General features: G+C 49.8%; 7 protein-coding genes, 2 long non-coding RNA genes and 1 other non-coding gene across 13 annotated transcripts in view; 6 read left to right on the top strand and 4 right to left on the bottom strand.

Moving 5' to 3' along the window:
• Positions 1-12,109, top strand: part of Def6 (DEF6 guanine nucleotide exchange factor) — a 16,091-nt gene extending 3,982 nt beyond the window's left edge. Inside the window, exons 1-11 of one of the 2 annotated variants that reach the window (XM_047558541.1) lie at positions 1,526-1,601; positions 2,707-2,847; positions 3,427-3,612; positions 5,445-5,681; positions 5,766-5,912; positions 7,860-7,968; positions 8,238-8,536; positions 9,653-9,819; positions 9,936-10,134; positions 11,275-11,365; positions 11,538-12,109. In XM_047558541.1, coding sequence (XP_047414497.1) covers positions 2,815-2,847; positions 3,427-3,612; positions 5,445-5,681; positions 5,766-5,912; positions 7,860-7,968; positions 8,238-8,536; positions 9,653-9,819; positions 9,936-10,134; positions 11,275-11,365; positions 11,538-11,758 — 1,689 coding nt within the window. In that variant the 5' untranslated portion in view covers positions 1,526-1,601; positions 2,707-2,814 and the 3' untranslated portion in view covers positions 11,759-12,109. Of the gene's footprint in view, positions 1-1,525; positions 1,602-2,706; positions 2,848-3,426; positions 3,613-5,444; positions 5,682-5,765; positions 5,913-7,859; positions 7,969-8,237; positions 8,537-9,652; positions 9,820-9,935; positions 10,135-11,274; positions 11,366-11,537 lie in introns of those variants that run through there. The other variant, XM_047558540.1, reaches the window with a different exon arrangement.
• Positions 12,110-28,432: 16,323 nt separating this feature from the next.
• Ppard (peroxisome proliferator activated receptor delta) lies at positions 28,433-101,543 on the top strand. 3 transcript variants are annotated; one of them, XM_047558445.1, is made up of 8 exons: positions 28,433-28,571; positions 32,234-32,317; positions 87,279-87,509; positions 95,369-95,523; positions 96,224-96,362; positions 98,063-98,265; positions 98,645-98,888; positions 99,636-101,543. In XM_047558445.1, exons 3-8 carry the CDS (start codon positions 87,380-87,382, stop codon positions 99,881-99,883), a joined length of 1,119 nt encoding a protein of 372 aa, XP_047414401.1. In that variant the 5' UTR covers positions 28,433-28,571; positions 32,234-32,317; positions 87,279-87,379; the 3' UTR covers positions 99,884-101,543. The 3 variants fall into 3 exon arrangements, with proteins under 3 accessions (XP_047414401.1, XP_047414399.1, XP_047414400.1); XM_047558443.1 differs by having other exon boundaries at positions 98,438-98,888; XM_047558444.1 differs by lacking the exon at positions 95,369-95,523 and having other exon boundaries at positions 98,438-98,888.
• On the bottom strand, positions 43,110-47,058 carry LOC124988721 (uncharacterized). The gene is made up of 3 exons (XR_007109478.1): positions 46,550-47,058; positions 44,997-45,076; positions 43,110-43,397 (listed from the first exon to the last, which is right to left on the bottom strand). It is a non-coding gene; the product is annotated as an uncharacterized LOC124988721 (long non-coding RNA).
• A 5,950-nt stretch (positions 101,544-107,493) lies between the features above and the next one.
• Positions 107,494-114,564, top strand: LOC124989786 (uncharacterized). The gene is made up of 4 exons (XR_007109617.1): positions 107,494-107,584; positions 111,852-111,953; positions 112,106-112,336; positions 114,460-114,564. It is a non-coding gene; the product is annotated as an uncharacterized LOC124989786 (long non-coding RNA).
• A 104-nt stretch (positions 114,565-114,668) lies between these two features.
• LOC124989313 (probable E3 ubiquitin-protein ligase makorin-1) lies at positions 114,669-116,504 on the top strand. The gene is made up of 4 exons (XM_047559216.1): positions 114,669-114,877; positions 114,996-115,106; positions 115,820-115,964; positions 116,196-116,504. Exons 1-4 carry the CDS (start codon positions 114,669-114,671, stop codon positions 116,358-116,360), a joined length of 630 nt encoding a protein of 209 aa, XP_047415172.1. The 3' UTR covers positions 116,361-116,504.
• A 1,195-nt stretch (positions 116,505-117,699) lies between these two features.
• Positions 117,700-128,937, top strand: Fance (FA complementation group E). The gene is given in 14 exon segments (XM_047559214.1): positions 117,700-117,709; positions 117,806-118,278; positions 118,280-118,309; positions 118,311-118,372; positions 121,620-122,229; positions 122,975-123,019; positions 123,292-123,360; positions 123,612-123,755; positions 124,128-124,251; positions 124,433-124,511; positions 126,231-126,297; positions 127,760-127,831; positions 127,833-127,886; positions 128,887-128,937. Coding segments are annotated over 14 exon segments (1,890 nt in total).
• A 1,902-nt stretch (positions 128,938-130,839) lies between these two features.
• Positions 130,840-133,138, top strand: Rpl10a (ribosomal protein L10a). Its single transcript, XM_047557436.1, is given in 7 exon segments — positions 130,840-130,908; positions 131,142-131,216; positions 131,298-131,378; positions 131,724-131,872; positions 132,492-132,664; positions 132,939-133,035; positions 133,038-133,138. Coding segments are annotated over 7 exon segments (651 nt in total). The 5' UTR covers positions 130,840-130,903; the 3' UTR covers positions 133,109-133,138.
• A 1,544-nt stretch (positions 133,139-134,682) lies between these two features.
• Positions 134,683-156,068, bottom strand: Tead3 (TEA domain transcription factor 3). The gene is made up of 15 exons (XM_047559213.1): positions 156,047-156,068; positions 154,846-155,226; positions 146,277-146,528; positions 144,415-144,479; positions 140,807-140,869; positions 140,554-140,616; positions 139,837-139,848; positions 138,438-138,575; positions 138,302-138,351; positions 137,727-137,788; positions 137,032-137,165; positions 136,687-136,860; positions 136,364-136,504; positions 136,140-136,292; positions 134,683-135,974 (listed from the first exon to the last, which is right to left on the bottom strand). Exons 1-15 carry the CDS (start codon positions 156,066-156,068, stop codon positions 135,861-135,863), a joined length of 1,824 nt encoding a protein of 607 aa, XP_047415169.1. The 3' UTR covers positions 134,683-135,860.
• Tulp1 (TUB like protein 1) lies at positions 155,866-168,283 on the bottom strand. Its single transcript, XM_053743420.1, is given in 21 exon segments — positions 155,866-156,394; positions 157,917-158,088; positions 160,154-160,188; positions 160,191-160,251; positions 160,326-160,370; positions 160,372-160,486; positions 161,411-161,463; positions 161,465-161,504; positions 161,597-161,694; positions 161,696-161,728; positions 161,730-161,786; positions 161,876-161,881; positions 165,285-165,379; positions 165,683-165,802; positions 165,876-165,968; positions 166,696-166,749; positions 166,752-166,844; positions 167,393-167,530; positions 167,644-167,728; positions 168,082-168,133; positions 168,237-168,283. Coding segments are annotated over 21 exon segments (1,626 nt in total). The 3' UTR covers positions 155,866-156,260.
• LOC124989854 (small nucleolar RNA U13) lies at positions 162,050-162,155 on the bottom strand. The gene has a single exon (XR_007109667.1). It is a non-coding gene; the product is annotated as a small nucleolar RNA U13 (small nucleolar RNA).
• Positions 168,284-202,646: the final 34,363 nt, after the last annotated feature.

The following is a 202,646-nucleotide window of genomic DNA, read 5'->3' as shown; positions in this document are numbered from 1 at the left end:
TTTTAGAGGACTCCAAGTCCCTAGAGGGGGCCTAGCTCCCCCCTTCCCCAGGCCTCCAGAGGAAAGAATGAATAAATTAAGCCTCTCAAGGTCTATGGCTACTGACCCAGTGGTCAGGGACTGCCCAGGCAGATGAGAGAGACTGTGGGTGTCCTGAGAGAGACCAGATGGCAGTTTATGAAAAATAGACACCTGGACCCCACCCCTGGAAACTCTGAGTCAGTAGGTCAGGGCGGGGCTGGCATATTTCAGTTTCACCAGCTCCCCAGAACCCCTGCAGTGTAAAGATCAAGAGCAGGGCTTCTGAGCCAGACCTTGGGCAAGACACTTCCTCTCTCTAAGCCTTGATATCCTCATGTGTAAAATGAGGATAATGAGAGTCCCTGCCTCCAGGGCTGAGAATTGATTGAGATCTGCAAGTAAGCTCCTGCTCCTCAATCCTCCACCCTGACACTCCTCCACCTCTGCCATTTCCTTTCCAGCATGACCCCTCTCCCTAAACCCCACCCCCACCCCACCCAGGCACCGGAAGCCTGGCAGTCTGAGGTCTGCCACTGAGCCCAGAGTGTCTGGAGCATCTAATTCCTCCTGGTCCTGATACCTGACAGTTCACAGGGGTCTCTGCCCTGGGTTCTTCGGAGTCCAGTGGCAAAAGGTACTGGTGAGGAAAACTAGCTGAATAGGTCTTGGAGGACAGTGTGGCAGAAAACCCAAGGAAGGGAGCAGCTCAAGCAACGTGTGCTTCTTTAGGGTCAGTTTTATGTACTCTCTCCTTGTAGAGATAGGGAAATGGAGGCCCAGGGAAGTTTACCTGCTCAGGAGATTCGGTCCATGTCTGTCTGGTTTTCGCGTTTTTTCTATTTCTTCCCATGAAGGATTTGAGTTCACCCAGTAGGTATTTATACTATGTGTCAGGCCCAGTGATAGAATGGTGAGTGAGAAATCTTCAACTTAGTGTTGTTGACATTCTACACAGAGGAAACAGATCATTGAGTAAATAAAATTTCTAGTATGATGGATGATGATAAATGACATGGAGGAAAACAAAGCAGAGGCAGGATGACAGGTGCAGAGGTTAGAGGGAACTGGGCTGTAAATTTAAATAAGATGACCAAGGGAACCTTCTCTTGAGAAAGTGTCACTTAAGTAAAAATGGGAAGGAGGAGAGGATGCAAGCCATGCAGTGACCCGGGAGAGGAAGGTTCCAGGCTGCAAGAAGAGCAAGAACAATGGCCCTGAGGCAAGAGTATGTTCTGTTTTGAGGGACAGCAAGGAGCCCTGAGAGGCTGGAGAGAGGTGAGCAAGAGAGACAAGGTCAAGAAGGTACAGCAGGCCAAGTCACAGGGCCTGGAGGCCTCTGGAAGGACTCCAGCTTTCACTCTGAAAATCATGAGAAATCCATCAGAAACACCCACCCCAACAACACCCAGCAGGGTCCCCCACTTGCCTGCTTTGCCAAGAACCTGATACCCTGGAGAACACTGGGAAGAAGTCTCAATTCTTTCTCCCCTTCCTCTCTCAAAAGAGAATAAAATGAAGCCTTGGCACACACACCATCTCTGAGACAGGCCAGCTCCTGCTTCCGAGGAACTGACTCCAAGGTGAACTGCTAATGGTGGAGCATTGATTTGATTGCATTTGGTGCGCATAAGAGAGCACAGGATGCGGCTGGGGCTCAGTGGCAGAGCACTTGCCTAGCATGTATGAGGCACTGGGTTTGATCCTTAGCACCCCATACAAAATAAGCAAATAAAGGCATGCTGTCTATCTACAACTATACAAAATAAAAATTAAAAGAGAGAGAGAGAGAGAGAGAGAGAGAGAGAGAGAGAGAGAGAGAGAGAGAGGTGAGTGTGCAATAGTAACTTTTTAAATCATTCACACTGTCTATGATAAGTGCTATAACAGAATTGCTCTAGAACATATTTTAAAATTGATTTCTATCAGATCTCCATAGTCAAATTTCTTTGACTTTGTTTTAATAGCTTGAATGTGTTCAACAGACCCATGTTTCCCCTATGCACCATCATGACCACCACCATCCATCTGGCCCAGCCTCCCCCTCTCACAGACCATTTTTCATGACTCTTCTTTGAGCCCTCTGCAGCCCTCTTCAGCCTTTTGAAGGGCCCTTTGATGATCAGACACACCTGGGTGCTAGGCACACCGCAGCCTGAACACTGAGTCTATGATGGAAACTGATAAATTCAGGGCTGCTGCCTCATTGCACATAGGCCAGCACTGTGGGGAACACTTGGGCTTTGAAGCCTGGCAGAGCTGGATTGGAATCCCAGGCACTCACTCGCTGTGGGTCCTTGGGCAAGTTAATGGACCCCGTAAGCCTCAGTGTCCTGTCTGTAGAAAGAAGACACTGGCACCTATTGAAGCAGTTGAAAGCATGGCTGCCAGGGTTTGAATCTCTGCTCTACCAGTTCTGCCAGCTGAGGAACATCTCAGAGCCTCAGGGGTGTTTCCATCTATAAAAGAGGATATGACTAGTCAGTAGGGAGGTTAAGTGAATGATATATGAAGTGCTTAGCTCAGTGCTTGGCACACAGAATGTAGATAAGTTTTAGTTATTATCGAACTGAACAGTGTGCAGTGGACTCAGCGGGGATGGGGGTGGCAGTGAGCAGGGAGGTGGGCATGGTACTTTAGCCCAATTTTGTTTGGGGTGCAGAAAGGCAAACTGCCACTCTGTCTCAGGTGCTGTCCCACAACCTGTACACGGTCCTGCATATCCCCCATGACCCCGTGGCCCTGGAGGAGCACTTCCGAGATGATGATGATGGCCCTGTGTCCAGCCAGGGCTATATGCCCTACCTCAACAAGTACATCCTGGACAAGGTGGGCCTCACTTGTGCAGGGCACTTCTAACCTCTCTCCACTTCCCCAGGCTGGCCAGCACCCCAACACCTTGCTACTCCAACTCCTCCCTACCCCCCAGTTAACTCCCACTTCTGCCCCCTCTGTCCATCCTGTTCTCCCATCTTTATCCATCACATCCCAGCCACCTGTCCCCTTCTCGTTCCGCTCAGCTCACCCTCAGTGTCTCCCCTCTCCTAGCCTCCACTCTACCCACAACCTTCCACCCCATCCCTGCCTAAACCCACCGCTAGCTTCCAGCTCTGATGTCACCCTGCTCCCTCACCTGTCGTCTCTTCCCAGACTCTCTTTGGCCTCCATTCCCCCTGGGCATTTCTCTGTCAGCAGGGTACTTGGGTGGGTGTGGGTATGTTGGGAGGCAGTTGGGAGACTGGAACCAGCTAGTTACCTGGTAATGGGCTCAGGGATTCCCCACATTCAGCGCAGGACTTGGCGGGGTGGGGAGGTGGGATGTGGATGAACACAAGCAACCCAGTGGGAGCCTTGTTTGGTAGTAGAGCAGGGAGGGGACGGATGGCTGACTGGCAGGCCTGGTGGCAGGTGGAAGAGGGGGCTTTCGTTAAAGAGCACTTTGATGAGCTGTGCTGGACCCTGACGGCCAAGAAGAACTATCGAGCAGATAGCAACGGGAACAGCATGCTCTCCAATCAGGATGCCTTCCGCCTCTGGTGCCTCTTCAACTTCCTGTCTGAGGACAAGTACCCTCTGATCATGGTTCCTGATGAGGTGAGGATGATGGCAGACCCGGGGACTGAGTCACTTGGGGCCAGGCCCCGACAAAACCATGAAGTCAAATCACTTTCTGTACCCCCCACTTCCTCTCTCTTCACTGTCTCCCCATGCTGGTACCTGTCCCTGCTCAGCTACCTCCAGATACCTAGAACTATCCACATTGGAGCAACTGTGCCTTTTTCCAGAACCAAAAGTACACTTCTTTCAAGGTTCTGCTCGTCCTCACAGGAGGAAAAATGGTCTGCAAACTTCATTAAACAGAAACGTTTAATGATACATGGCTGAACATTTTAAAATGAGAACACTTAAGGTCAAATATTGTGATTTTTAGGCACTGGAAATCTTTATAAGGGAATGGGAGACCTTGCTGAGACAGGAAGTAACTTCAGTTACTCAAGGTGGGCAACAAAGTCTAGCCCTAGTTCCAGATTTCTCACTTGTTTCTTTTCCTCCTCCTCCTCCTCCTCCTCGTCCTCGTCCTCCTCCTCCTCCTCCTCCTCCTCCTCCTCCTCCTCCTCTTCTTCTTTGTCTTCTTCTCCTTCTTCTTCTTCTTTCTGGAGAGTCAGGGCTGACTCAGAGGCCCAGAGATAGAGCATCCTGGGAGAAGAGGCCAGGAACATAGCCACTACCTCCTTAGTTCCTGGGTTAAGCCAAGAGCAGTTATTTTCTTTTCCTGTCTACCTGCTGTCCACCTGCACCCTTCCCCATTGGTCTAATTCTCTACCCTGCCCATTCAGCCTTATCCTGACCCTTTAGTCCTCCGGTGGTTGGCTATAGCAGCACCAGGGTGAATTTGGATCTTCAGAGTAGAGGACACAAAGGAGGGTGTTTACAGAAGTCTTAGCACATCAGGCTGGGGATTTAGCTCAGTGGTAAATTGCTTGTCTAGCATGTCTGAGGTCCTGGGTTTAATCCCCAGCACCACCACCGCACACACACACACACACACACACACACACACACATACACACACACACAGTTCTAGCTTGTCTAACAACTTCAGTCTGTGGGAAGAGTTGGGGAGCTACCCAAGCCCTGAACGAATGCCCTCCACTAAACCCCGGGCAAGATTTGGTGGCCCTCAGGGTGAAGGTTCTAAAGAAAGTTTTCAAAGACACTGCTGGGGCAGGAGAGGGACATGTGTCCATCTACATGAACGACCTTGTCAGATTCCCTGCCAGTGGCCTCTCAGAGACCAGGAGGCCTCTTGCTGCTATGATCAACATGCAGTGAGAACAAACTTCAGCAGGATATACCCCAACCACTACTTCCTGTTCCTCTGTAATGGGTTTCCTGTCCCTGCCCTGCTTACTCCCACCCCCCATCCCCTGCCCTCCCACAAGGCAATGATACAGGGTTGGGGATTGGGGTTTGGAATAAGAACCCAGATGGGAATCTGGAGATCCAAATGGAGTTCTAGCTGCCCCCAACTTGTTGTGTGACTTAAAGTAAGTCACTTCCCCCTTTGGGCTTTTGTATTGTCATCTGCAAAGTAAGGGTATTAGGTGAGAGTTTTGTACCATCTGTGACTTGTCTGAGTTGCCGCCTCTGCCTGGCCCCCAGCTCTTAGCTCCCACCTTCACCCTGCCCTTAATTTAAGACAGGAAGAAGTAGGACTGGGGCTAGGAAGGGAACAAGGATGCTTGAGTTGAGAGTAGAGCTCCGGAGTTCCCTCCCAAATCTCTATCCTGGTCTCCCTTAGCATTGTCCTCTGGTCCTCCCCACCCCTTGTACTTCACCCCCTCCACCAGGCTCTAGGACCCCAGATCGAGCGCCCCCTGGTGTTGGTGCTGGCAATATAGCCTGCTGCTGTCCTCCCCATCCAGGTAGAATACCTGCTGAAGAAGGTGCTCAGCAGCATGAGCTTGGAGGTGGGCTTGGGTGAGCTGGAGGAGTTGCTGGCCCAGGAGGCCCAGGCAGCCCAGACCACCGGGGGGCTCAGTGTCTGGCAGTTCCTGGAGCTCTTCAACTCTGGCCGCTGCCTGCGGGGCGTGGGACGGGACACCCTCAGCATGGCCATCCATGAGGTCTACCAGGAGCTCATCCAAGATGTCCTGAAGCAGGTCAGCCAAGCTGGGAACCAGGGAGGATCACCAGGAGGGTTATGGGGGGGCCTATGAAGCCTCTGACTTGACTCTGACTGGCAGGGCTACCTCTGGAAGCGGGGACACCTGAGAAGAAACTGGGCAGAACGCTGGTTCCAGCTGCAGCCCAGCTGCCTCTGCTACTTCGGGAGTGAAGAGTGCAAAGAGAAAAGAGGCAGCATCCCACTGGACGCCCACTGCTGTGTGGAGGTGAGGGCATGATTGAAATGTCGAGGATGCCTCAGGGTCCTGAGGGTCCCCAGGGTGGTGTGACAATAGGGAGTCAGGAGGAAGAATGGAGGAAACACAAATTTCTGCTAGGTTTGTGTAACCCAAATATTCCTGGGTACCTTGAGGCCATTCTCGAGGTGCATGTCAGACTTTAAAACAACTAAAGCCAAATACTAATACTAAATACTAACATAAGTACCAAACTCGGTGGTGAATAATGTTGATTTTGCTAAAGATTTCAGAGGAAATGGTTTCTATCTATACTTCTGTCTGTCTATACTTCATAGCAAATTTTTTCTTAAAAAATCCCTTTCAAAGGCTTTTCTCCTTCACTTATCTTCGCCCCATATTCCTTATCCTCCTTCCTTTCCATTCTCCTCCCTTAGCTGAGTTCATTATTATGTTAGAGGCCTAAAACAGCAGTATTTTAAACAGTAGATATATAGACAGATACAGATATATACATATATATGTATCAGTGTATATAGCTCTCTCTCCATATATGTCAGTATATATGGAGATATATACATATACACACATATATGAAATTTGTCATTTTAACTATCTTAGATGTACAATTCAGTAGCACTAAGTACCTTTACAATATTGGGCAATCATCACCATGACCTATTTTCAAGTTTTTTTATCACCCCAGACAGAAGTTCTGTACCCATTAAGCACCAACGCCTCATTCCCTCTTCTCCTGAGCCCCTGACAGCCTTTATTTTACTTTGTCTCTGAGTTTGCCTATCCTAAATACCTTATATCAGTGGAATTATATAACATTTTTCCTTTTGTGTCTGGCTCCTTTCACTTAGCATCATTTCCAAAATTCATCTTTGTCATGGAATGTATCAGAATTTCCTTTCTTAAGACTGACTAATAATCCATTGTATGGAAATGCCACATTTTGTTATCCATTCATTTGTTGACGGACATTTGTGTTATTTCCACTTTTTTGCTATTGTTACAATGCTATTATGTGTAAGTTTCTATGTGGACATGTTTTTCTTTCTCTTGGGTATAGACATCCTGGGATATGAATTGCTTGATCATATGGTAATTCTTACTTTGGGGGGAACTGCCAAATGTTTCTTCAGCAGCTATACCATTTTACATTCTTACCAGTGGTATATAAGGATTCCAATTTCTCTACATCCTAGCCAACTCTTGTTATTTTACATTTAAACTGTAGCTATCCTAGGCTCTGTTCATTTTTGTCACATAAGGGAATAGATGTTGCTGTGGAAAGAGCACAGATGTAGGTGGAACTCCCAGCTTCTCCACTAACAGGCAATGAATTGAACAAGTTCCCGGAACTCTGAGAGCCTCAGTCTCTTTCTCTGTAAAGCAGAGCCAATAATGCCTGCCTGGCAAGGGTGTGGGGAGTAGTGGGTAAAATGATGCACATAAAACACTAGCACAGTGCTAGGACATGAGAAGCTCAATGGTAGCAGCTGCTAGTTTCCACGAAATGCAAGCATTGTGAAGGCAGGGACTTGGTGTGTTAGGCACACCTTAGTATCCCCAACCCCTACGACGCTGAGTAGCATTCAGTAGATGCTCCAAATACCTGAGGAATGCATGAACTTTCTCACCAGGAAGGGTTGCCATGAAGTGAGTGGGCATGGGTAGGCAGGCCCCTGTGAGCAGAAGTGTTCCAGCAGGCACTATGTACCTGGCCCTGTGGAAAGACACCAAGATGAAAATGGCCCCATCCAGCCTTAAAAGAGCAAAGGCTAGAGCTGTGGAAACTCAAGTACCTTTGTAACCAACCCTCCGTGCCAAGCCACTCCGTCTCCTGGCAGAGTTCGAAGGGAATATGGTCAGCTAGTATGGGGAGGGGCTTGAGCCAGGGCACTCCTAGAGCAGGCGTGGCCAAGACCTCAGTGATCCAGCCAGGCTGAGCCACCTACCCTCTCTCAGGTGCTGCCAGACCGTGAAGGAAAGCGCTGCATGTTTTGTGTGAAGACCGCCAGCCGCACATATGAGATGAGCGCCTCAGACACACGCCAGCGCCAGGAATGGACAGCCGGTGAGTGCACGATGGGTGGTGCCTGCGTCTGGTTTGGCCTCAGTAGCACCATCTTGGAAATGGGGAATGTTAGGACTGGCGAGAGAGCTCAATGGTACAGTACTTGCTTAGCATGAGCGAGGCCCTAGGTTCCACCCTCAGCACCGAAAAATAATAATAATAAAGGCAGAAAAGGGCGTGATAGTGATGATATTTAGCTCCGCGGGAGCTAGAAAGTGGACCTGAAAGACTCCTTAGGTCCCAGGTAACCGTCTCCCGCTCCGCACTAGCCATCCAGACTGCGATCCGGCTGCAGGCGGAGGGGAAGACATCCCTGCACAAGGACCTGAAGCAGAAGCGGCGCGAACAGCGGGAGCAGCGGGAGCGACGCCGGGCAGCCAAGGAGGAGGAGCTGCTCCGGCTGCAGCAGTTGCAGGAGGAGAAGGAGCGCAAGCTGCAGGAGCTGGAACTGCTGCAGGAGGCGCAGCGACAGGCGGAGCGGCTGCTGCAGGAGGAAGAGGAGCGGCGTCGCAGCCAGCACCGGGAGCTGCAGCAGGCGCTGGAGGACCAATTGCGGGAAGCGGAGCAGGTGGCGTCAGCCCTGGGGGCGGGGCCTGGGGCGGAGGGCGGGGCGGAGGGTTGAGCGTTGAGGCGGAGTTTGGTTTGGATTGGGGACTGCAGGAACAAAGCATTGGACTAGAAAGTGGCACATGGGACCCGGCTGTGCTATGGGTGTGACTTATGACTAAGGAAATACAGGGTAGGATGGGAATCTGGCCAAAGGATGACTTGAGATGAGGGATGGTATGAAGGGGAGAAAGGACTGAGTGACAGGTGTAGAATGGGGCCAGGTTCCAAGATCTTTTTTAGGGGACGGTAGCTTGGACTCCAGGAGCAGCTAAAGACTGATTGAGAATGGTTTGGGCCAAGCTTGGACTAGATTTGAACTGCGATCTGCAGAAAGGCAAATAGACTTCTGTGGATGTAGAGTAGGCCTGCAAAGGCTATTAGATTTAGGATTCAAAAGATTTGGTCTAGTGTCAGTGACTGGTGGATTCAATCCAACTCTGCCTTTTAAGAGCACTGTGACCTCAGGGAAGTTACTTAGCCTCTCTGTGCTTCATTTACCTAAGAGTAAATGTTGATATTGATAGAACTTTGCTCATGGAGGTAGGGTAGGGATTAAGTGAGTAGGCACTTGTAAAGTGTTCAATAATTCTAACCACCTCCTTCCTAACCCCAGCCATAATGATATTATAATATATATCATAATATAATTATCAGAGCTGGTGCTAGGAGATGATTATATTTTAATTTGTTATTTGGTTGTAATATAACATACTACATTATTTAATATATATAGTAGTATGTAATTTGGTGGGGTGGCACTGGGGATCGAACCTAGGGCCTATGGGCATCCTAGGTAAGTACTCTGCCTCTGAGCTACATCCGGGGCCCTAATTATTATTACTAAAGATAGTGCTAGGAAGGAAATGTCTAGGCCATCTGTTCACTAACCATTATCTGATCTAGTCAGGCTCTCAGAAAGGGGTCAGATCAGGAAAACCCAAAATAAATGAATTCTCCAGTCCCTCACCCCCAGGTAGCCTGGTATAGGAGCCCCAGGGAACTGCAGCACACCAGCCGCCAAACTCCCCAGCCTCCCCATTTACCACCCATTTACCACCCAACCCATTCCCTGCAGGCTCGAGCCTCCATGCAGGCTGAGATGGAGCTGAAGAAGGAGGAAGCTGCTCGGCAGCGGCAGCGCATCAAGGAGCTGGAGGAGATGCAGCAGCGGTTGCAGGAGGCTCTGCAACTGGAGGTGAAAGCGCGGCGGGATGAGGAGGCAGTGCGCCTCGCGCAGACCAGGTAGGCCTGAGGGACCCTTTCCTGCTTATCCACCAACAACCCCCTCTGGGTCCTCCCACTACTGAGCACCTGCGAGGTGCCTTGGCACTGGAGACGACGCGGTACACTCCCGACAGACTGCTGGAGGAGGAGGAGGAGAAGCTGAAGCAGTTGATGCAGCTGAAGGAAGAGCAGGAGCGCTACATAGAACGCGCGCAGCAGGAGAAGCAAGAGCTGCAGCAGGAGATGGCGCTGCAGAGCCGCTCCCTGCAGCGGGCCCAGCAGCAGCTGGAGGAGGTGCGGCAGAACCGGCAGAGGGCCGACGAGGACGTGGAGGTGAGGCCTGGGTGGAACAGGGTGGAGGGCGGGGTGAGCGTGTGATCCGGAGCTAAACTGCCGTCCCTCAAACCCTGCGTTACCATCAGCTGACTGTGGGACCCGGCAAACCGCCTAACCTCTCTTCATTTCCAGTCTCTAAACTGGTAATTCCATTGCTCCGAAAAATAAATGAGATGATAATATATGATTTTTAGTATAAGTATTGAAGAAACATTGCTGCTATGTTTATTTTTATTATTAATCTGGCCAGGCGTGGAGGCACGCCCCTGCAACCCCAGCTGCTCGGGAGACTGTGGCAGAAAAATCTGGAGACACAGACCAGCCCTGGCAATTTAGGAAACCTCAGCTCAAAATAAAATGAAAAGGGGAGTGGGGGGTGGGGGGGTGATGTCCCCCAACGGTGTAACTCTTGCCTAGCATGCATGAGACCCTGGGTTTGTTGCCCAGCCCAGAAGAAAAAAAAAAAAAAAAAAAAAAAAAAAAATTCAGTAAATCATTAATCTAGGCAGATTTTTTTCCTCCTACTCTTCCAAGTCCTTGTCTTACCGTCCCTACACTTGGACTTCACTCCCTGAAGCACAAATCTCCATAGAAGAGGTTTAAACATTTTCCTATTTTAATTTTTGATCTTTTACTTTTATTAATATTGATGATTTTATTTTGACTTTATTGCCTTACAAAATCATGGCAAAAAATTTTAAACAACACAGAAATATGCAACATAAGAAGGGACAGTTCCTCCATGATCTGCCCACCCTGCAACCATGATTTGTGAATGTTAGGTCAGTGGTTTAGAGCTCAGTATGTGTCCCTGGGCAAGTCACTTAACCCCTTTTGAACTGTTTGTTGCTAACTTCTGCTCTAGAAATTAAGATAAGTATGCTTAGCACAGCTTAGCTGCTCAGTAAATGGAGACTATTATTATTATAAATTTTTTACCCTTGAGGGTCCATGAGTCCCCTAAAATTGGAGGCAAACTCTGTTCATCTGCATAAATCTTTATTACTATGCATGGGTTTCTAGGAAGATCATTAGTAGCTTTGGTCAGATTCTAAAGGGCTTTGAACCTGAAAAGATCAGGATCATCAGTCATGGATGAAGGATCTGACCCATTCCCCACTGGCCCTGCCTTCACAGGCTGCTCAGCGGAAGTTGCGCCAGGCCAGCACCAACGTGAAACACTGGAATGTCCAGATGAACAGGCTCATGCATCCAATTGAGCCTGGAGGTGAGAAGGAGTAGACTCTGGAGCTTTCCCTGGGGTTGGGAGGAACAAGGGAAGGAAAAAAGGACACCTCCAGATTGCCAGGCCGGCTGTGGTGGGACCAAAGGTCACAAGGCCCTTGCCTCTTCCCCTTACATGCATTTTTCTCCTTGCTTGCCTGACTTCTCTCTGCCAGATAAGCGTCCGGTCACTAGCAGCTCCTTCACAGGCTTCCAGCCCCCTCTACTTGCTCGCCGGGACTCCTCTCTAAAGCGCCTGACCCGCTGGGGATCCCAAAGAAACAGGACCCCCTCACCCACCAGCAGTGAACAGAAGTCCCTCAATGGTGGGGATGAGACTGCAGTCCCGGCTTCCACCTGTCAAGAAGACCATCTGGATCCCCCACCAGAAAATTAGCCTCTCCTAGCCCCTTGTTGCTTCTAACATCATGTCCACCAGGACCTGGCCACAGCTGGCCTGTGGATGACACTGGCCCCTGCTGGGAGAGGGAGCGGAGGTCCTGGTGCCAGGGGCCCAGGTCCTCCAACCAGGAGACAGTTTGGGATGGAACCTGGTTCATCTTTTGTACCATTCCCAAGCCCCAGACCTTGGAGACTGTCTGATATGTTAATATTTGAGAACTTGGCTCTGTGCTTTAGCCCCAAGGTCCCGATGACCCGATCTGGGAAAGAGAGTGAACAAGCAAAACAAGGACCATCTGCCCACTGCCACTACGATGTGGAGGCATTTTTCCAAATAAACACTGTTCTTGGCTCTGGTCTGTCTATCTCTCCGACCATTCCCTCCTTCCTTCCCTCAGGTCCATTTGTAGGTTCCAAAGGCAGTGGGTATGGTGAGGTGGTTAGGAGTGTGGACTCTGGAGCTAGACCACCTAAAGAGTTGGGTTCTGAACCCAACTCTGCCACTTATTAACTGATTGGCTTGGTGAGGTTTCTTCACATTTCTATACACTAGTTTCTACATTGGTAAAATGGAACTAATACTAAACCTACTCTAGAGGGTTGTTTGAGGACTAAGTGCTTTGCCATTGGGCAAGCACTATTACTAATATCAGCCAAAAGTGTTTATTGAGCATCTACTCTGTGACCTGCAATTTCTCAGGTTATTGAATTCTCATGACAACCTGAAGAACTAGACTATCTTTATTGTCATTTTACAGACAGACAATTTAGGCTAAGGGTGTTAGCCCTAAGCCTTCCAAACTTTCTTTTCTTCGCATGTTTTCTGACTCATTGACCTTGTTACTTTAGACAAGAGATATGGGAATCTAGAATCTGAGAAGATTTGATTCTTTCTCAAGCCCCTCACCCTAAACCTATCATCAAATCCTGTAACTTCTCCTGTATACTCTTCTTTCTATCCCTCCTTTATCATCATCATGGCCACTGCCACAACTGAGACCTTTGAATAGTCTACCTGGGTGTTAACTTTTGACTCTGACTTCATCTTGCCCTATACTTAATATAGTCCAAATCACAAAGTCCAATCAGTCAGTCCTATACAAGAGTGTTGACAGTCAAGTTCACATTCCCATATATGGCAGACAAGGCCCATGACAGTCTGACCCATGAAGGACTTGTAGATCTAATTACAGTTTCGTCTTTTTCTTCCTGTAAGCCTCACCCTGGCTGTAACCCCATCCATAACTAATTGATGAGTTCCTTGAAGACAGAGACATGCCTTCTTCAACTATATCTGCATAATCTAGCACAGTGATTGTATCTTAGAAAAATATGCAATATTTATTGAAGGAATATATGAATGAATAAATTCTGAAATTGAATATCTGGATGTCACACAGCTAAAAAGTGATAGCATAGTTAAGAGTCAAACTCAAGTCCATTCATTCACTTGGCAAAGTTCTCATTACATACTAGGTATTATACTAGGTGCTAACTAAATGGCATGGATCAAAAACAGTCCCTCTGCTCCTAGAGTTTATGTGCTGTCTGATATCAAAGTTCATGTCTTTGGGGGCTAGGGATATAGCTCAGTTGTAGAGTGCTTGTCTCACAAGCATCAAGGCCCTGGGTTTGATCCCCAGTACTGCACTACACCAAGTTCTCAAGGAATCGCATGGAAGATATTTAAGACATCATGAAACAAAGCTACTAGTATAACATGATGCAGGTTTCAAGGATTGGAAATGAAGTTAAAATATCAGTTACTGTGGAAATTTAGAGAAAAGGGAAGGTTTAGGTAGGAGCTGAAATTTGAGATTGCCTTAATTTTTTTTCTTCTTTCCAATGATGGGGATGGAACCCAGGGTCTTGTGCAGCTAGGCTACATCTCCAGTCTTTTTATTTTGAGAAAGGGTCTCCCTGAGTTAGCAGACTGGACTTGAACTTGTGATCCTCCTACCTCAGGCTTCCCAGTTGTCCCAGGATTGCAGGCATGTGTCAACATGCCCAATTTTATTTACTTATTTATTTTTTGTGGTACTGGGGATCAAACAAACCCAGGGTCTTGTGCATACTAGGCAAGCATTCCATCCCTGAGCTACACTTCCAGCCCAGCCTTCACTTTTCAATAGGTAAGAAAGGAGAGTAGGAGAACATGGAAACAACTTAAGTAGAAAGAAACATACACATTATGGGTACAAAAACCTCTGGATTCTGAATATTGTGGCTGGGAGCATTATGGTCTTTTACTAGGACTTTGGTATCCCTAGGGTACAAAGAGCTTGAAGAAAATCAATATGTGATCTTCAACTTTCAAGTGTTCACTTTGCAAAAACCACTTTCCTCTTTCACAATATCACCTCTGTTTTCAAAAAGAAAGTCAGCCATCTACTTTCTTTCAATAGTGGACTAGTCAAAAAGGCTATCCTGGAGCACTGAGCAAAGCAACAATTGGGAATGCTAGTGGAAGACAGTAGGTGCTGGGAAGGTGAATGACTCAAATATTGAGTAACATGTCATGTTTGTATTCAAGTCAGGACGTTTCTAAATCTTTACTTTGAAACAGGAAGAACTTCCAGGTACCGTGGTGCACTCCTGTAATCCCTGCTACTCAGGAGACTGAGGCAGGAGGACCACAAGTTTGAGGCCAGCCTCAGCAATTTAGTAAGACTTTGTCTCAAAATAAATTTGTTTGTTTGTTTGTTTCTTTCTTTCTTTCTTTTTTTTTTTTAAAGGAGGGAACTTGGAATGTAACCTAATAGTAGAGTGCTTGCGAGCGTGCAATGAGGCCTGGGGTTCAAATCCCAGAACTGCAAAATAAAGAGAAAGATTTCTATGTGATTTTGGGGGCAAATAACTCAGAAAATCAGATGCCATTATTTTATCAAGACTCAAGTCCCATCTACTTATGAACAAGTTTTCTCATGAAAAAATAGGATTAGACTTGATGCTGAATGCATTCTCCTACTTGCTGTAGACATTATTCAACTACGAATATATGAATCAATAGGGGAGATAGCACATCCACTTAATTAAGAGATATATTTACAATAGATTTTTGTATTTAGGTTTAATATTTATCAGGGTTGTATTGTTTTGATCAATTGGAGATTTATAATAGCCACTCAAACCAGAAGAAAATTGCTCAGAGTTTTATAGTTACTTGAAACAGACTTTCAAACATAAGAATATATTACAATGACATTTTTTTAGAGGAAAGTGGAATGGAGACACAAGTATAGAAAATATGTATTTAGTTTTTAAAGGCAGGTTTTTTTAAACTTTATTTTATTTAGTTTTATATGTGGTGCTGAGGATCGAACCCAGTGCCTCAAGCGTGCTAAGCAAACGCTCCATCACTGAACCACAATTCCAGCCCTAGAAAGTATTTACAAATTCCTAGAAATAATATCCACCCTCTGCAACATTTTAAAGTAATGAAAATCATTAGCTATTACTTAAAAACATGCAAGGGCTGTATAATTTACACACTCTTTTAGGAAGAGACAGGCACAAACATTCAAAGACCATTACTACGAGAGGAAAGGTAGATAGAGAGTTGACCACAGAGATCCTTGGAAGCTACGCAGAGTTGAGACTAGACAGGGTAAGCCAATCCCTGAGCCTCAGTTTCCCCACTGATGAATGGTGTCTATTCCAGGCTTTTGGATGTCCTATGGCAAGACAGGGAAACCTTGAAGGTTGAGCATGATATAGTAAAAGGAAGATCACCCCATACCCAAATATGATTCACATTGGGATTGGCATGGGAAGCTGTCAGTCGTGGGGGACGTTTTTAAGGGGCAGAGAAGATATTTTCTAGTTTTATCATTCCATGTTAGAAAGTTAACTCCTCTGTCCTTTTGAACATCCCGACAAAGGAAAGTATGTTCTGTCTCTGTTGCCTTAGAGGTACCCATAAACTCTGGGGGCCACAGGGAAACTGCAGCCATTGAGGTCCCAGCTGAGCTCTCTCTGTGGCTTGTAAGTTGTAAGGGAAGAACTGAATGAAGGAAATAGCAAAAGAGAGGAGAGGTAGCTCCATAGTAACACAGGTTTATTCAGGACAAACCTGCAGAGGGGCCCAATGGAGAATGAAACCCGTCTTCTGCTTGCAGCCTAGGGAAGATACAGGGGAGTGAAGGCGTGGGAGAATTTGGTGGTTAGGTGGTTGCTAGGGGCTTGTCAGTGAAGGGTCCTTGTGATTGTCACCTTCATGCTTTGTGGTGGTCACAGTTCCATGAGGTGCTTCTCAAGACTCAGTCCCAGCTTACAATTCCTTTTCTTGTGTAATGGTGGAGCATTGTCTGGGGTTTAGCTCAGGCTGGGTCCGAGTTACCATGAGGTGACTGTTGTTCTAAAGTGGAGGAGACATTTCAAAATGGCGTTGCCTAGGTCAAGTTCTCCCTAACATTCTTACCTTCTTATTGGATAAAAACGGGGTGACGGGAGAAGGGGTGGCGATGTCTCTTAAGCTACTTCCTGCTGGGAGGGGGCATCAGCTGAGGACTCCGTAGGCCTTGGTAGGGAGCTGGGCAGGAGGGTGTTCTGTACCCTCTGGTTGGTAGTGGCATTGATGGTCCTCTGCAAAATAGAGGTGAAGAGCTGAAACAGGGAGGGCCCAACACAAGGACAATTATACAGAGAACTGGTAAGAGGAAAGGGGCTAACTCTGAAAAAATAGCTGGGGGAGCAAACCGTCCCATTCCACGTTCCATGAGGAGGAGGACTGACGGAATTCAGAAGCCTGGTCTCTTGATCTTTTTAGGCCATCCCTCACCAGGCCAGACTCGCTAGTGTAAAAGCAGCGGGTCTCTTGTAGGAAGGCACAGATTCCTCCTTGTTCTGTGGTTAATAGATCGAGTTCTTGTCTGTTTTGGAGGACAATCGTGGACAACCAAGTCCTGAAGTGTGGACAGTCGGGTGGAGGTTTCTCTAAGGCTGTCCGCCATCTCTTTGGACGGCACTGCAGCTTGGTGGGTGGAATTTCCTACTCCTGCTGCTCCTGGGCTGCTGTAGTTGTGCCCAGGCCTACCCTGAGGCAACCCAGAGGGATGCTCCTGCTGGTCTGAGGAGGGTGAACGCTGGGGTGGGGATGTGTCCCTGCTCAGAGGACTACAGGAAGCAGGTGTGAGGAAGGCCACGTACACGTTCCTGCAGTTTCCATGTAGGAAGGCTCCCTGGTTATGATCGAGCAGCCAGAGAGGTGCTGGGAGACTACTGGCTATAGTTGAAACTACCACAGCCGTGCGTCCACCCCTGGTGAAAGGTAAAGGTGGTGGCCACGTGTGCAGCGCCCAGGGGCTGGGGATCAATGCTGGCATTTGGAAGTCGGGGCTCTTCAATTAGAATTTGGGGAGTTTGGGGTTTAAGGACACACGTGCTGGTAAGTGGAGGGTCGGCAGTGACCTGGATTGAAGAGGTAGGGTTTCTGTTTAGTGGAGGCACGTTGGTTAGCAGGTCTCCACCCGGGCAGAGCAAGGACTGGATTTTAGTCACAGGTAAACTGGGGGCTCTGGCAAGCTGCCTCTCCCCAATCCCATCTAGGTGATGTGCTCAGAAACAGGACTGGGGAGAGAAAAGGCGTAGATACACAAAGAGAGAGAAAGGAGCCTGCCGGCGCCTTCTTCTGGGCCCCTGACACAGAGAGGAGCCTGGGAGGCGGGAGGGGGGCGGGCTGAGCACTGGCACCTCGCTGCTCATTATGGGGACAGTGGTGTGTGAGGCACAGGTTGGGCAGCCATGTATCCGAAGGTGACGTCCTGTGGCTGATTCTCCAACCTCTGTTTTCTCAGCGTATGGAGAGGAAGCCTCAGGTGAGGCTGGCTGGGCTGTCAGCTGGAGCTCACAGGGTAAACAGACCCAGCATGGGGTAAGGGGGCTGGGAACTGACACCCAGCAAGGTGCGGTAGTTAGGATAACAAGCTGGCAGATGCTAGGCTGGGAGAGAGACGGGTAGTGAGGAGATGGGGTTTACGAGGGTCTGCCAGGTCTTCGGGTGTCAGGGTCAAGTGCACAGAAGCAGGGCCTGTGGAAGAGCGAGAACATTTTGCAGAGCCAGGAGGAGGGGAGAGGATGACTCTTCGGGGGTGACGAAGCTTGGAGTGGGGTGTCCAGGGTGCGAGTGATTTCAGTTTGGCCGCAGCGAGGGTTATGGGGACTACCTGAGGTGTACCTACCCACTTCGGGTTAAAGGGAGTTCGAGAGTCTGTTCTCCTGGCTGTCGGTTTAAAGGGGGTTGAGGAGAGTCAGTAGGTTTAGGAAGAAATTGTTCCGCTTGTTGTCTGATCAGTGTCGTGTCAGGTGTGAGGCTGGCCAGGTGTGGGGAACGGGGTGGGGAGGGAGGTGAAGAAAGAGGAAAACCCTGGACATAAAGGGACGGCCATGGAGGAGCTTGAAAGGGCTCAGATTGAGGGGTTTTGGGGGAAGAACCCCAAAAAAGAACTGTGTTTTTAGGTGGGCGCTGGTGGGGTGGGGGCGGGATGGGTGTGGAACCACCATGTGATGTGAGGTGCTGAGACCAGGGCAGGGGCCTTGGAAACGCAGGCTGGGCCATTGTTGGATTGGATAGAGGTGGGCAGCCCAAGGCTGGGGTGATATGATCAAGGAGGTCGGGGGCCACCATTGGAGCCTTCCCTGAGGTGGAAGGAAAGCTCTACCCACCCTGTGACTGGGTCCCCAGGCTGAGAAGATATTTAGTGTTCCTGGTAGGGGACGTGGGGTGAAGTAGCTCTGCCAGTCCTGATCTGTGATGTTCACGGGCTCGGTGGGAGGGAAACGAGGGACTCTAAGCTCCCGGAGGGGAAGTTGGGCAGGGTGTGTGGCATGTGGGTGATTTGTCTGAGAGTGTGGCCTTCAGTGGGGAGTGTGTGTGTGAGGACTGAGCAGGTGGAAAGGGGTAGTATCCTGGGTGGACTGGATTGGAAAGTGGAAGGACAGATCTTTCTTGGGACTGGGGGATAACCATTTTTTTGGTGATCTACTAGAAACCAACCATTTGCGGGGGCGGTACCAGGGAATGAACTCAGGTGCACCAGACCACTGCACCACATCCCCAGCCACATCCCCAGTGTGAGGCACTGGGTTCAATCCTCAGCACCACATATAAACAAACAAACAAACAAAAACAAATAAATAAAGGTCTATCAACATCTAAAAATATGTATATTAAAAATATGGTTGCTGGGTTTGGTGGCACATGCCTGTAATCCCAGTGGCTCGGGAAGCTGAGGCAGGAGGCTCGGGAGTTCCAAGCCAGCCTCAGCAACAACAAGGCACTAAGCAACGCAGTGAGATCCTGACTCTAAATCAAATACAAAAAGGGTTGGGGATGTGGTGCAGTGGTCTAGTGCACCTGACTTCATTCCCTGGTACCGCCCCCGCAAATGGTTGGTTCCTAGTAGATCACCAAAAAAATGGTTATCCCAAGAAAGATCTGTCCTTCCACTTTCCATTCCGGTCCACCCAGGATACTACCCCTTCCCACCTGCTCAGTCCTCACACACACTCCCCACCGATGGCCACACTCAGACAAATCACCCACATTTTAGGCAAGTGCTCTACCACTGAGCCACAACCCCAGCCCTGGCAACCAATTGTGAGGGGAGTCCCAGGTTAGACTATTTTTGATTTTCTGAGGCCGAATAAGCTGGAGTAAGGGAAGGGAAATGGGTGTGTGGAGGGGTGTGGTGGGGACTTCTCTAGGTTTTGTGTAAAAACAGTGGGGGCTGGGGGGGAGGGCCCAGTCAGCAGCCTGCTTTGCGGCTGTGTCTGCCACTGTGTGGCCTTCGGCTGTGGGGTCAGCTGATCCTGATGTCCCTGGCAGTGGATGACGGATACAGCCAGGAGTGATTTCACAATCTGAAGGAGGCTGTCGATGAGATGGTTGTCAATGATAGGTGTCCCCAGGTAGTTAAAAATCCCTGTTCTTGCCAGATCAGGGCTCGGGAGGAGAGTGTGGGAAGTGTGCTGGAGTTGGTGTGGATGTCCAGTCTTGGTCCTTGAGCTAGTGTGGGTGCCTTGGTTAAGGCTGTTAATTCACCTTTTGGAGGTGGTCTGGGGAGGTGAGGCCTCTGACTGTATGATCTGGTCATTGGATACTATGGCATGTCCCACCTTGGGGTGAGGGTTTTTGAAGGAGCCCCTGGCAATAAGCCATGAAGGGGCATCGGGTAGAGGAGCGACTAAAATCTGGGAGAAAGAAGAGGACACGGTATCTGAAAGATCCAGTCTCGAGTGGGAGGGAAAGGGGTCTGAGGGGTTCTCTGAAGTAGGAGGGTGGTCACCGGTCTGCAGCGTCGCCATCAGTGGATCGTCCACAGAGAGCGTTGGTGTGTTAGAGCCTGGCTGGGGAGGGACAGGAGCCAGTGATGGCTGTCTGGTTCCTTTAGGTTGTGGGAGGAGAGCATGGCAATATGTTGACACCAAGCTAATGTGTGGGCCTCCGAGGCTGAAAGGGCTGCAGCTGCAAGCACCTCAGACAAGGGGCCAAACCTGAACTACCGTGTCTAATTGGAGAGGCAGGCCACCGCCCTGGGAGAACCTCCAAAGATCTGACACAGGAGTCCCTGCACCACGTTCTGGGTGGCAGAGACAGAGAAAAGGGATCCTGTGGGCCTGGAAGCCCAAAGTGGGGGCCTGTAAGAGGGCCTGTCTCAACATTTGGAAGGGAGGATTAATAGGAAGAGAAAGGTCAAGGGGTTCAGAGAGGTCACCGAGGGAAGTGGAGTAAAGGGGTTTAGCAAGGAGGCCACAGTTAGGAACCCAGAGGCGGAAATAACCTGCCAGTCCCAGAAGGGAGAGAAGCTCCCATCAAGTTCGGTAGTGGGAACTGGAGGTCCTGCTTGAGTTGCTCAGGGCAGTGGGATGGCCGGGAGCTGGGGAGGGAGGGTGAATCCTGGACGGGTAGGCTGGGTTTGTCACTTGGGCCTGAGGAGGGGAAGTGCCACAGCCTAACTTATTCAGAAAAATTAAGAGGCGGGTCCTGTGTCTGATAGAAAGGTCACCCACATACTGAAGCAGGAGACCAGGGAGAGGTTGAGATGAGCCAGGTCGTGAGAGAGGGCTTGGCTGAAACAGAGGGCCTGTCCCTAAAGCCCTAAGGAGGGACTGGACCGTCCAGTCAGCTGGGTAGAGAGATGGGTGTTGGGGTCCGTCCCTGCAAAGGCAGACAGGTCTTGAGAGGAGGGTGTGATGGGGTGGTGAAGGGGGCATCTGAGGCTGAGGACTGGGTAGCAAGTTGCAGAGTGGGGAATGTGGGAGCAGGTGTGAGGCTGGGGCCAGAGGACGCCTCGGGACAACAGCCTGGTGAGTCGGGCGGAGGTCCAGTTGGGGAGTACCCTCAGGTTCCTCACCACCAGCACTAGGTGTCATGTGGGGAGCCAGCGGGTTGAAGGATGTTAGCCTAGGGAACATGGGAAATGATGGGCCTGAGGCCTGGAGGTTTTGGGGACTGAGGAGATAATGGGACTATGCAGGGAGGATGCAGGGAGGAGGCAGGGTTTTGCAGGGAAATCTTAACACGAGTGTGGTGGGTGGCCACCGTGGGCTTGGTGAGTCCCCTGTCATGGCTGACACCTCAGGGGGGAGCGCTGACCGGGTGGTAGAGTGGAGGAAAGGCATCTATCTGATCAGCTGCAGAGGATCAAGGAGGCAGCGGAATGTGGGGCCTCTGGTGGGAATTACCCTGAACGGAGGCATTGCCTTTGGTCAGGATGTCCCCGCAGAGGACAGGCGTTGGCATTGGGGTACGACTAGGAATGAGTATGAGAACAGAGTGTCAAATAGGTTACAGAGCAGAGGACCCATTCCTTTAGGGCCAGTGGGACTTCCCTCAATGCCAACAATAGAGGTGGAGGAAGCTTCTGGTAGACTGGCCCCCATGTTCACTAAGAAAGAGAAAGGCTTACCAGATACTGTCAGCGATACCCTGGGCTCAGACTGAGTGATGGCGGTGGGGGTGAGGCGTCCAGGAGCCTTCTATTGTCAGTCTGAGGGGTTTGCATCCGAGGGCCTGTGGGAATGGGATGCGATCGAGCCGGAGGGAGAGTCTCCCTGAGCACATTCCAATTTCCAAGGTCCCCTTTGATGGTGGAGAGGGCATGGCCAGGTGGAGGTGGAGGTCTGGGGCATGTGCTTTCCCAGCGTTCCTGCTGGCCACATGTGAAGCAGGTGCCTGGGGGTGGAGCTCTACCTGTTTATGGGGTCTCTGGGGTCCTCGTCCGAGCGTGGCTGCCCACTCTTGGTGTTCAGCCTGAACTCTTTTGAGTTTTCGAGTTTCTGATCCTCCTCTCTGCTGTTGTAGGCCCTGAAGGCTGGTTTTACAAGCTCACGTTGAGGGCTCTGAGGTCCGTCCTCCAGCTTTGGAGCTTTTTTCTGATACCTAGGGCAGACTGGAGGTGAAAGGTAGGTGAAGGTGGAGTCTGCCATCTCCCGCGTCGGGGTGGAGGCTGGTGTGTTCAGGCACAGTCTCTGGGAGGCCGAGAGGAAGTGGGTAGGCTTTCCCTCAGCACCTTGCCTGACTGCTTTAATCTTTTCGTGGTTGATGGCCTTTAAGGCAGCCTTTTCTACTCCGATCAGGAGGCAGGTGATCAGGTGACCTAGCTAGGAGGAAAGGATGACACAGTGTCACACCAGGTGAGGTCACAGGACTGGGTAATGTGTAGAAATTCTTTCCAAAAGTTGGTGGGGGCTGAGGCAAAAGAGCCTAAAGCATTTTCTTTTCTTTTTCTTTTTTTTAAATTTATTTTTATTGTAAACAAATGGGATACATGTTGTTTCTGTTTGTACATGGAGTAACAGCATACCATTTGCATAATCATACATTTACATAGGGTAATGATGTTTGATTCATTCCGTTATTTTTTTCCTTCCCCCTACCCCTCCCACCCCTCTTTTCCCTCTATACAGTCCCTCCTTCCTCCATTCTTGCCCCCCTCCCACCCACCATTATGTGTCATCATCTGCTTATCAGTGAGATCATTCGTCTTTTGGATTTTTGAGATTGGCTTATCTCACTTAACATGATATTCTCCAATTTCATCCATTTGCCTGCAAATGCCATAATTTTTTTTATTCTTTATAGCTGAGTAATATTCCATTGTATATATGAATATTACAGTACATATAAACTGTGGTCAGTTTCTTTAACCATTCATCAATTGAAGGGCATCTAGGTTGGTTCCACAGTCTGGCTGTTGTGAATCGAGCAGCTATGAACATTGACGTGGCTGTATCTCTGTAGTATGCTGATTTTAAGTCCTTTGGGTATAGACCAAGGAGTGGGATAGCTGGGTCAAATGGTGGGTCCATTCCAAGTTTTCTAAGGAATCTCCATATTGCTTTCCAGAGTGGCTGCACTAATTTGCAGCCCCACCAGCAATGTATGAGTGTACCTTTTTCCCCACATCCTCTCCAACACCTGTTGTTGCTTGTATTCTTGATAATCACCATTCTAATTGGGGTGAGTTGGAATCTTAGTGTAGTTTTGATTTGCATTTCTCTTATTACTAAAGATGGTGAACATTTTTTCATAAGTTTGTTGATTGCTTGTAGATCTTCTTCTGTGAAGTGTCTGTTCATATCCTTAGCCCATTTGTTGATTGGGTTATTTGTATTCTTGGTGTAGAGTTTTTTGAGTTCTTTATATATTCTGGAAATCAGCGCTCTATCTGAAGTATGAGTGGCAAAGATATTTTCCCACTCTGTAGGTTCTCTCTTCACATTGCTGATAGTTTCCTTTGCTGAGAGAAAGCTATTTAGTTTGGCCTAAAGCATTTTCTATCGGTGAGAGGTCACCCAGGGAAGACCGGACATGGACACATACAATGCCTTCAGCACCTGCCACCTCGAGGAGGGGAGGACCTGGGCGGGGGGAGCAGAAGGTTCCATTGGGGGAAGCCTGTGGGAGCAAGGGTGAGGTGGGGAGGGAAGGGGTGAAGGGGGTGAGGCTGGGCGTAAGAGGAGGTTCATCTGCAGGGTGAAAATCAAAGCGAGGGAGCAGAGGGAGGGGTCATAGATACCTGGAGGGGTGTTTGAGAAGACCGAAAAGCTGAGCAGCTCTGGCAGAGAGAAGGCCTGGAGCAGAGGTGCCAGAGGCCTGGACATAGGGGACCTCAGGCCATTTACCATCGTGGTGGAGAAAGTTTTTAAGATCCCAAAGAATTTGGAATTCAAATGTGTTGTTTTCAGGTCAGTAACCATCCTGGTCCAGCTTGTAGGGTCCAGGCAGGATCACAGAAGAACACCCGTCTTTCAGGTTTCACTGTCTTGGAGACCCAGGGTCTAGATGCGTTTGGAAGGAACCCCATGGGGGTGTCCCGTGGAGGCTTTGAGGGGTCTGGCCCATGCTGAACAAAATAGATCAAGGAGGTTCCCAAGGACTCTGACAGAGAGAAAAGCCAAAATCAGGGGCGCCCCCACGGGAATTCCGTTTCTCTAAGGTCATTCCAGGATTCGTGAATAGAATGACTGGTCATGGATGGGTGTCCCCAAAGAAAGCCTGTCATTGCCACCAACTGGTGGTGGGGTTTCTCTCACCCAGGCTGGAATTTGTCAGAGGAAGCGTATCAAAGGAGAGAGAAACCAAGGAAGAGTATCGAAGGAGAGAGAAACCAAGGGATTCCAGGAATCCAGGGGAGTTAAAGGGGGTCTCTCACCCAATAGGCAATGGGCAGTCGTGGATGAGAAGTCCAGCAATGTGAGTGGTCCTTACTGGAGCCACAGGAGCGGGAGGAGGGAGAATGAGAGAAGGAAAGAGAGAGAGATGGGGTCAAGGTCAAGGGAGGGCCCGGAGGGGCCACCATGGGTGGGAACCTCCAACACTGGTCCTGGGTTTCAGCACCAAAATATAAGGAAAGAAGTGAAGGAAGGAAAAGAAGGGGAGGGGAGAGGAGCGGAGAGGACAGGTGGCCCAACAGTGACACAGGTTTATTCTGGATGAACCTGCGGAGGGACCTAATGGAGACTGAGACTGTCTTCCACTTTCAGCCTGAGGTAGATATAGGGGGATGGGGGAGCGGGGGAGTTGTGGTTAGGCAGTTGTAGAGGGCTGTCAGGGAAGGGTCCTCGTGATTGTCACCTTCATTGTGGTGGTCACTGTTCCATGTCGAACAAAGTATTTCTCAAGATTTAGTCCCAGATAACAATTTCCTCCTTGTGTAATGATGCAGCATTGTCTGGGGTTTAGGTCAGGCTGAGTCAGAGTTACTGTGGGGTGACTGTTGTCCTAAGGTGGAGGATATGTCTCAAAATGGCATTGCCTTACCTAACATATGTACAGAGGCCTGGGAGGTGGGGCTGGATCTCAGACGTTGCTGCCAGGGATCTACCTAGGCCCCAGGAAGTGGCTGCCCAAAGTCACATCTGGTTCTGCCCTAGTGAGAGGCAGAGGAAGGGCAGGCTGGGTTCAGGAGACTAAGAAAGCCCCACCTGCTGGCTAGAGGCTGCCTGGCTGTGGTGAAGACGGCGTTTTACGTCAGGGCAGATCCAGCTTCCTCGCTCCACACCGCAGTTATGCAGTTTACACAGTAATTGGGCAGCAGAGCAGGTTTGGGTAGCTGAGTTTCCTGGTTGGTTTGGAAAAGGGTTGTCGAGTCTTGGCAGGAACCAGCTTTTCCCACTCAGCTGTCCTTAAGAGCAAATCAAGTAGAAATGATGATTCAGGGAAGCTGTTTCAGTCTGGGGTTGTGATTCAAGTAACAGAAACTGGTCTGGGAACGTAGCTCAGAGGTAGAGCAGTTACTCAGCATGTGCAAGGCACTGGGATCAATCCCCAGCACAGCCAAAAAAAAAAAAAAAAAGAGTAACAGAAACTGACTGATTGAAGCAGAGGAGGAATGTCTTAGTAGAATACAGGGGAGCTCCTTAAATAATTGAGAAGATGAAGGGGAGGAGGATACCCTGTCATCCCAGCAACTCGGGAGGCTGAAGCAGGACTGCAAGCTCCAGGCCAGCCTGGCAACTTAGTGAGGCCCTGTCTCGAAATTTGAAAAAAATAAATATATAAGAGCTGGGGGATGTAGCTTAGTGGTAAAGTGCCCTTGTGTTCAATTCCCAGTCCTGCAAAATAATAAAATAATAATAATAGGGAGGGTGAGTGAGCTGAGAGGCTGTGTAGTCAGGAACGCACTCCAAGGCAGATGACAGGACAGCTCTTGTGAAGGAACCCTGGCTGAACACTGCGGGCGGAGACGTCACTGCTTCCATGGTCAGCACCGCCACCCAGCACTGGAGGCTACTCGGACGGCTGCTGCCATGGTTGTCCCTGGAGATTAGGGGGAGCTGCCGCCCCTCCCAGGAATGGATGCTGCGCCTTCCCTGGTTCTTCATCTTCCCAGCTTCCCCATGTGTCTGCCTGGTGGAGCCCCAAACAGGTGACTGTGCCCTACCTGCGAAGGAGGCTGTGAGCCAACACCTGACACTTGCAGAGGCTTCAGTGGAGGGAGGGGCTAAAAAGGCAGATTTCCCAAATCAGCAAAGGGAATTCAGAAGTTGAGTGACCAAAACCAAGGAAAGCATTGAAGGGGAGGGATAGGCATAAAAGGGCGCATGGTGAGGCCAGCTGTCTTCGTGGTAAACAGACGCAGGATGATTTTATTTGGGTGACAAGGTAAATTGTAGCTTGATAAAGAAAACATACACAGGAAGAGGGTCAAACAGCAGAAGGATTCTTATTTGGAAAACCATTTGACTTAGTTTACTTCCAAGGGAGAGCACTAAGATTACTGTGTAGAGGTGAGATACTGACCAGATAAAAACTGTTGCTTAATATAAGGAAGTGTTTTTGTTGTTGTTGTTGTTTTGGTACCAAGGATTGAACCCAGGGGAGTTTAACCACTGAACCACGTCCCAGCTCTTTTTATTTTTTATTTAGAGACAGGATCTCGCTGAGTTGTTTAGGGTCTCGCTAAGTTGCTGAGACTGGCTTTGAACTGGCGATCCTCCTGACTCAGCCTCCTGAGCCACTGGGATTATAAGCGAGCACCACCACACCCAGTAATTTTTTTTATATAAAGTGTTTTTTTTTTTCTTTTTTGGCTGAATGATATTCCATCAGAAGGATATAGAATAACTTACCTAAACATTTTTCTGTTGTTAGATAATCCCCCCCTTTTTTTCTTTAAATAGCATTGCACAATTGGGTGAAGTGGCATGTACTTGTAGTACCAGCTACTTGGATGACGAGTCTGGGTAACATAGTGAGACCCTGTCTCTAAAATAATAAATGAATATAATTAATAATGTTGCAATGAGTATTTTTGCATGTATAAAATCTTTTCTGTATTTATGATTATTTCTTGTACCCGGGCTGGGGATGTAGATCAGTGAGCCCAAGAAGCATAAGGGCCCAAGTTCAATCCCCAGGAATATCTTGACAGTGCTCTCAGAATTTCTTTTAGGGAAGGAACTGTCTTTATTAGGGGAAATAAACCTCCTAGAGGGAGAAGGTGAGATCGTCAGGGCATGAGTATTGGCAAGAAGCCAAGCAATTAAGCAATATGGTTAAGATGTCTCTTTCTGCCTGGAAAACTGGAGCAATCTGTGTTCTGCCAGAGAGGGTGGGCAGAGGAGAGAAAGGTAGGGCAGGGAGATTGGGAGAAGACCAGGCCCTAAGGAGCCAAGGGAGTTTGGAAAACCTTGCGGGGAGTGGCAGAAAAGACTTTTACAAGCTCTGATGGGTGAACTCACATTGTTTGCCATGCATCATGTGATCCTGCTCCACAGGCCAGAGCATCATAATGTCTTCTGTAAATGTTTTGTGTGGGAAGAGGTGTGGGCAGCCCTCAGAAAGGGCTGAGTTTCATCTTTAGAATTCTGAAGTGTGATACAGTAACTGCCTGGCAGAAGCAGGAGCCCAAGGGGCAAAGATAATTAGAATATATAAGTCTCCAGAAATTTGCAGAAATCTTAGGGAGGACTTTGACTTCCACAGTCCATTTTTACTACAATCTCAAAGGGCAAGGAGGTTCACATCTAAATTCCAAAAGTAATATTCATTTCAAAAAGTAAGAAAAAGGAAAAGCAAGAAAGAAGATGGGGGTAGGTCACTGAGAGTTCCAGCACCAGAAAGCTGAGGGTGTGGCATAATGGAGTGGTAGGAAGTGGGAGAGGTAATCTGTATGTGTGTGTGTTTTTTTAGGGATTGAAGCCAGGGCCTCTCACATTCTATGCAAGTGTTCTACCACTGAGATACATCCCCACCCCTTTTCACTTTTTATTTCGGGTCAGGGTCTAAGTTGCTGAGGCTGGCCTCCAATTTGGGATCCTCCTGCCTCAGCCTCCAGAGTAGCTGGGATTACAGGCAGGCACCACCATTCCCCGCTCAGCACTGCTTCTTCTTCGAACCCAAGCACCCTCTCTGGGTCCAAGTTTCTCCCATGGGAAGATGAGAAGGTTGTACTAGATGACCTCTAAGTTCCCTTCCAGCTTTGAATTTCCTTTTGTAAGACTTGCAGGACTTGCTTTCCTGACTGGCGCGCTCCTCCCTTAGCTGCTGCTACCGAATCTCGCGCCAGAGGGCGCTGCACACGGGCCCAGAGCATCGTGAGGTGGGCGGAGTGGCGGAATCAGTGGAGTCTCCAGGGGGTGCGGTGATTGGCCGCGACCGAGCGGAAGAGGGCGTGGAGGCGGGGAGGGGAAAGCGAGTTGCGCGGTGACGTCGCGCTGGCGGGGGCGGGGCCGGGCCCCGGAGCGTGTGACGCCGCGGCCGCGGCGGAGCTGGGGATTAATGGGAAAAGTTTTGGCAGGAGCGGGAGGTTTCTGCGGAGCCTGCGGGACGGTGGCGGTGGCGCGGGAGGCGGCCGGGACAGGTCAGTACGGGTCGGGGGAAGCGGGTAGGCAAGCTGCGGAGGGCAGCGGCGGGCCTGGGCGGAGACTGCCCGCTGGCCTGGGGCGCGAGGCCCGGCGGGGAGCGGGGTCGGGGAGCGAGGGTCCGCGGACAGCGCTGGGGAGCTGCAGCGCTAAGACCTGGGCAGCCCCGCGGTCGTCCTTTGCCCTGCTGGCGCCCCGCCGTCCCTGCGCCCCCATTCTCGGGACCCCCGTGGCTGTTTGAGCCCAGGTCACCGCCTTTTCTGACCGTACTCGGTGGCCCCTCATGGGCCTCGAGGCTCGGTCTCCTGCCACTTCTCTGAGAGCACCATCTCTGGCCCGGGATCCTCTCTCACTCCCCTGACCTCTTCCTTCATCTCTCTCTGGTTCCCCCAATCTCCCGTCTCTTTCGGGATGTCTCCTGCCTTCCCCTCCATCCTTGCCCTTTTAGTCTTTGCTCTCTCTTTCCAACCTTGCCCCGTGTTACCTAGTCCCTTTCAGTATTACAGCTCTCCTTTCTTTTCCTTGCGGTGTTATGAGGCTTTTTCAGTCCCTGCCTGCTGTCCCTGTCTGCCTAAGCTTCACCTACCCTGGCTACCTCCAGAGGTCCTGTTTTTTGCCCTATCCCCCAACTCCTGTCCTTTCCTTCCAGGTTCCTTACCTTTTCTTGGAGGAGAAGTGTTAGTTCCTCAACCTACTCTGCTTTCACTTGACCTACACTTAAGATGCCCATAGGGTAGGATTGGGGTGTTTGAGTTCATGATTGAATTAAAGGGGTCAGTGTCTGAAATAATAAGTATGTCTGTGTGGGAGAATTTACTGGAGTGTTGCATCAAGGATGATGTCCAATTTGTAGTCCATTCTTCTAATCTCAGCTTTAATACTTCCCTTTTATGAGTCTGTTGACTTCCAGGAACCCTTGGGGAGAGACTGCTGAATTGGGTGTGTGCCAGGGGTAGCCGGAGGCCTCTTCCAGCTCTTTTCCCCTTCCAGGAAACAGGATTCTATGTCTTTTCATTTGGAATATATAGAACACTTCTAAACCATGATACCCTATCCTCTCTGCTCTGACTCCCACCTTCCACACCCTGCCTCTTCCCTAAGAACTAAGAGAAGTGTCCAGAAGTTAATGCCCTGTAGAATACCCGTGTTCCTCGACCTTTGAATTCTGATTGGTTCCAGAACACTTTTTTCCTATTTGAATTTTGAAATAGATTGCTGGCCTCCTAGCCCTGGGGCTGTCAGGCATCTATCCCTTTTATTATTGGTGGCTTGAACCAGTTGCTGATTTTCTCTCATGTATCTTTAACTAACTGAATGTGCCTCTGCTGTTGGTCACTGAACAGGTTCTCTTGGAATCTTTTCTCCCTCCTTTTTCTTTGGCAGCTTAATTTCTGGTGGATCCAGAAAGGAGGCTAATGCTGAAGCTCTGTTCACTTTGCCCAGGCCTAGTCTGGGGTATCAAGTTGATATCTGCCTGGGCAGGCTGTGGGGCTGCATTAGTTAGATCTTGCCAGGATCTTGAGTTGTCTGCTTCCAGATACATGGATCATTGTCTTGGGCTCCAGAGCCTATCACCTTGGTCATGTGTCTGGATGTTTAACCTTCTTGCAGAAAGTTCTTTTCACAGTCCTTTCAATTTGAGCTCCCTTATTTGGCATTGGTCCCCTGGAGAAATCTTCAGGAAATAACATATCCTCTGTTTCTGTCCAGTCTGGTCTTGGAGGATTCTGAAAGTGTGACCCACTCTCAAGTTTAGAGATGAAGGCCTGTTGTTTCACTGGTTCCAGGTTTCTAGGTCTCCTCTATTGAGAATCACGCTCTCTGTCTTTGAGCCAGAATTGGCCACAGAACTGGCAGCCTTTAGGAGCTGTGATGGAGAACCACCTAAACCAGCTCAACCAGACCTGACATTTTTGTAATTCTCTTTACACTGATCCTTTCCTATGGCAGCCATAGGATTGTGGATGGCGTATCACTTAGCCAGTCCCCTCTCCATTGACCCCGAAGCCTTGTCTATGCAGCACTTGGGACAATTTGGGAAAAGTGGACCAGAAGAGGTTTTTGGTTCCAATGAAAAACATTCCTCCAGAGTTTTAATCGGTCATTCTTGAGGTTGAGGTCCAGTGTTTGACAGTAACCTGGTCCAGTGTCTGACTTCAAAAGGGACTTCGCCTGACTCTGGTGGGCAGTGGTTGCTTCCCTGCCTTTGCTTATCCTTTGGTAGTGTTCTCCACTGACATGGCAGGGCTTAAATACGGGGCAGACCCAGTCCTGGTGGATTGGACACTAGTAGCCCTGGCTTGATAGCCTGTTGCAGTTTGTGGTCTCTGAGTGGGTAGTCATGATCATTGATCGCCAAGTTCCTGTTCAGTGATTTTTGCAGGGCCCGGGTCAGCTTGCCTGTGTTCCACACTATGGGCCATCAGGCCCCTGACAGTGTTCTTCCCACAGTGTGGCCTGTCAGCTCCTTTGTTTAATGAACTGTCTGCCTTTATTGTATTGCGTTTCTCATTGCCTTTTCTCCACTGCTTTTTGGTATATACCTCAACCCACACAGGAAGAGTGACCCCCACTCAGCCTGTGGCCCCTTAGCCCCCTTCCCTGAGGACCTGGGAGGAAGTCAGTGTCAGGTGCTGACCTGGGAAGCTGGTAGGCCTCTGTTTTGTACAGAATACAACTGCCTGACTGTTGTGTAAGCTGTCCTCAGGGCCTGAGGAGCCTGGCATATCCTGGGACAGTGCAGCTTGTCTCTTGCAGGAGGAGCTGGACCTGTGACTCCTAAAGGCTTCAGCTGTATCCTGTCACTGAGGCCCACAGTGCTCCCTCCCAGCTGGGGAGCTGAACTGTGATGCCCTCCTCCTATGCCTTTGTAGAACCTGAAATGCCAGGAGCCAGCCCCACGGTCCAGCATTGTCCATACTGGAAACATTCACTTCTTCCTCCCTTCCCAGTGTCTCCATGGACTTGGTTCAGCCAGGCCCTGGCTTGTATTATGCCAGAGCCCTGTGCCCACTGCCCCTGCCATGTTGTTCCACATTGCCCAGTGGCTGTTTCTTGGACATGGTTTGTCCCAGAGCATTTTTCTCTGCCTTTGGAGTCAGGGGAGGGTGACTTACAACAGCTGGATTCCAGGGTGTCACAGGAGAGCTGGGCACTTGACTGGAGCCTGGCAGGGAGCGAATGGCCACTTGCATCAGATTTCAGACATGTGGGTCTGCTTCCTTGGCAGATGGTTCCTGGCCTTCATAGCTCAGCAGGCTGGTGACTAGGCTGTGACTCTAGTCCTGTGTGTGGGACTTTGCTAAGGAATCAAACATGACTCAGGGCATCTCAACATTTATGAGCTGCCACCCATGGTAGGGTGTTGGGCACCACCTCTTCCTTACCTTTCCAGTTCTTTCTGCCCCACCCTGGTAAAATCAGCAAAACCAGTGTCTGCTTGCTTAGAAGTGTACAGACTACTTCCAGGACTGCGAAATATTTGCTGACTGAGACTAAGAATAACAACATCTCAGGATGGGTGTGTGAGGGATAGTTGACAAGTCAAGCTTACCTTAGGAGCACTCTTTGAGTTCTGGTATTTAATAAGAACTTACTAGAACAACTTTTCAGATCTCTGGCACTTCTTAGCTAAAGATGTTGTTTTCTTTCTATCCTGTAGAGTTGAGTGGTGTTTTGGGCATGTACGTGGTACTCATACGGTGTCTGCTGCTCACCGACAGATGAAGATGTATGCACCCTAGAGGTAATCCTATTTCCCTTATTCTGGGGCCTCTTACAAGTGACCAAAAGGGATTCAGATTTAGAAGCCTGGCCATGAAGATGAAATGATTTCACTAGAGCTGAGTCCCAGATCCTAGGTGCCTGTCATACATAGTATCTGATGTCTCTCAATTACACATAGTAGGCACTTATTAAATAATTATTGAATGTCTGTGACTTAAGTAGTTTTTTCTGGAGCATGGAGATTTTTTCACCTTTTGCCCACTGTAAAACAAACTTCCCAAGGGCAAGGAATTATTTTGTTTTCTTTTAGGTCTAAGACATTGCCATAGATGAGACACTGAGTAAATGTTTGTTGAATGAATAAATGAGCATACTTTCTTCACACACATGAGTACTGAGGGTACCAGGCTATAAAAATGCAGTTCGTCATTCTCTTTCCTTTATGGAAGAAATATTTTTGAGTGCCAACTACATACGAGGCACTCGGGAAATGATGATAGTAAAAACCTTTGGTCCCTGTATCTCATCCATGGCTTGCTGGCCTATGTGAGATACACATAATTGTTTCTTCCACTTCTGCTAGGCTAGTGGGTCCTCACCAGAGTCTGAATGATGCTGTGGTTTCCCATTGCTGTTTCCCTGTTCTCAGGATGCCTGGCAGGTTTTATAAACTCTCAGAAGGGATGCTCCAGGGAATTTGATGTTCATTGTCCCAACTATTTGGGAGGCAGGGTTTTGGTGGGTCCCTGCTGGGGGCCGGGAAAATGTGTGCCTCCTGTCTGTTTTAATCTCTGAAGTTCAGTGGTTCCAGGAGCTGTTTGTGGGCCCCACTTCCCTTTCTCTGCCTTTAACACCCTGCAGGTTTTCCTGTTGCTGAACAGCGTGGCGAGGCCTGGGTCTGTCCATCTGTGGGGGTCAGGTTGTTTGTGGATCTCTCAGGAAGGTCTTGGGCAGGGGCCCTGCTGTTCTCAAACCCCTATCAAGTCCTTTCCTCTGAAGGGAATATGAGGGAGGAAGAAGCGGGGAGGAAGAAGGGGGTCTGGAGGCCTGTGAGGTTCCCTGAGAGGAGATGAGATGGACGGTCCCCCTGAGCAGGGAGAGCTGCTGTGCTGGATTGATTTGCTTTGTCATGTGCTTCAGTGGCAGTTAGCCACAGTGGCAGTAATTGTGCACATCCAGGGATCGGTTGTAATTCATCCCTGGGCTTTGAGCTCCCAGTCCTCGCTAGAGGATGTCTTCTTAGTGTCCTCTGGCAAAGAGAGGCTGGTCGATGTTATAGCTTTATCATGTATTTCTGTGTTAATCTCTTAAAGTCGTGGTTGTTGCCATCTTCGTCTTTCTTACCTGAGGCCTATGTGTGGGTCAGGTACTGTGACAGATGTTTCATATGGGCCCCTCCGGGATGAGTCAGACCTGACTAGGGAGAAAAGACATGCACAAAAAAGATTTTTTTAAATATTAAAGAGCTGGTGAGTACTGAGAACACAGTGCTGTTTAGAGGATGCACAGGTTGTTACTGAGGGATGACCTGTCGCAAGACAAAGGTCTTGGATTGAGCTTTGGGGGTTAGGGGGAGGTTTATTTTGAAGTCAACTTTAGAATACTGTGAAACTTATACTTTGTGGCCTCAATACCAGTTTAGAAATTGAACATAACTTCCCTATGTTCATATATGAATACATGACCAGTGTAACTCCACATCATATACAACCACAAGAATGGGAAGTTATCCTCCATGTTTGTATGCTATGTCAAAATACATTCTACTGTCATATAAACTAAAAAGAACTGATATAAAATTAAAAACACAACCAAACAAACCACTTTAGATTCTTAAATATTATTGAGGACTCCAAGAACTTAGGTATTAAAACCGAGGAATTAAAAAAAATAATATTCCAATTCATAATATATAAAAATAAACCCATTACATATTATAAATGACATTTTTAATGAGGAATAACTACTTTCAAAACAAAATGAAGTAAGTGACATTGTTTTATCCTTCCTTTTGCCTACCTCTTTATGTCTGCTTTAATAAAAGACAGCTGAATTCTTTTTTTTTCCCCCTTGGTACTGGGAATTGAACCCAGAGGTGCTCTACCACTTAACTACATTCCCAGTCCTTTTTATTTTGAGATAGGGCCTTGCTAAGTTGCTGAGGCTGGCCTCAAACTTGGGATCCTCCTGCCTCAGCCTCCTGAGTCACTGGGATTACAGGCATGCACCACCACACCCAGCTAGAATAGCTCAATTCTTATAGCTACTTCTGGGTTCGAGGTCTTGCAGTATGTTATTTTGTTTGAAGGATATGAGGAAAATTAGACCTCACACAGATATGTGATTTATAAAGGGAAGAGTATTTTAATAGCCTTTGCCAATAATTATAGATATGCTCTTTTGATGCTGTGTCTAACTCAACAAGTGGTAGTTTAAGGTCAGTTGCTGTGTGGAGTCTCAACCTTACCAACAAACTTTCCATATTTTGTGACATTAAAATCCATTGGTCTATCTTGCTCTTTGAATGAATTTTTTTCTTTTAATTGGTGGTTGGGAAATATTGGTTCATCAATTTATGTAGATCTCCCAAATGTTGACACATTTCATTTTACAGTGTCAAAAAATCATATTAATTAATATTGCCACTAATCTCATTGGAACGTTTTCAAGTGCTGGGGAGCACTAGAAACAAGTTTTCCCTGATAGGAATTCTCCCTTGAGAACTTGATTTTTTAATCATGGATAATATGCTGTCACTTCTTTTTCTGAAAGTGACAGGCTTACTTCACTCATTTTAAAGAAAAGGTCTGAAATATCAAAGTCTAATCAATCATAATTTCCCTGTTAATCTTTCTTTTCAAGTAAAATTGTGCTGTGTGAAAAAGTGGCTAGATTAGCTTGCAACTTAGTGATACAAGTACTTCTTCTTGAAACCATCATGTAATTCCCATTTTGTTACATGGAATAGTACGTATTGGACTGGGTATGTAGCTCATTGGCAGAGCTCTTGGCTAGCATGTGCAAGGCCCTAGGTTTGAATCTCAGCACCACACACCCACAAGCAATGTGTGTCAGGGATTGAAGTTAATAAAGTTAGTTTTTACTGCCTTTATCTAGGACATCTTTTATCTAGGACATTCTTCCATTCTTCAGGGCAGTTGGCACTTCATTGTTTTTCATGGTTCTGTGTATTGACTGGATTCAGCTGGGTGATTCTCACTTGGGTCTCTTGTGTGAACTGAGATGCTGGGGCAGCAGCATCTAAAGGGTTGGCTGGGCTGGACGTTCACCTGACTCACTCACTGACTGGTGCTTGATGCTGACCGTTGCCTGACATGCCTATGGATGGCCCCTCCATGTGGGTGGCTGTGGGTGGCTTTGCACAGCATGACACCTGGGTTCTGAGCAGAAGCATCCTAAGTGAGCATACTGAGAGATGCAGGCAGAAATGGAAGGTCACTGTGTTACTTCCTCTGTTCTCTTGGTCACAGGACCAACTCAGATTCAAAGAGAGGACTACATGAAGGTGGGAATACAAAGAGGCAGGTTCCTTGGGGGACAGAAAGAGGCCTCGCTGGAGACTATCTGCTACTTTTTAGCATCCTTTATATGAGGTAACCTGAGCTATATATGAATTTCTTCCAGGAGAAAAGTGCATCTTCATATAATTTCCATTCCTGGAAATAATTATTAGGAAATTCTTAGTAGGTTGATAGAGGACACTGAATGCCAAGTAAAGGAATTTGCATACTGTCCTTTGGGCAGTAGGAAGCCACTGATGGCTTTGGAGCAAGAAGTGATGATGTTAGTATTGCAAAAAAAGATATATTGGGTGGAGAAAGAATGAAGGCGAGAACATGGGTAGGAGACTACTACAGTGGTCTCAATGTAAGCAAATTCTTCCTCACATTAAGTAAGTTCCTCTGGGTGCAGTTCAGTGCATTGGTTCTGATCTATCAGTCATGCAGATTAAGTATCCAGAGCATGGGAAGAGTCAGCCTTGCCCCTGTTTAGGGTTATTGATACATGAGAGAGATTAACTCAAGAGTTCACATAAGTTAAAGGCAACTAAATTTTAGATGTTTTTTTTTTAATTTTTAAATTTGTTCTAATTAGTTTTACATGACAATAGAATGCATTTATGTGTTTTGATAAATCATACATAAATGAAGTATAATTTCTCACATGAGAATTATCAAAATGCTTAAATACATTCTGTTGTCATTTAAAACTAATTAGAATATATTGTCAAGGCACATAAAAAGTTAAGCATAGTCAGGAGTAGTGGTGTACACCTGTAATCCTCACTACTTGGGGGGCTGAGGCAGGTGGATGACAAGTTTAAGGCCAGCCTCTGCAATTTAGTGAGACCCCTGTCAAAAATAAAAAATAAAAAGGCTGGGGACGTAGCCCAGTGGAAGAGCACTCCTGGGTTCAATCCCCAGTACCATGAAACAATTAAAATTAAAAACAATAATAATAAAATGAACCTCAGCTCTTATTTGTCCCCTTCCTGCTGGGTTCTGAGGTGGTGAACTTAGGGAGAAACGACTTTCTGAACTCTTCCCTGAGTTACAGCCAGGGTGCCAGGAGTCTAGCCTGAGAACCGGGCAGCTTCACCTTCTGTCACACAGCCCTCAGCGTGCAGAGTGGCCTGTTGTAGTTTCCCTTCTTTTTCTTTCCCTTGTATTTTTCAGCCCTTAACTTCTCTCCAGCCTTGTCAACATCTCAGCAACTGTCCTGAGACCATTACTGAGTCCTACACAGCTAATGGGGACACAGTTTTGAAAGCATTCTCCCATGAGGAGGTCACCGCTAGAAGAGGCTCCCGGGAGGTCCAGGGTCCTGCCTCGAGCTTAAGCTCACATCTCTGTCATACCGATAAGTTTCAGTAGATTGCCATGGCTTCCATTTGTCAACTGCTGTAACCCTCATCACTGTTTTGGCACTTCCCTGTTCCTAGGTTGTGACCTCAGAGGCCCAGAGCTGAAGCATGAGTCAGCCTGCTCTCCTAACTGACAGTCTTTGCTGCTCAGGCCACACTGCATGTGCAGTGGTCCTGGTGCCCATCTTGCCTCACCCAACACAACCCCGAGCTGTACTTAGCATCTGCATTTCTAAACAAGCCAGCAAGGTGTACTGTTCTTCGGCTCCCCTTCATTGCCTGAAACATTTCCCTGTTGGTAACTGTCACTTGATCTTCTTGGCCTTCATTTCCATTTTCTCCAGTACACAGTTTCTTAGCCCAGCACTATAGACATAAGGATCTGTCATGGACTGTCCTGTGCATTGTCAGATGGTTGTCAGCATTCTTGGCTTCTTCCACTTGATGCCAATAGCATGTTTCCCTCCCCAGTGGTAAAATTTAACATCTCTAGCAGTGCCAAATGTTCCTGGGAGGCAGAAGTGATTTCTTTGGTCCCATGAGAACCATGTTCTCAGATAGCTCACTGAGCCCTGGAGAGCCTTGGGAGGAGTGAGGTGGCTCACAGTGAGCATCGTGTTCCAGCTAAGTGAGAAACCTTAGGATGTCCCCACGACAGAAGGGCATGTCCAAGAAGTAAAGCCATCCCCTGGGGTGTTTGTGTTTCTCAGGCTGTGCTTCTTCAAGTCATTCAGCATTTGGGCAGAAGCTACCTTCCCATACCTTCCAGAAGTGCCAGATAGAGGAGAGTTGGTCACAGCATGCCAGTTGCCATTAACTAGCCCCTTTCTGGTGTCCAGCATTACCAGGTGGCCAGGGTGCTCTGATTACACAGTCTTCTGCAAGCCCAGAGAGACTCTCAGAACAGGCAGCACCCCTGTGAGATAGCTTATCTGCCAGCCTGGGTTTGTTTGACCCAGACCATTCTTCACAGCTCCCTGACCTGTAAAAACTTTCAGGACAATCCAGAGATTTGTGTGCTTCCCTTGACTGTCAGCTTGCACCTGGAATGTTTTTCGCAGCAGCCCACTGGGACTTCAGGTTGAAGAAAACTGCCTTTTCCTTCCAAAGGTACACATGCTCAGTTCCAAAAAATTAATTCTCTTCTGCCTACTTAAATAGCAATAAGTGCCTACTTAAATAACAATAAGTAGAGTGAAAGAAAGACCCAGACCTGGGGACATTACCAAGGCTCCCCATCTGACACCTTTTTCATATGAACAAGGATCTGAACTCTGTTTCTTACATGCCCTTGGAGTTTGCTTGCTTGTTGTTAAGCTAAATAATGGCCTCCAAAGATATCTAGGCTATTACCCCTGGAACCTGTGAATGTCATCTTATATGACAAAATGGACTTCACAGATGTGATTAAGTTAAAGATCCTGGCTTGGGGGATTATCCTGGATTATCTGGTGGACCCTAAATGCAATCACAAATGTCCTTATAAGGGGAAAGTAAAAAGATTTGACACTGGAGAAGAGGTAGTGTGACCACTGCAGCAAGATGCTACCCTGTGGGCTTTGAAGACAGAGGAAGAGGCCAAAGAATGCAAGGAATGCAGCTCTGGACGCTGGAAAAGACAAGGAGGCAGATTCTCCCTGGGACCTCTGGCGGAAGTGCAGCCCTGCCAACACACTGCTTTTAGTTCAGTGATGCTAGTTTTGGGCGCCGACCTCCAGAACTATAAGAGAATAAAAGTGTTTTGTTTTAAGCCACTAAGTTTGTGATAATTTGTTATAGCACAACAGAAAACTAATACCTGGGATTATCTGCCTCTAGGCATAGGTGGGTGACTTGGCTGATCCCTGTTTTTATTTTAAGGCATCCCTTCCATGGCACTAGAACATAGGCCCACCCTTGTTCCAAGCTAATATTTGAGACAGTCTGCATTTTGGGGGAACCTTCAGGGGGCTTCTGGGAGCAAAAGAGAAGACCTCAGATAGTGTCTGATCTTTGCCTTTGGAACTCATCCCACACCTTCACTTGGATCAGTACTAAAGGGTGTTTTTCAGACTATTGAGAATCCAGGATTAGTGTCCGTCTTATTCTGATTCCACCACCTCTCTCTCACAAAGGCTATTGGGTACCTTCCAGGTGCTAGTTGCTATTTCTAGGCACTGGGAATGAATGGGTAACACAAAGCAGATTTTAAAAAATCTGTACCTGTGTGCAGTGACTTGTGCCTGTAGTCCCAACTACTCAGGAGACTGAGACAGAAGGATTATCTAAGACCAGGAGTTCAAGGCCAGCCTGAGTAGAGAGCAAGACCTTGTCTCAGAAAAGAATCTGTCCTAGACTGGGGTTGTGGCTCAGTGGTAGAGCACTTGCTTAGCATGTGTGAGGCACTGGGTTTGAGTCTCGGCACTGGATATAAAATAAATAAATAAGTAAAATAAAGGTCCATCGACAACTAAAAAAAACTTTCTTAAAAATTGTTCTGGTAATTGAGCTGAGGGGCGGGAAGGGTGCCAGCATTAATTAAAGCATGTCAGATAGTGATTAATACTGCATAGAAAATAATGCACAAGGGGACAATGACAGTTTTAAGTAGAGGACAGGGAAAGGCTTCACTGAGATGGTGCTGCTGAAGCCGGAGGAGAGTGGCCAGCTGTGGAAGACGCTTCCGGTGCTGCTCTTCATCTTAGGATGGGGCGATCTCCCTATAAACCAGAAAGCTCAAAATATGTCTCATACCCCAACCTACTGGACACCACAACTGAGCAGCAAATCCCCTTTGTGGAGTATCAGGGGTTTGCCCTCAGGATCGTGTGGCTACCTAGGAGCTGCTGATCTCGGCCACTGCCAGCATCTGTCTCGAGAGCATCCCTAGCTTCACAAAGGATCAAAATTCAAAATTCTGAGTATAGTTCATACTGAATTATATGTTTGCACTGTTGTAAAGCTGAACAGTTGTTAAACCCTTATAATTAGGGCCCAGGGTGTAGCCTCATGGTAGAGCCCTTGCCCAGCCTGTGAGGCTCTGGGTTCTAATCCCAGCAATTCAAAAAAAAAAAAAAAAAAAAAAAAATCTGTTAATTCAGGGAATGTCTGTACAAAAGTCTTGAGGTGGAGGACTACTGTGTGTTTGAGGACTTGTTGCAGAGCCAGTGTGGCTGGAATAGAGCAAGGGTGGAGTAGGCTGCAGGGGTGAAGTCAGAGAAGTGATTAGGGCTCTTAAGTCCTGTAAAGTCTTCCACTTCAACTGCCCTTTCCGCTTTCCTCTTTCCTCACGTTGCTCTGTTTTCATACCTGTGTTCCTCACTTTCTTTTTGGTAGAATATTTGTCATGTCATCCCTAGGGAATATCAGCAGGTAAACAAAGTCAGTTTAAAATTATAGAAGGAGTTGGGCTGATGGCTCACACCTGTGACAGTCCCAGCTACTTACGAGGCTGAGGCAGGAGGATGGCAAATTCAAGACCCGCCTGGGTGACTTAGCTAGTCTAAATAAGGAAAAGGGTTGGCTCTGTAGCTCAGTGGTGGAGTACCCCTGGGTTCAATCCTCTGAGTTCAATCCCAGTACCTTAAGTAAAATAAAATAAAATATTAAAAGGAAAAAAAGCAGCCTTCTCTTTCTGAATAACAAAGCCAGTTCCAGCTTCAGGTTTGTATGGGACCAGGTGCCTAGAAATGCAGACTGGCTGCCCGCGCTGGGCAGTTCTGTTTTGGGAAATCATCTTCATCACTCTCCTCAGCCCATGAGGGAGCCCAGGCCCCCAAGCCTGCCCCTTCTTGCCACTCCCCTCTCCTGTTCAGCCTGGTGGGAGTTCCATACAGCCCACCGGAACTGCTTTCTTAGCCCCTTGGCCTCCTCACGTTTCTTCCAAGTAGCCCCACTGTGTGTCTTACTTAACCTGGCACCTGTGCCAGTGCCACCACACGTTTATCTTTTGGGCCCTCAGCACTCATAGCTGCCCATCCCTGAGCTGCAGTCTCTGCCACCTCCACCCAGAGGATGCCACTTTCATGCTCATCCTTCTGTCTCCAAAGACATTAAGAACCTCTGCCTTGCTGGGTGCAGTGGCACATGCCTGTAATCCCAGCCGCTCAGAGGGCTGAGGCAGGAGGAACATGAGTTCAAAGCCAGCCTCAGCAAAAGCAAGGCACTAAGCAACTCAGTGAGACCCTGTCTCTAAATAAAATACAAAATAGGGCTGGGGATGTGGCTCAGTGGTCAAGTGCCCTGAGTTCAATCCCTGGTACCAAAAAAAAAAGAACCTCCACCTGCACCCAGAGCAGCTCCTCTTCTGCCTCTGGTCTGGGCTTCTAAAAATCAGATCCCACAAGTCAAGGAAGCCTAGGTCGAAAAGTTCCCCTCTCTGTGGATAGAGAACCATGACAGCTCTGGTGCAGTGGCAACTTTCCAAACTGCCAGTCTGTCATTAGTCACGGTAAGCTCTGTCATCATCTGGGGCCAGAGTACAAATTGTCTCCATGGAGCAAATCCTTCTGATGTATGTTCGATTTTACATTTCTAGGTGACTGCCCAGCACCTGCTTTATATAAGTGGCATCAAATAGATTGTCATTAAAAAAAAAAAAAAACAAAAAAAAAAAAACAAAAAACTTTGGCCATCAACAAACTGACCAATTATAACTTTTAGCCCACAAGTGGAGATCACTAGGTAAATTTCTAGGTTGCAGAATGCATCCATTTGAAATTCTACCTCACCCTGTTTATATTCTGTTATAGTATGTGGTTGCCGAGAATGTTCCTTTTGGCATCTTAGCACTACAGTGTATTTACAGCATAGAGTTGCAATTTGCCTCTCATATTCTTTCAGGCATATCACCTTTGAAAAAGAGTCTTAGTCTGTTCTCTGGCACATTCCCTGATCCAGTAGGCATGTGTGCACCCAAACCACGACCTGCCTCTGAACCTGTGGGCCTACAGTAGACTTGTTTCCTCCCTCACTGCTGAGACTATCCGGTTTTGATTCACTTTTGTACCCCCTCCGCGGGCATGATATGGGTAGTCAAGAAGTGCCCTTCCTGAACTGGTTCCGGTACTCCCAGAGCTCCCGCCTGGTGCTGCTGTCTATCTTTGGATGCAGCCTGCACCTTGCTCTCCTTTCTGCCTTCTGCTTCCACCATTCAAGAGAGTGGCTGTTCTGTCTGAGTCAGAGGCCTGTATGCAGTTTGTCCTCAGACCTGAAGGTGTTCGTTAGCCGCAGTCAAGACCATCTCCCCAGAAACCGGGCCCCTTGATTACAACCCTCCAATGCTTTGCATAGAGGTGCTCAGCAAGCACCTGTCGTGGAAGGATGACTAGAAGACCAGCCTGTGTCTTCCTTCTGAGTGGGCCTGGCTGTAGTCTACACCAGAGCTCTGTCTGGGAAGATGTTGATGGGGCATCAATAGAAGGATATTTAAGCCAACATGTTCACTCAGAGACCCTTTCCCAGTTTTTAAGCTCAAGGAGACAACTGAGAATTTTCTTTGGCAGTCTTTCCAGTTGCTGTCTCCTCCCAACTTCCTCTTCTGAGGATCTGGGTAAGGCTGCGGTCTCCCCTCTGGCTTGGCATCTACCATGGTGCATTATGGTGGTTACTAGACTTTGCTCTTGGACTGTGAGTTCAAAAGTGGGGCTGACTTGTGTCCCCACTTGTGTTTAATCCCCTTCTCATGGCAGAGCCAGTAGATACTCCGTAACTGCACTTAGAATGTGGCTCCCACTTGTGGAATGCACTCTATTAATCCCTTTACACACTGTGACCCTAAGGGAGGAATCATTGCATGCCTTTTATAGGCAAGGATATCGAGACTCAGACTGGTTAGGAAATTTTCCTAAAGTTGCACAGCTAATAAGTGGCATAGCTGGGATTTGAATCCAAGTGACTAAAACTCATATCTTTTTTTTTTTTTTTTTTTTTTTTGCTTTAACAGGTATTTTTATTTTGCAAACATTTATTCATGTCTTTGATCACCACATAGCAGGGCCTCCTAGGAAGGATGGTAGCTGAATCTAATTGTTCTAGTTTGGAAAGTACTTGCTTGACTGGCCAGACTGGTGTTGGTTTCAGAGAACAGCAGAGTCCCTTGTTGGTCACTGAGCAGAAGCAAAATGTTGGCAGGCCGTGGGCCCCCTGCAGAGTCTCATTCCAGGTCAGTGGGCAGAGGAGGCCTGCAAAGATTGTGCTTTGTGGCTCCCTGGATCTGCTCCAAAACAGTGAAGCCCTGAAGAACCACAAGAAACTCATCAGCTAAATTGTGGGCCGGACATGTAGGTTGGGAAGGATTCAGTCTCTGTTCTGAGTGATTGCTCAATGACTTTCAGCGTGATGAAGGCACAGGAGGAGGGGAAGATGGCTCAGGTGTGCACATGGGAAGTGGGGGGAGGTCGCCTTCATTCTCTTGGACCAAGCATTGTTTCATGGGTGGTCTCCTTCCCCTCACACCAGCCTTTAGGATGTGGGTATTGGTATTCCCATTTTACAGATGAGGTATAGGATCAGAGTGGTTAAATAGTGTCCTTAGGTCATGCAGCTAACAAGTGGCAGAACTGGAATTGAGCCTTTTAGAATTCTTCTCAGTTCTGCAGCTCTGCTCTTCCTGCCAGTGCCACCTCAGCCTGGACTTTCCAGGAGTGTGCCAGTAATGTGCACAAGTCTGCATGTGCAGACTCGTGAGCAGCACTCCTGGTATCTGTCCTGCTTCACAGCACGTGCCCTGCCCGGACCAGCTGCTCAAACCCAACTTATACTTTTCTCCTTTCTTGCACCCTTCCACCCCTGGCTTATTTTTAGAGAACCTTTTCTATTTCTGTTTACTTTTCCTGGCCTGGAGGCAGGGGGTGGGGTGCAGGGATGGCATTGGGAATCAGAAGAGGCAGGCATGGTAGCATCTTAGCAGTGGCTTTGGTTGGTCTCTGGGGACTGTGGCCACCAGTCTGCCAACTCCAAGGTCCAAAGGATGCTGGAGCTGACCAAGCAGCTGAGAAAGTGACGTACACTCCTCTTTTCATTGGTTTCTCTGAAAGGAGCAGAACAGGAAGCAGCACAAGGCCCTCTGTAACTCTAGCTCCCGTGGCTTCTAGAGGGTGAGGACTTCGAGGGAATATGGAGTCGTGGTGTAAAGCCAGACTGTGGGGAAATAAATTGTGGCTCTGCCAGATTCTAACTGCGTGACCTTGGGCGTGTCACTTTACCCTCCATGGAATGTAACCCTAGACCCTGCACCCTGAGGGTGCACCCTGAGGATGAAATGAGCTCCCGTGTGAAAGGGCACAGAGGAGGTATCTTTGAGTGTTGACTATTTCACTCGGGCTCATTGCAGCCAGCATTGCAGGGGAATGCTGAGAAGTGCCGTTTGGACTGAACAGAACTTTAGGACTATTTGTCTCCTCTCCGCATCCGAACCTGGGCTTAATTGGGTACTAACCCAAGTTTGGTGATTGCTTGTGGGACCCCCTGAGGTCCTTCCCAGTGGCAACTATCTGTGGTATCCCCCTGCCAGCCCCTGCCTGGGCCCTGGGAGAGGCCAGGCAGTGTGGTGGAGGAATCCTTTAGCCTAAGGCTGTCAGGAGCCCCAGGCCCTGCTTTGTTTTTGCACCTTGCTGAGGCTGTAACTTTTGACTGTGAGCCCTGAAGCAGTCAGGGTCTGGGTCCCGTGGCTGCAGGTGGTCCTGCGAGTTTGGCATGAGGTTAAGGAAGAAGGGCTTGCTGCTGGCAAACATTTATTTCGCTAGTAACAAACAGCAAAGGATGCCTTTAGAAAATTGCATTTGGGAATTTAGAAATTTAAAGTAATCTGAGACTGAGGACTGTAGTGGCATACCTGTAGTCCAGGTGCTTGGGAGACTGAGGCAGGAGGATTGCAAGTTCCAAGCTAGCCTGTGCAACTTAGTGAGACGCTATCTAGAAAACAAGCAAACAACAACAAAAAAACAAAAACAGGGCTGGGCTGTGGCTCAGTGGTCCAGCGCTTGCCTAGCATGTGTGAGGCACTGGGTTCCATTTTCCACCACATAAGAATATAATAAAAGTCATCAATAACTAAAAAAATGTTTTTAATTAAACGGAAAGAAAAAAATCAGATGCCATCTAATAGGATTGTAGGAATTTGAGAAACTGTCTTTTTAGGATATAAAACTGGCATTCTGGCATAAGTTTCTCTGTATATTGTTTTTAATTTATCCAAAACATGTTTCGATTATATAAGTAATGCTCCTTCATTGTAAACCATTAGAAAATACAGGTAAGTCCTGAGAAGAAATAAATCACACATGATCATATGTAGGGAACTACTATAAATTTTGGAGAATAATAATTCTCAGTTTGTGTATGCTGCGTTGTTTTTTTTTTTTTGGGTGCTGGGGATCGAACCCAGGGCCTTGTGCTTACTAGGCGAGCACTCTACCAACTGAGCTATCTCCCCAGCCCCTGCTGCGTTGTTTTTGCTTCCAAAAATGAGATATTGGCTGGGTATAGCGGCACACACCTGTAATCCCAATGGCTCTGGAGGCTGAGGCAGGAGGATCATAAGTTCAAAGCCAGCCTCAGCAGCTAAGCGAGGCCCAAAGCAACTCAATAAGACCCTGCCTCAAAAAATTAAAAGGCGGGTGAGGGGACTGCAGATGTTGGGGATGTGGCTCAGAGATTGAGCACCCCTGAGTTCAATTCCCAGTACAAAAAAAAGTGGGGGGTTAACACTCAGTTTTGTGATTTACCCATATTTTAGGTGGTTTCATTGTGTCTCTCATGACCCTCTGACTACCCCTGCCCTTTGTGGGGAAGGCATTTGATGGGGTTGTCTCTTGGTGTTACTGCGTAAGGGCGGAGGGTGGGAGGTGCAAAAGTCACCTCTGCTTCTCCCCTCCTGGATCTGCCCTCCTCGGTGCTCTCCCTACCCCTGTCATCTGCCCTCTCTGTTTACCTCTTATTTTTCCCTCTGTACCACTCCAGTCTGAAAGAGTCTTTTTGTGGCTCTGAGGGAGAAATCTCTCTGGAGCTCAGAAAAGGGGTGCACAATTCCCTAGTACCACCAAAAAAAAAAAAAAAAAAAAAACAGAAAAAAAGAAAAGGGGTGCATGGGGAGAAGATGGGAAGAGTGGTATCTGTGTTGGGGATGGGGTCTTGGAGAAGTGATGGGGAGGAGGGCCTGGTCTCCGGCTCTGTCTTGAGGCAGTTAGAAAAAGAAACTAGGTGATGGGTTGGGGCAGGCAGGCAGCAGGTGGTTGTGGGAATTTCCCTGGATAGCAAGCAAACCATCCAGGAAGAAGCCTAGAGAATAAGGGGTCCAGATATCACCCAGAAGCAGGGAACAGAAAATCTGCCTTGATGGGACCTTATTCTCTAAGAGGCCCTGTATGTCCACAATACTTTCCTTACCTGGTAGCACCTGAGCCTGCCTAGGCCCCAGGTGGTTGACAAGTCCCGTACAGCTGGCTCCTGTGTCCTGCTGACATACGTGACTCCTTGGTACCTCCCTGGGCAGTGGGTGGGGATCTGGGCAGAATAGTCAGGCATGGGGAGGATGCTCTGTGCGTCCTCAGATCTGTAGCAAAGGTTTCATCCAGAAAAGCAGCTCAGAGGCAGGGAAGAACTCCCTTCACTTCCTACAGAGTGAAATGAGGTCTCCAGCAGTCAGCATGAAGATTGTCCCGGGCCCTGAGAGATAGTGAAGGTTTTCTCTGGGCCACTTTGGCCTGCACACAGGTTGAGCCAAGAATTCATGCTTCACAGCAGGCTGATTTCTGTAGGTTGTGTGTTCCCGTGTGTCTGCCTGGATGGTGTGGGTTCTCCTGTACGCCCAGGCCTGTGAGACCAGGCAGACACCCTTCCAGCTGACAGCGAATGGCTTCCTGTTCGTCCCCTCAAAGCTGCCCCATTCCTCTCCCTTCCTCCACTCCTGAGCTATAATTAAGTTCCCATGTGAAACCGTATCCCTCAGCTGACACGCTTGAAACCGCAGCCCTGGTCATTGGGCAGCTCATCTGGGGTGACTTCTGGGACTGATGTCTTGGCCTCCAGATGGTCTCGGGTAGGTCTGAGTAGGTGGTGCGGCCCGCCAAGAAAAAGGTGGATCCAGTGAGTCGAGGGCCAGGCCTTGCCCAAGGGGCAGAAAGTGGGAAGTCCTGGGGAAGATGAAGGACAAGTAAGCCACCCGAGAGGGCCAGGAGACACAGACAGAAACAACAGCCAGGCAGCCTTGCAGGGCTGGAGGGCTCGGAAAGGGATAAGCTTCTGGATCACTAAGCCACAAGACAGAACGTGAGCTGTTTGTTGTATATTATAGTCTATATATTTTTATGGTTTTTAAAATTGAGATGCTTCACATAACACAAAATGCACCACTTCAAAGTGTATACTTTAGTGGTTTTTTTTTTGTTGTTGTTGTTGTCTCTTTAGTTTATTCCTCCTTTAATATATTACTTTATTTTTTTGTTGTTGTTGTTCTTGGATAGGAAGAATTAATATTGTCAAAATGGCCATACTACCAAAAGTGCTATACAGATCCAGTGCAATTCCAATTAAAATCCCAATGATGTACCTTACAGAAATAGAGCAAGAAATTATGAAATTCATCTGGAAGAATAAAAAACCCAGAATAGCTAAAGCAATCCTTGGCAGAAAGAGTGAAGCAGGGGGTATCGCAATACCAGATCTTCAACTCTACTACAAAGCAATAGTAACAAAAATGGCATGTTATTGGCACCAAAATAGAAAGGTGGATCAATGGTACAGAATAGAGGACACGGACACAAACCCAAATAAACACTTTAGTGGTTTTTAGTATATTCACTGTGTTGAATAACCACCTATTGAACTACAGAATATTTATTTCACCCCCAAAACAAACTCCATCCCTATTAGCATGAAACCCAATACCTCCCGACTGTCACTCATCTGTCTCCTGGCAACCATTTCTTCCCTTCTCTATGGATTCCCCTATTCTGTACATCTTGTATAAGTAAACTCATACAGTATTTATCCTTTCGCATCTGGCTTCTTTCACTTGGCATGTTTTCAGGGTTTATTCATGTTGTAGAACGTAACAATACCTCACTCCTTTTTGTGGCTGAATAATATTCCATTGTGTGTACACACAACATTTTGTTTATCCATTCATCAGTTGATGGACATTTGGATTGTTTCCACTTTTTCACTTTTTGAATATTTCTGTACCAGCTTTTGTGTGGACATGTGCTTTTAAGTTTTCTTGGTACCTATTGAAATTGCTGGGTTATATGGTAACTCTGGGTCTAACATTTGAGGCACCACAAAATATTTTCCAGAGTGGTTATGCCATATCTTCACTGATTCATTCATTCTTTTTTGTTTATTGGTTATTTTATTTATTAATTATGATAAAATATGTATAACATAAAATTTACCATTTTAACCATTTTTAAGTATTCATTTGAATAGTATTAAGAAAATTCATGTTCTTCTGTAATCACCCACCCTTCATCTCCAGAATTTTTTTCATAATAGCAAAAATGAAACTCTGTATCTATTAAATAATAACACTTATTTCCTTTTTAGGCCAGAATAAGTTTGCACTGTGCCAGTGTAGTACATTTGTTTATCCATTCATCCAACAGACATTTGGATTACTTTGATATTGCAGTTACTGCTGTAAACATGGATGTACAGATATTTGTTCATATTCCTGCTTTTGGTTCTTCTGGGTATATATATACCCCAAGATAGAATTGCTGGATCATGTGGTAACTTACTGTTTTGTCTGTTTGTTTGTTCATTTATTTTGAGTGGTGCCGGGATCAAACCTAGGGCCTCATGGCCTTCCAGGTAAACACTCTACAACTGAGCCTTAATTTTTTTGAGGAAGTGCCATACAACTAATAAGGTTAGTTACATTCTAGATCTTTTCTAAGAAATCGTTTTTTTCCTCTATGAAGTACATAAGAATTTACTTTATTCTTACATTTTGAACACATCTGCAGGATGTGTTATTATAATAGCTAGTTATTTTTCTTCTTTAATCAATTCCATAATGGCGCCTATGCAAAAGACAAGTCTCTTGGGATCTACAGGAAATTTTCTAGTGTATTTTCCTCCTCTCAGTGTCTCTGGACTCTACTTCTACACTCTTATTAAACAGACTTTGTACTTTGGATTTCTTGGTTCATTGCTGGTATATAGAAATACAATTAATTTTTACGTATTGATCTTGTATCCTGAAACCTTGCGGAACTTACTAGTTCTAGCAGTTCTGTATTTTTGTGGATACCTTAGAATTTTCTATATATGAGATCATGACTGGGTGTGTGGTGCAGTCCTGTAATCACAGCTATTGGGGAGACTTGAGACACAAGAATCACAGGTTTGAGGTCAGTCTGGGCAACTTAGCAAGACCCCATCTCAAAATAAAAATAAATAAATGAATAAAAGGGCTGGGGATGTGCTCAGTGACCAGGTGCCCCTGGCTCCATCCCTAGCACTGGATGGGAGGCTCAGGGTGAGCGCTGGCGTCTGAGTGGGCCTCACAGGCTTGGCAGAACTTGAGCAGGGAAGAGGCGCAGGGAGGGCAGCTCGGGTGATGGGAAATAAGAGCATAGTCATCTGTCGCTGTGTAACAGGTTACCCCAAACTTAGTGGCTTAAAGCAATGCTTATTACCTTGTGGTTGCCAAGGTCAGGAGGGGATTTCATGCTGATGTGAATACTGGGAGATGGGATTGTTGCCAGCCATTTTAGAGGACTGGCGCCAGTAGCAAGTGGCAGTGAGGCCAGGATGGGCCAGAGCATGGCAGGGCGCAGAATGGGGCCATCACTGTAAAATATCTGACGTGTGTGACTGAGAAGCAAGGATTGACTTGAGAAGACTGGGGCTATGGAAAGTCTTTGAGCAGGAGAATGCTAGCGGTCCCCTCGGACAGTTGATCTGCTAGCATCGACTAGAGGAATCAGAATGGAGAGACAAGTCCAGGTAGAGAACTAGTTAGAAGATGACTTCAGGAACCTAGGTGGGAAGTTCCTGGGCCTGGTCTAACAGTTACATTGAGGAACTTCCTACACTATACTCTTCAGCTGTATTTTCTCTCATCTTCAAGACAACCACAAAAAGAAGGAATTGTTCATTGATGTTCAGTTTGCAACAGAGGACACTCAGCTTGAGAGAGGTTAAGACCCTTGCATATGATCGCACAGGTACTCAGTTGCAGAACAACAGTCCAATCTGCCCAGTTTTGAAGGCTTTGGTGGCAGTGGGAGTGGCAAGGTGGGAGTGACTGGGGAGGCGGGGTCTTGGTCCTTCCTAGATGCTGAAAGGAAATGGGGGATTCTGACTGACTGACTGTGAGTAGCTAGGACAACGATGACACTGGCCGGGTGAAGAGGAGCTGGAGGGAGCCCTGGTGTGGCAGGGGAAGGTGAGTCATCCTGGGACATGGGGCTCTTATGGGCAGAGTCCTTCCCAGTTATAAGGGACACAAAGATAGCTTGTGTCCTTTGGATATGAAGATGTACCCTCCAGCCAGGAAGGGCTCTAAGAGCGGGAGATTACTGGTGAGAGGGTGTGGGGGGTTTGACAGGTGCCCTCCAGCCCCTGGTACACTATGTCATGGGCCTCTGATCCTATGTTACGCAGCATAGGTCTGCACAGGAGAGTGACAGTAAGCGACACTTGGCTGTGGTTTAGTGTTTCAGAGCCCTTTCACTTTTTTTGAGTCTCACAACTACCCTGTTGAGGTTATCATTATTCCCTATTTGATTGATGAGGAAATCAAGGCTCAGAGGAATGTTGATTAGCTCAGGAAGAGTCAGGGTTCCAGTTACCTACCATAAAACTCGGTAGCTTAAAACAACCACCACGTATCCTTTCTCCTGATTCTGTAAGTTGCCTAGGACCAGCTGTGTAGTCCTGCACCACATGATTTCAGCTGAACTTGCTCAGCTAGATTGTCATGTCCAAGGTGGCCTCTCTGCATGTCCTCTAATCCTTCAGTAATCTATCCTGGACTTCTTACATTATGGCAGCCAGGGACCCAGAGGGTGAAAGCCAGTCCTGTTTAGGCCTGGGCTCAGGTCCAGAACCTTGCCTCAGCCACATTCTGCTGGGCAACACTGTTAATGGGCCAGCCCAGATTCAAGGATGGGAACTAGACGCCACCTCTTTTTTTTTTTCCTTTTATTAAAATTGTAAACAAATGGGATACATGTTGTTTCTCTGTTTGTACATGACGTAAAGGCATACCATTTGTGTAATCATAAATTTACATAGGGTAATGTTGTTTGATTCATTCTGTTATTTTTTCCCTTCCCTCCCACCCCTCCCACCCCTCTTTTCCCTCTATACAGTCCTTCCTTCCTCCATTCTTGCCCCCCTCCCTAACCCTAACCCTAACCCTAACTATAACCCTAACACTAACTCCTCCCACCCCCCATTATGTGTCATCATCCGCTCATCAGCGAGATCATTCGTTCTTTGGTTTTTTGAGATTGGCTTATCTCACTTAGCATGATATTCTCCAATTTCATCCATTTGCCTGCAAATGCCATAATTTTATCATTCTTTATGGCTGAGTAATATTCCATTGTATATATATACCACAGTTTCTTTATCCATTCATCAACTGAAGGACATCTAGGACAATCTGGCTATTGTGAATTGAGCAGCTATGAACATTGATGTGGCTATATCTCTGTTGTATGCTGATTTTAAGTCCTTTGGGTATAGGCCAAGGAGTGGGATGACTGGGTCAAATGGTGGTTCCATTCCAAGCTTTCTGAGGAATCTCCATACTGCTTTCCAGAGTGGCTGCGCTAATTTGCAACCCCACCAGCAATGTATAAGTGTACCTTTTTCCCCACATCCTCGCCAACACCTGTTGTTGCTTGTGTTCTTGATAACCACCATTCTAATTGGGGTGAGATGGAATCTTAAGTGTAGTTTTGATTTGCATTTCTCTTATTATTAGAGATGTTGAACATTTTTTCATATATCTGTTGATTGCTTGTAGATCTTCTTCTGTGAAGTGTCTATTCATTTCCTTAGCCCATTTGTTGCTTGGATTATTTGTATTCTTGGTTTAGAGTTTTTTTGAGTTCTTTATATATTCTGGAAATTAGTGCTCTATCTGAAGTATGAGTGGCAAAGATTTTCTCCCACTCTGTAGGCTCTCTCTTCACATTACTGATAGTTTCCTTTGCTGAGAGAAAGCTTTTTAGTTTGAATCTATCCCAGTTGTTGATTCTTGCTTTTATTTTTTGTGCTATGGGTAGACTCCACCTCCTGATAGGAAGAGTAGCCAAGGGTTTGTAGCCTTGTGTAATCCATACACAGCCAGTAATGGAGAGCTGGGATTTGAATCCAGATCTCCATGAGTCAAATGCAAGACTCTCTCTGCCATACCATGCTGTGTCCCTTTCTGCTTATGACTCTGAGGGAGCTGCAAAGCTTCCAGGCTCTTGTGTGTTATTGGAGGGAACTGATTTTGCTTCTGGCCTTCTGAATTGAAATTGCACCACTCACCCCTTCACATTTCAGCATCCAAGATTACTGGGCCAAAATAGGCTCTGCCCTAGGGATTTGCTAGCTGCCCGCCAGGCTGCAGCACTGATTGCCAGACATGCCTGGAATTTCCCTGTGGAGTTTCCCTTTCTGCGCTTAGTGGCCTTTGGTCCACAGGGCTGGCTGGGTGGGGTGCTTGCTGCATTGCAGCCAGATGTGCAGGCTGGCCTAGTTTCCAGTTGCCCCAGATGGTGTCTAGTTCAGTGATTCCCACACATGCTCAATTGGCATATTCACTAGGGAGTTTTGGAAAAAATGTAGACTCCTGGCCTTGCCTCAGGCCAGTTGAATCAGAAGTTCAGGGATGTAGTCCAGGAATCTGCATCTTAAAGCTCCCTATTGATTTGGGGGTGCAGCCTGACTGGGAGCCACTAACTTCTATTTGTGGCCTTCCCCCTCAGTCCCAATGGCCTCAAAAAGATGCCTTTGTAGTCATCAGCCAGGGGAGGCCACATGGGAGAGAAGGAATCCTTGTAGGCCCCCTCTTCACAACCAGAAAATGACTCCTAAAGGTGTCCAGGAAGTTTCTGACAGAATCTGCTCAGATCTTTGATTTTCTTTTGCATTCTGTGATATTATCTGAGCTTTGGGGGAGTAGGGGCATCTGGTGGTTAGGGGAACAAGCCCTTTCAGCAGTCAGCAGGCCCTCTGGCCAGGACTTGGGCTGATTTAATTGGAGTGTGGAACTCCTTTGCTTAGCTGTCTGGTGATGCTTGGTGTGTGGAACACGAGCGCCCAGAGGTAGCTGCATTGGCACGCCAGGCCTTGCCAGTGCCGTGCCTCTGATCTGCCTTAAGGTGCACTTGTGCCGCTAGATTTTAAAACCTGGGATGTCTCTTTGTCAGTTAAACAGACTGCCTTCCACATTTTAGAATATCTGGAAAATACCAGGATGCGTAAAGAAGAATATAAAAATCACCTAGACCCTTCCTCTCAGAGCATCACCATGGTTAATACTTCGATGGATATTCCTTGTACTTCTCCTCTGATCCTTCACACCCTCTTCTTGAAACAGTGGTGAAGTCCTATCATGATGCTGGTTTTTAGAAGCTTTATGAGATGTAATCCATAAAGTTCACCTGTTGACATGTGCAACTTAATGGTTTTGTGTTTACACAGTTGCACAACCATCACTATAACCCAGTTTTAGAACATTTTCATTTTTCTGAAAAGAACTTGTAATCTATTAGCATTCCATTCTCCAGTCTCTTCCCTGCCCCAGCCCTAGGCAACTTCTAATCTGTTTTCTCTTCCCACAGATTTGCTTCTTCTGGACATTCATATGAGTATGATTATATAATTTGTGTTCTTTTGAGACTGGCTTCTTCCTTTTTTCCCCCCACAATTTTTTTTGGAGTGGGGCACTGGGGATTGACCCCAGGGGTATTTTACCATTGAATGAAATCCCCAGTCTTTTTATTTTTAAATTTTTAGACAGGGTCTCATTAAGTTGCTGAGGATGGCCTCAAACTTGTGATCCTCCTGCCTCAGCCACTGAGATTCTGGGATTACAGGCATGCGCCACCATTTAGAGATTACAGCTGTGACTGGTATCTTTCACTGAAAGTAATTGCGATTTTTGAAACGTGCTTGAAGCATTTATATTACTAGCAATTTGAATGTAGTTTTTAAGAATGCATTTTGTTTTAGGAAAAATAGTGAAATTCATTGTGATACATTTTATATTCACACAAAAGAATGCATTTTTATTTATTTTTTTAAGAACATGTTTTGAACAGTAGAGCAGTATCCTGTCCTATGTGTTTGATCTTAACAGTCCTGCTGATGCAGAGTTAGGTCATCTTTTGCTATTATAGTAGTCCCCCCTTATCTGCAGTTTCATTTTCTGTGGTCTGAAAATATTAAATGGAAAATTCCAGGTATAAAATGTTTTATTACATTATCGTATTCCATTTTATTATCACTTATTGCCATTAATCTCTCTGTGTGCTTAATTTATAAATTAAATTTTATCTTAGGTTTGTATGTATAGGAGAAAATGTAGTATAGTTATAGGGTTTGGTATTGTTCAGTTGCATGCGCCCACAGACCATCTTGGAGAGTATCCCCCAAGAATAAGGGGGGGCCACTGTATATTTAATGCTCCCACACTCTGAAATCATCTTGTCTGTTGATTTGCTGGTAAACTGTCTGAATATCTGGCCAGAACAGAAGCTCTTTGAGGGCAGCCACTGGTCTGTCTGGTTAGCATCATCCCCCCCACGCCTGGTTTTATTCCTGGCATTTGTTAACTTTTTTTTTTTTATCTCTGTGTGTGATTTTGAATGAATCAAAATGTGAGGATATTGATCACTTTTCCAAATTCTAGGAAGTTATATTTATCCTCTTACCACAGTATTGGAGAACCTGATCCCCGACCCTTTGAATTTGGGTTAATTCACAGCAGGTCCTGTGATCTTTTAGATTATAACCCTCTCTGGCTTGCTTACCAGTTAGTTTAAGAATTGATGCTATGTCCTTGTATGTGGACTGTGAAAGTTGTGGCTCTTGGGTGACACCGGAGTCTGGGTCCTCACTGGCATTGCATCATTTCCTGTTCCCTAAGAGTTCTCTTGCCACTTCTTCTGTTGCATGAGGGTGTGTTGGGGAGTGGGTGGAGTTGGGTGGGTAGAAAGTGTGTAAGAGGATGTTGGTTCTGCCTGCTGATTGCGATGCCTTTTGAAGTCACCGGAGAGATGTCACTATGAAAGTTGTGTGCCTTCAGAAATAGAAGTGAGGAATGCTTCAGCAGGAAGTCTGAGGCAGTCAGCCGTCTGTCCGCTCAGAAAGTGGTGGGCACCCACATGGCTGTGAATGCCTTCTGAGTCACCTGCTGGCTGCTGGCACTGCTTCTCTCCACACATTTCCTGTTGGGGAAAGCCTGCTGCACACCCATGACAGAGAGACACCAGAGAACTTGCTGAGTCTGCAGGACAGGGATCCCAGGTCACAGCAGTCCTCCCCAAATATGAGCTGTGGCATTGGTGTATTTTTTAGATAAATGTGCAGAGTTTATACTTGAGAACTGGGAAGGGCCAGATGCCCAAGTGTGCCACACTGCTCTAGTGTGCCACAGAGTGGTCCTGAGTGCCCTGTAGTGGGTCAGTTAAGGCCCAAGGACTCGCCTTCTCCCTCAGCAACTGGCTGGTCATCCTGTATCCGCCTCTCAAGGTTTTCCTATCATGTTCCCCTTGCGATTGGCTCCCTCTCTCACCTTAGCCCTCTCAGAAGATGTTGCCTTTGTACCTTTGCCCAGGTTGCAGGCATTCCAAATGCCTTGAACTTCTTTTCTTTGCACCCAAGAAGTCTCTCCTATGTCTGGTCTCTCTTACAAAGTTGTTCATTATTTTATTATTACCTCAGCAGTGACCAGGTCTACTCTATGCCTAGCACCTTATTGACTGGTGCAAACATACAGAAGAAAGAAAGCAGCCCCTGCTCTCCCTTGGCCTCCGTTTCTTCTCACGCACCTCTGCTGTCCTGGTTCCTCTTCCCCTTTCCACTGCCAGTGTGAACATTTCTCAGGCTTCTGCCCTCTCTCTGCTTCTGTCACCCTCTCCTACATGCCTGTCTCTTCCCATGCCTGTGAGTGTGCTATCTCACACCTGCCAAACTTCTTACCCCAAATTCTTTTCTCCTGGGTTCAATCCCAGTACCAGGGGGGGAAATTAGATGGAAGAAAGTGCATAGAACATTCAGCACATGCCTGGCTTTTTGTAAGCACTTAATAAAGTTAGAAGCCACTTCCACTGTGTAGAGAGTGCATTGACACCCAAGGAACTGGACCCACAGCCACAGGGGATGTAGTGTACAGAGTATGTCACAGAGACACTGGGAGGAATGTTTTAGTGTTACCTTCTTAGCATCATGATCCTGTCCCTGAACTGCACAGAGGAGCAATCCATTCTTTGATTTCCATGGCTCTTGGTATTCTCATGAGGAGCTTGGTGTAGTCTTTCTTGTGATTATCCTTGGCCCTGCTATATGTTCCCCAAGATCAAGCATGGGCACTGGGTTGAACCTGGAGATTCCACCAGTGGAAATGATCACCTGGCAAGTAGTAACCATGGGGACCTGGTTCCTGACTTCTGTGGCTGCTGAGTCTTTTCCCCCTGTGCCTCATAGATACAGGGTCTCCTGCTTCCAAAGAGCTGCTCCATTTTGTACCTGGGACTCAGAGTGGCTCCAGAAGCCCCTGGCACTGCTGCTCTTGGTGTCTCTCACTGCTCTCACACCTCCCAACAGGAGCAGGGCTCAGATGGCCAGGCTGACTTGGGAAATACAGTTGACACTAAGGTCATGGTCAGTTCTGGTCTTGGGCTTGGGGTATGGTCACCTTTTTTGTGGGGGGAGGCTTCCTAACACGGTGGCACACACCTATGATTCCAGCAACTCAGTCTCCTAAGTAACTGGAATTACAGACCTGGGCCACCATGCCTGCCTTTCTTATCTCTTTAATCATCTAAATATTCTTATTTTGAGGTTTTATTCTCATTCTTAGGGTGCTTTTCTTTTTATGTGTGATATTTTTTCCTTGGTGGTCTGTTTCCTGGTAGGGTTTGTGACTGTGGGTAATAAGCCCATCCTCAGGAAGAATCTGTATATCCTGGGCTGGGAAAGGATCCCTCAGAGCAGTTTGTTTGCTTGTGGGAGGGCCATGTTAGCCAACTTCCCATCACTGTGACAAAATACCTGAGATAATGAACTTGTAAGGAGGAAAAGTTTCTTTTGGCTCACAATCTTGGAGGTTTTAACTCATGGTTGCTTGGCCATTTTGTTTGGTGAGGCAGAACATCATGGCGGGGAGTGCATGGTAGAGCAAAGCTCCAAAGAGGCTGGAAGTAAAGAGACAGGGAGATTCCAGGTCCTAGTATTCCCTTCAGGGACAGCCCCATCTAATTCCTCCTTCTAGGCCCCACCTCCTGAAGAGCACCACGGACTGGGGCCAGGCTTTTAACACATGGGCTTTGGGGGACACTTCCACACCATAGCAGGGGCCATCCTCATTTCAGTGGTCCTGGCTCAGTTCTCCTGTTCTTTTCTCAGTTTGGACCCCTTCGCCTCACAGGCAGGGTGAATTCACATCCATGCAGCTCCTTATCCTCCTGTGCTGGGCAACCCTGTGAGGGATACCAGACCCCTTCCTTCACACGTGGCACAGAAGCCCACAGGTCCTGTGGTGTCAGTGCCTCTCACTGTTTCAGTTCTCATCATTCCTGGCATGGGGCATCTTTCTTTCAAGCGTGGATGTTTGTCTAAGGAAACCATCTGCTTCATTTTAACCAGTGTTTCTATGTGACTATCGTGGGAACTTCTCCAGTGATTCAGTCCACAGCCCCACTGCAAGTTCAAGTCCAAGCCTTAGCATGGTGTATGAAACCCTACACGATCCAGTCCATCTACCTGTCCCACATTAGCTTAGCTCTTCAATGTTACACTTCAACAAATTCAGCTATTTGCATACCAGGTACTGTAATGTTTAAAAACTCAGATTTTAGCCAGGTGTGGTGGCACATGCCTCTGGTCCCAGCTACTTGGGAGGCTGAAGCAAGAGGATCACAAATTCAAGGCCAGCCTTGGCAACTTAGGGAAACCCTACCTCAAAATGAAAAATAAAAAGGACTGTGGGCATAGCTCATTGGTAGAGCACCCTAGGTTCAATTCTCAGTACTGACCAAAACAAAAAAGCAACAATAAAAAAACTCCTCAGATTTTAGGATGCAGCCATTTGGTTTGGAACCTCTTTTTCGTGATGTATGGTTTTGTGATTCCTTTCTCTGGCATGTGCTTAGCTTAATGCCTGTCAGCTCCCCCATTTCACTGTCTCCAGCAGGCCATTCACCCAGGCTTCTGCCTTTGTGAGCTTGTTCCTTCTCTGGACAAGGTTGCTTCTTTCCTTGTCCCTCCCCACAGAGTGGCCTCCTCTGTCTGTTCTTGGGGTCTCTTTCTAAAGTAAGTATCACTCTGTGGTTCTGCATGTGTCCTGTCCTTAGCAGACTGAGTCCCTTGAGAGCTTATTTTTCTTGGTGCTAGAAGTTCCTGGTATTCTCCCTGTCGCTTTATGACTACTGTGTTGCTGGTTGAGTTGAATCACCCTGATTTTCTCTGATTGGGAGTGTCATGAAACTTTGAGACAGGAACAGCAGGAAAGTATTTTTTTGGCAAGTTCTGTTCCAGTTGGATAGGAGTATGAATTGGCATGGCTAGAACTCAAGGTAACAATTCTCAGTCTAGTTGAGAATGCCAGAGGTTTAAAACAATCCAGTGACCAGAAAAAGCCACTAAATCTGGCAAATTAAAGTGGTTTCCGGCCATAAGAATGCATACTCCACATTCTGTAGTCAAACTCGGCTTTCCCAAGAACCACTCAGAGGAATACAAACTATTATAATCTCCAGTGGCCCCTAAGAGTCTTCAGTTTTAGAATAAGGCTGTGCTTCTGAGAGGGAAAGTTGCTACAGGACTAGATGATTCTGGGCACCTCCAAGGAGACCAGGATGTGAAAGCCCAACTGCCCTGGTGTCCAAAGCTGAGTGCCCAAATCCAGTGCTGCTCATTCTTCCAGCCCAGTTAAGGTTTCTTCCTCACTGGAATTTAAAAAGCTAAAAAGGGTGGGTTGTGTAGGCCCTCAGCATAGCTAACCAGGGTCTGTTTTCTTCTCAGTTTCACCTGAATCCTCTGAACTCTTGAGACTGTCACAGGAATGTTCTCAAAAGAAAAGGAAATTGATCCTTTAAAAAACCCCAGAGAGCATCCATCAGCCAGCACTCTCATGGGACTGATGAACAATGACAGCTTTGATTCCCAGTCCTCTTGGCTGGTGTTTCAGAAATCAGCTTGAACTCAGAGGTTGGACAGCCTTGACCAACACCCGTGGTTCATGTTAGTTCTTTCCTGACAACTCTCAGTATGTGGTCAGGTATCAGTCACCTGTGTGTTCAGTACTGTGCTCAGTACCATTGCTGCAGACACTGAAATAGTCATGACACTAGCTCAGAGAGGAGAGCTCACCACCTAGTTGGAAAGAATTCCTAGCACACAGGAAGCCGCAGCCGGTGGTGTCACATGGTAATTCTGTGTGACATCATTGCATGCAGACCTGTCTCTTTGACAACGTAGTGCTCCTGCTCAAAGCTCTTGTGTTTGGATCTGAGGAATGGCCCCAGATGTGCTCTTTTTGGTCTTTGTGAACCTCCCCTTTCTTCCGTTTCTACATACAATGTCACTTTCTGATTTCCAAGGTCTCCCAGGACAAGTCACCTGCGGCTGTTACTTCTGAGGCACAGGGTTTGTCCTGCTCCTCTTAGATAGCTTCCTTGCCTTTTCAAGACTTTAGATTTTTCTAGGAGAGACTATCTGAACACCATTGCTGAATCGGAATCTCTTGGAGTGGATCTTGGAATCTGTTACTGAAAATCAGAGGAAAATGCAGCAAATTGAGATCCAAAGTTTTTTTTAGATAAATCCGTGGGTGCAGATGCCAGCTGATTTAGGTGGTCTGTAGTCCCAGCGGTTGTGGAAGCACCAGTAGGTCATAAGCAACCTAGGCTCCTTCCAGTCCCCGCTCTGCTATTCTTAGGATGTGGCTGCTGTTCTTGTGATCCAAAATGGTTTGGTTCCAGCTATCACCTCACATTCTAGGAAGTTGGAGAGAGGATGGAAGGAAGAGGAACAATTGAATCCAGAGACACTTCACCCCTGAGCTATATCCCAACTCCTTTTTATTTTCAAGATAGGGTCTTGGGCTGCAGTTGTGGCTCAGTGGTAGAGCACTTGCCTGGCACATGTGAGACCCTGAGTTCTATACTCAGTACCACATAAAAATAAATAAAATAAAAAGATCCTTTGACAACTAAAAAAAAAAAGGAAGGGTCTCACTAGGTTGCTGAGGCTGACCTCAAACTTGTGATCCTCCTGCCTCAGCCTCCTGAGTTGCTGGGATACCAGGCTTGGCTTGTTTCTCTTCGAAGGAAACTTCAAGAAAATCTTCTGCCTCTGTCATTTTCTGTGACTGAGTGATAGCTACTTAATATCTGAGTCACTGTTACCATATTTGTAAAATGGGCATGAGAATACCCCAGGAGGGTGAGGATTGGGGAGAATACATGGAGTGCCTGGTACTTGATGCTCAGCCTGCAGTGAGTGTTCTCTGAATAACCGTGGTGACTGGCACAGAGGGTGCACTCTTCCTCTGCAGGACCTTTCCTGAAAGACTTCCCCTCACTGACCTCCCATAATGGAGACTGCAAGGTCTTTTAGCTGGGCACTTACTACCTGAAGTAGAGTTGGGCACCTGACACAAACAAGACGGGGCGAGCGGATGTTGGATCAACAGTGAGCAGAGTCAGCACCGTTCCTCCGTCATTAACCTCGCACCTTCCGTCCGCTAGCTCCTAGGAAGTCAGGCGCCCTCACCCCAGAGGGAAAACATGGTCAAGTCAAAAGCACAGTAGAGTGAGGATGGTAGAGGAAGAGGGTGGGATGGAGACAGGCAGAGGAAGGCCTTCGAGTGACCCCCCCCCCCCAGGCATCAGAGCAGCTGCCACCTTATACCTGAATTTCTTTTTTTTTTATTGTAAACAAATGGGATACATGTTGTTTCTCTGTTTGTACATGGCGTAAAGGCATACCATTTGTGTAATCATAAATTTACATAGGGTAATGTTGTTTGATTCATTGTTATTTTTTCCCTTCCCCCCACCCCTCCCACCCCTCTTTTCCCTCTATACAGTCCTTCCTTCCTCCATTCTTGCCCCCCTCCCTAACCCTAACTCTAACCCTAACTCTAACCCCTCCCACCCCCATTATGTGTCATCATCCACTTATTAGTGATATCATTCGTCCTTTGGTTTTTTGAGATTGGCTTATCTCACTTAGCATGATATTCTCCAATTTCATCCATTTGCCTGCAAATGTCATAATTTTATCATTCTTTATGGCTGAGTAATATTCCATTGTATATATATATATATATATATACCACAGTTTCTTTATCCATTCATCAATTGAAGGACATCTAGGTTGGTTCCACAATCTAGCTATTGTGAACTGAGCAGCTATGAACATTGATGTGGCTGTATCTCTGTAATATGCTGATTTTAAGTCCTTTGGGTATAGGCCAAGGAGTGGGATAGCTGGGTCAAATGGTAGTTCCATTCCAAGTTTTCTAAGGAGTCTCCACACTGCTTTCCAGAGTGGCTGCACTAATTTGCAGCCCCACCAGCAATGTATGAGTGTACCTTTCTCCCCACATCCTCACCAACACTTGTTGTTGCTTGTATTCTTGATAATCGCCATTCTAATTGGGGTGAGATGGAATCTTAGGGTGGTTTTGATTTGCATTTCTCTTATTACTAGAGATGTTGAACATTTTTCCATATGTTTGTTGATTGTTTGTAGATCTTCTTCTGTGAAGTGTCTTCATTTCCTTAGCCCATTTGTCGATTGGATTACTTGCATTCTTGGTGTAGAGTTTTTTGAGTTCTTTATAGATTCTGGAGATTAGTGCTCTATCTGAGTATGATTGGCAAAGATTTTCTCCCACTCTGTAGGCTCTTTCTTTGTATTGCTGATAGTTTCCTTTGCTGAGAGAAAGCTTTTTAGTTTGAATCTATCCCAGTTATCGATTCTTGCTTTTATTTCTTGTGCTATGGGAGTCCTGTTGAGGAAGTCTGGTCCTAAGCCGACATGTTGAAGCTCTGGACCTACTTTTTCTTCTATAAGATGCAAGGTCTCTGGTCTGATTCCGAGGTCCTTAATCCATTTTGAGTTGAGTTTTGTGCATGGTGAGAGATATGGGTTTAGTTTCATTCTGTTGCATATGGATTTCCAATTCTCCCAGCACCATTTGTTGAAGAGGCTATCTTTTCTCTACTGCATATTTTTGGCCCCTTTGTCTAGTATGAGAAAATTGTATTTATTTGGGTTTGTGTCCGTGTCCTCTATTCTGTACCACTGATCCACCTTTCTATTTTGGTACCAATACCATGCCGTTTTTGTTACTATTGCTCTGTAGTAGAGTTGAAGATGGATTTCTTCTCTCTCAGTGCCTCACGCCCTGTCTTCTGCTCCCTCCCTTTTGTCATCCTTGTCGCTGTTGTCACTGGGGCTTGTTTTGACCCCTATATTCTGACCCAACACCATCACCTAGAACCTGAGGAAGTAGGAACAGTTGGTGGCTTCGTGGAAACCTCTGGAATGGGAGGCATGCATTTGGAGAACCAAATTCCAGGCCCAAAAGACAGTTAGAGGCCAATAGCTGGAGATCATCTTGTGGACACACTGTGGCACTGCCAGCAGATGTGGCTCCAGGTACAGGAAGGGGCCTTCCTAACCAGGCACCATGAAATGATGGAATTTTCACAACAGTGAAAGCCCTCTCCAGTCTGTAAGAGGTTAGGTGTTGTGTCTGCACTGACTGAGCAGGAGTCTTGGTATGCTAGAGTGTTAACATATGTAAAAAACATAACTCCTGGACTGGGGTTGCGGCTCAGTGGGGGAGTGCTTGCCTAGCCTGTGTGAGGCACTGGGTTAGATTCTCAGCACTGCATATAAATAAATAAAGATTCATCAACAACTAAAAAACATTTTTTTTCAAAAATATAACTTCTACTTACTATCACATTTATTGACCACTAAACATTTTTATTTCTTCTTGAAACTCAAAGGGAATTTTAGGAATAATTTGGGCAACCCACATTATTTTTCATTTTGACTTTTTTTTTTATTTTGGTACTGGGATTGAACTCAGGGGCACACAACCACTGAGCCAGATTCCGAGCCCTATTTTGTATTTTATTTAGGGACAGGGTCCCATTGAGTTGCTTAGCGCCTCACTTTTGCTGAGGCTGGCTTTGAACTCACGATCTTCCTGAGCCTCTGGGATTACAGGAATGGGCCACCATGCCCGGCTTCATTTTGATGTTTTTGATATATTGCTGTTCCCTTTGAGAAGTCAGGCAGTAAGAAGCTGTTGCACAGATTTAACACACATATAATGATTTTGGCCCTGGCATCACCCACTTAAGGACTTAGAATGCTTGAGAGAAAACTGAGGGGTTGGAGTTGGTCATTCCTGGTACAGTGCACCTTCACGTATGGACTGTGACCCTGGGCACTTACCCTTGTGTTTTTGGTTCCCTCATCTGTCAGGTTTTGGTCCTGGCAGTTCCTCCCTCACAGGGTTGTTACAGGGATGAAGAAGCCTGTGGAGCTGGGGACAGTGGTACACATCTTATTCCCAGCTTCTTGGGAGGCTGAGGCAGGAGAATCAAGAGTTTGAGACGAGCCTGGACAACTGAGTGAGATCTTATCTCAAAACAAAACAACTGGGGACATAGCTCAGTGGCAGAAGGCTTGCTTAGCCTATGTGAGATGCGTGAGGTGGTCCTAGGTTTGATCCACAGTGTCACACACACACCAAAGGCCTGTGGAAGGCATTTAGTACCTGTCATTAGTATTATGGGATAACACACTTGCATGTTGGGGACAGTGTGGAAGGCCTTGGATGCCACATTAAAAAGTGAGATTTTATGGGCAGGGGTGGGGCAGATCATGTCTGGGCTCAGGAATGTCACTGGCAGGAGTCGGGGGCTGGACCAGATGAAGGAGTATCTGGAGAGTGGGAGGGCCTGAACTGGAACAGTGGCAAAATCAAGGAAAAGGGAGGATGATGGCTTGTTCTTCTTTTTCTAGGGCTTTGAGGTGTAATGTTAGGTTATTTATTTGTTGACTTTCTAGCCTTTTGATGAATGAGTTCAGTGCAGTGAACTTTCCTCTTAGAACTGCCTTCACAGTATCCCAGAGATTTTGATATGTTGTATCACTATTCTCAATTGCCTCTTAAGTATTTTTTAATTTCGTCCCTGATTTCTTCTGCTATCCATTGGTCATTCAGTAGTATATTACTTAGTCTCCAGGTGTTAGCATAGCTTCTATTTTAATTTTATTGTTGATTTAAAAGGGAAGATGGATGAGTAGTGAGGGAGAACCTGATGACATTGGAGTTCCAGCAGGTGTGCCCGGAGTTGGTGTCCCATTGCCTGTGCAAGGACACTGAAGGTGGAGCAGGTGTGGATGGCAGGAGAGCAGAGGGGCAGGCTTCCCGTGGCCTGGCAGGATATAACTAACTGTGGCCAGATATGTCATGAGGCCCCACCAGGCCTCTATATGGCATGTAGTCAGTCAGCAGGAGAGAGGCTCAGCACATAGGTGCCAGGTCAGCTGTGGCTGAAATCTGAGCAGGTAGTTTCCACAGAGAGCAGGAAAACCAGCCTGGGACCCAATGGGACAAGAAGCAGTGAGGGACGATCACCATTTCAAGAGTAGGCCAAAGAAGAGCAAAAAGCAGAGCACCCAGAGAAGGCTGCAGGGAGGTAGCTGCCCTTGCCATTGCGGAGTGGGTTGGAGACAGGACAGGTGGCGCGGGCCTCTTAGACTGGTGGGCAGGAGAGTTGGGAGGACCTCCCCACATGGGCCAATTTTTACTGGTTGTTTAATACTTTGTATTTGTTTTTATTTGTGTAAGTATTAAGTGGTTCTTAACCCTTTTTAAGGCCCTTCACATTGTCATGCTGTGTCCTCTCACCAGCCTCTCAGGTGGAGGAGATTAGCCCCATGTTCTGACCAAGAAGCTGAATTGAACTCTGCCAGCCCCTGTGACCCACAGAGGCAGGGAAGGCTTGCATCTTAAAGGAGGAGCTTCCTCAGAGACAGGGTGGGCCTCTCAGGTGTGGAAGGAGGGGCCTGCAGAAGGACATGGCCAAGGCCTGTGTAGAGCAGCTGCACGTGACCTGGGGGATTGGCAGGAGAGAATGCTGGCAGGAGGGGCAGAACCTGGAGCTAGCGGACCTTGTCCTGTCAGGAGTTGGGTCTTGTTCTGAGAGTAACAGGGAATTTCTGAAGTTCCAAGCAGGGAAGTAGCTATGATCAGCTACAATTTAGAAAGCTATCTGACTGCAGATTGGGGCGGGGCAGAGTGAAAGCAGGGGCTCTTTAGAGACTTCGGTAGTAATTCAAGTGAGAAATAAGGGAGAATAGGGAGATATTTAGGACTTGGAGGAATAGTACTTGGTTCATTTGGTCCTTGAATTATTTAGGTCTTGGAGTATATTGGGGGGATAAAAGGATTTCTTCAAGAAATCTAAAGTCAAGGTCAAGATCCCTGCCAAGAGTTCACCCAAATACAAACCAGGAAAGCAGTAACAAAATCCACCTGATATTGGACCTGGCAATGGAGTTTGTTGGTCAACCCTGAAGGTCAACTCCAGGTCCAGGCTAAGGCTTCAGACCTGTAGATGTGAGAGACAAACAGATGTGACCTTGCAGAAAGGTTGCAACAGTCTTTCTCCCACCTCCTCCAGCACAGGGGTGCTTCTGTTCTCAGGAAGCCCATCTTTGTACTCTGTGGAGCTCTCTGCTCTGGGAAGATTAGCAGCACCCTGTAGGCCTTCTCCTTTCTGCCTTCTCCCTTGGGTTGCTTCTTCTGATCTTGGGTTTGCGTATTTGTTGGGAGATGGGGAAACCAGGCCTCTTCTGGAGGAAGATCATTTGGGCCACATGACAGGACAGGACAGCCAGCATTGGCCCAAGGCAGGCCTGGACCCTCTATTCCTCCTTTAGCCCTAGGCTGAAGTCCCAGCTTTGGGCTTCCAAACAAGGTAGAGTTGCATCAGTTGTTGCTCCTCACCAGGGCCCCAGGGGGTGAGCTGGGTGAGCTCACAGCCCTGCTCATCTATGCTCTTTGCTTTGTGCTGAAAGTCTGCCTCTAGGCCTGTTGCAATGTCTGCCTGGCTTCTGAGGCCTGAGCCCAGGTTTCAAAAGACTGTCCTCAGTTTACCCTTAGGATGAACTCCGGGCAGTTGGAGAGGACTATGTTGGTAGTCCAAGTTCAACCCTTCATATTAGCTTAGTTTTTTGTTAAGTTATTTATTAATATAAAAATAGCACTAGATGAGAAAATTATGGGATTCACAGGATTTCAGTCCCACTCCCCAGGGGTGAGGATGAAGGTGATTGATTTCTCCATATACACCCTCAAGTACCTGAGTGTTTTATCCTCTTTCTTTAGCAGTGGGGAATACAAATTTGTTTTGACACCTAGTTCTTTTTATTTCTTGGGAATCTTTCCATATCAGTACATACTGGTCCACTGTGTTTTATTAAACCCTTTTTATTGTCCATATGAGGTATATGTCATTTAACCATAATTTTCAAGGGTTCATGCAACCAGATATTAAAATGCATTAAATTTGTCAAGTGCACAGGGGCTTATAGAACCTCTTCAGGGTCTTTTCTGGGGTGGTCCTTTCAGCCCTGAGAAGAAACTGAACAAAGAGAATTTTTGCAGCTCAGGATTCTCTGTGGACAGTGAGGAAGTAAGTGAGTTCACCTACTGAAGATTAAAACGTGGTCCTTCTTTTGAGAGACAGACTGGAGAGCAGTTCTGAGCTATGCTCTAGGGAGAGAAGGCGGAGCTTCCACAGGGGTTGGAACTTGAACCAGAGCTCTTTTAAAAGGGGGGAAGGTAGGACCGAACCAGATGCAAAATGTCAGGCATTGTGGACAAGAGAGCAGCATGGGCAGAGGCAGAGGTTTGATGTCGCAGGCATTCTCCATCCTCTCTGTCACCACCCTGCTCTGGTCTTGAGTCAGCAGGAACCACTCAGTGCCAGTCCTCCGCCTCTCAGACTAGCCAGGAGGCACTGGATGCACAGCAGGCAGAGCTAACTGATGGTGACAGAGGTCAGAGGAGTGGTTGCCTCTTCCTGGGGAGATTGTCTCCTCAGGGACTTGAGAAACCTTCTGGGGTGCTGGAAGTGTTTGCTGTCTTGACTTGGTTTCGTGGTAGCATATAAAGTGAGACTCCATGGAGCTATATTATATATGCTTAAGATTAATGCTGCTGCTTCCCTTAACCATAGGTATGTTCTACCCCAGTTATAAAGCAAGCAAGCAAATAAATAGATCCCCCCAAATAAATAAGTAAAATGCAATTGCAAGAAAGTATGGAGAAAGGGGAGGAAAAGGGGAAGTCCTGGGGACTGAATTGAAACAACTTATATTCCATGCTTGGATAATTATGCCAAAATGAACCTTAGTATTATGTATAATGAAAACAAACTAATCTTTAAAAGTGTGGAGAGAGCTATTTTTTAGGAAATTCAGGGACTTTAGGAGCATATTTCAGGAGGCTTGTGGAGGAGGTGATGTAGAAGCTGAGATTTGAAGGAAGAAGAGGCCTAAGTCAGGTTAATAAGGGGACAGGCTTTCCTAGGTATAAGCCTGTGTCAAGGCCCAAAGGTAGCCTGGCATGCTGGAAAGTCAGGGTGAACAGGACACAGAGTTTTGAAGGGGTGAGAAATGAGATTTCAGACTCTCACCTCTCATTTATTTCAGAAGCCTCCTAGTGGCTCTCTCTGCCTCTCTCCATTTCTGTAGGTCTTGGAACCAAAGCACTCCTGTGGTTCTCCGCCCATCAGCCTGAGAATTAAGTCCATATGCCTTAGTAACTAGGAGTTCAAGGTTGGCCATGCCCTGGCCCCTTATCTGTCCTTCAGAGAACCATAAGCCTCAGCCAAAGTGGACAGCTTGCCATTCCCAGCGGTGTTTGGTGCTGTGGCCTTCCTGGGACTCACTTGACCTTCCCAGAGTCCTTTCCCAACCTTTTGGCGCAGCTGAAAGAAGGGCCATAACACTGGTTCAGAGTCATCCCGAGTTGCAGGTACCCTTTGGTGGCCCCATCACACAGTTGTGCATTTGCACGCTCGCCCTCTCCGAGAGCAGGCTTTCATACTGCTTTTGCCATGGCTCCCTCCCAGGGGCTCTGGGCAGTGCTTTTTACGTAGCACGCTCTTACCTCTGAATGGGGCTCTGGCTGGAAGTGGGTGGAAGGCTGCCATAGTACATCTTAGTAAAGACTGACTGGAAAAGTGTCAAAATACTGGTGCTTCCAGATTCCCAACAGTTATTAATTTTTGGATTCACTAATAAGAAATAGAAATTCCTGGAAATTCCCAAGATCATAAGTTATTCTGTATCTTTCATAATACTCTTGAGTTTTTAAATAAGAATAACCATGATAATAAGCCAAATTATTTTGTGATAAAGTTTTGATAAATATGTAATATTTAATGGTTCTTATTATGGACATGGTTTATTATTAGAGACATACAGTGACCAGAGCATACATGTTAAAATTATCTCTACCTTATATAGACATTTGATGATAGAAAATGTTAAGAGAGCATTAACACAAAATGAATGCCAGGTAAAAACAAATTGATGATTTAATAATAATGCCACAAATATTTAATATATAAAAGTTACTCTCAAAGGTTAAAGCTTGGGAAGTTAGAACAGTACAATGAACCTATGTATCTTCTTTGCTGAGATTAACCAGCTGCTAACAGTTTGCTACATTTACTTAACATTGTGTCTTAGATTGTTCATGTTCCATATTTGTGGGATTGTTTCCTTGTGATTAGATTTGGGTTGACATTTTTGGTGGGAACCCATGTGGTGCTGTGCTCCATCTAAGGTTTATATCTGGAGAAGGGAGTCTGAATTTAATCACCTGGGAGAGTGGTTCAGTGACAGTTACTTTTGTTTTAAGGCAGGGAGTTCCAGAAGGGACCTTCCTCTGCATTTGGGAATCTCTGACAACCATTTTAGAAAAGAGACCACCATTCCTGTGTCATTTGTAACTGCAATTAAGAGACATCCTGTGTGGTCAGGAAAGCCCTGGGAGCCAGCATACCGAGACTTGGGACCAAGCTCTGCAACTCTCTTTGCTTATGACTGTAGACGAGTTACTTCCGCTCTCTGAGTTGGTAAGATTGAACATACAAGGAAAACACTCAGAGAAGCAAAGAGCTTTGCCCAAGGCTGCTCAGCTAGTGAATGGCAGAGCCAGGGATTCAGACCCATTTTTGCTTGTGGACAAAGCCCTGCCCTTGTCCTTATGCCAGCTTTCTCCTCTGAGGTGGCTAATCAGCACTGTGGTGACACTGAGCCCTAGGTACTAGTACTTAGAACCAGAGAGCACTAATCCCATAGACTCTGCTAGGTGATAGGAGGAAAAGAGTGCCATCTGCCCAGGTTCCTCTGCATGTGGCAGGCTGTCACGTGGGTAGGCCCAGCACCTCAGGCAGGTTGGTAGGTGGCTGTTGGGCACTCCCAGCCACCCCTGGAAGAAATGCTTTTGTGTTTGTGCTACAAAGGTGCACTGCAGGCACCCTTCCAGCCTCTGCCTGCCCAGACAGGAAAGTGTCAGCCACAATCCTTATCCTGGCCCATGGGGGGGTCGGTGTTTGGGATCCCCAGATTTGCCTGTGAATCCCAAGGGTGTCCAGATAGATGAAGGAGGACACCACCTCAGCCAGCCGGGGTCCTGAGGAGAACAGGAAGCATTAGCCAAGGAAAGGTGTGCAGAGCCTTGGCTAGCAGGTCGCTGTGGGTGGGGAGAGAATGCCTGCTGGCTCTGGACACCCCAGGATTTGGGTGGAGATTCTGGAAGCAGCCAGAAAGGAAGGCTGTGACAATGACTCTGGAGCTCTCCAGGACTGCTTCTGCTGGCCTTCTGCTGTGGTGGCCCACGGCAGCTCATCGATCTGTACACTTTCCAGTTAACAGCAGTCCCTAAGGCAAGTGGCACCTGAGCAGTTGTTCTGGGGAAACCAGTGCCTCCAGCTGAATCAGGAGTGGCACTCTTCTCCAAGGCGGTCCTGTCCTGTTAGGGTAGCACTGAGACATCAGAAGTGTCTGCCCTCCCGGGTTCCAGCTGCTTTTCCTGCACTGCCCATCCTCAAAGGCCTCTGGGGAAGGGGTAGAATTCTGGGCCAGGGCCTAAGAGACCTGGCAAGGAGCAGGCTGTGCCTTGTGGGCTTGGGGAGAACTCTGGGCAGTTCTTCCCCTGGCTTATGGCCTCCTTAGACCTTATATCCTGGGAGACCTCCAGGGTCCTGGCAGCCAGGTAGACAGGGGTGAGGGGGCTCGAGGGAGAGAAGCTTGGAGGAAAGCAGTACCCACAGACCCCGTGCACACGGGTGAGCAGTGGCAGCACTGCGCTTGGCTCTTTCCAGGGAGTGCCTCCTTCCTCCTGCAACAGGACCTGCAGGCAAGGCCTTCCGCTCTCTGAATGCATTGCCTAAGTGTCTTTACTGCGTCACCCTGGTTCTGGCATTTCTCCATCTGGTCCTGTACACCCCTCCGGCTCTGGGCTCTGAGGAATGAGATTGCCATTTTGACCAGCATTCTCACCAAGAGCGCTTATAGGCTGTCATGTAGGTGAAAAATTCCAGAAGCTGCTGTCATAATGATAGGTGACCTGGGAGGTGAGGACATGGTCAGTTTTCTGGATCTCTAGGATGTTTGGATGTTTAAAGAGTCTTTCCTGTGCCCTTTGAGGTTCACATCCTCTTGTCTTGTTGCCCTTTCACGCTTCTTCTCTGCATGCTTTTTAGATATTTGTTGAGTATCCTTTATTTGGGGGCTTACAAGGCAAGAAGCTAGGTGTGCACTTGGAAAGGAGAGGGAGGCAGAGGCCACAGCTTGACATGGTCCTGAGGTTCAGCCCCAGGACAGCTTTGCTTTTTCGCCTGGTGTCACCACTGTCTGCTTAGTTCCTAGTCTGCTTTCACTCAGGAGAGATCCTGAATCTTTTGTTCCTTCCTGGTTTTTGCAGTGCCAGGGATCAAACCCAGGACCTCCTGCATGCTAGGCAAACTCCCTGCCACTTAGCTACACCCCCAACCCCAAAAATATCTTATTAGGGAAAAAGCAAGGAATTTTACTAAAGGGCACCCTAGGTTCTTGTACTCAGCTTATTACAAAAGGCGTTGTTGCTTGTTTTAAAATCAGTTCAAGCTGCAGACATATGTGAAGGTGATGGGAATCCATTTCCTACTGTCTGCCTCCTATTCTCAGACTGCTTTCCCTTCACAGTTGTTGATGTTGTTGGGCAGATATATGTGGCTCTTGTGTTGTTTTAAACAAAATGAATTTGTGGTGATGTGTAACGCTGTCACTGACTGTCTTCTGACTGCTATGGTACCACATCTGTGTCAGCGGCTGTTACAGGGGTTTGCAGAAAATTCCATGATGTGGATGAGCCCAAGTGTTGCTTCTTGAGAGTGACTTTTTTAGCCTTTTCTGCTTCACCCTGCTGTTCTATAAAATCATTTGAATCATGCTTTTAAAATGTTTTTAAAAAACTTTGTTTACTAAACACAGCTTGTATTTATTACAGAAAATTTAGAAAAATCAGACAAACAATAAAGGAATAAATAAATAAAGATTTCCCCTGAGGCCAGGCATAGTGGCACACACCTGTAATATCAACTGCTTGGGAGGCTGAGGCAGGAGGATTGCAAGTTCAAGGCCAGCCTCAGCAAGTTAGCAAGTCCTTAAGCAACCTAGTAAGACCTTGTCTCAAAATAAAAAATAAAAATGGATATGACTCAGTGGTAAAGCATCCCAGGTTCATTCCCTAGTACCAATGAATGAATGAATCCCCAGTACCAATGAATGCATGAATGAATGAATGAATAGACAAACGAACAATGAATGAATAAGTTAAATGCTGGGTATGTAGATTGTATAATACAGATGTCTTTTCACATCAGATCTCATCCAAGCCTTGCTACCTTCATTAAGGAAGGCAGTTGATAATTAGTCCTATCTTATCAGATGGGAAAACTAAACAGAGAGGTTAGATAATTGCTCAGAGGTACACAGTGTGGTAGACAGAACTGGTGTACTTGTTGTACAATCCATCAATAATGCTTTCTCCACGGTATTCCACTGACTTCTCACCTCTGGATAGAGAGGGATTTGGGCATTGGATTTCAGATTCATTGAACTGCCTAAGTCCAAGGTTAACAGACAGCACCTGGAGGAAAGCTCATCATAGACCTAAGATAAAAGGCAGAAGACATGCTGCTCAGATTTACAGATGATGGGAGGTAAGGACTGTTTGTGTTTTGGAACACAGAATAGGCTTAGAAACCCCTCAGAGGTGGCCTGAGGTATAGCTCCGTGGTAGAGCACATGCTTGGCATGCATGAGGCCCTGGGTTCAGGTCCCAGCACCAAAACTAAAACCCTCAGAGGGCTCTAACTGCAGGCCAGAGGCAACAGGGCACCACTTGGAAGGAATGGATGCAAAGGCCCCCTTCCATTTCTATAGGGCAGGGAAGCCTGACTTGATGCTTAGTCAGTGACCACTGTCTGCTTTGTGGGCCTCTATTGGACATGTCATTTCAGCACTTGAGCTTTACTTTGATTATTGAGAATTTTAGTAGCCACAGTGGGAGGACGTGATACACTAAGCAAAAGAAGGCGCCTGGGAACTCCCATGACAAATGCTGTGACTGTGATGCTTCCCTAGAGAGGATGGCTCTGGGGAGGAAGAAGTACAGGCCAGGCTTGGTGACCAAAGGCCAGGCTGAAAGGGCCAGAAATGGCAGTCAGTCAAGAGAGGGTCCGGTCGGTCAGGGTGCAGGAGAACTTCTTCGCATTCAGGTACAGGACTGGAAGTGAGAAGCATGCAATGGAGCAGACTGGCCCTTGACACTGACCTCTGGCCCCTGTGGTCTTGGGATTACCTCACTCTGCCATGCTCTGGTTTTCTCATCTGTAAGTGGGGATGTTGATGATACCTGCCTGACAAAAGACAAAATTACAATTTAAAGATCTCAGTTGATTCTAGAGTCAGGCAACACTGCATTCTACAAAATAGAAGGTTCATTTTTATGGACTGAGCAGAAGATGTTAGTTTTATAGACCAAAGGAAGGACTGAAGAAAAACATTAACAAAGAACATAAAGTAAATGGGTCATTTCAAAGTTATTTTTCTTGTAAGGCAGGACAGGGAGACCGAGCAGTAGAAAAATAACTGGTTAACATCAGGTTACTTCAGATTACATTTTTGTAAAAATTAAAGCAGAGGGACCTTCATAATCATTCTAATTGAAACCTGCCCATTTGGGAAATTTGACAGTTACTACCTCTGATTGTTCAGAAGGTCTGATGACAGCTTGGTTTTGGTGTGATGACATGGAACTTTAGCATGAGTGACTACATGTTGACATTTGGTCTGTTGGGGCCCAGTGCAGGAACCAAGTCCAAAACAACAGCTTCCTATAATTTTTATTTAGCATGTCTCAGTCCACTTGTGAAACCTTAGTGAGTCACTGAGTGAGGAGTGTGTATAAGGCCTGGCACACAGAAGCGCTGTGTGCTGTTTGGTTCAAGCAGAAGGTGGGTAGACTCCACAAGAGAAGAACTGTAGTATTCCCTTTGTGTTTTGTCTGTGACCTGCTTCTGTAGCTTTTCTGTTCCCTGTCACCCTGGTCTCCATGTTTCTTCTCTTCCTACCTCTCCTTGGCCAGGGATCCTACATTTCTCCTACCTAGACCACCCTCACCTCAATCTTTATTGTTTATAAATCTACTTACTCCTTGGTTTCATTTTCTTCTCTGAAGTATCTTTTGTCATTAGGTTATTTTACTTCTAAGATTAAGCTGTGTGACCCAACTCCACTCGACCCTGAACCTCCTCTGAGGCCTCCAGCAGAAGCAGCTTCCAGCTGCTCAGGACTTGGCTCACGCCTTCATCCCTGGTTGTGTACTTTTCCCTGGGTGTTTGCAGGTACTGGTCTTATCTTCCTCTCTGAGAGTAAAGCTTTAAAGGCACCTGAGATTGTCACACCTCTCCACCAGACCCCATCTGTGTTCAGGATTGAGTCACCCAGGCCTCCCTCCACTGAGTAGTATTTTGGGGTCTGCTCAGGGAAAAGATTTTAGAGCCAAAGGAGGGATAGCAGCATCAGCACTGCTTCCCCATAGAGAAAATGAAGTCTCCCCTTCCCCTCAGGTCACCTGGCTGATGCCAGAAGAACTGATCAGACCTAGCTAGGCCACCTCAACAGCTCCGTGTTTCCCTCCACAGCATTTCCACCAGTGTTTCATAACCCTTTTGAGTTCCTCCTTTGAACAGTCTGGAATGATAGTCTGGTGTGGTGGCACACACCCGTAATCTCAGTGAATCAAGAGACTTAGGCAGGAGGATCGCAAGTTCGAGGCCAACCTGGCAACTTAGGAAGACCCTTTCTCAAAATAAAGATAAAAAGGGCTAGGGGTGTAGCTCAGTGGTAGGGTTTCCTGGGGTTCAACCCCTAATCCCCCACCCCACCCCAAGAAAACAAAAAAGAATCTGGAATGGTCTAGAGAGCAGGGTTACATGCCCGGGAAAACTGCAGCTGGTGGAGGATTGATCTCTACCGGCCTGCTTCAGACTGTAGTGAACAGACATCTTTTTTTTTTTCAATTATAAAATAGTGTTCATTTATTCAGCAAACATTTGCTGACATTTATTTTCTGCAAGTCAGTGCTCTAAGACTTGAGGTAATGTGAATCTAATAGATGAAAATCTTTGCCCTGCAGGTCTTATATTCTTTTGAGAAGAGACCAAGCACCAGGCAGTTGAGTAAATATGTGTGCACTACGCCAGGCAGTGTAGGAGCTACGGAGACCGTTGACGCAAGGATGGAGGGTGCCAGTGCCCTAGGTTGGGTTGGTTTTGAATGGGGCAGTGAGGGCATGTCTCACCAAGATGGTGACATTTGGGGAACTACCTGAAGGAGGTGAGGCAGTAAGCTGTGGAGATAGACAGCTGGTGAAGAGCTCAGCTGGGGCAACATCAGCTGCGAGGCCCATGGCAGGGTATGGCTGCTGTGCTCAAGACCAGCAAGGAGGAGGGAATGCAGTGGGCTGGGGACCAGCCCAGAGGGCCTTACTGGCTGGTAGAAAGGTGGACTTTTCCTCTGAGGTAGGAACTCCATGGGGGGATTCGATCCCAGAAGGGCAGACCTCCCTGGACAGACAGGTTCATTCTGACTGCTACATGGCAAGTGGGTGGAGAGGGAAGTAGACAATCAGTAGGAGGCTGCTGCACTAAACCCAGGCCAGAGGTGCTGGCTGCTGGCTCAGATAAAGGTCATAGCAGTGGAGGTGGGGAGGAGCAATTGATTCTGAGTCCTGACTAAAGGCAGAGCCAACAGGATTTGCTAATTCTAACCTTTTGACCTTACCAGCTGGAAGATTGGAGGATTTTTTAGTGTTTGTTCTTTCATTTTATTTGAGATACAGTCTTACTATAATGCCCAGGCTGGCCTCAAATTCCAAGACTCAGGCCAGCCTCCTGCCTTAGCCTCCAGAGTGGCTGAACTATAGGCATCACCATGGGAAAGACTAGAAGGAAGGCCAAAGGGTCAGTTTGGGATGTATTAGGTTTGTGATATCTTTGGACATCCATGTAGAGATGTCAGAGAAGCTGGAGCTGGAGAAATAGATTTAGAAGCCATGAGCATACAGAAGGTATTGAAAGCCATGATCGTGAAGAAAGGAGGAACAGCAGAGATGGAACAGATCTTCAGAAACCACGAAGAAGCTGCTGAGGAAATTGATAAGGAGCCTATGAGGGTGAAGGAAAACCTGGGAACCAAGGGAAGAAGAGGTGTAGGGGGGGGTGCTGAATACTGTGTGTCACATGCTGTTAAGAGTCAAGTAAGGTGAAGAAAGTACCTGCTCATTACAGAAAGGTTACAAAGTACAGCAACATAAAAAGTAGATAAGTTACCTACCACCCTATTCATATAGGGAAACTTCCTTCTATTTAATCCTTTTTATGGACATCATGTGCTTAATGTGGTTTTATATTGTTTGGGGGTTTTGTTTGTTTGGTACTGAAAGTTGAACCTAGGGTCACTGTACTGTACTCACTTTCACTAAATTGCCCCTGCTGGCCTTAAATTTGCAGTCCTCTTACCTCTGCCTCCTGAATAACTGGGATTACAGGCTTGTGCCACCACACCCAGCTGTACTCTGCTATTCTTTACTTAACAAGTTATTAAGTATTCTAAGGAAACATGAGTTTAATGGCTGGATAATATTCCATTTTCTGGATCTGCCCCATTTCTATAATCATCCCTGTATTATCAGGCATTGAATCTTTTCCAGTTTTTCAGTATCATAAATAACAGCAGTGAATTCCTCTGTGTTTCCTACAAGGGGAACTGTAGGGTAAAAGGATATGAACTAGGCTGGGGATGTAGTGCGGTGGTAGAGTGCCTGGAATGGGTGAGGCCCTGAGCTCAGTCGCTAGCACCTCAAAAAAATAAATAAATAAATAAAAGGACATGAACATTTTTAGGTAAAGCTTGAACTAGCAGCTATGGTTTCTTTTGGACAGAATTGACCAGTCATCTTTTAACTGTGGGCTTATTCCGTGTCTCTTCTCTCCCTGGGGTTCACCCCACCCTGCTGATCCCCACTCCTGCCTCCTTGCTGTACCTATGAGTTCCATTTCTCCTGGGCAGGTCAGTGTCGTGCCCTCTCGTAGGCCTGGCCATGTCCTGACACTGCCTTGTCCTGACACTAGCCTGGATGCCCTCATCAGGGGGTGTTCATCAGCCCACCAGGAGGCAGAGCTTCCCCAGAGGAGATTGTAGTGCCAAAATGAAGTACTCCAGGGCTGGGCTTGTGGCTCGGCTAGAGCGCTTGCCTAGCACGTATGAGGCAGCAGCTTTGATCCTCAGCACCACATAAAATATAAATAAACAAAATTAAGTTATTATTTAAAAAATGAAGTACTCCATTTTAACACGTGTTAGTCCTGCCTGCCCGGCTGTCTGAGTCGCCTAAATGGCATGAATGGGAAGGCGCTCTGGGAACATAAAGGGCCTCACTGGCCTTGGCTGTGTGGGAAGGAAAGGGTGTGAGTGGTAGTGTCTGGTCCGTGCCCCGAAACCACAGGCCCTAGAGCAGGGCTGCCGACCCAATTGGGGGTGCTGGTGACTGGAGCACTGAGGACATTTGGGAGCTATGGGGTTATCAGGGCCAGGCATGTGGCTTTTTGTGTCATTTGGGGTCATACCACATGCTGCATCTGCTTCCCAGTTGTGTGTGTGGCTCGTGAGCAGGAATCATTGAGGCCAGAACAGCTCTGCAGAGCCCAGGCAGAGCCGGAAGGGGCATTCTGCTCAGTGAGAATGCAGGTGGAACAACAGGAGAAGCCCTGCACTCCTCAGCCTGGATCTTCCCAGACAGACAGGACTTTATCCGCACCCATTCTCCTGCTGGGTTTGCTGTTGCCTCACTTCTCAGAACCCAGCCGAGATCATCTCCAGTCTGTCTTCCATAGTAGCAGGAGGTGTTTGGGGTTTTGTTGTTATTGTTGTTTTAAGGCAGCCATGATCCTGTAAATCCTTTTAGAATGCTGCTGGGCTTTCTGCTGCACCAGGGTTAGCACCCACATGCTTACTGTACCCTTCTGCACTCAGGGAATCTAGCCTTAGCTGGACGAGCTGCGTGGCCCTTCTCTCCCCACAGACCCTCTCTTCCTCCTCCCACTCTGTTCCCGCACATCTGCTTCCCACCTCTGGGAAGCCCTGTCAATCAGATTTGGTCCTTAAGAAACTCCTCCTGGCCATTCACCAAAGACCAGTGTGTTCTGAGTGTGCCCCACAGTACTTAGTACTTATCCTTACAAGCCCTAGTCATTGGTCACAGATATCTGTGTCAGTTCTTTGACTAGCATGGCCTGGCACATGGTGGTAGATGCTTAGCAAATATTTGTTGAAGTAGTGATTGAAAACAGCTGGGGGGGACCTGGAGGGTGGAGAAGTAGTGAGGGTGTGGGCAGCCATAGCCCCTGGGTTCCTAGGTGAGAAGGGCACTGCATGGTCTCCCAGCATGTCCCTCTGCCTGCCAACAAAACCACCCTGACCTCAGAAGTGCTCTGAGCAGTATGGAGTTCTCAGCTCCCTTACAGCTTCAGTAGGAGAGGTCTGGGTCCTTCTGGACCTGGGCAGGCCTTTCCTGTACCTCTGCAATATCTCTCAGCATCTTATTCGTTTTTTTGGGTTTTTTCTTTCTACCCAAAACACTTAAAAAAATGTTTTTCCCTCTCCCCGCAAGCATAAAGGCACCACATTCCCTCTGTACTGCTCAGAGAGAAGCACAGTAACACTGGGGCCGTGTGTCCCCAATTTTGTTTCTCTGCACCTGATGCATTTTCATGCCATCCAGTTGCTCTGTTGGTGAACCGTAGAGTTTTATCTTCTCGGCTTAGTGGTGCTGTTTGGAGGTGGGCAGCACATTAGGCCTCCTAGAAGAGGTTGCCACCCAGAGCTGGGTGCCTCCCTCTCCCTTCTGTGGAGGACTCCAGGCTTCTTGCTGTCCCAGCTATCCTCCTCTCAGGCAAGAGTACCCTTCCCTCCCTGGTCTCTTTTCCAGAATATTTTCTGACTCCTCAAGATTGATGTTCCTTTTATTTGAGTTTGACTGTTTCACATGCTTAGGGGCTAACTCGTGAGCTAACGGATGAATGTCAGAGAGTAAGGGCAGCCTCCTGGCTATCTTTTCACTGATTCCACTGCTCTGAACAAAACCAGCCCAGTTATGTTTTTATGCATGTGCACATATACCACAATAAATTCCATCATTGTGTATAATGAATATGCACTAAAAATGATGTTTATCATAGAAAAGGGAAGGAAAAAAAACAGCCCCCAGGCCATTCCTGGGGTTTGACCTCAGGTGACCTGCTGGAGTGAATCCAGCCTGGCTCTTGTATGCCCTGAAGCGAGTGGGGTGACCTAGATTGGCAAATGGGAAGCAGAGAGCACTGTAGAGTTGCTGGCCTGGAAAACCGGGCACTGGGTCAGCACCTAGATTACTAATTGATAGGAAAGGTTGGGAGAGAATCAACCAGACCCATTTTCCCATAGCCTCGCTCCCTGCTGCCAGGGGCCTGGGGCAACCTCTGCCCTTTCTCTTAGACACTGCTGACCCTCCTGCATAGGGGCAAGGAGGAAGTAGCAGCTGGGTCACCTGTCCCCCGGGCTAGAAGTAAGGGAAGGTTTGGGCCCTTCTCTCTGAACAGAGGAATTCATGCCCAGAGAGCTCCCTGACAGTTTCTTCTCCTGATTAGTGGTAAGGCAGGGAATTGGGGAATTCTCTCTGGTAAGGTCCCCTGAGGTTCCACTGGGCCAGCAAGATCTGGCATAGCATTTGCTCTGTATAGTTTCTTAGGATGAGCCAGTGCTGATGAGGATAGCAGTAGTCAGGATCTCTATTAGGCATTTACTGTATACCTAGCACTGTTCAGCAGTTATTTCATGCTTATTTAATCCACACACAGCCTCTTGGGTTGGGTGCTAGGATCTCAGCTTCAGGGCTGAGAACCTCCTAGAAGATAACATGTTCCCCAATTCACAGAGAGGAAGGGACAGAGCCAGAGTTTGAACCCAAGCGTGACACAGATGCTGGTAGAATTAATTTCTGTGGAATACTTCATCTCATTGGTAGTAGTACAAGAAAATGGATAACCTGGTAAATGCCAAAACTGAAAATGGTGTGGCTTAGGTTTGTTTTTAGTGTATTTATTAATCAGTGGATGTTGAACACCCACTAACAGGCACCATACCAACGTTGAGCCAGTTACTATCTCTCTTCATGCTATAGTTTCCTCCTCAGTTAAATGGAGATGATAATAGCACCTGGCTTCTTAGGGATGTAAGAGAGTGTTAGCACACACGGGGCCTGGTGTGCAGTAAGCCCAGAGAATGGAAGCTGGTTTCCTTGGGAGGGAGGCAGCAGCGGACTTCGGCTCCCGTGCAGGGAGAGGCCTGTCAGGCTGCATCACATGGCAGATGGGGCTCATGGAGGGGTCCTGGCACGCCGACTGCTACCACTCATCCCCTCGTCAGGGCAAGAGTGTTCTCACCAAGCACACAGCCTGCCTGCAGGCAGCAGGGAAGTCCTTGAGTATCACAAAGAGCACTTGGGAATTACCCAGCCAGCAGGCTTGCCCTGAAAAGGAGCCCTGCCCCAGTGGAGAAAGGGGCCCAGGACAACTGGTCTTGGCAGGAAGGATGAGGAGTCCAGGTAGCTTGGTTGCTCTGACCGTTCCAGGCCTCTCGGGAGCTCTAGGTCACTTGCATTAAGCTCCTAACTACTTCTGCCCACAAAAGTGACCTGCCCAATGGGAAGTGGATGGAGCTGTACCGCCCTCTGCACCTGGGCTCCCCAAAGGACTGAGTCTCTTCATGGGGCAGGAGAGTGGGTGCTGGGACGGGAGCAGTGGGACCACGGGGACTGGCTTCTGTGTGTGCACACATGCAGGCGCACCAGAAGTAGGGCAGCCAGGTTTTTATCTTACAGAGATTCTTTTGCTAGCGACTCCACTGTTTGAGGGGGTAGTCAGCTACATTTATGCACCGCTCCTAGTGACTACGGGGCCTTCATCTTGCCTGAGGGTCTGAGGCTCCGGACTCTCAAGTGGGGCAGAGCTGCTGATCAGAGGGCCCTGGCCCGTTGGGGGTGGGGTGGAGAGGGGAGACTGACAACACCAGAGCCCTAGCCCAAACCAGCGTTCCTCCCCAGGTCAGAGTTAAACCTATGGCCTGGCTGTGCTGTTTTTAGTGACAGGGCTGAGAGGAGATGAGAGGAGAGCAGGGTTCCTTGCAGGGCACTGGTGGGTGGGGATCCAGGCTGTGTGTCTGGCCTCTCCTGAGAGAGGGCCTGGGTTGCTCCTGTCTGTGAGCTAAGCACAGTGCAAGGGTCAGAGGCAGCCTTGGCCACCTCAGCTGTAGGTGGAACAGTCAGGGCTATGTAAAAGTCTATGACTTTTGCCAAAATACGGGCAGACTGCAGCACAGTGGTTAGATCTAAATATGAAACAGCCCAGGGCCTACGTGTGGGTTTCCGAACAGCCAAACCACATCACCCCTCCTCTTAAGGTTTGTCCTTAAGAGGTCACAACCAGAAGAGACAGCTCAGGCTAGGGGAAAATGTTGGCATGGAACCAGGGACCCCAGAACTCTAGCCAGATCCCAGAACTACATCTGATCTCAAGGGCAACCACTTGCCCCCTGAAACAGAACATTCTGGTCTACCACTGGTAATTGGAATGGAAACCTGGGCTCAGGCTGGTGACAGCCCCACGAGCACTGCTGTCAGAGGCTCAGCTGTCTTCTGCTCTGTCCTCTGGCAGGTCCTCTGACTTGGCTTCTTAATTGCTTTCTGCCCAGGAGAGCGCTGAAGGCTGGCCTGTGGTGCTTGGGAGGATCCGGGGAAAGCCTGTGTGTTGTGCTGATGGGTGCCTGGGGTGCGGATGGTGTCCAGTCCTGATCAGGAACTCTGTTCCTTCCTCCTCAGGCCCCTCAGAGGACCAGAGGGTATGATGGTGTGCCAGCCGTAGGCATGGGGCAGTGTGGCAGTTCTCCTTCCATTGGTACCTGCTGGGGGAGCACCCCACTCCTCCTGTCCCTTCACGCTCATCGCCACACCCAGCCTTCATGGATCCCAAACCAGAGTGTCCTCCCACCTCATCTCGCTCACCTGTGGGCTGTGCCCACACTGTGGTTCTTGAAGTTCCGTCACTTGACCTTGTCTTCCTGTGTTGTCCATTCTCCTGATGCTGTTCCGAAGCCTCCTAGGGCCCTTCCTCATCAGCCTGCTTGAGGGCCCTCCCCACCACTTGTCTCCCCAACTTCCAGGCTTTTTCATCCTGTGGATCATGAAGAACCTGTCTCTTTGGTGCTTGTCATTTGGATAATAGCCACTTTTTTTGGGGGGGGGGGTACTGGAATTGAACCCAGGGGCCCTCTATCACTGAGCCACATCACCAGCCCTTTTCATTTCTTTTTTGTTGTTCTTTTTTTTTTTTTTTTTTTTGTCGGTACTGGGGATCAAACTCAGGGCCTTGTGCTTGCAAGTCATTTCTTTTTTTTGAGACAGGATTTCAAAATAATGTGCTTAAGGCCTCACTAAGTTACTGAGGGTAGCCTCAAACTTGTGATCCTCCTGCCTCAGCCTTCCAGGTCACTGAGATTAGAGGTACTTGCCACCAAGTCCTGCTCAGTAGCTAATCTTTTTAGAGCTTACTAATGCGGCAGCAGTCTCAGTTGTTCCTAGAGATCTCCAAGGTCCTGTTCCAGTATTGCTGCCAAATTCCACCCCACACGCTCTTCCTGCTCTTTAGCTGAGTGTCTTCGTGTCCCACTTCAGGTCGAGCAGTATGCACAGGTGCACTCAACAGGAATTGGGCAGACAGTGCAGTTAAAGCAGGAGTTTTGTTCTCTCACTTTACAGGTGGTCTGGAGGTGGTCATTTCAGGGCCAGTGCTGCAGCTCCTCCTGACTTGCTCCTCCACCTCTCAACCTGTGCTCTCCTGCTCCCAAGGTGTTCTGCTTGGGTCTTCTGCCCCTTTGTGCACAGTATTTCTCAGCCAGGCAGAAAGCAGGGAAGGGCAGAAGTTTATCTCTTTATTAGGAAAGGCACTCCCAGTAGATTTCCGTTTACATACTATTGGCCAGGATTACATCACATGGACAGTGTAGCTACAGAAGAGCTTGGGAATTGATTGTGTAGCCAGGCATGTTGTTGATCCAAAGAAGAATGGGACTTGGGGAGAAAGGGATGGAATGAGGAGACAAGTGGGAGTGACCACCTGCGATCTTATAGTAAGAGCCACACGCTTTGCACTGCTGCTGCCCAACTCTGGGATGGGTGCCAGGGCCACGTGGTGGGCTCCCAGTGGCCAGTTTTCAAGAGAAGCTAGAAAGCCAGATTTTTCCAAAAACATTTTTTAAAAAACTATTTTGAAAAAAATTTTTTCATGTAATGGGAAAGTTGCAGAGAATGCATGAGTTCCCAGGTACTGTTCACTCAGCTTTCTCCTTATAGTAATATCTGATATAGTGCTATCAACTAAAATAGACTGTTCAGAACTTAACAGCTTTTCTTTTCTTTTCTTTTCTTTCTTTCTTTCTTTATTTTTTTATTGGTACCAGGAATTGAACCCAGAGGCACTTTACCACTGAGCCACATCCCCAGCTCTTTCTTATATTTTATTTAGAGATGGGATCTCACTGAGCTTGCCTAGGGCCTTGCTAAATTGTAATCCTCAAACTTGTAATCCTCCTGCCTCAGCCTCCTTAGCCACTGGGATTACAGGCATGCAGCACCACACCTGGGTCACTTAACAGCTTTTCCATCGCTGTCTTTCTGTTCCAGGATCCAGTGTTAGATCGCACACCTTGTTTAGTTATCCTCTATAGCCCACTCATTGTCTGTGAGACTTTTCTAACCAAAAGCTAGAGTCTTCCATGACCTCTCCTCTAAATTGTCCTACTCTGCTATAATGATTTGGAAAGCATATATTCTACTCTTAGTAGTTATTTAAATTTTTCCATGTATATTTGACTGGACTGTAAATTAGCATCTCCAATCAGCCTCTGAAAGTAAAAGAACTTGAGCAACTAAGTGCTGCCGCTCTCTCTAATCTTCAGTGCTATTTGTAAGTTTTACCTTTTTATTTTATTCCAATTTAAGTTATTTTTAGAAAAGGTAACATTCCTGTAGTTCTAAATTTAAAGGGGTCAAAAGGTATAGTGAAAAATCTCTCTCATAGTGAACCAGAAACTCAGTCCCCTGACCCCAGGCAGTGTCCCCAACATCTTATGTAGCCTCAGAGCTGCTTTACAGCTAAGCAAATACAGCTTCTTTGTATCTTCACTTATATCTTAGAGATAGTTCCATTTTAGCCCATAACGAACTTCCTTCTTACTGGCCATGGTGGCACATACTGTAACTTCAGCTACTCAGGAAGCCGAGGCAGGAGGATTCCAGGTTTGAGATCTTCCTAGGCAACTTAGTGAGACCTGTCTAAATATAAAAAATAAAAAGGTCTGAGAATGTAGCTCAGTCCCCAGTACTTCAAAAAATAACACAACAAAAAAATAACTTAATGCTTGTCTGTGGCCTCATAGAATTCCATGTGTTCTTATAATTTATTTAATAAGTCTCCTGTTAATGGACATTTAGCTTGTTTCCCACCCCTTACTAGTCAAATAACATTATAATGAATAACCTTATACTAATACTTTATCATTTTACTTATGTGGAAGTAACTGTTCAAATGGGTATTTCTGGGTCAGAGTGTGTATACTTGTAATTTTGATCAGTTGGCCAAATTACCCTCTATAGGCTGCACCAGTTTCCCTTTCCACCAGGGAAAGCACATGCTTGGCAGCAGTGTGTTTGAGTGCTTCGTTTTGTTTTGCAGTGCTGGGAGTGAAACCCAGGGCTTTGTGTATGCTAGACAACCACTGAACCTCATGCCCAGCATGTTAGTATGTTTTAATCTGATTGTTAAAAAATGGTGTGTCTCCGCTGTTTTAATTTGCATTCTTCTTGTTATGAGTAATCTTAAGCATCTTTTCATATTTTTAAGAGACAGTTCTGTGAACTGTTTTTCTTAGCGGGGCCCATTTTCTGCTGGATTGTGTCTTTTACTTACTAATTTGTAAACTATTTTAGGGAAATTAGCCCTTTGTCTAATGAAAGTTGCAAGTATTTTTCTCAGGTTATTTTGTCTCATGGTCTTTATCAAACAGAAAGTTTATGTTTCATGTAATCAAACTTATTCTTACAAATCTATATGGGTTTAGTGTTGTGTTTAGCTCTTCTTCACCCCAAGATTACTTTTATGTATATTATCAAATAGTTCCTTTTTTTTTTTTTTTTTTTTTTTTTTTAATACAAGGGATTGAACCCAAGGGACCCTTTAGCACTGAGCTATATCCCCAACCCTTCTTATTTTTTATTTTGAGACAGGGTCTCTATAAGTTGCTGAGACTGGCCTCAAACCTGTGATCCTCCTGCCTCAGCTTCCAGAGTAGTACTGGGAATACAGGCTTGTGCCACTCTACCTGACATCACTTGTATCTTCTTCATCCTGTGACCTTGAATTATACCCTTCTGTCCATCATCCTGCCCAGTCTTCCCCTTGAATCTTCAGTCTTTCTCTGTTGACTTCTGTCCACAAACCTCTTGGTGGCCTTGCTGCCTTCCCAAGCTCTCATCCTCTTGTGTATTTCTTTCCCTGACATATTTGCCCCCAAACTACTCCCAATTCACTACATTTCACTTTCCTCCTTATCCCTTGTTCTTCCCTCCCAACCATTTGACTGAAACTTGTCTCAGAGGGTCATTGATGACCTTGCAGTCACTAAATCCAGTGACTGTTTGCCTGTTGATCACTCTGAATATCCTGAGCATTTGAGATGACTGGCCACCCCTTGAAACAGCCTTTCCCTTGACCCTGAGATGCACAGCTGCCCCAGGTCCCTCCTGTCTCTACCCACCACCCCAAAGCCTGCCCAGTACCTCTCCCTTTTTCTTCCCTGCTCTCCTTGGTGTCACATCAACAGAGCACCTCCCATATCTATAGGTCCCTAACCCCCAAGTTCCAACCACTTAGACTCTGAATATCTAGCCACCTCTAGGAGACCCCCTAAGAGTTTGCTGTGCAAATCCAAGCAAGGGAGTGCCCAGGAGAAAGGGGTGTGTGGGGTTCAATGTGTGGAGAAGACAGCTTACCCCCAGCTTGAGCTGCCTTGCTGTGGAGCAGTGGACTCAAGGCTACAGTTTACAATCATCAAGGTGATTGAAAAATTAAAATCCCAGTGCCTAAGCTATTCCCCAAATCAACCAAGTGAGAATTTCCAGGGATGGACCCAGATATCATATTTTTAACAACTCCTCAGTGACTCCAAACTACATTGAAGTTGGTGAACCTAGAACAGCATAAGAGGCAGGGAGTCTCAGATCATCCCTGGGTTCTGGCTTTGATGAGTGGGTAGGTAGATATGTATGTGGGTCACCAAAGTAGGGATTCCCAGAGGAAGGGCAGTTTTGGGGGACAAAGACGGGTTCTTAGGGATAGTTTAAGATTGACCTGCATGTGGATTTCCAAGAAAACGATTGCACAAATGCTTAAATCTCCCCAAGGCAGATCTACCCCTCTCCCCATCCTGCCCCAAGGCCTGCTCAGCTATGACTGTGTCCCTGGGTTCCCTGTTGGGAGGTCTCACACAGTGCCTCCTGATCTCACCACCTTCAGTGGTGCCATTTGTGAACAGTATTTTACTTGGTGAGGGTTGGAGCATCCTCCTCGTAGGTGATGTGGACATGGGGCACATCCACTAGCCCAGCTGAGAAAGACCCGAGGGCAGAGCTCTTCTCCCCCACCCGTTGCCTCTGCTGTGGAGAACCTGCTGCAGGTCTGTTGTTGGGAGCCGAGCTCACAGGAGCTCGCATCTGCTCCACACATGAGCACAGGAAGGGTGGCCCCTTCAAGAGCGGTGGCCCACAACAGCAGTGGTTCTGGGCCTGAGTGCTGGTGGGGCAGGCTGGGAGTCGGGGCAGGATACATATCTGGATCTTGGGGGGCCTGGAGAGTTGGGAAAAGCCCCGCAAGTCATTCTGACACTGCGCCTGGAGACTCGGGCTCAAAGAGCAGGATGCCGCAGAGGCAGGGAAAGGCAGCATGGTGGTGCCATCTACCTGGTTAGTGTAGGGGGCAAGGGTGGGGGGCAAGTTACTCCGCCACGCAGGAGCAGAGACCCTGGGAGAAGCACAGCCGGGACTGAGGAAGGAGCCTGAGCAGAGCTGCTTCCACGTGGCCCTCAGGCATGCCCCATTCTTCACTGCCACCCCTGTGCCCCCTCTGTCCAGGCTGACAGGAACTGCCCTGTGGAGGTCCGTCTGCACTCAGACCCAGATGATGCCAGAGCTATGACCAGGCCTGCAGGCGTGGCGCCGAGGGGAGATCAGCCATGGAGCAGCCACAGGAGGAGACCCCTGAGGTCCGGGAAGAGGAGGAGAAAGAGGAAGTGGCAGAGGCTGAAGGAGCCCCAGAACTCAATGGAGGACCAGAGCTTGCACTTCCTTCCAGCAGCTACACAGGTGAGAAGAAGGGCTGGCTGGGGACACGGGGCAGAGGGGCAGAGCCAGGCAGAACAGGGCTCCTAGCCCTCTGCAAACAGCATCCCGTGGATGCAGAGCAGCAGAGGGAGACTGGAGCCAGGTGGCCTGGGTTCATGCCCCTGCCTGCCACGCAGCAGCTGCAGGGCCTTGGGCAGATTGCCCCCTTCTTTCTGGAAAATAGAGATGGTAGGCGATGTGGATGTGGGCTTTTGCAAGAAGTAAGTGAGTGAGCACGTGTAATGCATGTCCTCATTGCTGCTATTAGCCTACCACCGCTGCCACGGGCATCCAGGGCCAATCTGCATTAACAGTGCACTGGAAAGATCGATTGTACCTGTGATTGTTAGGATCAGTGGAAACACACAACTCAGTTGACGTGGTGCTAAATAAGTGCATCCTGATGAGCTTCGTTGTGATTAGGCGTAAGTACTAAGCAGTTAGAATGGATGACTAATTAATGTCACTTTTGTGCAGCCAGTTTCAGCTTCTCTTGTATCACTTGTTCACTTTATTGATCCACTGTCAGCCGTGGTGTAGACATTCCCAGGCCGCCTGTGCTGTTCTGTCCTTACCATCATCGTGCAGTGTCTGCTCCTCAACCCTGGCTTGTCCTGCTACTCAGGCCCCCTCCCTGCTCCCTCCCCAAGCCTCTCTCCTCACCTGGGTGCCAGAACGCAGGACCAGTACATCCAGCTAATCCCCACTCCCTTCCCTCAGAGGGAACTTGCCTCGGGTATGAGAGGGTGCACTGCCGGGAGGGGACGCCTGTTCTTGCTGCTGGTTTCAGCTCTCCCGGCTGCCTGCCGGGGATGGGCTCTGAACCCCCGTGTCTGTGTGTGGTGGGAAGAGAGATGGTGCCTGAGCTGTGGAGGTAGGACAGGCTCCTGCCTGATCCTGTAGCCCCCAGGGGCTGAATTTTTGAGCCACACCGTCTTGAACCTGCAAAACAAAGTTCTTCCTCCTCAGGGAATACCCTAGGGTAGGAGTGGGCTGGGTTGAAGAGAGAGCCATCATTCAGTCCACCCAGACACCAGCAGTGACCAAAGTATATGATGTGAGGCCAAAGAGCCAACACCCCCTCCCCAGAATAACCCGTGTGCTGTGTGTTTGCTGATGTCTGGATGGCTTTGGAGACCCAGCCTTCTCAGAAGAGAGGAATGTGTGCTCAGAGGTAATTCACTCAGTGCTCTCACATGCCCTTCTGACCCTGAGAAACAGGAAGGAGAGGGAAGATGCTGGGGCTGACTGAGCCAGGGATGTCTCAGGATGCCAAATAGGAGTGAACAGAGGAGAGAAGGCACAAGATTTGTGATCTGATTCCCACATCTGGGCCTGGGCAGATAGAAATGTCCTGTTCTGGGGTTTCCTACACATCCCTGTGGCACCATTGTCACATCACTGTTCACCTGCAGGCCAAAGCCCAGTGCTGGGAGCAGAGGCAGGAGGCAGGGTGGCATTGGCACCTCAGGCAGCTTTGTTGGTGGGTCTTAAGGTGGGGAAGGTGGGGAGGGTTTGCCCAGCCACTCGGGGTGCACGGTTGTGTACAGTACAGTGTTCAGGAGACCCCACTCATCAGTAGAGGGATGAAGTGGTGTTAGGACACCTTCCCTGACTGACACAGGAAAGGGCTATTTCACATGGTCACTGCGCTAAAGCCATAGCCTATAGAAAGTTCCCACAAATTCTACAGGAAAGCCACCTAACAAAAAGTCAAAACAGGTAAAACAGTCCCCAGTCAGGCACATACAGATGGCCAGGAAACAAACATATTAGTCTAACCAAGAAGTCGTCTTAAGATGGGGTGCTCTTTAGCCTGCAGGTTTGGCATAGAGGACCGTATGACCATTGTTGGCCAAGGGGTGAGGACTGGCCTTGCAGCCACTGAGGGTGGCAGGGAAGCATGGGTGTGCGTTTCTGTTACTCACAGTTCCCCCTCGGGAAGGTGTCCTGTGTAAATACTTGCTCAGCATGTAGAGATGTCCCCAGCAGCATGTTTACTGCAGCACTGCTCACAAGAGCAGAAATGGGAAGGCACCATCTGCGGGGACTTGCTTATGTAAGCCGTGCTGGAGCCCCACAGGGAGGCTCTGTAGTCATTAGGAAGGGTAAGTAGGTCTGTGTATACACACAGGGAAATGAGGTCCTGACAGATTGGGGGATCTCGTTGCTTAAAAATCCTTAGGTGTCACAGAAGATGCCTGAGCGCGTACACTGAAGAGCCAGCTGGTGGGCTAACTAGGGGAGTGGGGTCCTGCACGGGTGGCTCTGCCCTCGGGTGCTGCGCACCCCTCTGCATTTTTCTCAACAAGTCTGTTCTACTTTCATGATTTAAAACACACTTGTCCTGCTTTTCTTCAGAAGGTTAAAATAAATTAATTGCTTAACATTTTAAGAAGACTGCAGACAGGTGAGGGTCCTCGGGACAGAGCCTCATCCTCTGCTGGGGGCTGGAGGGCTTCGAGAGCACGCAAACCAGAGCGGGAAGCCCAGGTGTACCCCTGAGCCAGGGCCCCAGCCGGCACCTCATCTCCCACGCTCAGTCTCCTCGCTGTTACGGGCTGCATCCTGCCCACCTGCAGGCCTGGCCAGGTGAGAAGAAAATGAATCTGACCCACTGCAGTTCTTGGCACCTGTGAGTCCAAGAGACTGGCCACAGAGTCCCCTCAGGGACCCATAACGAACCCCTGAACAGGAGAAGACCTCAGCTGCTTCTTCCTGACTGCCTGCAGCCCTGTGCTCTCTGTGCATCCCTGCACCAAGTTCTTCGGCATCTTCACCTTCACCTTCACCTTCACCTGTGAGGCAGGCAGGACAGGCCTCACTGTTAGCACTCAGCAGTGAGGAAGCTGTGGTTGCCAGGAATTCACTTGCCTCGCGTTCCCCAGCTGCGGAGAGATGGGCAGCTGGAGCTGGTGCTCATGCCTCCCCGTCTTCGTCCCTCCTGCTTCAGGATCATCCCACCTATGTGCCTCTGAGGAAAAGGAGAGAACAGCTGCCTCCTGGCCTCAACAAGTACTTGGTGGTACAGGCAGGGCCAGGCGCTGTGCCAGGCTGGTGTTTGTGGTGAACAAGAGTAAGTGCCTGCCCTGAGGAGCTCACAGTGCAGGCAGACACAACAGCAGAAGTAAGAAGGCTGCTTGGCACCCCAGCCCCAGATTCCTGCAGGATTTGCCCTGACTTCAGTAGCTAAAGGGTGCCTGTTTTCCTATGAGCTCTGCCAGCAAAGTAAATAGATGGGGCTGGCCCCTCCTGGCTGCCCCTCACAGCTGTGACAACAGCACGCTTCCAGTGATAGAGACTAGATGTGCAGGAGGGAACTTAGCCACACATAAATTGTGGGAGTAAAATCAATAGTGTCTATTTGCCAAACTTGTAATCAAAGATGGTGAAACTGATACTTCACTCTCTGGGTGATGGGGCTGGTGTTTACACTGAGTGCAAACATTCGGGTAATGACCCGGTGTCATCCTCAGCAGTGACCTTGTCTTGATGTTTATCATAATAGCAATATTGTTTAGTAGTAATGAATACGTGTATGTGGGTAGTAGCAGAAGACGGTGGCTAAGAGCTCACCTCCAAGAGTTGCAAGTTCTTGATTATAATTCTCTCTGCCTCTGTCTTAGGGGTCTCCAGAGAAAACAGAACAAGTAGGTAGGGGTGTGTGTGTGTGTGCACGCATGCATATGTGTAAAGATGTGTGTTTTAAGAATTTGCTCATGCTGTTTGTGGGGTGGCCGGTCCAGATTCTTCAGGGAAACTGGAGGCCTGGGGAAGTTGCTGTGGCACCTCAGTCTGAGGGCATGTGGAGGCAGGAGGAGGGACAGGGCAGTCTTTCTTCTTAAAGGCTTCAACTGTTAAATGAGGCCCATTCACATTAGGAAGGGCAATCTGCTTTACTCAAAGTCTCTTGATTTAAATGTTAATCACATTTTTATGCCTTCATGACAAGATCTAGACTGATGTTTGAACGAGAACCTGGGTGCCATACACAGACAAGCCGACTCTTAAAACCGCCATTGTCTCAGATTCCTCCCCTATAAGTAGGAGTAAGAGGCCCTCCCCGAAGGGTTGTTCTCAGGCTCTATATAAGCTGAATGGATGAGAGGTACCCAGTAGAGTGCCTGGCACACAGTAGGTGTGCACTAATAAAGGCACACCTTTGCAGATTTAGATTAAGTTCCAACCCATCATATGTTAGGCATGTGATCTTGGGTGGATCCCTTAACTTCACCCAGCCTTAATTTCCTTATCTGTGGATAATACTGTCTTTCAATGTGATAATGAATTGGGCACAAGGACACTAACAATTTGGTACTTAGTGGCAGCCTAGCAGATGCTGGCTCTTTTCTCTTCCCCTCCTATGCAGGTAGGCTCCTGGCAGATGTTTGGGAGGTTGGTGGGCAGGCCAGGCAGGGCGTGGCTCAAGAGAACAACCAGGAGCAGACCACAGGGCCCAGATGATGGGCTCCTCAGGTACAGCAAGTGCACTTCCTCTGAGCAGTGGGAGGGAGGCTATGGAGAGGCAGGGGTGGGGACAGGGTGAGAGGACTGTTAGGTTTCCATCTCTGTGACAAATTACCTGAGGTAATCAGCTTAAAAAGAAGAAAGGTTTATTTTAACTCAGCTTTAGAGGTTTCAGCCCATGGCTAGTTGCCCCCATTGCTTTTGGACCAGTAGATACACAAGCACTCCTTTCTCCCCTAGCCCTGCCCCTCATCTCTCCGCTGGTGTGTCAGTTATTTGTGGTCTCTTGTTCTGCTAAATAGGAGGGTGTCCTCATCAAGGCCTTGAGTTATGTCCATTCGTCACCTAGGCCTCTGGCTGCCCTGGATCTGTTTCTCCCTGCCCACTTAGTGCTAGTTCCCAACTGGGACCCTTCTGGGACAATTACTCTTGAGTCTCTCCTTACAATCCAGAGCTCTGGGGACCTCAGATGGCCAGTCGGGTTTGAGCATCTTGGCTTCTTCCAGCTCTGGAAGCCACAGCAAGAGAGAAACAAGAGGAGAGCCTGTTGCAGGGCCCTCCTGGCCTCCCGTGCAGAGAGCCCCTGCCTGCCTGGGACGCAGCCTGGAGACTGCAGAGCAGCAGCTTCCTAGTTAGCACTGTCCTGAAAGCTGGCATTTATGCAGCACATCCATGTTCTAAGTGCCTTCTCTGTGTTAACTCCATCATGCCTCACCGCGGCTCTCTCCCATACTGTTGCCATCTCCATTCCACCCAGGAGGAAACCAAGACCCAAAAGCCAGAGGAGGGCTTGGAGCCCAGGACACCTGACTTACCTCAGGACTGCTAGCCGGGATCGCAGCGGAGCTGGACTCTGACTGGGCCTTGTGGCTCCTGAGTTCGGTTCTCTCCCTCCCCGCCTGCTGTTTCTGAGCACCCGGAAGCCTATTTGGAGGTCGTTCGGAGCCTTCACCTTTGAGCCCAGAGAGGGGTGTAGTTCCTGCCCTGGTGGTGACAGGCACGAGTGATGGCTCCGGAGCTCTCGTGCCACTTACTTACCTGCCATTACTGCTCTTTACTGTAGTGTATTCTTTTTTCTTCTTTCTTTTTTTAATTTTTTTATTTAAATTTTTTTTTTTTTTTTTTTATTGGGGATTGAACCCAAGTGTGTTTTACAGTGAGCTACATCCCCAAATTCTTTTTTGGAGGGACAGTGTCTTACTAAGTTTCTGAGGCTGGCGATTCTTCTGCCCCCGCCTCCTGAGTCACTGAGTGGCAAGCGCCACCACGTCAGCTGTTCTGGTTTTCTTATCTCTTCCTTACCTCAGCTATTTGAGGACAGGGTCTTGTCCTGCCCTGTACACAGCAGTCCACTGTATTTATCAAATGTCTGTGACGAACACAAAAGGCAGCATTGCCACGTGCAAGGCCAACAGCAACCCAGAGATCAAACACCTGCTGAGCCTCCAGGGACACAAGGGAGGAGGAGGAGGAAGGGACTTCACTGCAGAGACAGTTGGACAAGATTCCGTTTTGGAGGTGGTCCCTGCAATGCGAGAGACAGGCAGTCTAGCCGAGGAGGCAAAACTCCTCCAAAGCAACACTGACTGCAGGAAGGTCTGTGAAAGGGAGCGTGCAAGCAGACTGCCCTGCTCAGAAGAGGAAGTGCCGGGGCCTTCTGCCCCAGCATCCCAACAGGCCTCCCGGGGGGCTTTTATCGCTTGTCACCCTACAGTCTCCCAACACCAGTGCCGACTCCTGTCGTCCCTGTGCTAAGGCCTCCAGGAGTGGTGTCTTGCCCAGCTCCATTGGCCAATCATGCTGAGGCCAGGACCCCAGGCAGCATGAGGACTCCTGGTCCCCCCAGAGCAGTGGGACCTGCCACGTGTCCAGCACCCCGCACAGTTCTTGGAGCTGGCCACAGTAGCACCCTGTCCTTGTGGTGCTTACGTCTGGTGGGTGGTGCCCAGTGGGGAACAAACAGGCAGTGACTGCGGCAGGTGGCAGCGAAGGCCGAGAGACCACAGAGGCTTCCCCTGTGAGAGCACCTCGCCCCAGCTTGAGGTAGGAGGCTGTTACTCCCTTGGAACGACCAAAGCTGGAAGCTGAGGCTCTGGGACAAGGCAGGACATCTTAGGAACTTGTATCACCCCTAAACCTCACCAGCCAGGAGAGGAGCAGCCCACCAGGCAGTGTCCTCAGTCTCTTGGCCTGTGTGGTAAGAGGTGGGGCTGCAGGCCTGGGAAATGTCCACTTGGTTTGTTGCCACGGCTTGGGTCTCCCTAAAGCGCACCTGTTTAAGTGACTGGTTCTTGGTTTGGGAATCTGGCACCTGCCTTCAAGGAGATGGCCCAACTGAGATTAGAAGACCAGCAAGAGAGAGGCAGGACAGACAGTGCTGTGGGCCACAGAACCAGACTGGACGGGAGTCAGGAGATCGAGACCCAGTACAGGTCCCCCTTCCACTCCTTCCACTGAGTGTCCGAAGGGGAGATTCAGAAGAGACAGCTTCTTACTCAGTCATCTAACAACACATCTATCCTGAAGCCATAGCCACAGCCAGCCGCTTTCCTCGCCAAGACTCTGAACACCATGGTTCAAACATCTGTACACTGATTAGGAAAACTGGGGAAACTCGGCATGCTACTCAATCAGTGTGACTGACACATGTTCTTTTTATCAAGCAAGAAGGGTCATGGGAATGAATTGGAGGTTCTCCCCTCTTCCCCAGCTTTGGGGACTGAACCCAGGGGCACTCTACACTGAGCTGCAGCCCCAGCCCTTTTATTTTCTATTTTGAGACAGTCTCAGAATATTGCCTGGATGGATCTTGAACTTGAGATCCTCCAGCCTCAACCTCTTGAGTAGCTGGAATTACAGGTGCACACCACCATCCCTGGCAAATTTGAGCTTCTTAGAATATCCATAGCAGAATAGAACTTCTTGAGGAGCTGGCTCTGCAGAGGTCTGCACCTCCGCAGTTTCCACAACACCCCACATGAGGTGTGCCACCTCTAAACAGTTAGAGAGCTGCTTCCCAGGACCAGCTGAAGATCCTGTCTGCTTCCTCTCACTTGTTCCTGCCTCTCAAATCACGGCCAACCCTGCACCCTTTTCTCACAGCAGTTAAGGGCAGGAAGGCTGTGACCAGGCTATGTGTCCTGGACAGCTGCCATGTGTCCGCTCCGGGGGAAACGCTTTGGACACTTGCCCCATCCTCCCAGAGGAGTTGTCCTTAGCCCCTTGTTTCAGGTAAAAGCCCCTCAAAACTCCTCCCCACTCTGGGACACATAGCTCTGAAGTGACTGAGCCCAAGGCTTGGGGACTGTTCCCACCCCTGGCTCCCAGGCTTGGCTGGCAGTTTGTGAAGCTGCCCCTCTGTCCTTTGTCCACAGACCTCTCCCAGAGTTCCTCACCACCCTCGCTCCTGGACCAGCTCCAGATGGGCTGTGATGGGGCCTCGGGCGGCAGCCTCAACATGGAGTGCCGAGTGTGCGGGGACAAGGCCTCAGGCTTCCACTATGGTGTTCATGCGTGTGAGGGGTGCAAGGTATGAACTGGGGCTCAGGTCAGTTGGACCTACCACGTGGGTTTTTCCAGCCTCAGAGCCGAACTCCGAAAACACTGGCTGCTGCAGCCTGGGGCCTCTCCAGGTCTGAGCTCTGGGTCTGCAGGAGAGGAGGAGTCTGGCAGGCCTGTCCTGCTGGGCACCTGCAGGGTGGACCAGCCACCTGGACTCTGGGGAGCTGGTGCCCCCCGGGGACCAGGCCCCAGAAGGCAGGCAGTAGGAGGGCCCTGGGCCAGGCGGTCTTCCTGAGGACAAGGTTTCTGGCACCTCAAGGCTTAAAGAACTTTTTGAGAAAAACAAGAAACCTTAATGTTTCTTTTTCCAGTGATGCTTCTAGGTTTTTCCTTCTAACTGCAAACTACATGTCCATGAAAATTTCACAGATTATTTTATTAAACCACCACCTAGAAAATACAAAGAACCAGATATATTTATGAATAAACCAAGTTAATCATGATATAGTTTTGTTACCAAACTAACAAAAAAGCTTTAAGACATCTTTGGGCATGTAAAGTAAATATGTTGTATCACTTTAAACCCCCCCGCACTTCCTTCCAAATCATAGCAGTGTTTACATCACATAACCTGATCCGGCCTTTTGGCACAGCCCAGAGGGCAGAGCAGGATTCTCAAACCTTTTCCCCTCCTGGCGACCTCTCCTTACCTATTCTTGGTTCCTCAGGGCTTCTTCCGTCGGACAATCCGCATGAAGCTGGAATATGAGAAGTGTGATCGGAGTTGTAAGATCCAGAAGAAGAACCGCAACAAGTGTCAGTACTGCCGCTTCCAGAAATGCCTGGCACTGGGCATGTCACACAATGGTGAGAGCTGACCCTGGCAATGCACCAATGTAGCCTGAAAGGAGATGCCCATACAGCAGCGCTGGGCACATAGTGAACACTGTGAATGTCAACTGTGGACCTTACCAGTCCAGGACCCTGGGGCTTGGAGCCTAAGTTCTGCCACTTCCCCAGACTGTCTGGCATCCACCTGGACAGGTGTGGGCAACCACCACCTCTGCCCCAGGTTCACCTGCTCTGGCCCAGAAGGAACTGAGAATAGACCCCAGCTCAAACAGTGTGGGGAACACCAGTCCCAGAACCTCAGCCTGTCTTGGATGACCTGATACAGCATGCAAAGCTGCTGCCACGGCCAGGACCCCCTCAGCCCTTCTTGGTTGTTGAGAGCAGCAGGAGCCAGTGAGTGACCTAAGGTGTCAGAAGCCAGGCTCTCCAGGAACACAGTTTTCCCTGCTCGTGCTCTGGGCCTCCTGCAGTCTTTTCTTCAAACCCCTGAAGTAGGGTATTATAAAGTCCATCTGTCCCCTCTGTGCCTTCTGGGTCAGATCCCCAGAGGATAGGAGGGAGCCTTTTATATGAATAGCTCCACGATGGGATAACCCTGGACAGCTTTTATTTTTGCATCTTAAAGGGTTGGAGGAACTGAGACTTCCATGTGAAGCTTTTCCAAGATGGTGGGTTCTGGCAAGTGTGTGGGTGGATCCTTCCCCTTCAGTCTGTATCTGCTTGGTCCTCATTCCATTGTGGCAGTCAGGGAGGTTCCTAGGAATTCTCAGGGCTGTTGAGTCCTTCCCTCACTCTTCTAACAGAAGCCAGATTCATATCCTGTTCCATTAATAATGACTACAGTTTATGACTTCTAGATGAATAATTTATCTGCTTGCTTACTTTTGAGAGGGGGTCTCACTATGTTGCTCAGGTTGCTAGTCTCAAACTCCTGGGCTCACCTCATCCTCCTATCTCAGCCTCCTGAGTGCCTGGGATTGCAGAGAATAGTCTGGTTCAATTGTTCCAACCACCCATTAAGTTACATTTTATTTTATTTTTTTATTTCATGTAATTTTAATTTTTGAAGTTTTGGAGATTGAGCCCAGGGCCTCAAGCAGTGTTCCCAACCCTTTTTAAATTTTTATTTTAAGACAGTCTTGCAAAGTTGCCAAGGCCGATCTTTTTTTTTTTTTTTTTTTTTCCCCCCACGGTGCTGGGGATTGAACCCAGCGCCTTGTGCTTGCAAGGCAGGCACTCTACCAACTGAGCTATAGCCCCAGCCCAGCCAAGGCCGATCTTGAACTTGAAATTCTCCTAACTCAGTCTCCTTTGTAGCTGGGATTATAGGCACGAATCACTGCCCCTGTCCCCATTAAGTTTTCAGAAAGGTGAAATAGCCTGTTGAGAGTCACAAAGCTAGTCAGTGCTGAGCTGGATTTGAGGAGCAGGCCTTCATCACCAGAGCCTGTCTTCTAGATGCCACTCTGTGCTGCCCCCCACCAAGGGTAGCCAGTCACTCAGCAAGTTCAGGCCCTTGTGTGCTGAGAGACACAGAATCCCTGCCCCCGTGCAACTTAGAGGCTGGAGGGGCTGCTTCAGCATTACTACCTCAGTGGCTCCAGAATCCCTGAGGGCCTCAGGCCCAAGAAGGATGTCTCCATCTTTGACAGGGAGGTTAGAGGTGCTGGCCCCTGCCTGGCTCCTCTGTGACGGTCCCCCTCCCCCCTGTGCAGCCATCCGCTTTGGCCGGATGCCAGAGGCTGAGAAGAGGAAGCTGGTGGCAGGGCTGACGGCCAGCGAGGGGCACCTGCACAACCCACAGCTGGCTGACCTGAAGGCCTTCTCCAAGCACATCTACAATGCCTACCTGAAAAACTTCAACATGACCAAAAAGAAGGCCCGCAGCATCCTCACTGGCAAGTCCAGCCACACTGCGGTGAGTGTCACTGCCCAGCTTGGCAGAATCCCAGCTCTGGTCCACGCTGCCACACCTGACTCCTGGGAGAACCGGGCCTCCTCCCTCCCTTAACTCATGGTACAGGCAGGGGTGCGGGAACATTCGGGCGGGGACCCCCGAGGTCTGGCCTCTGACAGGGCCTGGTTTTCAGCCCTTTGTGATCCACGACATCGAGACATTGTGGCAGGCAGAGAAGGGCCTGGTGTGGAAGCAGCTGGTGAACGGCCTGCCGCCCTACAAGGAGATCAGCGTGCACGTCTTCTACCGCTGCCAGTGCACCACGGTGGAGACCGTGCGGGAGCTCACCGAGTTTGCCAAGAGCATCCCCAACTTCAGCAATCTCTTCCTCAATGACCAGGTGACCCTTCTCAAGTATGGCGTGCATGAGGCCATCTTTGCCATGCTGGCCTCTATTGTCAACAAAGATGGGCTGCTGGTAGCCAATGGCAGTGGCTTTGTCACTCATGAATTCCTGCGCAGCCTCCGCAAGCCCTTCAGTGACATCATTGAGCCCAAGTTTGAGTTTGCTGTCAAGTTTAATGCCCTGGAACTTGACGACAGCGACCTGGCTCTGTTCATCGCAGCCATCATCCTGTGTGGAGGTGAGTGAGGGTGAGTGGGTGGGCTGTCCCCACAGCCCGTCCCCTGGGGTGGGATCCTCACTGCAGGGCCCCAAGCCGCAGCCCAGACAGCGTGGGGACGCATCCGTGTGATCCATCAGTGGAATAGGCGAGGCACTGACTGTACGTGCAGGATCAACTCCGTGTTATTCTACAGTGGAGCTAGAAAGAAAAGAGACTAGAAGCAGACAAACCGTCCGGCTAATGGGGATTATTTATGGGTGGTGGAGGAATAGTCCACATTCTACCTGCATTGTCCAAATTCCAACACAATAAATACAACAGCGAGCCTGCTCACCACAGAGGCACAGAGCTTACTTCCTGCCAGGCCTTCTTCTAGTTCTGCTTACAGACTATAACTCATTTGGTTCTCAACAACCCTGGACTAGAGGTTCTTTTTATTATCCTCATTTTACAGATGAGGAAACACCCAGAGAGGTCAGGCGACCTTCCCAGAACCTCATGGAGAGTGTGCGGGGCAGGACTTGAATCCAGGCACTAAGTCTCTTAACCACCGTGCACAGCACCCTGTCCAATCAGGAAAGAACAAGAGAGACGGGGGAGACCAGGGTCAGGGGTACTAGAGCACCGAGTGGTGCCATCACTGAGAGGACAGGGCCAGGTCTGTCCCAGCAAGGAGGCCTGCCTGTGCCACATCTTCCCTGGGTTGGGGAGGGGAGCTCCTCCAAGCCCTTCTAAGACCCTGTGCATGTCCCCATGTCCCCACAGACCGGCCAGGCCTCATGAACGTGCCACAGGTGGAGGCCATCCAGGACACCATCCTGCGTGCCCTCGAGTTCCACCTGCAGGCCAACCACCCCGACACCCAGTACCTCTTCCCCAAGCTGCTGCAGAAGATGGCTGACCTGCGGCAGCTGGTTACAGAGCATGCCCAGATGATGCAGTGGCTCAAGAAGACTGAGACTGAGACCTTGCTGCACCCCCTGCTCCAGGAGATCTACAAGGACATGTACTGAAGCCAGCGCCCAGGCCACCTGCAGGTGGCAGAGGGGTCCAGCCACGGGACTGTCCCATGGGCCAGCCCTCAAGTACCCAGCACAGCCCAGAGTGGCAGGGTCACCTCCGGGCACTCCCAAGCCCGTGCCCTGGCTCCCTGTGTTCCCTTCCTTCCAGTCTGTTGCTTCCCCCACTCCGTCTCTTTGTTGTCTCTCCCTCTTGATTCCTGTCTTACCAGTACCTCCTGCTCTTCTGCTGTGTCCTCTCTGGTCTGTGAGAAGTTTGTTATTTCACCAGCAGCCTGAGACAGAACTCTGCTTTAGCCCTCACTTCCCCCAGGAGAGGGAGTGGGCCGTCCTCTGCCCCACACTGCACTGCAGCCCAGGGGCCCCACTTCTGTCTCCTCTCCTCAAGCAAAAGACTTGAGCCATCCAAAGAAACACTACGCCCTCTGGGCCTGGCTTGACTGCAGCAGTAGCCGGTAGTCACTGGGTCTCTGCTCCAGAGGCAGGGGCCTGGGCCAAGAGCCAAGGCCTCCCCTGGTGATCTCCCTTGCCCGGGACAACTCCAGCAGGTACAGCCCTCTGACCCCCAGCATCCTTCCATTCTTCATACAGTCTTCTAAAGCAACATTGCTGATGGTCCCCTGCGCTGGCCGCTGGGGGGCACTCCCCAGCCTGGAGGGAAAGCAGGGTTCCCTCCAGGTGGGGCCCCTACACCCCCATTGAAGAGGAGAGAGGTGGAGGGCGGTTGGGGAATAGCACACTTCATTCTGATCCCAGGGGTCAGGGTCTGAGTTCTAGGGTCAGAGGTGGGGGGCGGGGGGCAGGCCTTCCATCAGCACCCCGCACTCCCCTACCCCGCCGCAGCCACTCACGTGTCAGAACCCAGTGCCATCTTGCCTTTCTCCCTGCCAGGAGCCGCTGGTACTGGCCCCTCCCCAACACTCCCTGGAGCCGCCGCTCCAGCACACACCACAGCACTGAAATCACTTTACCGCAGTCCTGTGCCTGCCCTCCCCTCCCCCAGAGGTGGTGGCTGCAGGGACAGGCGGGCAGCCCTGTTTCCAGGGCGGGAGGATCTCTGCTCCCAGGGATCCTGTGCTCCCCACGGCCCCACCACCCTCCCTGCCCTGCTGTCAGCCCACTGGTCATTTAGAGTTCTCCCTGCACCCAGCTCCTGGGTGGAAGTGTGCCCACCCAGGCCTGCTGGGTACGGGACCGGCCAGGGTCTCAGAAGGTGGTAGGCGAGGGTTAGAGCCCGGGCTTCCTGGGCCCTATCTGCTCCCCAGGGACCTTTCCATCCTGGTGCAGTTCTGGGAGGAAACGGTGTGAGAGAGGACAGGCCCGGCATCTGCCTCTGCCTGGTGACCTTCTGTGTCCCAAGATCACTCTACTAGCAAGATCCTTCCTTCTCTCCCTCCCCAGCTTACCAGAATTTGGAGCAAGGGGTGCTGCCTTTGGGGCCAAGGCTGTAAAGGGAGCTGTTCTCCTGACCCCTCCCCCACACACCCTGTCCCTATCCCCACCCAGGTCTGGTGCTGAGGGTGCCTCTCTTCTCAGTGTCTGAGCAGTCTCCAATACTGAAATGTATATTTTTGCTAGGAGCCCCAGCTTCCTGTGTTTTTAATATAAATAGTGTACACAGACTGACAGAACTTTAAATAAATGGGAATTAAGTATTTAAGAGTTGAGTTGAAGCTGACTCAGTTCTTTGCTTTTCTGAGCGCCACTGGGTTCCTCCCACTCCTCCATATCCAGGGTCGGGGGTGGGAGGCTCAAAGGAGGCTGGGGACTGGGAGGGAGGGCAGTGCTGATGACTGACTGCTGCTGCCCCTCCCACTCACCACTGGTCAGCTGAGGTTGGAGGAGATGCCAGGAGGCTCTGGTGCCACAGCACTTGTCAGAGAGCAGCGGGCAAAGTGTGGTGGGAGAGGCCACAAACTCTGGACCTTGACTGGCATGCGGGACTTGAACAACCCAGGCCAGTTGACCCTAAGAGATCAGAACTTCCCTGTCAACTAACACCAGTTTTCTCCTTTACTTCCAGTGGGGCCATCTTCAGTGACTAGTTGACCTGGCCTCTGCAGCCAGTGGGCTCGCCACAGTGTACAGCGAGGTCAGGGTACCAAGCTGCGTTGGCCAGCTTTCCCTCACTGCAATGAAATGCCTGAGATAATCAACTTATAAACAGAAAAGGATTATTTCAACCCACAGTTTTAGAGGTTCCAGTTCATAAGCGGTTGGCCCTGTTGACTTAGGCCTGTGGCAGAACATAACTGCTTACCTCACAGCCCAGAAGTGAAAGGGTCAGGCCCAGGATTTCCTTTGAGGGTGCGACCCCAAGGACCTGAAGACCTCCCACAAGGCCCCACCTCTTAGGTTTCTACTACCTCCCAATAGCACCAAGCTGGGGACCAAGCCTTTATCAGATGGGCTTTCGTGGGACTTAAGATTCCAAACCATAGAAGGTGTGATCAGTGCTTGCTAGTCAGAAAGACAAGCGCAGCTAAATCCTTCCACCTGGGGACTCTATCTCAGTAACTGTTAAAAAGAAAGGATCGAAGGGAGAAATGGAAGTCAAGAGGGGAGGAGTAACTGCGGAAGCCAGTCAGTCTCACCTCCAGGACTGGATGGGAAGATGGTATCATCCAGGGGCCACCAGCGCTCTACACCCCAAATGCCACAGAAACCCAGGAGCCCAAAACTGCCTGCTGAGCAGAAGCAGACTGCTAGAACCAGACCCAATTCACACCAAATGCCAGGCTGCCAGGCTGCCCGTGCTACCACCACCGCGGCTGCCCTGGAACCTCGCCACACCTTCAAGCCTAGATCCCCAGCTCAGCAGCCCTGCCAGACGTGCCATCAGCATCTGGGGACAGGCAGGCAGGTTCCTTTTTCTCCCTATCTGCTGCTTCGCCTCCCACTGAAAACACTTAACTGGAAGTGTCGTTTGTACACTTGCAGCCCCTGTAGCTTCGAGGAGCATGTGGAAAAGAGGCGCTGGCAAATTAACACAAAGTACCAATGCCAGCCGCAAGGGGAGGGCGCCAGGCAGGCCCAGCTTCAGGTGACGGCTAGAACGGTGTGGGCCTCCTTGTTCTCTTCCCTCTGCCGTCGGTGGCAGAACATTCTGGACTGTCAGGTCCCCTGGGGTTCATCTCAGCCAGGAAAGTGACAGCCCCAGGGGAACAGAAGGAAAGGAGGAATGCATGGAACAGGGGTCTTTGAATTTGGTAGCAGAATCTTCTGGTTTAAGCCGGGTGTGGTGGCGCACGTCCATCATCTCAGCAGCTTGGGAGGCTGAGGCTGAGGAAGGAGGATTGCAAGTTGAAAGCCCGCCTAGCAACTTAGGGAGTCCCCGTCTCAAAATAAAATCAGGTGTGCTGAGAACACCACAGAATGAACTCTCCAGAGTTCGTTGATTTTAATATGTGTTTTGGTTTATAAACAAATCATAGTAATTTCTTGCACATTTTTGGCAATTGTATAAGAGTTTCATGTATCTACTCCTAGATACAGTGTGCAAATAAAAATTTTGTTCTCACACACGAAAAAAATACAAAATAAAATGGCTGGGATGTGGCTCAGTGGTTAAGTACCCCTAGGTTCAATCCCAGGTACAAAAAAAAAAAATCTGGTTTACTTGTTTAGGTGCTGGGAAATTGAACCCAGGGCCTCACAATGCTAAACATGCTCTCTACCCTGAGCTACAACCCCAGCCCTTCCTCCCCATCCTTTCCCAGACTGTTAAGTGAGAGAGAAATATTGACAACTGTGTCTCCGCTGTTAAGAGCCAACCCTCTTCCCAGCCTAAAGAGGTAAGAATACACACCGGATCGCAATTTACTACATCTCAGTTCAGAGGGGAAGCTCAGTCTCGGGACCAGTTTCTACTGTTATGTAGCTCATAGTGCAGCAAAGGGCAGATAGCGTCCTGTCACTGCCCTGGCTATTACCATCACTAACTCCTCTCCCTTACCAGGTGGCTATGGCGTGCAGTGACTCATACACACCTCTCATCCTCACCACAGCTCTACTAAGCAGGTGTTGACACCCGCCATTTCACAGGTGCAGAAGCACAGGGAGAGGTTAGGGAGCGGGCTGGGGAGAGGCAGAGCCGCGTTCCACCACCTGCCTAGAGGCTTCGCTTATCACTCATGAGCAAACCCTTGGGGAAAAATAATTGGTCACCTGGTCTCTCTCTCTTTTTTTTTCCTAACAATGATTGTTTCTTTACTTCTTTTGTTTTTTAAATTTTTTGTAGTTGTGAATGGACAGCATGCCTTTATTTTACCTGTTTATTTTTATGTGTGCTGAGGATCAAACCCAGTGCCTCACACAGGTTAGGCTAGCACTCTGCCACTGAGCCCCAGTCCCAGCCCACCTGGTCTCTTTTTAATGATACTCAGGACAGATGAATCAAACATTTAGACTTCAAAAAGAAGGCAACCTGAAGATAATTAGAAGAGACTCTCTTTGAATATTCCACAAACCTAAAACTATTCTGAAATAAATTGTTAAAGAAAAAAGGGGTTGGGTGTGACTCGACAGCAGAGTACTTGCACAAGTCCTGGGTTTGATCCCAGCATACACACACAAACAAATTGAGAATAAAATAAAATTAAGAAAGGAAGGAGCCAGGTAGGGCAGTGCATGCCTATCATCCCAGCTACTTGAAAGGCTAAGGTAGGAGGATCACAATTTTGAGGACAGCCTTAACAACTTAGCAAGACCCTATCTCAAAAAAATAAAGGGGGGCTGGGGAGATAGCAAGGCAAGCACAAGGCCCTGGGTTTGATCCCCAGCACCCAAAAAAAAAAAAAAAAAAGTAAATAAATAAATAAAGGTCTTGGGACGTAGCTCAGTGGTGGAGCACCCCTGGGTTCCGTCCTCAATACTGCAAAAAAGAAAGGAAAGAAGTGGGATCCTGGTAACCCTTACAAGCCTGGCAGAAGTGTTACCAAACCCAGGTTCGGAGTTTTGTGCTACAGAAAAGCCAATTTCCAAGAGACGTGTGTTGGAGAGGAAGAAAGACTTTATTCAGAGGCCAAAAAGTGGAGAAAAAGGAATTTAGCTCACACACCAGCTTCTCAACTCCAGAGGGTTGAGGAGTTACCCCTAGGATAGGAATAATGAGGGAGAGGAATCAGCTCATAACAGGAGACGCGTTAATGACTTTTTCTGGAAATAGGCAGCAATATTCCAGGAACTTGGATGCCACCTCTTTTCACCCCTTTCATGGCTTGGTGTGCCTGGTCCTGGTGACTGGTAGGTGTCTTTTAGCCTCAGAGGGGGCAAGAGAGACTAGGCAAGTCTAGGTCAAGTTAACCCTATTGTACAGGGTTGGACACAGCATTTCTCAACAGGTCTCCATGCAGAACTGAGTAGAATTTGACCAAAATGTCAGGCCACCAAGAGGACAGATACCACAAAAAGACACCGATGACAAGTCTTTTCATCCCATTGTAGGTCCAAGTGAAAAGTCAGGGTTTTCAGCCAAGGTGGCCTTCAAATCCCTGAAGAGTAACCTAGGCAATCAATATCACCACTAGCCACAGCCAGAGGTGTTACCTAAGCAGAGCTAGTGAGAGACTTTTACTGTATCAACCAGATGTGTGACCTCCAAAAGTATAAGAGTAGGCAAAGCTAGAGGATTTAGTTTAGGCTTTTCCTTGGTAAGAGAAGCAGATAGGAAAGCTTTTTGGAGGACGGATACAGATAAGTACAGAATTCCCATAAAAAAGGAAGAAAGAAGCCCGGAGCTGGGGGTGTCTCAGCAGTAGCGAGCTTGCCCAGCGTGGGTGAGGCCGGGCTCTTTCCCCAGCACCACCCCCAACAAAGAGCCTGCATGTAAATAAATACGCAAAACAACCAGCAAACTAGAGCTCAGAGCTTCAAAAAATGTGATGGTTGACCATTGTACAGAAAATAAATGTTTCACATTATTAAAAATATAAAGTGAAATCAAAACATGAGAAACATATTGCAGCAAAATATATAACAAACATGTCTGAAACTATGGATTTTCCAAGGAATGTTTCAACTTACAAACATGGGAAGTTATTAAAATTCAATTTAAAAATTTCCCCTTTAGCTGGGTGCAGTGGCACACACAGGTAATCCCAGCAACTCAGGACGCTGAGGCAGGAGGATTCCAAGTTTAAGGCCAGTCTCAGCAACTTAGTGAGATTCATTTCAAAATTAAAATTTAAGGACTGGGGGTGTAATTTAGTGATAGTGAAGCCCCGGGTTCAATCCCCAGTACTGGGGGGAAATCTCCCCTTTAATTTAGGGGAATTCTTTTTATTTGATCTGTTTTAATTTTCCCTACTTACCTCCCAGATGGACCAGTGCAGTCTAGTGGAGAGCGTTTGGGCTTTGGAAGAATAAGGTGCAAATATGGTGGGGGGCAGGGATAGTCTTAGAAATAGAGCAGGAAGAGCCCTCAGAAGTCATGATCCTTCCCTAACGGCCCCATCTCCTCAGCTGAGGGCTGGGAGGTACCTTGTCCAAGGTCACATCAGGTTTCCTGGCTCCCAGCCCTTTGCTGTGAGCTCACACTGAGCTGCATGTCAGGTCCCAGCCAAGAAATCTTCAGCCGTGACCTCATTTCATCCTCACGACAACTCTATCAGATAATCAGGTTTCTTGGCTGCAAACAACTGCAGACAACAGATTGTTTACCTGGAAAGGGGAGTTTCTGAAGCCTATTGCCAATCCCCAAACCTCCACGCAGCCTCGGTGACCCGCAGAGGCTCATCAACACAGATCAGCATCCCTGTGCCCACTGCCCTGCTCAGTATCTCTCCCCAGAGAACAGGGGGACCCCACCTACTCAGAGTGCACAGGTGTTCATACACCCAGAGACAGGCTCTGACTGGATGACTTGCCACCATACAACTTGGCATGTCCTCATTGACAAAGCCCCACACAAGCCCCCTTCTGACCACTTCTCATGGGGGCCCTTGTGGGGCATCAACACTGTTCTAACTTCTTGTGGCCAGGATAGCAAGCTGGCTTCACTGACAGCACAGACCAGGCCACAGTGACCTGGATCTGAGGCCAGGTTCCCAGCAGCTCCTGGATCTGTCCAGCACGTGGCCAATTTGGATTATAAGGAAGTCAGAGGTTGAAGTCATCTGGCAACCAGCTTCAGCCAGCCCACCTGAAGAGGCACTCTGGCCTTCAGGGATTCTGTCCTAAGACAAGCAAGATTAGGACTGGGTGGGAACTCAGCTAAGTCACCTGGACAGTATAATATTAGAGTCAGGTAATAGCTTCAGTTCCACACATGGGCTTGGGGTTGGAGGAGGATCTCACCTGGTCTCCTCAGTTAACCTTGGACAACACTGTCTACTTCTCTAGTTCAGGACTCCCAGACCCCAGGTCCTCCTCCTGGGTTCCCTGGTCATTCTCCCTTTCCAGCACCTTACCGCCCTCTGAAAGATCCCTGAAGGCCTTCATACCACCCCCCCTTCCCTGGAATCTGGCTGGACAGCTGGAGCCCACATCTCTCCAGCAGACCAGGGGCAATGGGCGGGGGCGGGCCTGACCAGGAAGCCCTCCTCTCCTTGGCCCCACCCAGGAAGGGTGGGATAAAGTAGGCCTGGGCAGCCCCGCTGGGTTCTCACCAGGGCCTACAGCTGGGATGGACTCTGCAGGTTGGGATGCCCACCGACACGGTGGGGAGAACAGCCCCACTCCCCAACTGCCATCCAGGTAGGGGTCTGGGAAAACACTGGGAAAGTGGGAAAAAATTTCTTTGAGGCTCAGTCTGTCCATTGAAAGCCCCGTCTCTACGGATTTGGAGTGTTTCTGACTCCTTGCCCCAATGTTTGAAGGGTCTAGAAATCATCCCTGACTACCTCATAGTCCAGAGGAGGAGCCTCCCCAGCTGACTCGGAGCTAATTCAGGGTCTGACCATTTAGGGCAGCCATTCCCCAACTCGCCTTCTTTCTTTTTCCTGGACCAAGGTTTCTCTATCCGGAAACACCATACTGCCCCTTGAGGGTGGACTCTGATCTTTGCAGTCCAACACTTAGCGTGGTGCCAGGTATTCATGACTGTTCGGATGGAAATGCTTCAGGTTGAACACTACTCCATTAGGGTGTAATTCCTTGGGCTATACTGCTCTGGGTCGGGGCCCAGAAGCCCACCAGGCCTTCCCTCAGGCCTTTGGACTTTGGCATAGATTCCAGCTTTTGCCAAAAGCTGGAAGCAGTCAGTTCTCCCAGGAGAACTGAAGTTTGGGTAAAGGAGGGATAATTGTGGAGCTTGGAGTCTCAATGTGAAGTTGTTTTTCCGGACTGAGAGAAAAGGCAGCCAGTTAGTATGAGGCAAAAAAAAAAAAAAGGATGTTTACTAAAGGAGATTTCCAGTTGTTCCTTCCTGAGCAAATCAGGAAGGTGGCGGGCTAGAAAAGTGTGGGCTCTAGAGTTAAAAAAAAACTCAGGGGCTCCTTTGGCAGCTCCCACCTTGTCCTTCCTCTGCCCATCCTTGCTGCCTCCAGGCCTCACCCCCGCTCACTCCCCCACCGTCCTCTACTCCAGTCTCCAAACTCCTTCGGCCACCTCCCCAGGCCTGGATTACCTGTGGCCGCTGGCTGCTCTCTCTCCCTACCCTTGGTCTCTGCTCTTGGCCTGAGAAATTCCCCAACCCCAGCAGCCCTCATGAGCCAGTCTCACTGGAGCAGAGAATCACAGAATCGAGTGAGGACACCTGGGTTATAGTCTTAGCTCTTGTTCTGAGTCTCAGGCCCTTCCTTTACCTTTCTGAACCGCAGGTTTTGAAAATAGGAAAAATGAATCCTGCCTTTAAGGCTAGTTTTGAGGAGCAAATGATCTCATTTGACATTTCTCTAAACAAAATGCGTTTTATCTGTATATTAAGAGGTGTTTGGGTAGAGGGCCTACACAAACAAAATGTGTTAAATAGAATTGAACGTGTTCCTTTGCAGGATTTATCAGAGCCTCTAATGTGTTCAGGTACAATGAACACTGTACAACATGTCCCTAAGAAACAGGAGACCGAGACCAGGCCCCATGCTACACCCCTGTAATCCCAGCCAGGTGGGAGGCTGAGGCAAGAGGATTGCAAGTTTGAGGTCAGCCTGGGCAACTTAGTGAGACCCTGTTCCACGATAAGTAAAAAGAGCTGGGGATATAGCTCAGTGGCAAAGCATCCCTGGGTTCAATCCCCAGTGCCAGAAGAAAAAAATAAAGAAAACAGGAGGAAGAGTTTCTCAAATTGGTCTGATCACAGAGCCCTTCCCCCACCCCCTTTTCCATGGCTCCTCGAGTAGGGGCGTCTCTCTGAACGTAGGAGAGCTCTGTCGCTGGGCTTCTTGGATTTGTAGAGGAGCTAGTGCCTCTCCAGGCAGTCCTGGAGGTCTGCCTAATTGGTGGCCTAAAGTCAGACTTCTTTTGCATATCCAAATTGGTGGCCCCAGTTGGGGACAAGACACTTGCAAGCATCTTGCTCTAAGGGTCTCCAGCTCCTGCCATGAGATGAGAGTCTCTACCTCCCAGGATCACCCACCCCTTCAGAGTGACTCTTGCCTCTAAGCCCTCCCTAACTTTGGCCATCACTACGCAGCCCACCCTCCTCGTCTTCTCCCTCCACTTACCAAGCTTTCAAAGTTTTCATTTTCTTTTTTCTTTTCCTTCCTTCCTTTTCTTTCTTTCTCTCTCTTTCTTTCCTTTTTTTTTTTTTTTTTTTTTTTAAACCAGGGATCAAACCCAGGGTCACTTTATCACTGAGCCACATCCCCATTTGTATTTTATTTAGAGACAGGGTCTCACTGAGTTGCTTAGTGCCTCGCTTTTGCTGAGACTGGCTTTGAACTTGAGATCCTCCTGCCTCCCAAGTCACTGGGATTATAAGTATGCGCCACTGCACCCAGTTTACATTACTTTTTAATTTTAATTCCAAAAGATTTTTTAAAGATTTTTTTTGAAGAGAAGTTACATAGTAAATCAAAAAGCTTTTCACCATTTCTGGATCTTTCTTTTCTAAGCCTGGCAGTTAAGTCAAGACTGTGAGGCATGTGTTCCAAGCCCTTGGCCCCTAGACTTGGGCCTCAGTCTTCCTGCAGAGGGTTTCTCACTCTTTCCAAGACAGGCAGTGAAGATGGTGACAGGGCACTGATGGCCTGGAGGTGTCCCCCTGGGCTGTAGCTCCCTGAAGAACCTGTCACAGGCATTTCAGGCTGTACTTTGTGTCCCCTCAGTTGCTTGCTGTGTGGGCAGCTGACCAGAAAGGGCAGGTTGTATAAATTACTTTTTTTTTTCTTGCCATGAGGGGGATGGAGTGTTTTGGGCATCCCCTGAAGTTTTGCGGCTCACTCCCCTGCCCTCAGCCCTGGCCCTGGATTCCTGGTTCTCACTCTCTCATCTCCCATGAGCCCCAAGGGCAGATCCGAGGCATACAGAAGGGTCATCACCTTATTATGGATGGAGGCTCATGAGACTGACCATCTGGCACCTTGGTACTCATCTCTGCCTTTTCCGCCCTCTGCCTGCTTCTCTGCCAGGCCCTCACCCTTGGTGCCCTCTGGTCAGAGATGTTCCTGCCCAGCTAGTCTGTGTATTCCAGAGACTAGAACCCAGCCTCGGTCCCTGTGCCTGCTCCCCTGGCCACTTGATGTGTGCTCATGCCCCTCCAAGCAAGGCAGGGCATGACAGGAGCAGAGTTCCTCTCTCTCCCACCTGCCACTGATCCCTGGCCCATGCCTGGATGCTTAGGAAGATTCTCGATAAGTGTTTTGCCCTCCTCCTACTCTTTACCCGCCCCACCCTGAACCTCAAGAGCTCCTGATGATGATGCTAATGCTAATGTAGGAGCCATACCAAAAAATATGTGCCGAGGGCTTGCTGAGCACCAGGTACTTTACAAGCACTGCATTCCAATCCCACCTCGCTGTCTGATGTCAGTACTAGTATTGTCCTCATTTTACTAACAAGGAAACTGAGGCGTGGAAGGTTAAACAGCTTGTCCAAACCTACCCGGCCAAGTAGTGGTACTCAGCAGAACTGGCTATATAATTTGTGGGACCCAGTGCAAAATTAAAACGAGGGGTCCCTTATTCAAAAACTACTATTAGCTGAGTGTGATGATGCACACCTCTAACCCCAGGGACTCGGAGACTGAGGCAGGAGGATCATGAGTTCAAAGCCTCAGCAAAAGCAAGGCCCTAAGCAACTCAGTGAGACCCTGTCTCTAATTAAAATACAAAATAGGGCTGGGGATGTACTCAGTGGTTGAGTGCCCCTGAGTTCAATTCCTGGGACTGCCCCCCCAAAAAATAAAACTATTCATTTCAAGATAGCAATGTCGGAGCATTAAAGCAAATTTGGGGCCCCTGTGACTGTATGGGTTCACACCCATGAAGCCAGCCCTCATACCTGAATTTGAACCCAGAGTTCTAACTCCAAACCCCACAGACTACAGTTGGAGGAAATAATAGTAACCATGGTGATTACATGCATGGAGCACCTGCTATATGCATTGTACAAAATCTTAAGCCCCTGTAACCACCCTGTGGGGGGTAGGTATTTTTACTTCATTTTTGAAGAAACTAAACTTTGGAGAAGTTAAGTTATCCCCCAGCATCCCCCTGGGTGGGGATTTGAACGTGAAACCAATTCCAGAGCAGGGTTCTTCTCACTGTGCGGTGGCAGCCTCTCTAAGGATCACAAAGGTGGGAACTAACATGGAGCTGGGCACGACTCAGACAATTTTTTTTTGGTAGTGATGGGGGTACCAGGGATTGAACTCAGGGGCACTCAACCGCTGATCCACATCCCCAGTCATATTTTGTATTTGATTTAGAGACAGGGTCTCACTGAATTGCTTAGTGCCTTCTGTTGCTGAGGCTGGCTTTGAACTCATGATCCTCCTGTCTCAGCCTCCAGAGCCACTGAGATTACAGGTGTGTGCCACCACGCCCAGCCTGACTTAGACAATATCTTAGAACTTTGTCCTCAGGACTGATCACTGGGACTCGAGCTGCCGTGCTTACGACAGAAAGCTGCCCCGGGTCTGCAGGTACTTCCAGAGGGGCTTCTGCTTCCATGGAGACCGATGCAGGTAAGTGCCGAGAGGGGCTGGGGTAGGGATGCTGGAAGAATCCCCCTGTTGTGGACTGTGTCTTCCCTGAATCTCTGCTCAGCTCAGTTACAGGCAGAGTTAGCTCTGAGCCCTGGAGGGCTATCAGTGTCTCCTCACTCTTCCCCATACAGCTATCGGCACCTGAGGCCCCCCCAGACCCCCGGAATGGGGCCGCCACCATTCAGAGCCACACGTCACCCTGTCAGAGCCCCAGCTAGGACTGACCCGCAGGGGCTCCGAGCCCACCTACCTGCCCTCCATGGCTAGGGCTATGGGCTGGGGCTGGGCCAGGGCCTGCTGGGACATGGAACCTGGTCTGCAGGAGGTTGGTGGCAGTTCCTGGAAGCCCCTGTCTCTATCATGTGAGTCATGAGAGGCTGTGGGTGGGCTAAAGTGGGATCTGAGGCCAGGGTTCCTGTTCTGCCTCTGAGCAGACTTTGCACCTCCGTCTGCCTCTAACCTCCTCAGGAACCCTGCTGGAGGGAAACTATCCTCTGGCTCCTTGTTCTGTGTTCTAGAAGCAGAATCCCATGGTGCCTGCGGAGACAGGGCAACTATTTCGAATGCTGACTCCACCATGAGTCAGCTGTGTGATCTCCGACTAGTTGCTTCACCTCTCAGCCTGTATCCTCACCTACAAAAGGACACCAATACCTGTAAATAAGTACAATTACAACAAGAAGAGAAGAGGACCCTGATTGAACTCACAGGGTCATTTCAAGGGAGCAATGACTTCAAACACATGATGTGCTTAGTACCTGGCACAGAGGGAACACTCAACAATTGTTAGTAGTTATTTTTTTTATTATTACCATAAGTTAGCATTGTCCAATGGCAATATGTGGCACAGATGTATTTTTTTATAACAGATTTGTGGAGATTTAATTCATAAACCAAAAAATTCGCCAACACAATTCAATGTATTCTCCATATTCAGAGTTGAGCAAACATAACCATCTAAATTGTAGAACATTATCTTTACCCAGGAAGAATCCCTTGAGCAGTCACTTTCCATCTACCCCCCTCCCAGTCATTAGTAACCTCTAATCTTTCTATCTGCATGGATCTGCCTATTCCAGACACTTCATATAAATGGAATCTGGCCTAGAATTTTCTAGATTCATTTGTTATAGCATGTATCAGAACTTCATTCCTTTTTATGGCCAAATAATATTCCACTATAGGGATAGAATGCAACTTGTTTATCCATCCATCTGCTGATGGACATTCTGATTTTTAATTGGCTATCATGGGTATTATTCCTGTGAACATTCATGTATAAGTTTTTATGTAGACATAAGTTCATTTCTCTTAGGTGTACACCTCAGAATGGAATTGCTGATTCGTACTGCAACTCTGCCACACATACATTCACACTGGGGACTGAACCCAGGGGTGCTGAGGTACATCCCTATCCCCTTCATTTCATTTTGAAACAGGGTCTTGCTAAGTTGCCCAGGCTGACCTCAAACTTGCAATCCTCCTGCCTCAGCTCTGAGTCACTGGGATTGTAGGCATGTACCACCATGTCCTGTTAGGTCTAATATTTTAAGTAACTGCTAGACTATTTTCCAAAGTGGTTGTGCCATCTTAAAATTCACATGTGTAATTAAAATTTTTCTAGTGGCCACATTATAAAAAGGTAAAAGCAACTTTTTAAGAAATTAATTTCAATAATGCATTTTAAGGCAATATATCTGTTACCATCTAAGCTATAGATATGAGGTGTCCCCAAAAGCTCATGTATGAGACAATGAGAGAATTTCAGAGGTGAAAAAGATTAGATTATGAGAACTTTAACCTACTCAATGGATTAATCCACTGATATGGATTAACTAAGCATTAACTGTAGGCAGATAGGTGTGACGTGAGGAGGGAGGTCACTGGGGGGTGTGCCTTTGGGTTTATATTTTGTGCCTGGTGAGCGGAACTTTTTCTCTGCTTCCTGGCTCTCATTCTGAGATACTTCCTTTGGCCACACCCTTCCACCATGATGTTCTGTCTCATCTCCAGCCCACAGCTATGGAGTTGGTTGATCATGGACTGAACCTCTGAAATCATGAGCCAAAATAAGCTTTCCCTTCTCTACATTGTTTCGTCAGGTCTTTTGGTAGCAATGATGAAAAAGCTAACTAAAACAATATCAGATTATACATCCAATGCTATCAATATTATTCATTGTGCAATTAATATTAAATATTGTTAGTGCTGGGTGCAGGGGCACACACCTATATTCTCAGCTACTAGAGAAGCTGAGGCAGGAGGATCACAAGTCCTAGGCTAGCCTGAGCAACTTAGCAAGACCCTGATCAAAATTAAAAGGGCTGGAGATGTAGCTCAGTGGTAGAATGCCCCTGGGTTTGATCCCCAGTTCCTTAAAATAAAATTCCGACCAGACTCTGAAACCACACGGGGCAGGATTGGGACCCAGCACTGAAATTGCATGCTACATCAGTGGGTGAACGGATGCAGTTTTCCCTGACAGCTGCTGACGGGTATCACAGCCGCTCCCAGGAGTCTCAGCCGGAGGTTGACCCTGACCCGGAACTGATAGCGCCACTTCAGAGCCTGGACCTTGAGGAGTGGCAGGTAGTAGGGAATTGGGTGGCAGAGGCTGGCATCCTGCTGCACCTCTGGGGTGCCCAGATCTGCTGGGGCAGGAGGGGCCTGGGGAAGGCTCTGTAGCCACTGGTAATGGGCGAGTGTTTCACCCCATCTGTGGCTGCAGGGGAAAGCAGGACAGTCGGGACGTGGTGTGTGGCATCTGCATGGATAAAGTGTGGGACAAGCCAGAAGCTGAGCGGGGTGTTTGGCATCCTGCCCAACTGTACCCATGCTCACTGCCTGGGCTGCCTCCGGACCTGGCGGAAGAACCGTCAGGACTTCCCGCTGGATGTCATCAAGTCAGTGTCATGCAGGTGCCAGCAGGGAGGGAGGGAAGTGCCCACAGAGACATGACCAGGAGGCCAGCCTGTGGGCTTGTGGCCACCCCCACATTCAACCCCCACCTATCCCACGCAGGGCCTGTCCCCAGTGCCGAGTCCATTCCAGCTACATCATTCCCCACAAGTTCTGGGTGGGCGAGGGGGCCCAGAAGGAGCAGGCTCATCAGGAAGTCAAGGCTCGGACCAGGTGAGGTGGGTGGAGGTGGGTAGGCAGCCGTGGCTCCAGCTGGGATCCTCAAACCCAGGAAGCTCAGAAGTGGTCTATGAGGGTGGGACCAGTTTTCAAGTCTGGTGAATAACAGGGTCTAAGATGGCAGCAGGAACAGCAGGGCTAATTCTAGTTGTATCTAATTACCTATCCATGTATTCACTTATTTACTTATTTTGTGGTACCAGAGGTTGAATCCAGGGGTACTCTACCACTGAGCTACATCCCAGCTCTTTTTATTTTGATCAGGGTCTTGCTAAGTTGCCTAGGTAGGCCTTGAACTTGTGATCCTCCTGTTTCAAGTCTCCTGAGTAGCTAGGATTACAGCTGTGTGCCACTATGCCCAGCTATTTTCAGTGTGTGTGTGTTTTTTTTTTAAGGCAGGAAAATACATTGATATGAATGTATGTTGTTTGCTTTGATTTTTGAAAATGGGTTGCTGACAAGGGTACTGAAGGGCAGCCCTTGAAGATGAAAATGAGGCACCCTTTAAGATACTTCACTGCCATCTGCTGGAAGAGAGTGGAATAAATGTAAAATCTACACGGAGGTGCTCACGGTGCCTGCTTATACGGGGTTGCTTTTGTGTTGTGTAAAACCCGCCCAAACTTGTATCAGCCTGGAGAACCCACTGTTTCTGGATCGACAGAGATTGAAGGTGATGGTCTTTCTCTGCCCCTACCCTGTCATAGCCAGATCCACTGTCGGTTCTTCATGCGGGGGAATGGCCGCTGCCCCTTCAAATCTGACTGCATCTACCTGCATCAACTTCCAGCTGAGACCCTGGCCTCTGGTCCTCCGCGGCCTAACAGTGTTCAACTGGTCTCTGGGAGTGAGGTGGTAACAGTAGGGATGCGGGGTCGGGGAGGCTCCTGGTCATGGTTTATAATTAATGTCCATGGTAACTGTAAACCTCTGCGTGGTGCCTACGGTGTGGATGGAGCCGGAGCCTGCACCATGGTGCTATGTCCACCCTGCCCAACCTCACATGAGCCTTGAGTTCCCCGTTTCCAGGACAACTGCAGTTGAAGCTGACGGGTTTTCAAGGATTTTTCTCTCCACTTCCAGGTACTGGGCCCAGCATCATTCTTGGGGGCTGCCAAGCCAGAGGAGGATGTGTTCTTCACAGATTGTGCCCTGACTCTGGCCCTCTGGGGTTCAGAACTCCTGCTAGATCTCAACAGTTCTTACCATGGCCTTCTGCACCAGGATTGCCTTGAGGAACTGGGATGAGGGGAAGGGGTGGTAGTTCTTTCCCCTGTGGGGTTTGGTGGTGGGCAAAAGTAGCAAGCCCTCCACCCCTGTGAACGACACAACTGGGGGACACAGGAATGGGGGAGGGATGAGGAAGGATTCTCACCTACTTGCCAGTGTCTTGGTTTTAACTTTGCTCTTTTGTAGGATTTTGGAAGAAAACTAATAAAATGCACTTAATCTATTACTGTACATCTGAAGAATGATCTGCTCATAGCCTAGCCCCACCCCTAAAGGGAATAAGGTTGCTCTTTCATTCAATCTGTTACACTTTCACCTGTCACTTAGCTACGGGAAATCTCTGCTGTATACACATAAGAGGAGGAGAGTGGGAAGGGCAGAAAACATCATGAAAATTGTCATTACCTCACAAAGCCTGTGAAAGGATCTCAGGGATCTCCCAGGGCCTTGAACCGTGTTTAGAATTCCCCGCATTTTCCTTCCAGATGGCTAGATGTGGACCTTGGTGCTGGAGCTAGAGCAGCTGGGAGTGAGGTTATGACTGAGGCTGGCAGGTGGTGCTGGCTCTTCATCTTCATTCTCCTATTTAAAAGTGCCTCACCTGTTTCCCTTCTGTGCTGTCCCCCCCGCCCAGTTCTGGGGATTGAATCTGTGGCATTCTACCAGTGAGCTACACCACCGCCCCCCCACTTTATTTTTTTAGAGGTGGTCTAAGTTGCTGAGGTTGGCTCTGAACTTGCCCTCCTACCTCAGTCCCTCAGGGTCACTGGGATTACAGTTGTACATCACTGCATCTGGCTTCTTCAGAGTTATGTATCACAATCAACATTCCATTGTTTATCTATTAGCTTTCTGTCTCCACTTGTGTGTCAGTAATGAGGGCAATGATCCATGTTCAGACCCCTGTATTCCCAGTTCCTAGGTGCTCAGTAAACACTTACTGAATGGATGTGTGTGGTACCAGAAGCTGGGAGGATGGGCAAGACTAGTCGGCTCCCAACGTGGAGGTTTATGGGGTGCTGAGGGTTCGCTCTTCCTACTCCTCTGTGTACAGTGATCTCTTGCATCAAGTGGGAGGCGAGCCACTCCCGGTACCTATAGACAATCAGGGCAAGGCTACTTGGTCTTTGAAAGTTTCACAAAATATTCGTAGATGACTGAAACACCAAATGGGGCAGCATTTGGCTGGTTGAAGTTAAATGGCATGGTAGACACCACCTTTTTTTGTCTTTTCTTTCTCTGCGGTACTGGGGAATCCCACCCAGGTTCTAGCACAGGCCAGGTAAGCACTCTACCACTGAACTACATCCCCAGCCTCCGCGCCTCTAATCTGCCCCACCACTTCGGCGAGTGACAGATGAAGGCACGTAGGGTCAGGAGCGGAGGATCCGCCCCTCCATTAAGCCCCGCCCCATTAAGCCCCGCCCCATTAAGCCCCGCTCTGACGTGACTCCGCCCACAAGCCAACCGCCCGTTCTGGACACGCCCCCGTCATTGGCCCCACACCTACTCTCCGGCCTCGCGATTTGTGGACCCAGCCTCTTCCTGTCTGCACTGGAGCCCCCGCCTCCGCTGTGGCCCCGCCTGCGCTCCCTGCTCCTCAGCGCGGGAACGGCTTGGGGCTGAGGACTGCAGTCCACGTTTGCATCCACGAACGCCTTGGAGGAACTGTGTCCCGCGCTGCAGGAGGCCAGTCGCCGCTGCCCGCGTCGGGGCCAGCCTCGAAGCTGAGGCCCTAATTAGTGTGGGGGATCAGGGTGGAGCAGCATCCGCGCCCGGGTATGGCGACCCCGGACGCGGCGACCCTCGGACTGGGAATGCGGGATCTGCACCTTGGGCGTCCTTGGAGACACCCGCCCGCCTCCTGCTGCAGGCGCTGCAGGCAGGGCCTGAGGGGGCGCGGCGCGGCCTCGGGGTGCTGCGGGCGCTGGGGTCGCCGCGGTGGGGAGCCCTTCGACTGGGGCCGCTTTCCTGGAGGCTCTGTGCCAAGAGGAGCCAGTCCTTCAGGGACCCGACGCCCGCCTGGAGCTGTAAGTCTTCGGCTCACCACCCCGCTGCAGTCGCCAGAGGCCAGACGGTCGCTACCTCTGTTATTGAAGAGGGGACTCAGCGCTGAGGTTAAATCACTGCCCACTGCGAGGGGCGCGCTCCCGGGCACCCTGGGAGGAGTCGCATGCTTTATTGGGCACCAACTATGTGCGGGGCAGTACTGGACACTGTGGATACGAAGACACCCCTTCTGTTGGGCGTATATAAATTAATTATAAATGATGTTAAACCGATTTTGATCCTATACTTCATTTCTAAGAAAATAGAATATACCTTCAATACAGGTATACTCACACAGGAAATGCACACCATTGGTAAGCTATGTACATTATAAAATATACAGGGATTGAACTCACCAGAGTTTAGCCTCTGAGCTACATCCTCAGCTCTTTTTTCTTTCTTTCTTTTTCTTTTTTTTAAATTTTGAGACAGGGGTCTCATTAAGTTGCCAAGGCTGGCCTTGAACTTGTGATCCTACTGCCTCAGCCTCCTGAGTAGCTGGGATTATAGGCAGAAATGCTTATTTAAAACAGATGTGATAAGTGATGAAATAAACATCTAATTTGGTGACTTTTAATCTCAGTTTTTAAAAGTGATACACACTTTCAGGCAAGACTTTCCTTGAAAATAATAACTATGAATCTATTTTTTAGTGATCTTGATAATTTCTAGTTTTTTGAATGGTTTTGGACTTTTTCTTAATCTCTTTTCATGACTGACAGGAATTCCTAGGAGTTCAAGTGCCATGTGGTCATTTTCTTATGTGATTGTTCTTCCTTTACTGGCCCCATCCTCAATCTTCAATTGCTTTGCAGGCATCCTTTTAACCACCTGTCCACTTTGTGAAGATGCCTGTGCAGACCTGTAACTGCACTTAAGTAGCAGTTAACTCAAACACAGAAAATGCAGAGTGAGGTGCCATCCCATCCTCAGTCTCTAGTGGTACATGCCTCCCCAGAGTTGTTTGGGCTGGGAAACTGGCTTATGGAGGGCAAACAATATGTTAAATTTGCACTGTGGAATTTCTTGTGTGTTAGATAAGTAAGTATCAAGAAGTTCTAGTATATCCTTCCCATACTTTTGACTTTTTTTTTCTTTGCAATACTGGAGTTTGAACCCAGTGGTGCTCTACCTCTGAGCTACATCCCCAACCCTTCTCAGTTTTTATTTTTTAAATTTGAAACAGGGTCTCATTTAGTTGTTGAGGCTGACCTTGGATTTGGAATCCTCATTCCTCAGTCTCTCCAGTTGTTGGGGTTACAGATGTGCTGAATTTCATGAAAGAGCTGGGTCAAGAGAACTTGTCTGAATCCTTAAGCTGGAAAGTATAGTAATGTTTGTCCAGTTTCCTGCCTTTTTATGGATAGAGTAAGAGGAATATTAACCTAGGGCCCACGGATAGAACTGTATTTCAGTATACTTAATTTCCTTTGTAATCCTAGGTATTTTGTTTAACTCATTCAACTCTCATTCAGAGAAGGGGCTCGTGACACTAAATAAGGTACCATGGATCCATGGTACCACAAAACCCTTGGAATAGGGTCTTCCATATCTTTCTGCCCCTAGAATCATCCCAGCATAAGTTAACCATCTTTTTTGTTATTGTAGTTCTTTTCTTTCTTTCCTTTTTTTTTTTTTTTTTTTTCCTTTGGTACCAGGGATTGAACCTAGGGGCTCTTAACCACTGAGCCATTTCCCCAGCTAGCCCTTTTTGTTTTTTGAGACAGGCTCTTGCTACGTTGCTGAGGTGGCCTCGAATTTGTGAACCTACTTTAGTCCTCCTAAGCTGCTGGGATTATAGGTGTGTGCCACATTGGTGGCTTTTTTTGGGGGTGGGGGGACGGCGAATACTGGGGATTGAATCCAGGGGTACTCTACCACTGATAGAGTCCTCTCTGAATAGTCAAGGCTCACCTTGAACTTGTCCTCCCCGCCTCAGCCTCCCAAGTTGCTGGTATTACAAGGCATGTACCATGTGCCCTGCCACATAGAGTCTTCCACAAAGAAATGAAAGTTTGCTTTTTTCCTCCTTCCTCTCATGCCAAGAGCCTGTGTGTGGTATGACATAAAGCCCTGCAAAGTCACACAGAGGGAGCAGCTTAGGCATAATGGGTGGTAGGCTAGATGCAACCATGACTTGCTTGCCTCATCAAGCCTCAGGTCACATAGGGTCTGGATTTGTGCCTCTGTAAAACTACTGACAGTTGCATTGCATTATGGGCCTTCAGGGCATGGGAGGATAGTGTTAAATCAAAGAATGCTGGGTACTTGCAAGGAGGGAGTTTTTCTTCTTCTGCCTTTACCCCTGGGCTTCCAAAAGCCCTCCTCCGCTCTCCCCCTTTGCCTCTGTGATACTGTTTGGAAATTAAAGATGGAGCGAAGATTGTTACGACTCCTGTTAGAAGTCTCGCCTCCTCTGTGAAGCCTTCTCTGCCCACAGCAGCCCTTGCCTATCTCTGCACACTTATTCTCAGAGAGTTAATTCATTCAATAAACATGCACCAAGGGGATGCGGCTACCCAGAGGAAGGAGACTGCCTTTTGTTTCAGTAACAGTTTGGCGACAGGAATGTGAGAGCTAGAGGGATGAGTAACTGACAGTTCCAGGGGACAGCCTATTGAGCATAAATAGCATCCTGGAGTGTTGTTTTGTAGTGTTTTGACCTAAAATATGGAAATGAACTTTTTTCTTTGTCCACAAAACAAGCCTGGGGCTGGGGATGGGGCTCAGAGGTGGAGTGCTTGGTATGCAGAGGCCCTAGTTCCATCCCCGACACCTCAAAACGGACAGCAGCAACAAGAAAAACCTCGGATTTTATAGAATAAGTTCTGACATTAATTTCTTAGTTGAAATAGGAGATGTCCAAGGGGTCAAGAGCGGGGCCTGGTGTACAGTAGATGCTCAGTGAACACTTGCCAATGACTCATGCTGTCCTCTGTCCATCCACACCAACTCCTTTTTCTTTTTTTTTTTTTTTAATGTTTCTTAGTTGTACTTGGACACAATATCTTTATTTATTTTTATGTGGTACTGAGAATCGAACCCAGTGCCTCACACGTGGGAGGCAAGCATTCTACCACTGAGCTACAGCCCCAGTCCCGCACCAACTCTTGCAGGTGCTGCTGTCTCCCATCTGTCCCCTGCCATGGTGCCCCCAGCCTGACTTAATCTCCCCTGAGCTTCCTTCAGCAAGATGCTCTGACTGCTTGCTCTCCCTCTGCTACCCAGGAAACCACTGTTGCTGCGATTGCCTGCGTTATGCCAGAGGAACCTGATGTCCCTGCTAATGGCTGTTCGACCATCACTGCCTGAAAGCAAGCTCCTCTCTCTGCTGCGGATTGCCCGACAGGACTCAGTCTCTGCTCCTGATGCCTGGCTCCGATCCCTGGGAGCATTTCTACAAAGGGATCTGGGGATTGGAGTGTCTCTTGAGGGAGCCTCACCATTGTCCGAAGGGTGCCAGAGACAGCTCCAAGGCCTGTGTAGGCAGCTGGGCCAGGGGGGCAGGGGGTTGAAGTTACCCCAGGCTCCAGACCCTGAAGAGGAGGAGGAAGAGGAGGACAGGAACTCACAGCATCGTGGGAAACGCAGAATGGAGCCAGAGGAAGAGCCTGCCAGTCCTGAGGGGGAGAGGGCCCCCAAAAGGTTCCGAGATTGCGAGGGAGAGGATCATAAAGAGGAGAGTCTTGAACACGAGTCATTGGAATCCCTGACAGATGGAGGCGCATCACCCATTAAGAACCAGCCAGATGTGGGAGCTGAGGCCAGTGAGGCTAGCCAGAGTCTGGAGGAAGCCAAGGGTCTTGCTACAAGCATGAAGTTGCCCAGAGCTGTCCAGGTAGTGTGGTGAGGAGGCAGGGTTTATCTATGGTGGAGGCTGGTTGGGACGTGGTTTCCCAACTGGGATAACTCAAGTTCATGGGCAGGGGATAGAGGCCTACAGGGGTGGAGTGTCCCCTGTGGACTTATGGATGGGGTTGGGAGGAAGTTACTGGAGGTGGGAAACACTTCTAACCATCTGTAATGTAGGGTTGTTAAAGGGTACCAAGCAAGGTGAGAGACTTAAGCCAGCCACCCTGGTATCCATCCTAGGGGCTAAGGGGACTCACACCTGCACATCCAGCCTGCCCTACCAGTCAGGGGCCCAGTCTACTTCATTAGTGTTGGATGCAGAGAAGACAAGTCTAGACAACTGGATTTTACATGGGCCTACCTGGTGTGGACTCTGAGGGACTTTGCAAGATAGAGGCTTCATGTTCTTAGCTCTCAACTCATCTTTGTCCACTAGCTCCCACTTAACAGGGGCCTCTCTTTTTCTCCCCCCAGTACTGGTTATTGACCCCAGGGGTGCTTTACTACTGGGTTAACATTCCCAGTCCTTTTGTATTTTTTGTTTGGGTCTCACTAAATTGCTGAGGCTGGCCTCAAACTTGCAATCCTCCTGTCTCAGCCTGCTGAGTTGCTGGGATTACAGGCATGCACCACTGTGCCCAGCTGACCAGGGGCCTCTTAGGAGAGGGAGCTGGGACGGAGCTTAGGGCTGTGCTGCAGGGACTTGGCAGTGACTGGACTCTCCTCTGCAGGACCAGGTGCCCAGGCTGCAGCAGCTACTGAAGACCTGTGGGGAGGTGATTGACCCTACCCTGCTCACCATAGCCCTCTGCCCAGACCTCAGCCATGCTCAAGGAAGCCCCAGCACACTGAGGAACAGGCTGGTGGGCGGTGGGGTTAGAGGGAAGGTCTGAGGATGGTCACTGCCGAAGCTTGTGTTGGCCCGAGAGTAGACAGGCCATCTAACCCCAGCCAAGTTCCTCCCGTCTGGTGGCCCAATTGAAGGGGTGGCCTCAGGGAGGCGTCATCAAGGACTCTGCCAGCCCTAACGTGGGACTTGCCTCCCCAGGGAATGGAGGGGTTGGAGGCTGCCCCACCAAGTGAGCTGCAGCTTCTCCATGAATGTAGTCCCAGCCAGGTGAGAGCAGGGACTGCCTGTCCCCGTGGTTACAGCCACTCTTCCCACCTTTTTCCATTTTAACTTAGGTTTCCTTACCTCCTGGGGGAATCTCACCCTTTTCTGTCTCTAGGGTAGGGTCACCCTGCGTGGATTCCTTCCCACAGTTCTCCCACCCTTATCTTGTCCTGGAGCGTCCTGGCTCTGCCCACTTGGCTTTCGACTGCCTAGCAGAGTTGGACTGAGCATCCCTGTGTCCCCCGTCCTGGCAGATGGAGCTGCTGTGTGCCCAGCTGCAGCTCCCCCAGCTCTCAGCGGCAGGCCTCCTGCAGCTCTGCACCTGGCTGCTGGCCCTCTCCCCAGACCTCAGCTTCAGCAATGCCACTGTGCTGACCAGGAGCCTCTTTCTTGGACGGGTAGGTTCACTGGGAGTACCAGGGACAATGGGGAGAATGTCTGAGCCCTCAGAAGAGGGTGTGCCTGGCCTCGTAGGCGTCCGGCCTGTCTGGGCAGCCTGGGGCACAGATCCAGGGGCATGGGTCTCCTGGCCATCTACCCACATGGCATCTAACTCTACCTTCTGGGGCCTCAGGACCCTTTCAGAAGCTGATTGAGGGGCCTTCAGGGACTTGGGAGCTGGAGAGGGAAGCTGGATAGGTCCCTGTGAGTCCTGGATGAAAGAACTTGTAATTTTTTCCTGCGTAACATGTATCATCATCTGAAATATATCTCTAAACATTTATTGAAGGAAGAGAAGTGAATTACTGTTTGCTCCCTGTTGGTTGCAGATCCTCTCCCTGACTTCCTCTGCTTCCCGGCTGCTCAGGACGGCCCTGACTTCGTTCTGTGCCAAGTACACCTACCCTGTCTGCAGAGCCCTCCTTGTCCCCGTGCTCCAGGCTCCCAGCATAGGTGATTCCAGAACCAGCCCCAGGCTGATACCTCTGCCCTCTGTGCCCAGCACCCTTTGCTGGTAGGAGTTGAGTTTTCAGTGGGTGAAAACATCTGTTGCTTCCCCCATGATTCCCCTATAACAGACCAGTCATCCTGTTCCCCTGGTCCCACCTCCTGCCCTTTGCCCTCCCTGGCCCAGGTCCAGCTCAGACAGAGTTACTGTGTGGCCTTATGAAGGACGAATCCCTGGAGCCAGACACACAGGGCCTAATGCTGGGGTAAGTGTGCAGGACTCATGTCGCCCCCCACTGCTCCCCGGGCCAGGCCTGCGCCTGGTGCTCAGGTGTCAGCCAGCTGGGCACCAGACCCTGTGCCTCGGACAGGATGCCGTATAGCTGATGCCCCTCTCACTGGAGCTTGAACCTGCCTCATGCCCTCCACCCATGAGCCAGGCTAGTTGCCATTCCGTTCACTTTCCCACGCACCTCCTGAGCCCAGGGTTGCCGTCCATCTCCCACCCTGTGCCTCTGTGGGGTGTGGGGCAGCTCCATGCCAGATGCCTTGGGAATGCAGACAGAGGCTGGTGGTCCCTGCCCTGGAGTACTTCAGTACTTCACAGCCTAGTTGGAACATGGCATGGTGGTTAAGGGCACTGGCTCCAGAGTCAGACACAGCTTCAAGTCCTAACCTCTCCTTTTATTTAGATACATGAACTCAAACATGCTACTCCATCTCTGTGAGCCTCAGTTTCCTCATGTGAAAATGGGGGTGATATTTACTTCATAAAACTTTTCTAGATATCAAATGTGATGATGCATATAATGAACTCACAGTATTTGGCATCTAATAAGTACTCAAAAATTGATATTAAGATGGTGTTAAATTGGGATATTAAAATTGATACAGACATGAAATAATGAGAAAGACCTCATTGGACACAAACGTGAAATATAAAATGCTAATTAGGAGAGGGAATCGCCTCAAAGATAATAGCAGCTTCCATTGAGCATTTTCTCTGGGCTTTAGAGTCTCATTGGTCTTCATTCAGTCCTGTGAAGCAGGCGTGCTGCTGACTTAGAGCTGGAAGAAGTGCTTAGAGAGGTTAAGGGCTTGGCCAAAGGTCACCCAGCCAACAAGTGTAAAGCCTGGGATCAAACCCAAACCTGCCTGCCCAGGAAACCAGAGTCTCCACCATGATGTGCTGCCTTTTGAAACGAGGGGCAGACGGCACAGTGGAACAGGAAGTGCAGCTGGAGTGGCTGTTGCGTGGGTTGAGCTTGGCAGGGAAGGCTCACCTGCTCCAGGAAGCCTTAGGTGTGACATCTCAGCATTGCTTTCCTCCTCTCCGAGTTTCCTTCACCTTTGGTTCTCAAGGTGCACTCTTGACTCCTAGTTATTTTTTAGTAGGAGACTATATTAATCCAATTTTTGTTGCTGTGGCCAAAATACCCAACAAGTCCAACTTGGAGGAGGAAAAGTTTATTTTGGCTTATGGTTTCGGAGGTTTATTCCATGGTCAGCCAACTCCTCTGCTCTGTGCTCAAGGTGAGGTAGAGCATCATGGTGGAAGAAAACTGCTCAGCTCATAGCTACTGGGAAGCAGAGAGAGAGATAGAGGCGCCAGGGACAAATAAACCCCAAAGGTACACCCTACCTGCCTGTACTTAGTACCTGCTTAGTCCATTCAGATTAGGATGTATTGATAGGTCACAGCTCTGGCGATTCAATCATTTTACCCACTGCATTAACACAGGAGCTTTGTGGAACACCTCATATCCACCTTTCTACTTCACACTTTACCATCAGCTCCTGGGGATCTTGGGGTTGTGGCCTTCCTAGTGCATGTATGGACTCTGCAGCCGTGGCTACGAGGGCTGCTGCCCGCATCACAGGGATCCTGGCTGGCCCCGGGAACTTGCCCTGCCTTATTAAGAGCAGTGAAAATCCAGGTTTGGATGGGCAGCTGGGCCTTTCTCACCAGGGCTATTTCTTTGCAGGCAGATCTTGGAGCTGACCTGGAAGGAAGAGACTTTCCTGGTGCTGCAGTCACTCCTGGAACGGCAGGTGAGCAGCCTGCTGTGGAGGCTACAGAGGATGCAGGGATCCTGGGTTCTGAGTCCTTCAGTGGGGAGAAATGAGCAGGACAGTCACCCTACAGTGTGGTTCCCTGCAGCTTGCATGGCCAGGAGCACAGAGCTGACCATGTGGTCCATCTAGCTCTACCTCTTATTAGCTGTGGAGCTCTAGGGCAGGATTTTTTGATACGTACGTGTGAATTAAGTTTCGAATAGGTAGTAGATTCAGATGTTCATAATATTTCTTTATTTTTTGTTTTTGGTACCAGGGATTTAATTTAGGGACACTTAATCACTGAGCCACATTCCCAGCCCTTTTTATTTTTTATTTTGAGACAGGGTCTCACTAAGTGTTGAGGCTGGCCTTGAACTTGCAATCCTCCTGCCTAAGCCTCCTGAGTCACTGGTATTACAGACTTGTGCCACTGTGCCTGGCAAGTTGACATTTCTTTATGCTTTAGTTTCCTCATCTAAAAAAGGGGAGTTATGATGGTATCTACCCCATGAGACTGGGATAAAGTTTAAATGAATGAGGTAATTGGTGTACTGTGCTCAGAACAGTGCCTGATGTACAGTAACTGTATTTATTAAGTTATTATGAAGTGCTGGAGTGTCCCTTGGAACCTCTCACTCCTTTATATCTTTAGCCACTGAGGCAGATTAGCATCCTTGGCTTTACCTCAGTCCTCGCAACAATGGCCATCATTTTCTGAGACCTGTGTCAGGTTCTGTGTGCATTATTTCATTTATCCTTTTTACGATCTTCAGAATTAGATTTTTTTTCTTTGTAGTTGTAGAGGGACCAAATGCCTTTTTTTGGTTTATTTTTTATGTAGTGCTGAGGACCAAACCCAGGGCCTCCACGAGCTAGGCAAATACTCAGCCTCTGAGCTACAGCCCTAACCCTCAGAGTTAGATATTTTGGGCTCTATTTTACAGATGTGGAAACTGAAGCTTAGCTCTCTGTCACTGTGACAAAATATCTGCGATGAACAGCTAACAAGGAGGAAAGGTTTATTTGGCTCATGGTTTCTAAAGTTTCAGTCCATGGTTGGCCCAGTTGCTTTTGAGTGTGTGGTAAGGCAGTTGATCCTGGCTGCAGGAATATGTGGCAGAGGAGATTGCTCACCTCATGGTGACCAGGAAGCAGACGGAAAGAGACAGAGAGGAGGGGCTGGGGTCCCAACCTTCCTTTTCCATGGCCCACCACCAATGACTTCTTCTAGGATACACCTCCCTAAAGGCTCCCCTACCTTCCACAGTAGTGCCACCCTGGGCACCAAGCCTTCAACATGTGGACCTTTAGGGGACATTCCAGACTACAGCATTGGTTAAGCTGCTTGCCCAGGGTCACCTATTGAGGAAATGGAGTTAGGAATTGACTCCAGGAGTGGCTGAGTGAAGTGCCCAGGCCTTTCTTGTGATTTGCCTCCATCTCTCAACGTGTGCAGGTAGAGATGACCCCGGGCAAGTTCAGCATCTTGATGGAGAAGCTCTGTACTGAGGGGCTGGCAGCCACCACCCTCCATGGCCTATGCCAAACTCTTGCTGACGGTGATGACCAAGTACCAGGCCAGTGTGAGTGTCAACAGGCCACAGGGACTGGTCCTACTGGCCAGGCTGTTCTGGGCCTGCCATGAGGTTATACAGATTTTCAAGGGATAAAAACACTTGCCAGGGAAACAGAAGTTCAAGCCCAGGACTGGGAAATGGAACTGCTTAGGGGTTTATTCATCCAGCTAGCACCTCTTGGGGCCAGATATTACAGTTATCTGTTTCCATGTCTTTCCTATTCACTAGCCTGGGATTGGAGGACAGGGTCAACTAAGGGGAGGAATTGCATATTTCTACTATGAAAAAAGAAGCCTCTGGTTGCCTTGAGGAGTGGGGATTGGAGAAGGAAGACGCAGGGCCTGAGAGCTGTCAGGACGTGGTAGCCGCAGTCAGAAAGGAGAATGAATGAGAGGTCCAAAAGGAAGGTGGCAGCCCCCGGGATTCTTGAACCTGTCTCTGGTCTGTGAAAGGGATGGTTGTGAGAACTACAGGAGGAAGGTGTGTAGGTGTCGCCACACAGTAAGTACCCGACACTTGCCGAGTGCTATTAGTGTAACTTACTCGTAAGTTGTGCAACTAGTATTTGATTCCAGATCCACCTGAATCCATGGCTGGTTAACCATGGTGAAATAATAAGGTTTGATTGCTCAGGAGCCTTCCCGTTCTTCCTCCCCTGGTCCTTGTGTCCTGGTCTCCTCTCGCCTTCCTGAACAGGGCCCTGGAGTAGAGAGGCAAGGAGAAGGACCAGTTGATGGAGTCTTGACATGATGCTTCCTCCTCCCCAGATCACTGAGGCCCCAGAGGCTGGACCTGGCTGTGGTCCTAGAGTCCAACACCACCTTCCTGAGGAAGTCCCTTCAGGCCGCCCTAAGACATCTGGGCCACTGACCATCCACCAAGGGATCACCTACCTGGAGCTCCATCACCAGCTTCCTGAAGGACATTTTTGCCCTCAGCACTACCCTGACCCCTGCCTAGACTGATCCTGGCTGATCCAGACTGACCAAATGCCTCCCTGTTCCAGGCTGCAGAGGCCATCTTGACCTCCCAGTCAGGAGGGGGAGCTCTGGGGTGAAGGGAGGGGGCTGCTGGCCTGGGCTCACTCCTCATCACTTCTCAGGCTGCAGGATGGAACTTCTGGTAGGCCTAAGTAGAGTCAGTGGTGATGCTCAGTAGGGTCAGTGGTAGACACACAGTGCTGCGGAGATCTGGGGTACCATTGTGCTCAGCACAACTCTCAGGCTCAGGTGTGTTATGACCCTCTTTCTTGTTTATGATTGAATAATCTGTCAATAGTGTTTAATAAAAAGCAGGTGGTTGAATGATGTCTCATTAGAAGCAGTGCCTGCCTGCCCTCTCAAGTGACTCTGGGTACTTATGAGCTATCCTCCACTCCCTGTGGCCCCCTGCTCAGTAACAGGGGGCATCTTTTCCCTGGTAAGGGGAAGTTTGTAGAGCGTTTTTTCTGAAATTCATTCATTTACTTTCTGTGAGCCAGTAATGTGTGGGACATCCTGCCCACCCCCATGCAGCCCCATCAGAACTGCCTATTGGATTGGTGAGGCATGTAGCAACCACTGGGGGGGCGGTGGACAGGGACTTAAAAGTAGAAGAGAGTACTCAGGCTGGAGTTGAGAAAGGGTTTGGACAGATAACATTTGAGGAGGGGCTGAGGGCTCCTGGGGGTACCGGGGCGGAGGAGGAGACAGAACACACCTTACAGACATGCAGTGCTGTGGGCCTGTTTTACATGTTTGTATCCCAAGGCACCTAGCTAGGCACCTTATTCATAGAAAACACTTTGAACATGTAAATGTACTTATCAGCTACAAGTGAACACTAGTATCTATAGTATACTATAGTATCTTCCCAGCTTTTCCCCACTGCAGGCATTGAAGGACCAAGGACTAAGAACTTTCTGGACACTTCCCTGACCACAGCTTCCTAGGAAGCCCCAATCCCCCATTCAGACAAGATGGTGAGAAAGAAAGGTCAGGCCTAGGGATAAAGCATTTTTTTAAGTTGCAGATGGATATAATACCTTTATTTTATTTATTTTCATGTGGTGCTGATGATGGAACCCAGTGCCTCACATGTTCTAGGCAAGTGCTCTACCACTGAGCCCCAACCCCAATCCTAAAGGCCTGTTTTTGAGAACAAAGTTGAGGAAGAGTGCAGGAGGAAGTGGGACAGGGAGTTAAGGGTCTAACATGCCAGAATTGCACTGTGGGTTGTCCTTCCCCAGTGCGTGCCCAGTGTGTGTGACTGCGGAAGGCTGAGCCCTGGACCTGTTCTGCTGCTACCTTCATACAGACTAGGTTTAGAGACAAGGTATGAAGCAAGGAAGTTGAACTGAAAACCAGCTCATCAAGAAAATGGGGACTCTTGTCCGTCTTGTGGGAGGCTGGTTTAGGGGCAGTTTATATAGGAATGGGTGATCCCAGACTGGTGGGCACCTCACAGGTGGAGGTTTGTGACCAAAGGATGCGTATCTGATCCTAATCTAGTCAGGAGATGCTTTTCAGTTCTGCAAAACCTCCGCAAATCTCAACAGCAGAGATAATTATTTCCTCGGGCTACTCTTGTCACTGATTAGCTTGCCCAAGAAAAGTTCTTGACATTACACAACCAACAGGCCAGAGGGGCTAGCTGCCTTGAGGCCCTCTCCCTGATCAACAGACTCACCGGCTTAAATGAGAACAGTTTACCTGATTGTCTTGGAAGACAAGGGTCAAGTTAGGTTAATCAGGGAGTCAGCAGATGTGGTCTCCGCGCTGTTTCAGACTCTGCCCCTTCACTAAGAGCCAACAGCTGCTGGCCGATGGGACATTCCCAGAGCGGCAGCTCGGGTGGGCCCGGTGCGTGGCGGGGGCGCCCTCCAGCGGCGGCACACGGTGGCGCTCCTCCGGGTTGAGCTAGTGCACAGCGTTCTGGACGTAGTCCACAGGAACAAGACAGTTCTCGCGAGAGCAAGGCCGCTATTTGAGCGCATGCGCAAATTGCCTTAGTCTTTTTTTTTTGGTACTGCGGCGCGAAGAGCCATGAGGTGAGTGGTTTTCAGGGTGTTATCCGCGTTCATCCGCATTTCCAGATGCCCCGCCGACTTCACCATGGGGCATCTTTACCGTGGGACGGCTTGCGGTCCTGTTTCCCTGTCAGGTTCTGGGCCTCAGTCGCCCGATGCGGTGCCGGAGGATCTTGCCTTGGGCCGCACGCCAAGGGTGTTAGTGGTGGCGTGCGGCCCAAGCCGCCCTGAGCGCGCTCGCTTCTCTCCCGCAGCAGCAAAGTCTCTCGCGACACCCTGTATGAGGCGGTGCGGGAAGTCCTGCACGGGAACCAGCGCAAGCGCCGCAAGTAAGTGCGGGCCTCCCCGGAAGCACAGGGCCGGGTGGTTTGGGAAACCGGCCGCTGGGTGACGTTGTCCCTTCCTCTAAGGTTTCTGGAGACGGTGGAGCTGCAGATCAGCTTGAAGAACTATGATCCCCAGAAGGACAAGCGCTTCTCGGGCACCGTCAGGTTGGCACCGTTCTGACCCCACCCGGCCCTCAGTGCCCCGTGCCCGTCTGCTCCCTTCGAGGCTCCCGCCGAGCCCGCGGCGGCCCGTGCGTACTGACGTGCCAGGGTAGTTCAGACCCCCTGCTCCGCAGGCGCGGCTGGACGGACCCCCACCCTGGGTCTTAAAACATGAGGGGAGGCGTGGGGAGGCCTTGGCCGAGCCCGCCGGCTGGTCTGAGAAGCCAGGCCAGCTGTTGGTGAATGTGGAGACGCTGGGTAAGGCTCGTGTGTGCTGCAGTCCCAGGCCCCTTCACCTGCCCCTGGGGCCCAGGGCTGGGCGTGACCTGTTCTGTCCCCCAAATGCAGGCTTAAGTCCACCCCCCGCCCTAAGTTCTCTGTGTGCGTCCTGGGGGACCAGCAGCACTGTGACGAGGCCAAGGCTGTGGATATCCCCCACATGGACATCGAGGCGCTGAAGAAACTCAACAAGAATAAGAAGTTGGTCAAGAAGCTGGGTGAGCCAGAGCGAGCTGGCGTGGGTTTATATTTTTTGTATTTGGAGGGCTGGGCTTTTATAAAGGAGGTCAGGCATTTGGCTTTAAGAGGTGAGATTTTACTGCAGTGTAAAGGTACTGCTCCTGATTGTGGAAGACAAGGGTCAGGTGAGGTTAAGTCAACTAGCCCAAGTGCTGTGAATTGTTACTTCTGAGTTATTTTTTGATCCATAGGCTGTGTGGTTTAGGCAGTGGTATTAGACCTGTTTTGCAGCTAGGCTCCTGATGTCCCCATTGTCTCATGTCAGCTAGGAAGTGAGGAGGAAGAATTTGAACCCAGGCAGTCTTGAGCAGAGAATGCTTTGCCAGCAGCATACCATGGATTATCTATCGGTTATTCTGGTCTTTTGAGACAAGGTTTCGGGATCAGTAAAAGTCTTGAGGATGGAGCTTGAGACTGCATGGGCATGTGGAAGTTGAAAAGACTTGGTCCCTGTAGGGGGGGTGAAGAGTTGGAGGGTTGGAGCTGCATGGAGTCCCATTTCTATGGGGGTTCAGGTGTTTTTCTGACCTTAACACCCATGTTTAGAGGTCTGTCTTTGGCTAGGTCCTAAACATCCAATGGCTTTCTCTTTTCCAGCTAAGAAATATGATGCCTTTTTGGCCTCAGAGTCTTTGATCAAGCAGATTCCACGAATCCTGGGCCCAGGCCTGAATAAAGCTGGCAAATTCCCTTCCCTTCTGACACACAATGAAAACATGGTGGCCAAAGTTGATGAGGTGAAATCCACAATCAAGTTTCAGATGAAGAAGGTAATGCAGTCTGGTCAGTTGCCATGGTGGGAGGGCTGGCAGAGTTCAGTTTCAGGTTTTTATCTATTCTAAACAGGGGGCCCTTCAGAACTCTGGTTCATGTTCCTTGAACACACAGGGTATTTGACAGCAGGGGCACTGAGTAGAATGAAGCTTTCTGAATAGCCCTAGTCTTGACCTGAATCCAAGTACTGCTCCTTAGGTCACTGGGAGGAGGGGTGAGCAGCTTGCCATCCCTTCACTAACCTCACTTGACCCTCCTCCCTCCCTCCAGGTACTGTGTCTGGCTGTTGCTGTTGGTCATGTGAAGATGACAGATGATGAACTTGTGTATAACATCCACCTGGCTGTCAACTTCCTGGTGTCATTGCTCAGAAGAATTGGCAGAATGTCCGGGCTTTGTACATCAAGAGCACCATGGGCAAGCCCCAGCGCCTGTACTGAGGCACATCCTAATAAATCCTAGTGCTACCATCCCTTAGTTTGCCTGTGAATAGAGCTGGACAGTGCTTTCCATGCTGATAGTTGCATGCCTTAGTATTACTGGTAGCTAGCTGTGTGTGGTTTGTCACCTTGGTGATGGGCAGTTGGGTACCACAAACTAGAGGGCATTCTTCCATCAGTCATGCAAGTCTTTAGATCTCATACCTAGAGTATGTGATAGTAGTGTGCTGACAAGATTGAAGCTTTTCAGATAACCTGAGGGGCAAAGCTGCTTCATGTATATAGAGTCCTTAGTATCATCTTTGTGGGTCTCATATTTTGAGTTCTAAATTGAAAGGTAAGGCCAGGAAAGTGTGGGACAACACAGAATTTTAGTTGCTGGGGTCCTGTTGATACTTTGTAGAGCAAGCAATGGGTGGAGTCAGGTTGTGGAAATTTCCAGACTCTCCCCAGGCAGGCTCAACCACTTCCCTGGCCTTGAGATATTTATTCCCTGTTAAAGTACTTGACTCCAGCACCCAGTGCTGGTGTAGAAATGCCTATGCTGGTTTGACCTTTGTCTTAGATCTGTTTCATTTAACTTTGGTAAACAGAATAACCAGTGCATCCTTAGGTGTGTGTGTGTGGTTTGGAGGAGACAGTCTCTTTAGGTTGCCAGACTGGCTTTGAACTCAAGGGCTTTAAATGATCCTCGGCCTCCTAAGTAGCTGGGACTAGCATGCACCATGCACCTGACCTGCTTAATATTGCTGAAGTTAATTCAAAGCATAAAATTGGTGCCTCAGTGTATAGTTGCCAAGATAAGTTTGTCACTGAACTGAAGGATGAGGTTTTCACCCAAGATTTTGCATTTTTGAGTAAGTTGTAACTCCTGCTTTCTGGTAAGATGGCTAGCTGGCTACAATGTAAAGGATGAGCAGTGAAGCTTGAAGTGACAGGTGCCAGGCACAGCCTCCTTCCTCTTCTGGCCACTAGCCAGGATTGTTGAACAGCATCCTCCATAAGCTAAGGAATGGGGAAAGCTAAAACTAGTTAGGACCCAGTTTATTGGGAGGGTGAAAGACTGCATACTAAAATAAGCTGTATATTAATATGTTAGTCATGACTAACTCTGGGAGTTAGAGTGAGGTGGTTTTCTTGGGGCCTTGTTTTCGAAATGTCCCATGATCTTCACAGTGGGGTTGTGGGTTAGTGCTTCAGGTAGAACGCAGTCCTCTGAAGGTAAGCTGTGGACTCCTCATGATGGTGAGGCTTCAGGCACTCAGTAGTCATTTCTTAGAGCCTAGATCTTGCACCCAGGGATGACTTTCACCCCTAGGCCTGGCATAGAGTGACCATGGTGCTGCCTAAATGAATCTCTGCCTCCAGGAGCCCCCAGGGACACTCCTCACTAGTGCAGTAGACCTGGCTCAGCTTAGAATCAACAAACAGGAATGCTGCTGTTGCCAGTCACTGGTTAAGCAAGGAATGCTTTTTAATCTGACCATCTATAAATTTTAGAGGTTGGACCAGAATGAGCTAGAAGGCCAGATTCTAGGGTAGATTAGTAAGGTCTGGAACCAACTGTTCACAACTGACCCACAAACAATAACTTTAATTTTTTTCTTTTTGAGCAGGAACTAGGCCTTGAGGGCCTTGCTCCAGCCCAGAGCCATGTTTATGATTTAACCCATCACAGCTGGATTTAAAAAATACACAAAAATATATATAATAAACATTATAAAACCTAGGTGGGATTTGGAGGTGGCCTGAGCAATATGCAAATTGTGAGGACTTTCAGGAAGCTTGGGCAAGGTGGGGTGGTGGTAAGGAAGGGGCACAGTACTTCATATGAAACTTATAAATACCCAGAGGTGGCTGGGGCACAGGCCGGCCAGCCCTCAGAGGCCTGGGTATAGGGAAGGGTAAACAGGACTGGGAAGCTGTGGCCCAGGACAGGGAAAAAGGTGGGAAAAATAAACCCAGGGTTAACCAAACCCTTCTGGACTGCCCAGAGGCTGGGGCGCCTTCCCCTGGCCCTACATCTGAGCCAGGGCTACCCTGGAGGGTGTATGGAGGGTCTGGTGCCACTGACTGGTTTGCAGACTGGAAGAATACCTAGGAGCCTCTGTGCTCCCCTGCCCTGTCCCAGCTGCTCCCCTGCAGTGGGGGAATGCTGGGAGCAGGTATTCTATCTGGGCCCCCAACCCAGCTCCTCTCCTCGTGCCTCTACAGCCCCCAGGAGGTGGTGTAAACCTGGGCTCTAGCTCTATCTGTCCCCCCAATGGGAGCTGCAGTACTTCACTGAAACTTGCTTTGCAGGGTCTGAGGATTACACAGGCCACATAGGGAGCCTGGCATCAGATCTGGCACACAGAAGATGCAAAGAAACATGGGTGGGCCTCTCTCAACCAGACCCCAACTTGATGGTCTTTCCCTGGATTCTGCAAGCCACCTCCCTGGGTCTAGCACATTCCCCTGGAGACTAGGAGCCACACACTGGAGCCTGAGGGTGTCTTCTATTCCCACAGAGCCAGGTGATGGTGGTCAGTGCCCTGGCCAAGCTGCCCCACTGCTGAGCCCTCCTCTTCTCCCACAATTAAAGCACAGAACAGTGGCAGGAGTGTGTGTGCCAGGGATGGGCAGGGAGGCCTCCTGGGTCCAGGGCCTGAGGCCTGGCAGGTGGAAGAGTCCTCAACCTGGACTCCCAGGGGTGCCAGGCAGGTGTGTGGAGAAGACGCTCATCTTGCATCCTTGAAGCACAGAGAACACCCTAGTCTTTGACAAGCTTATAGACGTGGTGCTGGGCCCCGTGCTCACTGGTGGAGACTTCAAAGACAAAAGCAATGACGAGCAGGGTTTCCTGGGAGTCTCGGCTTGTGACCACCTGGGGGGCAGGTAGGGCGACTCAGCAGGGCAGCCAGGGGCAGGGAAGCTAGGCAGGCCCTTCTGTGTGGGTCTGTCACATCTGAGCCACCATCCTGCTGTTCAACGTCAACACCCTGGCCCGTGGCCCTCCTGGGACGCCCCATGAGCCCTGCTGCCCACACACCTGCAGGATGGTGAAGTTCTCCAGGACACTGTTCATCATGTACTTCTCGGGCAGGTGCTTCAGCTTGTGGATGAAGTTGATCATGTACTCACACATGGGCGAGCGGTGGATGCGATACACGAAGCGGCCATTCTCCAGCCGGGCGTACTCCGTCTGGGAGGGCCAGAAGGCATCACCGGCCTGCCCACACTGGCCCACCCACCCTGGCCCCAGCCCCCACTCACCTCCACCTTCTCCACCACCTGCTTGCCAAAGGAGCACACCTTAGTGGACACGCTGATGGTCATGCTATCGGCAGAGCTGTACTGGGAGCTGACCCCATAGAAGGCTCCAGGGCCCTCCTGAATAGTACTGTTGAGGTCAGCCTGGGAGTGGGGTGGGGATGACGTCTTAGGTTCTGGCAGAGGCCAGAGGGAGCTGTCACACCCAAGGACCTGTCTCTAGCCCTCAGGCCACAGGAGAAGGCTGGGTTAGGGGGTCAGTTTAGAAAGCTGGACATCTGCTTGGGGTGAGGGCGCTGGGAGCAGAGAGGGACCAGGAGGCTCACCCAGAACTTGACAAGGAAGAAGGCATTGGGGGGCCCCTTCTCATAAAGCTCCTTCAGTCCGCCCTTTTTCTCAGGGAACTTGTCGTAGATCTGGCGCACGTCTACTGCCTCCAGGGGCGGGTCTGAGAAGGCAGGGTTCGTCTGGCCGATGTGCACAAACAGGTGTTTGCTGTACTGTGGGGAGGGCCCAGACGGGGTCAGGGGGCACTGAGCACACAGGCCCGGACAGGGGGACGCCTGTGGTGGTCAGACCCCCAAACTCATGATCCTGAGATGTGGTCCTGAATCACCCAGCCAGTCTTTCCACAATTGCACACATCATGACCCCCACCCCAAAACCGTTACCGTGTCGGGGTCTCGCTGCACCTCCATGAAGGCGGAATACTCGAGCAGCCGCAGCCGGGAGGAGGCGATGGTGCGGTCCTGCCACACAGGCACAGAGGCAGCAGCTGGGGGGAGCGGGGCCAGGGGCTCATAACCTGCGAGGTGGGATGGAGCCTCAGCTGCACGGGCACATGCACGTGATGACATACAAAGCTGCCTCTGCCTGCAAAGGGGCTCCATGCATATTAGCACATGGTGCCATCCAAGTGGGAACGCAGGCAGGATTCTGACGCCCCTGGTGGTGTCCTGTACAGTGCACGCCTGTATGACCACAAAAGGTAGCCCTTCCAGTGCACAACAAAGACACTTCTTCGTGTCACTATTCAAATAAACAAAGTGCAAAGAAGTAAAAAGAGAAAATAACTACCCAGAACCCCAACACCCAGAGAGGCGAAGATTCTGGTGTATTTGTTTCATGGGGAGTTCCGGCCACAGTACATCTATAAATGTAGCTGTGTAAACTGACTACATAGTGTTTTCTGCCAGAGTTCTGGAAGCAACATTGTATAAGTCCCAGTCTCCTGTAGCTGTGGTGCACCAGGGTTCAAAGACACACACACACACACACACACACACACACACAGGCACGCATGTGCATGCTGCACAGGGGCAGTGCCAAAAGGGGCGGTGGTGGGCAGCCTTGCAGGGTCACTTACTGCTGAGCGCGGGTGGTAGGGGTGGCTGGATGGGGTAGGCTGGCTGTGCGAAGGGCTTGATGCTGCGGACAGGTGCAGTGTAGTTAGAGACCCCACTTTGGTACCTCTCACCAGCCCCAGCCCCTCATCTGGGTCCCCAGTAGGAAGTCACCTAGTTCTGCTGAAACTCAGGAATGTCTGCTGACAAGTTAACACACAACCTTCTGTTTCTTTCACATTTTAACTTTTATGAAATCCTGCCGAGGCTTAACATTGATGGGCACATTTAAGGTCGCCTTTCCACCCCACCCCCACCCTGAAAAGCTGTTCATTAAACTGTGGGTGTGACTTACAATAAGTGTTGTAAGAAGCCCAGTATGCTTGACTGCCTGACTGACTCAGATGAACCCCGTCAAAAATAAACGAAGGGACGGACATAAGCAGATGACGGGGCTGCCGAATGCACAAGCCCAGGAGCAGAGACGGAGCCTGCTGCCGCCTTTGGCCCTTTAGTTTTGCATTCCAACTTTGCACAGCTGTGGCCAGAGCCCGGATGGGGGAGCCCGTGGCTGGCACGAGGGACCCGCAGTACTCACTCCTGAGAGGGTCCAGGCTGCTGTCCCAGGAGAGGGGGGCTGCTCCAGAACTGCAGATGGGACAAAGTCAGGGCCCTTCAGTACCCACGATGCCCCAAGGCACAGACACCCAGCCCCACCTCCCAGGACCCAGTACCCTTGAGGAAGTGGAGAAGACCGCCTGCGGCAGAGGGGAGGGCGGGCTGAACTTGTTCTGCAGGACGCTGGCGGAGACGATCTGGGCAGAGGACATGGACGCCATGCTCTGGAGGGCTTTGTCCTTGGAAACCTGGTCCTGGGAATTGGAGGATCGGAGTGAGACCTGCGTCAGGCCCCCCTGCCCAGAGGGCTCTGGGAGGCCAGGTGTGGACTCCAGTCTCAGCTCTGCCCTGTGGTCTTGGGAGTCTCTTCTCTGAGCCCAAATCTCCTGAGTGTACGTCAACTCCCTGACCACAATCCATAGTAAGAAGTAGCATTGCTTTATGCCACCACCCACTGGGGCTGTCCCTCAGTGTCCTCGGGGAATGGGATCCAAATGCTCGGGTGTTCAAATCCCTTAAGTAAGCCAGTACTGCATTTTCAAAGACCCTATACACATCCTTCTGGGTCCTTTCAATCATCTCCAGATTATTTATACTCAACATAATGCAAATTATATGCAAATTGTCCTCCCCCAAGAGACTGGGAGGATGGTGTGGGTACCAGTATACTTTCAGAGAGGTCTCCCCAAATTGTAGAGGCTGGCCTTGAACACCCTCCTGCCTCAGCCTCCTGAGTCGCTGGGATTACAAATGTGCGCCACTGCACCCAGCATAAATAATTTTTACACTAGAATATTTAGGGAATAATAGGAAGGAAAAGAGAACTGTAAGTGTTCAGTACAGACACGATTTTTTTCCAAATATTTTAAAATCTGAGGTTGATTGAATCCACAGCTTCAGAACCCATGGAAACAGAGGACTGTATCTATCAAAATATTTCCCCTTGTACACTGTACACTCTCATAATTTCTTTTCTTTTTCTTTCTTTCTTTTTTTTTTTTTTTTTTTTTTTTGGTGCTTGCAGATTTGAAACCAGGGCCTCATGCCTGCCAGGCAAGCACTTTACCACTGAGCCACATCCCCAGCCCCTACTCTCATAATTCCTATTTCTTTGGGGGTTCTCAAAGTATGACATGTGGGCGGCACCAGCATCACCAGGGAGCAGGTGAGAAAATTAAGCTTCAGGCCCCAGCACAGACCTAACAAATCGGAAACCCTGGGGGAGGCCCCAGAGATCCGCTTGGACAGGCCCTCCAGGTGACCTGCTCACACTGAAGCTTGAGAACAACTGGATTTCATTTTTTACAAATGCTGCTTGCAAACCTATTAAACTGATTTCATAATCCATAATTTGTTTTTTGGGTTTGTCTGCGGTGTTGAGGATTGGATCCTGGGCCTGGCGCGTGCTAGGCGAGCCTCTACCACCCAGCCACACCCCAAGTCCCCTGTGCTCTGTAATCTGAAAACTCCATCTGCAGCGCTCTAGACCCTCCCCGGGGAGGCGGTGCTACTTACCAGGTTCATGGCCTGTGAAGGAGAGGAGGACAGATTAGAAGCGACACAGTGACGGCTCTGTGGGGTGAGGGGACATGTCTCTTCACCTACCCACACCCAGTGCCCACCTGGCTGTCAGCTCCTGAGGAGCCCAGGGAAGCTTAGAGGCAGCTGTGGGCACTCCCCACCCCCCGGCAGAGTGCTTGCCCGCTGGGGGTGCCCTGGAAAGGGTAGGATGAAGGGGACACAAGCTGGCACACCCTGGATCTGTGTCCTCTGGAACTGTGCTCTAGGCACGGGAGCTGGGGGCAGGGAAGACCACACACAGGCAACCCGTGAGGCTGCCAAGGCCCAACTCCAAACCCAGACCCAGACCCTCAGCCACAGAGCAGCTGGGACTGTGAGGAAATGGCATGCCCACCTCCTTAGCCCTGCCAGCCAGCTCCCGCCAGCGCCTGCCCACTTAAAGTCCCCATGCAGTTAGCAAAGAGCAAGCAGAAGGAAGGAGAAAAGGAAACAGAGGAGAGATGGGCCTCAGAGGCCCCAGGCCGGTCTCCCTCTCCCTCACTGTTGGGCTGCCATCCCCACTGGGCTCCTGCTTGGTCTCCAGGGACGGTGGCCCCGTGAGGCCTGGAACAGCCTTCGGGCTCCCTGCTCACACTCGTGTTTCTGAGACCCTCTCTCAGCTCTCAGCCCCCTCCTAGGCAGGGCCAGGCCAAGGGACAGGAGGCCCCATACCTTCAACTTGGACTGAATCTCCCGAGATTTCCGCCTGGCTAGAACCTGCAAGTGGCTAGAGACCTGTAGAGAGAGTAGGAGAGAAAGAAAGAACGGAAAGAGAGGCGGGAACACAGCTTCAGCCAGAGAAGAGGCGCGGTGGGGCTGGAGAGCGCTGAGGCAGAGGCCCGGGCTGTGCAGAGTGGCAGAGGCGCTGTGAGGAGGGGCCACGGAGGGCCCGCGGCCCCAAGGCCCAGTCAGGCGCCCAACGTACCTTGATGCCAACCTGGTACTCCCGCACCTTCTTCCGAGCTAGGACCTGTATGTGGCTGGACACCTAGGGGCCGCCCCGCGTCCCACCAGAGAGGAAAACAGACAGTGAGGAGGCACAGCCAGGGGGTGGCCATGGGCAGGGAGCATCCCAGCCCTCATCTCTGGGGGACCAAATATAAATGGGGAAACTGCGGGCAGTCGACTCTTGGCACTGCTAATTCTGCTTGCTTCTTGGTCTTGTATTGATTAAGAGCCCACCATTTCTTCCAGGACCACCACGTTCAGTTATGAAGGTCGTTCACTGCACAAGAATATCTGGCCCAGAGGGTACCAGTGACAGCTGAAATCCAGTCCTGATACAGGGCTGCACCTAAATCAGAGGAAGGGTGTCTTTTCCCCTCTTTTTATCACTGGTGTCCTTAGAGGAGATACCTTTTTCTAACTGACCACAGAGGCTAGTGGCCATGATGCTCCAGCTAGTCACTGGATTATACACCAAGTCCTCCTGTCCACCACGACAGCTTGCTGGCCTATAAACTCAGCTTCTTCCCCTAACACACGTGCCTGCCCTCTCCTTGGACTAACATGCCAGCCGGGGTGGGGGGTTGGGGGGTACACAGTAAGTGCTCTTAATTGCACTTCTTCACCGCAACCTCCTTCCTGCAGCCTCTGAGGGCAACCCTGAGCTGATCGCGCTCTTGGTGTGCTCGTCCTGGGCTCGTGCGCCTGCGCAGCAGACGATGTTGTCAAGGAACTGACCCCGAGTCCCAGAGACTCACCCGCCACTGTCAGCCCCAGCACTCGCTATTGGCTGTTTTTGTTTTTTTTTTTTAGTTGTTAATGGATCTATTTTATTTATTTATATGTGGTGCTGAGGATGGAACCCAGTGCCTCGTGTACGCCAGGCAAGCGCTCCACCACTGAGCCACAACCCCAGCCCGGTGTAAAGAAAGTTTCTTGTCCTCTTTAGTCACAGCCTGCAAGTTACTCTGTATGCGGTGCTCACCAGCCCCCGCTGCTACTGGGTTAGGACCTCGGTGGCCTGATCCCGCTGTAGCACTTCATGCGGGAGTCAGACTCCCGGGCACAGAGAGGAAGGACCACGTTCTGCCTCAGCGCCGTGTACTAAGCACACGCACTATGGTTCTCAGCACTTTCCACACATGAATTCATCTGATCTTCACAGCAACGCTACTTCAGTCTCTGACAGATGATGAAACCAAAGCACAGAGGGGTTAAGCAACGTATCTAAGGACGCCCAGCTCCGTGCTAGTGCTGGGATTGGAACCCAGGATGCCTGACGCCCCAGCCCATTTGCTTCCCCACCAAGTTATTCTACCAGGAGCCCTCAGATCCTCAGGCACAGGGCACTGCCTCCAAATGGCCAGCTCTGTGACAGCTGGAAGTCACATGGGACTTGATCCCAATTTAATATTCAGCTGTCTGGTCAATATGGAGGCACTGCGCTTGCTATTAATTGCTGCATGTATCTGAAAAGAACTAAAATTGCATTTCTTTGCCAAAAAATCCCATCAGCTAGTTGGTCTTTGTCACACACAAACACATGGGCCATCCACATAACCGCAGGATGGGTCCCTTTTGAAGGGGACATTAGACACAAAACCCAGAGTCCTAACTGAAAATAAAGCAGGAGGGAGTCCCACTCTTGGACTTGGCATTGCCAGGCTTGCCCTCGGGGAGCGGGTGTGATGCTGCACCAGAATTCGAGACTGGGGACGTGTCCGTCTGATCGCTGTACCCCACCCCTGGGGCCTTTGGTCAAAGTGGCCGGGCTTAATGGTCCCCAGCCCCTTCTCTCTGAGAAACAGGTGAACGCGTCTGCTTTGGCTAAAGCAGGAGAGCACTCCCTTCCTGGCCCAGGATGGCTCTCTGTTTATAGTAACGACAGCCACAGTGACTGTAATAGCGGTGGCGGCAGCAAACGCTCACGGGCACTTCTGTTCCGGCACCTTCCACCGTCACTCACTTAAAGGCTGAAGCACTGAGGCTGGGAGGTGAACTGCGCACCCCCACCTGGCAGTGGAGCTGTTATTTGAACTGGGGGTCTGAGCCCGGAGTCCCTGTTCTTAACAAAGGGCACTACTCCTTCATGGGCCCAGGGACCAGGGTGGCGGCCACCGGCCGCGTCCCCAGTGCCTGCCTACACGGCAGCGTCTCAGAATGAGCTAAATGAATTCATGCTGCACAACACGAGGGGGGTCCAGGGAGGGCGCTTAGTAAATGGCGAGAACATGAGGTGTCATTTGCACCCCATGCTGGGCCTTCCCCTGGGGCTGGGGGTCGGGCAGGTCAGCCTTGTCACCTGCACACACAGGGACCCAGGGAGGTGGTGCATGGTCCAAATCCCTCCCAGACAGGGAGGGTGGGAGGCTGAAGGTCAGAGCTGGCCTCCATTCCTCCAGGTACCTGCCTCCAGCCCAGCCTCATTCCCAGGCACCCCAGATGCAACTCGGCCCAACCCATTGCCCTCTGGGTTTCCTGTACCACTCCCCTGCTCTCTCTGGACCAGAAGCCATCGCTGCTTCTCTCCATTCCCACCACCACCACCAGCTTTGTACAGGGCACCCTCCACCTCCAGGTCAGCCTCCCTGCCTCCCCCTGGCCCTCCCTAATCTGCTGCCCTCGCTGATCCAGGGCCCTCTTCCTCCACAGCTGCCACCCTGCACTCCCTGCTGTAAACCCGCCATGAGCCCCTGCTCCCCTGGGGGAGGCTGTGGCCCACACCTCCAGCTGCACAAGGGCCCCTCCCTCCTCCACACCACCCTGCCCCCCGTGGCTCCACCCTGTCCAGGAGGTGAATCCTGGATCCACCCCCAGCCTGGGGCCAGGTGACACGGAGGAAGTTCCTTAACTTCCCTGTGCCTCAGTTTCCTCATCCAAAATATGGAGACAATCACTGTGCCTACCTCCTAAGGTGGGGGAGAGGATTAAGTGAGTTGATATTAAATGAGCTCTGAGTGGGTTTAGGATTCTTATGATTATACTCAAGTGTCGCTAAACGACGGGAAAAGTTCTGAGAAGCGTGTCATTAGTGGCTTTGCCACGGCGCAAACATCAGCGTGTGCGGCCTGCCACGCACTAGGCTCGGTGGTGGAGACCGTCATGCCCGTGGTCCTCCATGGACCTCGGTGGCGCGGGACTGCACTGCAATCTGCACATCCAACTTGCCCAGTGGGGAAGGGTCCTTCCCTTCTTCTGACTACCACTTGTTTCTTCTTAAAAACGCAGCTCAGTGCCCCCTCCCCCAGGAGGCCCTCCTGCCCCCTCCCCCTGCCAGCTCTGGGTTAGATGCACATCTGCTCCTTGGGGCACTGCACACCCCTCCCTTGGCCAGGCCATCCTGCTCTGTACTTGTCCATCTGTCCGTCTCCCTGATGGTGGCTGGCCTACCCAGGCTGGGGACTTCTGTAGTCCCTGAACTATAGGTGAGGACCATGGGGCCAGGACCTGGGAGTGGGCATGTGAGGTCACAGGGGAGCAGCGATGAGGCATGCGGGGGTGGGCTGGGCAGGCCACTCTGCAGAGGTGGCAGCTTAGAAGAGGCCACAGAGGGGCGCAGTCTCGGGGGAGCTTGGCCTGTCTCTGTACCTGTTTTCGTGTCCGCGTCTTTCCCGTCCTCAATTTAATGTAGCGTGCAATCAGCTCATTTCGGCCTAGATGAGGGTGAGAGAGAAAATGAGGAGAAGGAAGAGGGCAGAGCCGGAGTTGGAGGTCCCGCCCCACAGGGACCCTCCCCTACGGTCTCCACTCTGTCCCCAAGCTGCACAAGTCGGCAGGCGGGCAGGTGAATGTGGATGGGGAGGCCCAGGTGCTGGGCCTGGGGGGCTGCTCATCAGGAGAGGTGGGAGTGGGGGTTTTAGAGGAGGTGGCCCTGACAGGTGTCCCTGCAGACACCTGGGGCAGGTGTGTGGCAGGACAGCCAGACAGTGGGGTCCAGGAGGCCTGGCCCTGTGTGGCACCCGTCACTCACAGCCTGGAGTACTGCTTCCCTCCTGGGTCACCAGCTTGGAAGCTGAGCGTTCATATCTGGAAGTGGAGGGGGTTGACCCGTGTATGAGCCAGTGTGCCCCAGGGGTGCACACCTCAGCGCACGCCTCCATCCTCACCCCTAAGAGAGCTAGGCTGGGTTCCAGCCTCACTCTGTCCTGGTCTTGGGGAACCCTGGACGAGTCTCTTCCCTTCTTTCGTGAGGGAAGACCAGGAAAACAGGAAGGAAGGAGTAGGTGTATCCATCACGTCTCCCACACTGACAACCTGTGTGGAGGTGTCACTGTGTGTCACCATGTCCTTGTGGCTGCCATCCATCACAGGTTGCCGTCTCCTGCCCCATAAGAGAGTGCCCAGCTGCCTGAAAGCCTTGTGGGGTCCCTGCTCAGCCCCCAAGAACCCTGGGGAACGAGGCCCTGTGCAGGGGGCTCTTGGACACACAGTCGGGTGTGTGCCAGCATCCACGGGACCTCTACCCCCAAATCCATGCCCACTGTCCCCCAACCCCTTGGCCTCCCCAGAATGGCCACATTCTCCAAATTCCTCTCCCATGACAGAGCCATCCCCAGGAGCTCCGCCCATCACCCAGCCCCTCTCCACCCCACTCCCTCGGCCCTGTCTAAAAATACCCTGTGGGGCTGCCCCAGCCATCTGGGAGGTGGCAGTGGGGGCAGGCGCCCCCGCCCTACAGAAGGCACCCTGGAACATCTGCCTGCGCCAAGAGTGGGTGTGGGTGCTGAGGCCAAGCGGGGCATGGGGGTGGGACGGAGGGACGGGACAGGTCTGCTCTTTCCCGCGCTGCCAAGGTCCTGATGTTGGGAGGGGGCTAGGGGCTTGCCTCCTCAGCCACAGGCTGTTGGGAGGGCTGGGGCAGCTGGCATGGGACCAGGCCGGGAAGGCTCGGGCTATTCCAGAGAAGGCAGTTCTGGAAGCTCCCTCTGGTGCCCTGCGGGACAGGGATGCTGTCTTCTGGAGGCAGCAAGATGGCAGAAGAGGCCAGAAAACCCGGAGGGGCTGGTGTCTGAAGAACTGAAAAGCCCCCAGTCCCCCCAGCACAGGCCTGGTTCACAACATGACCTTGCACCCCACCCTGGCCGGAGCCTGCAAAACCACATGGCAGGCCTCACCCCTGAGGCCTCCTTCCCACACCCTCCCAGGGCAGGGACCCTCTCCCAGGCCTGGTCTGGAGCACGCTGGACTGACCCAGTTTCCTGGGCCCACTGAGTCACCCCGAAACCTCCAGGCCGGCAGCGGGAGGAGAGGCGGAGCAGGCGGGGTGAGGTGTGGGCTGCGGACGGGCCGCCCGGCGGGTTTGAAGAGGCCCCAGACACGCAGGCTGCACGCCCAGACTCGCCGGCCGCCTGCCCGGCCTCCAGGACTTCCCCAACTGGTTGGGTGAGGGGCAGAGAGCAGGGGGCGGGGCCAGGGTGGCCAGTCCAGTGTCCCGCGCCTGCCGCACGCACCGTACATCTTGCCCTCGTCCGACAGGATGATCTTGCGCCGGCCGCAGGGTGGGTAGATGGCCAGGGCCTCCTGGAAGCTCTGCTCGATGTCTGGGCTCCACACGCCCTCGGCATCGTTGTCCAGCCCCTTGTCCAGGCCCTCGGGCCCATCTTCCCGGGCCTCCCCGGGGCTGCTGCTGGCATTCCAGCTGTTGGACGCTATTGTGCTGGTTGCTCTGGGCTCTGGGTCTGAGCCCACCGGGCAGCCTGAGCCTGGGGGGCAGAGGCAGAAGGGTTAGTGCCAAGGTCCTTCTGACCACAGCCATCTCCCATCCCCCAGTCACCGTTTCTGGACCTTTGACCCCACCCCAGGGCAGGTGCTCCCAAGTGCTCCAAAGTGGGATGAAGGTAACCAGAGGTTATGCTTCTTTAGAGCTGTGTGAACTTGGACAAGCTACTTTACCTCTCTGAGCCTTTATCCTGTAAAATGAGGAAAGGACCTTCTTAGGGGGGTTGTAAGGGTTAAAATTTAAATGAGATAATGACAAAGTACCATGCCTGGCTCAGAACACTCAAGAAATAGTACTGGTGGTGACCAATAACAGCAACAGTGATCACAATGCCATACACCTGCTTTTGTGTACCACTTGCATGGGGGAAGCCCTTTCATATGCATTCAGTCAGAACCAAGTCAGGGAAGGGGCTATGGGAGCAACGCTAAGGAAAACAGGCTCCCAAGTCAAATGGCTGCCAAGGCACCAAGGTGAGCGGCTAGGAGGGACACAAGGGACAGGGTAAGGGCTTCCTGCAGCTCACAGGGGCACTGTGGCTCTCACCCAGCAGAGGAAGATCCCACCAGGGAACTCACCCCTCATTCTTGCCCGAGCATCAGTGCAGCCCTGCTGAGGAACACTCGTGGGATAAGGAGGGTCCCTGACCTGGGAAAGGAATGGCTACACCTTCCCTAAATAGATAACTAAGGAGAACCCTGCCAACGAACCCAAATGCAGGGCAGGAAATGCCCCAGGAACTCCAAGAGGAGAGCACTGCTGGCTGATGAGGGAACCGCCGAGAAGGTGCCCGGTCAACAGCCAGGCTCAACCCCACCCGCTCCTCCATCCCACTTCCTGCTCCCTCACCTCCACGGCCCCACGGCAGCCCATAAACCACCCACACGCCTCCCCTGTCCTGGCCCACAGAACAGATGGGCCAGGGCTCTGTAAACTGAGTTCCGGGCAGTTGCCAGGCTGGGTTATTAATTCAGAGCACACCCAGTCAGTTCCCCCAACACCCGAGACTCCTCAAACCCCCTCCACCCAGAACCTGTATGTTCCATGAATAGCAGAGTCCAGGGAGCCAAAGGGCCCATGGGGCTGTGATCCGAGGGCTTTGCTCTGGGCAGTAGAAAACACAGTGGGGGCAGGGTGTCCTCTGGATGGGAGACCCATCAGGACCAGGGAGGGGAAGATGAATTCCGGGCCCTGCTGAATGGGTGGGGGTGGGTTTCTCCTCTGGAGCCACCTGTTTGCTTGGGGAAGCCCGAGGGGGGTCCCTAGTGGACTGGAGTAGTCCTCGCATCAGGCAGGCATTGAATCCAGACCTAATTTACTACTAATAACAACACCTGCCATGTGCCAGGCATGGCTCTGGAATTTTACACACGTTGACTCATTTAATCCTCACCATAATCCTACTGAGTGGACGTTATTATTCTGACTTTACAGATAAGGAAGCCAAGGACAGAGAGGTTCAACAACTGGTTCGAGGAAGCACAGCAAGTGAGCGCTAGAGCAGGGTTCCGAACCGGGGCACTTGGCTTGCGTCTCTTAAGGGAGCAGGCCCAGCTCTCACACAACTGCCCAGTGGGTCCAGGCCAGAGGGTCCCCTCAGTGCAAGCAGCTGGAGCAACTTCAAGACCCACCCCCACACTGCTGTACACCCCTTGGTGGGAGGCCTGCGAGACCACTAGGAAATTCTTTCCATGGCCAGTGGGTAGCCAGAGTCAGAGGGCCAGATTCTCCCATCCCCAGCCTGTCCCCAACTCCAGGAAGCAGTAGGCAGACCCCTAGTCTCAAGGTGAATGCTTGGAATAGGAATGAGGGGGCAGAGGGGTGCTGGTTGGTGGGGAGGGATGCTGTGGGACCAGGGACTCCCGTGTGGAAGCAGTTGGGAGGCTCGGCCTCTCCCCAGGGATCAGCCTGGCTGTCAGGGGGAGGGGGAGAGGGGTTCCGGTGGCTTCCACCCTCCCAGGGGAGTCCTCAGCCCCTTTCCCCAGGCCTCCCTCAGAGCAGCTTGGGGCCCAGCGCATGGGGGGCCTGGCAGCCCCAGACTTCTACAGCAGCTTGTGGCCTCCCCTGTCCAGGCGGTGCCCCCCCTCCCCTCCCGGGTGATGTCAGCCCCGCCCCGCCCCCGCGGGAGCACTGTGGCCAAATATGGCGAACAGAGCAGCGCCCGCCCGCCCGGAGCTGGGACAGACTGGGGGCGGGGCGGTGGCCCCTGGTGGCGGGACTAGGGCAGCTGGGGAGGGGGAGGGGCACAGAGGGGGCCCAAAGGACGAGTCAAGGAGAGAATGGGGTCCCGGTTCCCTCACGATGGCTCTTAGGCACCTGCAAGACTGACTTCCCAAGAAAGCCCCTGGGGGCAGAGGTGCCCACACAGGGGCCTGCAGATGGCACCCCCAAAACAGAGCTCTGCCCAGCAGCACAAGTGAGCAGGTCTGCCGCGGTGCTGGTACCCCAGGAGGAGGCGAGCAAGTGCACAGTCCCAGCAGGCAGCTGCTGGGGGCTGGTGGGGTCTCATCCTCCTGCTTTTCTGAGGAGGGCTCAGCGTGAGGAGCCACCTGACTGCTGTCTCCCAGCATTACGACCCTGTGTGCAGCAAGGACAGCGACTCAGGTGCCCACCCCCTAGCCCCTGCCCCACTGGGACTGGCCTGGACAGCTGCTGTTCGAAACCTGGAGGGGGATGACTGGGGTAGGAGGGCAGGATGGTGGCAGCCCCAGGGCAAAACAGCAAGAGGGGCAAGGAGACTCTGAGGGCTGGGGAGTGGAGCCTGAGACAGGAGGGGTAGGGGAGGACACACAGACAAGACAGAAGAGTCCCAGAGTGAGGCCAACTCAGCAGGATGCCAGACAAGGTACCTGGAGAGTGAACCACAGAGAGAGCCAGAGGAGACCCGGGGAGACCCTGCAGGAGAGTCAGAGCCACAGACAGACAGACAAAGCTGGGGGCGGGGAGCAGAGAAGAAAGAGTGGTCACATCACACAGAGACCAAGACCCAGAGATGGAGACATGCAGCAGAGGGAGGAAAGGGGACTGGAGGGGAAAGGCCAATGAATCCAGATAAGACAGGCAGCAGGGTGGCAGGGTGGAGAAAGACAGGACAAGGACAGAGAGAGCCAGAGGTCAGGGCAGACCTAAAAGGAAGGAGTGACAAGGAAGGCCACGATGGAGTCAGCCACATGCAGGACATCCCACTCCTGTCCAGGGCTCACCCCTCCATCTCAAGCTGCAGCCTCAGGTGGGCTTCCTCACCCTCACCCCGCCTGACCAGCCCCACCTGCTTCTCCTTTCCCAGGCCCTCAGCCTTCCTGGGTCAGAAGGTGACTCTGGGTGGTGGTGGCAGGCATAGGGGCTAGGAGGCTGGGAGAGCAGGCTTTGGGGCCCTGGGGGAGATAAGGGGCACCTTACTGCCCACTCCCCACCCTGGGGCCAGACCTGCTGGAAGAACTGGCTGGACAGCTCCAGGGAGGGAGGCCAGAGTTGGGGCTGGTGCAGAGGCCCGGGCCCCTGCCTCCATCCCACCAGGCCCTATAGCTCCTTTTCAAGGGGATGGGAGGGCCAGGCGGAAGCATGGGCTCCCCCAGAACTGCTACCCTGGTGGGAGACACAGACTAGACAAGGCAAATTGGCAGGAGCACACCTACCCCTGCACCCCCACAACCCTGCACCAGTCCACAAGGGCACCACGTCTCCCGCTCCCCAGACCCCAGTCCTCCATTCAAGTGTGGGAGGATCTGTGAAGTCCAAGGTCTCCTGTGAGCCCCCTGCCTTCACCCTGGGCTTAGCTGAGCAGGAGGGTTGAGCATGGGAGGGCAGCAAGGGGGGCCTGGCGAGCCTCCCCACCCCCTTGGCCTTTCCTCCCTCTGCCCCCGCCCACCAGCCCCACAGTGGGCCAGCTGTTCTCCAGCTGCCAAAGGCTCCCACCCTAGAAGTGGCCACATTCTGGTTGGAACTGGGCTGGGGGAGGGAGTAAGGATGGTGTTTGCGTCCCCCACCTCCAGCCCAAGGACCCTTGAGAGACCCTGCCAAGTGGCCACACCCTGCCAAGCTGGGGAGGGAGGACCCTCTTCCCTGGAGCAGGATGGAGATTTTTACAGGAGGAAGCAATTTGCAGAGCCCACTAGGAGGAGATGGGGGCCTCCACCCCCTCCCCCAGCTCATTAATGTGCTTCCAATTTGGGAATCAAGACTCTGCCCCTCCTCCCCCAAACACTTGGGGTGGGGGCTCTCTCTGGAACAGTGTGAGGTGGATAGTCCCCCATGCTTCCTTTTCCAAAGCCCATCCATTGGTTGTCAAGCCCCCCTCCCCGAAGCACTGTAGGGGGTGGGCCAAAGGGAGATGCAGAGTCCTCAAGTCTCCTGCAGAGAATGGACCAGTTCTGGACTTCCTTCGCTGGCTCTCTGAGACTGTCCTCATGTGGTCCCATGCCCAAGGAGGGAGACCCAGGTATCAGTGGGCATGGCTGCGGTGAAACCCCAGGACCTGGGTCTTGGTCTCAGTTAACACATCAGTGGGCCCCGTCTCAGACCCCTGATGCCCTGGGTCCCGCACTGAGCTGCACAGTCACTCAGGCTTCCTCTGTGCTCATCCTCTCTCACATGTGCTCTGGTCACTGCCACTGTCCTGCACATTCCCTGTCACCTGCGCCTCTCCCCCTCCTTTTCTTTAATTTATATTATGGTAAAATACACATAAAACCTAAGATTTACCATTTAAACCTTTGTGTGTACGACTGAGTGGCACCAAGGACGTTCCTTCTCATGGTTTTGAACAACATCTTTTTCGTTGTCTTTCACGTAGATGCCACACGCACTGGGGTCTCAGGCCCCCACAGGTATCACCCACAGGATCCCACGCCCTACCTGGCACAGCCCTGAGGACGTCACCCACACCAGCTCAGATAGTGACCACCCACAGAGCTGGTCTCAGTCACACCCCAGTTCTTTCACACAGACATGTGCACTTGGGGTGGCGGATCGCTGCTCACCCACATTGCGGTGTTCACACTCAGATCCTGGCCACAGCACACACCTCAGATGTGACCCACCGTGCCCTTACACACATAGCACAGCCACAGTTTATCCTTTTATTCATACCTGGTGTCCTGCCCAGTCACAGCTGAGGCCATCTCATGATGTTTCACAAAATATGACATCAGAAGTGGTCACGCCGTAGCATCCTGTCACCCAGGATGTCACTGGTTCTGCACCTGACACATGTAGCCTCATGTATGCGTACAGAACTGTCCTCCACAGGCATACAGACAGCCAAGCAGTTTCCATCACAGACTCCAGTGTGATGGCCACACACACAGAATGTCACCCATACAACTTCCCACATATGCATACAGTGGCACACCCGGAAGACACACGTGAAGATTCACAGTTTCTCTCGGGGACTGATATTGCCATTCACACAGAGAAAATGTCACAGTGGCTCTCACACGCATGAATGTCACAGTCACAGAAAGCTTCTCTCACATACACATCCAGCCTCACAGGAACCGTTTGGAGCAGGGTCCTCTCCCACACACATTTCCCCACACACGGTCTCATCCACACAGCGTCCCACTCCCGGCCTCTCACACACCCGGCGTCACACACAGTTGCACTGTTTTCCCTCTATCACTTCCTGTCCAATCGGGCCTGGCAGGGAGTACAGGAAGCAATCAGCACTCTAGGAAACCCCAAGGGCTGAGGTTTTGCGGATCTGCAGGGGGATGGAATTCTCTGGCCCTATCCTCCAGCCCCCTGTGGGTCCAAGGGAATGGGCAGGGCCCTCTCCAGTTGGGCAGCAGCCTCTTCTGAAGCCGACCCTCAGGGAAAGGCCATGGGGACAGGGTTGAGTGTGACCTGCTGACCTCCCAGCTCTAACTAGAGAGGCTCCTGTCATGCCCTCAGGGCTGTCCAGAGGGCCAAGGAGACCTGGATCCTCAAGGCCACCCTTTGCACTCACAGCTTCTGCTGCCCCGTGTGAGAAAGAGGCTGGGACCTCCTGGGCACCTCCACAGAAGGGCAGCATTCAGACCCCTTGTGGCTCCCCAGCTCCCTGTGGCGGGCACCACCAGCTTCCTTCTCTCCCCTCACCATGAACCCACCCTTCCGCTCCCCTGCACCCTGGGGGAGGAGGTGGGCAGGACAGGCAGCTTCTGTTCCAGCCTGCTTCCACAGTGAGCCCTAGTGGGTCCCAAGAGGGCTCTGGGAGTGGAGCAGAGGGGCGGCCATCCAAGTGGTCTCTGAACAGTCCCATCCAGCCCTGCCGCATCCCACTCCAGACGACAGCTTTCCCCAACTCCCCTGGCCTCCCTGTCCCTTGACACCTGCTGCAGGCAAACTTTTCAGCCATGCTTACCTGGTATAGCTACTCCTCATTGCCTCCCCACTTGACCCTCTCGTTTGTCTGTCTTGCCTTCTTCCCTGTACCATTTGGGACCACGCACCCACCTGTCTTGAACCCACCTGGTTCAAGCTCCAATGGGAGAAGGAAGGCAGAGGGGGGCTACAGAGACTCTGGAGGGCTCCCAGAAAAGGCCAAGAAGACTTCAATTTGACACAGTTAGTGAAAGGTTCATCTGGGACCAGACCCCTAATTTCTTTACTTCCTCTGTTGAGCTATCTTCTCTTGGTTTTAGTTTGTCTCCAACAGCAGTATGTATTAGGGTCTGAAAACCTGTGAGGGTGGGCTGGGGCTTGGGGCACACAAGCTGAAGGCACACGTGTACACACGGGCACATACACTCAAAGCTCTCTCCTGTGAACCACTGACCATTCTGCTTAGCCATGCCCCGCACAAATGTGTTAATTAGCATTAATTACAGTTACCTCCTAGGAGATTGCAGGGGGTGGGTGGCAAGAGGCTGAGAATCCTATAGGGTCCTAGGGACTCCAGGAGGAGGGGGCATCCAGGGCCCCTGAAATGACCCTCACCAGATAGATAGCCAATCCGGGAAGATATATTTGTCTATCCTCTGCCCATAGGGTGATAAGGAACCCAGAAGAGCACAAAACCAGGTACTCTGAGGGGTATCCTTAGAGGAGAGGGTCTTGGGAAGGGGCTATAGAAGTCTGAAAGGGAGGGGCCATAATTTCCCCAAGCTTGGAACCTTTGGGGAGTTCTGCTTTCCCTCCTGGCCCCAGGTTGCAAGCAGCATCCTGGTCAAGGAGATGCCCTGGCACCCAGCTCTGTTATGGAACATGTTTTCACAGAACTAGGCCTCAGGAGACCCTGATACACAGAGCCACCACCAGCACGAGCCCCTCTGAGCTGAGTCCAGCCCCCATGCCCCTCCTCTATGCTGGACTACAAGTCCAGGCCTGACCTGGTTCTGCTCCTACCTGGAGAGAGGGAAGATTCAGAAGGAGAAAGCCCAAGGAAGCCCTCCGGAGGGCCTCATGCCCCCTTCCCTGAATTCAGTTCTGGACCAGGGCCCCTCTTAAGGAAAGGTGACAGAGTGGGGTCTCAATGCCACTGCCCCAGAGCCTGGAAGGACTGGAAAACAGAACCAGGCCAGCGCCCCAGTCCTCCCTCCAGGCAGGAATAGGTCATGACACAATGGTGGGGGCCCGGGTGGGAAAGGGTGCACCAGCCGCCCTCCAATACTCCAGAGTCTAAAGAAGGGCCCTGAAGAAGTGCCGCGAAGGCCCCATATCCAACCCCTCAGAAGCCAGGCTCACCGAGCTCAGACTAGAGCTCAAGCTGGAACTCCGACCCCCATCCTGACGCGGGCAGCAGAACTAGAGAGAACTGAGCCCCTGCCTCTTGGGGGCACCCAGGCCGGGCGCACAACTTTGCTCCCTGACACCCTCCACAATTCAGTGCAGCTGCGGGCACCGCGCGCAAGAACCCGCCCGGGCGCCAGGAGGCCCGGCCCGAGGCCTGTGTGGAGCTGGGGCCCGGCGGGCTCCAGGAGAGCGCGGGCCGGGAGTCCAAAGGGCGGCGGGGCCCGGGACTGGGTGCCCCGGATACAAGTCCCGGTGGCAGGCCCTCCAATCGTGCGGTCTCAGGTGCCCGTGCGGACACCCGAAGCGCGTACCGACCGACAGGCGAAGGCACGGGGGACACAATCTCCCGGCTGCCCTACCTCCGCGGACCGACTCGTCCCGGTTGCGGGGGGGGTGGGGGGGCGGGGCTTCCCGGAGAGATTTTCTCCCCCTTCCCTCTAAACTTCCCGGCACCCAGATCGGGGCTCCGGCTCAGGCTGGACAATAGCTCGGGACCCTGCCCCTCTTGAGGGTTTCCCCGGATCCAGAACCAACCAACCAACCACCTCTCCCAGGCAAGGCCTCCTCCCGGAGTCCGCCGGGCTTACCTGGTCCGAGCTCGGGGGGCGCTCCGGGCGGGCAGCTCCACGGGCCCGCGGAGCTGCGAGGGGGGTCGTGGGAGGGGGCTAGCCGGAATGTACGGAATGAGCCGGGCCGGAGCGGGAGGCGCCGGGCGTGGAGGAGGGAGCGAGCGGGACGGAAAGTTTGTGTTGAGGAGCCGGGCGGGGGTGGGGGCTGCGGGAAGGAGGGGGCGGGGCGCGCAGGGGGCGGGCACAGGCCGGGAGGGGCGGGCCCGCGTGGAGCCGCCCGCCAGCGCTCGCGCTGTCCACCGGCGCCCGCGGGACCCCTGGCCGCTCGGGCCTCCGGTGCCTGAGTGTCCCGCTCCTCGCCCGGCGGCGCGGCGCTCCAACCTCCCACCGCACACCAGCCTCACCCTTCCCCAGTACCCCGCCGGGAATTTGGGCTCCAGCCTGGGGCGGTGCCGAGGGCGGAGCTCCCGCCTCCGAGGCTGGGCTCCCGTCGGTGTCCGGGCCTTGGGTGCCGCGTCACGAGGAGATCGGCGGAGCCGAAGCGCACGGGCCTCGGGACTCCCCACCCCTCCACCCGCGTCCTGAGCCGCCGACACGGGCGCCCCCTCCCGCCCGAGAACCCGCCCCCCACTCCCGGGGCCCCAGACCCGACTCCGCCCTGGCGGCTGTGCCCGCCCTGCCCGGACCCGGTTTGTCTGGTTCTCCCCGAGTGGCTTGTTTCTCGAATTTCTCCCTTTCTCCCTCTTCCCGGACCGCCAGGGCCCTCCCTCGCGGCCGGGGTCCTGGGGGCCCCCCGTGGGGGGCGTCTCGACACTGCGCGCCCTCCGAGTTTCGGTAGGACCCGCGACGGCGGGGAGGAGGGGACGCGGGAGCTCCCGGGGCTGAGGCGGGAGCAGGGCGGGGAGGAGGCGCACAGCCCGCCCTCCGGACCACTCCCGCGCTGCGGACCCTCCCGCCCCCGACTCTCCGCGCGAGCCGAAGAACCACCGCTGCGCTTGGCCTGGGACGCGACTTTATTGGAGATGTGGGTACCTGGCCCTCGTTCCCCGTCACTACCCCCTCCTTCGAACCCGCCCCAGCTCTTCCGAGCCCTAGCTCGGTCCCGGAGGGGGTTAAAACAACACTGACTACTGCTCCCGGACAGGAAGTGACTGGGGCGCGGGGAGGAGGGGGGTGAAGCGCGCAGGCGAGCTCCGCGGACCAGATGTGCAGCTCCAACTCCAGATGTTCTTCATCTCCATCCTAGCCGCCGTCTGAGCTCCGCCCGCTTCGGCCTGTGCCAGGCTGGGGAGCGGACCGAGGTCACCGAAAGGCAGTGAGGGGTCAGCTCCCGATAGGGGAGGAGCCTTCCGAGGGGGCTGTGACGGAGGGACCCCGCCACCCCCCACTGAATCCTTTCCCCCACGCAGGCGAGCCCTGAGGGGCTGCTGGGGTCATTCGCAGGCCAGCTTCCCGTCGAAACTGGAGAGGGCAATGGCGAAGGCCTGTAGGGCGCACAGCGGGTACCGGTAGTCTAGGGTGAAGGCGTCTTCCGCCACGCGTCCGAATTGCAGCACGATATAGTCGGCTGTGGATACAAGACGGGTGGGGGCGGCTCCAGACCTCCTTGGACCCCTATCCTGGTAGGCAATGCTCTTAACATAGGGAGAAGTCTCTTTCCCTTTGGATCACCAATCCTCAAACAATCTCCACCCATCTTCCCCTGTGTCACCCAACAACACCACCTGTACTTTACTGGGGTCTGTCACTGTGAACCACCCCCACCCGCCCCGGGGCCAGGGGCCCTGCCTTATCTGCTGCCGCGCAGAGCCAAGCTGAAGGAGGCACTTAATCAAGTAGATCAGGACCCTGTCAAACTTAGCCAACTCCACCCAGAACCCTTCCTTCCCAATTTCACTGTTGTTTTTAGATCCCATTTCTTCTTCCTATCCCTGGCCCCCAGGACCCACCTTAGACCCCAGGCTGAATCACTGCACTGGCTCCCTTCCTTAGCCAGAGGCCTCACTCGCCCACTATCCCCTTCTGATCCCTGTTCCCAGCCCCAGTCTCAACACTTCCCCCACCATCCATAGGGACAGGAAGTTGCTAAAAATACCCCCAAACTCTTGTCTGGTGGCAGAGCAGGCTTCACCAGAAATGTGATCTGGAAAGCAGTCCCAAGGCCAGGGGACAGGTGACACTGGGCACATCGCTAGCACACAGTGGGGGATGGGGGCTTGCTTAGTGTTGGCCTAACCCTGTGAACCTCAAGTCCTTTGGGAGATACCCTTCTAGTCCTAAACTTCCTCACTGTAGTGGGGACCTCTCCCCCAGGCTTATAACAGGAACATTTTCACTTAATTGCATACCCTAACTCCTTAAGTGTAGTCTTTTGACCTCACTTAAGAGAAGACATAGAGTAAGCATTCCCTGCTTCAAAAAAAGGCAACCATCTTGAGGGTTAAGAGCATGGGCACTGGAAACAGACTATGAAGGCTCTAATCCCAGGTCTACCTCTTACTAGCTGGGTAACCTTGGGCAAGTTATAACTTCTCTGTGCCACAGTTTCCTCATCTGCCAAATATGGTTAATAATAGTACCTTCCTCACAGACTTATTGAAAGAATTTAATGATGCTATTGCTGTAAAATCCCAGGAACAGTGTCTGGCACATAGAAAGCACTGTCAGTTTGATGGAATAAATTTTAAGGGCCAGTGTAATTGCCTGGAAGAGCTGTGGCGGGCAAAGGGCTGCCCTCTCTGAGCCTCAGCACCCTCTTTGACCACAAAGAATTTGGGCTCTTGGTGGTTTTTAGACTCCAGCAGCTCAACCCTCCCTTCAACACAGTCTTACCCAGAATGTCCCAGAATCTACCCCAGAGTTCTGGTCAATGCTTGAATGAGAACCTGGAACAGTGAACCCCAAGACAGCTCCATGGAACATCTGAGGTTCCCAGGAGCACAGTGGGACTGCCCATGGAGGAGGCTGACCCTGCTGGATACTTCAGCTACAGGCATGAGGGTTGGAGCCAGGCTAGTGGGGGGAGGGCGAGTGAGGGTCCTGGTTCTAGGGATGCTGGGGACAGTCTGACCTGGCCTTCTGATACTCACGGTCGTCAGCATGGATAATCTGGAAGTTCTTGACTGAGGCCTGAGTGACCCGGCCTTGAAAGTTGAGTGTGTAAGAGCCACTGTCTTCATTCCAGACAGGTGGCTTGTTGTGCAGCTCGATGAGACTCTCCAGGGTCTTGTTCTGCCAGCGTATCAGCAGCCCATCGCTGGCCTGGGAGCCAGGGGTGAAGTGGGGGAGAGCGGACAGGGAGAGGATGGTTAGAGCTGGTCCAGAGAGCTCAGGCTGACTGGGGCCAGCCGCAGGTGTGCAGGCTGGCCATCCATGTCCATTCAAGGGGTTCGAGAGCATGCCTGGCCTCAGCAGGGTCCTCGGGGGCAGGGTGCACATGCGTGCGAATGAGGGAAGTCCAAGGGGGTACCCAAGTAGAGGGCTGGAGACTGGAAAAGGGCTCCTGGCACCCAGGTGCTATGTGTCGTTAGTGCCTGAGGGTTCTGGAAGACGGCTACAGGCTAGCACCCATTACAGGGATAAAATAGATGTTCTGGAACCTTCAAGGAGTGCACAGTTGAGCTTGGTGAGATGGACAGGTAGACAGTGGCCAAAAGAATGTCCCTGGAGGAGAGTTTCTGAAACTCACAGTGCTTATGAGATGGTCCTTTCCCAGTGTCCATGTCACCTATCGGGTTCGTGACTTGGAGCGTGTCCACTCAATATCACCTCCTCCAAGGAGCCTTCCAGACCCCACATCGAATTTAAGCACCTCATCTCTGTGTTTCCGTGGCTTCCTGCTCTTACCGTTCCTTTGAGGGGCCTGGACACCCTGTCGCCAGAACAGGGTGCCTCATTTTCTTTCACAATGGCGCGTTGTGAGGATTCAGTAAGTTCACAGCACGCCGAGTGTTATTTTGAATAGATAGATCATTCACTGCGCAGTGGTGACCCCTGTGTGGAGTCTGGATCTCCGGTTCCCAGAACAGAGGACGTGTCTAATAAATGATTGCAGGATGAATGAACCACGCGTTTGGTTCTTGCCAAGCCCAAACTGGACGTGTGTGTTGACTCCAGGCACAGAAGGGGCTGCTGGGGGACCCTCGGCTAAGAACCTCAAGACAGCCTTTCATGGCTGGTGCCCCACGGCTCAGCCCGGCCTGATTACAGCCTGGCTTTCCAGCAGGAAAGGATGTGGAGTGATCAGCTGACAGGGGTATTACTTTTCATTGTAAACGAGTCAAGTGACATCAGTATCCTGTGAGTATGGGACATGCCAGTCACCTGTCTCTGAAATCCTGGACTCACCCGACCTGTAGAGCTCAGGAGTAGAACTCGGGAGCAGAGCCCAGACCTAACGGTCTCCAGGACAGTTCTCCATCCAACCACACACACACACACCAACAACCTTGCTTTTAAAATATGCCAAGTAGTGGCAGAGCACTTGCCTAGCATGTGTGAGGCCCTGGGTTCAATCCTTAGTACCACATAAAAATAAAAGGAAGGTATTGTGTCCACCTACAACTAAAAAATATTTTTTAAAAAATATGCCATGTCATGGCTTCGGCTTCACGCAAAACCCTGCCATGGCTTCCCACCTCTCTCAGCAAAAACCAGTTAGGCACCTATCTCCCTGTAGGCCCTATCTGCCCTCATCCTCACCTCTGACCTCAGGTCACTCCAGCTGTGCTAGCCATTCCTCAAAGCAGGTACTCTGTGCCTCAGGGCCTTTGCACTGGCTCTCTTCTCTAGATGCCCTTCCCCCAGACACTGACTCACTTCCTCACCTTCCAGACTGCTCGGATCTCATCTTAGTGACTATATTTGATATTGAAACCTCAACACACATACTTGCTATCTCCCTTCTGTTGGATACCTCCCTTTCTCCACTTTCTATCACAACTCCATCATTCTACTCATTTATCACCGTTACTACTGTCTATTGGCTGCTTCCTTCTACCACAGTCCCAACTTCCAGGCCACTTCTTTGTTTGGTCCACTGATACCTTCCAGGTACCTAGAATGCTACATGCCACTCACAATCTGTCAACTCTGTGAATATGAATGGATGATTTGATAACAACTTTGAAAACTCACTGTGGTCTTTTCAATGAATTCAATTACAAAGAACCTAGATTCACTTCAGAGGTTGCAGAGGAAATTTGTGCGAGATTGATGAGTGTGCTCAGGGGATTGGGTGTTGGCTCCCCTCATCCCTGTGTCCTTAGAGTGGGTCACATAGAGAACAAGATCTTTTAGGGCCAGGGGTCAGGGGATGCAGGCTCACATTTCGGGGCCGGATGGGGACCCTCTCGTTTCTGTATTCATGCCGGGAATGATGACCGTCATGCGCCGGGGACCTCGGAAGCCCAACACGTTGGTTTCCTGAGAGAAAGGTGCCGTTAGGCTGGCCCCATGCAAGAGTAGGAGCCTGGCATGGGGACAGGAGGAGTCCTCACATAGATCACCGCTGCCAGCTCCTGGCGAAGGCCTCCCCAGGTCAGTGCTGCTTCCTCCCCGCTGTGGGTTCTGCCCGTTGTCAAAGACTGTGAAGCGGTTCCACTAGGAGGTTAGACCTGCAGGCAGAGTGGAACTGGAGGCCAGGCCAAGGGCATTTCACCTCCTGTCCTGAGTTCCTTCCTCACATCCTGCCCTGAGACCCTTCCTCACAGCCTCGAAGTTTGGAGAGCAAATGTGGCTTGTTTTAGAACTGAGCAATTCTTGTCCCCTGCCCCAGGCCTCCCCCTCTGGGAGGTCTTTTCAAAAGTTGGATCTGAGGAAGACAGAGCAGTATTCAAATCCCAGCTTCTGTTACTGGCTGTGTGACCTTAGGCAAATGACTTAACCTCTCCAAGCTTCACTTTCCCATCTGTAAAACGGGCTTAGCAACCGTATTTTCCTTGATGGGTACAGAGGAGCCACCCGTAATCCAGCCACTCAGGAGACTGAGGGGGAGGAGAGCCTGTGTCAAAAAATTTTTAAAGGTCTGGGGATGTGGCTTTAGTGGTAAAGTGACCCTGGGTTCAATCCCCAGGACCCGAAAAATAAACAAATAAATAAATATTTCCTTCATTTTGGTGATAAGAGGATGAATGAGTTAACATTTGGAAGTTGCTTAGACCATGCCTGCTTGCAGCCTAGGCCTTATGTAAGTTTTCTGTTAAATGAATAAATGAAAGAGGAGAGGCCTCTCTTCCCGCCCACCCCCTTCACACTTGGGGCCAGGGTGGGATGAGCGCCCAGGACCTGTTTTGGCTTCCATTCACCCAGAAACGCTTGTTGAGTGGCTACTGCAGGCCAGGGGCTGGACATGCAACCACTAACAGGACAGGCATGGTCCCTGCCCTCCTGCAGCCAGTGCCCTGCTGTGGGTGAGGGGCCAGAGGTGTGGACATCACCTGGGGACTTGTTAGAAAAGGAGGGTCTGGGGACCACCCCAAGCCCCCTGAACCACGGTGCCTCTACCGACCACAGGGGGACAGAGATGACTGGCTATGGCCCCCACTTCCCACCTGGCTGTCCCAGCCCCAGCAAGCCAACCCACCTCAGTTTCCCGATGAAATTCTCCCCTCCTCTGGACAGGTTGGTAGGGTCCGCTGGAGATGAGGTAGTTGGCGGTCTTGCTCCGCTTCCGTTTCCTGCAGCCAAGAGGAACACCTGGGAGGGAGGATGACAGGCGAGAGGACCAAGTGAGGACAGAGCCGGGCGAGGCCCCTCCCTCGGACCGCACCTCCCCTGGGTGCGCACCTTCTTGTCGGCTTCCAGGTGCAGGAAGTAGGAAGGATACATGCCCTTGTCCATGCCCCTCTTGTCCCGGGTCAGCCGGTCAGCGCACGGTGCGGCCCTGGGGCGCGGGCTGCAGCCACGAAGACCTGCGGCTCGTCCACCTGCACAGGCGGGGACGGGGCGCGCTCCTCCTTCTGGGTGGGCAGAGGGTGGTTCAGCCCCAGGGCGCCGGCGCCGGCTCAGCGGGTCGCGGGGCTGGGGCACGCGCGGCGGGACCACTCACCGCTTTCTGTGTGAGGGAGAAGGGTCGCGCTGCAGCCCCGCGCGCCGCGCGAGTTGGCGCCGGGGCTCTGCGCTCTACTGCTTTTGGTTTAGCTCGTGGCTTAGAGCCCAGCCCCTGGAGCTGGACGGTGTGGGTTCGAATCCTGGTTCCACCACTAACGGTCCGTCCTTTTTTTTTCACACCAAATGTCTAAGTACCGACCTCGTAACAGTTTTGAGGGGACCCACCTCACACGGTGGGGTGAAATTCCAGGTCATCGCCTCATGAACCACAAAAGGATCTGTTAGATATTTATTTATTGATTATATATATATATATATATATATATATATATATATAATATATATATATATATATATATATTTGCACTGGGGATTGAACCCAGGGTTGCTTAACCACTGAACCACATCCCCAGCGGGGCTCTCCCCCTCCTTTATTTTAATTTTATTTTGAGATAGGGGCTTCACTGAGTTGGCTGAGACTGGCTTTGAACTTGCAATCCTCAGCCTCTCAGATTCCTGGGACTACACGGTGCCGGGCTGGATCTGTTGCTTTAACCATTATGACTCAATCTGAGAAGTTGGTGCTAGCGGGAGAATGGCTGCCTGGGACGCCCATCCTTTGCTTAATTTACATCTTTAACAAATACTGGTATAAACACTATATGCCAGTATTCTATATAAACTCTAAGGTTCTAAGCACCTTCCAATATTAACTTTTTTCTTATCTTTTCTTTTGTGCATCATTGGGTTTTTATTCATTTGTGGTCCTGGGGATTGAACCTGGGGCGTTGCACATGCTACATAAACGCTGTACCACTGAGTCACACCCCCGGCATTTGACTATCAACTCTTTGAATCCTCATACTGATCCACAGGGACACTGTCCCCACTGCACAGAACAGGAGCTGAGAAGTTGAGAGCCTCACCAGGTGGTGCACCCAGCAGGAGGTGGTGTGGGCTTTGCTCCACAGCCTGTCTGTCCATGGTCTTTGTTTGTTTGTTTTGTTACTGGAGATGAAACCCGGGAGGGGGGGGGGTTGCTTCACTACTGAGCTACATCCCCAGTCCTTTTTATTTTTTGAGGCAGGGTCTTGCTAAATTGCTGAGGCTGGCCTTGAACTTGCAATCCTCCTGCCCTCAGCCTCCTGAATAGCTGGGATTACAGGTGCGCACCACCAAGGCCAGTCATCAGAGACTTTAGAAAGATCTTCCCTCAAGAGGACTCTGCATCTGAAGGGTGAACTGAGGCTGAGGGGAAGCACCGCTGTGTCCTTGGTTTGCAGGTGACACTGTCCAGGGGTTAGCTGCTACTGTTATTAGTAGCATAGAGTAGATATTCAGTGGACATTGTCCCCACCACAGATGGCTCCTGTGATTCCTGCCTCAGTATTTACATTCTTCTCTGGTCTCCTCCCACAGTGTGTCAGTGTTGGTCTTTGTGACCAAAAGAATATGGTAGAAGTGAAGGTGAGTCACTTGCAAGCTGGGTCATATATTTAGGCTTCTGCCTGGTTTTCTTTGTTGGGCTCTCTTTGTTGGCTGCCATGTCATGAAAACACCCTGGCAGCTCTGGAGAGAGCTCTAGGTAGAGAGGAACAGAGGCCTCCAGCCAACACACCATGGAAGTGAACCACTGTGGAAGTACACTGTCCACTCCCAGGACAGCTATCAGATGACCACAGCCCCTGCTGACACCTTGAATTTAAGCTCATATGAGACCCTGTGCCAGAACTGCCCTGTTAACCCCATCCCAGATTTCTAACATCCAGAAATTGTGTAAGAAAATAAATATTTGTTGTATTGAAGATACTAAGTTTGGGGGCAATTTGTTACATAGCAATACCTAGCTGATACACGAGTGCAGGAATATGCTCGCTTTGCTCTTTGAGAAACTCCCAGTAACAATTTGGTTACATAAGGTCGTAGGGTGACCAGGTGGCCCCACAATGGTCACTTCTGTTCTCACAGGCCTTGGTGCCCTTTGTCCTCATGTTCCATCCCTCATGGGAAGGGGAGCAAAGATTCTAAGCCCAACTTTATGGAACATCGGGGAGAAAATGGACTACCAGCATGGTGTGTGCACTTGAGGATTAAATGCTATGTGTGACCCACTTGGAAGCCCTGGTGTACTGTGGCGGGCCATTTCGACTGAGGGCAGATTTGCACTGTGTGAGAGGGAGCTGCTGGGGGCAGCGGGCCCTTAGCCAGAGGGCAAAGGACCTTCTAGTCTCCACTTCAGCCTGCTCCAGAAGAAACTGAGAAACACAAAACTATGTTTGGAATGTGATATGGAGGAAGCAGAACTTATTCAATACTTCCACAGCTGTGAATTTCAGGGGCCTACTGTATTGAAGGTTGTGCTGCAATTATATTACCCCCCCCCCCCCCCGGGGAGATAACTGATTGGCCTTTCAGTTTATTCATCAGCACCTGGAGATCTTGGTGAATGTGAATCAGTCCCACAAGACCTGACCACTCCTGCACAAACTAATAAACCCTCAACGCTAAGAGCAGGGCCTTGCCCATGCAGCGTGCTCTCCACGCGTGTGAACCAGTTTCTCAAAGATCTTCATCTTTCATCACTTTTTTTTAAAAAACCTCCCTTTCCTCTTATTCCAGTTGAAGTGCATTGGTACCTGAGTTCTGTTTGTGGGCAGGGACAATATCCAAAATATCTAACAACCTATTCTGCCTATGGAGAAAGCCCAATCCTGGTAAATCTGGAGGACAATCCCTGTGGCCCAGGATAACCAGGCGTTAACCCTTTAGTTGCTGAATTGATTAGATGCTGGGAGGTCCTGGGTAGGGAACTCAGAGCAGTATGTGGAAATATTTTAACAACTGGTACAGCCAGGTGACCATCAGCCACTCCATGTGCCCGAAGGTGCGTACAGATGTGTCCCTCTGCCTGTGTGTCCCACCTTCCTGGTACCGAAAAATGTGTCTCTTCACGAGGAAGCTATGGAGACATCTCTGTGTGTTGGCTACTCTGCAGAGGGGAGGCCTCGGACACCAGATGACATAAGGCTTTTGGGTGACCAGTCCTAGCCTCGTGACCCCACAAATGCCTCCCCAGTTCTTATAAACCTGCTGCTGGGCTGGAGTTGTGGCTCAGTGGTAGAGCACTTGCCTGCATGTGTGAGGTTCTGGGTTCGATCCTCGGCACCACATATAAATAAATAAAATTTAAAAATCCATTGACAACTAAAAAAATATTAAAAAAAAAATCCTGCTGCCCTTTGTCCTTGTATCCTGTCCCGAGGTGGGGGATAAGATTCTAACCCCAAGTGACCCCAAGACCCCCAACCCACAAGGCCCTGCACTCCAAGCCCCCCCACCCTGCCCCCTGAGTCCAGGACTGCCACCCCTCCCTGAAGGCACCTTGGCCCTTCCTCTATGGCTCTAACCTTCTTGCCTTTTCCTTTGGCTTTGCCCTTCTGGTTGCTGTTCTTGGGCTCCTCCTCTTCTTCCTCCTTCCCCTCTTCTGGGCCTTTGGGCAGGCCTGGACACGGAGGGGAAATGATTGTGAACTCCTTACCCTGGTTGTCCAAGGACTTCCAACACCCAGGGCTCACTTGGACCCTCCCCACAATAAGCAGGTCCACCCATGTTATTACCAGAGCCCCAGAAAGTCTGAGACACCTGCCTGGGACCACACAGCTCTCAACATCAGGGATTGAGATGGCCCCTAAATTTTCCTGACTCTCAAACCCACACTCCTCCCCTTGCGCCGTACCACACGATGTAAATATTCCCAGCTCCCCACCTCTGGACTGTCACGGCACAAGAGGCCACTGCTACCCACCTTTCTTCTTCAAAGCCTTCTCAGCTGGGCCATCTCCCCCAACTAGAAACATGGCTACTGGGGTCTTCTTCCTCACTCTGGTTGGACTCTCTGAGGGGTCCTTGTCAGCCTCTGCAGACCCTGCACATTGAGCACACAGGGGTCACAACCCCCACCACATTGGAATCCTCTGCACCTCCTTGGCCAGGCTCACCTTTCTTCTTTGTCTTTCTGGTCCTGGTCCCCTCCCCGGCTTCCTTCTTAATGCGAAGAGGTTTCCGAGGGGCATCAGGGCTTCCAAGGTCCCCTGGAAATGGAAGATGGGGGCTAGGAAAATAAGTTGCCTAATGGGGCAGAAGAACTTTCCTCATACTTCCTCCAGTTCCTGAAGGCCTGACAGGGCCTGCAGCCTTCTGTTTGTCTTGTGTCCCCCACCCCCAGTCCAAAAAAGCATAAAAACTAGGAACCTAACCAGCAGTTACCAAATGGATAGGTGTGTGTGCACCTACACGCACACACCAGGCCTTCTACCTGAGCCCCGGATTCCTACTGTCCCACCTTCTCCTCCAGGAAACTGGCTTAGGCCAGCACCCTAGTCCTCTGGTTCTCCCCAGAGGCCCAAGGTTCTAAATGCCTGCACGCATGTGGACTCCAGGCACCTGTAGGCCAAGGCACCCAGGCCAGGAAGCCATGACAGCATTTATTCATTGATTTCTTCTTACTGCCATCACACTGATACTTTAATAAGCACTCATTCACTTTGACTTAAGAAAACAAAAGTCACAAAGAAAACTAAAATCCTCTGCCCACCTTGGACTCACTGAGTATCCTGGGCAGGGGGGCAGCTAAGGGTGTGTGTGTGGGGAGCACATATTGATCTATGTCCTTAAGGACCGCTGGGGAAGAAACCCCTGGAGGAAACCCTCCCGTCAAGGTGCTAGTCCCCTCGGAGGTTTGAGTCTCCCTATCCGGGACACCAGCCCTCAGGTCAGGGCCACCTTTGCTTGTCTCTGCCCTGAGGACTCAGTACCCACCCTTTGGGCCCTGGGCCTTGGCCCTCCTTTCCTTCCTGTCTGCAGAAGCCTTCTTAGGGGGGTCTTAGCAGGCAGAGGGGTTTTTTGCTTCTTCTCTTCCTCCTCCTCCTCCTCCTCCTGGTCTTCCTCTTCCTCTTCCTCTTCCTCCTCTGTAGATAAAACCTCTTTATAATGGGGGCTGGGTGGGCCCCCTAATCTGGGGGGGTGAGTGGGCACCAGGGACAATAGGGGAGCTGGTTCCTTCCTGGATGAATGAGAAGAACCTCCAAATCCCCGTCTATAGGTCGCAGGAGGGTGGGTTTTGGCCTCAGGATACTATTTTGGGAAACACCCTCTCTGCAAGCCCCTCCTGACTCCCTTCCCCTCCTCTCCTTCCGCCCTCCCTGTGTCTTCCCATGTCCCCTTCTTCGCTTCCTTCTCACTGGGCCCTCCTCTTCTCCTTGTCCTGTCCCCACTATTTCTGAACCCCAGTCAGTGCCATCGGGGCTACCTTCTGGCTCCTAGCTGTCCCTTAAGGCAAAATTCTTAACCTCTACGGAAAATGGGAAAAAGAACAAGAGAATCAACCTCCTGAGGTCGGTGCTTAGCACATCACTGGCTCAAAGTCAAGGCCGGAGAATGAGGCTGTTTCCACTTGTTTTAGGGGTAGTTCCAGCCCAGCCCCTCCCTCACCGGCCCTTCCCTCCAGTCCTCTCACCGTCCTCGGCCTTTGGGGTCCGGGCTACCAGGAAGGTTTCCCGGGGGTCGCGCTTCTTGGCCTCGGGGTCCCTGAGGAACTTGGCGTAGACGGTGGGCTCCGGGGCGGGCTCCTCCCGCGGCCTCCGCCTCCGCCCGGCTGGGCCGAGGCGGGGTGGGGGTCAGGACCGAGGCGCCGGCTTCCCTCCCCGCCGCCGCTCACCTCGGGTCCCGGGTCCCCCGCCCGCCCCCGCGCCGCTCGGCCCCGCCCACCTGCAGGTCTCCGCGGCTTGGCTGACTCGGGGGACTCGGGGGGCTCGGGCTTCTTCTTCCTTAACTTGGGTCCCGGGGCGGATCGCTGTGCAGTGGGGGTCAAGAGGAGGCGAGGAAGGAAGGGGGGCTCCAGGGCTGCCATCGCCCTCTAATCCCTTGAGCCGCCAGAAATAACCGCGGATTATCCCGAGGGGAGCCGCAGCCCCTTGGGGTGAGGAGGGCTCACCTCCCATGCCTCACGGCCACTTCCAGGGCCCACGACCCCTGCCCTCCCCCGGGCACCCCGACCCTTAAAAGCCCTTTTCTCTCCCGCCACAAAAACTCCAGCCTTGAGACCCGCGACGCTGCGGAGGGCGACCTGCCCCGCCGCCCGCCGCCCGACCTGCTTGGTTGACAGCCGTGGGCATCCCTCTGTCCCCCTTCCTGGGGGTGACATACCTGCTTGGAGCGCCGCTGCACCTGGGGGCTCAGGTCCTCCTCCTCATGCCCGCTGAGGATAGCAAAGGAATCAGACTGGCACCCGCCCCTTGCCCGCCCCGCCCGCCCTTGCACCTGGGCCCCGGGGTTCAGGTGGGGCTCTCGGGGCTTCCGACCTGTCTGAGGCCCACACCTCTCGGAGGGTGTCGTCCTGCAGCGGCATGGTGCCTTTGCCTCCAGCAGCGCTGCTCTGGGGGCCTGCGGCTGCGGGCACCTCCCCTGCCACCCGCTAATCAGCTTCATCCCACCTCACGCCACCTGCGCAGCCCTGTGGGAGGTGCTCCCGCCACCCAGACCCTCCCTTCTGCTGGGCCCCAGCCACCGAGGGGAGACTGGACGCCCATGTTCGCTCAGACCTCCCAGTAGCCTTAGAAAACCTAGCACCCTGGAGCTTTGGGTTCGAGGGGCAGACTTGTAATTTGTCAGTGATCAATGAGGACAATATTGGACTGGATCCTGTGTTTATCTTTATTTCTCATAAAAAAGTAAGAACAAGGATTTGCTAATACTTAATATAAGATTGCCAGAAACACATATATGATTTATAAAGAAATGTGCCTATATTAGGGATGTAAACCTAAATTTCTTTTTACTGACAGGGGACATGATTTCTTAAAGTTTTTCTTAAAGATAGTATTGGTGAGATTACTGTCGTGGGAGAGATTTGGTTAAGTACTGAGAAAGCTGAGGCAGGGCCCAAAGGTCCCAGAAATTTCCTTGGAGACAAAAAGGACAAACTACCAGGAAAGGAGACAGCAAGACACAGACTTGGCTATGGACATAACTAAGTGGACATAATTTACTTGGCTATGGACTTGGCTATGGACATAACTAAGTGTGCTCAAAGGTGTGGTAGCACTGTGGGGAAACAGCCGTCTCAGGCATGAGTAAGTGTGGAGCCGAAGCCCTAAGCCCTGTCGCTGAAGAGCTGAGCATCCTTGGGTGAGATACTTGGCCTCTCTGAGTCTCCATTTCCTCCTTTATAAAATGGGTTTAATAGAATAGTACAATAGTACCAACCTGGTAGTGAAATTGTGTAGATAAAGTGAGATAACAGGTGGAAAGCTGCATACAGTAAGCACTCAATAATAGCTCCTGTGTGCCTTTGCAGAGTACCTCTATTTCACCTCTGTCTCCATAGCATATATCACACAATTTGATCATGGGTCACTATTCCAATGAGCGCCTTCTTTTTTTTTTCATTTGATTTTCACAGGAGTCCAATGAGGTAGGTAGGGTAGAGATTATCTCCCTTTATAGGTGGAGAAACTGAGGCTCAGGGAGGTGAACTCGCTCGGGGTCAGCTAGAGAGTAGAGTTGCTGGATGTGAACTGATCCAAATCCAGATCTGGGTCTGGTCAGAGCTTGTGTTCCCCACCCGTGCATTTTTTATTTAATGACAAGAAGTAGAGATGGAGTTTGAATGAAAAACTATGCTTTCATTTACTTCTTAGAGTTCACTCCATGTGCCACATCTTTCTAGAATACTACTTCTTCCTTTGATTCCTTTTCTTATAATCGTTCATTGACTTCCTACTTCCCAAGGATTGAATTTGAACATGTTTAATTGACATTTGGGGCTCTTCCAGAGCTGACAATCTGCCTTTTTTTTTTTTTTTTTGTACTGGGGATTCGACCTAGGGGGGGTTCCACCACTGAGCTACTCTGCCCCAGCCTTTTTTATTTCTATATTTTAAAATATTTTTATTAGTTGTTGATGAAACCTTTTTGGTTTTTTGCATGCTGTGCTGAGGATGGAACCCAGTGCCTCACATGCGTTAGGCAAGTGCTCTGCCACTGAGCCACCGCCTCAGTTCCTTTATTACTATTTTGAGACAGGATCTTGCTAATTGGTTGAGGCTCGCCCTGAACCTGGAATCTTCCTGCCTCGGCCTCCCAAGTAGCTGGGATTGCAGACCTCGCTCTCATTCTGTCTTTCCAACTACCTGGATGCCCCACCCCACTCTTCATCCAGACTCGCAGGTTTCCTTCCTGCCTTTGCACTTCCCTCTGTGGCTTTGCACCACTGTCCCCTCTGGGAATGCCAACCTGTGGCATGAACCCTACCCACACTAAACAACCTCCAACCCCCTCCTCCAGGAGTCCTGTCTTCATCTGCCTCTGAATATATAATAACGATAGCATTTATTGACCACCTACTGTGCCTCAGTCCCCTTGTTCCCATTCTCTTTTTGACCTCACAGTAATATTTATGAGGAGGACATTAATAATCAGAAGTTAAAGGTAAAGAAACTTGTAGCTGAAAGTCAGTCAACATGTATTTCCTGAGCACTTACTTTGTACTCTATGCCAAGCACTGGGGTCATATAGTGATGGACCAAAGACCCTGCCCTCATGGACCTTGTAATTTTGTGAGTAAAGGCATAAACATACAAATAGTTATAATGATCTTATCATAATTTGTTTGTTTACTTTTGCAGTTTTGGGGGTTGAACCTAGGAGCAATCTACATCTGAGCTACACCCCCAACACTTTTTTTTTAAAAATTGTATTTGAGACAAGTTCTGGCTAAGTTGTCCAGATTGGCCTTGAATTTGTTGTCTTCCTGCCTCAGCCTCCCTAGTGGCTGGGACTACAGGTGTGTGCCACTGTGCCCAGCTCATCATTATTAGCTCTGATAAAATCCAAGTGGAAATAATTACATTCCAGGAGAACAGCAGGTGGAATCCTGCCCGGATTTAGACAGGATTCTCTGAAGAGGGAATTTTCAAAATGAGACCTGAAGGATTTCCAAGAGAATGTTCAAGACACAAGGCGCGGCATGTGTGGACTGTGTTCAGGCAGCAAGGTACTTGGTGCATTGGAGCAGTACCTTCCTGAGCCAGAGCAGAGCAGCTCTGCCTAAGACCCACACTTCAGAGAGCTTCCGAGGAAATCAAACTCCAAGCAAATTCTTTATAGTAGTTCTCTATTATGTCATTTTATTTTCTGTGGTTACAGTCAACCAAGATCAACTGTAGTCCAAAAATATTAGATGGAAAATTCCAGAAACAATTCTGAAGTTTAAAATTGCACACGGTTGTGAGTAATGTGATGAAATCTCAGGCCATCCCACCTGGGATAAGAACCATCCTTTGTCCAGTGTGTCCACACTGTATATGCTACCTGCCAGTTAGTTATTGTCTCAGCAGATCACCTGTTACAATATCTCAGTGCTTGTGTTCAACTATGGTTGCGTAGTAGCCTCATGCTATGTCACAGTGCATTATGTCATCTCACACCATCAACAAAAGGCTGAGCGTAGGACAAGATATTTCAAGAGCAAGGCCCCATCCACATAACTGTTATTACCACCTATTATAATTGTGTTATTATGAGTTGTTGTTAATGTCTTACTGTGCCTAATTTATAAATTAAACTTTATCATAGGTATGCACATACAGGAAAACACACAGTCTATGTAGGATCTGGCTCTATCTGAAGCTTCAGGCATCCACTGGAGGTCTTGGACTGTATCCCCTGTGAATAAGAGGAGCTACTGTTCTAGGAACCCAGGGCACGGGACTAACTAGGGGTGGGGCTTAGCTCTGTCTGCAGGACTGTAAACCTCTATATCCTGTTTGAACACTGCTCAGATCCCAGGGACCCTTCTCTAGCCAAAGGAGCCTGCCCCTAAACTTGGGACAGGAGTTGGGTTGAGCTGTGCCTGATGTCAGAGAGGGAAACTACTTGGGAGTGTGGGGAGTGTGAGATCATAGGTGAAACGGAAGAGAATTTCTCAGATCTTTCCTCGCAGTTGCAGGGCTGTGGTAGATAGTCCCATTACAAGTGTCAGGGGTTCTCCTGTATTAGCACGAATTCAAAACAGTTGCCCATGGCAGCTGAGGAACATTCCAGAGTAGTAAACAATTCACTTTACTTTTGAATTTGTATATACTTAGGTCTATTTATTTATTTTTGGTACAGGGTTTTAACCCAGGGGTGCTTTACCGCAGAGCTACACCCCAAGCCCTTTTTATTTTTTTATTTTGAGACAGGGTCTCACTAAGTTGTTTAGCACCTTCCTAAATTGCTGAGGCAGCCTTGAACAGGCACTCCTCCTGCCTCAGGGTCCCTAGTTGTTGATGTTAAAGGCACGTGCCACTGTGTCTGGCTATAAGTAGGTCTTGATTTAACAGGTGAAGCATGGTAACAAAATTTAAAAAAATTTTTTTGAGATTGGGTCTCACTATGTTGCTCATGTTGGTTTTGAACTCCCAGGTTCAAGGGCTTCTCTTGCCTCTACCTCCTGAGTAGCTGGGACTAGAGGCACCTGGCCTGTAATTCTTTATATCAGCAACCAGTAGGACATTAAATGCTATTTTGCAAACAGATCTGTATTTATTAAAGTAGAATTAACATTTTAGAAGGGTGCATATGTTTGATTACTTTTTTATTTTTTTCCCAGTGTTAAACCCAGGGCCTCACACATGCTAGGCAAGCGCTTTACCACTGAGCTACAACTCCAGCCTCTATTTGATTAAATTTTTTTATATTTATTCATTATGAGTTATATTTTTGCCTTTTATTTTCATACATAATTTTGAATATTTTAGAAGTGACTTTTGAAAACATGAAAAATATTAACTTTCATTTAAAAAACATTTGTGGGCTGGGGTTCCATCCTCAGCACCACATTTTATTTTTATTATTTATTTATTTATTTATTTATTTTTTGCAGTGCTGGAGATCGAACCCAGGGCCTTGTGCTTGCAAGGCAAGCACTCTACCGACTGAGCTATCTCCCCAGCCCAACACCACGTTTTAAAAAATAAAATAAAATAAAGGTATTGTGTCCATCTACAACTGAATAAATAAATTAATTTAAAAAAATTTGTCACTTTTGAAAAGAATGTATTCACATTTTGTACACTTTGCAGTTACTTTTGTTTCAATCCCTTGAGAATTAGCGTGGGTCTAGATCATGACAGAAACAGACATTTCCAAGAAATGAATGAATGAATGAGTGAATGAATTAAAATAGAAAGAAACAGAAGCTTCCAAAGTGGAACTCGGACAGGAATAAGGAGAAACTTCAGGGCGCGGCCGGGGCTGGAGTGATAGGAGCACTCGAGGGCAGTAAAAATGTTCAGATGTGGGTCAGGGGCGACTTCAGGGTCAGGAGCAAGATCTTGGTTAAAATGTGAGTTCAGCTGAGGGATAAGATTCAGATCAGGAACATGGATAATCTCCAGGGACCTTTTGATCTGACTCCTGCTCTCCAGGCTTCAAGAAAAACAGGCTTGAGGCCCTATAATTACACCTTGTTTTGGACTAAAAATGACATTTCTCAACTTGATCGCTAGCATGAGTCACCAGACTCAATTCCACATGAATTTTAGCTTCTTTCTAAAATCAAGTTCACTTTCAGGAGATGAAGCTTGCTACCAGCAATAAAGATAATGCTGGTAAACCATGGGGCCCACACTGAACCCCAGGCTTTTTTTGGAGCGAGGAGTACCAGGGTTTGAACTCAGGGGCACTCGACCACCGACCCACATCCCCAGCCCTATTTTCTATTATATTTAGAGACAGAGGCTCACTGAGTTGCTTAGCACCTTGCCTTTTGCTCAGGCTGGCTTTGAACTTGTGATCCTCCTGCCTCAGCCTCCAGAGCCACTGGGATTACAGGTGTGCACCACTGCACCCAGTTTTTTCTTTACTTTTCTTTTTTTTCTTCAATCCCCTAGGGATTGAACCCAGGGACACTTAATCACTGAGTCACATCCCCAGCCCTTTTTAAATATTTTATTTAGAGACAGAGTCTCACTGAGTTCCTTAGAGCCTCACCAAATTGCTGAGGCTGACTTTGAACTCGAGATCCTCTTGCCTCAGCCTCCTCAGATGCTGGGGTTACAGGCCTGCGACACCGCGTCCAGCCCCAGTGCTCCTAATTCATTCCCACAGCACACTCTCACGTCTGTGGCTCAGGAAAATTAAGGAACTGGCTCAAGGTCACACAGCCAGTGCTTAGTGGAGCCACACCATTAGTGAAGTACCTACCATGTGCCTGGTTATTACTTGTGTTATTTCTAGTTGCTATGGAAACTTTGAAAGAGTGTACACCCTTGGCTTCGTCCCTCTGTGCCTAGTTTTCCATCCTGTAGTCACTGTGATTGTACCCATCTTTCCAGAAGTTGTGAGAATTCAATGGTTTGATGGCACGACGCCGGCCACATAGCTCGTGTCCTATAGCTGGTCGCTTCATTTACCTTCATTTCACAGATAAGGAAACTGAGGACTCCAGCCCCTCCCGGACTCCAGCGGCCTCGCTGACTCAGCCTACTCGCCTTGGAGGTGAAGGGACTGGAAGTCACAAGCATGTGGAGCAGGGTTTACCCACAAACCGCCCCGGGCTTCCGCGGGCCAGCGCCCACCTGCTAGAGCCTCCTGCCGCTAGCCTCCGATTCCCAGTCTGGCCAAGTGCGCTGGCCCGGGAAGGGCGCGCTGCTCCGAGCTCCTACCCGGAGGTGCGGCTGGAAGGGGCGCCGGCTCGGGCCAGAGCCCAGAGCCAGCAGGTCTGCGCGTGGAGGCGGCGCGTCTCTGGGGCTTTGTTGCATTGAGTCTGTGCCATCGCATGGCACGGCCCCCAGCAGACCGTCTGCAAGAGTTTCTCTCAGTGAACCGGGGACTCCAGGGCCAGGGTCCTCGTCTCTGCCTCTCCTCGCAGGGAGGTTAAGTCACTGTCCCCTCTCAGGTGAGCAGGTGCCAGGCCTGCTCTTGTTCCCTGGGCTTGGTCGTGGTCCCAGGGTGGCCTACGGTGGCATGTTAATAGCTGGTTGAATGGAGCCCTGGGTGAAGGCGGGGTGCTGGTTTCAGGGGCTCATGTCCTTTTTGTCCCCACAGCGTACAGAGGACAAAACCATGATAACTCACCCTCCTCTAGAAACTAGTCACAGGTGATGCTGTTGGGGACTCTACCACTTTTCGCGGAATAGGTGGTAGATCTGAGCCTGCCCCCAGTGGGGTCAGGTATCCCCTTATGCTCCAGGTCCCCCCTCTGCTCACGCTGGTCCAGGCACTGGCCCCTCACTACCTTCTGAAGTCATCATGCCACACAGAGACAGCTGCAAGGGGAGCAAACTGCACAAGAGGTCACTCCTGTCCTCTGTGGTCCATGGGGCCCTCCGCAATGGGACAGCACAGCCTCAGTTCACCCAGAGAGAGTCCTCCACCCTCCAAGTTCCCAAGGACCCAGGGATGGAAAAAGCAGCCGCCTCCAGGGCCTCAGCTCCCAATACCAGGGGACCAGGACAAGGGAGTGGGGACGGGATCTGTTTCCACCGGGTTACCCAGAGACAGATACAAGGGATGCGGGAGGACTGGAGCCGGAGAGGTTAAGGGCGGGGCGGGCAGGCCGTGAGAGGGCCCCAGAGGGCTCACTGGAACCACTCAGCAAGCCCTAGCTGCCTGCCAGGTCCTGCCAGGCACAACCCACAGCCATGACCAGAGTGGACTTGTGACGCTGACATTCTAAATGACCAGGCAGTTTGTTAAAAGATGATAACATCTATGCAGAAAATAAAAGCAGTGAAGAAGGAACCAGGGTCAAGTATGAGTGGGGAGGAGGTTGCAGGCTGCAACAGGGCCAGGAAGGAAAGCCTTCCTGAGAAACGACTTTGCAGTGAAGATCTGAAGAGGCCAGGGGTGAGCTGCAGCAGTTACCTGGGGGAGGAACATTCCAGGCAAGTGCAAAGGCCCTGAGGCAGGAGTGCTCTCCGCCACAGCTAAGGTCTAGCCCGAGGGCCCATGTGGATGCAGCAGAGTGAGGAGGGGAGAGTAGCAGGCAAGGTCAGAGAGGGAAAGGGGCATAACCAGAGCTGGACACAGGCTGGTGAGAGCTGTGTACATTGGAGGGGTTTCTCCCCCATATTTTCAAATTGGTGCATTATCACTGTAAATGGCATAGGAGTCATTGTTACATATTTATAAACATATACACTGTAACAATGTAATTTGGCCGAATTCATTCCCAAGTACTTTCCCTTTCCTCCTTCCACCCCCACGAGTCCCTTTCCTCTGCTCCTTTGATTTCCTTGGAGGGCTTTGAGCAGAGACAGGACATAGCAAGTTCTAACAAGATCACCCAGAATGCTATGAGGAGCACAGAGGCACAGGAGCATGGGAGGCAGGGAGGTCCTGGAGGAGGCTGTAGAGGTCCTCCTGGCAGCAGCTGGGTAAGGACGTGGTGAGACAGTAGCCTCCGCAGAGCCTGGGCCTGGGGTGTGAGGGCAGTCCAGGGGACACCAGGGCCCTGGTCTGAGCACCCGGAGGCACGGCAGTTACTCCAAGTGGATGGGAGGCCTGCAGAGAGTGACACGGGGTCAGGGGTTTCGTGGACGGCATGGCAGTTGGAAGTACCAAGGGGACTTCATGTGGGAATGTCACATGGACACTTGGACACAAGGAGTTATAGAGCTAGGAGTGAGCAGCCTCCAAACAGTTGTGAAAACCGAATGCCTGACTGAGATCCGGTGGGCTGGGTGGGGTGCGGCCAGGGGAGGCAAGGACTGGGTCCAGTGTTGGGGGTCCTGGGAGATGGGGGCGCAGCGACCTGTGGGGAGGAAGAGGCCTGGAGTGCGGGAAGTGGGCAGGCAGCTGTCAGTGGCTGGGAGACAAGGTGGTGACACAGTTATCCATGGGGCACTGGTCAGTGTCACATCAGAGGGACAGCCATGCACCAGGACTGCCTGGTTCAACTGTACCTGTTGGCTCTTCTTCTTCTTCTTCTTCTTCTTCTTTTTTTGGTATCAGGGATTGAACTCAGGCTCACTTAACCACAGAGCCACATCCCCAGCCCTTTTTATTTTTTTTATGTTGACAGGGTCTCCCTAAGTTGTTTAGGGCCTCCCTTAGTTGCTGAGGCTGGCCTCGAACTTATGATCCTCCTGCCTCAGCCTCCCTCGTTGTTGGGATTACAGGTGTGCACCACCATGTCCAGCCCCTGCTGGCTCTTCTGGTGGGATGGGCCCAGTTAGAGGAGCCAGGAAGTTGGTTGCTGGCTCACTACCACAGGGGCCACTGGTGACACAGCTGTGAGCAGTTTTTGAAGGAGTGGAGTGGTGGTGACACTGGTGTGGAATGAGTCAGGAGAGCAGGGAAGGAGAGGAATGTGGAGGGACAGAGGAACCCAAGGCGTCCTCCCTGGGGCTGCAGGGAGAGGAGGGGCTTTGGGTTTTGTTTTTGTTTTTATAAGTTGGGAAAATGACGAAGGGACAGGGAAAGGCAGATCAGTGGATGTCATTCCTGGAAGGGCAGAAGGGGTGGGAGCTGGGGAGGCACAGGATGAGCCAGAAAGAGAGGCGCCAGAGAATAGGAGGGATGAAGTGGACACTCTGGGGTCAGTGAGAAAACAAGCAGTGCTAAAAGCTAGTGGCAGAGGGGGGTCGGGGACAGGAAGACAGAGGCGGCCAAGGAACTGGGGCGCAGGCGCTGGGAAGGTTTGCCAGGAGGGGGAAGTCACTGAGAGCCCCGCTGGGGAGGAGTAGGGCACGGTCCTCCGAGCGCCCCAGCAGCAGCACCAGCTCCTGGGGACATGAAGGAAGCGCAGGGGACCTCACCCCCACCCGGGGAGTGGGAGCGTGGGGTGGCTGCTCCTGCAGCTTAGGATGCCTGCAGGAAAGCGTGGTCTCTAGGAGACCCTGGGAAAAAGACCCCTTGGGTGGTCCTCAGCTTCTCTGAAAGATGGAGCCAGGGCCTGTCCCATGAGCTGTGGGTGGAAGCCACAGGACAGGAACGTCATGCATCCTGCTCACAAACGTGTCTCCAGGGTCTGGCCATGTTGGTTGACAGAGAGGGAGGAAGAGAGGAAGGGATGGGGAGACTGAGGTAACTTCATCAGGAACTGAGAAGCGGGCGGCCCTGGCTTTCTCGTACCCTATTTCAGCTGCACAGAATGTGACTCCAGTGTTTCCAGACCCAGGTTTGTGGCGCGGATGGGTGTTCTTGCAGGCCTGCCTCTTCACCAGGGCCAGAGGGACAAGACAGGGACTCCACCACTGGAGCATCAGCCCTGGCACTTGTTCCAAGAGCATTTGGGGGCCTCCTGTATGAATGTGGGGGTCAAAACACGACTGGACAGGCAATTTTACAGATTCGGGTTTTGCTTTGTATCGTGAAACACTTTCAAACTGACACACACGTTGCAAGAACAGAATTCTGGAATTTTGCGAGCTTCCCGGTGTCTTTCACAGGTGCAGGCCCAGCTGGCACTGGTTGCAGCCTCCCGAGGCCCCTTCCTAGGAGGGATGGATGGTCAAGGCCGACGCTGCGGCGGGCAGTTTGCACTCATGGGCAATCAAGGGCTTTTGCACACTGCCTTCAGCACCCAGCCCCTAGGTCAGAAGCTGCTCTCTGGGATCATCTCTGCTGCATCCACAGAGGTCCTGGGGGAAGCAGGGAGGACTCTGCTGATGACAGGTGACAAGTCCAAGGAGAACTAGCAAAAGTTCAAAAGGGAACTGATTAGCCCTTCCCCCATGGCTGGAAGCGACCTCACATCAGGCTGCAGCTGCACGCGGGGCTCACAGTGTTTGCTGAGTTCTCTGTGTTGGTCATCCCCGCCGATCCCCCAAGAGGGGCCTGACTGGATCTACTTGGGTCACTGGCTCACTCAGGGGGGTCTTTGGCCAAGGGTATTCCTGAGCTCTTTTTACTATTCTTGCAACGTATGTAGCAGTTTGAAAGTGTTCTAAAAGAAAGCAGGCATGCTGGGCTCCGCGGCGCAAGGCCTGTGAACCCAGCTACTCCAGAGGCTGAGCAGGAAGACCCCAAGTTCGAGGTCGGTATCGGCAATTTACAAGACCCTGTCTCAAGAAAGAAAAAGGCCCTAGGAAAAAAGAAAGAAAGAGAGAAAGGAAGGAAGGAAGGAAGAAGGGAGGGAGGGAGGGAGGAAGGAGGGAAGGAAGAAGGGAGGAAGGAAGGAAGGAAGAAGGAAAGAAAGAGAGGGCTGGGGGCGTAACTCAGTTCCCAGTACTGCAAAGAAAAAAAAAATCTTGTGAATTGCCTGTCAAGCAGTGTCCCCACCGCCACATTCACACTGGAGGCCCACAAATGCACTTGGACCAAGTGCCAGGGCCGATGATCCTGTGGTGGAATGAATTCCTATCTTTTCCACTGATGGGGTGCAGAGGTTGGTTTTGAGGGTAGACCATGAGAATAGGCTACTCTGATTGGCCAGCTTGAGTCATGTGCCTGCCCCTGGGCGGAGCTCTCCGGTAGCCCCATCCTATAGGCGAGTGCTAATTCATTCTTTCTTTATTAATTATTATTTTTAATTTTTTTAATTTAATTTTTTGATTTGTTGTACACAAATGGGGTACAACTTTTGTTTCTCTGGTTGTACACAAAGTAGAGTCACACCGTTTGTGAATCATACATGTACATAGGGTAATGATGTTTCTCTCATTTCATTATCTTTCATCCACCCCACCCCTGCCCCACCCCTCATTTCCCTCTACACAATCCAATGTTCTTCCATTCTTCCCTTTACCACCGCCCCCGCTTATGTATCAGCATCCACATATCAGAGAAAACATTTAGTCTTTGTTTTTTGGGGGGATTGACTTATTTCACTTAGCATGATATTCTCCAACTCCATCCATTTACCAGTAAATGTCATAATTTTATTCTTATTTATGGATGAGTAATATTCCATTGTGTATATATACACCACAGTTCATCTATTGAAGGGAAACTAGGTTGATTCCACAATCTAGCTATTGTGAATTGATCTGCTGTAAACATTGATGTGGCTGCATCACTGTAGTATGCTGATTTTAAGTCCTTTGGGTATAAACCAAGGAATGGGACAGCTGGGTCAAATGGTGGGTCCATTCCAAGTTTTCTGAGGAATCTTCATACTGCTTTCCAGAGTGGCTGCACCAATTTGCACTCTACCAGCAATGTATGAGTGTACCTTTTCCCCCACATTCACCCCAACACCTATTGTTGCTTGTATTCCTTTTCTTTTGTGTGCTGGGGATCGAACCCAGGGTCTTGTGTTTACAAGGCAAGCACTCTACCAACTGACTGAGCTATCTCCCCAGCCCTGTTGCTTGTATTTTTGATAAAAGACATTCTAATTGGGGTAAGATGGAATCTTAGGGTAGTTTTGATTTGCATTTCTCTTATTACCAGAGATGTTGAACATTTTTTCATCTGTTGATCGCTTGCATATTTTCTTCTGTGAAGTGTCTGCTCAGTTCCTTAGCCCATTTATTGATTGGATTATCTGTATTTTTGGTGTAAAGTTTTTTGAGTTCTTTGTGCTAATTTGGAAAGAGGGATTCTTCTGGGAGTCAGCTGGTAGTCCACCTGGTTACTGACAGCCTCAGGAATAGTGAAAGTAGGACCTGGTGCCAACAGTAAATGTAACTTTGTAACAATTATTGAGAGCTTGCTGGGTTCCCAGCCCTATGTGCTTTCTTTATCTGTATTAGCTCCTCTGTGCGATAGACTTTCCTATTTGTTTTACGCAGGAAGAGGCAGGCGCAGTCCCTTGCCCAAGGCCCCAGAGCCAGCATGCAGCAGAATCCGGGTTTCCATGCCTGGGGTGTTCCCTGCTTGGGAGGCATGCTCACCCTCAGGTACAGCTCAAGGCCCAGGGAGTGGACAGCCACAGCCCGGATCAGTTTGTGATCACCCCCAGCACAGAGGACAGAGCCCCAAGGGATGGGAAACAGGACCAGCGAGTTCAAAGCAGTGTTTCTCACCGCGAGGGCCCATTAGAGGTTCTCCTGAGCTTTACAAACCCCCCGGATTGGTTCATCAGAATCTCTGCCTGAGGCCCAGGCATCAATATTCTTTTAGGTTCCCCGGGTGAATTCAATGTCCATCCAAAGTGGGAACTACTAGTATAGAGGCCTGACAGCTTGCAGGAGCTAGATCCACCTCGGTCAGAGACTCGGCTCCATCATCACAAGCTGTGTGACTTGGTGCAGGTTACTTTACTTCTCTGAGGTTCCATTTCTTCATCTGTGGAAAAGCCATATCTATGTCTTCCACCTTAGGAAGTGGTTTAGGTTAGTGAGACGATGTCTATAAAGGCCCCAGCACAGAGCTGGCTGGCTCCCAGCTCCAACCTTACTGTTCCAAAGAGCCAGATCAAACCAGGGTCACAGGGCCGAATCTAGCAGAGCTATTCAGGGAGGACGAGCGGCGCCGACTCACCATCTCTGGGATGCGGCTGTAGATTGTACTTTGGGGGTTGCTGGGATCTCCATGCGGGGCGGCGGGGCTGAGGCTTCTTAAGGTGGAGAGCCCGGCTTGCCGTCGGGTGGACGGAGAGGCTGTGTGAGCGCACCGACCCAGCCTTACCACCAGGTGGCAGCACCAACCCACCGCGAGGAGGACCCCGGCCTGGCCCAGGGAGAGGGCAGGGTGTGGAGCGCTCCTGCCCCATGCTCCCTTCCTTCTGGCACTAGGTATATGCTAATTTTCTTTCATTTCTATTTATTTCATGCCTCAGTCCGAGGTGGCACCGTCCCCCTTCGGGGGCAAAGACACTGGGACAGTGTTGATAACTGTCAACTGCAGTGAACCAATTTGAGTTTATTAATCACCGAGGTCACAGAAGGTCCCAGCTGCAAAGCTTTCGAAAGCTTTAGGGCCTGTGATCCCTCAACGGGACGGATGATAAAAGTCAGCAGGGGCTCTTAAAAAAAATCCAAATTCCTAGGTGCCAGGCCCAGCACTGAATTAGAATCTCCCAGGAAATGGGGCCTGGGAATGTGTGTAGTTGCAAGAGCCTGTTTTAGAAACCTGGATCGGCTCCCAGAGAGGGAATGTGACCAGCCCACGGACACACAGCTAATACCCTCCAAGTTCCTAATAATTCTCTGATTCCAAAGCCAGGCCATTCTCTACCATATGACCCAGCAATCCCACTTCTGAGTCCATATCTAAAATTGAAAGCCGGGTCTTGAAGAGATATTTATCCACTCATGTTCACAGCAGCATCATTCCCAGTAACCAAAATGTGGAAGCAACCTGTGTCCACTGACAGATGAGTGGATACACAAAATGTGATATATACATACAATGCGACATTATTCAGTTTTAAGAGGGAAATTCGGGCACATGCTACAACAGATGAACCTTGAGGACATTAGTCCAAGTGAAATCAGCTAGTCAGGAAAAGACAAAGACTGTACAATTCCACTTACATGAAGCACATAATCTAATTCATGGGGACAGAGAGCAGAATGGTGGTTTCCAGGGGCTAAGGAGGTGGGGCATGGGAAGGGTTTAGTGGGTGCCGAGTTTCAGTTCTGCAAGATGAAGGGCTCTGGAGTTGATGGTGCCAACCAATGCATAGCAATGGAAATGAACTTGCCCCGCTAACTGCACTTAAAGGTGGTTATGGAGGTAAATTTCATGTTATTATATATTGTAGCACAAAAGGAAGGAAGGAAGGGAGGGACGGAGGGAGGAAGAGTTCATCTGTGCCCAGCTGGAGGGTGGTGGGTGAGAAATGAGGAGTTTTTTTTTCTTTTTCTTTTCAATGATTTTGTGAATATAGGTTGTACAGGATTTGATGAATATTGCTTTCATCTCCCCTGCTAGGAAAGGATTGTCCTAATAATGTCTGAACATACCTTTTCCCCAATAACTTCATCAGTTTTGTGTTTTATTATTTTACTTTCCCCCCTATTTAATGGGTGAGAGGTAGTTCTTCATTAACCATTGAATTTGCCTTAACACTTATTGGATCGAATGTGGAAGAACCAGAATTTACTAATGCCCCTGGCGGCCTCAGAATGATCTTCCCAAAATGTTAATTCCCAGTTTATGACACTAAATAGCCTGAATGCATAGTATTGTTAACAAAGCGACTGGGCCTGTTATTGGAGGAGAAAGTAACTTCTGCTTCGATTGTTCCTCCTTAGTCAACATGTTTCAAATGGAGGTCCCAAGACAGTGATAGTTTGGGAACCACCTCTGTAAACACCCCTGTTCACTGAGACCACCCATTGATCTCCCTGGTGACTGGTATTATGTCATTCCTAAGTCACTCTCCTTATAACAGGACAAAAATGTCCCTGGCAGGCCAGGCAGACTTCCCCTGCCTCTGGGCCCACCAGAGGCCCACAACAGCAAGTTCAATTTCTCCTCTATCTCTCTTCCCTTCCTAAAGAAGCCTGGGTCTCCCATATAGAAAAAGTGATCACGTTGAGCTGGGTATGGAAGGAGAGAATTATTCAAGTTGGTGCATTATAATTACACATCGTAGTGGGATTCATTGTGATATATTTGTGTCTGCACATTATATAATTTGGTCCATTTCATTGCTTAGTACCCCTCTTTCCTTCTCCTCCTTCCTCCCCTGGTCTCCTTCCTCTACTCTACTGGTCTAAGAAGAGAATTTCTTATTTATCTCTCTTCCTTTCTTTTCTTTCTTTCTTTCTTTTCTTTTCTTTCTTTCTTTCTTTTTTTTTTTGGTGAAAGATGGAGATTGAAATGGATGGCACAGGGTAAGCTTGGTACAAAGGAAGAGAGAAGAGGAAAGGGGATTTTAGTACAGTTGGAACAAATCCTCCTCAAACTATTTTAGAGTTACTCCTACATAAACCCAACAAAAACTAAAAATATCATAAGCCAAAATTCATTCAATACACTAACCTAATGAACATCCCAGCTTGGCAACACAGTCCCTTGGGGCATTGGTTGTTCCCGGGATGCGTGGCTGACTGGCAGCAGTGGCAGTACTGTCCCAGCCTGGGAAAGACCAACATTTGAAATTCCAAGCCCAGTTTCTACGGAATGCATGTCCCTTTCATACCGCATTCTGAGCAGGAGACCATCTGCAAATGACTCCCTTTAAAGTCCTTCGAGAGGTGTGGCTAAGGGAGGAACTTGCTTTTCAGTACTTTAGGCGGCCGAGTTGTATTTCTTGAATCAGATTCCACGCTGAGACCGAGTCACGTGGGGCGGAGCTTTATTAGGGCTCCGCCCCTATTTAATGAATTCTTGGGCCCGCGGCTCTCAAACCTTCAGCACCTTAGTGTCCTGGCTTCTTGACAACCTGGACACCCACTGCCACGGCCTCGCCCTGGACCCTGTCATCATCCGAAACTGCTCCACCCCTGAGATTGCGCTGGACGGCAGCCTCGCCCTCCACCTGACTCAAGCTCCTCCCCCTCACCTCTCCGGTGACCCATCGCGATTTCCCGTCCACTGGTTCCGTCCACCCAACTGTTGGTTCCCTCCTGCGAGGGGCACCCACTTTTTCCCTTGAGGAGAATTCATTTTTCCTCCACATGGATCATACCGTGGATCATCCTCCCCGTTCCAGGCCACGACCCACATCTAGTCAATCATCATATTTTGGGCTCCTTGGTCAGGGATGGACCTGTGATGCTGAGCCACCTCTAGGACTATTGCTAAAACTCCAGAGAAGGGGACATTTTCTCTGTGCTCTGGTGGCTCTGATGGAACTTTGTAGCCTGGACTTGCTAGGACCTGTAGGTCAATGAGAAAATTCGAGCAAAGAGACAAGGAGAAGGGGATTCCTGCTATCCTGTTAGAGTTATCTGGATTCAGCCTGCTATTGCTTGGATGTGCTTTGCAACCAGACTCCTGCCAGGGAATTAAATGTTGGAAGTCTGGTTCTCAGTATGATAGTATTGAGCAATGAGCCCTTTAAGAGGTGGGGCATAGTGGGAGGTCTTTAGGTTACTGGAGGTACTGCCCTCAGAAAGGATTAATGGGGCCCCAGCCTCTCTGACTTCCTGTCTGGTGATTTGTTCTTTTCCTCTTGTGTGTGTTCCTGCCATGATACCCTCACCAAAGGCCAAACCAATGGGACTCCCTGATATTGGACTCACAACCTCCAAAATTGAGCTAAATAAATTCTTTTTCTTTATAAAGGTACCCAGTTGCAAGTATTTGGTTATGGTAATGAAAATAGACTACTATTCAGCCATTCCTGAAACTACCCTGGAGTTTTCAGATATGTGAATCAGTATCTGAGATTCATGAGTCAGAATTAGTTTCTGTTACTTGAAAAAGACCTTCTACAGTATCCCTCCTAAAACATGGGTGCTCCTCAGAATCACATGGGAAGGGTTTGTTTTGTTTTCTTAAAACCTTTATGTAGCCAGGCACCTTGGTGCATGTCTATAATCCCAGAGACTCAGGAGGCTGAGGCTGGAGGCCTCAATAATTTGAGGCCAGCCTGACCAACTTAGAGAGACCATGTATCAAAATAAAAATTAGAAGGGCTGGAGATGTAACTGAAAGGTAGAGTTCCCCTAGGGATAGCCCAGGACTGCTTTACCACTAAGCTACATTTCCAGCCCTTTTTATTTTTTATTTTCAGGCAGAGTCTCACTAAGTTACCCAGGCTGACCTTGAACTTGAATCCTCCTGCCTCAGTCTTCCAAAGTAGCTGGCATAACAGCATTCACCACCAGCTTGTATTAATCTTAACGAAGCCAAACTTGTTAGACTTTTCATTTTTAAAGTTAGTACTCTGGTTCATGAAAGAAGTCTTCCACCAGCCTGAGGGCTTTTATCCTAATTTTTTTCTTTCACTCATTATTAGTATTTTTTAAATAAGTTTTATTGTTCTGATCTTCAGATTCAGGTCTTAGCGAGACCTGGCTCATCTTTAAGCCACTTCGTTTGTGGTGTAATTGTCGGGCTCCACTTTTTCCCTATATGAACACTAAATCCATTTACTGAAAATGGTCGTGCTTTTCCTGTCTACGACATAAATTACAAACCCCCATCCACAGCGCCTTCAGTTGGTTCCCACCCTCTCTACTGCGTTTCTGTCCATCTTGTACCAGTACCCACCACAGGAGCCCCGCTCTCTGCGCTCTCGGGGCTCCCTCTGCGCATGACCTTTTCCTGTCGGGTTCAGCTCCCCTCTCACTCACAGCCAGCGGCTCCCATAAGCCTGTGCGCATGCGCACGTCTCAATGTCTTGAACTTTCCCACTCGCGTCTAGATCCTGTCACCGCCTTTCTCTCCGATTCACAGTCACACTTTTAAGAGGTTGCGCATACCTGTGATTTCGAATGTTTATGCTTGCGTACTCCTTTATTTCATTTTAAAAATTTCTCTTTTTGTGATACCGGGGATTGAACCCAGGGATGCTCAACCACTGGGCTGCCCTTTTTAAGAATGGATCTCGCTAAGTTGCTGAGGCTAGCTTTGAACTTGCGATCCTCCTTCCTCAGCCTCCCCAGGTGCTGGGATTTCAGGCGTGCGCCACCGCGCTCAGTTTACATGCTTCTTTAAATAAATGAAAACCCATGTAGCCCTTCAGACATTTTAAATGATACCTGACTCAAACCATCCTTGCCACCCTTCGGCTTAGCACACACACTCTCTCTCCTTTGCCCGGCATTGTAGTCCCCAAGTCTCTGCAAAACATGTCACTAAATGATGGGAACACTGTCAGTCTCCACCTCATCTGCTTCCTCTGCAGTATTCAAGGCTCTTGGCCCTCCCTCCCTCCAGATGTCCTCTCCCAGGTACCCATGATGTCACCCTCTCCTGGCCCCACCTCTCGGATGTTACTCTTGGGCTGTGATGAGCAGGTGAAGGAGTAAACGGGAGGGAATGGTGGCCGCGGGGAAGCAGGGCGCTTGGCCCCGCCCTCTTCCTCTCCAGGGCAATCCCAGCCCAGAGCCTCACTCAAGTCCTCACTTTTCCCACCACGAAAAAGAAACATATCGAGCACTGTAAAAATGTAAGCATGCTGAAAAGCAGATGAAGAAAATTAAACCCTCCCCTTGACTTTCCAGCTGGGTTTGGCTTGCTCTCCGCACCAGGCCTCCTGCAGCGGAGAACGTCCTTACACCTATCCATCCTCAGGCGCTCTTGCTTTTATTTTTATGGGGATTGATTCTCGGGTGTAATTGTTGGATTAAAGGATGTGTATATTTCAATCTCATTTGCTATTTCCACGTTGTTTTCCTAAAAGGTTGTCAGGAAATATACTTTCTTTCCTTTTGTACTGGGGTTTGAACTCAGGCACACTTTACCACGGAGCTAAGTCCCCGGTGAGTCCTTTTCTCACTTTTTATTTGGAGACAGGGTCTCCCTAAACTGCTGAGACTGACCTCAGACTTGTAATCCTCCTGCCTCAGCCTCCTGAGTTACTGGGATTGCAGGCATGCACCACTGCACCCGGCCCGAAATGCATTTCGCCAGCAATGAATGAGGTGGCACAATTTTCCCCGCATCACCACAAGCAATGGGTGTCATCTGTGTCTTCAAGTTTTGTTGATCTCTGGGGGTTTGGTGATAGCACACTATTACTTTAATTTACATTTTTCCTTAAAACTGGTAGGACTGAACATCTTTTCAAATGTTTAACACTTAGATTTGCTCATCTGTGAACTCTCTTTCCTTTTCCTTTCTTCCCCAGTGAATTGTCTTTTTCTTCTCAGTTTGTAGGAGCTCAATTTGTAATATAGATATCAACTTGTCATTTGTCACATGGATTTCAAATGGTTTCCCATTCTATTACTTCCTTTTCGATTGTGATAAAGTGTCTTTTGCCAAATACAATTTTAAAATATTTATGTGTCTAAATGGGTCTCTGGAGCCCTCTGACTTTCTGGTCTTGGTTAAAAAGACTCTCAGAATACACATTTTATATATTCTAAGTATTCTCTACAATTTTTTTTTTTTTTTTTTTTTTTTTTTTTTTTTTTTTTTTTTGCTACTGTGGATTGAACCCAAGGGCACTTAATCATGGAGCCACATCCCCAGTCTTTTTTTATTTTTTATTAAGAGACAGGGTCTCGCTAAATTGCTTGGGGCCTTGTCAAGTTGCTGAGGCTGACTTTGAACTTGTGATCCTCCTGCCTCAGCCTCCCAAGCTGCTGGGATTACAGGTGTGAGCCACCATGCCTGGCTAGTATTGTCTACGCCTACATGTTTTGCATGGTTATGGTGAGAAGTAGGGGTTCTGCCTCATTTTCTTCCTGGTGGGATCCACAGCTGGTTCCACAGCACTTACTAAATAAAGCGCTGTCTTCCTCTGACCAAGTTGGACCCCCCCACCTTCTGTCCTGAGATCTGTTCCTGTTTCACTGGTTTCTTTGTCTTTTTTTTTTTTTTTGGCAGTGCTGGGGATTGAACCCAGGGCCTTATGCTTACAAGGCAAGCACTCTGCCAACTGAGCTATCTCCCCAGCCCTTGTCATTTTCTTGACCACTCGTGGGAAGGTGTTGACAGAGGTCAGAGTTCTGCAAAAATCCGTCCCTCCGCATTCCCAGGGCCAGATTTGAAGGGTGGGCAGCTCAGATGGTTGAATGCCTCGGCAAGGCCCCCTACTGCACACAGGGGTTGTTTCTGCATCTCCTGGGTATAGACGTACCCTGGCACCCTGCCAGCCCTCCGCTCACGCTCACCTCGGCTCTGCTGCAGACACCAGGACTGATCTCCTTAGACGGCTGATCCCTGTTTCCATGGGTTACTCTAAGAAGCCCACACTCCTCCCACCTGCACCTGATCCCCATCTGGCCTCTCCTCCCACCCCCAGCCGCTACACCCTCCATCACACCCCATGAGCTCAGGCATGGGAAGAACCCCAGGACTTGTCTTTCTGGAACATTTTGACTGTCCAGCTCTCCCAGGGACACTGCTTCCCTTACCGCTAGTTCAGGTGGTAGCTGCTCTTTCTTTTTCCCTCCTTCTGCCACCAGACCAGAGGTGGGGACTCTGTCTTCCTTGCGCTACTTCAAGAACATGACTTTCCCTTTTCCCCAAAAATGCCTAGCTTTAAATCCATGCTTTTTGACAAAATCATCGTTGCAGACACATTATGAGCCCTGGGTGCCCCTCACCATTTCTCAAAGTGCTTAGCACTAACTCCTGCCCTTCTCCCTACAGCACTCCTGCCAAAATTCCCCACGCGCTCAGGGTCGGAGTAGGTGCCCCTCCCCATGCCCAGCTTCTCAGGCCCCTGACTTCTCTCCACAGGTGGCCTGGCCCTGGTACTCTCCCTGTGGTCAGACCTGAGGCTTTGCTCTTTGTTGGTTCCACCCAAGATCCCAGCTGCAGGCCTCCTTTGGACCTCATGCCCCTCGTCACTGCTTGGACTCCATTGCTTTGGGCACCCCTCCCCCCATTTATACTTTGCAGTTTAAACTTTCCCCAGGTTTCATCAAGATGGCCTTTTCGTTGCTGTACTAGTTCACTGTCATGGGCTCTTTTTCCTGGGCCAAGGGAGAGGCTCCAGTTGTCCCTTGCTCTATAGCCTAGTGGCATCAGTGACCACCATTTTATTTGCTCACAGTTCTCTGGTCTGCTGTTTGGCCTGTACCAATTGAGCAATGCTTCTGCTGGTTTTATGTCACTTATGTGTGGCATCAGCTGGTGACTTGACTGGGGCTGGATGAATGGTGTGGCCTCTCATCCTGCAGTCAGCCCAGGTCTCTCTGCCTGCTATTCTTTGGGACATCAAGAGAATGAGAGTAGAAGCCAAAGGCCCATGGAAAGTGGGTTCAGTATGCTCACAAAATCACTCTTGCTGGGTTCTCTGTTGGTCACAGCTCATCTGTCACAAGGTCAACCTGGATTTAAGTCAGTGGAGAGGTAAGATCTCACCTCTTTTTTTCGGGGGAAGGGTGCCAGGGAATGAACCCAAGGGCACTCGACCACTGAGCCACATCCCAGGCCTATTTTGTATTTTATTTTAGAGATAGAGTCTCACTGAGTTGCTTGGTACCTCGCTTTTGCTGAGGTTGGCTTTGAACTCACGATCCTCCTGCCTCATCTTCCTGAGCTGCTAGGATCACAGGCATGGGCTACCACGCCCAGTAAGACCTCACTTCCTGATGGGAGTTGCAGCAAGTCACAGTGCGTGGGGAGGGATTGCGGCCATTTTCTGTTGTGACCTATCATGTGTGTTAGCTGTGCAGCTGGGAGAGGAGCGAGTGGTGTGCTTGGCTGATCACCTATAAGTTGACATTCAGTGAAGCTGAGTTGGCAGCACTTCCCTGGGACAGCATAGAAGAGGGACTACAAGAGCGTAGGAAGAGAGAAATGTGAAGTGGACTTATCACCTGCACATCCCCACTTGTTGCATCCCTGGAATGTCTCCAAGGGCACACCCACACCCTACATTAGAACTCTGTGAGGGGAGGGACAGAATCGTTGTGCACCTGTGCTGCCAGGTGTACTGGGGAGCCGCTCATCATGGAGGTGGGCGCCTACATATTATAGGAAAGAAAGTTGGAGTCCTGGAGTCCTGAGTGTCCATCCACCTTGAGTCACAAGAGACATAATGGGCATTGGGAGAATGGTAATTGGGATATTTTGTCCTGCATGGATTTGACTGTGGCTCACTGACCATGGTATCCTTAGGAATAAAATAGAAGACAGCCTACCAAAATATTTTGTGATCCATAGAACAGAAAAATTCCTTCACTCCGTTTTGGAACCTAAGGCAGTTCACAGAACCCTTTGATTGAATTGTGGCCAGGGTTCCTTTGAGACAGGATCTTGCAAAATTTCATAAGTATGTACTAGAAACCTTCTCAAAGCTTCCTCAAAGAACCCTTCAGCCATTTACTGGTGTGCTGGGGAAAGAAACGTTCTCAGATCTTCTGGAGATTACTAGATAATAGCAAGAACTTTAGATTCCTTAGTGAGGCCCAAGCAAGTCAGAGGATGGAGGATGCTGGTCTCTCCCAATCAACACAACATTCTAGAACAACGGACTCATCATTACTGGGGGTAGCATGCTCTGCTGGCTTCAGTGGTGGTCAACAGAGCCATTCTGGCTCAGAGCAGTGCTGGCCAAACAACCCTTGGGCCAAATCTGGCTTGTCATCTGTTTTTTCTTTAATTTGAATTTACTGAGTAGATATTATGTTATGGTTTGCATATGTGGTGTTCCCAAAAAACACTCAAATGTGAGACAGTGCAAGGATGTTCAGAGGTGAAATGATTAGGTCATGAGAGCTGTAATCCTTCGATATGGATTAACTAGGTGGTAACTGCAGGCAGGTAGAGTGTGGTTAGAGGCGGTAGGTCACTGGGGATGTGCCTTTGGGTGTGTATTTTGTCTCTGGTGAGTAGAGCTGTCTCTTGGCTTCCTGGTTGCCATGTCCTCAACTGCCTTCCTTTGCCATGCCCTTCCACCATGATGTTTTGCCTCACCTTGGGCCCAGAGCTATAGAGTTGGCCAGTCATGAACTAAATTTCTGAAACTGTGAGCTAAAATAAACTTCTCTTTCTCTTTGTAATTCTCATAAGATCTTTTGGTCATAACAGAGAAAAAGCCAACTAAAACAGAAATGGGTACTGAGAAGTATAGTTATTGCTCTGACTAACCTGACCACGTGGGAATTGAACTTAGGGGTACTTAACCATAGAACCACATCCCCAGACCTTTTTTGTATTTTTTATTTAGAGACAGGGTCTCATGGAGTTGCTTAGGCCCTCGCTAAGTTGCTGAGACTGGCTTTGAACTTGAGATCCTCCTGCCTCAGACTGCCATGCTGCTGGGATTCAGATGTGCGCCCCACTGTACCCTGTGGGGAGGAATTTTTAAAAGTTTAGAGATGCGGGGCTGGGGAGATAGCTCAGTCGGTAGAGTGCTTGCCTTGTAAGCACAAGGCCCTGAGTTCGATCCCCAGCACCCAAAAAAAAAAAAAAAAAAAAAAAAAAAAGTTTAGAGATGCAAACTGGAAAAGCCTTAAAATGTCATAAGCAGAGGTTAATGGGCAATTTTGGTGGGAGCTCTGAAGACCAATGCTGACAGGACTGCAGACAATAAAGACTGGGCTCAGAGGAACCTGACTGGGCTAGAGGGCATGTGTTACACTCCAGCAAAGAAGTTGTCTACATTTTCCCTATGTCCTGGGACTTTCTGTGAGGTTGAATTTAAAAGTAATGGATTGATTAATCCATCAGGAAACTTCAAGGCAGCATAGCATTCAAGCAGTGGCATGGATATTACTGCCAGTTTTTAGCCAAATTTAATGTCATAATTGGAAGCAGAAAACAGTAGAAAGATATGAAAGCTTACAGTTTGGCCAGAAAAGTGCAAGTAAAACTGAGGCTAGGGAAGTTATGGTTATCTAAGAGATTACAAATAGTAAAGAGATGCCAACTACTTTACCCAGCAACAATAAGAAAGATGGCTTGAGTGCATATCAGGAATTGGCAAGACCACACCCAGCTGAGGTTCAAATATGTGAAAGTAAAAATTTCCTTGAGAGAGACCATGGGGCACCCTGCTTGCACAGGGGGACCTATGAAGTTGTTTCATTGTGTTCAGCTACCCAGGCACTCAGGGGCTGCTGCATTTGTGGTCCCAGAAGGCTTAACTACTGCTTGAAATTGTGGCGGAATGTTGGCATCAACCATATGGTGATGGTTCTGTAGGAATGCAGCATGCTGGAGTTAGGGGGTCATGGAGGCTTCCACTAAGCTTTCAAAGAAAGGCCTGGGAAGTCCGGCAAAGTATAGCAGGGTTGGACTCCCTGCAGGCTGCCCCTGAGAGGGTGATGATTCAAGAAGATGTGAAAAGGAAGCCAAAGCTTCAGTAGAGATCCCCAAGATTAAGAGATGCCAGTAATGTGGAACACATTCTGAGGAAAGCTGGAGAATTTGAGCAGAGATGAGGTAAACCAAGAGTGAGGTCATGTGGGCTGCAACCAGCAATACCATAGAGGTGGAGCTTCACAAGCCCTTTGGAGAGAAAAGCATGATGTCATGTGATCCAGATGCCAGACATGGAGCTACAGGATTGGTTTGCCCAGCTAGATTCCAGTCTTGTTTTGGTCTCATCCCTTACTTCTATGCCCCTATTATTTCTCTTTCATATTTCATTTTTTTGACCCACAGTTTAAACCAATGGGTGCTTAACCACTGAGCCACATCCCTAGTCCTTTTTATTTTTTATTTTGAGACAGGGTCTTGTTAAGTTGCTAAGTCTGGTCTCAAACTTGCAATCCTCCTGCCTCAGTTCCTGAGTCTCTGTGACTACACACATATGCCACCATACCTGGCTCCTATTTCTCCCCTTTGGAATGGAAATGTTTACTCTATGCCTTTATATATTGGATGTATGTAATTTGCATTTGGCCTTTACAGGGGAAAAGAGCTAAGACTTTGCCTAAGTCTTAGAATAGATTTGGGCTCAATGGTTAAGATGATGCCGACTCTTGGAAAATGGACTAAATGGTGCATGCCTATAATCCCAGTGGTTTGGGAGGCTGAGGCAGGAGGATCATGAATTCAAAGTTAGCCTCAGCAATGGTGAGGCACTAAGTAACTCAGAGAGATCCTATCTCTAAATAAAATACAAAAAAAAAAGGGGGGGAGGGGGCTTGGGATATGGCTCAGTGGTTGAGTGCCCAACCACTCAGTGGTTGAGTTCAATCTCTAGTACCCTGCAGAAAAAAAATTTCTGCACAGCCTGTTGTTCAATCACATGAGACCTTCTCTTTATGGGAAGGAAAGGTCCCTGGAAGAAAATGGTAAATGTACCAACTCCCAGCAAGGTGTAATACTGTCAGGTTCCCAGGCTGCCCCAGGAAAGCCCAGGGAGCCGAGTCCAAAGTAGCTGTGCTGTTCTTGGCTGTCAGGCCAGATGCTCCTCTAAGTTCTCTCAGCTACCTTCTGAAGCACTGGTGTCCATCAGCTGATGAGAAACCCACAGCTAGCAGGTGGGATCTCACCAGGCTTGTCCATCTAAGGTCTTGGTCTGCTTTCTCTAGTGATCTCATTTCCCTGCTGGATCATGACCCCTATGTCCTTATTCATGGTTGCCTTCAGTTCCAGTGTCTTCTGGGCTTTGTCCCTTGTTCCTGCGTGGTTCTCAGGATTGGCCTATGAGAACGAAGGTGTCAGTGTTTGTCTGTACCTGACCTGGAGGGCATTACTTTCAAGAAGATATGTCCATGTGAACTGTAACCAAAAGAGCTGGGTGGCAAACCACTATCAGAAAAATAGATTTTAAGATAAATATTTATTGCTTAAGACAAAGAAGGGCATTTTATAATGATAAAAAGAATTGATCCATCAGAAATAACAATTACAAGTATATATGCACTATAGCTCCAAAGTACCAGAATCAAAACTGACAGAATTGAAAGTAGAAGCAGATAATTCAGCAATAAAAGTTGGAGACTTCAAAAATCACATTTTCAGTGATGGATAGAATGACAGAAGATCAACAACAACAAAAACAACAAAAAATAGAATTGAATAACACTATAAACTCAGTAGACCTCACCAGGTACAGTGGAGCATGCCTGTAATCCCCATAGCTCAGGAGGCTGAGGCAGGAATATCACAAGTTCAAAGTCACCCTCAGCAATTTAGTGAGGCTCTAAGCAACTCAGCAAGACCCTGTCACTAAATAAAAAACAAAAAAGGGTTGGGGAAGTTACTCAGTGGTTAAGTGTCCCTGGTTCAATCCCCAGTACCTCACCCCCCCAAAAAATAAATAAACCCAGCGGACCTCATAGATGTCTATCACAAACTTCACCCAACAATAGTATGTATGTATTCTTATCAAGAGTGCGTGGAGGAACAGGTTGTGGCTCAGTGGTAGAGCGCTTGCCTGGCATAGGTGAGGTACTGGGTTCGATCCTAAGCACCATGTAAAAATAAATAAACAAAATAACAGTATTGTGTCCATCTACAACTAAAACAAATGTTTAAAAAAAAGAGTGCACGGAACATTCTCCAGTATAGACCATATGTTAGACCATAAACGTCTCAAAATATTTAAAAGGATTTATATCATGCAAAGAATCATACGAAGTATGTTCTCCAACCACAATGGAATGAAATCAGAAATTAGTAACAGAAGGGAGGAAATTTGGAAAGTTTACAAATATGTGGAAATTAAACAACACACTCCTAAATAACCCTATGGGGTCAAAGAAGAAATCCCAGGGAAATCAGAAAATACTTTGAGATGAATGAAGGCAAAAATGCGTCGTCCCAAGTGCGGGGGATGGTGTAGCGCTAAAGGGAGTTAGGGGCTGAGTGACTGCATTAGAAAAGAAGAAAGACCTCAGATCTACAACCTCCAGAAGCTAAATCCAAGGCCCGCGAAAGGAATGGAATCATAAAGATTAGAGTGGACATGGAGAAAAGAAAAACAGCAGCAAAAACCAACGGAACCAAAATTTGTGTTTTGGAAGTCAACAAAGTTGACGATGCACAACTACTCTCCGGTCCCGGGGTCTGATTTCTGCAAATATGGTTTCACAATAAACCACCCCAAAACTTCGTGGTTTAACACAGCAGGCAGCCATTTTTGCTCAAAATTCTGTATTTTAGGTGGGACTCAGTGGGGTGTGACTCAACTCTGCCCCACCTGGTGGTGCCTGGGATTTCAGGCATGGTAACCGCCCGCAGAAGGGAACGAAGGTGGGCGGGGATGTCGCTCAGTGGGGCGGCGCTTGCCTAGCAGATGCTTGGCCCCGGGGTCAACCCCCAGCACCGCTCAAGGACAGCAGAAGAGAAAGGAAGGAGATAACTTCCACCTCTGAATAGTACGAGGAGTTAAAATAAATGAACTCTTATATCCATTTGAATCTAAAGAAACTAAAATGTTAAACAAGCAAGTAACAAAATTATTTCCCTTCCGGCCAGGTCATTCACTATAAGCAACAGAAGCTCGTGGGCTCTGGACAGTGACAGTGGAAGCCGGCTCTGGCACTGCAGCCTCTGCCACCTTGGAAGCTCTCTCTTTTCACAACAGCAAGTTAGGGGGAGAAAGTCTGCTTGGCAGAGTAGGAAGCAACTCAGCAATACCCTCTAAATAAAATATTTTAAAAAAGGGCTGGGGATGTTTAAAACCCCCTGGGTTTAATCCCTGGTACCAAAAAAAAAAAAAAAAAAAAAAAAAAAAAAAAAAGGGGGGGTCTCTAGACACTAAGCAAAAGATGTGGACTTCAGTTGTATCTGTGACATTTTCTTAAACTGAAATCACTGAAGCAAAAATGGCAAACAGGTTCACACCCGTCTGTGCTTGGTGGTGGGCACATAGGTATCATTATTTTCTATGCTTATTATTTTCCATATCTGTATGTTAGAACTATTTCCTGATTTCAAAAGGAAGAGGAGAAGGAGAAAAAGAAGAAATGCGCTTCAATAAATCACAAGTATGTGCCAGGTTATTCAGGTCTCTGCAGGTGTCTCCTTAAATAACCATTGAAGTGTAAATTAATCCCATGCCCACAAAGGGAAATGGCAAGCTTGCTCGCACCCAGAGCTGCCTCCACCTTTTCCAGTCGTGTACAGTCTCTGTCTCCAACAACTGAAGAGTTGGCAAGGGCATCAGCTGAAATTGTGTCTGAGTAACGCTTGGCTTGGCGTTGCTTCCTGGGAAGGGGTGATTCATTTCTTGACTGACGTTCCAAGCCCCTTAATATGCCTCCCAAGAAGTTATCTGGCTTGGGAAATCGGAGACAAAAAATGAAGAGAGAACATGAGACTCAGAAAAATGGGAGAGATTTCATCAGAAGTTTTTGTTCAGACATTGGTTCACTGTGGACTGAGTGAATTGGTGGGTCTGTTTCTCTTTATATATTTGAATAACAGGAAGTCAGTTTCTCTCCGTCCACCCCCATCCTATACATGTTTAGTAAACAAATTCAAAGGTCCGGTGTGAAGGGATACCAGATGGTCAGCGTGCCAAATCTATTGCATATTTCAGTTTGATTCTGGGCATGCTTTCTGGGATACAATGTAAGCTTAAAAAAATGCTAACTATTATTACTCAATGACCAAAAAAAGATGCGCAAAGGACTTGATTGGACATTTCTCCAGAGATGATGCACAGATGGTTAAAAAGATGCTCAATATTATACTGAACACAGGGAAATAACTTCATCAGGGAGCAGCGCATCAGAACCATAATGAGGTACCACCTCATGCCCATTAGAATGACCACTATAAAAAGCCAAAACAGAAAATAATGAGTATTGGTGAGTATGTGGGGAACTCAGAAACTCTGAGCACTGCTGGTGGGAATGGAAACTGGTATACCACTTTGCAAAACAGTATGGCTGTTCCTCAGAAAACTAAAAATAGTCCCAGCGGCTCAGGAGGCTGAGGCAGGAGGATTGAGAGTTCAAAGCCAACCTCGCAACAGCGAGGCACTAAGCAACTCAGCGAGGTCCGTCTCTAAATAAAATACAACACAGGGCTGGGGATGTGGCTCAGTGGTCGAGTGCCCCTGAGTTCAATCTCCAATACCAAAGGAAAAAAAAATTGAATCATGTGATCCAGCAATTCCACTGTGTGTATATGTCCAAAACACCTGAGAAGGGGGTCTTGAAGAGATACCTGTACGTGTCTGTTCACAACAGCTTTTATTCACCATAGCCAAAAGGTGGAAGTACCCAAGTGTCCATCCACAGATGAATGGAAAAACAAAATGTGATACATAGAACAGATTATTCAGCTTTAAAAAGGAAATTCTGACACACACGACAGTATGAAACCTCAAGGGCATTGTGTTAAGCGAAACAATCCAGTCACAAAATGACAAATACTGTGTGATGCCACTCAATTCCAGGTGTTTGGAATGGTTAAATTCGTGGAGATGTGGAATGGTGGTTGGCAGCGGCTGGTGGAAGGGGGAATAAGGAGTCGTTTAATGAGTCTAGTTTTAGTTTTGCAAGATGAAAGAGCTTTGGAGATTGGTTGCATAATGATGTCAATATATTTAATACTGAACTATACATTTAAAAATGATTAACATGAACCTGGTACAATGTGCACACCTCTAGTTCCAGCTATTTGAGAGACTGAGACGGAGGATTGCTTGAGCCCAGGCGCTTGAGGCCAGTCTGGACAACATAGTGATTCCTTCCCTCAAAAAAAAGAAACAAGGAAGATGGTTAAAAAATTTTTTTTTACTACAATTAAAAGTTTAACTCTACTATTATTTTGTAGGTGAGGAAACTGAGGTTCCAAGAGGAAATGATTTGACTAAAACCATTTATTGTCAACACAGAGTTGGACTTGATCCAGTGCTCATGCCAAACATCAGAGGCCTTTGGGGTCCTCAGAGAAAGCCCTGGAGGACCTTCTCAGGGCCTCGTTTTGGAGATGGCACAAAATCACATCACCACAAAAACGCATAGTGCTGATTTCGGCAAGCCTGCTATCTGCCATCTTGTAACCAAATCAGGTTGTGCCACAGTGACTTGGTTCAAAGGCCAACTCCCAGCCTGGAGGTGGCAGCTTGTTTACCTACTACCATGTTCAATGACTGATAGGTGCCAACCTTTGTTACAACCTTATTTCAACTTGCCCCTTGTCAACAAGACATGGCTGAGTTCAGAGACAGCTCAGAAACCTAGCATGACTGTGTGTGTCTCCACACTTGTGTGTGTGTGTGTGTGTGTGTGTGTGTGCGTGTGTGTGACAAAGAGAGAGACAGAGGCAGGGCGAGAAACCCTGACCAGCCCACTCAGTTGTTCTTCACTGCAGGTGAGGCAGTAAATAGGAAGTGACACTTTTCTAAGGGAGGTAGTCTAATTAATACATGAAAAACATTTCCTTGAAACTCAATTCTTCCTAGTGCCCATGCAATAAACAGTAGTAGGTGTGATCTGTCTGCTATTTGCTTTGTCGTGAAAGAAAACTGGGTGTTTTCAGTGGCCCTCCCCTGGCTAGATAACTGAAAATAGACCTGAGGGCGTGGCTCCCTGTGCCCCAGACTTCTGCCTAGGTTGCCTTGGAAGAGGCAGCTGTGCCCCCAGGATATTAAGATTTTGCAACTATAAGAAACCACCCAGGCTGGGTCCAGGGCAAGAGCCGGGGTAGCTCAGGGTAGGGCTGGGAGTATTTCCCATCAGGGCACCTTTTGCAGCCCAGATGCCAGGAGGGGCATATGGAGTGGGAGGGGTAGCTGGGGCCGCAGGGCATGCTCTGGATGGCCCATCCCGAGTCGGCTGCGGGTGGGTCCCAGCTCCATGAGGACTCCAGGAAGCCTGAATGAGCAGGAAAGCAGAGTTGAGTTTCTTGCTCTGGTCCCTACTTTTGTAGGTGTCAGTAGCAGAGGGCAGGTGTTCTGGGGCACAGCCCCCTGCACACCTCATCGTTTACTTTTCTGTGAGCTCAAGCATGAGAGGCCCTTTCCTTAACCTCAGTACACTGTGCCTAGTTCACAACAGGTGGGCCAGAACATGTTTGGGGAAGGGCTGGCTGACTGTGATACCAGCTTCAGAATGGCCCTAGAAACACTTCTAAAGAAACACCCTTACACTGATGCTGTCCGCAGCCCAGCTGTGCTAGGGCAGTGGGAGAGGTTGCTGAGACCAAAGAAAAACCCAGAGATTGTGAGCAAAACATGAACTTTATTGAAAAATGCTTACAGGGAAGGTCCAGTGGCGACAGGTTGGACAGATAATGCCTCCACCCCTCATGCTGCCTCTCCTCTCCTGGCAACTGGGTGAGTGACCCTTGCCCTCTCCACAAAGCCCTCAGTTCTGCACGTTACCACAGGGAGAGGGCTTATAAATTAGACTACAGAAACGGTGACATTAGGTTTCTTGGTCTCACTGCAGGACAATATCCCAGGGAGCTTGGTGTGCATGCAAAGCAGCTTTCTATAGATAACAGTAACTTGCCCTATTTCCCAGCATGCCTGAAAGCCTGTGTCCTTTGTGATAATATTTATCTGGACATTCTGGCCCAGACTTGTTCTCGTTCCCTTAGTTTGGCTAGATTCTTAAAAACAGAGGAGCATTTCAGGGACATGGTGTTTTACTATCTTCCTTTTCTCCAAAGATGACACAACCCTCCATATTTGATTTGCTTAGTCTTATAAACTGTTACCAGTTGTGACTGAAAATAGATTTAAGATCCATGTAGCCTGAAGACCATGGACCCGTTTTGTAGTTATGGTCCCCCCAAAGTCAGGTTGCTGTGAGTTTATTACTTGGAAGGGAATTTGAGACACAAAATCAGGCTGCAGGGATAACCAGAATATGCTGTTTTTTTGGCCTCCACACCTCAAGAAAAGTGATAGTAATGAAGGGCCACTCAGAGATGAGGGGTTACCGTATAAGGACAGGAAGCCCAGTCACTGAGATAGTGTGTTGGTGCTGGGGCTGGCAAGGAGTGAAGTAATGGATGAGTTCCTGGATCCCTCAGGGAGGTGAGTCACATTTTATTAACTACATGTACAGGCCAGTGTTTTTTTTAGGAAGACATTGGTACCTACAGGGGTATACATGTAGGCTTAAATTTTTAGACTGAAAAACAAAAAATCAGGAATCCTCAGGGCGAAAACATGGTTGTGAGCAGATCATTGTGTACAAGGTCATCAAATCAGTTAGCAAGATTAGATTAGTTCCCATATCCCCAAATATTAAACATTGCTTTATTTCCTTTATCAAAAACTTTGATTATTATTTTTTTTAAGACAGGGTCTCATTTTATTGCCCAGGCTGGCCTCAAGCTTGTGATCTTCCTACCTCAGTCTCCCAAGTAGCTGGGTTTACAGGTGTGCACCATGCTTGGCTATGGAAAATAACAAGGAGTTACCTTACAAGAACACAGACCCACACCAGAAATATTTTAATACCTCAAGAAAAGCTTAGGTGTTTGGTACATTTGTAATGCACCAACTTAGTTAAGTTGGAAAGACATGTCCCAGAATTCCTTCCCTGTATAGCTATTGGATCAGGAAGGACCACATGTCCTTGTGTGAGAATCAGAAAATGGAACGACGCAGCAGCCACATTCTTTATATTTGGAAGGTCATTGGAAAGAGGGTTTAAACACCTGGCACACAGGAGACATCAGTAAGTGGCATTATGAGTAGGTCTGTGACCACATGGTAGCTCTCCTCATCTGTGTTCTTGAGAGCATGCTGGGAGGTCCTGGTAGGGGAGTGCTGCTACTACTCGGCTACCCTTGACTGAAGAAGGTTCTTCCTCTATCAGGGAAGGTCATTCTCACTGACCAAGCGCACAGCTTTGGGAGGGATGCACACGGAGCAGCCAGGGAGGAAAGGGACATCTGCTAGCCAGCTAGATCAGCCAAATCAACCCTGGTGATCAATAGGTGACAGATGTTACAGTCAGATCTCCTTCATGTCCCTATGCATGCACTGTTCTTAGCAGCCAGTTCCTACCATACCCTTGTCATCACTGAGGGGCACAGTATGGAGCATTTAAGTTCTTATTACTTGCTACCATGCCTGGTTCCTAAGAAGACTCTTTTTTTGGGGGTACAAGGGATTGAACTCAGGGGTACTGGACCACTGAGCCACATCCCCAGCCCTATTTTGTTTTTTATTTAGAGACAGGGTCTCACTGAGATACTTAGTGCCTTGATTTTGCCGAGGCTGGCTTTGAACTTTTGATCCTCCTGCCTCAGCCTCCCGAGCCTCCGGGATCAGAGGTGTGGGCCACTGTGCCTGGCCTAAGACTCTTACTCCCACGGAAATCTTATACTACTTCCCCTTGAGTTTATGTTAAAAAAGTGAGGTCCCTCCAAGTATAAACATTTAACTGCCTGCTCAAAAATGCAGAGAGCAGAGGAAAACTTTGTCTTTTCTTGCTCCTCCCAGGTTCCAATGTGGTGAGGATCAAAGGGCCTGGAGCAAAGGGTTTGAATGCAAGTGCCCACACACCCGCATTCCTTAATTCAACCCAGACCGTGCTCTAAGCAGCAGGAAAGATCTCTCCTACCACACTGCTGAGCTTCTCACACTGGCCTTACTCCAAAGTAGAATGGGGCTTCTGGCTCTGCTTCACTCCATGTCCACCAAATGCCTGTGAATTCTGAAGGTACCATAGACGAATAAACCAGAACCATATAAAGGTGGCAGGTGACCTGTGGGCTGCCTGCATCACTACTTAGGGTTCTAGTTCAACTTCCTTTTTCTTGGGTAGTACTGGGATTGAACCCAGGGGGCTTAACCTCTGAGCTACATGCCTAGCCCTTTTTATTTTGAAATAGGGTCTAAGTTACTGTAATGGTTAATTTGAATTGTCAACTTGATTGGATTAAGAGATGCTGATGATTAAGAGGTTTCTGGGTGTGTCCATGAGGGTGTGTCGAGGAATGATTGGAATGTGGGATAGTGAACGGAAGTGGAGACCCTTCCTAAGCGTGGGGCAGCACCACCCAAAAGGATGGAATAAAAGTTGGAAGAACAAGGAAGCAGATGCAGATGTAGTTCAGCTCTTCTTGAATGGGTTCTTGATTGCTGCTTTGATCATCTGAGGATATTGGACTCTCGCTTCTTCACTCATCCAAAGCAGGCTCTACCGGTGATTCTCCAGGGAGTTTCCAGAAGCCCTGGTCTTGGACTAGGCTAGCACGGTTGATCTTTCTTGTTCTGGGGTTTCTGCATCTTGGGCTGTACAGCTGCTGGTTCTTCCAGCTCTCCAGCCGCAGGCGGCCTTTGTGGACTATCCAGCTTCTGGTGGTGTAAGCCAATCTAGTAAGTCCCCTTTTATAATCATACTTCCTGTTGATTCTGTTCCTCTAGAGAACCCTAATAGTTACCTCCAGCCTCACTAAATTGCTGAGGTTGGCTTTGGACTTGCAATTCTCCTGCTTCA

The sequence above is a fragment of the Sciurus carolinensis genome, chromosome 7, assembly GCF_902686445.1.
Source record: "Sciurus carolinensis chromosome 7, mSciCar1.2, whole genome shotgun sequence".
In the NCBI taxonomy this organism is placed as follows: domain Eukaryota; kingdom Metazoa; phylum Chordata; class Mammalia; order Rodentia; family Sciuridae; genus Sciurus; species Sciurus carolinensis.
The sequence above is the reverse complement of the archived record's forward strand: the minus strand, read 5'-3'. Positions and strand labels throughout refer to the sequence as shown.

What these genes read in the sequence shown, in the direction of transcription:
- Ppard (XM_047558443.1), top strand. Translation starts at nt 87,380, where the DNA reads ATGGAGCAGCCACAGGAGGAGACCCCTGAGGTCCGGGAAGAGGAGGAG. An exon ending in GCAAGTCCAGCCACACTGCG is followed by an intron (nt 98,266 to 98,437) that starts GTGAGTGTCACT and finishes CCTGGTTTTCAG; the next exon opens with CCCTTTGTGATCCACGACAT. An exon ending in AGCCATCATCCTGTGTGGAG is followed by an intron (nt 98,889 to 99,635) that starts GTGAGTGAGGGT and finishes ATGTCCCCACAG; the next exon opens with ACCGGCCAGGCCTCATGAAC.
- LOC124989313 (XM_047559216.1), top strand. Translation starts at nt 114,669, where the DNA reads ATGGGCGAGTGTTTCACCCCATCTGTGGCTGCAGGGGAAAGCAGGACA. An exon ending in TTCCCGCTGGATGTCATCAA is followed by an intron (nt 114,878 to 114,995) that starts GTCAGTGTCATG and finishes TATCCCACGCAG; the next exon opens with GGCCTGTCCCCAGTGCCGAG. An exon ending in AACTGGTCTCTGGGAGTGAG is followed by an intron (nt 115,965 to 116,195) that starts GTGGTAACAGTA and finishes CTCCACTTCCAG; the next exon opens with GTACTGGGCCCAGCATCATT.
- Tead3 (XM_047559213.1), bottom strand. Translation starts at nt 156,068, where the DNA reads ATGGAGATGAAGAACATCTGGA. An exon ending in GCCCCCCGAGCTCGGACCAG is followed by an intron (nt 146,529 to 154,845) that starts GTAAGCCCGGCG and finishes TCTGCCCCCCAG; the next exon opens with GCTCAGGCTGCCCGGTGGGC. An exon ending in CAGCCTGGACCCTCTCAGGA is followed by an intron (nt 137,789 to 138,301) that starts GTGAGTACTGCG and finishes ACCTGTCCGCAG; the next exon opens with CATCAAGCCCTTCGCACAGC.